Source organism: Aotus nancymaae, unplaced genomic scaffold (genome assembly GCF_030222135.1).
Source record: "Aotus nancymaae isolate 86718 unplaced genomic scaffold, 86718_ANA_hifiasm-v0.15.2.pri h1tg000003l, whole genome shotgun sequence".
NCBI lineage: Eukaryota > Metazoa > Chordata > Mammalia > Primates > Aotidae > Aotus > Aotus nancymaae.
Genome location: NW_026988414.1, coordinates 44,476,729 through 44,716,988, shown reverse-complemented (window position 1 = coordinate 44,716,988; position 240,260 = coordinate 44,476,729). Strand labels below are relative to the sequence as shown.

Sequence of the window (240,260 nt, the reverse complement as noted above, 5' to 3'; positions counted from 1 at the left end):
CCTCCGCCTCCCGGGTTCAGGCAATTCTCCTGCCTCAGCCTCCTGAGTAGCTGGGATTACAGGCACGCACCACCATGCCCAGCTAATTTTTTGTATGTTTAGTAGAGACGGGGTTTCACCATATTGACCAGGATAGTCTCGATCTCTTGACCTCATGATCCACCCGCCTTGGCCTCCCAAACTGCTGGGATTACAGGCTTGAGCCACCGCGCCCGGCCGGTTTTTAGTTTTTTTAAAAAAATAAACCATTACAGGATTTTCTTTGAAAAGTAATAAATGCGTTTTCATAAAAGAATTTTAATTACTTGGTTCCGGATTTTGAAGAGCCATTAATATTGTTAATAGTAAAATGAGAACAGATTTTCTTGTTTCTCAAAGCATTGCAATATGATGTGTTTTTTTGGATAAATGCAATAAAAATATCTGTTAAAAACTAGTCAGAGGCTGGACATAGTGGCTCACACCCATAATCTCATCACTTTGGGAGGCAGAGGCGGGTGGATGGAGTTCAAGACCACCCTGGGCAACGTGGTGAAATCCTGTCTCTACTAAAAATACGAAAATTAGCCAGACATGGTGGCCCACGTGCTTGAACCTGGGAGGCAGAGGTTGCAGTGAGCCGAAATCATGCCTCTGCACTGCAGCCTGGGAGAAGAAGTGAGTCTCTGTCTCCAAAAACCAACCAACCAAACAAACAAAATAAAACAAAACAAAAAAACTAGTCAGAGAAACCAAGTTTGGACACCAAATTCCCTATAAGTCTACAAGTTCTGGTTAATGGACTATCGTAACTATAATTCTTTAGAAAAAGTTTTCCAAAACTAGTCATATTTGGATTTTAAGACCTATATTATGTGTATATATATGTAATTAATAATATATTATATATAAATATATTAGTTACATAAATATATTTATGTAATATTAATATTATATATTAATAATATATAACATAATATATATTAATCACATATATTAATGATATATAACATATTATATATTAATCACATATATTAATAATATATAACATTAATATATAACATAGGTCTTATATGTATTTATATTTCATATAGCTTTTGGGGTCCAAGTGGTTCTTGGTTACATTGATTAATTGTATAGTGGTGAAATGTGAGATTTTAGTCTGCCCATCACCCAAGTAGTATACATTGCACCCAATATGTAGTTTTTTTATCCCTCACCCACCACCCATCTTCCCCCCTTCTGAGTCTCCAATGTCCATTATACCACTCTGTATGCTTTTGTGTACCCATAGCTTAGCTCCCACTTATAAGTGAGAGCATATGGTATTTGGTTTTCCATCCCTGAGTTATTTCTAGCTCCAATGTCTAGTTGCTGCAAAAGACATTATTTTGTTCTTTTTTATGGCTGAATAGTATTCCATGACGTATATATACCACATTTTTTTTCTCCAGGCATCAGTTAATGGGCACTTACGTTGGTTTCCTATCTTTGCAATTGTGAATTGTGTTGGAATAAACGTGTGTAGGTGTCTTTTTGATATAATTACTTTTTTTCCTTTGGGATTGCAAATGGTAGATCTACTTTTAATTCTTTAAGAAATCTCCATACTGTTTTCCATGGGGGTTGTACTAATTTACTTTCCACCAACAGTGTATAACCATTTCATTTTCTTCCTTTTCACCAATATCCATGGCAACATCTTTTTTTTTTTTTTACTTTTTAACAATGGCCATTCTGGCTGGGATAAGGTGGTATTTCATGTGGCTTTAATTTGCACTTCTCTGATGATTAGTGATGTTGAGCATTTTCTCATTTTTCTTGGCCAGAAAACTTATTTTTTAATAAAATATAAAACATTTGTTGTTTTTAAAACATTTTTATCATGAAACTCATCTTTTACTTTACATACAAGTGGAGAAAATAATTTAATATTTAATTAGTCACAAGAGGATGTAGGCATAGACAATATTATCCATGTATTAGTTATACAATAACTCAAGTAATAAAAAGTAAAGACAAGAAATCAAATGGGCAGCATTTCTCTTCCTGATAGGATCACCTAACTTCCCCACTCTCAACTGTGATTATTGTTGATGACAGCCTCTTAACATTAGAGAATATTCATAGTTAAAATGACACAATACATCAAGAAAAAAAGCATGACTTTAAAAGGACTTGATAATCTCTTCAAGTAACGAATGCTCACAAATGAAGTCCAACTTGCGACTCCCTACTGAACACGCCTGGTAAACTGGAGATAGGCTCACCAGGAATCTAACTGCATAAGAGGATGAAGGAAGTTAAGAAGATTTATCCTCAGGGAAAAGATGGTCAGCAAACAAAGCTTAGCATCAAAGCTTTAGTCAGCCAAAGGGAAGTGGTCCTGTGTAGAGCTGTTTTTCTTTTAGACCTTAGCTTATTCTCATGTGAAAGCTGAAAAGTGAAAAAAGATGTGAGTAAACAGCTGATAGGCCTTGGGAGCCCTTTACTTTGTTATCTCTCTAACGGGTGACACATAGAAAAAGAGAGAGACTTGAAGCAAGCATGCTCCATGTTGCTGCAAACCACCTCAGAGCTTGGAATGATGTAGCTCAGCCCTGGTGAAACTCGGAAGAAGTTGTTCCAGGGGAAGGTGGCAGCAATGGAATTACCCCTGCTGGAGAAACATGTTTACTACTGAGGGCCCCACATCTGATACACTGTGTGGCCCATAACAGGTGCTTGATAAATGAGGGAATGAAACACTTTATTTAGTTCAGAAAGCACTTAAGTGCAAAAAAGTCAGCTTACTATTTTCTAATGACATGAATGGAATTTTCTTTATCATAAAGCTTCTCTCCTATATTCTTCTATATTCGTAGGATTGTTAGTTTTTAATGTGACTAATGCTTTTCCTAGGTAATTGTAGAGTGCAGCTATGGTAGGTTTTATTAAAGAGCATTAGATTTAATGAAACTAAGTTTGTTTAAAAATTGACTTTAGGCAGGCTGTGGTGGTTTGTGCCTATAATTTCAGCAGTTTGGGAGACCAAGGAGGATCACTTGAGCCCAGGAGTTTCAGACCAGCCTGGAGGTCACAGAAAGACCTATTGCTCAAAAAAAAAAAGAAAAAAAAATTGATGTTAACCTTTCTTTGTCCTATGATCAGTATTCTTTTTAGAACATATTACTAGATGTGTTATGGGTTGAATTGCATGCCCCAAATTTCATATGTCGAAGTCCTAATCCCCAGAACCTCAAAACGTAACCACGTTTGGAGATAGAGTTGCTGCAGATGCAATTAGTTAAGAAGAGGTCATACTGGAGTAGGATGAAACGCCAATACAACACGACTGGTGTTTTTATGAAAAGGAGGAGAGTTGGACACAGAGACACAGAAAAAAATGCTATGTGGAGATGAAGGCAGAGATCAGGGAGATAGAGCAGAGGCCAAGGAACATCACAGACTGTCAGCAAGCCACCAGAATCCCATTACTGGGTCTACACCCAAAGGATTATAAATCATTTTATTATAAAGACATAAGCACATGTATATTTACTGTGGCACTGTTCACAATAGTAGAGCTTTGGAACCAACCCAAATGCCCACCAATGACAGACTGGATAAAGAAAATGTGGCACATATACACCATGGAATACTGTGCAGCCATAAAAAAGGATGAGTTCATGTCCTTTGCAGGGACATGGATAAAGCTGGAAACCATGATTCTCAGCAAACTGACACAAAAACAAAAAACCAAACACTGCATGTTCCCACTCATAAGTGGTTGTTGAACAATGAGAACACATGGACACAGGGAGGGAAACATCACACACCGGGGCCTGTCGGGGAGTGGGGGGCTAGGGGAGGGATAGCAGGGGGTGGGGGGGATAGAGGAGGGATAGCATTGAGAGAAATACCTAATGTAGATGACGGGGTGTTGGACGTAGCAAACCACCATGGCATGTGTATACCTATGTAACGAACCTGCACGTTCTGCACATGTACTCCAGAACTTAAAGTATAATTTTAAAAAATGAAAAAATTTTAAAAAGTAATCTAAACTTCAAAAAAAGAGAGGAATATTTAGACAGAAACACAGACTATGGCTTGCACACAAACAAATCTCTATTGCTGCCTGTCTTCCTCCTGAGACCACCCAATTAGAGAGAAAGGGAAGTATTCTGAGCCAAAGAAGAGACTTAATGGTTCCAGTTTCTCTGTATTTTAAGCAGGGTTGGGCAAGAAGAGACAGAAGTGGGTGTGGGGAAATCTCACGGCCTGAAGTAAAGAAAAGAAACTCTCCTCTATTGGGGAAGTTGCAGGAGTTACCACCAAGTCACCTCGGGGGCAGCGGAGGCAGCAGCACAGGCTGGGTGTGTGTCTCTCCCTGCCCTCCCTCTTAGGGGGCTGGCTGACTCACTGGGGGGTCAGGCGACAGGGCCTGGAAGCAGGATCACACTGAGAATGACCAGGCATTTAAGGGCTGGGCTGCACAAGCAAATCAAGTGCTTCTAGGCACTCAGAATGCCCCAGGGAGAAAACAGCAGCAAGACAACAAACAACAAAAATAGCTCCTCTCCTTAAACCGCAAATCCCTGTTTCAACAACGGTATTACAACCAAACAGCGTCAGCCAATGTTCTCTCTAAGACACAGAAGCTTTAGGGAAACCTAAAAGACTTTTTTAGTCTTACTTTTTCTACTCTTTAGGTGTTAAAATATTTTCTTCTATGGGATAAGGGTGGTAATAGACAATTGTATCCGTAAGTCACTCTTCATTGTTTAATTTTAAACTTTTAGCCCACAGAATAAAAAAATCTAGGAGTCCATGAGCGAAAGGACTGTGGATCATGTTGGTCATTTTTTTTTTCTTTTCTTTTTTTGAAACAGAGTGTCACTCTGTCACCCAGGCTGGAGTGCAGTAGTGCAATCTTGGTGCATTGCAACCTCCACTTCCCCAGTTCAAGCGATTATCCTACCTTAGTTTCCCAAGTAGCTGGGATTACAGGTGCATGCCACCATGCAGGGCTAATTGTTGTATTTTTACAACAGGGTTCATCACATTGGTCAGGCTGGTCTCGAACTCCTAACCTCAGGTAATTCGCCCGCCTCAGCCTCCCAAATTTCTGGGATAATAGATGTGAGCTGTCATGCCTGGTCCCGTCGGTCATTTTCTATAACCTATGAAAATCCTAACTTGGGTCTCTCTGGAGGGAAGAGTTTAGGTTATTCAGGTGGGGATAGGCAGACATTGAAGGATTCCGAGGAAGTATAGGGAAGGAAAATTGTCATCACCAGGTCCTGGATTTTGAAAGAGCAGTCTAGTTTCAGTTTGTGAAAATTAGAAGATGAGAGAGAAGAGCCTGGAGATTTGTAGAGTAATTGGCAGGAGGTAAAGGAGAAGCCATGAAAATAAATGCAGAGATCATGAAAATGCAGAAAGGGAGCCTGTCTGACTTTGGGGCTAATTTTCTAAAAATAATTTGGACAAATCGTTATTCTCAATTGCTGGAGCTAATCAGCTGTTTTGTCTTTCCAGAATCCTATTAAAAGAGGGAGTCTGCCTTTCAGGACAATCTTTCTATGAAAGGTAGAGACAAAAAAAAGGGATGCAATTTATTTTACACTTTTTCTAAATAAAAGGTTTTTTCTTCTTTTATCAGCCAGACTAGTCTGTTTTGGCAAGCTTTCCACTGGCAATTGTTGCTTTCTCCAGTCTGTATTCCCTGATTGGCTGCATTTGAACTCTTCTAATTATCATGTGTCTTCTTTGTGTCAATAGATTCCTGCATCTGGACCTAATGCAAATCACATCTCTGTAATTACCAGACACGATTGGTATAAGAATGGATGCTGGAGATTTGCACATAAATGGGCAAAATCATTCCTTTCAAAAAGCTTCTAAACCTAGAGATGAGATCAAGTACAGACATGCTATGCCTCTACTCTACCTGGCTCTGTGCCCATTTCTGGCTCTTCCTCATCTGCATATACATCAGCTTCCTCTCTCAACTTTCCAATCCCGCAGGCTGGAAGATAAAGTATCATAGGTGACTTTTCTTAATCCCTTGCTTCTTACTCCACAGCTAATTAGATGGTTTCCCTTCTTTGAGACATGCTTATATCCACCGCTTCCTTTTCATTACTACTTCTACCAGAGTTAGGTCATTATCTTCTCAGGACATGAAGATTATACTGTTCTCCTTTCTAAGCCATGTGGTGAAGTCAAGAAGCATGCATTCTAAGGAAAAAGGAAATATAGCTTGATCACAAACACCATTACTTTCTAGTTATACGTGACCATGGCATGATAGTTTAACTTCTATGATCCTCGGTTTCCTCATCTGTAAAATATGAAATGATAACTACTAGCTCTTTAAAAGTCTGTTTACCCCTGGAAAGATACCTGTGATGCTTCCTGGAGTGATGAAGCTTAATTTAAGAGGACATTTTTATGGGTTGATAATTGAAGTGATGTTCTAAAGTATATATTGTCAGGTGTCTTAGATTGGGTTCCTCTAGAAGCTGATTCCAAAACTAGGATTTGAGAACCAGTGATTGATTAAGGAAGTGCTCCTACAGGAAATAAGTTAGGCAGTAGAAGAAGCAGGACAGGGAAACAAGACACCAAGCAGGAGAGCAGTCTTAGGCAAGGTCTCACAAAGGGGAAATTTAACCTGATCCTCCAAGAAAATTTTGGAGGGAAAGTCATGCCTCGGAATTGCCCTAACCCATAGTAAGGGAGCTAAGTCTGTCATCCCGTGCTGATGTCAGACAGTGGTTAAGGGCTATCCAGAGGAGTTAAATTTCCAGGTTCCTCTGGGTCTTTCTGTGTGCTATGGGATTCTGAGGGCAGTTCTCCAAGAAAAAGCACCATGTGCTAGCTTCAGAAGTTAAACAGACTGATGACAGTCATACCTAAAAATGATAAAGACAGGGCTGGGGAGATGTGGGGAGATGCTGACAGTATCCACTACAGCTCACCCCTTGTGTTGCTCAGATTCATCAGATCCACAGATCCTTCAAGATGAATGACGGTTGGTAACAACTTCTGGGGAAAAAATTCTAAGAGGAGGGTTATGGGAGAACTACAATTCTCATTGCTATGGCTCCAGAGGCCATAATGAGTATTTATCATCTGTGTCCTCTTCGATTGGTTCTAGAAGGTAACTTCTGATGGTTTAGTCTGCTCACCTGGGGTCTTGGTTTCTATGACTTTATCAGGCTGCAGTTGCTGTAATTGCTTGTTTATAGTTAACATGGAGTTCTGATCAGACTCCTTTCTGCCCCTCTTAATTAGCAGCAACCCTGGCTCCTCAGGATGGTCAGGGTCAATTACCTGTGCCATTATGGTAACTCTTTTTACCTGTTGCTTTATTAGCATGAAGAGCCCTAAATGACCAGGCAGCATCAATCACTTTAGGGTTAGTGGGATTCTTCTGGTGTTCAGATGGAAATGTCTCCCTGAGAACCAGGGCTTCCACACTCACAAAACACAAAGTTGTGGAACAGAGTCTTTCTAAGTGTCTAGTAACCAACCTAGCAGTATATTAAGGCATTAAATCTTTTGTCTTGAGAATGTGCTGCCACAAATCTCCTCTCTTATCTAGCCCTATATTCTACCTCCCTTGGTCAAGCACTGGCTCAAGATACATTCCTAAGCATGTTCTCCTATTTTTGTTGCTCTTTCTTAACCGAATGGATCATTCCTTCCATACTAGGACCAGTACTTTCCTAATCAGGCCGTGCTGAGACTTGATCTAGTAGCCAGGGGAGGAGGTGACAGCAAATCTAAAGAAATCAAGTATTATCTTGCAAGGCATAAACCCACCTCCGTTGAGACCTCTGCATAGCCTTCAGGAAAGTGGAGAGATGCTATCTTTTGGTAAAGGGGCAGTGGATACTTCTACAAGGGGCAGCTGAGCACATCTACCTAGTTACCCTTATTCCACATTTCACGATCCACTTCTTCCTTATCAGGGTCTTGATTTTGGTATAAGAGACTTGCCAAGGCTATAGACTCAGCCTTCTCTGAAGTTTTGCTGACAATCTAGTCCTGGGTCTATTCTCTAACTACAGGAGATGCAGGTCCCTCTAAACACTGCCAAGTAGGCTTTTGACCTTCAGGTTGGGACTTAAACTGATAACTGGCTTAGCGGAACCTGTCATTTTCCCCTTAATGCATGAAGCACACTAACTACCAACCAAGCCCTGGCTCTTCATACTCACCTTCTCCCCTAAGTCTCTCACAAGCACCAGTGCATCCCCACTGCCTGCAATTTTTTCCAGTTCACCAGTTGAAGTCCTAGGAGTGGTAATGCCACAGTGTCCTGGGGGTTATCTCCATAACCCTAAGCCTCGTCTGCATCATCTCCCAAGGTCCCTCAGTTAGACCTGAGTCCACATTTGAGCTATGTCAGCTCTTTATCACACATTCTAGATCCCCTTACAGTTGGCCATCACATCTGCTGGTCTAAGGAGAAGGGCTAAGTATAAAAAAGGACTCAGTCAAAGTGGAGAAGAGTTCCTTAGTTAAGCGCCCCTGATGAGGAGGCCTACAAATGGTGACACCTGCACTGGGACTGTAAGTACTCATTTGTGTATAGCCCCCAGAGGATGAATGAGTCCTTTACAACTCCCTCCAGAAAACTGCAAAGCTCTTGCTGTGTGCTAGGTTTGGAGGGGTGAAGCTTGCTAGGCAAAGCCTCGTGATTACCTAGGGTGGGACCTGAAAGGTCACACATGGAAGTAGGCCTGAAACTAAACTCAATTAATTTACTTTGCATTCCATGGAAAGTTAATGGCCAGGAACACTTCTTGAAAATCTGCACATTGGGACGCCACTCCCTCCCCCATTACTGCCTTCCAGGGTCACGCTGGGTGGATCAATAGGGAAGCAGTAGAGCTCCAGGGAATTTTTGGCTTGCACATTATTGATCTGACCCATCTGTGAATGAGGCTTGAATTGTTGTTTTTTTTTTTTTTTTCGAGACAGAATCTCGCTTTGTTGCCCAGGCTGGAGTGCAGTGGTGCAATCTCGGCTCACTGCAACCTCTGCCTACCTGGTTCAAGTGATTCTCCTGCCTCAGCCTTGTGAGTAGCTGAGATTTATAGGTGCGCACCACCACACCTGGCTAATTTTTGTATTTTTAGTAGAGACGGGGTTTTACCATGTTGGTCAGGCTGATCTCGAACTCCTGGGATTAAAGGCATGAGCCACTGCATCTGGCTGAATTTTTTTCTCCTTATTTGTTTGTAGAGAGCCCTGGACAAGATCATAAGCATCAGCTGAGGGAGAGGCATTGGGGCAACATAACTAGGTGACATGGGTCTGGGCCCCTTCTTGGTTTAACTTACTTGTGGCACCCAGATCTTCTTGGTTTCAATCCATAATGTGTGTTTCCTTTGCATTATGGATTGTTCCTAGGCCCATTCATTTTCACAGAGTAAATAGCCCACAGAGGAATAGTAAATTCCTCCTGAAGGATATGGACAGGACACCAGCAGCATCTACTGTTACCTGGGACTTAGAGATGGCAGGTGCTGGTCATTAAATAAAAAGTGTATCCTTGAATATCTGTTCATCCCATGTGAATTACTACAGCTCTTTGATCTGCAGAAGTAGTATATTAGGATTAACAAAGAAGAAAACCATATCTCTGTCTTTTCCTTTGGAGTAAACCTAAGATACTAGCTCCTGGGGTTCTATAAGATTGAAAGGAGGTAATTACGGAAAGTTGTTATCTCAGGGCTCACCATTCAGTAAATGTCACTTCCCATTAAAAGTATTGGTGCAGAAAGACAAATACTGCCAATCTCATTTATATGTGCAATCTTAAAAAGTCAAACTCACAGAAGCAGAGAATGGAATGTTGGTTATCAGGGGCTTGTGGTGGGGGATGGTACTGGGGAGATGCTGGTCAAAGGACGCAAAATTTCAACTAGAGAGAAGGAACAATTTCAAGAGATCTGCTTTACACCATGTTGCATACTTAATAATGATATATTAAATACTTGAAAATTACTAAGAGAGATTTTTAAGTGTTCTCACCACAAAGAAGTGCCATGCGAGGCAATATACATGTTAATTAGCTTGATGTAGCCATTCTACAATGTATACATATTATCATCAAAACATCACATTGTACCCCACAAATACTACATCAATTAAAAGCATTTTTTAATTTTAAAAAGAAGCCAGCTTAACATAAAAAAGGGTGTGTTAGTGAGTGTTTGGCTGTCTGCTTAAAGAAAAAAACAACAGAAAAAATAGAAAAGTTTTAATCTGTAGCATTTACCAAGTTTCATGTTGTGAGTATCTCCACCATAACTGATTCTGGGCTACATTACATTAACGTGTACTGTAATCCCTACTGATATCTAAACTTAGTTAATGGAATATAGGCATTAATAAATCTTACAAGCACACATTGCTCTAGCCTTTCAGAGGCATGTTTCTAACTCTTCATGTGCTCAGATATTTTACATTATGGCTGAATAATGTCCACTCAAAATAAACAGAAATAAAACATTTTGATCTATAGCATTTACCAATTTTCATGTTGTAAATATCGCCACCATATCTGATTATGGGCTACCAACATAATGTCACTGAATCCAGAATTGGAAAAAAATGAGCAGTAACACAGCATTATATAACATTTCTATCATATATACATAATGGATGTAAATAAGCTTGAGCATATTTGTAAAATAATTAGGAAACGCCAACTTCTGAGTATTATTGCCTGTATTTTAAAATATACTTTATTTAATTGTATATTTATATAATTTAATTTTTAATAATAGCTGTGTTTAACACCTGGCTTACAGAATTCTTGCTAATGTATTAATCAGCTCTTGGGAGTACTAGCTAGTTCCCGCACACCACTGCTTCCCAACCTCCTCTAACCTCCCCTAGAGAGACTCTGAGGACTCCTTCAAAGACCTCGTCTTCTCTTACAGTCACCAGTGCCTGAAGGCAGCTTTCTTTTCCCATCCAAGTACTAACCAGGCCCGACCCTGCTTAGTTTCACGAGATCAGAAAAGATCTGGTGCATTCAGGGTGGTATGGCCGTAGACTGAAGGCAGCTTTCTTATCTCACTTTTGAGAACAGTGCACATTTTCTTTTTGCCCTCGGTACACTGTTTAAAACTAGGACAAGGCCCTATTCTGGGCTCAGTCCTCTTATCCCTGGACGGTCATTCTGGAGACTTCCCTTTTGTCTACTCTAGAAGCTGTTCCCAACTTTTGTTTTCTGTGCTGAGGTAGAACGTTGAACCCCAGCTTGTGACCAGAATAATGGAAAGCAGTGCAAATATTTCTCTTGTCCTAGGACCCCTTATCTGGAGATGCATTTTAATAATGTAAAGCCCTGAAATCATTCACTGACTCTAAAACAGACTCAGAGAGTTCCCAATACTCCCCTCCTCCTGGTATATGCCTTTGTATAATTCCCTCTCCAAATATGAATAGGACCTGTGACTTGCTTCTAACCCATAGAATATGGCAAGGGTAATGGAATGCCACTTTCACGATTATGTTACATAAGATTAGAACTTCCATCTTGCTAGAAGGCTGTCTCCTTTCCTGGCTTTGATGAAGCAAGCTGCCATTTGGAAATATCCGTATGTCAAGACACTGAAAGTGGCCTCTTGCCAGTAGGTAATGAGGAACTGAGTCCTCCACCCAGTAGCTCGCAGTGAACCAAATCCTGACAGCCATCTCACGAGCTTAGAAGTGGATTCTTTCTGTCAAGCTATCAGTTAAGACTTAGCCCTAGATGATACCTTCCTTGTAGTCTTTGTGAGAGATACTGAAACATAGGACACAGATAAGCCTTGCCCAGATTCCTAACCTACAGGTTTTAAGCTGCTAAATTTGTTGTAATTTGTTACAAAACAATAGAAAACTAATAAAGTGGCACTCAGAAGTAGATGAAGATAAGGCCTCGAGTAGTAGTTCTCAAAGTTAAGGGTACATAACAGTTATTCTATGTGCTCGATTAAATTCAAGTTTCTTGGTCCCTCTCCCAGAAATTCTGATTTAGTAGTTCTTGCATGAGGCCCAGCAACCGGCCTCTTTAACCAGCACCTCTGTGATTTTCAGACAGGTAGCCAGCCTTCTCAATACATCCTGAGAAAAACTCACGTAATTACAATGGTTAGTATTTGGAACTGAGCAGTTTGTAAACAGGTATCCCTAAAAGCCAAGAGTCACTTTTGGGGCCCTTCTATTCCTGAGGGTAAGATCCATCATTATGATTTTACTAAGACCTAATAAAGAGCTATGCCCAAATATGTTACATCAAACTGCAATGCCACAAATGATTTATAAAAAACTCCCATCATCAGCTGCCTTTGCATAAAACATCATGTTACATTCCTCTTTTAGACAGTCATGGTGCATGTTAGCCTGAAGGCTCCTAGAGTGCTATAGCAAAAAGCCCTTTTTAAATGTTTTACCCGATATTTTCCAAATGTATTTGGCCATGGAAATTGTGAAGTCCAATGATAGCATTTGCAGATTAATTACTGTATGGACTGAGAGCCTATGACTGACAGCCTACTACATTGATTAAGAGCCTGATAATACTATATTGACTAAGAGTGCCCAGCCATAGTAGTGATGCAAATATTTACTGAATTAGATTGAATCTCCCTACATGCTTCCCAGTCTTGCATATTTCCATTGGCCAAAAATGAGGAGACAGCATTTATTTCCTCCCTTGAGGATATACAAGTCTTCCCTGGAAGACAGTGGTCTGGTCAGAAATGAAACTGTTGGTGGGAAGTAGGATGATGTGATCCCTCTGACTGGGATCAAGGGATGAGAGTGCCCCTGGACTCCTGACTGCTCTTATCAAGCTCATGAAGGTTAAGCTCCCCTTATCAGTCTTTCTTCCCTTTTCTTCTGCAGGCAAGACCAGGTCAGCAACATCTGTAGCAGGGGCAATAAGCCCACATATTCCTCTCCCTTGATAACCTGAACTTCTAATGACATTTTTTTCATGAGACCCGCCCTTTCTGTACTGTGAAGGAGGCATGTATTTCATCCTGTGTGACTTCATCATTGCTTCTCCGCTTTCTCCTGTGGGCATTTAGTGCTATAAATTTTCCTCGAAACACTGCTTTAGCTGTGTCCTAGAGATTCTTGTACGTTGTGTCTTTGTTCTCATTGGTTTCAAATAACTTCTTTATTTCTGCCTTAATTTCATTATTTACCAAGTAGTTATTCAGGAACAGGTTGTTCAGTTCCATGTAGTTGTGTAGTTTTGAATGAGTTCCTTAATCTTGAGTTCTAATTTGATTGCACTGTAGTCTGAGAGACTGTTTGTTATGACTTCTGTTCTTTTGCATTTGTTTAGGAGTGATTTACTTCCGATTATGTGGTCAATTTTAGAATAAGTATGAGGTGGTGCTGAGAAAAATGTATATTCTATTGATTTGGGGTGGAGAGTTCTGTAGATGTCTATTGGGTCCTCTTGGTCCAGAGCTGGGCTCAAGTCCTGTATATCCTTATTAATTTTTTGTCTCGTTGATCTGTCTAATATTGACAGTGGGGCATTAAAGTCTCCCACTATTATTGTGTGGGAGTCTAAGTTTCTTTGTAGGTCTCTAAGAATTTGCCTTATGTATCTGGGTGCTCCTGTATTAGGTGCATATATATTTAGGATAGTTAGCTCTTCTTGTTGCATTGATCCATTTACCATTATGTAATGCCCTTCTCTGTCTTTTTTGATCTTTGTTGCTTTAAAGTCTGTTTTATCAGAGACTAGGATTGCAAACCCTGCTTTTCTTTTCTTTCCATTTGCTTGGTAAATATTCTTCCATCCCTTTATTTTGAGTTTATGTTTGTCTCTGCATTTGAGGTGGGTCTCCTAAATACAGCACACCTATGAGTTTTGACTCTTTATCCAATTTCCCAGTCTGTGTCTTTTAATTGTGGCATTTAGCCCATTTACATTTAAGGTTAATATTGTTATGTATGAATTTGATCCTGTTATTACAATGCTCGCTGGTTATTTTGCCTGTTAGTTGATACAGTTTCTCCTTTGCTTATGAAGCTTAGTTTGGCTGGATATGAAATTCTGGGTTGAAAATTCTTTAAGAGTGTTAAGTATTGGCCCCCACACTCTTCTGGCTTGTAGGGTTTCTTCAGAGAAATCCGCTGTTAGTGTGAGGAGCTTCCCATTGTGAGTAAACTGACCTTTGTCTCTGGCTGCCCTTAGCATTTGTCCTTCATTTCAACCTTGTTGAATCTGATGATTATGTGTCTTGGGGTTGCTCTTCTTGAGGAGTATCTTTGTGATGTTTTCTGTGTTTCCTGAAATTCGGTGTTGGCCTGCCTTGCTAGGTTGGGGAATTTCTCCTGGATAGTATCCTGAAGAGTGTTTTTCAACTTGGTTTTATTCTCTCCATCACTTTCAGGTACACCAATAAAATGTAGGTTTGGTCTTTTCACATAGTCCCATATTTCTTGGAGGTTTTGTTCATTCCTTTTCATTATTTTTTCTCTAATCTTGTCTTCATGCTTTATTTCATTAAGTTGATATTAGATCTCTAATATCCTTTCTTCCACTTGATTGATTGAGCTATTGATACTTGGGTATGCTTCACAAAGTTCTTGTGCTGTGTTTTTCAGCTCCATCAGGTCATTTATGTTCTTCTCTAAACTGGTTATTCTAGCTAGCAATTTCTCTAACCTTTTATTAAGGTTCTTAGCCTCCTTGCATTGGGTTAAAACATGCTCCTTTAGTTTGGAGGAGTTTGTTATTACCAACCTTCTGAAGCCTACTTCAGTCAATTCATCAAACTCATTCTCTGTCCAGTTTTGTTCCCCTGCTGGTGAGGAGCTGTGATCCTTTAAAGAAGAAGAGGCATTGTTGTTTTTGGAATTTTCAGTCTTTTTGTGCTTGTTTTTCCTCATCTTCATGGATTTATCTACCTTTGGTCTTTGATGCTGGTGACCTTCACATGGGGTTTATGTGTAGACATCCTTTTTTGTTGATGTTGATGCTATTCCTTTCTGTTTGTTGGTTTTCTTTCTAATAGTCCCCTCTGCTGCAGTCTGCTGGAGTTTGCTGGAGGTCCACTCCAGACCCTGTTTGCCTGGGTATCACCAGTGGAGGCTGCAGAACAACAAAGATTGCTGCCTGCTCCTTCCTCTGGAAGCTTTGTCCCAGAGGGGCGCCCACCAGATGCCAGCCAGAGCTCTTCTGTATGAGGTGTCTGTTGACCCCTGCTGGGAGGTGTCTCCCAGTCGGGATACACAGGGGTCAGGACCTGCTTGCAGAGGCAGAGCTCTGTCCCTTAGCAGAGCTTGAGCACTGTGCTGGGAGATCCACTGTTCTCTTCAGAGCTGGCAGGCAGGAATGTTTAAGTCTGCTGCAGCTCCACCCACAGCCATCCCGTCCCCTAGGTGCTCTGTCCCAGGGAGATGGGAGTTTTATCTGTAAGCCCCTCACTGGAGCTGCTGCCTTTCTTTCAGAGCTGCCCCTCACAGAGAGGAGGAATCTAGAGATGCAGTCTGGCTATAGTGGCTTTGGTGAGCTGCGGTGGGCTCCACCCAGTTCAAACTTCCTGGAGGCTTTGTTTCCACTGTGAGGGGAAACCACCTACTCAAGCCTCAGTAATGGCGGATGCCCCTCCCCCCACCAAGTTCAAGCATCCCTGGTTGACTTCAGACTGCTGTGCTGGCAGTGAGAATTTCAGGCCAGTGGATCTTAGCTTGCTGGGCTCCATGGGGTAGGATCTGCTGAGCTAGACAACTTGGCTCCCTGGCTTCAGCCACCTTTCCAGGGGAGTGAACAGTTCTATCTCACTAGCATTCCAGGTGCCACTGGGGTATGAAAAAAAAATTGCAGCTAGCTTGGTGTCTGCCCAAATGGCTCCCCAGCTTTGTGCTTGAAACCCAGGGCCCTGGTGGCATAGGCACCCGAGGGAATCTCCTGGTCTGAGGGTTGCGAAAACTGGGGGAGAAGCGTAGTATGTGGGCTGGAATGCACCATTCCTCACAGCATGGTCTCTCATGGCTTCCCTTGGCTAGGGGAGGGAGTTCCCCCACGCTTTGCACTTCCCAGGTGAGGCAACGCCTCACCCTGCTTTGGCTCACCCTTCGTGGGCTGCACCCACTGTTTAACCAGTCCCAATGAGATGAGCTGGGTACTTCAGTTGGAAATGCAGAAATCATCTGCCTTCTGTGTTTATCTTGCTGGGAGCTGCAGACTGGAGCTGTTCCTATTCGGCCATCTTGCCAACCACCTGTGTGTTTTCAAATTAACTTTGAATTAGTTTTTGTAGAATTAACGGTTCTCCTTTTATTTACCTGTTCCAGGACTATTGCAAGACAACCTATTTATTAAAAGAAATAAACCAAGCATTAAAAAAAAGACAGACTAGATAATGGTTTTATGCCTTTTATTTGTGACATTTGAATACCCAAGCTCACATATAACTGATTTCATAAATATCCTTTAGTTTTATGTTGCTTTTCTAATTGATTTGTTAGTTTTCCTTATAGTCAAACCCTTAATACAATCATAAATGGAGCTAAAAATATAGTAAACATTTCTGTTTCTGATGCATGTAAAAAAGGTAAAGGAAAACTCTGAAATGAGATCACTAGAAGCTAGTAAAACAGCTTAATTATTTGATTAGAAATGGACTCTTCATTCATAAGTTACAGAAATCCTTATGTAGTCATTGAAAAAATTCTTAGAATTAATACCTGCCCAGAGGGAAACAGCCTGTTGTAAAAGCTTTTTGTTAATATACTTCTTAAAGCAGGAAAACAATCACTATTTCCAAACACATTTTGTTTGTCTAATTCTAGGAGAGAATCGCCAATTTCTTCAAGGTCCAAAATGATCAGATCAAGAATGACAGTGTTAACTAAGCGATGCCTCCAACGCCTTTTAGTGATTGTGCCTCGGTACACATTTCTTCAAAGATGATGGTCATCCTTTTCCTACAGTGTTTTTGTTTTTCTCACAGTGTGACACTCATGGGGTATGGAAAGGACACAAGTTTTAGAGACTGTAAGAAGCAATGTGCTTCTGTCAATGAGCAGAATGATGGCTTGGCTTAAATCAGCATAAAAAGATAAGAGTAATTCTATTCAAGTCCCTTAATGTTTTGCCAATTAAAGGGATGGCTTAAACAAACAAACAAACAACAGTGTAATCTTTAACAGGGATGTTAAAGGTAAGAAGTCAGGAAGATAAACCAAAATGATTGAATGTGGTAAAGAATTTTTCATGGTGATTAAAATAGACTTAGCAAAGATACAAGGCAGTGTGGAGAAGACATGAAATAAGTTCTCTTCATGTTTACTGCTGGTCACATCCATAACATAGAGTGATGTGGAGAGCTTTGGGAAGGTTTCACATTGAGCTACTTCAATGGTCAACAACGGAGCAACAAGATTGCAGAGGACACCATCCTGGGAGAACTGGAAGGAAAAGGAGGCTGACACACATTGGAAATAGCCTTCAGATATTTCATAGATATGCAAATAAAGCACTGATTCATTATATTTTCACTTATCCTATTATATATTATCTTTGGACCTTTCTAAAAGTGGGACACTAGAAAAGATACACTGAAACTCAAAGATAATATTTCAGCTTGAGTTGAATGGAACTCAAGATGTTGTGGAGTGTTCAATGGATTGGTTATACCAAAAAATGCTGTAGAATTTCCATGCCTGAAGATCGGTGAGAGGAGAATAGATTTTTTTCACTGGGGATGTTACTGGCTTGGTTTGAGAGACAAAAGGAATGGATTAAGAAATCTCTCGGCTGGGTGCAGTGGCTCATGCCTGTAACCCTAACACTTTGGAAGGCCAAGGCGGGTGGATCACGAGGTGAGGAGTTTGAGACCAGCCTGGCCAATATGGTGAAACCCCATCTCTACTAAAAAATGCAAAAATTAGCCAGGCGTGGTGGTGCACGCCTGTAGTCCCAGCTGCTCTGGAGGTGAGGCAGAAGAATCACTTAAATGAGGGAGATGGAGGTTGCAGTGAGCCGAGATTGTGCCACTGTACTCCAGCCTGGGCGACAGAGTAAGACTCCATCTCAAAAAAACAAAACAAAACAAAACAAAATAAACAAAAAAGAAAAAAGAAATCTCTCCAAGTTTTTTCCACTTAACCTGGCTCTGAGACTCTGCGCCTTTAGAAATGAGAAAATACCTAGGGAAGAACAAATGAACAACTTATGAAGCAGGAAATGATTCTAGATCAGTATTTCCCAATTAAACCATTTAAGACATTTTCTTCCTAGTCATCTCTTCCTTGTACCATCGCCATGAAATTTGAATACCACATAAATACTTTGTATGTGTTTATGTACTTGTGGTCCTTCGGAGGGTCACAACCCATTGTACTATCTAAGGGTTTTCCCCAAAAAACCAACTGACAGTTATAGAGTGTGTGCTTTCTATAAATAAACTATGGGTCCAAATGGGAGGTCATTGAGGATTGCAGAAAAAATAAAAGGGTTGAATATTTCACCTCTGACTACAGGGACCGTACAAATTCCCACTTGCCCACGCAGTCACATATTGTCTGCATGTGGAAACTTCCTTCTTCTCCTCCCTCCTGTTATATGGAAAGGGATGAATTCTTTGCTATCATCTGACTGCAATGGCCATCATACTTTGGGGATCCTTGACCTCCTTGAGAACATTAAGAAATCAATGTATGTATGCACAGCCTCATGCTCTATAAATGTACGTGTACTGAATTTCAGAGCTTAATAATTATGGAACTTGATAATGATTGGATCAGGCAGACAACACCTGATCAGTCTTAATATCAGAAAAGAGACAAGTAGACATTATGTGCCACCTGATGGGAAGCGTTAGGAAGGAAACAACATCACACGTGTAGTAGTCTTGGAAAAAAAATTTAACCTGTATCTCGTAATGAGGCAACAATCAGTAAAAAAGTCTAGACTGTGGGACAGTCCACAAACTTGCCTGAACTCTTTAATAATGTGTGATCGAAAGACACATCACACACACACCCCCCACCAAACATCATACACAAATACCACCCTACCACTCAGACACACACGAAAGGGGAACTCTAATCTAATCAATTAAAGGAAACAAAAGAGAATGACAAATACATATAATTCTTGATTGGATCCTGGATAATAAAATAATCAGCCATAAAGGATATTTTGAGGACAAATGGAGAATTTTGAATACGGGTCACATATTCGGTTTATACAGTAGCAGTGTTCCATTTCACGGGTGTGAAAATATTGCAGATTTATAGGACAATGTTCTTATTAAAAGGAAGAACATGATGAAGTATTTTACATTTTCATGATGCCTGCAACTTATTTTCAGATGATTCAAGAATAAGAATGTGTATTTACAGTGAGAAAGAAAATGGGAGGCAGGCGTGGTGGCACAAGCCAGAGTCCTGGCTGCTCAGGAGCTAAGTGGAAGGATCGCTTGAGGCAAGGGGTTCAAGGCCAGCTTGGGTAACATAGGGAGAGACCCTTTCTCTTAAAAAAAAAAAAAAAGAAGAAAAGAAAACAAGGCAAAATGTTAACAACTGATACACTGAAGGACATAAGGGTACTCACTATAATCTTTCAACTTTGAAACTTTTACTTTAAAATTTTTCAAAATTAAAACAAAAGTAGAGACCAGGCAGGTGGCTCACGCCTGTAATCCCAGCACTTTGGGAGGCCAAGGCACGTGGATCACGAGGTCAGGAGATCCAGACCATCCTCGCCATCATGGTGAAACCTCATCTCTACTAAAATACAGAAAACTAGCCGGCATGGTGGCAAGTGCCTGTACTCCCAGCTACTCGGATGGCTGAGGCAGGGGAATCCCTTGAACCTGGGAGGCGGAGGTTGCAGTGTGCCAAGATCATGCCACTGCACTCCAGCCTGGTGACATAGCAAGATTCCATCTCAAAAAAAAAAAAAAAAAAAATGTAGAAAAAGGAGAGTAGGCCAGTTTAGGAAGAAGAAGGAGAGTTGTCAGTCTCTGACCCAGAGGGCTGAAGCTCATTTATAAGAGATGAACAGTTAGATGCAGCCAAGTCGCGGCGATAAAAATTGACTGCAGAGATTCTCTTCAGAATTTGCCAAAGTTCTGTGGGAACAGGAACATTCTGTAATTAAAAAAAAAAAAAAAAAAGAAAAAAAAAAGAGTAGTTTGCCAGAATTTACCCTAGAAGAGTTGATTAGTGCAATTAACAATATAAGCAGGATAAAACTGTTCCAAGAAGCTTAAAGACATTTGGATTTTTAAATTGAGTGGAAATTTCATTTGCACAATTAATAGAAGATAACCTTAAAAAGAATGAATCACAGAGGTCTTCAGATTCCTGCCTCCTGCTTGATTATGCCTTGCTGAAATGCAGGAACATATGCAACTTTTTTAATGCAAAAATCCTGTGGCATTCCCTGGTGCACTGCTGCAGCGTCCCTCTGGGTCCTGGGTTCCACAGCCACCTCTCTGTCCCACTGCTCTGCATTCCCATCTGGTAACTGCATATTGCACAGGCTGGGAATTAGGGGCTCTTGTTTCTGTTCTCTGGATCTCTATGACGGTCAGATATTCTTTCAGCCAAAAGTGATGTGGGGAAAAAACTTGGCCTATCTTGTCCTCTCCAAATTACTTAGGAAGGGGGAGAAAAGTATGTTTATTGTGGACCAGGGCACAGCAACGTGGTGAGGTAGCAGCAACTGGATTCCATGAGATGACCTTTACGAGACACAAAGCAAGGTTCAGCCGGCTTGGTTAGGGCAACGGCGAATGCCACTGTACCCACAGAGGCAGCCCTTTCTCAGCCTGGGCAAAGATTTCATGATTCTAGGCTTTTGTGGCAGCCACAGAAGGCTTTAACACATGTATAATAAAACAAAATCAGAGTTGTTTAGTTACTGTTTAATTATTATTACATTAACATACACTAATACATTCTTATATACTTCCCTCCACCAGCAAACATTTTGCTAAATTCAAAGGATCACTGGAAGTATTATGACCCCCTCATCACAGGTGGTCAGAACCACCACAGTTTGTGAATGAATCAGAGAAGGCAACATTTCATCAACGAAAACTCATTTAGGTCTCCAAAGGCAGGATGTAGTACAGAATGCATTATTCTGACTGTCTTCTGGAATAGAAAAATTGGAAAGGATGAAAGAAGGAAGTTAGCTCCAGCTCCACTGTCACCTTGGCAACCGTGGCACAATCACAGGGGCGGAAATTAATTTTGTGCCATAACATAACATGGCAGAGGAGGGGAGAGTGTGGAGTGGAGAGAGAACGTCGGCTGGGTTTAAACGCTCAGAAGGCCAGTGGGGAAGGTTACAAGTCAGCCGTCTGGGTGTTAAATCTACATGTACTGAATAACCAAAGGTACTTTTGCTTTTCACTGAAACGTTAGTGGCATGTAGAGACAGCTGCGACTCCCTGCCCTTTAATAAAGAACAAACGCTGTAGTAATCGGGCCCAAAGCTCCTGCTGATCATTCTCAGTCATTTAGGACTTTTATTCCTCTCTTCTGGGAAACAGGAAAGAATCTCTTCAACTGAAGAGACAAGGACTGATGGTGGTTATAAAAAATACATTCTGATCAGGTGACCTGGTAACTTGTCAGCTTTATGCTAGTAACCAGTCTCTTCCCTGGAATGTGAAGACCCTGTTTGGGGCAGAGATGCGCCACCCCATGGCGTGTCCCTGATAAAACTACTTATTAGGGAAATGCTATGGAAGCTATCTATGGCAGGGAGAGTAGGCGGGTGCGGGGGGTGGGGGTTCAGGTCTCTCCGAGCTCCATGGTCCTGCACAGTGTTAAATCACAACATCAGAGCAGGAGCTCTTAGAGACCTGCAAGGAAGGCTTATTGCATAAAAACTCGCTGCACATCCAGAGGTCCAAAATTCACCTGGCACTTAGAAAACCAATCACAGAGAAGTCGGCCAGCTGACAAGACAGGTAAGTGGAAAAATACAAACAAGCATCCCAGTCTCAAAACCTGAATTCCAGTAAAGCTTAGGCAGCTGGTCATAGGCAGAATGATGCCATGTGTGGAAGTGCAGAGGCTTCCTCTCGGATATCTTCCAGCCAGAAGGGTCAAGGGGCTGGTCCTTCTTCCACGTTGTGGTCTGCCTGGTCCACGGGTCTGGGCTAGCAGCACTCAGAAGGTTAAGAGCACACAAAGTGAGTGGGGAACGTCTCTGAGGAGTCACTGCTTGCCTCCACCTCTGCAGCTCCTGGAAGTAGGTGTGTCATTTCAGCCAGGGTGGTCCACTTCCTGCCCATGTAGGGCTCCAGGAGGAAACCGCTTTCCTTTCTTCCAGAGGGTAAGGTGGAACATCAGTGACACATCCTGCTCGTCATCTCTTTCTGGAAAGCAAGGGGAAAAGGATGGTTAGGAGAAACTATAAGCAGAGCAACGATTTGATGAAGGATCCTGAAAATGCTCTTGGAATCCCTGGAGCCTGTAAATGAAAGGTCGCAAGTGCAGTCCATGACGAAGGCTTAGCATGAGGATATGTTCCGTTTGGTCTGCAGACTTTTTTTTTTTCCATTAAGGCACTGTTTAAAAATTTGACTCTCTTATCAAAATCCAGGTTGCTTGCTTTTTCTTAGAAATTGCAAGATTGGGAGCTTCTGAACAGCTGGAGTTGAAGAATGGCTGCCCTCTTCGGCAGGAGAACTTGCTCTCCAGTTTGTCCCAGTCCCTGCCACTCCCACCTGACTCCCCCACAGGAGCCACGTGTCACTTACAAACTGATACAGTAAATGGATTTGAACTGCTAGTTTTCTTCGAGTAGGGAAAGATTTCTCTTAAGCTAAGTTTGAATCAAAGATGGAAAAATAATGGATAACTTAAGTGGGTATAAGTCAAGAAAAGCTGGAAGGAGGACATTTTTAAAAATAGAAATGAATGATACACCAAAGTGTCTGACACGCACCACCTGCCTGGCTCTTGTAGGTATTTATGGATCCCGAATGAGCCATCCTTTCTCTTTCCCTGGGGTTCTGCACAGGTTGAGTCCCATGCTCCTACCACATCCTGCGCCTGCCCCTCTTCACTTATCAAATTGCCATTCATTTCTCCAACTCAGGTAAGGTGACTTCTACCTGTCGGGAGACCTTTCCACACTCCTGCCCCACTCGCTGTGGAGGGTGCCACTCTCTCCTCCTGTGCACACATTGATTCTTCTATGCAGTGTATGGATTTGTACATCTGTGTGTGTGTGTGTGCTGGGGCTCTGGGCATATCTGTTGGCCCTGCTAGACTGAGAGCTACTAAATGCCAGGAAAAAGAAGCACTCATTGAATCACCCCATGTGCTTTCATCTTTGTATCCCTCGCCCCTGGCACTGTGCCAGGGTAGTGGCGCCTCTTTCATCTCCAAGGATGGTCTGAGGAGCAGGCTAGTAATGAGCCCTGTGCCATTTAGCATCTTGGGAAGACAAGTTGAATGTCATTTTAATTAGATGAATGATCTTCCAAGTTCCACCTGCTGCAAAGCTGGCTGCAGCTGCTACATCTCTTGCATACTGACCTGGACTGCCACACCTTATATAATAGGAAGCATCGGGAAGAAGGAGCCTGAGCGTGGGAGTGCCCAGGTGTTCAGAGCAGCTTTCTATTCGAAAACCACACAAATGTGCTGGCTAAAGAAATAACAACAGACAGGGCAGAATCTAGGCACTTTTGCATCTCTATAATTATTAAATACAGGCAGTTACATATATATGTGTATATATAATTTTTTTTTAATTTTTAATTTTTTTGACAGGGTCTTGCTCTTGCCCAGGCTTGAGTGCAGTGGCAACAGCTCACTGTAGCCTCAACCCCTCGGGTTCAAACTATCCACCCACCTCAGCCTCCTGAGTAGCTGGGGACTATAGGCACACACCACCATGCCTGGCTACTTTTAAAGTTTATTGTATAGATGAGGTTTCACCACGTTGTCCTGGTTGGTCTCAGACTCCTGAGCTCAAGCAATCCACCCACCTTGGCCTCCTGAAGTGCTGGGATTACAGGCATGAACCACTGCACCTGGCTTTTGGCCTAACTTTTGATGAAAGAGATGGGGGAAATAAGATGGGAATGCAACACATGCATGCATGTGTGTGTCTGAGAGAGAAGAGAGGGAAGGAAAAAGAGAACGAGGGAGAGAGAAAGTGTGCTCATGGGATAAACACAATTTTAGCTTTATAACTTAATTATCTGCAACAGGTCAGTACTTTTGGAAAGAAAGAAGCTAGCAACTGTTAAATACCTATAAGGTGCCAGGTGCTTTGGAGTGGTTATATCATTGGATTTGTATAACTCAAAGTCAGGGAACTATGATCTCCACTGGACAGAGGAAGAATCCGTTTCAGAGCAGAAGCTATTTGCTCAAGGTAAATGGATAAGGTGCAGAATGCTCAACAGGAACAGCTGTTTTTGTTAAACGGAAGCCTGCTGTTGGCCAGTCTCGGTGTCTACTGCTCTGCAGATATTATACTTTGTGAAATAAGATTTGCCATCTTACTGTATTGATGAGGAAAAATGCTCAGGGAAGGAGAGTTCTTACCAGGTCATATAGAAAGTTGCAGGCCTAGAGTTTAAACTCAGGTCTATCTAACTGCAAAGCCTGGCTCTTTCTACTACACCAAGCAATTGTAGGTTAATGTCTCGAAGATATTCTTACGAATACACAATTGGATAAAACTGACATATATTGACACACATAATTATAGGTGTTTGCAGTCATTCATAAATTTTCAAAATGCCACAGATATTTTTTTCTTTGTCCAGGCTGATGCCAGTTTGAATGACAGGTATAATGGGCAAATACTAGAACAATTACACCTCTGAGAGACTATGCACACTAGAACTATGGAAGAGTTTTTTTTTTTTAAAACTGCAGAATAAGTTTCAGAGAGGACAGGGACTTATTCAAGGACACTGAGATGCAGGATAAAAACCGTTTCCTGGATGCCTCTTAAATTCGTAAAGGGAATGAATGGTTGAAATAGCAAATGAGAAACTGCAGGAAAGACATTTGAGTTGGATCCATCCTTCGAAGCGCCGCAACAGGCTCTGAAAGCAGTATTCTAGCACTTGTCCACTGGGTGGAGCTAATGAGCTGTTTAAAAAACAACTCGTTTAAATAAACAAATGGCCAAGGCTAGGTTCCATCGCTTTCTTCATCAGAGCCCTCCCGCAGGCATCCAGCAGGGCCAAACACATTCCTTCCTCTCCGAGAGTGTGGCCAAAACAACTTCTACCCGGGGTGCTCTTTACGATGAATTTACCATTGCTGGAATTACTGAATGCCCTATGAATTAAGGCAGGTCACTAAAGAACTCCAAAACGTGCATTAAAAGGCTTCCACAGAGGTGATGAGAATCTTCTGACGAAGTTCCTGGAGACTGTGCTTGGCTTGTATATGAAGATTTTTTAAAACACTCGAATTTTTCAAAATGTGTTCTTAGCAGAGGAGTGGAATAGAATCTTGATTGTGGTCAGTTTCATTTGTTTTAAAATAAAGCAGTAATTGATTCTATCAAGTCCCTGGTTCTCCACTGTCAGCAAAACAAATTCCAACCTCTGAAGCCTGGCAAAGAAAGAGGTCCCACCACCCCCTGCTCACCTCCTGCTGAATTCCCTCCCACTCACCACACCAGCCAGGCCAACTAGACTTCTTCCAGGTCTGCAACTGGCCAGTTTCTAGTGGTTTCTTTCTTATATCTCGTAAATGTTTTCTGCCATTCTCTGCCTGGCAAATTTTGACATCCTTTAAGATACAATTTTCAGCTCCTTTCTTGCACACATTTGCATGACATCACATTGGAACTCACGATTTCATTTTTGCCTGAATCTGAGAAACCTTCACATTTTGTTGTATGTTAATGTATGATGGATATTTTGTTCATTGCATGACAGGATATATGGTTTGATCCAGTTATTTTGGGAAAAATATAAACAAAATATGGGTCCAACATGACAAATTTATCTTCAGGTGAATAAAATTATGTATGTTTTCTATTTCTAATATTTTTGTCCATTGCATAGTCTGAATTTTTAGATATTTTTGACATGCATGAATTTTTCCCTAAGAAAACAAGATCCAGTTATTTAAAAAACAACAAAAAGGAAAGTAGGCAGAGACTCCAAACTGAAATCATATTTCATTTTAGAAATGAAGTTAAAATGACATTTGCCTAGTTTTTGTGGGGATGGTGGGGGTGGATGGAATCAGCCTGTCTTTTACATAAGATATTCAATTTTTTTTTTGTTCTGATCTAAACACTTTTTAAGTTTAAATCTTCTTTATGTACTTGTTAGCAATGGCAAGAAGTTTTTGATAGCCATTGAACAAACTTCCGTGAACGCTAAGAGTCAAATCTTACTCCAATCTCTCAGTGTACCCATTTTTATAACTGGCAGTTAGTGGAGGGTAGGGAATAGTGACCCAGAGAAGTAAAATGACTTACTCCAAGTCCCACAAACACTCTCCGGCTTAGCCAAGACTACGAAGAAATCAACGCTCTCAGTTTACTGCACTACGTCATCATACATTTCAGTAATCTAGTTTTCATGTGGAACATATAAAGAACACTGGATGTTTACCAGGTGTCAGTCATCATGCTTGCATAGCGATTTAAATAAGTTAACTCTAGGAATTATGAAACAAGCTCCAAAAAGCAGTGACATTGTCACAGAGTCACAGGCTGTTACAGTTGGGAGGAAACATGGGTGTCACCTACTCCAACACTTTAATTTCAGAGATGTGGCAACTCAGACCATCAGAGAGTAAGTGACTTCCCTAATGTGACAAAACTAATTAGTGGCAGAACCAGGGCTGCTGGCCTGTGGGCTCTCTGACTTCACATCGATTCCAAAGGGGCAATTTATGTAAACAAGGATTTCTGCCGGGTGGTAATTTCTGCTGGCTCACACCTGTAATCCTAGCATTTTGAGAGGCTGAGGCAGGCAGATCACGAGGTCAGGAGCTCGAGACCAGCCTGGCCAACAGGCGAAACTCTGCCTCTACTAAAAAAATATAAAAGTTAGCCAGGTGTGGAGGTGGGCACCTGTAATCCCAGCTACTCGGGAGGCTGAGGCAGGAGAATCCCTTGAACCCAGGAGGCGGAGATTGCAGTGAGCCAAGACTGCACCATTGCACTCCAGCCTGGGCAACAGAGCAAGACTCCATCTCAAAACAAAACAAAACAAAACAAGAAAACAAACAAGAAACACAACGATTTCTTAGAGCGGGCTTGGCGTGCTGCAGGTAAAATCTTTATCCTCTTATGGTGCTCCTAAACTCCTTTAATGTTCGATAGTTTCCAAACCACGTCTCCACTGTAACAATGTTCTTCCTAATCTGGACTCTTTTCAGGCACTCAACCCCACCCCCCATCAGTGCCCGATGCTCCTTCTCTCCCATGGAACCCACAGCAATTTCCATACACATGCTCCTGTCTTCCCAGAACACCCTTCTCCTGTGGCCAACACCCTGTAACGCTCTTGACCAGTGCTCAGCTCCTTAGGGACACCTTCTTCTACCCTCCCACCCTGTCCCCCAAAACTCCGAGGTGCTCCTCTTCCAGATTCCCTCAGTGCCAATGGCACCTTTCACGCTGTTCTGTTTATCACATTCCTGGTTTCAGCACCAGGCTGCTCTCAAAGAGAGGAACCCTACCTTGTATTTGCGTGGACCCTGGTGCTCAAGACCTGGCACATACTAGGTGCTTAAAAAATATTTAATTAAATTGAAATCCAATGAAGAGGAACACTTATTAGGTCTGCGGACCCAAGTAAAATGAGAGATGGAAGGAAACACGGATTGCATACCTACGATGGTGAAAGCACTTAGACTTTGTGCACTTTCTCACAGCTCTGTGAAGTAGGCATTACTTTTTCTAATTTAGAGATGAGGAAAAAGAGGCTCTGAGATTTCAAGTAACTTGCCCAAGTTCACACAGCTAGTCAGTGTAAGAATCAAGATTTAGTGGACTCAAAAACAAAAACAAGCAAACACTATTTTCATTACTCTGCCTGAGAGAGGATTAAAAGACAAGGAGTGAGGCTTCTTGTTTCCGTTGTAAAATAAAGGGGTAGAAGGGCGGCCATAGCAGCGTTTCCAAACCCATGTCTTCTTTTAATCACCAGCTTCCTGCTGGTTCTGAGACACAAGAAGGAGAAAGGGGGAGGAAGAAATACTCGAAACAAAAAATAATCAAGGGAGAAAGGGAGCATGAGGAGACACAGAAGGCTCTGTGCGCGGAAGGAGCGGAGACCACTCGGTGCCGGAAACTCCTCCCCCAGGACAGCCAGCATTAAACAGCTGAGGGCTTAAGCAGGGTAGTGAGAAGGGCGCCTCTCTCAGGGCCACGTCTGACATGACACTATGTACTTCTCACTGCCTATTTTAAGTCATTGGATGTTTAATGGTGGCTACTAGAGGGAGGAGTTCATGTATCTAAAGGAAATAGGGCTCTCCTCTAATCCAGCACACCTGTGCACATGGACACACACACACACACACACACACACACACACACACCCTGAAGTAATGGAAATGGAACAGAATGTAGGAGAGACTCAACAATAATGCAGGTTCATCAATACCTTTTAAAGGTAAAATCAAATGTGACATTGCTGGAAAGGCACGTGAGGAACACGGTGAGTCCATAGAAAGAGGCCGTCAGAGGGTGTCGCTCATTTCACAAAGTGCCTCCCGGCCCATTCATCAGCAGTGCAGCCTCAGTCCCAGCTGCCAGCCCCAAGCCAGAGCTTGGCCCTGTGGCCGGCTGTCAGCTCCGTCTCCATGCAGGCAGGGACAGAGCTGGGAAAGTGGCTTGAACTGCAGCAGAAGTACCGGGGCCACATTTCTGGCTGGGCTGGGGGTGGGCAGCACCAAAACCCTCCAACTGGGCAGAGTTTCATTCCCCACAGCAAGGTTAAGGCCCTCTGGGGGTAGAGGCCAGGTCAGAAAGAGAGCTTTCTTGATGCCTTTTAGCTCACAAATTCTACTTCTTAGAGACTTAAAAATCTCCAGATTGTAGCCATATTTCATTTGTTTCTTCTGCAGAGGGTGTGGATTGAGAACCTTGACCATCCTGCAAATTCCCTCTCTCATGACTTTTCCCTGCCCTTCCTGCCTCTGTTCCAAGCAGCTGTGCTGTGGAGGTCTATGCCAAGTCTTCGCCACCCTCCCAGCAGGGTCCTCAGCTCCTGCCAACACTCACTTCCCTCAGCCCATCTCTCCACACTCACTGTTACACCAGTATTTTGCTATTTCCTTACCTCAAGATCTAACCCACTTAGAGCAAAAGCAAGTCCCTTTGGACTGGGTAGTCTTCCTGGAGGAGTGATGAGGATGAGACCAAAGAAAATGAGCCAGCATCAGCAAGGGATCCTGGGGTTCTCAGCTACACCGTGTGGGCCCATGTGAAATCATCTCGGACTGCAGACAGGGACAGGATTCAGTGAGGTTTCTTCTAGCATCGCAGCACTATGGGAGGCATGGTGATACTGCTGTCAAAAGAATCCCAGGCAAGGACAGGTGTGCTTTCAGGGGCTGTGGAATTGAGGGAATGTGTTCTCTTTCCGGGTCCACCAGGGGGCGGAGTTTTAAGGGCAAGAACTTCCCAGCGCCATGCCCCGCTCCCATCTCTCTCCATTTGGGAGATTTAACGGTCTCTGTTTTAATTTTTGCAGGTGAGGGAAAGTGTCAAAAGTCAATCACTGCAGCAGAAGTTCTAAGGAACTCCTCTCATTGGCCAGGGGTCTTGGAGAAGGTGGGGGTTCCTCCCAGGTTAAAAGTCTCCTTCTTCCACACCCCTTCAAACTCCATGTTTGGACCCCCTCCCTCCCTCTCTCTTGTGGAAGTTCTCTCTCTTCTTCTTTTTTCTCTTTCTCTACCTAAATAAAATCACTCCTCTGCAACACTGTTTGGGGTCCAGTATTTACTTTGTGAGCACGCCTGGTCCCCTATCTCATTCTTGAGAGAGCAGGAGACCAAGAACTTTGGAGAAACGTCCTCTCAGGGGAGCTAAGGACTCCCTCGAACCCCAACAGAACCAAAAGAGACAGTGGTATTGTGCTAAGTCATTTGATGATCAAAATCAAAACCAGGCTGGGCATGGTGGCTCACGCCTGTAATCCCAACACTTTGGGAGGCTGAGGTGGGCGGAACATGAGGTCAGGTGATCCAAACCATCCTGGCTAACATGAAACCCTGTCTCTACTAATACACAAAAAATTAGCTGGGCATGATGGCACATGCCTGTAGTCCCAGCTACTCGGGAGGCAGGAGAATTGCTTGACCTCGGGAGGTCGATGTTGTGCTAAGCCAAGAACGTGCCACTGCACTCCAGCCTGGGCGACAGAGCCAGACTCGGTCTCAAAAAAAAAAAAAAAAAAAAAATCAAAACCACTGTTCTCTCTGAATTGTCCAGATTGAAAGGCTCAGAATTGCCCATGGCACCGTGCTGCTTTCGGTCCTAGAGATAACAGCCACAGGATTCCAGCATGCACCAAGGCCCAGAAGCACCACTCTCTAATCCCCGCTGGTGTCATCAACAGCACTGTCTGGAATGGTACTGCTGAAGATCCACGGAGGAATAAAACTGTTTTCCTGCATCTCCATTTCCTGCCAGATCAAGTCCTCAACTTCCCATGACTTGCAAGGATTTCTAGATCTGCCTCCCGCCCCTGTCTGCGGCTGTAGATGCTCGCAGGCACGTTGCTTCTGTGTATGCCTGCATCTTTGCACGCTTGTCCCATCTGCGGCTGTAGATGCTTGCACGCACGTTGCTTCTGTGTATGCCTGCATCTTTGCACGCTTGTCCCGTCTGCGGCTGTAGATGCTCGCAGGCACGTTGCTTCTGTGTATACCTGCATCTTTGCACGCTTGCCCCGTCTGTGGCTGTAGATGCTCGCAGGCACGTTGCTTCTGTGTATACCTGCATCTTTGCACGCTTGTCCCATCTGCGGCTGTAGATGCTCGCAGGCACGTTGCTTCTGTGTATACCTGCATCTTTGCACGCTTGTCCCATCTGCGGCTGTAGATGCTTGCACGCACTTTGCTTCTGTGTATACCTGCATCTTTGCACACTTGTCCCATCTGCGGCTGTAGATGCTCGCAGGCACGTTGCTTCTGTGTATGCCTGCATCTTTGCACGCTTGTCCCGTCTGCGGCTGTAGATGCTCGCAGGCACGTTGCTTCTGTGTATGCCTGCATCTTTGCATGCTTGTCCCGTCTGTGGCTGTAGTTGCTCGCAGGCACGTTGCTTCTGTGTATACCTGCATTTTTGCACGCTTGTTCCTTCTGCATGGAGAGCCCCATTTCCTTGTTTTGTCCAGATAACTCCAGTTCCTCTTTCCCAGCCCTGCTTAGGTGTGGGTGAAGCTTAGAAGCCACGTAGATGGGAGACAGAGCAATTCCCAGAAAGGGAACAGAACTCTGGGTGTGAGGAAAGAGAGAAAGAGGATCCCAGCAGGGCCCCAGGGCAGGTTGCTAAGAATTTGCCCTGGCAGCTGGCACTCCTTTAGACAGGGGGCGGGGGGGGGGCAGGTGCAGTTCTGCTTTGAAGGGAGTGTCTTGCTTCAAGGAAGACCCAGGAGAAACAGGCTGCTTGCTGCAGGGAAATCCCCAGAAAAAGAGCAAAGAGAAAAAAAGAAAACAAAAACAAACAAGCAAATACAAAACATCCCAAACAACTCTCCAGCCAAGTCTATGTGGGAAAGCGGGAACTGTGGAAGGTGGGAATGGCAGCAGGCCAGCTCTTGCCTGGCCTCGGGCACAGGGAGGCCACTGTGTCGCTGTTGGGACCACAGCTGTCCAAACGAGGCTGGCTCCCCACTTCCCGTGGTGTTTCTCTTTTCGCTTTCTAGAATCCAAATAGCTATATGTATCAGAGGAAATAACACTGGCCTTTTTCCAAATGCCTTGGCAACTCCAGGGGAAGGACCCCTCCCACCCCGACTCCAGTGGACAGGCAGGTAACCCCACAGGTGGGGCCTCATGGGGCATGACTTTCTAAGGAGCCCTCAGTTGCATCCACAGTGTGGAGTGAGGAGGGTGAGTCCAGGGCTGCTCAGGCTGCTTTCCTGGACCATCCCCAGCTGTTTCTGTGAGGCCATGGAGGGACTGCTGCAGGTCAGGGATCCCTGGGAGCCCTTGGGGAGAATCTCCCTGCAACGCCCTCTGCTAGGCTCAGGGCACTTTATTCTTGCCCTCAAAGCCTTTTCTGCAGTGGTCAAGCTGGTGGGGCTTCCTGCCTGGAAGCTTCTTTTCAGAGGAGGGTGAAGGAACCGGGAGTCAAGGGCAGATTCCTTAGGCGAGGTTCAGGCATGAGGTCAAAACATTTTTTTAAAAACTTTTTTTTTGTAATGTTGTTGTGTCTGTTTCATAGCATCTGGGAGAGAATTCCAGTAGGGGCTGACATCAGCCACCTTAAATTTATTTTGGACCTAGGCTTTATTGGTATGAATAACTTGAGAAATGAGCAAATGAATGAATGAAGCAGCGCCACGTCACAAGAGAGAGTGAACAAGATGGGGCAGTGATAAGAAAGCCACAGTTAATTAACACAAGTGTCTTGTGTTCCAAATGGAGTGGTTTCTCTCATTCCCTGCACCTTTTCTGTGTGCCAGGCACTGTGCTCTGTGCTGGACACCATTTCATTCAGTCCTTACATCAGTCTTATGCGGTGAGTGGTGTCATCCTGATTTTACAGAGAGATTATGGAGGTTAAATACCTTGGCTGTGATCACCTAAGTAGTAACTACTCTGGCCAAGGTTGAAACGTGAAAATCCATCCTCCCAACCAGTCCACTGTATTCCAAGACATTGTGCTGAAAATATCTTCATTCATATATACAGGTGCTGTTTCAGTTGAGTCTCTCTGAGTCGGTACCACACCAGCACGGGCCAGGGGAGCAGGGACTCGGCTGGCGGGACGGTTCCCAGGAGGCCCCCAGCCAGGGCTGCTGTCTTCCTTTGCTAACATCCCAAAGTCTGAATTCTTCTAAGGCAGGTAGGGCAGGCAGGGCAGCCAGGCTACAAAAATATTTTTTAAAATTTTCCCAACTCTACGTATACACAGGATCCAACCAGCACACAGGAATTAGAAATGTTCTTTCTGCTCTTTTAGGAATGTAGGTGGCAAATAAGCCAAACGAAATAAAAATAGAAACAAGGCAGGCCAGACTTCCCAAAACCACACAGAACAATATTTATTTGATTAATTCTGTTCCAAAACAACAGCCCACATTACTGACACGGAGGGCGTGTCCACACTGGCGGGGTGTGTGTGTGTGAATGTGTGCACATACGTGCAGGCTCCCAAGTGCACGTATACATATGTGTGGCTAGATAAACACACACACTCGCCACCCACGGAGAGTATTTATTCATACCGATACAAGGATCAAACTGCTTTTTTTTCCCCAAACCCTACAAACATTAAAAATAAGTCACTTTATGTAAACATATTCAGCCTCCTGATTTACATTGCTTCTTATAAAGACAGAGCTGCACATTTTTGAAGTTCTCTCACTTAACCACAGGAGATGGCTTACGGACGCCTGGTGGCCGCCTCGCAGTGCATCGTGAAAGCAGGAGCATTCATCAGAACTGTTTGTGGTCACTGCTTCTCTCCTGATCCCCTCCCCAGAGCCCTGCAGCCCACCCCCTCATTCTGCAACTCTGTGCTTTTTTAGCACCCTGCCTTGCTCTGTGGATCCAGCTACCATGTCCTTCCCACCCCGGTCCGCCTCGCTGGTGCACGGATGGGACAGGGGATCCAACCTGATTTCTGCTCAGAGTGAGGCTACCTGTGATCAAAGGAACCTGTGATTCTGCTCAACGTGGCACTGAGATCGCTGACATTCGGCTGCTGCTCCCCACTCCTTTTCTTCTCTGCTTGCCCAGCTTCTCCAGAGTCCCCATGGAGGTCTGCACAGCTGGCGGGGGTCTGGCTCCCTCCCTCTCACACCCAGCATTTGTCAGCACAGCTGGACTGGTTTCTGGCAGATGCTTCTGCTGCCCCGTGTTCTGGGATGAGCAAAGGGTGACTGAGTGCACCCACTCACTTTGAGGAACCAAACAGATTTCAGCACGGCCCAATGCTCCGCTGTGGGGTTGTGCAGCTCCTTAAAGGCTGGATGTGGGAGGGCAGGGGAAGGAATTCTCCCATTTGCTTCTGTCATGCGGCCTTTCCATCAGGAGTGGGAGGGCAGGCACTGGCCAGTGGAGTAGAGAGTTCTGGAAACTCCAGGTTAGGTTGTAGGCACCAGAGTTTTATTTATTCTAAGAGAAACTTAATGGGTCAAACTCTTAATGACATTTAAGAAATTCTGAACAAACGGTTTGTCCTTTTGGTGGGGGTATTCTGAACTTTCAGGGCATGGGTCCCCAAAGGAAGAATTTACCTCCCCTGGGAAAACAAAGGATTCCATAGAAGCCATTCAGCCTAGCTGAATTCACCACAGGACAGAGCTTGCCATTGCTTAATAAGACTTCTATTGTGTGTCCGATGAAAACATATGGGAATGTGCTTCCTCGGTGAGCCTGTAATTTAGGAAGTCTGTAGTTTCTTTTTTTTTTTGAGATGGAGTTTCGCTCTTGTTGCCCAGGCTGGAGTGCAATGGTGCCATCTTGGCTCACTGTAGCCTCCGCCTCCTGGATTCAAGCGATTCTCCTGCCTCAGCCTGCCGAGTAGCTGGGATTACAGGCATACACCACCACGCCCAGCTAATTTTGTATTTTTAGTAGAGATGGGGTTTCTCCATGTTGGTCAGGCTTGAACTCCCAACCTCAGGTGATCCGCCCTCCATGACCTCCTAAAGTGCTGAGATTATAGGTGTGAGCCACTGCACCCGGCTGGAAGTCTGTAGTTTCTAAGCAGTCTCACTCCTTTGGTAGGAAGGAAGTGTTATTTTGATAGAGTAAATAAACATGAAACAAACTAAAATTTTCCTTTTAATACAATGAGATCTCTTGCTAGATGTTTGATTACCACCTATTGAAACATGTTCTCAAGCTCTCACAGAGAGAAATTTGGTCTCCTCCGAGCCTCAGGCGCTCATACCACTTTGTGCCCGACTGTCATGGACTCTCAGGTCTATGGGGTGGCCATTATGCTACCCCCATAGAGGAACTGAAACTTGGAGAGGTTAGTGACTTGCCCAGGGTTACATGGTTGATACCTGGCAAAGTGAGAATTTAAACCAAGATGTCATTTGGATCTTATCAACAGGCCTCAGAATCTTCTTTTTCTTCTAGATCAGGGACCAGAAAATGACAGTTCATGGGCCAAATCCAGTCCACACCTGTTTTTGCATGGCTCATAAACTAAGAGTAGCTTTTACATTTTTAAATAGTTAAAGAAAGAATATTTTATGACATATGATTATTTTATGAAATTCAAATTTCCATGTCCATAAACAAGTTTTATTGGAACAAGCCACACCCACTTATGGATGAACGCCTGTGGCTGCTTCTACACTTCCACGGCAGACCTGAGCCACTGTGACAGAGACCAGCATTTAGCATCGGGGCTTTTTCAGGAAGGTTTACTGACCGCGCTGCCCCATGCCAATACCATGACCAGTGAGACTCTAGTTTTAACCCATGTGGTTATAAATGAATCCCCAAGCTGCCTTTCCAAAATTGACCTGGCAATAAATAGTCCAATATTTATTTCATATATAAATAGCTCAGTCTTCTGTCTTGGGAGAACAGTGATGTTACATCAGTAGGAAGACACTTCTAAAACAAGAGTGGAGTGAACTCTACATGCCTACGGTCCCTTAGAGCTAAACCTCTTTGACTTTCAGAGTCTGGAAAGAGAAAAGTCCTCTTCTTTCCTTATTCTCAGACTCCTGGTGAATGATCCATGAAGACAGTATCAATTTTACATAAAGGAAATGTGCTTAATAAGCCAAAAGCATTTTTACTTGTTAGGGCTCCTTCCTCACCTGTTCGTCTTTTATTATGAGGCTGGAATTTTAGTGCTTTTAGCAATGCAGGGCATTATATGCTGCTGTTGTTACACTGTGGTTTGCTCTCAACATAAGAGGGAAATTGTGTAATGCCTCGAAAATTGGTAGCAGCACTGGTTCAGTTCAAGACAAATAAAGCAAGATATCCTTTTACTTCACGTAATTTTTGTTCCCTATCCTGGTCTCAGATGCACATCCTAAAGACCTGATTCATATGTGAGGAAACGGCAACACAAACAAAAGCCACAGGTACCACAATACAGAGTGTGAAGCTGGAGGATGGTGATGATTGCGCAACAACGTGAGTGCATTTAATGCCACTGAACTGTACACTTAAAATAGTTAACATCAGTCGGGCGCGGTGGCTCACGCCTGCAATCCCAGCACTTTGGGAGGTCAAGGCAGGCGGATCATGTGGTCAAAAGATCAAGACCATTCTGGTCAACATGGTGAAACCCCGTCTCTACTAAAAAATACAAAAATTAGCTGGAGGTGCTGGTGCATGCCTGTAATCCCAGCTACTTGGGAGGCTGAGGCAGAAGAATCACTTGAACCCAGGAAGCAGAGGTTGCAGTGAGCTGAGATCATGCCACTGCACTCCAGCCTGGCGACAGAGTGAGACTCTGTCTCAAAAACAAAAAAAGTTAAGATCATAAATTTCCTTATGTGTATTTTGCCACAATTAAAAAAAATTAGAATTAAAAAAAAAAAACCCATAGCTATCCATTTTAGAGAAAAAATTCAAAAGCTTCAAGGAAGAAGATTTTCATACATAAGTCCATTAGCGAAACGAAACAAAAATTCTCATGGAAGGAGTTTTGAAAGATGTGAAGCTTTATTGGGAAAAACAAGCATTAGTGCACGTTCATGTGGGTGCTTGTGTGTGTGTGTCTCCAAGAAAACATCCATCCGTGCCCAACTAATTCAATTCCCTCTGTTATCACTGTCAGTATTAGAAATACAAATGAGAATTCTTCCATTTAGAATAATCTCCTTCTTTTAATGCAAAATGCCAAGTACCGTTGCGCGAGCAACCAAAAGCAAAATAGAGTAACTATGAGAACCTATTATAACTCAACATCTTACACCAGTGACACCAAAGGGAAAAATCACACCCGCTGAGCATCTGTGAAGATTCCTCTGCAGTATACATACAAAGGCTGTCGTAGCCACCAGGGAAAGAGTGAGTTCCAAAGAAAGCAGAAACCACGATAGAAACCTTGAAATAACAATGGAATTTAGATATGGGCAAGAGTGCCAACCTTAATGAAAAGTCTTCCCCTTCAATCAGTAGGCCGTAACATTAAAGCTGGATGTGGATGTGGCCTAACAACTTTTTTGATTCTTGTGTATTTGCCAATGTTTTCCAAAGATGCATAAGATGAAATGCCTTCTGCACGTGCTGTGAGCACTCTGGTCCTTTCCACCCCTTTCCCAGAGCAGAGGTGCTGCGCAGTGCACTTTCTGAAGGCTCTACTGTTTGCAGAAGGCACATACAATAACAACAGCTGCTTACAGTCTTGGCCTGGCTGCGACAGGGTCAGCGACCTAAATGCCAACTGGCGATGACACTGGTCGTGTCAAGTGAAGCCAGTGACAAAGGAACAGCCATGCTCTGTCTCTTGGTGCCTGCGGCAATATAGTCACTGTAGGCCAGCAACGGTGATCCAGTAGGCAGCAGCATGGGGTGAAGCTGACATCAACCCAATCAAATGACCACTGTCTTGTCATCTTCACTGAAACCCTGCATATGCTTCCCCCAAGCCCACACTCAAACACTTCGCTTTCTATGCTTGAAAGTTGTGGGCTTTCAGGACAAGGGAAAACTAAAAATTACCCTCTCAATGTGGGCATTGTGGATGTGTTGCCAGGTTGTAATGGGTCAGAACCTCTCCTGCCCACCATAGGCCCTGTATAAAGCATGACTGCAAACAGATGGTCGGTTCCTAAGCAAACTGTAGTCCCAGAAGGGGTTTGTTAGGCCTGTAGATTTGAAAATAAAATAAGATACAAGAACTGTCCTAAGTAGTTGCCACCATTTAAAATTCTGGAGAATTCACCTAAAATGCTAGAGTTCCAAATTCTTTCGGTCTGGAAGCACTGGGCCTCTATGCCCGCCCTGAAACCAGTAGCTGGAGTTGCATGGTGGTTGCCCCCACAGCTTCCTATTTCTTGCTACTTGTCTGTTAACTGGTATTTGTTACCTGGCTGGCTCTGTTGACTTTAGGTTTGGGTCTTCTGATCCATAGTCATTAAACTCCTTGAGGGCAGTGGTCATATGTTTTGAGCTACACCAGCACCTAGGATTGGCTTCTTACTGCTATTTCACCTGAGTCTCTCAATTATGTGCACTATGTGTATTTCATGAGCTCAGGTATCTAAAGTGACTTGACTATGGTCCCAGAGCCACACACTGCTGAGAGAGGGAGAGAGCTGAGCTCATGGACCTGGAGGCCCTTAGGAATCATCTAGCTAGTGTAGATCATCAGAATCTAGTTGAGTAAGTACGTCTCTGGGCAAAAATCCACCTCAAATTAGTTTCCTCAGGAGATACCATGCTATAATTTGAATGCTGGTGTCTTCCAAAAGTCATGCTGGAACCTAATGCCCACTGTAATAGTATTAAGAGGTGGAGCCTTTTGGGAAATGATTAAGTCCTGAAGGTCTCACCCTCATAAATGGGATTAGTGTCCTGATAAGAGAGACCTGAAGGGGATTCCTTGCCCTTCTGCCATGTGAGAATGCAGTCAGAAAGTGCCATCTTTGAGGCAGAGAGCAAGCCCTTATCGGATGCCAAATTTGCTAGCACCTTGATGTTGGACTTCCCAGCCTCCAGAACAGTAAGCAATACATTTCTGTTGTTTGTAAATTACCCAGCCGGAGGTGTTTTGTTATAGCAGCCAGAACGGTCTAGGAAAGGCTGTATCTGGGTTTTGGAATCACACTGTTATGTGCTCAACTCCTGGCTCCACAGAGCCGTGTGACACTGGACAAGTTATTTCACCTCTATGTCTGATTTTCTTCCTCTTTATAATGAAGATAAAAACAGTATTTATCTCATGGAATTGTGTGCAGATTGAATGAGGTAATACATAAACACATTTTCTACAGAACTTGGCTCAGAGCTTTACTTAAAAGTCTTCTCTATTATTACATCCTCTAGAGCTGAACAAATCAAATTAAAAAATATATATAGTTATTACAGGCCATTTAAAGTTCTTCTATGTGAAAATATTTTAATAAGACATGAACATAAATCTCTACCACCAACTCTTATTTTAAAATTATATTATTAGAGGCTGGGTGTGGTGGCTCATGCCTGTAATCCCAACACTTTGGGAGGCCGAGGTGGTCGGATCACTTGAGGTCAGGAGTTCGAGACCAGCCTGGCCATCATGGTAAAATCCCATCTCTACTAAAAATACAAAAAATTAGCCAGTTGTGGTGGCTCGCACCTGTAGTCTCAGCTGCTTTGGAGGCTGAGGTGGGAGAAGTGCTTGAGAGGTGGAGGTTGCAGTGAGCCCAGATCATGCCACTGCACTCCAGCCTAGGGAAACAAAGTGAGACTCTATATCAAAATAAAATGAAATAAATAAAATTATACTATTAGAAATAAACTAAGTAAAAGGAAAGGCAGTGACGATCTATGTTATTCTGGATCCACAACGTGCCAGAACTGGAGGGAATCTAAACCTATCCTAATGGATTTACAACTAATTTTAGCAGCAGAAACCGTTTCTTCTAATGTAATCTTACACACACACCATTCACAAGAGAGATGTGGCAGCTCAGATTAGGTAAGGTCCCTGCACTGGGTTCTAGCTTCCCCCAGCAAATTACAGAACCTGTGTGCTAAGGGCCACAGCTTGGTAACTGCTGATCTTGGCTATGTCTTCTTATTTTACTAGGGGAAAATTAAGACCATCCATATGTCTGCACACATAAGAAGGACCAAGCCTGGCCTGTCACTGTATCCTCAGCACCCAGCCATGTGCCTGGAGCATAGTGCCCTGGGGTTTGCATGATGGGTGCTGTAGCACAGGTGAGGTGCCAGGCTTCTGAAGTTCATCTTGGGGGATGGGTTTCTAGGGTAGGGTGGTGATTGCTGCCAGCAAGGGGGTGACGAAATCACCATTAGGTCTAGCCAAGGTGTTGCGTGTAGGGTGGATTCTGGGAGAAGGTACAGGGTGAAAGTAAGCAAACTTTAGCTTACTGACTCAGCCAGAATAACTTCTAGTCCTACAAACTCCATTCATAGCAAGTGCCCTATGCAGGTGGACCATCTTTTCTTTCATACTGTATTTTTACTGTACCTTTTCTACATTTAGATACACAAATACTTACCAATGTGTTACAGTTGCCTACAGCATTCGTAACAGTAACACACTATACAGGTTTATAGCCTAGGAGCGATAGGCTATATACCATGTAGCCTAGGTATGTAGTAGGCTATAGCATCTATTTTTATGTAAGTATACTCTATGATGTTAGCACTATGATGAAGTTGCCTAAAGACACATTTCTCAGAATGTATTCCCAGCATTATGTGACTCACAACTGTACTTCAGTAAAAGGACCAGGTTTCTGGAGTGGTGGAGGGCAAGTTACTATGAATTGAATGGGAAGTGAGAAAACGTATACACTTGGCTAGATTGGTTTCTTTCAAGAAAGGGGAGGAAGAAGAAATAGGAGTTTTCACAGAGTCAGATTTCTTGAGCAATGAGCACTTTGGAGAGGTAGCCAACTTGTGCTTTCGGATGTAGAAAATGGGAAAAGAAAGAGAAATGCAGAGGTCAAAGGAAAACTTCACCAGTTTAAAAATGTTGGTCTCTGTGGTGGTTTAAACATATGTTGAAAAATTATTTAACATTTCTCTCTTCAAGAAATATGGCTGGGCGTGGTAGCTCATGTCTGTAATCCCAGCACTTTAGGAGGCCGAGGTGGGCAGATCACTTGAGGTCAGGAGTTTCAGACTAGCCTGGCCAACATGGTGAAACCCCTTCTCTACTAAAAATACAAAAATTAGCTGGGTGTGGTAGCCTGCACCTGTCATTCTAGCTACTCCAGAGGCTGAGACAGAATTGCTTGAACCAGGGAGGCAGAAGTTGCAGTGAGTTGAGATCATGCCACTGCACTCCAGCCTGGGTGTCAGAGCAAGACTCTATCTCAAAAAAAAAAAAAAAAAACAGGAAGAAATGGACTTTAATTCCCCTTTCTTTTTGTGTGGGCTGGACTTTCTATTCTAATGAATGGAAAATGGGAAGAGGGTTGGGTTATCACTTCTGACTCTAGTCTGTAGAAGATATATAGTGGTTTCCATCTTGGTTGCCCTCTCTTAAATCAGGGCATTCTGGGAGTAGCTAGCAGGGACTTAACATTTTGAGTGAAAGGTAGTTGTCTCTGAGAAATGGGCAATTAAGCCTAGATTTGCAGGATGAGCAGGACTTAAGCTGAGGACATGGAAGCCAAAGGACTTGAACATGCCATGGCCTGGAGGTGAGAGGGCATGGCCCATTCAAAGAACTCTGGGAAGTTCCCTATGGAGCTGTCTGCATATCTCTTTCCTCTTCCAGATCTGCCTCCATGCATTTATTCTTGTCTATTGGTCCAGATACACTGTGCACAATGTAATAGGGCTCTATTAGCACCAACATCTTGGAATTAAAACTAATTAGTATTATGCTCTGGTACGTTATAGCTTAACTGGCTTTGCTGGTGGTTTGTATATCTGACCTTTATGTATAAAATTATTTCATAGGAAGAAGTGTTCCTAAGACCACACAAGTGACCACACAAGTCCCTAGGGTAGGGACTGACTGTAACCTGCCTTACCTTCATGTTTTTATTGTAGTGGGACAGGTGGGAAAAGATATGGTGTTATGTTTCAATAAATAAAACCTTCCTTCATACAAATCCCAAGTTAATACTTGCTTGACATTTTTTGGAGCCAAAGAATCTAATCTTATCTGGCCGGGAAATTTAAACTAGTCTAGACCACACATAGCAGCCAAAATTTGGCAGGCTTACATATGGGCATCAAGCCATACTGACTATTTCCATTTTCATATAAATGTTCATGAAGATGAATTAATCCCTGCTGTGACTGACATCCTGCAGCAACTTCCAACCCTGCAGAGAACACCAAAAAAATAAAAAGGACCATTACTATTTGGTGTCTCAGACCAATAGCTCCCCTAAGACACTGAGCAGCTTCCTGAGAGGGAGGTTCTGATGGGAAATCTAGGGAGAAATGTAGAGCAGAAGGTACTGAGTTTTACTTATTCCTGTCTGTAAAGTGGGAGAGAAGTGGCTTAGCAAAGAGAAGCAACCATACCAGGGGCTTAAACAATGAACTGGAAATGCCTCATGTGGCAGCAGGGAGACAATGTGAACACATGTGGCAGCTATTTGTGGAGAGAGTGGTTGTTAATAGTGGATTACAAGTAGCTCTTGAAGGTAGGGCCTCTGGCTCAGTGGTGTGAGAGAATGTCCCACAATGATGAAAAGTTCAGTATCTGTGATATCCAGTACAATAGCCATGAGACACGTGTGGCTTTTGAGCACTTAGTATGTGGCTAGTAAAGCTAAGATACTAATTTTTAATTTAATTTTAATCGAAATAGTCACAAGTGGTTGGAAAAGCCTTTTAAAGCAAAAGGTTGATTTTTCTGATTATAAAAGTGAAACATGTTTGTGACAGGAAACTTAGAAAGGCCCAAAAAGTATATACAAAAAAAAAAAAAAAAAAGAAAAAAGGATTATCTATAATAACACCAAGAGAAAACCACTGTTGACACTTTTTGCTCTATTTCCTTTAGCATCTATGGATATATGATTAGTGATTTTCCAGTATAGTTTTGAATCTTGCTTTTATTATTTAATATTATATGCTGGCAGTTTTCTTACGGGAGTCATCTTCAACTGTAATTGATCATATTTTAGGCCCCAGAGTAAATGAGGCCACATCTCATCCCTGACGAAATTAAAAACAAAGAGAAACCCCCAAACAAAAACTAACTATCCGGCATCCTATAAACCAGAAGCAAAAATTCTCTAGACATCAACAAAGGATGAATAAATAGGACTGGCAGAGACATGTGGCTATTTTTGCCACATCCCCAGTTACCCAGCATAAGGCAATTCATTGGAAATAGTCACATGTCTTTGCTATTTTTCCAATTGACACTTTAGAATACATCTGCCAAGTCTCCTAAAATGATCTCTGGCAGGCTCTCCCCTCATCTCTGAGCCTCTGCATTATCCTGAACAACCAGCAACAGCCTATGCCACCTTGGACACACACATACTTGTCATCTGAACTGGCAGAGCCCCATGAATGCACACTCCAGCTACTCTCTGCAACATGTACTCCCCTCTGCTGCACACCCAGGGTGGGTTTGAATCCACGAAGGCCTCTCTAAGCAAAGAGAAAAGGCTGTCTTGGATAAAAGATGACAAGGCTGCTGATATACCATGTCAAAGATCATAATCTCAGTAGGTCAAGCTGGGAGAATTCTAGGGATGATCTCTTTCACAGATGGGGAAACTGAGGCTCAGAGCCATTACCTGTCTTGCCCTATGTGGTAACTAATGTGGTAATGTAAACGGAAATGCCATTGTAAAGCCCAAACTGTCAGCTTCACAGGCTGCAGCTCTTCCACAATGGCTGTGTCCATGTCCAAGCCATCTGGCTGAAAGCCAAAGAATCCGCCTGACAAGAAGCAATCCAGAGGCCTCTGTACAGATGATGTTTCAGAAGAAAGGGTCCTTTCAGAAGCCCCACAATGGCTCTTCATTGCTGGCTATTTTAGGGAGTAGCTCTGGCTCATGCGAGAGGTTCTGCTTCTTTTCACAGTCCTGACTTGATCTTATCATTGCAGGCCATCCTTGGCTACTGCACTCACCCAAGCAGCTCTGAGAGAAGTGTAGGTGTGGCCTGGCTGCCTCTTAGGGCAACACGAGGTCAGCATATGCTGGGGCCTGGAGAGGTTTGTGGCTGGGCCTTTATGAGACAAGTCTTTCCAAATCTTTGGTCCTCAAATTGTTCTAAAAAGCACCCATTTTTAAAGGATGGTTTTGGTGGTGAAGCCTACCCATAAATCTCAATTATTAGCCAAGAGGCACTCACACATTGTGGGTGGGGCATGCGCTTTGGTGTGACAAAATGGCAGTGATGAGGGATGGAGAGGAATGTGGTTCAGATGTTGAGAAACTGCCCATCACATCTGCTGGAAATAATGGTAACAAGTCTGGTTGGGCACCATCTGTAGTCATAGCACCTTGGGAGGCCGAGGGAGGAGGATCACTCAAGCCCAGGAGTTCTAGATCAGCCTGGGAAACATAGTGAGACCCTGTCTCTATAAAAAGTTAAAAAATTAGCTCGGTGTGGTGACATGTGCCTGTAGCCCCAGCTACTCAGGAGGCTGAGGTGGGAGGATCACCTGAGCCCAGGAGGCTAGAGGATGCAGTGAGTCATGATCATACCAGCCCGGGTGACAGCGTGAGACCCTGTCTCAAAAAAAAAAAAAGTAATAAGTGTGAGGAGATGAAATAATATATGTAAAGAGGAATTAATAGATTACCTTGGACTGAAGAAATGAAGTTATTACTTCTTGAAAATGCTTGTGTGTCATGCTCATGGTAAGAATTCCACGATGGGGTGTCTGTCATACAATGATGTGGGAGGATGAGGATGAACAGGACTGCATTTCTTGTGTGTGTGTGAAGCTCTCCCATGTGGAGTTTCACTTCCCTCACCCATCCCTCTCCGTGAGACAGTGGTAGCTGTGTGGTTAGAAGCCAGGGTGGAGGCATGAGGAAAAGATACAAAATCTAGAGACACATCACATCACAAAGGTGAGCAGTGCTGCCTGGGGTGTGTTCCACGGATCAGGACATCTCTAAGATATCAATGAGTAATAACAAAAAAGCCCAGTAGCCAAATGCAGTTAATTTGGGTGGGTTACACGAAATTGAACAAGTTTCTTTACTGGATACCTTCTCAAAGCCTTTGATATGCTATTGTGCACTGTAAATCTTCAAGGGCGGAGATGATGTCGTATTTTGTAAACTCATTTGATTGACCACAGAAGGAAGTCTGTTTTCACTGACTATCACTCAGGACTGGCATTTTGAGGAGCTCTCTTGGCAAACACTGATCTTTAGATTTTTCTTCTCTCTCTTTTTTTTTTTTTTGCTTTACTTTCCCACCCCACTGAGCTAACTCCCAATCCTAGAGAAGAGATGAAGTGCTAAAAACGGTAACTTTCAAATTTGAGGGTAATTGTCATCTAGGTTGTTTCTCCTCAAAGTGTGGTCTGGGAACCAACAGCATCAATATCATGTGGGAGCAAGTCTCCAGATGTACTGCATCAGAATTTGCATTTCAGCAAGATCCCCTGGTGATTCAAATGCACATTAAAGTTTGAAATGCAGACTGAGGGTGCTTACTACTAGGTACTAATCTCAATAATTCTGATTTAGTGTATCTGGGGTGAGGTCCAAGAATGCACTTATAAAATATTTCCTCCAGGAGATCCTGATGCAGGTGTGTGTGTATGTGGACTCCTTCTGAGAAACCCCTATGGTCCAAGCACCCTGCTATAAGGTAACAGAACAGCCCTGTGCCAAACTTTGGTTCCACTGCAGCACCTCTACAAGGTGGGTGATGGTATAATCATCTTCATTGTTAGAAACAAAAAAAATGGAGCCTTGGAGAGAGAATGGGAAGGTCCTGGACCAAGGTCACCCAGGGGTCAGCAGGTGCATTAGGGTGAACAAGTCCCCTCCTGTCTGTCCTCCCCACCTCACAAATCTCTCCCCTCCACTGCCCTAATCAGCTCTCCATTCACAACTATGGCATTGCTAACAGCCCTCTCTGAGTCTGCTTTTGTTTTCAGTGAAAGGCCAACAAAACACTGCAGGCCATTTGTGCTTGCTAAAGATAATTCTGATTAGCTTAATTCTGTCACTTGACTCCCTGGCAGCCAAGGGCCAACAGCAGCCTGCTCATTCAATCAGGGCCTGGCCCATTTTCTGATTATCAGCATCATTTGGGCTGTTTCCTCCAACAGTGAAGTTGCTTGAGTTCAAGTTATCTTCAGCTGTTGCATTCACATGAGCAATGGACGATCTAGTTCTGTCATGTCTGTGTCTGTGTCAGTGTGCCAGGCTCCCCTTCCTTGCTGGAGACCAAGTGAAATGGCAAGTGCTTCCCGGGGTTCCCAGGCTGCCGGCCACAGCAGCTGAACAGCAGGTCCCAATAGCAGCCAAGAGGCAAGCTCTGGGTGGGTGGAGTGCTGGCCTTCACCAGACTAGCCAGGGCGACCTCTTCCCAGCTTCTGAATTCCAAACTGTATTCCCATTCAGAGGCCTGGGTGACCAACCGTCCTAGTTTGACAGAGACCAAGGGTTTTCCCAGGACATGAGAATTTCACTGCTAAAACAGGGAGGGTTGGTTACCCTTTGCCTGACACACCAGGGCACAAAAGCAGTATGAGAGGATTCAAGATTTCCTGGGTGATCTATCTGGAATTTGGAACAGAGAATGACTGAGAATTGAGGCCTCATCTTTCTCTGTGAGGCCTAAAGCTGATGATGCATCCCTGCTCTCTGCCTTATTTTGCTTTCTATCTCTATTGCTAATCTGATAGGATGAAGCACTATTTCCAACATGGAAATGGGTAAGTGGAGGTCTGCAGGCACATTCTGAGATGACAGGTGTATTGAGAGTGACCAGTGTGTAATCCCTTTGAATGGAGGTGCATCATCCTTAAAGCACTCTCCCCAATTCAAAAATATATTAAACATTGATTAGGTACTAAGTACCCTAAGCAAGGCAGGAATATGTCCTTTATATTCCTAGCCCTCAAAGAGTTAACAATCCCATGAGAGTAACCAGTACAAATATAATTAATTACATCTGCTAGAAGTCTACCTAGGGAATCAATCACTAAGACAGAAAGGGGTCATGGGAGCTAGGGAAGGGAGAATTCAGAAACTTCCACTACCTACAGGCCAGCTACTATACCATCATTAATTATCTCACTCAGCTAACATTTCTTAAGCACTCGCCACATGACTAACCCATTTAATTTTTATAACTGTTATTATCATACCCATTCTATGAATGAGGAAAATGAAGCTTTGAAAAGCCATATATCTCACTCAAGGTTGCAAGATAGTAAATGGAGGGTCCAGGATTGGAAGCCACAGAGTCTAAGACTTTTCTTAGCCACTGTATGATACTGACTCTCCTACCCCAGTGGGGTGCTGGATGGATCCTCAACACAACCTGTGTGGTAGATACTCAGTCCACGTCGGACAACAGCAAACAGAGATGTGTGGCTGTGCAATGGTGGAGGCAAGGCAGAGGGAAACATGAGGCAGTGGCAGGGGTGGGGTCTCTGAGTTCCACACTGTGGAATCCTAAGGCATGACACCAAGAATTCCCACCAGTGGCGTGGGAACTCCGGGAATGCCGATGTTCTAAGGGAAACTGGCTGGACAAATGCTGCCCTTCTGGCCCCAGCTATGTTAGATTCTAAAGAATGTACGACTAGAATGTGAAGCCAAATGCCTGACTCCTTCCTCATCTTTTGAGGACCAAAAATGGGTGACATTTATTATATTTTTCAGACTGTATTATAAATTTCTTGACAGCATAAATTTTTTATGTACCTAGAATATCCGAGCAACTTGAGTTGCATATATAAAGTATCAATATATGCAAATCAAATAAAAATGTGTTGACTTGAGATGCTATGCCTGATGTGAGAATGTGCATTGCAACAGTATTAGCAGTTAGGTGTCCTGGCGCTGTCAACTGTTGAAATGGTCATTTCAGCAATAGCAATCCACAAGCCTAAACAATCTACTCTTAATGGACACTGCATGTGCTAAATGTCAGAACCTGACATTATATGATTCACCTCAGAAACATTCTTAATATCTATTTCTGTTCGTTTATAGGTTTTGATTAGTATAAAACAAATATATAAGTTCAGACAATTAAGCATTTAAAAAGTATGAATATTTATAAGCATGAATTTCCCTGTAATTATAATTAACACATAAATGTGGGAAGTATACTATTGCAAGCAAGATTTAAAGAAATGTAAACTTCTGGGGAAATAAAACCTGATACCTTTCTTGCTCACTTACACTGTTACAAAATTTCTGGTTTACCTAATCAAAGTCTTTCTCCCAGGCCCCCCAAAGAGGCTCTTGTCTAGGATACTGACTTCTTTGAGGCCATTCTGTGACTCTGAGACTTTAGTTCCTGGCACTGCCTTGGAGCCCTTCCTTCAATTATAGAAAATAAGTGAGTTTTCTGACGGCAAAGAAAGCCTTTCTCTACTTGATAACTGACACTCAGCTTTATCCTACAATGTTGTCTTTATGCTTCTAGGCATAAAGGAGAAACTGACTTTCAGCTCTATCCTGGTGTTTCTGATCCCTTAGCTCAGTGAAACTGAAAGTGTGAGTGCTCCCACAGCCTCTTCCTTCTTGTGGGACTTTGGAGAAGGTATTTTCCATCTACTTGAACACGGCCACAGAAGAGAACTGAACTGAAACCATCTAGGAGACTGCAGTGGTTTCTCCTGGCTCTTCATTTACATTGCCCTTGTCTATCTTTCCTCTATCCTTGACATTTTCTGAAATTGGCTTTATCAACAGTTTCCAGTCTTAACTCTCTTGAGCTGTTTGCACAAGCTTATCTTCCTGTAGTGGCTGCTTACCCAAAACAGCCTTTATAAAACGCAGCCATCAATGAATTGTAGCTTCTTTCCATACTATTTGTCCAACTGCATTCAGAGACAACTCAGTTCCTGCCCCTGAGAGCCTTCTAGAAAGCTCTTATAAACGAAAATGAAGAAAATGAGCTCTTTTTTAAGTAAAGATGTGAGGCATCTCAAGTGTACTCCAAAAAGTCTTGCTTTTGGCCGGGTGTGGTAGCTCACGCCTGTAATCCCAGCACTTTGGGAGGCCAAGGCAGGTAGATCAGGAGGTCTGGAGATAGAGACCATCCTGGCCAACATGGTGAAACCCTATCTCTACTAAAAATACAAAAAATTAGCTGGGCGTGGTGGTGTCTGTAGTCCTATCTACTCAGGAGGCTGAGGCAGAAGAATCGCCTGAACCCGGGAGGTAGAGGTTGCAGTGAGCTGAGATTTTGCCACTGCACTCCAGCCTGGTGACAGAGTCAGATTCCATCTCAAGGAAAAAAAAAAGGTCTTGCTTTGTTTCAGGACTATTGAGTAATGCAATATATATATATATATATTTGCCATATAGTCTCATAGCACGATAAACTTCAAGGTGAAAAACACTAAAGATGATACGTGAAATTCACCATCTTCTTTGCCAGGTACAGGTACTGTACTGTATTAAACATATCTTTTATTTTTTTGCATTTTGATTCTCTAACATCAAAGGGGCCTTATTGACGCTGGAGGGACTGCCCCTCCCAGAGCTAGCCAATTCCTAGTGACGGTAAACAATTTGCCCTCAAGCTGTTTACACAACAACCAATACAAACCAATCCTGCAGAGCCTGCACCCCAAATACTCTACCATCAGGGTCTCACACTAACCACCCTAGGGCCAAGTACCAGACAATTAGGTATAACCCCTAGGCTCTAGAGATTATTTAAATTAGCCAACCCTAAACCTGCTTACCCTGTCTAGCCTGTTCCTTCTATCCATGCTTTCTCCGCTCCCTCTGTCTCCTGACTAGCCCTGGTGCTTTCCTGCATGCTCACTTGTGGTGTGGCATGGCTCTTTCTCTTGGGATGTGTGAGTATAACAAATTCTCTTTTTGATGACAGTCATCTGATCTGTTAGCTTTACCATACCTAAATAATAGTAAAACCTGGCCAGGTGTGGTGGCTCATGCCTGTAATCCCAGCACTTTGGGAGATCAAGAGTGGAGAAGTGCTTAAGGCCAGGAGTTTGATACAAGCCTGGACAACATAGTGAGAGCCCATCTCTTTTAAAAAAAGAGGCCATGCCAGTCTGTAGTCCCAGCTACTTGGGAGGCTAAGGTGGGAGGGCTGCTTAAACCCAGGAGTTGAGGGTGAGCTATGGTAAGCTATGATCTCGCCATTGCACTCCAGACTGGGAGACAGAGTGAGACCCCATCTTAAAGAAAAACTAAAAATAATAAAACCTGTGTTTTAAGATAGGTACATAAAGATAAAGGGATACAGGGTGGCAAAAGAGGACAGCTGGCCCTAGTACTCTGGTCATTCAAATAAACTCAGATGAAATGAAAGCATCCACATTGAGATGCTGCAGGTTGCAAAAGGTGATGAGGTTTTTAGGGGTCCTTGCCTTCTGAAGCACAGATTGAGTGCCACTGGAAAGACAGCTTATGAAGAAAATGAAAGTAGTCCTCATTCACCTAAACAGTAACACTAAGGATTTAATCAGATCAAATGTTCTCTATTCTAATACATTTCATTGAAATTGCATCACAGAAAACTCAGTGTGAAAAGCAAAGTCCCCATAAAACTGTATTCTTACTTAGGGCTTAACTTCCGTCACTACCTCTGGAGTAAAAGCTGCTCAAAGGCAGTTTTATCTGACTGTATGCACATAGTAGGTACTAAAGATTTGTTTGCTGACTGAAGAAATGCTTCTGATCATCTTTGATCAACAGAGTGAGAGATAATATGTCAAAGATGCCCATTTAAGGAATTCTATAAGTGGAAGAATGACTTTGGAGCTGTGAATTAAAGCTACTCCCTTTGACCCAAACTATTATATTCCCACCACATTCTGCCACCTCTTGGAGAGTAATCTCGGACACTTATTTGGTGTCAGTGGACATTTTGGCATCTCCTGGCTGTTGGCTGACCACTAAACCCCATCCACGTCTGCAGTCTTCTGGCTAATAGCTAGCCATCAGTGAGCATTTTTCAGGGACTGACAATGCACTATGACAAATGGTTGAGCTCCTGGGGTGACTTGGGTACCATTATTGCATGGTGTCACTTACCAAAGGCTCTAGCTCCTTGCGGTCTATGAGGTTCATCTCTGTGACAAAGTAATAGAAGTGTTTGTAGCAAGTGTTGACATGGGCCTCTGCACCCATCACGATGACCCGGTCGAAGTGGTGGATGTAGACGTGGACAAAGACCCGGAAAAGGCGGCACAGGATCTTCTTGCAGATCTGAAGAAAGTTCTTTGGAAAGGGAATGCCTAGAGAAGAAAAAAAGAAGAAAGAATGAAACCATGGCGGGAAAGATCCTTTTCTTCTTTCCCCTAATACCAGAAAACTGTCTGAGGGCAACGTTACAGGACTGGCACCCCCTGTCACAGGAGTCATAGGGAGTGGGGGTGGGGGTGGTGTTGGCAAACTAGAAAGCACCTTCTACCGCCCCATCAAAGGAAGCAATTGCTGTGACTCCAGCCAACACTGGCCATATAGGGAGGGAGGCCCAGTGTTGTTAGAGCTTCTAATTTTTAAACATAATTCAGAAATTTGGAGTTCTATGTGGACCTGCTGCATTTTTTAAACATTAGCAATTAACCTGAAGTTTTTAAAAGTACCATGAGTCAAAATAAAACACCCCTCTCAGGGTGTTTAAAACCAGTTTGCAAGGTTTTCCTGAGACATACTGTTTCTGAGGTGGGCAAATTCAATAACTTTCACAGATCATACATCACACAGATTCTCCCTTCGTCTCTTTGAGGAAGGTAAGAATTGGGAGGAGGTCTTGTTTTTCATAACACCAAAAGGGTGAATGGTCAGCGGAGTCACTCAGATTTCCTGTCTGATGACTACTCCCAGCTCCGTCAAAGCAACAAATTGCAGGATCGAAAGCCCACTTCCTTCAAAGGCTGCTTATGCTGTCTTGTTATTTACACTTTCCTTAAGTGGTGACACGTTGTAACGGGTTCCTAAGCTAAACAGACATTGTTCGAATTCCTACTCAGCTCCCCTTCCAGCTGTATGACTGTGGGCAAGGTGTTTGACATTTGGTTTCTCATCTATAAAAGAGTGGTGATAATCAGGTCTTCCTGACATAGCTGGGAGGGTATTAACGTAAGATCCTCCTACAGTGTCTAGAACATAGTGAGAGCTTATTAAATGATAACGTCCTCCCTTCTCTCTGCAAGGTAGGGTCTGTTGTTATAAGGAAAAGAATTACCCTTGTCAAGGAAAGGTAGAAATGACCGGTAGCCTTTCAGCAAAATTGTAGAGCTGTGCACAGGGCATGCCCCAAGTCCTGAGGAAGCCTGGAGTTTCGCTGTACTTTACTCCACAGAAAGCTAGTGGCAGCTGTCTGGTGAGACACTGTAATGGGATCACCTGGGACCCCAGGGCAGGATGAGACAGAACACGTCTGGCAGGTGGCAGTGACAAGATCTGCCTCCCTTGGGTCCCAGCACTGATGCGGGCTTTTCTTCGCAACAAAGTGGCAACTTATCAAACGAACTGAGGGAGAGGCTCTGGCACAGCTTGGCAGCTGACTGCCTGGGCAACAGATGCTGGGATTTGGGGTTGAGGGCGAGGTAGAGCCGAGGAGAAGGTGGAGGGCAGCCGCATGCAGAGTTTATGGGCTGCTTTCTCTGTGGAGATGGGGCCTGCAGAACTGCTGCTGCCATGCTGGGGGAGGGTCTGGAGTCTTTGAAGCCTGATTCCCAGAAGTGATGAAATTCCCTCTAAGATAGGTATGTTCCCTTCACAAGGGGAGTCCTGTATCCCACCTGGTGACAATGCCAGGATGTTGACGTATGTTATTTTCATAATCTATCTGTGGAATAGGTTTTATTATTCCTGTTAATGTTTCATAGAGAAATAGCACTGAGGCTCTGTGGCATGACTTCTGGTTGCTAAAAAGTGGCAGGGCTGGGATTTGAACCAAGTCAGCCTGACTCTAAAATCCCAAAATGGGGGACACGAGGACTTTCAGCTGTGCCAGTTTATCTGTGTGGCCCTTATAACCAGGCCCCATACCCTCCACACTGACTACAGATAAGGCAAAGTCTTGGACACACTGAGGATGCTCATGGCAATCGCTAGCCCCCCTTTAGATGGTCTCCAAGCTACTTTGTTCCCCCCATCTCTGCCTCTACTCAGCCTGGAAATCTCGGCTGTGCCTTCCCTTCCATCCTTCCATACCCGGTCTCTGATCTTGTCTCTGGGCCTTGAAGGGGGTTTTCCTCTTGCCTATCCATTTTGGGCTACGGCTTTAGAGTAGTTGGTTTGGGAATCTGGAAGACTGAGTTTAAAATCTTAGCCCTACTACTTACTAGCTACATAGGCTAACTTGCCTACATAGCTAATAAGTCGTAGGAGCTGCTCTGCTCCCCTTCCAGCTGTATGACTGTGGGCAAGTTGGCTTCTGTAACTTGTAAGTAGTAGGGCTAGGATTTTAAACTAGATCTTTAGTTTAGTTGAGTCTTCATCACTCAACTTTATTATAAAACTGATAAATTTACTTTGTACTGGTTTTATAATAGTATCTGGACTGTGCTTGGCACTTAATAGGAACTTTGGGAGTAAGTCCTACTTTCGTTATTTCCCACCTGAACTCCTCGGGTAGGTGGGACCCCAGGCTCAGAATCTCGTGGCTCTCGCTGCTATGTCAGGCCCCACTCTTCCACCATTCCCTCCCTTGCATGTAATTCATTCTTTAAAAGCAAAAGCTGCAAATGGTTCAAGTCGAGACATGCTCAGCATGTACTGCAGTCACCCCAGGCCAACTCCAGAGGCTGGGAGCCCTTGGGAGCCTAGGAAACCCCACTGCTGAGCCAGAGACAAAATCCAGATCACAGAGTGTGGGGCAAAGAACAGGAAAGCTACATGCATTTGAAAAATGCATCTATTTATTGATGGCTCAGGGCCAATTCTATAGTTTGTATGCTATTTTCACCCTTTTCTCTTCTGCCTTATGGATGTTCAGATGTATGTGTGTGTGTGTTTTAAATAAACCTTCTTCAGAGGGTGGGACTTGGAAGAGGTTGTCCCTTCAGATGGAGAGACCCAGATGTCCACCTCTTCTGCAGACTCTGGAACTTTCTCATTCTGTGTAACTGGCCTCATGGCAGCAAGATAGAACAAGATGCAGCCTGCTGACACACTCCCTTTCCTGGCAGGCTCCAGAGCGCCAGTTTGTGAAAACCGATTGATTTGAAGTGGTTTTCTTTCTTCCTGGTACTGCAAGGAAGTGTCCAATCTCTACTAAATAACTAAAAGACAAGAGAATTCTAAATGAGAGCTGATCTGTGTGTGTGCAATGTCATTTAATCCCAGTGACACCCTGAGTAGTGGAATTATTTCAGTTTTTTAAAAAATGGAAACTGAGGGTTAGCTCAGTTAAAGCATTTGCCCCAGGCCACACAGGTAAAAGGAGATGGAGATTTGGCTTCAAAACACTTTCTTTCTTAATATCTTACAGGTTCTATGGTGTTGAGGAAGGTGAGGGACAAGAACACCATTTTATTTTTATTTATTCATTTTTCAAGGACAGGGTTTTACTCTGTCACCCAGCTTGGAGTGCAGTGTCACAATCACAGCTCACTGCAGCCTCAGCCTCTTGGGCCCAAGCAATCGTCCTGCCTCAGCTTTCCGAGTAGCTGAAAATTAAGGCATATGCCACCATGCCTGCCCAACTTTCGAAAATGTTTTTGTAGAGACAAGTTCTCACTGTGTTGCCCAGGGAGGGTCTCAAACTGATAGGCTCAAGCAGTCCTCCCACTTCAGCCTCCCAAAGTGCTGGGATTATAGGCGTGAGCTATTCTGTCCAGCCAAGAACACCATTTTATGACCTGCACTTAGCTTGCTTGTGGAAGGAGCTCAAAAAATGTTTGTTTTAAAAGAATCCAGTTCAGCAGTTGGAAGAAGAAAGGCAACTGGATCACCTCAAATGGACACTTGGCTAGCTACAATGGCAGCCTAGACAAGGGGAGCTGTGCATGACTGGGTCTTAGCAAAGTGCAACTTGTGGTCTACATGGCACAACTGACCCAACGTCAGGACCATAACCAATGCCTTCCTTCTGCCTCTTAGTACATAAGATACGACAGACCCTCCACTTCAGTATTCCCCATTATGTGTTTTAAAAATCACTCATCTTGAGAGATCCTTGGCTAAAAGGAGAGGATTCTGAGGCCAAATATATTGGCAAAAATGCTGCTTTCACAGAGGTTTACAATGTACCCAAGCATAGTAAAGGATCTGAGGACATCTGAAACAAACAGTCCTCTTTAACTCTGGATTCCCCTTTGCTCATAATAGCTATCAATTTAAAACACAGAGTCTGTAATCAGAATTCCTAGGCTTCATTTCTGGCTTTACCACTCATTCACAGTGTAGTCATATGCAGATGACTTAGTGTCTCTAAGCCTCAGTTTCCCCATCCCTAAAGAAAAATAGGGATATATTAATGTTATTTGTAGCTTAGGTTGTTGTGCGGATTGAATACATAAGCATCTAAAAGATTTAGCTTACCGCCTTGCAGATAGTGAGTATTCTATTGTGAATTGTTAGTTTTGGTATCCCATTGACCACATGGTCTTTGTAACACACTTTGGGATTAAATTCCTCCTGCCTCTTTATTTTCAGGATGGGAGTCTGGACATTAATACATTAATTCTGAACTTGCAAAGAACTTACAGTGGCAGGTACTAAATAATCCCTGGAGTATAATCTACTTGCATTATTTTCTACGAGTTTCTCAAACTTATGTCTTATACTGCTGTAAGTTCTCTGAACAAAGGGACTGTGTTATACTTTGATTCCACCTTTGAAAGCACCTGGTACAGGCAAGACAGGGAATACTTCATCAATCAAAATTGAATCAGAAAACAACAGTGGTCATATTTAGTCAAGATGTGAATCTATTATCTCCTGTTTGCGGGAGGCAAAAAAAAAAAAACCAAAAAACCACAGCAGAAAGGATAGCTTTTTGCCAGACTCTTGCTATATGCAGTCCTAGCATGGAAGGCTGCATATTGCTTTTGTGGAGAAGAGAAAACTCTGCAATGAGGAACACTGTGATCCAGTCCAGGGTGTGGAAAGGAAAAAAATCGGAAACTTTCTTTTTACCATTGAAACCTTCCTTCTTCTCTTTTCAATCTTTTATTTTTTTTTTCAGGTGGTGAGAGTTAATTTTCAGTCACTGTATTCAATTAGAAAGTTAATGCCAGACAATATTAACCAGCAATCTTAACTGAAATTGTCTGAATATCTTAAGGGTTTGAAGTTAAATTTTGACTAGTCTTACAATAATCCAGATAAACCATCAGCAATAATCCCAAACTGTTAGATATGTGCCTGTATTGATTATATAGAAAACAACTTTTGATCACAAGATCTCTAAGTGATCTGCAATCACTAATTGAGTCTCAGAACATGCCCTTTCTCTATCCCACCCTGAACTACCACCTGTGAATCTTAGATTAAAAGCTGGGAAATTTCAGACTCCAAGACGTTGGGCCACATTGAAAAAGTGTGTTCAGACTAGTGCTCCACAGAGAGGGGATGGACATCCAGGTGTCCAACGATAACCCTGGGCCTGGATGGCCTTGGGTCAGGAGGTGTAGCTTGCTCTCTGCAAATGGATCAGTACTGAAATGGAGTTAATGAATCTGAAATAGGTCCGGCTGAGCTCAGGTTTTGGAGTGAGCTTAGCAACATGCCTGAGCAGAGGCCAGAATCCAAACCAATCACTAATATAAGTTTCTAGCAAAGTCTACCCACCAGTTAGACTCAAAGCAAGATGAGAGTTTCTGGGCAATCAGGCTGAGGAAGAGGCAGGACAGGGTGCTGGGGTGAGGGTGGAGAGTGCAGGCCTGGAGTCTCTCTTGAAGGCCTGATGAGACAGCCCTGCAGCCCTGTCTCTGTTGCTCAGGAAACCTTGGTACTCAGTCAGGAACCCGCATCTGACAGAGCCCTGCTGAGTTTATGAATGTGTCTAACCACAACTTTCTGATCTCCAAGCCACATTCAGTGTGAGAGCTAAATCGAGTATGAAACATAATAATTTCTCTGGGGCCCCATGCAGATTTGCCTTTCATCTCTGACTTAGTAAATCTTTCTCCTCAAGAAAATTTAATAAAAATTCCAGTAATTTCTGCACTTTGATCCATTTTTCTTTCCTCCTCTTTCCCTCTTGCCCCTCCCTTTCACTAAGCTCTCAAACGTCTCATTTAATCCTTCCTTTTCAGGCACCTCTGAAAGAAAATAAGTAGCCTAAATGGCTTGTGTTACTTATTTTATCTTGTTACGGAGGCCAAAAAAGGAACAAGTCCCTTAGAATACGCAGAAATGCTTTGGTTGACGAAGATCCGGGAGATTGCAGGGTCGGGGCGGGGGGGTGTGTTCTGAGCTGGCTGTTAATCATTCCTATTTTCATCATTTTCCCTTTTCTTCTGAAGAGAAAGGCCAACACTTGGGAATGAGACTCTGGTCTGTGATTAGTGCTGGGCTGAACCTGGGCTTCGGTGGTCTGAAGAGTGAGAACCAAAAGGTTGTCTCCGGGGATACCAGAGAACTGCCCCCAAACACCTCAAGTTCTGCAAACAACTGGCAGATATCCCCCTTTACTGAGCGCCTGGTTAATGCCTCTTCTTTCTTCAGAGCTTGGCTCAGCGCCTCCCATTATCCCCAGACTCAGCTTCTCCGGTTTCTGCTATTCTGCTCCTGAAATTTTCCCGCACAGATCACACATGGTAATTCCACACTTATCTGTGGGAATCCCTGCTTCAGGTCTGTTACCTGCCCTAGACTGGCTACTCTGTAAGGGCAGGGATGCTGTCCAGCCTCCTCACAGATGACGACTCCTTAGTGGCTTGGCACCTGGAGCAGGGTGGGTATGGAATAAATACTTGCTGACTGTTGGAATGAGAGCTGAGCCCCTGTGTCATGTGCATACCCTGAAATCAAAGCTCAGAGGGCCAAAGGGACAGACTTGAGCTTTACAGAGCGAGTTTGTGATGAAGAGGGATCTGAATTCAAGTCTGTCTGTCTCAGAGCCTATGCTCTTTCCGTTCTGCCAGGAAGCTTTGCAGGGTTCTAAGCTCCTTTCATCTCACCCTAATACAACTGACATGAGTGGGGAAACAAAACTTGTTAGAAGACAAGGTGGAAAGCGTAGTTTGGCTTTCACTTTCCCAAATCGGACACTGGTGAAGTGCCTGGCTCTGGCCTCAATCCCACTGGTGATTCCAGCTGTGGGACTTCTGTGCTGCTTGCCCTTAAGCAACTTTGCTAACTTCCAAAAGCCTCAGTTTCCTTGTCTGAGGAATGGGGATAATAATACCTAGCTCTTCATGAGACTGTGAGGACTGAATGAGAAGCACAGTGCCAGCAGGCACACAGAAGACATCTGGCAAATGGCAGCAGATGTTACCAATGCTAGGAAGACGGCCCTCCTGAATCAAGGCCAAGACAGCGGGGCAGGAGGGCAAATGAAACAGGACAGGTGAAGCTGCCTCCTCGCCAAAGGATAAACTCTTCTTGGGAAGTATACTTGGAAGACATAGGCATACCATGTGAGCTCTCCAAGAAGCTTCCAAAGGACACATGATGAAACCTGATGTCCTGGCCGATCCTTTGGGACCCCTGATGGAATGTCAGAAACAACCAGAAGTGCCCACATTTCTCCTTCAAGCTGTTACTCATGTCTGAGAGCTTTTGTGCTGTCCCTTCCATCTTTAGAGTCCAGTAATAAGAGGGATGTGAAGATCCCTCTACAAGTCATAAAAATCACTTTCTCAATAGTTCACGAATAAAAACAACATCCCACACACATGGAAAAAGAAAACATACCTCCTCTGGCAGTGTGGCTGAGAACACACCATTTCCAAAATACTTGCAAAACAAGATGCAATCAGATCACAAGGCAAAACAACACGAAACAAAACAAAACGCATGAACGCCACAGATGTTTCTTAATAATAGATACCCTCCTCCTCTTATTCTTTTGTCCCTTCATCCCCATCCATTCTCCTGACTCCTGATCTATCTATCTATAAAATATATTATATATGTCTGTATATCTCTGTATATATATCTCTGTGTGTATATATATACACACATACAGGGAGAGAGGGAGGGAGAGAGAAGCTTCATGTTCTTGCTGATGCTGATGAAAATTCAGCTACGGGATTGATTCCACTTAGCAGATGTTTTGTGTTATCTCAGTACGTTCCTCAAGAAAGTGTCTGTTCGTCATGCCAAGAAAAACAATCCCGTGTAGCAGGACTTTGTTCCTCTGCCTAAAAAAAGAGGAAAAAAAATTCCCCAAACAAGCTGACAGCTGCAAATGCTTAGAAATAAACTGGCTACTACTCTGCTTTCCAACTCCCTCCCTCTGCCCCACCGCAGCCCGTTTGTGCTGTCCTCCAGTCTGTTATCATGGTGGTTGGGCGAAAAGACAAACAGTGGTATGTGATTATATGTTCTCCAGAGATTCTTAATTCTTTCAGACATGCCATGTGCTGGGCATAGGAAGCACTGTTTCAGCCACCCCAAGGAGCAACCCTGAGTCCAGTGTGCCTGCTTGTCACACCTCCTCCTACCCCTAGCCCCACGTCTGAGTTGCTCATCAGCATCCCCAGCTCTCAGATGGCAGTCTTTGTCCCCTGCTGTCACAGCATGGATGTGAAGGGAGCAGTAGATTAAGAAACACCCCAGACAACCCAAGAAAGGTATTCACCGTGGATTGACAATAAAAGCCATTAGAAACAAACTCTAGCCAGTGCAAACCTGATCAGTTTGATCAGGAATACAGGTCTAGGACTGCCAGGTCTTCTGGTTTTTTCATGAGCCCCAGACAGAATTTGAAAGCCAGATTCTTTGTCATGGATGTGATCTTGTGGGTATCCTCACAAATAAAACTATGCTTTACTCCCCAGTAGAATCTTTCCTCCAATATGTGGACGGCAATTAACACCAAGTCTTGTCTGGAACAGTTGCTGATCTCTAAGCTGCTCTCCAGCCCCACTGCCTGTTTCCTAGCTCACCTCCTGCCTGGTTTATGCAGCTCTGTTGTGATTGAGCTTCCTTTCTTTACTCCTGCATTCTTCAATCTCCACTTGGCAGATGAAGGATCTTCCTAATATGCAAATATAACCAGGAAGTCTGTTTTTCTGCATAAAACTCTAAAGCAGCCTCCTACGGCTTCCAAGGTGAAATCAAAGCTATTTACATGCAGGCAAGACCCTTTATGATTTCACACATGCAGTGGTCCACCATCATCTCTGGATTCTCCCAATTTGCATGTAATACTCCAGTCATCTGAAGCTACAGTCCTCTTGCTCACTTGCTTCTGAGCATTGCTACATACTGGAGGGTTGGCAGCTGGAAACCTCTTCCTCAGCTTCTCCATTTTGCCTGACTAACTCCCATTTGTTATTCAAACCGCAACTAATTTATCACTTCCTCTAGAATGTCCTCCCTGCCCAACTCATCCTCAGTCTACTTAGGCATATTGTAACACCTGCTACTTCTCCCATGACAATACTACCACATCATCTTTTAACTGTCCATTGTTTTTTTTTTGTCTCCCAGGAGACTGAAAATTTTGCAATATCAGGGATCTTTCTTGTCCAGAGTTATAACCTGGCACTGAATGCATACCAGAGCACAGTGGTTTTTCATAAGTAATGATTGAGTTGAATTGCAATGGATTGAATGCTTATGCCCCCCTCAAATTCATGTGTTGAAATCTTAATCCCCAAGCTGATGGTACTAGGAGGTGGGCCTTTTGCGAGGTGATTAGGTCATGAAGGCAGACACCCCGTGAATGGGATTAGTGCCTTTAAAAAGGAGAGTCCTTTTTCCTTCCTCCATGTGAGGTTACAGCAAAAACTGCCATCTATGAACCAGGAAGCAAAGCCTCACCAGACACTGAATCTGTCAGCGCCTTGATCTTGGAGAAATAAATATTGTTGTGTATAAACCACTCAGTTTGTGGTATTTTTGTTGTAGCAGCCTGAACGGACTAGGCCAATGAATAAACAAATAACCATAGAAACCTGAGTAATGTGGGAGTGGTGAAGAGCTTCCCCTGCTTGGGTTCCCCTTATATTTCCCAACTCCGAGCACTGGCCCTTGAGTCACAATCTGAAAACCACTGCTTGGTAGAAAGATCTCCATGGAATTGCTATAGGCCCATGTTTAACCAAGCCATGTCTAAGGCAGTAAGGCTACCATGAACATTACTATACAGTTGTCTCTTCACACCTTGCAGATCTCAGAGAGAAATGCATCTATCCGATTTTCACTGATCCTCAGGAAGAAGCATGTCCCTCTCCAAACTGTATTGTACATTTGTATTGACGTGGTTATTTTCATCTAAATAGAAAGGTGTCAAACAGGTAGTTTTCCAGAGTTATTAAAGTCTGCAATAAGCCAGATTTGGTTGACAAATCATCCTGAGATACATAATGGAAGGAGGTGGGAACAAGGAAGAAGAGAGCAAAGTCATTGATCCTCTTTGGACAGCCTGGGAGACCCAGAAAGAACAATTGGAGCCCAACTTGAGGGGGGCCTTTGCAGAGCCAAAGGGTACAGCGACCCTTCTGAAAGGAATCTGAGAAAGGAATACAACTGTTGGGGGATCTTCTCCAGACAAAAAGGATCTGAGGGAAAGACTGTGAGTGGATGCTGAGGACTTTTCCACCTGACACGGAGGGTTTAAGGCAGCACTGAGCAAGAAATGGTGAGTCACTGCAGTTGCATGTAAGATCGAGTGAAGGTAAGGTGAAGGGCTAGGGATGAAACCAGAAATGTAGCTCTAAAATCTTATCACTGGGTCAAAGTCAAGCTAAATTCATGAACCAATTCAAGTAAATTATTTACTTGAATATGTCTTAAACCAGATATCACATGTTCACATGCCTTCAGGGATTACAAAGGAACACGAGTGAGTAAAGTAGGCTGGGTGTGATATGATTGGGAGTGGCATGGACTGTGCCAACCTGGAGAGTGTATTGTGCAGGAAAGGAAAAAAGCCTCTCAGCCTCAGCTGAGTGTTGGCCAGCAGGAGTATAAGTCTAGGACTGCCAGGCTTCCTGGTTTTTTCAAGAGAATCCAGAAATCTAGATTCTCATATGAAAACTCCCCATGGTTAAATTTTAGTTAATTCGAGAACATTAAAATATTTTCAAACATTTTATTTATTAGCATTATTTAATTTTATATAGTTCAATCAGCCTGGAAGTTGACTCTATAAGCTGACAGCTTAATTTTAAAAATTCAAATTTAAAAATTAAAAAAGAAGGAAATAAAAACACTCTCGTAGCACTGAGCACATGCAACATATGGAGCTTGGTTTCCAATACCATTTTTTTTTTTTGAGACAGAGTCCTGCTGTGTCACCCAGGCTGGAGTGCAGTGACACAACCTTGGCTCACTGCAACCTCCACCTCCTGGGTTCAAGCAATTCTCCTACTTCAGCCTCCCAAGCAGCTGGGATTACAGGCATGTGCCACCATGCCCGGCTAAATTTTGTTTTGTATTTTTAGTAGACATGGGGTTTTGCCATGTTGGCCAGGCTGATCTCGAACTTCTGACCTCTGTTGATCTGCCTGCCTTGGCCTTCCAAAGTGCTGGGATTACAGGCATGAGCCACCGTACCCAACCACCAATACCATTTTTTTTTAATAAAAGGAATCAGGGACCCTTGGAGAAAATGGCTGATTCTAGGACTGAGGCAGGAAATATAAAAGATGGCCTGGAACACCTTAGTGTGTTTACTAACATACTAACCTGGAAAACACTAAGAAAGTAAGTGCTAACAAAAACACAATGAGGCCGAGTGGGGTGGCTCATGCCTGTAATCCCAGCACTTTGGGAGGCCAAGGCAGGTGGATCGCCCGAGGTAGGGAGTTCAAGACCAGCCCAACCAACATGGTGAAACCCTGTCTCTACTAAAAATACCAAATTAGTCGGGCATGGTGGCGCATGCCTGTAATCCCAGCTACTTGGGAGGTTGAGGCAGGAGAATCGCTTGAACCTGGGAGGCAGAGATTGCGGTGAGCTGAGATCACGCCATTACACTCCAGTCTGGGCAACAAGACCGAAATACCATAAAAAAAAAACAAAACCAAAAAAACCCACAACAATGTGAGCATAGGAGCCAACCTGAATGGCCCAAACTGGAACAATCTGAGCAAAAAAAATAAATGGAGTAGTTTTGCATTATAACCCAAAGTATAAAATAAATAGCTGTGAGTCCACACTGATATAAATAAATGGTTGGATAGGAAATAGGGAAAAGAAAAATCTCTTGTGCAGTGGGATTCCAAATAATTTATGTAAATACTCTCTGTTCAAAGAGATAGCACTCTTGAGTGTGGGCTATGCTTGGTCACTTGCTTCCACAGAGTACGGTATAGGGGAGGGGTGGCTTTACAGTCAAGAAACCTGGCAAACATGACCGTGACCAAGTGATCAAGGTTAACATCAACAGTGACAAATCGTGTTCAGAGGATATGGCTCTGATATGACAAGTCACTTCACTTCTGTGGTCTCCCTCCCCATAACCCATAAGCCCTGTCTAACCATAAAAAAAAATCACAGAAACCAACACTGAAGAACATTCTACAAAATATCTTACTGTTAGTCCTCAAAATTGTCAAGTTCATCAAAAACACGGGAAGTCTGAAGAGCCTAAGGAGATGTGCTGACTAAATGTAATATGGTATCCTGGATGGAATCCAGGAACAGAAAAAGGGCATTAGGGGAAAACGAGCAAAATCTGAATACTGTGTGGAGTTTAATAACAGTAATTTCATATGTTAGGTCCTCAGCTGTGACAAATGCTTTGTGAGATGCTAACAATATTGGAAACTGGGTGAGGGACATATGGGAACTCTTTGTACTATCTTTGCAAGTTTTTCATAAATCGACTATTCTAAGGAAAATGTTTATTTATATTAAGAGTTTATTTATATTAAAAAAAACAGTCTGTGGGTCAAAAATATTTGATTGGCTCCAGAGACCATGAGTTTGTACATTTTGATTTATGCACTGACATTCCTGTGTTTACTGTTATGCTCTGATCAGGACTGGCTACATAATTTGCAGAGCTCCTTGTTTAAAAATTATTAAGCACTTCAAGATGGCAACAGGAGAGTCTTAAACCAAGCATGGGGCCCCTCTGGGTGCAGGTTTCATGTCTGTGAAGCTGGCCCTGTCTGTGACAGGGTACAATCTGAACAGAGCTGTGGATTCAGGAGTTATCCTTGCCAAATAAAACTCCCATTATATACCCTTTGTTCATTACATTAATTAATTAAAAAAATAATAATAGCAAACATTTATTTGTTTTGGGCTATGCTAGGTACTAGAGATTCAGCAATAAGCAAAAGAGTTAAACTGAATGATAAGGCCATGTTATACCTAAGTCAGCAGCACGGGAAGTTGACCTTAGGACCTCCCCCACGTGCAGACACCCACAAGGCTCATCCTCTCTCCCTCCCTGTTTTTCCAAGTTCTCCCATCTCAACTGCAATACTACCTACCTACCAAGAAAATTCTAAATAAAAAGGATTTGTTAAGTTCTAAAATTAAATATATAAAAGTTTTATGTGGTTACTATATTCTAACATTTGCAATTAAAAATCTCAATTACATTGGCTCCCAAGAGAAACTTCTGGTTCCTGAGCACCTAGTGGCACCAGACATGTAAATATCCTTAATCCCCCAAACCCAACAAACTCTGCAGTTGTTTTCCCTATTTTGTAGATGAAAAAATACTGTTAAATTAAGTTTGGCCTAAAGCCACTTTCTCCACTTTAAGTTTGGGCTAAAGGTTTCTCAGTACATAATGAACCCAACTTGATGTGTAAACAGGTATATCTTACTCCTGCAGCAAGTAGCCTAGTCTTAGCCAATCACAGCAGCTGAACCACAGACAGGCAACTGTTTAAACCTGGTTCAAATAAGGCAAATGCCTAGCTGTAACCAATCCAGCTGTTTCTATACGTCACTTCTATTTTTCGTACTTTGCTTTTTCTGTCCACAAATGTTATCCAACCAAACAGCAGCCCTGGAGTCCTTTTGAACCTGTTCTGGTTCTGAGGGCTGCCCAATTCATGAATCATTGTTTGCTTGAATAAACTCTGTGAAATGTAATCTGTCTAAAGTTTAAAAAAAAAAAAATAATGAGAAACTAAGAGAGGCTGCATCACATGCTTAAGTGATATAGGTGGTGAAGCTAGATTTACACCTAGATCCCACCCTCTCCGAAGCATCTACTTCCCAAATAATATACTCTCTGTCCCTAAAAAACCAAGGCAATTCCTTTAAAATTATTTTCTCGATTAACTTCAACATCCAAAAAGTACCTCTCAATGGTTAGTCAAGGAGTTTAAAAAATCCTCAACTGAAATAAATTACTGTTAGACCCGTAGCCAATTTTAAGGTCCTTAAGAAACACAACTTTTGAGGAGAAGAATTTCCAAGCTCAGGAAACTGGTCTTTTGGAATTTGGTGGTGGTGAGGCCGGAGTGGGAAGAGGAGGAAGAAGACACAGGTGACTAAAGCAAAGGCCTCTCTAGAACGTGACATTCACAAGCAGAGATGAGACACTGATGGCTGCAGGCCAAAGTCAGCCCACAGGACTGTCTTCTTTGGACTACTTAGTATTTTTAAAATGCTGCCAACATTTAGAAATTGGAAAGTATAACACCAAGATGAAGAATTCTTGCTTCCTTGGAATAACTCGGAAGACCTGGCACAACTGGACTGAGATTCCCATACAGCAGCAGCTCAGTAATGTCTGTTCCTCATACATGGAAGATGCTATACTCACCTGAGGAGCCCTATTCATTCCATTTATTTATATAGCCAGCCTGGAGCCCTTGAGAGAAAATGTTGCCTGTGATTGCAAATTTGATTACAGCAGATGGTGGCCATTTCTGGCTAGGTGGCCTTCCTTGGGACAGGTGTTTGCCATTTTAGAGAGGAGGGGCTCTGTCCACCATGGGGCCACCCCAGAGTGGGGTCCACTGGCCTGCCACCTGCTCCTTTACATTGGGCCATCAGTCCCAACTGTTATTCAAGCTCTGGCCAAAACACTTTTGTTTTGTAAGGCCAAGTAAGGCTTGATTGCATAGAAAATGTCTTTTGGCCGTACTGGAAAATCATTACTCTAGTAACACCATCTCTGAGTTCCTCATCCTTTCAGCTTCTTTGTTCTCCCAGCCCCAGCAAGCATTGGCGTGGGGTAGTCCCTGTTTTTGGTTTTCTATTTAACACAGATGTGCAGAAGGCATCATTTGCTTATTTTCTGAAGGGAATCCCAGGGAGCATGAACAGACTTCTGAGGATGAGGAAGGCACATGGGCTTCATGTTTTGCAATACACGAGTTTTTTCCATATGTTCTTTCTTTATTAATATTTATAGGTGGTCCTCAAGTTACATATGCTTGACTTTCTTACCTCCTGCATATTTGCACACTATATGAACATTACTAAATTCCCTTTACTAGGGTGCATTTGATTCATGATACATTAATTACAGTGGATGCTTTGGTGATGTCACACAGAAGCACTGTGAAGGAGTATGTACTCACTAGAGGAGAGGATAAAAGCACCACGCCCACCCCATGCATCCTGAGAGGCTTCTAGGAGCACCTGCTGCCTTTCAGAGCAAGAACCACTCTGCAGAGCAAAAGCCCTTTTGCCCAGTACAATCTCCCTAGTTTCCTATGATGATTCTAACATTCCCAGGGCCCAAAGTCATTAGCATCCACTGGGACCTTAAGGAACAATTTTAAGATGTTTTCTAATTCTCTGTAAACTTCTAACCTACAAATGTATGCTTTGTATTTCAGGCAGATATTACAGAACATATATTTACAAGAGTAGGCGACTGCCTACACAAATTCTTTTGGTCTAATCATAAAAGTAATATTGTTAAAAAATTAGAAAATGCCAGCTGGGCTTGGTGGCTCATGCCTATAATCCCAGTACTTTGGGAGGCCAAGGTGGGTGGATCACGAGGCCAGGAAATTGAGACCATCCTGGCCAACATAGTGAAACCCCGTCTCTACTAAAAATATAAAAAAATTAGCTGGGCGTGGTGGCACACACCTGTAGTCCCAGCTACTCAGGAGGCTGAGACAGGAGAATTGCTTGAACTCATGAAGTAGAGATTGCAGTGAGCTGAGATCACGCCACTGCACTACAGCCTGGGTAACAGTGGGAGACTCCATCTCAAAAAAAAAAAATTAGAAAATGCTATCAAGTATAAACATCATTATCACCCATAATCCCATCAAGAAAAAATCACTGGTAATATTCCGTTGTGTTACCTTCCTCTCTTTTTTCTGTGTGTGTGTGCATAGTTTTATTAAAAGTACAATTAGAATCGTGCTATATATTCAGTTTGTATCCTCCTTTTTGTACTTGACGTTATGAGTATTAGATATTCTTTCAACAATGAATCATCATATAGCCATTACACAGGCTCAAAACAATACTTAGATGACTCTTTTTGTACCTATCTTTGGCAGTTGGTGTCTGACAATTTTCCTTGGCTAGATTCTTAGAAGTGGACGAAATCCCATTTACATTACATTTTACATTAGTAGTTCATGAACACTTTGCGTTATACTCCATAATAGATGTTGTTTCATAGAAAACATTAAAATTCCCCTAAATATTGAAATGAAATTAATGAGGACTATTTATCTCGCAGTGTTGGTACCCCTGGCACACACTGAGTTTCCCGGCAGCATGCACGCCACCGTTGGAGAAACATGGATACAGGACTCAAGAACCAAAGCTATAAAAAGCAATTAGTAGTCTTCCTTTGAGTATAGCAGTGGTTCTTAATGCTGGCTGTGCATTAGAATTATCTGGGGAGCATTAATAAAATAGAATGGCAGTGTCTCACACTAGAGCAGTTGAATCTGAAATTCCTCAGATGACTCTAATGTACAGCCCTGGTTGAGAAACACCGCCCTACAGAAGTGATTATTTAAGTGTGGTCTCTGGACCAGCAGCACCAGCAATATCTGAGAGCTTGCTAGAAATGAGAATTCCCAGGCCTCAACCTAGTAGCACTGAATCTAACACTTGAGGACTAGGGTAAAGCAATCTGTGTTTTAAGATGACCTTCAGTAATCCTGATCCATGATAAAGTTTAAGAATCACAGACCTAGAATATATTACTTTGTGCATATTTCTGGCTGAAGGATCTAGCTTGCTTAACCAAGTAGGAAGTCTGGCTAAAAATTTACAGAATCTGGTGTCTGACTTGAACTCAAGTCTCTCATCTCCCATTAGCTATGCAATCCTGGGCAAATGATTTAGCCTCTCTGTTTCACCATGAAGGACATAAAGATATTAATAGCATCTACCTTGTTGGGCTGTTGTGAGGATTAAATGGAAAATAAATAATGAATGGTATTTTCCAACAGAGATAGAGCGTGATAAATATTTGCTATTATCATTAGCCATCAGGGAACTATTACTGTGGTCAGGAGATCAGGAAGGAAGCCTCTGAGGTGCAGGGAGATAACTGATGTGGCGGTCTGAACATTCAAAACAGATGTTTGCTTCCCAACTCTTTTCCAGGCCTAGGCTTGGATTTGGAGTACACCTACTGTGACATGAATACATGAATCTCCCAGGATGAGATGATGAGTCATTCTCTCAGCAGCAGTCTTCACACTATGAAATGCTGAAAATACACAGCTAGAGATCCGGGCTTGGTCATGAGGACCTCAAAACTGCAAAGAGTAGGAGGAAGGGGAGAAGGGAGGGGCCACCCTGCTAACCCCTAGACCAGTGTTCTCAAATGGGAGCCCTGAGAAGCACCTGCAGGGCTCATTAAAGACTGCTGGGCCGCACCCCTAGAGTTTCAGTGTGTCTGGGGAGGGGTCTGAGAACTCATGCTTCAAACAAGTTCCCAGGTGATGTTTACGCAAATCTGACCACACTTTCTATGCTAAATGGAAAACGCTGGCAAAGTTCATGAAACTGAAAGGCTACTGAGCTGTGACCTATAAAAAGTTTTAAAAACCAGCAAAATGTTCTCTAAGACTTTCACATTTCCTCTGTAAAATTCAAATTCCTTTGACGTTCTATTTAGATTTGCCCCAGGGTAACGCTGGCCGGCTTTACAGACGTGTGGATGGCAATGTTCATTTGAACCCTAGGTCCCCCACAGGGGGTTGAAAGGCAGAGTGATGGGCAAGCCCAGCTGGTCTTGCTCTGCTCTCACAGGTGGTGGGGTGAGAAATCAATCATTCACCCTCACGTCTCCTTCCCCCAAGAAGCCGACACATACCAATCACAGACTAAGAGTTTATATACACCATATCATTTAATTCTTCCTGCAATCTATGAGGTATGAGCTACTTATGTCTTAATTTTTTACAGATGAAGGAAATGAAGCTAAGAGAGGTTAAACAAACTTTCTGAAGACAAGTAGCTAGTAATAAGGATCTTCAGGTCAGAAATTAGATCTCAAAACCTTTGCATTTCTCTTTCTGACCTACACAGTGGGTAGAAGAGTCTTTGATTCTGGACTGAAAAGACTGTGTGTGGCTGAGGATGACCCAGGCATTTTGGTTCTCAGGATACCCCGAATCTGAGGTGGGAGAGGGAATGATGTCACAAAGATGGATGCTGCATCTGGGAAGGGTAAAAAGGGACACATATTCCTGCTTACCGCAAGCTCTGCTGTCAGCTCTGGACAAAGTGAACAGGAGGGAAAGCTGGCCCTGACCCCCTCTACCTCCCTCAATGATGTGACCAGAATGATTATATTCATCACTTCTCCTGGCACAATGGCAAAAGCCATGGTTTAGTCCCAGAACTATCAGAACCAGGGGTCAGCCTGGCCAAATGACCATGGAGATGAGGGCTGGGGATCTGGTATGCCAGTCTGTGTTCTTCTTCCCCCTCCCTTCCCCGTAGCTCACTCTTTGGCTTTCTGGCCCATTCTCCAAGCCCTTGCCAGCCCTGATGCCTCCCGGACCCGGAACCACACCTGGGGAATCCTATGCATCATATGTGCACGGGCAGAGCTGGGCATGTGACTGAAGTGATAAGGGAAATGAAGGTCTATCACTCAGGGAGACTAGGAGAAGACTGGAAGGATAGGGCTCAAACATTTGAAAGAAGGTAATTTGGAAGAGGAAAGGGAGAAGAAAATTGCAAACCACTTATCCAGGACCACAAAGCTAACAAGTGCTAGAGTGGAATTCAAGCCCATGTCTTCTGACCTCAAAGCTCAAAGCTTGCTCTCTTTCCACTACTCTGTTCTGCCTCCTCACCGTCAGAAGCAGCCCCTTCCTTTAGGTCAATATGAAGACAAATTCATATCGCCTGAGGTGTCCAAAATGGGATGCATTGTCTCAGGTGATAGTGAGCTCCCCAGGCCAGGAGGTATTCAAGAGGAAGTCCACAGACTTCTTGTGAAGGTTGTTGGAGAGGGGATTCAGGCAAGGGAAAGTGGACTTCATCTCTGGTTGCACATTACTATCTCCTGCACTGCTTCTCAGCAGAGCGGATTCCCAGACCCCTTTGTGATTTACAGGGTCTTGTGTGGGACCCAGGAGCAGGTTACTTTTAAAGCACCCTTGGGGATTCTAATGCACCTTTAGGAATTACTAGGGTTTCCTTCAACTCTGAAATCCTATGACTTGAGTTTTTGGTATAAGAGACAGCTAACGGTGGGGTGACAGTGTTGGTAACAGTGACAACAATATTCGATAATTACTGAGGGTTTACTCTGAACCCGGACCAGCCATTACCTCACTGAGTCCTCACCACAACTGCAGGAGGCAGGCACTACCCTCATCCCCCATTCACAGATGAGGAAATGACAGAGGAAGATGAAGTTTCCTACCCAAGGTCACACCCCAAAGTGTTGGAGGAGCCAGGCTGTGAGGGCTGCAGACCTTTTCTCCTCACCATAGCAGCAGAAGACACCCAGTGAGACCTGGTCCAAAGCCATTCAGTCCAACACAGGTTCTGAGCAAAAGCCTCCAGTGGTGAATCTCCCAAATAAAAACTACACAGTCCAGGAAGCACCGGGAGAGTGAAACAGACCCTTAGCTCTTGAAATGATTATAAGGAACTGAAAGAGTTGCGAAGCTCTCAAAGCGTAAAGCTAGCTATTTCTTTGGTCTAAATATATTTGGTTTTTCAAAATGTAAACTTTCCAATATAGTACAAAGTGCACCTAGGTAAATCTTACTGCTATTCTCTCACTTAAAAATAAAACAAAACTTGCTCGTTAAAAATGCTTCTATTCTGTCATAGAATGTTCAAACAAAGTGTCATTAAGTATATTGACACAATGGTTAAAACATTAACCCCAGTGAAACTCCTGATGTGCCAGTTCAACAGAACCCACCCATGCCCTTCTGGGAAAAGCTGGGTCAATCCCCATATCTTGCAAGTTGTGTCCAAATCCTCACCCACCACGAACGAGGTCTAGAGGCACCACTAACAGGGCAATTTTAGTGCACAGCCATTCTCCACCAAACAGGTTTTCTTTTCTCTTTTGGAACCAATCACAAAGTTCTGGGGAGGGGCCAAGTAAAGGAAGAGATAGGATTTAGGATTTCTATACTATAAGGGCGGAAACCATTGGGCATTTTCCAGGTTAAATAAATGCCTTATTAAACTCTCTCATTAACGTTGACTCTGGGCCAAATGGTGGGAGGAGTGGAGGTGGTCCACCTTCTGACCTCTCCCCGCCCCCGCCCCCGCCCCCAGCATTGCAAATCACCCTTGTTCTTGCTTTAGTCCAGGACTCTTAAGCTCTTCAAGCTATTTCAGGATCCACCACCCCCTCATAGTTCCTAACCCCTCTTAAGAGATTGGTTAAATCTCACAGGAGGGAGTTGAGACAGCTTAAATGGCATCAACCATTCAAAGAAGATGCCTGGGCCTTTCCACCCTGCCTAAGGAAGTTCAGTTTAACCTGGGGGTGGGATGAGGCAGAGCCAACTCCACCTTTTCAGATCTAGAAATCATCTGGGGAACACCAGCTCACTACCTCTCACTGGGCTAATGATCTGGATGAGCTTTGGAGGAACTTGTTTAACCTCTCTTAAGTTTCAGGCTCCTGAGCTGACAAGAGACGCAGCTGAGATCAGTTAAGTCTCAAACTCTTCTGCAGGCACGGGAGGTGCTGCTGAATGGTGGGAGGAGCAAGGAATCCTGTTTTCCTCTTATCTATCCATAGTGGGTGTTTAAGTTTTCCTCTTATCTATCCATAGTGGGTGTTTAAGTTCTAGGTAGGATTTCACTTGGGCAAAATTATAGTTTGAAAAATCTTGGCCTAGGTAATTCCTAAGGTGCCTTCTGGACCTAACATTCTATGGCTCTGAGACTCAATTTCCCACAAAACTAGATGGCTGTTGCCTCCTGGTGTTGCCTCCCCGGTCTCTGCTGATCTGAGGACTGCTAAAGACTTAACACATCTTCCCTGAGGCTGGAGTCGTGGGGCCACAAGTCTGTCTCTGCCAAAAGACTGAGAAGCTGCCTCCATTTTCTATGCTGCTTGGGATCAGTGAGAACCCTGAGTGTCCTTGGAATTCTGAGTGCCTCTGCGAACCAAGCCAGCTATGGGCAGTAGAGATCCGGGTGGAATAGCAACACCAGTCATCGCACTCCAGGCAGGCCCCTTTGTGGCACTGCCTGATTTTGTGATGGAATTAAAGATGTTTTCCTTCCAGGTATTGCCCTGGAACTTTTTTTTTTTTTATTTTAAGAGACAGGGTCTCTGTTGTCCAGGCTATAGTGCAGTGGCGCCATCATAGCTCATTGTACCCTCAACCTCCTGGGCTTAAGCAATCCTCCCGCCTCAGCCTCTTGAGTAGCTAGAACTACAGGAACGCACCACCACATCCAGCTAATTTTTTATTTTAGTAGAAATGAGGTCTCCCTATGTTGCCTAGGCTGGTATCAAACTACAGCGCTCAAGCAATCCAGCCTCGGCCTCCCAAAGCACTAGGGTTAAAAGTGTGAGCCAAGTCTGTGAAACAGTAACATTAAATTAATGAGGCGTGGTAACCTGATACGAGTGGGCATTCTCTATCCTGGGGCCTTGGAGTCAAAAAGCCCTGGGTTCCTAATTCTGACATCCCCTCATCTACTCTATGTCCTTAAGCACATTATTTCATCTTTCCAAGTCTCAGCTTTTCCATAGTTCAGATGGACGATGAAGTGACACTGCATGTGTTGACAGCTTGGCACAGTGTCGGGCACTGTAAATGTTATTATTTGTTACTATTGCCACCACTTTTTACCATGTCAATTCCTGGATGGCTTTAAAATGTGATGAGTCACGAAAAGAGAAAAAAAGTTAAGGGGCTCAAAGACATCGGCTGTGTGAACAACCACGGCTTTAGCTATCACATCAATTCTCTTTCCACACAGGTGTCTCTGCCTAAAGCCTTAGGTTCCCCTTAACACACTGAGTAGGATCAATTGTTCCTAGTTATTCCCAGTGCCCTGACTTACTCTTCCATCCAGAAGCTAGAAAGATGTGTGCTGTTCAGAAGATCAGGGCGAATCTTTCTCCAACCCCCTTCACTCTTACGGCTGAGGGTGGAAAAAAGCACCTTATCAATCTGGGCACGTTGTGAGTTCCTTCACTATGATTCAGACAAACAGCTCCTTGGCTCCTGCCTAGGCTGAGAAAAGACCAGACCAAGAATTCCTTGGACCATACCCTCCCAAGACACAATAAAAACCTGAGAAATGTGAACTTGCAGTAAGATACGGCTCTCTGGTGTGAAATGAGAGGTGAAGGTATATATATATCCAGGGTCCACTTACTATGTTAGTCGCTACAGAGCAGAACTGGTGCTGCTTGCAGTTCCCTGAGAGGTAGGAAACTGCCAGCACTTCCCTCTCCCCTACCCAATCCAATTAAGTCCCCACTTCAAAGCCCCACGATAATCTCACGATAATCTCATTAGTGCTATGTGGTCTTTATGTGCTAAACATATGAATGATGAAACAAATGAAACTAATAAGCAAGAAGGTACTAGAGAGGAGAATAAATTGATTAGTAAGATCATAAGAGTTTAGCAGGGAAAAGAATGTGGGGGGAGAAGAAATGTCTATCAGTAGACACCTACTATGTGGCAGCCGCCATTTAGGCCTGAAGGTGAGGGGGTTAAGAGTGTGGGTCTGGGATTCCCAGCCTGTCCACATTCACACCCTGCCTTGCACATGGTCACTTAGACAACTTATGCAACCTCTCTGTGCCTTGGAGGTAATAACAGAACCTCACCCATGGGGCTGTCATAGCGATGACACAAATCATATATACTAGAGCCCCTTCAACAGAGCCTGGTGCATACCAAGTGCTACAGAAGAATTGGCTATTATTAATAAAGTTTCTCATGTAATCTCTCCATCTCATTTCTGCCTTTATGAGGTAGCAGGGATATAAGTTATTTGTGCCTCAGTTTCTCCAACTATAAAACCTGAACCCATCATAAGGGTAGGAAGCTGAAGTTTGGGAGTTCAAACTCGGGCTCAAATAATTCTAGGCAAATAACAGAGATTCCTGAAGGTTACATGAGAAAGGGCCAGATAACCTGTTGAAGGAATTGACAGAATGGACTTGGGGTGGCTCCTGGGTCAGGTCAAGAAGGACAAGCTAGTTGTTTACATGTGGATATGGGTGTAGAGGGAAACCTAGTCCTAGAAGCAGATTGTTTTCCCTTTAAATCAGGACAGAGCTGTTCTGTGAACCCAGTAAGCTGGTGCCTTTAAAGAGTGTCTGTGAGACATCTATGTAAATACATTTCCCGTTCAGGTGCTAGCACACTGCATTCTTCATTTATTATTTATACTGCACTCTACCCAAAACATAGTGGGTACAGTACTTAATAAACGGTTGCAATTACCCTAACCTATGTTGGCATGAGGTTAAATTTATTGTATTGTCTAGCATTTCCCCAAAATTTTTATAGCAAGATGTTCCTTAAAAAATAAAATAAAGGTTAAATAAAATGTCACAGTTAAATAAAATGTCATTTACTCAAGCCCCTTCCAGGAAATTTCCTGTTGTATATAAGTATGATAAAGGCTCCGAGAAATTCTACAGTAAAGAAACCTGCTTACTTTCAACGTGGTGTTTCCCAAATCTACTTAGCCACAGAATCCTTTTCTACATAATAGAAACTTTGGGGAATACTGAAGTTACCCGACTAAACTTTGACAGCCCTGCAAGGGAGGAATTATTATTCCCACTATCCAGGGAAGCTCATCTAGTAGGTGGTGGAACGATGGTTAGACACCTACATCTCTGCCTCTGGAACAAGGACTGGGCCTAAATTCATGCACTTTTTTTTTTTTTTTAAACCACAAACTTAAGGAAACAAACTACTATCATTTTTCATGAATGGTTTAAGTGCGCACCTGTCTAAAGCTAAGACAGACCAGAAGCTGACCTCTGATGGCATTTGGTATTGGTTCCAGAGATGGGACTGGGGAGATCTTGTTATTTAAGAGCTCAGTAATTCAAACAATCTCAATCCATTCATCTTGGCCACTAGCTGGCACACTCCTCACTGGACTAATGAAAAAAATCTGGCCATCTGACAGGCAAAATCACTCTTATTAAAACAATTGTGCTGCTGCAACTCATTCTTCCACAGAAAACAATGGAGATGAACATGCTTTAGGACTGGAAGGCAGCAACGCTCTTTCCCTGGTGGCTCCCTCCAGTATTTCCCTGGCATGGCTGGGTGTCACACAGAAGCATCTCTGTCCCCCACACCTGCCAAATGCCTCTCCGCACAGCAGACCAGCTGTTCTGCCAGTGAGTAGCATCAGCAACTGAGAAGGGTCCTTCTGGCGATGTGGCACCACCTGTGCCTTAAGGGAGAAGCTTGGGTGAGGGTGAGAAGCTGAGTCTGATCCTTGCCCAGCAGCCCCAACCTCCAGTCCCTCTGCCAGTAACTTGGGTCATGTCTCTCACAATACATAGGTTGGCCAGGCAGTCCCTGTCAAGAGGAAGCAGGTTGAGCATTTGGGAACAACTAAGGGATGGAGATAGGCACCTTATCCTAGAAATTAGCATCAAGTCAAAGTTGTTTAATTACCGTTGCAGGGCCCTGCTACACGGCAGGAAGCAGGAGGGCAAGGGGATGAGGAGGGGGCAAAAGGAGAGTCTTTAGAAGACATTTGCCTGAACATGTTTTCTTGCAGAGTTTCCTCTGTGGGGTTTAACATACTCCTCTGAAATCTTATATGAACATAACATTTTTTAGAGCAAAGTAGGACACACCAAAGAACAGTGATTATTTTTTACCAAGTCTTATCAACCTGATCAAAAATTTATTGAGCTCTCCCAAGGGTCAGGCCCTGTACTAGGTAACTGTGAGACAGAGTGACAAAGAAGACAGGAGAAGGTAGGTCAAGACTGACTGGTGGTTTTGAAACTGTATTCTGCAGGTTTTGTCAAGGTGCCTAAGGGGTCTTGATATGGTGTCAGGGTGGGGAGGGGTTGAGAGGGTGGGATCCTCCCTGCACACCTGCCCTCTCTCTTATTCCCTCTCCCTCCACCAACCTGAACAGCTCTGTTCTCTGTGTTTTCTTGCAGGGAGAGCTGTTGGGAGACTTAATTTATTAATGTCTATAAAGCCTTCAGGAATTTTTGAAGGTACTTTCCTTGCAGGGCAGGTCCAGGAACAGGACTCTTACTAAACATGCAAAGAGAGATGCCAATATTGATTGCCCTAATGGGTTCTGGCAGAGAAAACACACTTAAAGTTAATTGTTTACTAAGAGCTTCGGAGCAGTGCAAGCACTGGCCAGACCTGGCACTTGCTCAAGCACCTACTTGTTCCTTTTGACAGTTTGCTGTGGCAGCTGCTAGGATAAGCCCTGGAGCACCCTGAGGTTTGGATGCTTCTCATGCAAACTCAATGAAGGGTGCCTCCAGGCCGTGTGAAGAGAGGGAATGAAGAAGATTCACAGACACTTTGCCCTCAGACACGTCTAGGGAGGTTTGCAACCTGTTGAGCACTGGACACCTGGGTTGCTGTACAGACATGTGCAAGAAGCACATGGACAAGCCATCCTGCTGCTGCCTTTCCTAGGGCTTGTGATATTTATAGGCAGGAAGCAGTTCATAGAAGACAATGGGTGCCCAAGAATGAGTCCAAGGTTCGAGTCTGCCTCCCTTGCTGCCTCATTTGTGACCTTGGGCAGCTGACTCCTCATTTTAAGCCTGTAGTTTCTCATGTGTAAATGTCAATCAGGGGACAATGATTGTTCCTATATCATGGGGTTGAGCGGTTTAATTATTCATGGAAAATAAGCATGTGGTAAGTGTCCGATTTAGCCATTTCAGTATTTTTATCATTATTGACACATGGGAGAGGAACGATTCAACAAAGCCAAAGGGAATGTTCAAGAACAGCAGCAACCCATTTGACAGTCTTGGTCTGGGAGTAATGCTTATCAAAATGAAACTAAAGCAGATGAAAGCACCTGCCTTGTTGTTGCAAATTTTCTATCTTCTCAGGAACAGCATGAAAATTTTTTTTCCTTCAGATGCTAGAATGCATCAATTGAAAACTTGGAGAGATTCCTTCGAGAGATTCACCAGATGGAAGCGCTTTTCAAAGGAATTTCAAAATCTACATATGTAGCACAAACAGGGTCATGTGGAACCCTGTACCAGTTGTCATCACATACTTGATGGCCCTTAAGGCCCCATCTGCCTGAGTTCCACTGATATTTTTTGAGCTATAGGGATCGCATTCAGAGCACATCTTGAAGGAAAATGTCACGAACTTATCTTTCCAGGGGCCAAGGCAGCAATCAAAGTATCAGCTCACAACTCTTGTGTTATATCCCTCATTCAAGCACATTCCTCTCTGCAGTCTACTTGCTCCTGGAGTTCCAGGAAGAAGTGTGAGCTCGCATCCCTACTAAACCATGTGAACGCAGCACACCTATAACTTCACAGCTGCCTGCAGTTGCCACAGTAATGCAAATGTTTGTGTTGGCTTCTCCACACAATCTGGAAATAGCAGCAAAATGTGGCAGAGTTGCTTCTGTGTACCAAAATAAAAGTTACAAGCCTGTGAAGACGAATCACTGTGACTTAATGAAATCTGTGGCCTACATGTGTGCTTGCTGAGAGAACTGAAGTTGGATGCCTCCTTTAAACAGAATGAAAGGGGAGACATGAGTGAATAAACGAATAATCGTTCATTTACAATATTTATCATGGGTAGGAATCATGATTTCTAAAACTGTGGGGATTTTCAACTGAAGGGACCTGGTAAATTTACAAGTATAATTAAAGATTAAAGGTGATGTGCCTTAACAGGCAGACCATTTTATACACACCTGTCCCATATTCTCTCATCGGATGCCTATCCTTCTTTCGGAAACAGTAAAGAGCCCGGATCTGGACCCAGCTCTGCTGTTTCACTGCGTAATCTTCGGTAGGTCACTACACTTCACTTTCCTCATCTGCAAAATGAGAATCATAATAACAGTGCCAAAGTCACTGTGCTGCCATGAGGAATTCAGTAAGCTAATATTTTTGAAGTATTTACACTGTGTATGGCAAATTCCTATATAAATGTTAGCTGCTGCAACTACTATTATTATCATGATCATAATAAACATCAGATTCTCCTGGTACATTCTTCCTCCTTCCTCCAGGATGCCCTTAAGTTCCCTGCATCAGCAACACTGATGGGAATACTTTAAGGCCAGATATAGCCTCTTTAGAGAGTGGTTAGTTACAGCAACCCCTTAACCACTGACCTGGATTAACATTTCGGATGGACTGAAAGTCACCTTGAAAGGTAGAAAGTACACGCTCTGAGAGGCTAGGATGGAAAACAAGGACAGTCCATTAAATGGAGAAGAGAGTCTTGTAGCAAGGGGCACCACAAGGGGCTAATATGTCACAGAGTCCTCTTAGGGCCATGTTTCTCAACTAAGAGTGATTTTGCCCCCACAGGCGACATTTGGCAACGGTGGAAGGTATTTTTGGTTGTCATAACTGGGAGACAGCTACGCAGGCACCTGGCAAGTAGAAGCCAGGGAGACTGCTAAACATTTAACAATGCACAGGACAGCCTCCCATAGCAAAGAATGATCCAGCTCAAACGTCAATAGTACCAAAGTTTAAAAACCCAGTGTTAGGATAAAGCTTGGAAAAACCTTGGTTCCACAGGAGCTTCCACTTTAGGTTGCACATACTGTTAACTTCCAGGTAGCCAAGAGCTAATCTGGTTTCCAAAGGTGACCGATCTGCTTCTAAAATGATTTGTGTAGGATGCTGCTCTGGTGATGCAGCAGTGATTTATTGCTAAGCATTCCCAACTCCCAGAGACAGACGCTGAGGAGCTGACTTGGTCCCCAAGCACCCATCCAGCTTTCATATTAGCACTGACCAGGGAGTTATTGTCTTCAATATTTTTAGTTCACTCATTGAAATGTCTATACATACTAGGCTCCAAGTCCGTTTTTCTTTTCTTTATTTCAATAGGCTTTTGGGGAACAGGTGGTGTTTGGTTACATGAATAAGTTCCTTAGCAGTGATTTCTGAGATTTTGGTGCACCTATCACCCAAGCAGTGTACCCAATGTGTGTTCTTTTATACCTCACCACCCTCAACCCTTTCCCCCAAGTCCCCAAAGTTCAAGGTATCATTCTTATTAGGCCCTTAGTCTTCAGAGATGGTTCTTCAAATTTAACCTGTCTAAAACATGTCCAATATATTCTTTTCCTTTCCCTTCTAAACACGTTCCTGCCTCAACTCTCCCCCATCTCGGTACATGCCTTGCCCATCTTCTCCATTTCTCAAGCCAGAAGCCCAGTCGACATTCTCCATGTCTTCTTTCCTACCCATTCTATAATCCACAGGCAGATCCTATTGATGCCACTCCTAAATTCATCTTGAAAGTTTCCTCTTCGCTCTACTGCCACTGTTCTCTCCTGGCCGCTGTAACAACTTTCTGAATAGCCTCCTCATTTTCAGTCTTGACAATTGCTAATTAATTCTCCACATAATGGTCTGAGTAATCATTCAAAAAATAATAATTATAAGGCTATCACTTTTGACCTCCTTTGATGTTATCCCCCTAATGCTTCCAAAAAAATCCAAGCCCTTTCCCGTGGACTGAAAAAGGCTTATATCGGGAGTTCTCAGAGTGGTCCCCAGACCCACAGCATCACCTGGAACTTGTTAGAAATGCAGATTCTCAGGCCCCACCCCAAACTTACTGGATCAGAAACTCTGGAAGTGGGGCAGCAATCTGTGTTTTAACAAGCTCTCGGGGGAGCTGGGATACATGCTCCAGGCTGAGAACCACTGCTTTATGTGCTCTGCCTCCTGCCTCTCTCCCCACGACCCCACCATTTCAGTCCACTCTTCTTTCCGATTACACTGCAGCCAAATGGGCTTCTTTCCAATTTCCAATTCCTTGAACATGCCAAGGGCTCTTCTACTTCAGGTCCTGGCATACGCTGTTCGCACTGCTGGGACACTTTCCCCATCTCTCTGGAGATGCCTCCTCTGACCACTTTTTCTACTGTAGCTTTCTGACCCACCTTCGATTCTTTGTGGCTACAATCATGGTTTTCTTCACAGCACTCCCCATCACTAGTTGCATTCTGTCTTTATTTTCTAGCTTACTTATTATTATCTGATTCTTTCACTAGTCCATTAGCTCCCTGAGGCCAGGGCCCTGTCTGTTTCATTCATTAATGTATACGCTATGGAAACTACAGTGTTTGGTACATAGCAGATGACCAATAAATTAAAGGCCTGAATGAAGCAGCACCTTTAAGTCACTTCTAGTCTAGTGCAGAAAGAGAAAATAGGTGGCACAGAGCCCCCACTCCCAGCCTGGACCGAGACTGAGGCAGACATCACTGCTTGATCTCCAATTCATCCCTGTTAATCCTGGATATAGCCTCTGAATTTTTCACAACCCTCCACTCTAAGCATCAGCTAAAAAAAAAAAAGTCAAAGTTGATACAATGAAAGAAGTACACCAGTTTCCTAAATCATATTTTAATAGTTACACACACACACACACACACACACACACACACACACACACACACACTGAGACAGAGTCTCACTCTGTCGCCCAGCGTCGAGGCTGGAGTGCAGTGGTGCAATCTCAGCTCACGGTAACCTCCACCTACCTCCACCTCCCAAGTTCAAGTGATTCTCCTGCCTCAGCCTCCCGAGTAGCTGGGATCACAGGCATAGGCCACCAAGCCCAGCTAATTATATATTTTTGAGACTGAGTTTTGCTCTGTGGCCCAGGCTGGAGTACAGTGGGCGATCTTGGCTCACTGTAACCTCTGCCTCCCAGGTTCAAGAGTTTCTCCTGCCTCATTCTCTAGAGTACCTGGGATTATAGGCACACACCACAACTGTGGCTAATTTTTGTATTTTTAGTAGAGACAGGGTTTTGCCATGTTGGCCAGGCTGGTCATGAAGTCCCAGCCTCAAGGGATCCTCCTACCTCAGCCTCCCAAAGTGCTGGGATTATAGGCATGAGCCACCGCACCGGCCAGGTTGCTAGTATTATTTATGTACCAGACACTGCTAACATTTCACAAGCTTTAGTTCCCACGGGGTAACTGACAGAGCGGTAATCTGATGCCAGGCTGTCTGATCACAGAGCCTGCACTCAGGGTGAAATCCTTTCACCGTGGTGAGAACATATGTATTGGAGTTCAGCAGTGAGAGACTGAGGGTGGAGAACTTAACCCAGTTTAAGGTGTCAGAGGGTACAATGGACTGAATGTTTGAGTCCCCCAAAAATTTATATGTTGAAATCCTAACCCCCAAGATGATATTAGGAGGTCTGGCCTTTGGCGGGGATTAGGTCATGAGAGCAGAGCCCTCACCAATGGGATTAGTACTCTTAGAAAAGACATAAGCCCCAGAGAGCTTCCTCCCCGCTTCCACCACCTGAGGACACAGTGAGAAGCTGGCAGTCTGCAACCTGGAAGAGGGCCCTCACCAGAACCTGACCATGCTGGCATCCTGATCTTGGCTTTTCCAGCCTCCAAAGAAATGAGAAACTGTGAGAAACTGTGTTTACAAGCCACCCACTCTATGGCATTTTGTTATAGCAGCCTGAACAGAATAAATCAGAAAAAAATCCTGGAGGAGTTCTGAAGCTTGACTGAGTCAGACAGAGAAGTAGAGAAGCAAAGGCATGAACCCTTAACACACACCTACTCTCTTCTGAAACGAGCTCTTGGGAAGAGAAGAGCTTTGGTTAAATGTACCACGTTCACAGGATGGTGTTTGGCTGAGCATATCCTATTCAGAGGTGATGCTACTGCCTACCTCTCACCTCAGCAAATTCTTCAATAATAATCTTATTTTTTAAATACTGGCAGCATATCTGATCTTGGTAAAGTTTATTCATATAAATGAATGGTTGGGTGTGGTGGGTAAAGCTTAAAGCATCCCGTGGGGAAGGGGGCAGAGCTTTTTAAGTTATTTTTGTTCCCTGGATAAACTGATTCACCTCTCTTGGGTCAATAATCCCTTCATGTAATAAATTATGTTACTGTTGGAAGTATGCTATTCATGTGCAAAATGTGATGCAGAAAACGTTTGGAAACCATAGACATAAATTACTAAAGTATTCTAATGAAAGTAAGTGTTTATACTAAATATCCTCTCTGAGTGTGATCCAAAGAAAATAGAAATCATTCTCAGTTGACTTGCAATAAAGGGAAATCTGTGTGGAGCTGGAATTTATAGCACAGCCTGCACTTCCATAGCAACAAACTGATGTCACGTATGGAACTCAGACTTTCCTGATGGGCCCAGGATTCAGCTTGGAGGTATATCATATGTTTAGTTAAGCGTAAAAGTGACTTAAAATTTAGAGAATGCTTTTCTTCAAAAGATTAATTTTACTTAATTTGATTTTGAGAGGAAGTGCTTAAAGCAAATAAGATAGTTCTGCTCCAATATTTTAACCAGAAATAGATGTAGAAATCTCATATAATTCACAAAATTGAGCTTGACATGATGCCATGTCTCTGTAAGTCTCTATGGAAAAAATACAGAATTCTCAATGCAGAGGGGAGACCATTTCATATCAGATTCAATGCCTTTCTATAAGAGTTCCTGAAAGTATTATCCCCACATAAGCAGCATCAGAATCCCCTCAGAGGCTTGCTAAAAATCCAAATTTGGGTTTCACCCAGAACTACTGAATCAGTCTTTGAGGGCAGGGCTCCAGAATCTGAGATTTTAGTAAGTTTTCTAGAGAATTCTTATTTAGAACCATTTATTGGTGGAATTTGAATAAAGAAACAAGATTTATTTATTATATGTGGGAACAGGTCATTCTTGAACATCACTGAAGCTTAATGAGAAAAAACTGCATAGCAGGCCCCTAGGCTGTGAGGAGTATCCTAGAATGCAAAGAGAACATTTAAAACATCTGCAAATATTTGGTGGAAAGCAAAATGGTGTACTGTAGTAGTACTAGACTTCTGGGTTTCAAAATCCGGGAAATTTTAAAAATAGGGCAAAGGGATCAACATAAAGTTGTCTACACTTATTTTGCCAAAAGGGCACTTAAAAAAGCCTCACTAAATCTCACTCATTTCATAAGAGAGCATTTTTTGCACCATAAAAGAAAAAAGCAAGAAAGCTATAATCTCATAATAAAAGACAATCCTTTACATGAACTATTGTAAGAATAAAGACAAGCCATTTGATGTGCTGTCCTATTCATTTTTATGAATGGTACAGATACTTGGGAAGCTCTCAGGTAGTAGAGAGACCAATGTTTTGGAAAGACAAAAAAGTTCATTCTAAGCTCTGCCTCTTGCTAGCTGTGTGACTGGGGCATCACTTACATAACCAATTAGTCTTGGTTTCCTTATCTATAAAATAAAGATAACCATCATCATGACTATTAATGACCTTCCAGGATTAATCAACTGACATATAGAAGGGACTCAAAACATGTCCACATTCCCTGGTTTTGTCTTCTATGGATTTACAATCTACTAAGACTCTTGTTGGACTTGAGACAGAAAGACTTGAGACAAGACGTTGCTTGAGATAAACAGGAGGAAAAGTGGGACTGATGAACTGATTGTACCCAGCATTTTACTTTTAGCTACTTTTCTCTTGCTTTAGATTCTGATGGAATTTCACATTAGACGGATTCTAAATACCTGGCTGTTACTATCTGAAATAGCAGTTCTACGCCTAGTTTGTCACAAAATGCACAGAGTACAAGTAAATCCTTGCTATGTGTGTTTGAAATGCTGTATAGGTCAGTTCTGCTTTTTATGTTATGCCTATTTATGAAGGTATTTCCCCAAAGTAAATGTATGCCAGGTGATTACTTGTATAGAGTGCAGAGAAGTGTGTGTGTGTGTGTGTGTGTGAGAGAGAGAGAGAGAGAGAAAGAGAGAAGGAAGTGGAGGGTGAGGAGGTGGTTGCTCTGTTGTGCAGAGCAGAACTTGAAGGATGCCATCTATACTGTATTCTATGTGAATGATGTCCCATTGTTAATTGTGTGTCCAAGGAATTGTGCCCCCAAGGAATTGTGCAAAATGATAGACCTAAGTAGAGGAAGGCATATAGATAAATATTACTCTACAAACAAAGCTCACACATGGCCCTCCAAGGAATTTAAGAAAATAACTTCATAGCTAACATTTTTTGAATGCGTACATGTCAAGCACGGGTGCTAAGCACTGTACATGTGTGGCCACATTTTATTCCTCACAAGCAACCTTCGATTATCATCCCCACTTTCCAGATGAAGAAACCAAGTCTTAAATGAACACTTGCTCAAGATCACCCAGTTGATCAACAGCAGAGGCAGGATTTGAATCGAGATCTGTAGAAATCCAGAGTCCAAACTCTGTATCATTTTGCTAAACCACTTCTCCAAGTAAAAAAATAGAAATTAAAATAGACGATAGGGATCTTGTTGAACACTCATGAGTGTTCAGAGGGGGTTGTTTTTACTTCTTTTCCTCCTTTTAAAAGGTGGATGACCAGCTTTGGCTCATATTCTAACTCTGTGAAGGTGGGAGGCGAAAGTTTTGTGGAATAAATCATTAATCAGTCCCTACAGCAATCACGTCTCTGTTTACTGGTGCAGGGGACTCTCAGTGTTTGAGGTCCTTTCAGAATAAGTTGGTCATTGATTTCCTAAAGGAATGACCTCTCTTCTTCTAGAGGTAATCGCATGTGCCCTGCTGAACTGGACCGAAAGCGGTAGGCAAATGTCCTGTCGTCAAGCCTCCTTCAAGATAACTCTGGTGAGTGGTTATTTTGGAAGTGGCTCTAATCTGTCATGTTACACGGCTTTGCTAAGACTCACTTTATTAGCTACCACCAAGAGCTAATAAAACATGTCAGGAAGTCTCTGTAAGCTGTAATAACATTTTCAAAGGTCACTGCCAACAATCCAGACTTCAATGACTTTTTGAAGGAAAAGAAAAAACAAAAGCAGAGGCCTAGAGTTCTAAAACAGAACGACCAAAAGAAACGATCCCAAATGAGCTGTAAAGACTGACAAACCCACACTATACCAGCCACTGGATAAACTGTGTCCACATGGAGCCTTGAAGAAAAGGTACAAAAGCCACAAATGCCAGTGGGTAGGCAGCAAATTTAGATTTGGTATATAGGAACCTGACAGTCACACCTACTTACTCTTCCAGCGCCCACAATGGACTCCTTTATAAACAATGGCAGAGGTGGCAGAGAAGTAATTAACTTTAGATTAACCACAGCACAGCAGTCATTTTTCTTAATGGCTGACTTCTTTTTCTATTGGAAAAGTAAACATACTTTTTAGTAAAAAGTAGTAAAACATAGAAAAGGAGAAAATCGTGTTATCTGGAAAGCTGTGAGTATCGTTTGATGCCCACTGTATGTTTCATGTGTTGAGAGTCACGCTTTGACAGTGGGATGTCTCAAGATAAGTGGCTGCCATCCAGCAGCTCTATTAGACTGGAAATATTATATTAATCACCGAGATTTCCATTCGCTGCTGATGAGACATCCAGGCACAGAAGAGACAATAACATTTTTATCTTGGCTTAGGATAAGAAATTTAGACATGAAATCTGTACTTTGTTTTGGGGTGGAGAAAAGGTCATCTGTGGAGCCATTAAGTCGGGATGTCTTGTTGAAGAAGCATTGAAAGACCACTGAAGGGGGGAGATACTGGTCAAAGGGCACAAATTTTCAGAAAGTTCTGAAGATCTATTATACACTGTGGTGCATATAGTTAATGCGAATACTGTCTTGCGTACTTGTAAAGTGCTAAGAGACTAGATTGTAAATGCTCTCACCACAAAAAACGATATGGGTTGTTAAGTGTTCATTAGCTTGTTTTAATCATTCCACAATGTATACATACATCAAAGCATCATGTTGTACAGCATAAATATATATAATTTTTATAAATAGATTTTTTTTTAAACAGACTGTTGATAGGTCAGTATGCCCCAGACAGAGACAGGCAGGTTCTGTCCTGCTTTGGAACAGTTGCTGGCCTGCTCACTGATTGTGAATGGCTGTTCTTAATAATTTATTGCAGGCATCAATAGGGAGTGAATGTGATTCAATCCTCAAATACTACAATGCTCAGTGACCTAGTCAATAATAATAGGAGATACCATAGGGGTGAGTTGTCCCTTCCTTTGTGTTACTGTTTTCTTTTTCCTCCTCTATTTGCTAAGAAAGGCAACATAGAACAGTAACAAGAGCCCAGGTTCTGGAGTCAAACTGACCAGGGCTGGGTCAGACTCAGGCTGATTTGCTTTCTAACTTTAGGCTCATTCTGTGGCTCCTCTTAGCTGCATCTATACAATGGATGTAACAACAGGACTATTTCAAGGAGCACTTGCAGGATTAAATGAGACATGCTTTCAAAGTACTCAGCAAGAAGCTTGGCATGTAGAGAACGTTCAAAAAGTGAGGAAATCACAATTACTGTGTTGCTGGCTGGGAGCTTTGAGGACAGGGGTTTTGTTTCCTTTTTTGGATACTGAGCACAAGGTGCCTGGCCACCTAAGGTGGAGGTATGGGGAGGGCTCTAAAAATGCTCAAGAATAAGTGAATGTGGTTAAATTTATTTCATGTTCCTTTCCTGATACACTTTCCCTATACATGTATTTTTCCTTCTCTAAAATAGTAAACCACATTTTCTTTTGCTTCAAACAGATGTATCATTGACAGTAGGTTGAGGCAATTCTCTTATTTTTTTGTCCAAGAAATATTTATATTTCTTGTATTATTTTTGATAATCAGCAGGCCTTTTCCCCCTTCTCTTTTCATAGCTTTCCCTGGGGGAACTGCTCCCTCAGTCACTGGGGCTCTGTGAGATTGCCAACTGGTTATCCCTAAGCCCATTCCTATCCACCCCAATTCACATACCCAGAATTATCATTTGACTCTGAGGTCACCTTTTTTCTAAAAAATCCTGTTTCCTACTCAGGTTAGTCAGAGTCAGTTTCTGTTGCTTGCAACCAAGGAGCCCTAACTAATACATACCTTGTTTTTTCTTCCCTTCCAATCATATTTCCTTATTTCTTTATGAATGTTCCCCATATTTCTCCTTGACTATCTACCACTATTTCTCCATGACTATCTAAATTTAGTGTACTTCCCCACTGAATATGGCAGAATTTATTCCAGTCTGTGAATGACATCACTTCTCTTCTAATAAGTTCAGCCCTCTTCTTAACTATCACAGTGGCTCCATAAAATTCATTTACCCTCAAGGCAGCCTGATTTTTGGCTGATCAAAATGTTAATTTTAGCATCCTAGGTGCCCTAAGACTTAGCTATTACAATCTTAAAATGGTAATGCATTTAACCATCTACTTTAACCTGCTTCATTTTACAGTAAGGAAAAAGGAGGACAGACATTTAATGACTTGTGCACAGCCAAACACCAAATCAAGGACAAACTAGAATACAATTTCCTGATATTTGGTACGATGCTCTCTTATTGAGCAACTTTTGAAGAAATAATATTTTGTGTCCGTTTCAAGCAAATTTTCTTTGTAAAGTAGAAAGGGCCTTCGGCATAGGATAGTAACATCTACAAGACAGTCTTGCAATAAAGACTTCTAAGAATTGTTCAATAGAAGTTAGGGAAGAGGGAAAATGCAAGAAGAAGGGATACAGGTGTTCAAGAAAAATGCCTGATACTATTTCTTCTACACAGAGGTGCGGAGATTCTCCATAACTCAATCATTCCAAGTCACGTGGCAGGCCTAGGATGAGATACTATGATTATGAGTTTTACAGAAGTGGCAAAAAAAAAAAAAAGATAAATAAGATTGCTGTAACACAGCCTCTTTTAGTATAAGGCTTTTCTTCCATTGAACCACAGCATAGTGTTAATACATAGAAAACAACTCCCAAATAAATGCATATCAATAGGCTCTCCACTGATTATTATATATAGCAATACATTACAGGGGAATAAACCAATAATGCCTCAATATTTTGAAGTGTTCACTAATTCTGAGTAGTTACCTCCTCTTACGGCTCTAATGAGTGCAAATTTGTGAAATTTGACATCTTTTTCTGTACTAAAGTACTATTTTTTTTTTTTTTGGTTAATAGAGGCCTCAGAAAATTCTAGTAGTAATAATTTCCTCCCAATAACTGCTTTCATGACTAAATGTTTTATAATTCATAATTTAAAGGGATCTTTTATGTGCAAATAAATCCTTCTAAAGTACTTGATAGTTTGTGGAATTAACTTGCTCTTTTAGATCAGCTGAACCAATTTCTCTGTAAGTACCCTTTAGACCAAGGTTTCTTAACTTCACACAATCCACATTTGGGGCCAAATAATTGTTTGTTGTGAGAGACTGTCCTACACATTGCAGGGTGTTTAGTACTATCTACCCATTAGATGCCAGGAGCACCTTACCAAATGTGACAACCAAAAAATGTCTCTAGACATTGCCAGATGTCCCCTGGGGGCCAAAATCCCTCCCAGTGGAGAACTGGTGTTAGGCCAATGATAAACTGTTCACCCAACTCTTCCCCTCTTTTGATAAACGATTCAAAGATAAATTTATGGCATACCTTCTCCCCATCCAAATTATTGGATGGGGAGAATGGATACAGGTAACCATTCTGGGTTACCTGAGTAGAAATTAAAGCAAATTTACCTTTAATCACACAGCATCCAGGGGATGTGTTGTTATCTTCATTTAATTGTCAAGAAACAGAATCCAATGTCACACAGTGGGACAGAGATGTCTCCTAAAATGTACCCCTCCTCCCAATCTGGGCAGAAGCATCATCATTCACTGCCTTCTTCCCTTGGGGATATAAAGTTTGCTCTGGAGGATTTTGTAGCTCAGAGCAAGAACTAACCAATAGCAACCATCTCCTTGACAATTTGTGGCAAGTTATCTAACCTCATCTCTCTTAGAGTCATCGTGAGTTTTTTTCTTAGTTATAAAAATAGAGATAATAATTCCTGCCTCTTAAGGTTGTTACTCAAAAGAACACAGTAGACATAAAGCATTTGACATGGAGTCTAACACAGAGCAGGTATGCACAACAAACGTTAGCTCCTTCATTCCCTCTTCATGGAGACTCTCAAACCAGGGTCACTACATGAGCTAATTTGGAAGTCGTGATTGAGACTTAAAGAGCTCAGTAGAAAACCAAGCAGTGCAGTACCACCTACCAGAGACTTGATGAGTGTGGAACGCACATGTCAGGGATGCAGAAAGCACTGTGAAGCAGAAATACTGACTATGTAATACCTCCAAGTCTCTCTAGAAATAGTTACATATAATCAAACACTGTGATACCTTTTTAAAGTCATGTATAATCTGAATTAGCTAAGAGAGATACCAGGGATTGTTGTAGCAAATTACTCACAAGGTATATACAATTTCTGTCACTTTCACTTCCGCCTCCCCATCTCTGGTTGCTAGTAGGCTGAAACTGTATGCAATTGCTGATGAGTGGCTACTTTTTAAATCTGCAATTGGCAATTTCTTAGCAGTCAACCTGAGCTTTGGGGGTGGGGGAAAGAGACTCTTTCAAATATTTAAAATATTAAGTCCCCAAGTAGAGGTCAAATAAATTAGTTAAGTGAGGAAAATTCTGATGAAACCAAGCTCACATCAAATCTACTATTATTAGGCATGAACATTCCATTCTTCCCTATCTCTCTCTTTCATAAACTCAAGATGCAAATTTATAGCGCTCTCAAAATATCCTCCAGCAAAAGAGCCAGGTGCCTTAACCCAGTGGGGCTCTGAATTAATCACGGAGGAAGGTATGCCTCATCTGAAACTGCAAATAGGCTATTAAATAAAAGAGATGACATGCCTACACCACGCTGGGCAGTACAAGAGAGGAGGCCATGAAGCACAAGGGCAGGCGGAAATGCAAAAGCCAAATTTCAGATCATTACGGCTTTGGGGCTGGTGAGCATCCTGTATTCAACTAATTCCCACCTGGTTGCCCTGTTAGGGGCATACTTGGCTGACAGGGAAGTTGCTGAATGACTGCTAGAGTATTTCAGACATCCACCTGGACCTTGACGGATGGGGCCTGGAGATCCTTCCATTAACACAAATCTTGAAAACTATCTTGTGCATGTCTCTGAACCCATCCACTAATCTGAAGGACAGTGATATAAACTCCCAAATTTGTATATTCAATCTTTATCTCTTCGCTAAGCCTCAGACTCCTTTCTCTGATTGCCAAGAGATCTCTATCTTGAAAACGTATTAGCATCTCAAATTTAATACGTCCCCAAATGAAATCATATCTTCCCACACATGCCTATTCCTGTGCCACACAGCTCAGTGAGTGCTACCACTACTGACTCCACTTGTGGAGGAAGACTTTCAAATCCGGCTCAAAGTTCTTTTTCATTCTCTCCACATATCTAAATAAGCATCCCTCAGAAGTGTAATCTCAAGCCCAACTGCTCCTTTCAATCCCACAGCCCCCGCCTTAAATCAGGTACTCACTTCTCCCCTGGAAATTACAGCTGCCTCCTGCCTGTCCTCTCTGCTCTTCACTGCCTCTTACATCAGTCTCTTCGGCAAACTGCTCACAGAATCCTCATTCCCAAAAAGTGTTTTCAAAGCCTTTGTATTAGTTGGACATTGTCCACACACAGTTCCTTAACAATTAAATGAGAATAATACATACAAATGACTTTGTCTGTGGCAGAGAATACTACTACTTACGATAATTATTGGTCGTATTGTTAAATAGATACAGCTCTCCAAAACCTGGCTTCAACCTCACCTTATTCCTGCCACTCACCCACTGCACCCACTTTTCCCCATCGCGCTGACTTCCTCTCAGTTCCATGAGCTCAACAGGCTGTTTTATACCTGCCTAGCTGTGCCTGAAGTGCCTGCCTCCCTCCTTCCTTCCAAACTGCCAGGCACACAGTTACCTTTCAAGACTCAGCTCAAAAATCACTTCCTAGGCGAAGCCTTCCCTAATGTCCTCAGGTGAAACTGAAATGAATCATTCCCTTCTCAGAGGAACATCTGTATATTTCTACTCTAGTAGCTCCTACATTATGTGGTGATTTATTTGTCTAGACTGAACACTTCAAGAACAGCTGTGACATCACTCACTTTCATCTACCTAATATCTGGCACGAAGTCCTACTTAGAGAAGGTCCATTAATGTACATGAAAGGGATGGCCAGTGGCCTGTTATGGTGGTTTTTCTAGTGTTACATTAAATGTAAAAGACAACCACTCGAAGGGGGTAGTTTTTCTTAGATGCTTCTAGTCCTTCTCTTAGTGTTTCTTTAAGGAGAGAATATGAAATATCTAGCTTAGGCTTCTATAGAGAAGGCAGAAGGATCTCAGACCCAGAAGTAGGACATCATAAGGTTTCTCATTTCCATTTAGTTGTGATACAAATTATTTTTTCTGCTTGAGAACTTATGTTTTGATCTGTCTGTGACAAGGAGCAGAAACCAACTGAAGTTATCGAAGGCAATGAAGGCTTTACTGTGATGGAACGTGGCACCCGAGAGCAGAAGGTGAAGCCCAGTGATGGAACTGGGCCAGGGAACTGAAGAGCAGGGGCTGGGTGCTCCTTTTCCTCATGGGCCACGCGGTCTCCCTTCTCTGCCTCACTGAGTCCCTGGAGCCATCCTCTTCTCTTTCACATTCTGTGAGACTTCACTCCTTCCTCATTTGACACACAGTTGAGCCCCAGCTGGCAGCCTCAGCCTGGACCCCGTGACTTTTCAATTCAATGGCTCACGTCTGACTAAGGACTTCCCTCTGGATCTTAGTGCAAAGGTCCTGAAAGAGGGGCTGTAGGTGGCCCAGGCCTCCTTGGGGGGTGGCATACAAGTCACATGACTGTCTCAAGTCAGTGTCCACCCTGGTCCACAGAGGTGGGGCCTGTGTCAACGACAGGTGGGATCATAAGGACAAAGGCACCCTCGTCTGGATCCGTGAGCAAGGATAGATGATCTGAAAAAGGTTAAAGGCAGTACTGACACCTCCACAGGTATATTCCCCCTTAAGAAACTTGCCCTACAAGTATGTTTCTGCTTCATCCTTCATCCCTAGTGGCTCTGCCAGTCTTCTGATCTGCTAACATGCAAGGTGCCTGACAGAGCACATCTAGATATCAAAAGTTAAATCTTAATAAAGCAATGAGGAAATAAAATCATTAAAGGAACTTCAAAGCAAGGAAAGCAAAATAAAAACGTACAGGTAAGCAAAGGTTAGAAACTTACGGCAAGCATAGCGATCTATCTCCTGTCTGAAAGGAGATTTCAAAACGTGAGCGACCACAAGAATTTTGGAAGCTAAATTTCATTTCACCATTACTCCACATACTAGGTTTTTCTGGTCTCTTCCAACGGCCTGGCACATAGTGTGAAGATATTTCTGTCCTGTAGAGAATCCAGTACAGAACTAGAGTCAAACAAACTGAGTTCTGCCACTTAGGACTCGTGACCAAGGGAAATCCACCTAACTTCTCTGTGTCAGTTTCTTCATTTATAAAATGGAAATAATAAGGTCAACTTCGCAGAGTTCTTGGGAATGTTAACTGTAACACTTATAAAGCACATATTCCTGTTGTCTGGCATATGGGGAACAGTCAATCAACAGTAAACACTTGGTTGAACCACATGAAGTTAAAATTTAGGTCTATCATAATGTTATATGCTTCCCTGTCAGAGGACCTTTATGATAGTTGTGTATTTATATGTTTCTACCATTAAAATGCGAGCTCCATGAGGGCACGGAGTCTGCCTATTTTGATTCCCATACAATGCCTGGCACAGCACTTCACAGACAGAAGGTCTTTTATCTGTATTTTTTGAATGAATGAATGTTGATCATGATGATGACAAAGATACCTCTTCTGTACTGCCTACATCTGGGGACAATTATAGACAATATAGTCCTTTATCTCATTGCCTGGTGTACAATAGGAACACAGTAAATGTCTATTAAAGGAAAGAATGAGTGAGCAAGTAAATGAATGAATAAATTTCAAGTCCATATACAGAAAGTCTAAAGAGACCACTAAATCAACAAAAATAGCTATGAAACTGGTTTTTGGTAATTGCTATCACAAAACACTGAATGGGGACTGCCTTCATTTTCACATTTCCAGCAGGCTCTCTGGTGTTGTGTGGACACTATCAGCATTCACTTGGCCCCGTGGGCCTCCCAGGAAAATGAGAGAGGCAAAGTGCTCAACTGAGCCTGACAAGCCAGGAAAATTTAGGGTTGTGGTGTGTAGCTTCCAGAAGTCTGCTGGCTTTTGTTTGCTCAGAGACAGCCAACAGCTTGCAATTGTGCGATGAGCCTTTGGCTGTTGGAGACCTTCCCGTGGTACTATATGTGGCTCACGCTCCCTAACACAGTTTTTGTCCTAAGAGCCTGCTTAGTTGACTCCCTGCATCTCTCACCAAACTTTCAACCTTCCCTACAGGGAAGCAGGTTAAAAGGGAGAATAGTCCTGAACAAACAAACAATAACAAAAAATTGGCCTCTGGCTCTGGTGACCACTAGGAAAGCAGGAATCCTGGGCTGGATTGATCAAGAAGACAGAAAAAGGAAATAAAGTGAAAAAGGAAGACTTAACCCAGCCATACATATGTTTTTAGCATTTCAAATAATGGCCAGTTTATATCGCTGGATTTTGGAAGGAAGTCACATTTAGGGGAGGAGAATGTTCCCTCTGGTTTTGACAACAAACGGAGAAACAAAGCATGAAAGGTAGAACTTAGTTACAATTAGGAGAAAGTCAGTTACTTTAAATCATTTAAACTTCAGGAACCACAAATATGCACATATAAGGAGAAGAGAAAAGGAAGAAATTGTTGAGGTCCCAAAGCCAAACACACTAAAGTTAAATCTATCTCCTACACTGCTTAATGCTTAGCCTGGCTCTTTATTAATTTTTTTTTCAAGAGACGGAGTCTTGCCCTGTTGCCCAGGCTAGAGTACAATGGTGTGATCTCAGGTCACTGAAACCTCCACCTCCCCGGTTCAAGTGATTCTCCTGCCTCAGCCTCCTGAGTAGTCGGGATTACAGGTGCTTACCCAGTTAATTTTTGTATGTTTAGTAAAGATGGGGTTTTACCATATTGGCCAGGCTGGTCTCGAACTCCTGACCTTGTGATCTGCCTGCCTCGGCCTCCCAAAGTTCTGGGATTATAGGCATGAGCCACAGTGTCCGGCCTCTTTATTAAATTTTTAATTATTATGGATACATAATGGTTATACACATTTATGGGGCACATGTGATATTCTGATATAAGCATACAATGTGTAATGATCACATAAGGGTAACAGGCATATCCATCAACTTAAGAATATATCATTTCTTCTGTGTTAAGAATATTCCAATTCCATTCTTTTATTTTGAAATACATGCTACATTAATGATAACTATAGTCGCTCTATTGAGCTAACACTAGAACTTATTCCTCCTATCTAACTGTATTTTTGTACCCATTAACCCTCCTCTCTTTATCTCCCCCTCCCTATTATACTTTCCTCCATCTGGGTAACCATCATTCTACTCTCCATCTCCATGACTGCATTTTTTTTTTTGGCTCCCACATATTAATGAGAACATGTGCTATTTATCTTTCTATGCTTGGCTTATTTTACTTAACATAATTTCCTCCATCTATGCTGTTGTAAATGACAGAATTTCATTCCTTTTATGGTTGAATAATATTCCATTGTGCATATAACCACATCTTCTTTCTTTTTTGAGACAGAGTGTTGCTCTGTCACCAAGGCTGGAGTGCAATGATGCGATGTCAGCTCACTACAGCCTCTGTCTCCCAGGTTCAAGGGATTCTCCTGCCTCAGCTTCTCAAGTAGCTGGGATTACAGGGATGCATCACCACACCTGGCTAGTTTTTGTGCTTTTGTAGAGATGGGGTTTTGCCATGTTGGCCAGGCTGGTCTTGAACTCCTGACCTCAGGTGATTCACCCGCCTTCCCACTTTGGCCTCCCAAAGTGCTGGATTTACAGGCATGAGCCACTGCACCCAGCCAATTAAACCACATTTTCTTTATAACTCATCTGTTGATGAACACTTAGGTTGACTCTATATCTTGGCTATTGCGAATAGTGCTTCAATAAAGATGGGAGTGTAAATACTGTTTTCCTTTCTTTTGGATTAGTTTTAGTTTTAGTTCTTTGAGGAACTTCTATACTGTTCTCCATATGGCTGTATTAATTTACATTCCCACCAACAGTGTATGAGGGTTCCCTTTTCTGCACATTCTCACCAGCATTTGTTATTGCCTGTCTTTTGGATAAAAGCCATTTTAACTGGGGTGACAGGATATCTCATTGTAGTTTCAGTTTGCATCCCTCTGCTGATTAGTGATGTCGAACATCTTTTTATGTACCTGTTAGCCATTTGTATGTCTTATTTTCAGAAATATCTATTCAGATCTTTTGTCCATTTTTTTTTTGTTTTGAGATGGAATCTTGCTCTGTCGCCCAGGCTGGAGTGCAGTGGTGTGATCTCAGCTTACTGCAACCTCTCCCTCCAGGGTTCAAGCAATTCTCCTGCCTCAGCCTTCTGAGTAGCTGGGATTACAGGCATATACCACCATGCCCGGTTAATTTTTGTATTTTTAGTAGAGATGGAGTTTCACCATGTTGGCCAGGCTGGTGTCAAACTCCTGACCTCTTGATCCACCCTCCTTGGCCTCCCAAAGTGCTGGGATTACAGGCGTAAGCAACCATGCCTGGCCTGTCCATTTTGTAAATGGGATTATTTATGCTTTTAAAATTGAGTTGTTTGAACTCCTTATGTATTCTCGTTATTAATCCCTTCTCAGGTAGTGTGCAAATATTTTCTTCCATTCTGTGGGTTGTCTCTTCATTTTCTTGGTTCCCTCCTTTGTTGTACAGAAGCTTTTAGCTTGATCTGATCCCATCTATCCATTTTTGCTTTAGTTGCCTGTGTTTTTGAGGTCTTACCCTAATACCAAAACCATACAAAGACATGACAGAAAAAAAGAAAACTATAGGCCAATATATCTTTGATGAACAGAGATGCAAAAATCCTCAACAAAATACTAGCAAACTAAATTCAACAAAGCAAGGATAATTCAACATACACAAATTAATACATGTGATACATCATACCAACAGAATGGACAAAAACTAAATGATCATTTCAAATGATGCCAAAAAAGCATTCAATTAACTTCAACGCTGACTCATGATAAAAACTCTCAAAAACCTGAGTATAGAAGGAACATACCTCAACACAATAAAAGCTCTATATAACATACCCACAGCTAGAATCATACTAAATTGGGAAAAACGAAAAGGCTTTCCTCTAAGATTTGGAACAAGACAAGAATGCCTACTTTCACCACTTTTACTCAACAGAGTACTAGAAATTTTAGCCAAAGCAATTAGACAAGAGAAAGAAATAAAGGGCATCCAAATCAAAAAAATCAAGTCGAACTAGCCGTGTTTGCAGATGACATGATCTTATATTTAGAAAACCTAATAACTCCACCAAAAAACTATTAGAACTGATGAAGAAATTCAGTAAAGTTGCAGGATACAAAATCAACATACAAAAATCAGTATCATGTCTGTGTGTCAACAGTGAACAATCTGAAAAAGAAACCAAGAAAGTAATTCCATTTGCAATAGCTACAATGTAATCCCTGTCATAATACCAATAACGTTCCTCATAGAAAAAGAAAAAAAAAATCCTTTGTATATGGAACCACAAAACCTGGAACAGCCAAAGCAAACCTGAGCAAAAAGAACAAAACCAGAGGCATCACATTTTGCTGACTTTAAATTATGCTACAAAGCTACAGTAATTAAAACAGCATGGTATTGGCATAAGAACAGGCACATAGACCAATGTAACAGAATAGAGGACCCAAAAGTAAATTTATGCATTTGCAGTCAACTCATTTTCAACAAAGGTGACAAGAACATACATTGGGACAGACAGTTTTCTTAATAAATGGTGCTGAGAAGACTAGATATCCATATGTGAAAGAATGAAACTAGATCTTTCTCTCATCATATACAAAAATCAAATCAAAATGGATTAAAGATTTAATCTAAGACTTGAAGCTATAAAACTACTTGAAGAAAACACTGGGGAAATGCTCAAGGACATTGGTCTAGCAAAGATTCTTTTTTTTTTTTTTTGAGACAGTTTTGTTCTTCTTGTGCAGGCTGGAGTGCAATGGCATGATTTCAGCTCACTGCAACCTCCACCTTTCGGGTTCAAGCAATTCTCCTGCCTCAGCCTCCCAAGTAGCTGGGATTACAGGTGCCAGCCACCATGCCCAGCTAAGTTTTGTATTTTTAGTAGAGACAAGGTTTTTCCATGTTGGCCAGGCTGGTCTCGAACTCCTGACCACAGTTGATTTACCTGCTTCGGCCTCCCAAAGTGCTGGGATTACAGGTGTGAGCCACCGTGCCCAGCTCAAAGATTTCTTGAGTAAGATTTCAGCCCCACTCTGGGTAACCTGAGAAGTCTAGGAAAGACTGAAGCATCTTGCATTTACCACCTGAGTTTAGAAAAAATGTTTACAGCACAACATCAGGGAACCATTCCCAGACGTGGCTGTGGATGCTGCCATTTCTTGTGAATCTGGAGCTGTTTCTTTCATCTCAAGCTACTGTTTACAGAAGTGTTACCACAGAATTATAATTATGGGTTTGTTTAGTTATAAAGAGGGTTTGAGGCTTCCATCAAAGGGAGAGGAAATAACTCACTCAGAGGTGTGGAGAAATCTTTCACACTCACGGCTTGATGGAATTCCAGTAGTCTGCATGGATTCAGGCCAGAGCATGAGCTCCTGGATCATGGAGAGCTTGAGTTTATAGTGGGCAGGACGGCCCAGAATACTGCCCCTCCTTCCTCTCTTCTTGGAGAAGCAGTGGTGATAAGGTAGGCAAGGAAGTCTTGGGCTTCCACCAGGCCAGCTTCTCCACTCATGCAGACTTCCTTCTGTTCCAAGGACACGTCATTCTTATCTCTCCTGCAGAACATGAAACTAGCAGCTCCCAGGCTCATGAAGGAGCGGCTATCTGGGCACTGGGAAGGTGGAGAGAGGCTTTCCGGGGTTGTCTCTGGCAAGATAGTAGATTCCTTGGGAGATCTAATTGCTCCTAATATTGCTTCTTCTAGATTTCTTTCCTTTACTTTTTTTCCCCATTTTTGGCTCTGATCCCAAAACTTGGGCTCTGCATTCTTTGATAATCCATCACACCTCAGATACCGGGGACCTGAGACCTGGTCTTACCTGCCCTAGGTGGTACCTCCACTGAATCCTCACAGGCCTTTCCATTTCCAGAGACTGCTTCTGGCCACTGAGCCTGGTGTCTGAGACACTAACAGCTCACTGATGCCACAGCGCCTCCTCCTAATCACTGGCCAAGACTGGCACAGAAAGCTCACAACAAACCGTGTGCCTCAGAAATAATGTGATGAGCAGAGTAAAATCTGTTGACTTTTTTACCCCATGAAACCTGCATGGTTTAATGCAATGGAGATGACTCAGCTACTGAAGAATGCATGTTCCATTTCTGAAACGACTCAGCAAGCTCTGTGGAGTTGAGGAAACACAGAAATTGGGAGTGAAAGTAAAAATTCCTGCTTCCTCAGAAAAAGCTGCTTGACACTGTCTAGCATCCATTCATTAGAATCATAACCTACCAAACAAGGATTCAATCTTCAGCCTGAGTTCCCATGAATCTATATTTCTGCACTGAGATGGGGGATGTATTTTCTACCAACATGTGAGCAAAGGGGGAAATCCATAGCTTTGACTTCCTTCAGTCGGTTTCCTCTTGGGCCTGGGACATTAGCATCCCACTCACATCTGGTTACATAAAGCTACATTTTCCCAGTGCATTATTTTGCATCTTGAAATAATGTGGTAGCTGTAGCTACAAGACCTGCCATCAATTACTGGTCATTCATCCTCACTGAGTAGCCCTCACGGTGTAACCTCACTGTGCCTGTTTGGCTTAAGGTCCTGGTGGCTGTGAGCAAATGATCTTCTTCATCTATGCATAGAATTCTTATGTGGACAATATGTTTATAACAGGGTTTGATACAGTCATGTATCCCTAGATAGGGCAGATGGGGTTTTTCCTAGCAAGTGGCTTCCTTCCTGGTACTTCTAGAGAAAAGGCACATCAGTCTCTCAGTCTGAAACCTGTTCCTGCAATACTGCCCTTCCCTTCAACCCTGAGAAAGTCCTGGGGTTGAAGGGAAGGGCACTCCAGCTCTGTCTTGGTCCCACACAAGGTTCAAATTTCCAAGAAGGAATATCTAGTAGGTGAATCAATGCCATCTAATTATTCCAGCTAGGGCTTGCAGATTTGTACCAATTTCTTGGGATTACAGTGTGAAGATTGGAGGCTTGCAGATTTGTACCAATTTCTTGGGATTACAGTGTGAAGATTGGAGGCTAGAGTGAGGCCACAGCTGGGTAAGAGAGGCTGGAGGAGCAGGATGGCCATGGTCAGAGCACACACTGTGTGTATTTCTAGATCTTTGTCTATATTTCCTCACTAGTCTCCTCAGAATTAGGCAGAGTCTTTTGCAAATTGAGGCAATACCAGGTCTACTAAATGAACCAACGGAAGAAGTCTTGCTCACACATAAGGAATGCCAAGGAAAGAAAGAAACAAACATACTAAATAAACATAAAAATGGGAGACATGAACAGGCGGAGCAGAGGGGCTTTTTAAGGCAGTGAAATGATTCTGAATGATACTGTTTTGGGGGGATACATGACAATATGCATCTGCCAAAACCCACAGAACTATATACAACACAGAGTCAACCCCAGTGTAAACTCTGGACTTTAGCTAATAAGTCAGTTTTGGTTCACCAATTATAACAAACGTGCTGCACTAATGCAAGGTGCCAATAACAGGGGAAATTGTGAGAAGAAGGGGCATGTGGGAACCCTGCACTATCTGCTCCATTTTCTGTAAACCTAAAACTGCTCAAAAAGATAGTCTATTAATTAAGATAAAAAAAGAAGATGCATGTTAACCCTGAGTCATTTATTTAGGGTTATTTAGGGTCATTTCATGATGAAGCAATTCACATAATGTATGGAAGGATAATATGGGGCAAAGGTGATTAAAACAAAACAAAACAGAAAAAACTCATGCTTCTCTAGAAATCTACCCTCATGATGAAAAAAAAAAAAGTAAAAATAAGATAAAATCAAGGAGAAGCAGCATACCTACCCCTGTCCAGGGGTAACTGGAAATTATGGGAGCAGGAACAGCTGCTTAACCAGGTGCCTTTCCTTTCCTGGAGATTCTTCCCCAGAGCAGTATCTTAAAGATTCCTGGTAGACTTTTAACAAAGGTGGGGGTGAGGTTATTGGTGTGGAAGCCCCGACCTCTCCAGATTCAAAAAGATTGTTGTCACTCAACCCATTCATGCAATATACTCTTTCTCTATACTTCAGTGCCATGAGGAAATGCTCAGCACCAGGAGTCGATTCTCTTTTGCTTCTGTAGTTATTGGACTTTTGTTTGGTTTTCCTTCCTCCTTCCTTCCCTCCCTCTCTCCATTCTTGTTTCTAAATTAAAGCACCGGGCTCCACCTTTCTCAACGCAAGTCTTCTGAATTTACAGCCATACATAAAAAAATAAAGCTAACATTCCTATTTCTAGCTAGGAAGAGAAAGATGACAGTGCTGCGGGTTTAAGCAGCATCATCTCAAGATGAAAATGAAGGACTCCATCCTGCTTTGAACAGAAACAGTGACCCTGGTGAGTTAGCTTATTATATCTGGTCACTATTGCTTTATATTTCTGAGTTACATTCTGATTGCCTACTCACATCCCCACTGGTGTATATCCCATGTCAGCTCTACCTGTGAGACGTCACCCCTCCAAAGCTACAGCTGATTGGAACCCAGACCATGCTGAGGGACCAAGCTGGAGCATCCCTTTAGATGGATTAGCCAATGAAAGTCTCCCTTTAAGCATTTGCTTTAGCCATCTACAGGACCAGAGAGGGCAAATCCTGCCAACCAAGTAATAACATTTCTATCCTCTGTCTCCTGCTCCGTCTCCATGCTTTGACCCAGGCAGAGCCCAAAATAGGAGTCAGTAGTGGGAGAAGGAAGTTGAGGAAATGAAGAGGAATTCTACCATATCTCCATGGCTCCATTCCCCTGAGGCAAATAGCCCAACTGTAATCTTAGCACAGCAGAGAGGTGGGGGGCAAAGGGACAGGTAGGAGTCTTGTTTTTGGAAGGTTATTATTTTGGATTGAACTCATTCTCATTACTGAATTGGGATTTTTTTGTGTGTGTGTGTGGGGCTTAAAGAGACATAGACTATTAACTGAGAGTGACTAGAAAAGCCACACTGGCAAGAATTGTATCAAAGGACAAATGGAGGCCCTTGCACTGGGTAAGTTCTTTAAAGGGATAGTAGGAGACAAAGAATAAAGTTGCATTTTGGTTGCTGCACAGGTTATACCCACTGATGAACCAGTTATATGTATGTGGCCACATTTGTTTTAAAAACTTAGTCTTGGCTGTTTTGAAGGGACTGGATTGGAGAGGGCAAGAGTGAAGCTAAGAATCTAAAAATTGGTGTTCCAGTATTCCAGTTGAGACATGACTACAGAAATGACAGCAAAGATAAATGAAATCTAACATGCAACCAGAATGTAAATGCAATAGAATTCGAAGGATGGATTGAAAGTAGGGGTGGGACAGAAGAAATTATTAAGGATTGTTCTAAGTTTCTGAGCAACTGGATAAATCTCAGCAGAACTGCGAGCTAGAGACCCCTGGAGGAGAAGCAGATTTGGTGTAGGGAAGAAGAGACCTCTTATAAATCCCAGCCTTAGCTGGTTCCTGAGGCTATTTTAAAATAGCCTTCCAAACAGTTTTCTTTGAGGTGTCTCAATGAACAGAAGGCCAGTGCTGGAATCTGAGATGTATTTTGAAAACTGACATATGTGTTGGCTGGACTTAAGCTTTCATTTAGCTTAAGAACAACAAATATCTTGGAGCATCTCCATACCATAGCTAGTTCAATAAATCTGGAGTGGGTTCTAATGGAGGAATACATGTGATCTCTCTGACGGCTGCTTCCCCAGGGAAAAGCTTGCTTTTCAAAGCAGAGGATGTTTGCCCACTCTTGCCAATAAATGCCAACTTCTACAGATACAATTAAATGGCTTCAGAGAACTCTGGACCATGACTGTGAATAGCCATGATTCCTGGCAGCAGGCAGGGAAGCTGCACATATGTCTCTCAGTGTTCAGAACAGAAACATCTGTCTAAAGCCCCAAGGCCTTGGTGGACGCAAGCAGCTGTGAACCCGGGGGGCTCATTCATCTGAACCAGACTGCTGCAGATGTCTGCAGCTGCTGAGAGCCCGTTCTGAAACTCATGGCCTCCATTCAACTAGGGCTGGTCAGTGGGATGACCCTGAGGATTCCCCACATGAGGCAAGACCCACTTCTTGCCTGAGCACAGCTAATATGAGATTAGGTTTAAAATGTCAGACTCTTGAACAAAAGGCAGTTTATCTTGGCTCCTGCTACTGAGGTTATACTCCCTATGGCCTTGGATTTGGTGATAAAGAACCAGTTACACATGGTGTAGTTTTCAAAGTACTGCCTCACTACTTAAATCAGCAACATAAACACAAGGTGACACGGTCACAAGGTTTTTCCTCCCCAGTGAGTCAACTGCATGCAGGCCTTCCAAGCAGCTGCCTGTCGGAACTGCTGCTCAGATCTTTGAAATTCTTACCCAAAATGAGAAAGAAATCCTGTAAGACAGTTTAGCTGAATGATACTCTAACCACAGTTTTATTGTTTTTATTTTTTTTGAGGTGGAGTCTCACTCTGTTGCTCACGCTGGAGTGCAGTGGTATGATCTTGGCTCACTGCAACCTCTACCTCCCAGGTTCCAGCAATTCTCCTGCCTCAGCCTCCCGAGTAGCTGGGATTACAGGTGTATGACACCATGCCCGGCTAATTATTATATTTTTAGTAGGGATGGGGTTTCACCATATTGGCCAGGCTGGTTTCAAACTCCTGACCTCAGGTGATCTCCTGCCTTGGCCTCCCAAAGTGCTAGGTTTACAGGTATGAGCCACTGCGCCCAGCCTTCTAACCACAATTTTAACGTCCTGTGGAATAAATAAATTTAGAAGATGGTTTTATGTGTGTGCATAATATGTAAAGACAAAAATGCCAGTTTTCTCTCAAAATAGGTTAAAAGTGAAATAGTATTGTTTGCTGTTAAAAAAAATTATAAAACATGATTTAATTAATGTCAATTTCCTGGGTCTGAAGATAGCTCTAAAGTTATATAATATGCTAACATTTGTAGAAGCTGGGTGAATGATATATGGAAACTGTGTACTTTTTTTTTTTTGCAACTTATGTGTAAGTCTAAAGTTACTTTGAATTATAAAATATAATTTAGAAAAATTAGGACTTGGAGTCTCTGAGTCTTCCCATTCATTATTCTTCTCTGTGAAAGTGTTCTTTCCCATTAAAAAAAATTAATCTGGTCAATTTTAGATGGGATCATTAAAAAATAAATGAGAGGCACTTACATTTTATATCAGTGTAGATTTTGCATTAATTGTCTCAACATGCTAGCAGAGCCCCATCAGCTGATTGTGTGAGAAAACCCTCATTTCTCACTTCCAAATGGAAAAGGTCCTGGTAATTTGAATGGATTTGGCTTTAGATCTAAAACAACTGCATCCTCTGGGGATGAGCAAGCAGACGTGTAAGCATCTCCTTAACTGAAGAGCTGTTGCTGAGGAAAATAAAATTTCATCACATCTGGTTTTAAATTGCAACGTGAGTGGATTTTATCACTCACACAGATTTCAAAATGGGATTTTATGCATGTATTTATTTAGGTAATTCATGCAGACGTATAATTAGATTTGCTTTTCGTATGCTGTCACCCCAGATTATCTGTAGGTGATCCTAAAAGGAAAAACATTTCAAACATTGTTGATACCTAGACTAGCAATATGCTTTTGTCCTCTCAATGCATGGCAAAAAAATGAAATCAGTTTCCTGATCGAGAAAATGATTTTGCAGCATATACAAGTATTATTAAATTCTGAATAATTACAGTTTAATAAACTCATGGAAAAGGTTTGACTATTGCAGTTAAGCATTAATATATCCCCTCATGATCTTGTAGGACCTCATACCTTAATTATAGAAATGCTTAAGGATCACTTAACAAGACAAATTTAGTAAGTGGCATATCAGGGAAAAAAGAGCTTTTCTTGGATTTGAGCAAATTCTGTAAAATGGCAATAGAAGAGGACTTCAGAGAATCTGGTCTAATCTCCAAGTTTGGGATTTTTAGGAAGTTTAAATGGCTGGTGCTTAATTTGATGGTGGGGTGGGCTGCTAGATTCCTTTGACAAACTGAGAAAGCTATAGATATTCTACCCATAAAACACATTCTTAAAGACTTTAGATACCAATTGGAGGCTTTTGTGGAACCCCTGGAATATTTTTTTTTTTTTTTTAAGAGATAGGGTCTTGCTCTGTCACCTAGTCTGGAGTGGAATGCAGTGTCACTGCAGCCTTGACATCCTGTGCTTAAATGATCCTCCGGCCTCAGCTTCCTGAGTAGCTAGGACTACAGGCATATACCACCATGCCCAGCTAATTTTTAAGTTTTTTGTAGAGGCAGGATCTTGCTACATTGCTCAGGCTGGTCTCAAAGTCCTGGCTTTAAGTAATCCTCCTGCCTCAGTCTCCTGAAGAGCAGGATTACAGGCATGAGCCATGAGGGCTAGCTCATTTTTCCTTTATTTTTCTTCGTAAAACAGAATAAAAGATAGCCACCACTACAAGTCTGTGAATGTGTTTATGACTATTAGAATAAGGAGGGGACACCTAAAGAAATACACACACTAAACTGTTACCTTTAGTTACATCTGGAGTTTGGAACTGGTGTGGGATTGAAGGGGAAAATGAAACAATGTTATTGAGATTTTAGACACTTGGGATTGCTTAAATTATCACTATGAAGATACAGGATGTATCACTTTTGAAAGTCAAATGCCTGAAATGAATATATGAGATGGAGAGAAAGAGAGAGATACCCTCTGCTTTAAATGGACCGATAAAGTTTCCTTTAAGTGATCTTATTACAACTCCTCTGCTCATAGCCTCCCTGCCCCCAGCTCCAGGAATCAACAATCCTCTTCCTTGGGATTTAAAAAAAACACCTTCTAAGCCTCCCAGCTTCTGCTGAAAATCCCCAAGGGAAAAGAAAAAGAAAATGCTAGTACTTTGGACTCTAGCAGCAAAGGGATGTTGGAAAAAACCAACATGTAGTGAGAACCTCACAAGTACTTACATACATGAGCTCATGTGATCCTTATACTAACCCTCTGGGGTTAGAAAACAGAAATACAACCCTCCAGCCGGGCACAGTAGCTCACGCCTGTAATTCCAGCACTATGGGAGACTGGGGTGGGTGGATCACGAGGTCAGGGGTTCAAGACCAGCCTAGCTAACATGGTGAAACCCCATCTCTACTAAAGACACAAAAAATTAGCTAGGCATGGTGGTGCATGCCTGTAATCCCAGCTACTCAGGAGGCTGAGGCAGGAAAATTGCTTGAACCTGAGAGGCGGAGGTTGCAGTGAGCCGAGATCGCGGCATTGCACTCCAGCCTGGGCAACAGGGTGAGACTCCGTCTCAAAAAAAAATAAAAGAAATAAGAAATACGACCCTCCTAGCTTAAATCAGGTAAACTTAGATACCCTGAACAGACCAGTAACAAGCAGCAAGATTGAAATGGTAGCTTAAAAATTACCAACAAAAATAAGTCCAGGACCAGATGATTTACAGCAGAATTCTACTAGACATTCAAAGAAGAATTGGTACCAGTCCTTTTGACACTATTCTACAAGATAAAGAAGAAACCCTCCCTAATGCATTCTATGAAGCCAGCATCACCCTAATAACAAAACCAGGAAAGGACATCACCAAAAAAGAAAACTACAGACCAATATCCTTGATGAACATAGCTGCTAAAATCCTTAACAAAATATTATCTAACCAAATCCAACAACATTTTAAAAAGATAATCTACCACGATCAAGTGGGTTTCCTACGGGGGATGCAGGGATGGTTCAACATCCACAATTCAATAAATGTGATTCACCACATAAACAGTATTAAAAACAAAAATCATACGATCATCTCAATTGATGCAGCGAAAGCACTGGACAAAATCCAGCATCCCTTTATGATTAAAACGCTCAGCAAAACTGGCATATAAGGGACATATGTTAATGTAATAAGAGCCAGCTATGACAAACCCACAGCCAACATAATACTGAATGGGGAAAAGTTGAAAGCATTCCCTCTGAGAACTGGAACAAGACAAGGATGCCCACTCTCACCAACTCCTCTTTAACATAATACTGGAAGTCCTCCCCAAAGCAATTAAGAGAAAGAAATAAAGGGAACCCAAATCAGTAAAGAGGAAGTCAAACTGTCACTGTTTGCTGACATGATTGATTTACCTTGAAACCCTAACTCCTCCAAAAAGCTCCTAGAACTGACAAAAGAATTTAGCAAAGTTTCCGGATACAAGATTAACATACACAAATCAGTAGCTCTTCTATACACCAACAGCAACCACGGGGGGATTCAAATCAAGAACTCAACCCCTTTTACAATAGCTGCAAAAAAATAAAATAAAATACTTAGTAACATACCTAAGCAAGGAGTCGAAAGACTACTATGAGGAAAACTACAAAACACTGCTGAAAGAAATCATAGATGACATGAACATATGGAAACACATCCCATGCTCATGGATGGGTAAAATCAATATTGTGAAAATGACCATACTGCTAAAAACAATCTACAAATTCAATGCAATCCTCATCAAAATACCACCATCATCTGCACAGAATTAGAGAAAGTAATTCTAAAATTCATACGGAACCAAAGAAAAGAGCCTGCATAGCCAAAGCAAGACTAAGCAAAAAGAACAAATCTGGAGGCATCACACTACCTGATTTCAAACTATACTAAGGCCATAGTCACCAAAACAGCATGGTACTGGTATAAAAAAAGGCACATAGACCAAGGGAACAGAATAGAGAACCCAAAAATAAATCCAAATACTTACAGCCAACTGATCTTTGACAAAGCAAACAAAAACATAAAGTGGGGAAAAGACACCCTTTTCAACAAATGGTGCTGCGATAAGGCTAGCTACAAGTAGGAGAATGAAACTGGATCCTCATCTCTCACCTTAAACAAAGATCAACCAAGATGGATTAAAGACTTAAATCTAAGACCTGAAACTATAAAAATTCTAGAAGATAACATTGGAAAAACCCTTCCAGCCATGGGCTTAGGCAAGGATTTCATGACCAAGAACCCAAAAGCAAATGCAATAAAAACAAAGATAAATAGCTGAGACCTAATTAAACTAAAGAGCTTTTGCACGACAAAAGGAACAGTCTGCAGAGTAAAGAGACAACCCACAGAGTACGAGAAAATCTTCACAATCTATACACCTGACAAAGGGCTAATATCCAGAATCTACAAAGAACTCAAACAAATCAGTAAGAAAAAAAAATAATCCCATCAAAAAGTGGGCTAAGGACATGAATAGACAATTCTCAGAAGAAGATATACAAATGGCCAACCAACATACGAAAAATGCTCAGCATCACTAATAATCAGGGAAATGCAAATCAAACCCACAATGCGATACCACCTTACTCCTACAAGAACGGCCATAATCAAAAAAGAGTAGATTTTGGTGTGGAAGCAGTCAACAGGGAATACTGTATCTACACTGCTGGTGGGAATGTAAACTAGTACAGCCACTATGGAAAACAGTGTGAAGATTCCTTAAAGAACTAAAAGTGGAACTACCATTTGATACAGCAGTCCCACTACTGGGTATCTATCCAGAGGAAAGGAAGTCATTATTCAAAATATCCTTGCACACACATGTTTATAGCAGCACAATTCACAACTGCAAAATCGTGGAACCAACCCAAATGCCCATCAATCAACAAGTGGATAAAGAAACTGTGGCATATATATACAACGGAATACTAGGCAGCCATAAAAAGGAATGAATTAATAGCATTTGCAGGACCTGGATGAGATTGTAGACTATTATTCTAAGTGAAGTAACTCAGGAATGGAAACCTAACATCGTATGTTCTCACTGATATGCGGAAGCTAAGCTATGAGGACGCAAAGGCATAAGAATGATACAGTGGACTTTGGGGACTTGAGGGGAAGAGTGGGGAGGGCAAGGGATAAAAGACTACAAATATGGTGCAGTGTATACTGCTCAGGGGATGGATGCACCAAAATCTCACAAATCACCACTAAAGAACTTACTATGTAACCAAATAACTTATGGAAAAAAAAAAAAAAAAGAAAAAGAAAATAGAAAGGTCAGTAACATCTACCACTGACCCAGAGCTTGACAACAGCAATGATCATATCTGTACTGGGAGGCCTTTATCATCTATGAGGGGCAACCTTGCACCTACCTTCTTTCTACAGTGAAGAGAGGTATTCTCACCTCCATTTTACAGGCAAAGAATTAAGGCACACAGCCCTAGAGTGAGTTAAGTGAGAGTATAAAGTGCAGATCTTTTTGCTCACTTTGGGTGCTCTTTTCAAATCATGCAATTCTTTTTGTTTTTTTCATTTGAGACAGTCTCACACTGTCGCCCAGGCTGGAGTGCAGTGGCGCAATCTCAGTTCACTGCTGCCTCTGCCTCCTGAGTTGGAGCAATTCTGCCTCAGCCTCCTGAGTAGCGGGGACTACAGGCATGCGCCACTACGCCTGGCTAATGTTTGTATTTTTAGTAGAGATGGGGTTTCATCATGTTGGCCCGGATGGTCTTGATCTCCTGACCTCGTGATCTGCCCATCTTGACCTCCCAAAGTGCTGGGATTACAGGCGTGAGGCACATCGCCTGGCCCAAACCACGCAGTTCTCTACACAACAGCCAGAGTAGTTCTTTTATAAAACACCAGGGGGATTACTTCACATTTCTGCTCAGCGTCTTCCACTGGTTTCTCATCACCCTCAGAATAAAGTCCCAACACTGTGCTGTGGCCTCACATCATTTGTCTATCTCCGACTTCCTCCATTTCCACACTCCAGCTGCACTGGCCTCCTTGCTGGTCCTCACACATTCCAAACATGGTCCCACCCCAGGACCTTGATATTCACTCTTCCCTCAGCTTGGAATGTGCTTTCCCCAGATGCCCAAGTGTTCTCCTCTCATGTCATTCAGGTGTGGCTTCAATATCTTTGCTTTCTGCCCCTACTGTATAAAATAGCACTCCTCACTCTCTAGTTGCTTTTCTTCATAGCCCTTATCACCACCTGACATCTATATCTGATTATGGCCTGCCTCTCCTCCCCACTCTCAATGCAGATATAAGTTCAGTGAGAATGAGGACTTAGTCTTTATTGTTCTCTGCTGTGTCCTCAGTAAGTATCAAAACAGTGCCTGGAACCCCATAGGGGCTCCATTAATATTTGCTGAGTGAATAAATGAATAAATATATGAATACGTGAATGAACGCTACCTCTTCTCAGGGCAGTAAGTTACAAATGGAAAATAGTGAGGATCGAATATTCAACTCAGTTTGCAAATCTGGGACTGATCTTGCCTTCCAAATAGGTGGCCGGCTGAGCAATTTACATTTCAGCTTTCATTTCCCAGTATTTCCTGAGTTCATTCATTTAATCTTCCCTGTAATAAAATAAAACAAGAATCCCCCATTAACTGCATAAAGTTCAGTCCAACTTTAATGCTTTATTTTCAGAGGAGACTTTTACAATAGAGCCATTTGGTAAATGTGAAGTATGCTCAACACCTATCTTGGTTCCATTTCTCTAATTCTGTTGATATAGTCTGACCAAGGTTTATAGACACCCTATAGAAGTTAAAGTTATTAATGGAATGTAACCAAGATGTCGTATTTAATCAAGACAGCTGAAGAAAGATAAAACCTGTCCGATTTTATCTTTCTTCAGCTGTCTTGATTAAATACGACATCTTGGTTACATTCCATTAATTTAAAATAAATAAATATTTTTATTTGTTTTCATGCATTGACGATATGTAGTTTTATGTGTTGGCAACAATTTCAGGGGAGTGATGCACTTCTTAAGCTTTCTGTATGACAATCTTCATGAGATCAGTCTCTGATGAATATTAATGACTTTCAAAAGATTGTGTCTGGAAGAGATAATCCTAGGTCTTGTTGAAGCATGTATACCACAAATTCTACTTTGCCTGTAAATTCCAGTTACAGAAACAATGTATCAGGAAACACTATATTGTTATCTTTAAAAATTATTAAATGTACACACAAACATTTAAAAGATGAATCTTGAAAATTAGTTTGCTATGTCCTGAATCTAGACAGAAAAAAAGAGAATATATATCTGGTATGTCTTGATAGGGTCTGGAAAAAAGTGTTGTTCAATTGTTAATCTGGGAAGAAGGTGAATATTAGAAAAACTATCCCAATAATAGCGAGCATGAAATCTGAAAATGCTACAGAGCTGCAGTCCACATGGAGAACCAGAAAGAACACTACATAGGGAGTCAGAATACTCATGCTGTTCAATAAAGCAAACATTTTTGTTGCCGACCAACTGTTAGGCACTGACCTTGCCAGTGACTTGGGGTAAATCATTTTACTACACTGGGCCTCAGTTTTCTTATCTGCAAATTGAGATGAATTTTGCCCCGCTAACTTTACATGACAGTTATGACAATTAAGGGTGATGAATGAACTGCTAAGCATTAAAAGTCTTCTGGTTATTATTAATATTATTATTGCAGGTAAATATAACAGTTTCACCTGTTCTGAGAATATCTTTGGCCCCCACACATGACTTTTTTTGTGATGGCAATATTCTTCTTTTTTTTTTTTTTAATTAACTTACCTAAGATTTAAGTCACTTCTTGTCCCAAGCAAGCAACTGTTAGTATGATGGATAAACTAAGCCATTCTCACCTTTACTTATACCCTGATCCTTGAAGAAGGTATAGAGTATTTAGTATGGAGCTTTTAAAGAGGAAAAACAACCAATAAAGTTGGATTTACAGTTATCTGACTTCTGCTAATCTCTTTAGAAAGTGTAACACTTAGGCCATAACACTCATCACATGTGTAATAACTTGTTTAATATCTGTCTTCACCACAAGACTAGAAGTTACAAGAATTGTCCACTCTTTCAAAATGCAATGCCTTCATATGGTAGGCAAAAATACAGAACAAACATATTTGTTTAATGAATGAATAAACTGAGACTCTGTTCATCAGAGAAAAGTACCAATTATTTAGCTAGATCTTATTACAAGCCAGGTGCTAACTCATTTAATCTTCTCAACAACTATATGAAGGAGGTGCCCACTTTACAGGCGAGGACACAAGGACGCAGAAAAGTTAAGTTACTTTCTCCAGGTTATACAGCTAGTAAGTGGTGGAACTAGGACATGAACTAGACAGGCTGGCTTTGGAGTCTGCCCTGAATCACAAGGCAATAACAGAGTAAATGTCTACGCATGCTGACTACATATGCATTTCAAAGCTCTGCCTTCATGACAGTTAATCATCACGTGCATTGAGTTAGCCTCTTGACGTCTCCTATGTTTAGGTATGAAGCTGTTAAACAAGAGAATAAAAAATAGAAAAAGGACATTTACTGTTTTGTGGCTTCTTAAAGATAATAAGACTAAATTAGACAATGAACTTAAAAAAATGATAACCCTGATTTAGAGGTTCATCCCAAACATCCCAATAACCATGACCAAATGAAGCCATGTTCCAAGACGTGCTGGCCACTGACACAGAATACTATGCATGGGGCTCAAACTGAAGGCCCAAGGAAATACAGAGGAACAGGGCAGGCCCCCAGTGAGTATCTCATTTCAGGTCAATTGCTTTTTGCTTTCCTTCTCCCATTTACTTCATTTCTCATCGGTTCTTATATGAATCAAACCCTAGGACCATGGGGGGAAGATCAACTCTGAGGGACTTTTGCTATTGCCAAATCCAGTGAAAGAACCAGTGGGGGCCAGTCACAAACTGCATGGGGACCCATGACTACTCAGTCAACATGACTGCTGCCCGGCCCAGTGGCAGCTCAGCAGAGCCTCTGAAGACCACCAGCAGAGACTCTACAAAGGGCAAATGCTGATGGTGAGCTTAATGGAATAATGCAATTTGTACTGGCCATCAAGCAAAGAATATACCAGACTGGAAAGCCAATCTGCAGTCAACTCGTACATAGTGAGTTCCTACCATTTGCCACAGATTAGAACACAAGACTTATGTTGGTGCATCAATGGTAGCCATCCATGTTCCATGCTCTTGCCATAAGAACCAGAACTCTAGAGAGAAGGTCCTCAACCTTCCAGGCCTCTTTCAGCCTCTTCCCAAGACAGCTGCATTTCTGCTCTGGGGTTTTGTGAAATATGCCTGTAATCTCAGAAGTAAATTTTACTCTACCACCCATAGTTTATTGTTTGCTTGCTTAAACTAAACTACCTCCAGTTAGTTTTTGTAACAGAAAAATCCTCATTCAAAGTCATTGGGGCCAGATCTGTTTCCAAAATTCAGGATTTCTCAGAATTCAGAATGGTACTGTGATATATCTACTACACATGACATAACACCCCCAGCAGAGCCTGGGGCAGCACCCTGGAATCAAGGCCATTAACAGCTTTGCAGGGAAACATATGAATGTTCACACTAAGTTAAATAAAGAAAGAATATAAATAGCCTCATGCACATGAAAACACTTGTGGTTTTCAAGCTTTTTCTAGACTTCAGGATAATGGATTGTAGACCTATATTTATAAACCAAAGTCCAATGCAGTGGACTTAAGTCTAAAAGGGGTCAAGGGTTCGGTGTGTTCATTAGAAGGCATGAGGCTCTTTTGTCAGCCTTCTCTTCCTTTCTCTTTTCCTCGCATTCCCCTCCCCAAGGTCTTTCCAAACAATGTATTTCAAGCATAATTTTACCATCTGTTCATCAATCAAACCACAGAGGACCTGAAATGTGGGACTGGAAAAGTCATAGGTAAGGAAGGAAGAGTGACTGGAAACTGCCTTATTCATTAGATGTTAGACAACACAGCCCTAATTCCCCCAGCAGAAGGAGGGTGCTCTGTTTCTCCATGGAAAAGTGGGGGGAGTTGAATTTACTCAGGGCTTACCATGGCAAAGCACTCAGTGCTTATTATGGCTAAGACTTTAAATATATGGTTTCATTTCATCCTCTCAGTAAATCTTACAAGGTAGGTGCTACTCTTATCCCCATTTTACCTATGAGGACACAGAGACTTAGTAGGTTAAGTAACTTACCAGGAAGTAGCAAAACTCGGATTCCAACCTATCCTGTGTAGATACCAGAGCCCACACTCTTAATCTATTTAACTTGTTATAAATAAAGTCATGTACATTGAGTGTTACTCAAACCCAATTTTTTCGGTTGGCTATGTGTTTTCTTGTTTTGTTTTCATTTTTGCTTGGCATGAGTAGGACAGGAAGGTATACATGTTGGGGTACAGGGAGAGGTCTAGGGGAGGTATACTGTTTTTCAAGCCTGCATCAGTTGAGATACCATATGTATTGGCAGAGCTGGTACACACAGAGGTCCAGGCAGGTGACCAAGCTACTGTGAAGTAAATCATTTGTTTGGGCACACAGTGCTACTCCTGCAGGGATTTCTGAAGCTGACTCGAGAGCGTCATGGCCATTGCCTGTCAGCATTCTACTTCATTCCTAGAAGCAGCAGCTGCTGCTTCTTCAAACGAAGTCCAGGCTTAGCTGATGTCTAATCTCAAAATAATACATGACACTGTCCCCTTCCCGACTCAGAATCCAAGGGGAAAATAATGAGATCCTCTAGGTTCCCCCAAAACTCACTTCCCAGGCTTGCACTGTTTCCTTTTCTACAGCCTCCTACTGCCTAGACTTGGAGGGCTGGTCTCAGTTAGCATAATCCCCGCTTCCCGCCTCCACCCCCATGTGCTTTAGAAGCAAGCTCTCAAAGTTCATGACAAGAACAGAGAGATAGAGGGCAATGGAATGGGCGGGACACTGGATGTTTCTTGCAGAATCCCTTGCTTGTGTGGGCAAGATGAATCTGCAAGCACACACTGGATTATTCTAGGTGCCAATTTAGGAAGAGGACGTCCAAGTTTGCCATGAGCAAAGGTAGAGCAAGGGCTACATGCTCTCCTGAAAGCAGATCCCAGAATTCCAGGGCAGGGAGTGAAAAATGCCTCCCGGGCTTGACTTCTTGCCTACCTGCAGCAGAGTTCAGGGCACCCTGATGCTGTCCTAAGGCAGCACTAGTTCCAATTGTTTTTCTTCCCACCACAAAGTACAGGGCTAAGCCTCCTTGGTACAACCCATAGACTTTATGTTCCACAAAAGGAGAAATTTCAGGAACTGATATAGCCTTAATGTGTATATACTCCCAAAGAGCATCTGCTTATCACAAGGGAAAAGGAAATGCAAGCAGGCATGAACCACGTCACCTGCCAGACAATTCCCATGTGGCTAACGTCAAACATTCTTTCAGAGTGACTAGTTTGAAGAGAGATGTCTGTAAGGACAAGGAAAAGCTTTCCATAGGCAGCCACCTCTCTGCTCCAGTTACTCTAGTAGTACCTTAATGTAGGTCCAGGTAGTCATGTCTCTGGGATAAGTAGGTACATAGAAGGCAATAATAAATTTCAGATTTTCTAACAAACTTGAGACATGGATTTACTCCACTCTTTTTTTTTTTTTTTGGCTCATCTTCCCCTAGTTCAAATAAATAAAAGGAATGTGTAGAACAATAAAGATTCTACTAACTTTTTTTTAAATTTCGAGACGGAGTTTCACTCTTTTTGCCCAGGCTGGAGTACAATGGCGCAATCTTGGCTCACTGCAACCTCCGCCTCTCCGGTTCAAGCAGTTATCCTGCCTCAGCCTCCCAAATAGCTGGGATTACAGGCATGTGCTACCACGCCCGGCTAATTTTGTATTTTTAGTACAGATGGGGTTTCTCTATGTTGGTCAGTCTGGTCTCGATCTCCTGACCTCAGGTGATCTGCCCGCCTCAGCCTCCCAAAGTGCTGGGATTACAGGCGTAAGCCACCACACCGCGCCTGGCCACTATTCATATTTTTTGCCTTGTCTTTAATCTACTTGGAATCTGTGTTTCAATACTGAGTGGAAAATGAATGCCTTTGAAATTTCAGTCAACTGTTCAAATTTATTTCCCATCATGTCCTTCAGGAGCCCTCACAGATGTTGCCCTATCCACTCTTCTGCCTCTTTGGTGAGGTCTTTGCTTCCCTCATTCCTAGGTCAGGCTCTCCGGCATTCCCTCCAACGAAGCCCACCTGTCTTCATCTTGCCTATTAAGTTGGTTGTTACACCTGTGGGCCTGGCTACCTAGCTTGAGCCCGACCCAAAAGTTCTGGTTTCACTGAGTGGTGACCAACCTACTTCCATCCCCGGTTTGTTCCAGTTTAGTACCTTCTGGGTCACACTTTAGGCACAATCCCTCCTCTACCAGCAACCACTGCAAGCTGAATGTTTGGTCTATATGTTTATTTCAGGCTATCCATGCATTTAGCTGCTAATTATTGAGGGGCTGCTATGGACTAGGCACATCAAAAGGGACACGGTGATGAAAAAATAATGTCCTTGTGATCAAGGAGCTCATGATCTAGTATATCTGTGCTTCTCACACTTTAACATGTACAGAGATCACCTAGGGAAATTGTTAAAACGCACAATCTGTTCCAGCAATATGATCTTAGGCAGAGGCCAAAGTTCTGCATTTTTAACAATTTCCCAGGTAATCTTGATGCAAATTATGCCCAAAATACAAGGTAATAAGAGAGTTGTTAGGGAGACAGGGTATTCACAGGGGTGCCTCTAACTTAGTCCTTGATATTTTAGCTAAGACGCAAAGGATGAGTAGGAGTTGTCCAGAAAGAGATGGGTTTGTTCTATGTGGAGAAATAAGACATGGCAGAGGCCAAAGGTAAAACAAAGTAAAAGTGTTGAGTTTGCATTGATTGCAGTCCAAAGCCTAAACAAAGGGAAGTATTTTAGGATAATTTGTGGGTATGACTTATTGCCAGGGAAGATGGCAACCCATCGAAGGTGATGGTTGCAGGGCATATCTAAAATAGCTGGACTGCAGATGCGAGGGCTCCCAGTTCTGCCAAAGATGCCTGTGCACTAGGATTAACACAAATGCTGCATGCTCAGGGGGACTACGTGGGCTTGGACAATGGTAACCAGTGTGATAAGGGATTGGGTGGGTTGCCTAAGTCCTGGAAGCTTTGCCAAAGTCTGAGGAAGAGTACGATGCCTGAATAATGTCTAAGCTGGCTTTCCCACCACCTGGTGGAACAGGAACTACACTCAGATATGTTAAATTAAGGAAAATAAACATGACATTCTGATCACACTCAAATTTTGGTTCTTGACTCATACGTACTTTAGGAATTCAAAATGGTTCAATCTATGTGTAACTCCCATAAGTCTTTAGGAGATACTCTTTAGGAGTCCCATACTCTTTAGGAGTCTTTAGGTCCATGCTACAAATGACATGGCATAAAGGGAAAGGCCCACAGTTAAACTTCTAGAGCATCTCATAAATCCTAGGAACACCCTGTTACACCCACTTCAATTAACAGGTCATGGTTAGCTTTACAACTCTGAATAATGCTCTAAGATGAACCACTTGCAAAGCCCAATGAAATATGGCCATCAAAACAAACCAGTCACCTGCATAGTCCCATATGGAAAAGTGTGATCTTTGGAAATATCTCCACTGGGGAGGTGGTATATGCAGAATGAGCAATAGTATCTCACACAGACAGCTGATATCTGATCTCAGAAGTCATAGAAAGGAAAACAGACAAAATCGTCCCAAAAATAATCTTATCACACTCAGAGCAATTCAGAATGAAAAATACCTAAGAGAAAAATAGATCCTAATACCATTAAAATAAACAGAGAAACCAGAACTAAGACAATGGCTCACTGTCTTAGTGTGTCTTAGTTCGCCGTGTCAGTTAGTGGCAGGAGGAGGAAGCTGGGCTCGGCACTGGAGACTGGGAATCCGGGAAAAGGAGTACTCAGATGGAGCTGTGGCTGCTGCATAGATGGGAAGCTTGAGCCAGCCCACCAGTGGTACTAGTGGAAGATTACCCAGTTTCAAGGTTACCATTCAAGGTCATGAACTTAGAAGTTCCATAATATTGAGTTTCAAGGTTGCCACTCAAAGGATAAGCACTATGACCAGGTAAAAGCACAGATGCTATCTCTAATGGTTATTCTGAAACCAGGTATCAGGGAGGAGAAGCAAGGATGTGCTGAAAGTTAGACGATCTAAGATAGTGTCTGAGGCAGCAAGATCAGCGCCTGCAGCTCAAGAATGAATGCAACAAAGTTCTAAGGAGCCCCTTTGCTCCAACAGAGTTCCCTGATGGTCTGCTGAGGGTGCCAATTGCCTTGTAAGGGCTTCCCAGAGCTGTTGCTTAAACATTTCACCTTGTCTGATCAATCTCTCTGGATTTAAGGTGACATCACTACTCCTTGAACTGATGCTTTCATCGTCCACATCTTCTGCCAGGCACACCTTTTTAGTACAAATTAGGGAAGCTTAGAGGACCTGCTGAGACTACAAGGGGTTGGCACTTCAGCCCCAGGCTTTTCTTTCCTGTACTGTAGGGATGGTGGTCTCCGGCAGTCTCTCATGATCTGTGATTCATTTCTGACTACGACAAAGAGGAAAGCAGGCCTCAAAGGCAATCATAAGTGGCAAGTGCTATGGAGCCATGTTTTTCAAATAGTGTTCCTCAAAGCTATAGGGTTCTGCTTCCTGAGCAAAGGAAGCTACCTCACCTTGGAGTACCAGGAGGGGGGGGGTGGGGTGTGGACTCTGAGCCTTTCACCCACCACTGCATCCAATGCAGAACCAATTTTACTTATTTCATTTGAGGTTCTAAGTCTTTTTTTTTTGTTTGAAAAATAGAAAACGGTTTGAAACCACGAAAATAGTGTGTCTGCATCAATAACATCACACCATGTTTTTTTATAGTTAACTGAAGAGTTGAAGCCAAGGTAAAGGCAGAATTTGTCCAGGTGGAATTCAAAGGAGATGAAAAATTCCTAAAACAGGTCATCGTGAAACACAAAAGCTCATTTGGCCACTCGTCTTGCTTCTTAGTGAGGATCTTATTGGTGGTTATTTTAAAGTATTTTCTGTGAAAGTAGGTGCAGCAGCTCCTGGTTCTTACCACCATAACGTTAACCTTCTGAACCCTCCCCTTCAGATCATTAACCACATGGGATTCTGTTCCACAGTTTGTTAAGCCGCCATCCTGCCTGCTTGACAAAACAAAACAAAACAAAAAAAACAAACAAATCCCAGTCAAAGATCAGATTTCACCTGAGACTATAAAGCCCCAAGAATTTGGCCAATGCTAATTTAGCCATTTTTTAAAACAGGTTCCTCCACTTGTAAATGACGGGGATTTTGTGCAGAGCTAGAAAAAAAAAAATGACTTCTGTATTGGGACAAATTCAATTATTTAAAGACAAATTTTCATTTTAAAAAGATTTTCTACCTTGAAATGGCATTCTTTATATTCTCAAAGGAAAAGCTAGATCACCCTACAATTTAAAAATAAGTAAACCTCATGAATCGTATATGAAGAAACAAAAGTTAAACAAACATATTCCTCACTTAACTAGAGATGTAACATGTGGTTTAATTTTAGTTGTTAAAGCTAACTCCTAATCTCCTTCCAAACAGGCCTAGTGACTTATTTACCATATTTGAAAGGAGAGTCAAGAAAAAAAATGGAGACAGAAAAGGAGACAGATGAATCTTCTTGGATGTTCCTTTCCCAGTCTTCGCAAGATTCAGAGGGAGTCTAATCCCACAAAAAGGAGAGCCTTAAGCACCTTCTAGAAAGACAAAGCCTTTCTTGGGAAGGAGAGCTTGACTTTAAGTGGCAATAAGAATCAACTGCTATGGAGATAACATGAGGACCAGTGACGCAAATATTCCTTGAGAACCAAGGTACAACACAGATGACTGACAGCCACGAACTCTGTGTCTCCACTCCATCTTCTTCAGGTCCCCGTCCAGTCTGAAAGTTGTGAGGTCAGGTGACTGGGGAGGTGTGAAGCTGGGAACTTCTGGGATTCTGAAATGCAAAACACTGGAGGCAGTCCCAGAGGAAGAAGAGAAAGAGCATTCTTTTCCAAATGACACCAAGCAGACACAAATAAATTTATTTGTTCAGAAAAGGTCAGTAAAGTCATGCTTCTCCCATTAAAAACTGTATACAACTGATCAACGTGACGGGTAAACACAACTTTGTGTAGCAAGAGACCCAAAGCATGTTAAAAATTCCCCCAACCCCTCTAGCATATGCTGGAATAAATGGGTATCGGCCTGGGGAAAAAGGTAACTTTAGAAACAGTCCAACATCCATTAGGCAGTGTGCTTCACAAAAGCAAAAGACATCAGACGGTCAACTACCAATTTCAGAAAAATAAAGCAGAAACTTGCATTGCTAAATGAAAAATTAATTAAAAGGAGAAAGGCAATCTACTATTAAAATGGTCAAAGAAAAGAGTAGTAGATCCAAGGTTTCACTTCCAGTCAGTTCCAGAAAACCCATTTTGATCATTCACCCAGATAGAACTCTCTCTTCTTTTACAATTCTGTAAGATTTCTTTTTTTTTTTCCTATGTATTAAATTTCTTTCCCTGTGTTGTAGAGGCAATAATAACTCAATCACAGGGTTATTGCCATTTGAGATACTGGAATAATCTACAAATTTAAAAGTTCTATTTAGTATTGTCATAATAGTAAAGCTTTTATTTTTAGTAGTTTTTTTTCACTTTGAGATAGTAACCTCAAGGACAGGAAGTACTTTTTGCTGTTCTTTCTATGCCCTGCAATGCCTTATCTCATGCCCAGTACATAGTAGGCTTTCCGCAAGTCTCTTTTGAATGGAATAGCATCTCTGCCAGGGTTGCCCACCCCTAATCCTTATCTTCCCTCAGAACAGGTCTGTCATTGACAACCCCTTTCCATAATAGGATGTTAGCATTTGAGAGGATCCTGGAAGTCTTCTCATCTCATCTCTTCCTATCCAGAAATAGTACTGGAGAAATGCAGAGGTCCTGACTTTGAAATAATGGTGGGATTCCATTCCGGGCTATGCATTTTAATCAGTGTTCATGCATAACCAGGAAGCTCTTACCCCACCCTCTTAATTTCATACCTTCTTGAACAGAAAAATGGGGCATCAAAGGAAGGCTCCAGAGATAAGATGAAAGGAAGAGGAGAAAGGAAACTGTTTTCCATCTTTGCTAAAAGCACAGAAATAGTCCCCAATTACATGGAATTCCCTATTCATCTGGGAGACAGACTGATGTTGGAGAATAGGTTCAGGAATACCCTTTTCTCTTGAGAATATTATCTTCTCTTTAAGAAAATCAACACTTTTATTTCAGGAACTATTTTTTTTCTAAATGAGATTTGCTGATTTTCAAGCAAAATTTTAAATCAGAAATTGTTGATTCCCTGTCTCCCCTTTTCTAGCTCCAAACACATTTTCCACCTATGTCTGCACCATGTTATAGCTATTACTTTCACCCACCTTAAGCAGCAAGATGATTTGAAACTGAGAAGCAGCCATGAATTAAGCCACATAGCGGTGAAATTGCTGTCAGATGTTTAGTACATTTGAGAGTGCAAACTTCATTTACTGTCACAGAAATCAGAAATCCAAAGTCTTTGAGATAAACCAATCTCATGCCTTCTACGTTACAAAGAGAATTCTCTCCCTTCTTCATGGGGCCAAGGATATCAAATGAACCTACAAAACCCCATTCTCTACCTTCCAGTTAATCAAGTCTGAAAAAATTCCTGGAAGTGAAACAGCTAAGGGAGGTTGCACTGTGAATTGTCAAGGCCTTTAGAATTCCTGTGATTTATAGATGAGAATGAAGCCTTTCCATGCATATTGAAGGTGCATGGGATTCTTAATTTATGGCTTAGGAGTTGCAGGTTATAGCAATAAACCTGGTAAGCTACTGAATCACTGCCAGAGTGACCTTTACAGAGCCTGCAGAGGTCAAGCAGCCTTCTCCCTGTGAGTCAAAGAATTCTTGGCTAACCCAAGGCTCTTTTGGTTGAAGAAAAGAGAAAACCACTTGAGCCAACAGAAGCAAACATAAGCAACTTGACAAAAGGAAACAAGAGCAGGAAGTGCAGCCCAGAATCATGAGGGAATGGAAACGGAACTAAAAATCCCAGACTCCAGAGTATTCGCCCACACTCTCTGCAGATGCATGGCAGCTTCGTCTCCTCACTCCTTCTCCTTCGGCAGACTGACATTCCTGGCTTTGTAGTTCAGAATCAGAGATGTTGATGATAAGGTACTGATGCAGATTAGACTATCCCTGGGAGGACGAATGCTGCCTTACAAGTGTGTTTGCTCATCTGGGCTGTCTGCTGACTCTCTTGTGTTGACCTACGATGCACTTGTCTTTCCTGTGCTCGTCTTACTTCACCTTTCGACACCCTCCTCTTGGCAGCATCTCTTTCCCCTGCTCATGAACCCCACTCTCAGCTGGGTTTTCTCTTAACTCTCTGACTTCTCCTCAAGCTGCTTTACCAATAATTCCCCTTTCTCTACACACCATTAAATGTCATGTGCCTCAAAGCTCTGTCCTAGGCCTTTTCTTTCTATGCTTTAATTCCAGAAGTATAAAAGCCACACCCATGACTTCAGCTGCCATTTATACGGTCTAGCCAAGACTTTTTTTCTGAATCCCAGACCTATATATCCACCTGCTTGGTCCATATACCTACTTGGATATCCCAGAGGCACCACAAACCCAAGTCATCTGAACTTTCCACCCTCAGGAACTCCTCCTCTAAGATTCTCAATCTCAGTAAATGGCTCTACTCCCTTGCTCAAGCTGGAAAACTAGGGCTTAGGCTTCCTTACTCCTCCTGCTCCCTGCTCTATCCCTCATACATTTCCTCAACTTGTCCTCCTAACCCTCTCCAATCAACCCAACTCTCTCCATGTTTGAGTTAAGGCTCTCACCGTCTCTTATCTGGACCACTGCAAAGGGCTCCCAGTTGGTGTTGGGGCTCAGGACAAACCACCCCAAAACATGACTGTAGGAGAACGTAGGACCACTCTAAAATATGCCTCTTGGCATATTCACTATTTCAAGCAGGTTATTTTGAGAAACTGTAGACATAGGCAGAGTTCTGAAAAGTCACTCTTTTATAAGAGAAATGTACATCTAAAGGAAAATACCATTTGTAAGGGGTCTCTCTCTCTCTCTCTTTCTCTCTTTCTCCACCAGGAAGAAAGCCATAACTAAATGGGGACAGTCTGGACTAAAATCTGCATAATGAATCTTACCCTTGTCTTCTCTTTTCCTGGTCATCTTCCAATAATCAGAGTTTCCCCACACTCCTTTTTGTCTTTGTTTCAGCAAACTATGGCACAAGCTTGAGGTTTAAACTATTTTTCTTTGAGCTCTACTGGAGAAATGTATTCATTTCTCTGGGGTTTTCCCCATGTGTACATAAAGTATACATGTTTATAAACTTCTTTTGTTTTCGTGTGTGTGTGTGTGTGTGTGTGTGTGTGTTCAGGAAGTTCCATTTAAGAGCTATGAAAGGTAGAGTAGAGAGAAAATCATTTTTTCTCCTTGATATGGGACTCTGCATACATCCTTTCCCCTCCCCAATCTGTGGCCATAGCAATTCTTTTAACATTCAAGTCTTAACATGTCATTCATCTGCCTTCAGAGGTTTCCTATAACTGTAGAATAAAGACTAGAGTTTATTTATTTAATTTGTTTATTTATTTAGAAGGAGTTTCACTCTTGTTGCCCAGGCTGGAGTGTAGTGGTGCTATCTCGGCTGACTGCCACCTCCGCCTCCCAAGTTCAAGCGATTCTACTCCCTCAGCCTCCTGAGTAGCTGGGATTACAGGCACCCACAATGATGCCCAGCTAGTTTTTGTATTTTTAGTAGAGACAGGGTTTCGCCATGTTTACCAGGCTGGTCTTGAACTCCTAACCTCAGGTGATCCACCTGCCTCGGCCTTCCAAAGTGCTGGGATTACAGACATAAGCCACTGCACCTGGCCAAAACCAGAGTTGTTTTCAGGACTTCCAAGGCCCTGCTCCCTCTATGACCTCCTCACATGTCAGTCCAGCCTCACTCACTGCACAATACTCACACTTGCCTTCTTTTAGTCCTTCAGGGATGCCTCAATTTTCTCACGTCAGGAACTTTGTAACTGTTGTTCTACCCCTCTACCCAGACCCCATAACATCATCCTACCCTTTTCACCTTGCTGAATCCCACTTACCCTTCTGGACTCACCTACAATCTCATTTCTAAGGGGCTCCTATTAGAGACTTTGTGTATGTGTTTGGTAATATTTGTGTGTGAACTTGTAATTTGTATATTGGCACACTGCATTTTCCTCTGCTAAACTTTTCACACTTGTAATTATTTCTTTGAGTTGTTCATTCATGAACTTATACCAAGCACTTGCACGTGCCTGGCACTACTCTAGGCACTGGATGGCAACACTAAGTGGAAAAGATTCCCATATTCACGGAGCTTCCATCCTTCGTAGGTCTTACTCCACTGTTTGTTTTTAAGTTCATGAGGATAAGGTCATGCGTGTTTTGTTCACCACTGTGTTCCAGTGTTTAGCATATTAGCTCACTGTCTGGCATGTGTGAAACAGTCAACAAACATTTGCTGACTGTCTGACTGGCCTCCTCAAGTTACTGTTGTACTGGGCACATAGTAAGTAAATACAAGTTGAATTAGACAACTGCTTCCAGGCAATTGTGTCCATAGAAAATGGTAGCTTCAGATTGTTATGATGAGTTGCATTTTATTTGACTTTTTTGGTAAGGAACTACTGGTCTTCTTATCTCTGTTATGATGAATATAAATGAGTAAATATACATGAGAAACAACTTCAGAGTGAAAAATAATATTAAGGAAATTAGGCAGGTTATCTAATAGAAACAGAAGGGATCTAGGTCACATTATTTTGGATGGTTAGAAAAGTCCTCCTAAAGGAAGGGGAAATTTGAGCTGAGATCTGAGTGTGAAGAAAGAGCAGCCAGCTCTGCAAAAATCCAGGGCCAAGTTTTCCAGACACAAGGAACAGAACAAGCAAAGGCTCGGTGACAGGGAGTCGGGGAAGAGCTGGGGGTCGGGGAGGATGTTTTGAGAAGCATAAAGAAGCCTAGGGTTGCTGAAGTCCAGCAGGCAAGGGGAAATGCTAAAGAGGAGATGGAGAAGTAGCCAGGAGCCTGCTCACAAAGGGTCCAGTAGGCCAAGGTAAGGATTTAAGATTTTATTCTGGTTGTAGTGGGAAGATACTGGGCTTTTAAAAGCGCATAATGATCATGTTTTCTAAGAAAATAAATGATTTGCTATGTGGGGGATGGGCTATAGTTGTGCCCCTCTTGGCATTAAGACTTCTTAGAATCTCAGAGACCACTATAGGAAAAAGTAATTATAAAGGTGTTCATTAAATTTAGTCCTTTTTGGTAATTTTCAAGGCCTACTAATGACAACTTTCTTATCTTTATTGGACATTGGCTAATCAAAGGGCCATAGCTCTGATACCAAATTTATTTATTTAAGTGTAATCTATTTATTACTGGTCATTGATGAATATGATGAATATAATCTATCCGATGGACATTAAAAAAAAATCCAACAGGGTAACATCTGATAAACGTCTCCCTTCAACTGCTACAAAGAGTGCAACATTGTCACCAGACCCCTGCCTTTTGAAACTCACTGATGCATTTACATTTGTCAAATTCATTATTTATGAGCAGTGAGCTATACAATAGAAGTGAGTCACCCACAGGGACACATCTGCCTGCCTGATATTTGAAAGGGTTTATCTCCAAGGAAAGAGGGCTTCAGCTTTTTTATCATGTCAGTTAAAAAATGTACTGATGTGTTTTTAGGCTGGAAACTTCTTCTTAAAGCATGAAATAATGACTTTGCTAAATCCTATTCAAAACAAAGACACACCCAAAAGCTATGGAAGCACTGAAACCACATTGCTATTTCTCAAATTAACGAGAAGGACTGCTGGACTAGATGAAAAGAGGCCTCTTGTTAAGGCTTCCCATGCAAGTATGCCAGGATGCATTGTTCATTCGAAGACAATGTGGTACAAACCAGTTTACCTTTTCGAAGCTGGATTCACAGACAGCAGTAACAGTAACTATAAATGGCCAAGAGCAGTGAGAAATCTTTTAAGGCAGGAGTAGCACCATGGTCATTGTCATCCTACCGTATACTACTGCTTCAGCATTGGTGAAGGAGCAGAGAGCTAACCTTAGAGAAAGCCTAAACAGTAAATTCAGGGCACTAGCAGCCAGAAGGGAGCTGGATTCAAAGCCCTGTTCCTACCCGGGTCTGGGAGCCCTTACTTGCCCCTTGTTGAAAGCACCGTGCCCAGTCTGAGGTTGTGGCAGGCTTCAGAACTGCTACTGCTGAATTGGTGGTGGGAGGTCTCCTTCAGCTGAAGGAGGCTCAGGACCCCTGACACAGCCAAGAGGATGAGGCAGGTGCCTGAAGGAGCCCTGGGAGATGGGCAAAGTGCTGGGGCAAAAGGACCTTGTGGGTCTATTATCGGGTAATTTTAACAGTTTGCTTTGATAATGTCTCCTTGCCAATTTGTCCTAAAGTCTACAATACTTTACCTGAAAAACCTGAGCTCCAGTTTTGGTCATATTTGTTAAAGCACCTTCCTCAAAGAGCAGCTGCTGGATAGCACTGTGGGGAGGACAGGAGCTGCAGGAGATGAAATGTACACCTGCTGCACCTGAAATAACATGAAGTCCATCAGCCCTGTGAGTCGTTGTAGACTGATAAGGGCAGCCAGATTCCACAGCTATTTAAAGAGGCAACATGTTTTCGGGCTAAAGAAACTTCATGGACCCCAAAGTGTCAACTCTTTGAGGTGACTGAGAAACAATGGCCGAAAAGTCCACCTCAGCAGCAAGCCCAGGAACCTACCACTGATCTTGCCTGTAGAAAGGGTCTTAAGGCCTCTGGGGTCTTTCTTTCTGGGAGCCTCCATTATTTATTGATATGTGTAGCTTCTGATATGGGAGAGAAACACAGAAGCTACTTTGCAGAAATATGGTACTCACAATATTATTAGCAATAACATTAGTGAATATTTATTGAACATTTTAGACATGCAAAGTCCCATGCATTGTCCCATTAAGACCTTACAGCAACCTGAAGACCTAGGTTTCCTGAGGTTACGGGGGAGGAAATAAGGTTAACAGACTGAGGAGTAAAGAGGAAAGGCAAACAGAGTCCACCTTTATATACTGGGCTGACAGTTAAATGTTGAAGACATTGAATTATATTGGTCTGCTCATTTGTTAACTGTACAACTACAGAGTTAGTTGGCATGCTCTAATACTCTTTTTTTTCTTTCTCCTTCTCTTCTTAGCCAATGAGACTTTTATCTTTAAAAGACATAACATACATACATACACAAATACACACTCAACATTCACCAGACACACAAATTATTGAATCATATGAACCATCTCATCTGTCTTACCTTATTATGGAAGGTTCTTGCCATTGGCACAAATCTTTTTAGTTTTAGCAGACCATGAGTCAAATTCTAGACATGAGTCAAATTATTCAAGACACAATGAGAAAGTAGCAAAGCCATGACTTGAAATCTCTTTATTTCATCCATGCAGGATTTCTTCTGCAGGGACCTCATGCTCTGGTGTCATAGAGAAACTAAACCTTTTGCTTCTTCAAATTATCCTTTTTCCCTGCCCTTTCATCCTGTCATTGAATATATTCATGTTTGTGTTTTATGGAAAGGCATGCATATATGTGCTCAGAATGCTCCTATCCCAGATGTCTCTGGCATAGTAAAAAAAAAAAAAAAGCAATGGAGCCGGAAGGACCTACTATGGAGCTTCATAAGCTGTGACATGTGCAACATTTGTAACTTCTCCGAGCCTCAGTTTCCTCATGGTGGTGGCGGGGAAAAGACTGTCATGAGAGGTAAGGTAGCAATGTAAAGCACCTAACTAACCCACAGCAGACAAGAAATGGTAGACATCATTATTACAGTAACTGCCTAAAATGAAATCTAGATATGACAAAATCTGCTTAACAAGGCAGGTGTGAGATCGCTCTCTGGCCCTAGCAGTAAAAACATTTCATTTAGTATAAGATGATCTATAAATCCCATTCAGAAATGAGTCTGTCCACAGGGGGCAACATGTATCTGCCCATCTGCAGGTTGAAGCAATGTGGCCACGTCTCTTTAATGCTGACTGATGGTTGACTACATCACAGTGCCCTTGTCGTGGGGCTCACTTAATGCTGAATTCAATTATCTATGTAGATGGAAAGAGCAGAGTCATAGATAATAATTCTGAAGAACAAATTCTTTCTAAACGATTCATTCGATTTTTTTTTCCATAATAGCTACCTTACAGCATTACTTGGGTCTTGGCTGATGCTTGGGATTCTCTAAGAATAAGTATCAATTGATGATGGGAAGCAACTCATGACTACTCTGATCCAGATATTATAGAAAGCTCTCCTGAGCTTGAATATTTGTTGCATAAAATCTGCAAGGTGACCATCTGGTAATGGTCCACCACACTCTAATGTGCAGCACAACAATTATAAAATATTCTTGGGGATGGATAATATGGGGAGAAATGCCAGACATAGGTGACGGGAGGATGGAGGCAGCAAACCACATTGCCATGTATGTACCTATGCAACAATCCTGCATGATCTGCACATATACCCCAGAACCTAAAGTACAATAAAAAAAATATAAAAAATAAAATATTTGTTCAATTTAAAAATATTTTCTTTGTGTACATCAAGTCCCATCAGTTACATGTCTAGTCTTAATTAGCTCATTAGGTTAGTGTGAACGTAGTGCTAAGGAAATCAGAAGATTCATCTTTTTTCAGAGACCAATTAGCATCTGTCCTTTGGTGATTCCAAAAAGTCTGTGATAAGGAGATCACATAACTGTGAATACTGATGTGAAATGCCGTCAGTACTGGTGGCTAAATGCCATAAACAGTGGTCCTCAACCTTTATGGCACCAGGGATCAGTTTCCTGGGAGATAATTTTTCCATGGCAGGGTGGGGGTTGGTTTCAGGTTGAAACTGTTCCACCTCAGATCATCAGGCATTAGTTAGATTCTCATAAGGAGTGGGCAGTCTAGATCCCTCACATGTGCAGCTCACAATAGGGTCCATGCTCCTATGAGAATCTAATGCCGCCGCTGACCTGACAGGAGGCTGAGATCAAGCAGTAATGCTCAATCACCAGCCACTCACCTCCTGCTGTGCAGCCTGGCTCATGACTTCCACCAACAAATGTAATGTCTTTTCTACCTTAACCAGGCACTTATCATGCACTGTGGCCGTAACTTCTGCAGTTTGAGAGGCAACAAGAAAATAAGCATAAATTTCTTTTTACTTCACAATTTCACAGACAGAAAATTCATACCCTAGATGTGAGCAACCTTAGCATACAATTTTTTTCTTTTCTTAAGTCAAAAATGTTCACCTTTTCACTTAAAGGAAGCACTTCAGGGCATCTCTTTGGCATATCTGAATTGCTGGCATCACTACTCTTGCACTTTGGAGCCATTATTAAGTAAAATAAGGGTTCCTTGAACACGAGCTCTGTATACTGCAAAGGTTAACTGACAACCCAGCTAGCTACTAAGTGAGTAATGGGCAGGTAGAGTCTATAGTGTGGGTATGCTGGACAAAGGGAAGATTCTTGTCCCAGGTGGGACAGAGCAAGATTTCATTATGGTACTCAGAACAGTGTGCAATTTAAAACTTATGAATCATTTATTTCTGCATTTTTCCATTTACTATTTTCAGACCACAGTTGACCACAGGTGACTGAAACAGAGAAAATCAGAACCATAGAAAAAGGGGGACAAATGTATTGTGAAATCCTTAATGTAATTTTCACTAGTCTTCTTTCAACCAACATAGTCCAGTGCCTACTAGGTACAAAAGACTCCCTCCCCACCCCAGCAGGGTTCTCAGAGTGCTGTATGGATCCCTAAGGACGGTTTCAAAGGTAAACAAAATCCTCTCACTTCAAACCACATACTCCTGTCAGCCCTGACATGAACCAAAACAATAAACCACAATAGACTGAAATGCATAAGCAGATATGAGTCCAGTTGTCTTCTGTTAAACCAGATGTTAAAGAACTTTGCAAAAAGTGAAAGAAGATTACTCTCTTTACTCAAATTTTTTTTTATTTTGGGAAATGTAGTTATTTTTCATAAAAAAGTTATTTGTTGGGCTGGGTGTGGTGGCTTACACCTGTAATCCCAGCACTTTGAGAGGCCAAGATGGGCAGGCGGATCATCTGAGGTCAGGAGTTCAAGACCAGCCTGGCCAACATGGTGAAACCCCATCTCTATTAAAAATACAAAACAATTAGCTAGGCATGGTGGTGGACACCTAAAATCCCAGCTACTTGGGAGGCTGAGGCAGGAGAATCGCTTGAACCCAGGGCAGAGGTTGCAGTGAGCCAAGATCACACCACTGCACTTCTGGGTGACAGAACGAGACTTGGTCTCAAAAAAAAAAAAATAAGTTATTTGTTAGCATGTAATGGGCTTATTACTTTCTCAATTAATTAATACATATTTTTAAGTTTTCCTAGTTTTAATTTCTAACACAGTTAACTCTTGATAGATATGACCCACATAAATAAAGGATCAGGATTTTCAATAATTTTTAAGAGTATGAAGGGGTTCTGAGACCAAAGAAAATTTGAGAAGCACTGTTGTACATCTGTCTTACTTAAATCTTACAGCATCCTGGTTCCTGTTTCCCACTTTGTCTGCATAGAACTTATCCCTATCTGACATTGCATCATATATTTATTTGTGTTTTATCTGTTTTCTCCATATGCCAGTCATTTGCCTACTTACTCTCAGATCCCTTCCCTACCTTTCCTCTGCAAAATGTGTTTCCCAGCCTCCTTTGCTGAAGACCGTGGAAGCTCTGGCGGGAGACTGGAGGAGGGAAGCAGATAGCCAGGTATTTCTACCTCCCACCCCTCAGGCTTGCTTTCCTCGTCCAAGCCTAAGGTGGCAGTGGCCTCTAGCTCTTGTTATAATATTATACTATTGTTTTGCCAGCCCAGTTCGACTTTGGGCTCTCTCAACACCTTTGTGCTAGTTCTCCGTGTTAGCGCCTTTCATTGTACCGTCTGGCATGGAGCCCGTTTTCCTGCCTGAAATGTAAGCTCCATGAGGTCTGGGGTTTTGCCTGTTCATCTGCTACCATAACCACAATGCCTCAAGTAAATACTTTTTCTCAAATTAACAGCCCTGTGGCATAAGTGTTACCATCATTATTTTATATGTCTGAAAAATAAGGCTTAGGCAGAATTTGCTTGCCCCCCACAAGTGGGTCTCAAACTCTAGCTTGAATCACAATTATCTACACAGCTTTAAAATACAGATTTCTGGGCTACCTCCAGAATTTTTGATTCACTAAATATAGGGTGAAGCCTATAATTGCATTTCTAACAATTTCCCAAGGGATGCTGATGCTGCTGGTCTAGGGGCCACTTTGGGAACTACTGCTCTTCATGACACATCTAGAAAGCAGCAGGGCTAGTCCCTATGTCTAATCTTCCCACTGCGTCTTGAAGCATAGGGATATTTGACACCAAGCTCAACAGTCAGGAACGTGCCACCAAATATGTATCACCTCTCTCAACAGCTCACAGACAGATCTGCAGTCCAGATCTCTATCCCATTATTCATCCTGTTCTCTATTATTTTTAGTCCATATCACACTGAAAGTAACATGCTTTTAAGTTTGCAAACATACATAAGTGATTTCTTCCTTTCTTTTACTGGTCTACCAGTGAACCTTCTCAAACTCTGAAAGGTGTAATTCTTTTTTTTCTTTTTTTTTTTTCTTGAGACGGTGTCTTGCTCTGTTGCCCAGGCTGGAGTGCAGTGCCGAGATCTCGGCTCACTACAACCTCCGCCTTCCGGGTACAAGCAATTCTCCTGCCTCAGCTTCCTAAGTAGCTGGGATTATAGGCGTGCACTACCACACCTGGCTAATATTTGTATTTTTAGCAGAGAGGGGGTTTCACTATTTTGGTCAGGCTTGTCTCGAACTCCTGACCTTGTGATCTGCCCATCTCAGCCTCCGAAAGTGCTTGGATTACAGGAGTCAGAAAGGTGTAATTCTTAAAAGTAGGGGAAAATATCCAACTATATTTCCCATCTTCCCTTTATGATTTTACAGATTTTCGCTTTTTCCCCTCTTACTGAAGGATTCAAGTTAGTCCAACCAGGAACCCCTACTCTTCAATTTCTTAATCATCTTAGAGACCATACTCTGGACAATTTTCTATGCTCATACACCCACTTGAGTTGCTCCAAGAGCTGGGCACTCTGATTTCAAGACTCACCATCAGGGTTTTGATAAGAAGAAAACATTTTGGTTTGGTTTTAGTACACTTCCTGATCATGCCCAGATAACTTTATTAGCCCTGGTAGTTGTTAGACTTCAGAAAACCAACATACACATGCCTGGCCTTCTCCTTGAGCTGCCAATGATTACCCTTTCAGTACAGTGAACAGCATGAATGGCATATGCGTGACACACATTCTTTACTCTTGCATCTATGCAGACATCACTAATCAGCCACAGCAGGTTCTCTCTAAGCTCCATCTAGGAACATTATATAGCATCATATTTCAAGAGCACAAGGCCACCGCAGACGTTCTGCACCTCCTGTGACATTGGCTCCAGTTTCCAGTAAATGGAAACCTCTGTCTTTGCTACCCTTGTCCTCCAGGAAAAAGGAAAAAAAAAAAAAGAAAGAAACATAAAATATCCCGCATCAACCGGCTTTCTTCCACCTTTTTAGAGCTCATTTGTAAATAGAGCTTGGGTATTAGAAGGGAAGGCAGTAAATGTTTTTCAAGTTAATCATAAAGGTATCTTTACAAGTACATCTGAACTTTAAATAGGTACATATATGAAAAAGTGGGCCTAGGTTTTTCAACTTGAAAAGAAATGCTTTATCCCAATTTAATCTTTGTCATTTCCAGAAAACATGGAATTATAGACATTACTTTCATCTTACTTGTATTTAAGTTATGTTTTTAGAGGGAGGAAAGGTTATAATTTCATCAAATGCAGCTTAACAAAAAACTTTGTAGCTTTGTAGTTACCCAAGTCTGGATTCTAAACCTGGATGTTGGTGACTTTGAAGGTGACTTTGAAAGAAAAAAATTGATCTTAGCTTCCTCATTTGAAAACAGGGACAATAATAATGATGGTTAACCAGGACAGCTATGAGGATTAGAAAAAATATAATAAAAGACCTAGCATATCACTTGGCCCAAAATAAGTAATGAGTGCTAGTTAATATAATTATTACTATATTTTAAGGTTTGGAATTACCTTTTTATTTTAAAAATGGAATCTATCACTCTTAGTTAGTATTTAAGTTTTGAGTAATATTCTAATGGATGTAAAAACTTATTTTTTTCTGAGATTATGGGAACTATGACATGATCAATAACTTCTCTCAATTTTTTTCTTCAGCTTGAAAATAAATGTGCAAAGGTACTCAAGGCAAAATTCTCCTATGTAATCAAGCCGTAAAAGCTGTAATAAATCAGAGGTTTTTTCTTTTTATATCACTTTGAAAAGGGAAATTATGCTAAAATTTTTTCAGCATTTAATTCTCTACCAGGAACATACTAAGCACCTTATGTGCCTTATGTCACTTAATTCTGGTAACTTTACAAAGCGGGTATTATTATTTTTCCCACACCACCTTCTAGATGGGGAGACAGGCTCAGAGAAGTTCAGGATTTGCCAAGCTTGCATAACCTATAAGGAGAGGAGCAGATTTAAATCTGAATTGAAGATAAGCTCTGGGACTTTACACTATTTCTGGAAAACAGAAATAAAGCCAGCAGCCATCCCATGTGCCTTGACAGCTACTGCCCGCAGGTAGTTTCTAGGGACCCTGGTACCTCATTGACGCATTTGCTCACATTTCTCTTCAAAAACATGGAAGACAAAAGCCCTCAGCTGCAGGCTTTTTCTTCTCCACTTTGAGATGACAAATATGAATGGCTTATCTGAGGGCCATAATAGGTAAGTCCCCAATATTTAAAAACTTCCTTTCTCCCTGGCGGCTGTAGCAGAATTCCCTGGCTGGGCCAAGCAATCAAGGAGATGTTAAAGAAAGTGATCCAAAAGCAATTCTCAGTGGTCCCCAGACACTGAGGCCCCACTGTGTCATCACATCAGGCATTAGGGTGCCATCGCTTCAGCTGCACCAGAAAGCAGGAGCCTGCCATTGTCGGCACATTGTCAAGGGATGTGACCCGGGGGTGGGCCACAAAATGAACACCTGACTCTTGGCTGGAGCTTCTCCTTTAATTCATCACTGCTCTCCAGTCCTGGTGAACTGGGCTAGATAATGTAGAAACACCAGAATCTTAATGCTGCTTTTAAGGAATGGTTATGGCCGGGCGCGGTGGCTCACACCTGTAATCTCAGCACTTTGAGAGGCTGAGGTGGGCGGATCACCTGAGGCTGGGAGTTTGAGACCAGCCTGACCAACATGGAGAACCCCCATCTCTAGTAAAAAAACTACAAAATTAGCTGGACACAGTGGCAGATGTCTGTAATCCCAGCTACTCAGGAGGCTGAGACAGGATAATTGCCTGAACCTAGGAGGTGGAAGTTGTGGTGAGCTGAGATCACACCTTGCACTCCAGCCTGGACAACAAGAGCGAAACTCCATCAAGAAAAAAAAAAAAAAAAAAGAATGGCTATTTCTTTTCCTGAGAAAGAACTAACAACTCTGGCCTGTGTCTCTGTGAAGATGAACATTTTAATCACCAAAGGCCTGAACTAAGGATCCGTTAGACACATCACTAAGGAGATATTCACATAATAAAAGGACTCGTCACCAAGTTTTCTTTAAATACTGAACTCTGCAGCAAACCACCACCGTGGCTCGTGTATACCTAAGTAACAAAGCTGCACGATGGGCACAAGTATCCCAGAACTTAATGTATAATAAATAAATTAAAAATATATATATGAACTGTGTGGCATCCATCAATTAATTTATACTTGCACTATAGTAATAGTTCACCACGTGTCTACTTTGTACAGAATGTTATGCTGGGTGCTGTATCCTGCAGCAAAAAGAAGATGGAACTGGCTTTGTTCAGGCCACATGTGCTATGCCTGTGAAATGCCTTCTAAAGTTCTATTAGGGACTCCTTCCTGCCTCTAGCTGTCGAGGTCAAGCAACGCCAGTCTCATCCCATGAATGTTCACCTTTCCTTCTATTTGTTCCACAAGGTATAGCAAAAGATGAAGGGAACATGGATAATCAACTCCATAGCCAAATGCTTGAGATAATTATGGACTTTTCATCCTTAGTTCTTTCCTTTCTAACCTTGATTTACCTGATGAGTCTATTGTATCACACTGAGGCCGTGATACTGAGGGAACCAACATTTAAAGCATACTGCTCTATGTCCTAGGATTGTGGGAGGGGCTTTACATGTAGCATGTCATTTTATACCCTTAAAAATCCCATGAAGCAGGTACCTTTATATGTGTTTTACAGATGAGAAGGCAGGCTCAGAGAGACTAAAAATATGCTAATAAAAGTGATGATCAGGATTCAAACTCAGGTCTAACAGAGACTAATACTTCTGTTCCTTTTAACTACTCCATCCCCTTTCCAAACTAGCTGGTCTTCCCAGAGCATCCCATTTATTAAGGGAAAAATACCATTATGTGAAAGAAAATATGGATAGAATTATTTCATTAGAATAAAATAAGCATGAAATTTTTCTTTAAGATATACTGTAAATATTCCTGTGTTCCATTCTAAGACCGGGCAGCAGATGACCTAGCCTCATGAAAACCCTCTACTGGCCGATAACTCCCTGGTAATGCCATTTATCATTAATTTATTCTTTCGTTGAGTGTTTGCTGAGCACCTATTTTAGGTACTGAGAGAGCAAAGCAGGCAGAGCCCCTGTTCTTGAGCAGTTTACATACTGTCCAGAATGTCTAGTTGCTCTAAATTGACTCTACATGTTTCTAAAATGAGTAGTCTGTTCAGTGGTCGAGTGCCTTGTGGAACTAGTTGCATCCCTTTGGCAACTTTTCCCATGAGTCTACAGCTGAATCTCATCCTCCCTCACATGTTGTGGTAAGGCATGTGAGAATATAAAACATATCAAACATAGGGATAGTCTTCTCAGACATGGGATGTTGGGGAGTTGAGTTTATGATTAGCCTTTATATTTTAAGTTTTTCTCTTTTTTCTTTTTTCTTTTTTTTTTTTTTGAGATGGAGTCTCACTCTGTCACCCATGCTGCAGTACAATGGCACAATCTTGGCTTACTGCAACCTTTACCTCCCGGGTTCAAGTGATTCTCCTCCCTCAGCCTCCTGAGTGGCTAGGGTTACAGCTACCTGCCACCACTCCCAGCTGATTTTTATATTTTTTTAGTAGAGACAGGGTTTTGCCATATTGGCCAGGCTGATCTCAAACTCCTGACCTCAGATGATCTGCCTGCCTTGGCCTCCCAAAGTACTGAGATTACAGATGTGAGCTACCGCTCCCAGCCAAGATTTTATTTTCTGTTGTATATCCCTCATATGTCTTTTATTTTTTACAGAAGTCTTTAAATGCTGGCAAGACAGAATGGGCATCAACAAAATATATTTACAGTATGATAGAACTAGTACTGGACTTGTAGATAGACTTGGGTTTAATCTATTAGCTCTGTCACTTACAAGCTGCCGTGTGATTTTATCTCGTTTCTATTTGTTTGTAAACTAAGGGTTATAATTCTAACCCCACAGGACTGTTTTAAGGATTAAATGAGGCAGTATGAATAAAAACACCCAACCCAGAGCCAGAGACATAAGAGTTGCTGAAAAATGAATGCTAGTTGTCTCTCTCTTTCAGTATACATTTCTTTTTAACTACCAACCAAAACTCATGGGGACTGTTAGTTTTTGAACTATATCCTCAGTGATAAGGATTATAAATATTTTGGGTTGACATCTCTCAAAGTGTTTGGAAAATTCCAATATTTTCTTAGGCCCCTGGCTTCACAGATGAGCATCTAACTCTGGAGAGACATCTACTAGGAAGTGTCATCTCACTTGATTTCCAGAAGACTGAATACTAAACCTGCTCATGTCCAGTGTCAAACCAGCTAACCTCAGCAGGGGGTAGGAACAAGTTAGCAGAATAATTGGGGAGATAGCCTATTAGTCACATCTGGGATGAACTATTCATTAAAATAATGTTGGGCAAGGTTACCTGGATTTGATCCTTCAAGAGGATGGGAAAAGTGTTCCCAGACTACTCACTACAATGAATGGAGTCCCCATAATAGCCTAATGCATTGGCAAGTTTTTTTAAGACTGGAAACATGATTCGCCTGTGGGATCTAGTAAACTATTCGGCTCCCTAAGAATTTACCAGTTGGGAAGGCATATGAATAAAGCTGCCATTTTCTGAACGCGTGCTACCTTAAACACTTTACCTGCTGATGTGGTTTGGCTGTGTCCCAATTCAAATCTCATTTTGAATTGTATAATTCCCACATGTTGTGGGAGGGACCCAGTGAGAGATAATTGAAACATGGGGGCAGTTTTCCCTATACTATTCTCATGGTAGTGAGTAAGTCTCACAAGATCTGATGGTTTTATAAGGGGAAACCCCTTTCACTTGGTTCTCATTTCTCTTGTCTGCTGCCATGTAAGACGTGCCTTTTGCCTTTTGTCATGATTGTGAGGCCTCCCCAGCCATGTGGAACTGTGAGTCCCATTAGACCTCTTTTTCTTTATAAATTACCCAGTCTCAGGGATGTCTTTATCAGTATCATGAAAACAGACAAATACACCTGCATTATGTCATTTAATCTGTAAAATAACCCTGTAAGGCAGGTAGTATAACTTCCATTTCACGGATGAGAAAACTAAGACTCAAAAGGATTAAGTAACTTGCCCAGGGTCACACAGGCAGAATTGAGATTCAGACCCAAGGTATCCCAGCTCCAAAGCCCATGCTGTCAATGACTCCAACATTTCATGTCTGTCAACATCACTCTTGGCTTGCCCTGTCTGTTGCAGTTCCTGTTAAATCCTCTCTCAGGGATGCCCTGAGATAAAACCATCACAGGGAGGGACTTGAAAATAGCCAGGGCCCTCACCTGATGCAAAGTCTACTGGGCTCTTACTTGTAGGAACTCTTAAGATTCTCTTTCTTTTGAGAACTTGCCTCCTCTAGATTCTGATGCTACCCAAGTTTATTCAGTTGTCTATTGATGGAAAACATGCAGAGACAGCTGAATCCACTCCCTGCATCCCCACTGGCTGCTGGAGAATTGATGGGCTGTTCTGATGGTCACAGTTCCCCCACCACAACCTTGTGAACCCAATACTGCAATGACTTGGTGGCTGAATTAATGAGAACAGTTTTAAATAACCACCCCTGCTCAACAAATCCCAAGAGATACCTCTGTAAAGGGCCACATTTACAGAGGTAAAGGTAAAGCAGAGAGGAAAGAGAGTAAGGATAGGAGGCCCTTAGAAGGCCTGAAGACTGCTCTGTAAGTTATGGCTAATTACCAGCTGTCCTGACCTGCACTGGATTCTCCATTACCTGTGCTATGTAATTTTAATGGGCTGTATCTCAGGTGACAAGCTGTTACATCTCAGCACCAGCTGGAAGGGAAATGGGATATGTGATATTCAGTGCAAGCCAGAGATGAAAAACAAAGGCCATAATAGGGTGGGGATGAGGCATCTGCTGCTTTTATTCCACTGGTCATTGGTCATTTGTAGCCATGGCATCCTTCCTTAGTCAACGAAGCCTGTATTGTGGAGGTCAGTAGAGCTTGGAGAGGCAGGCGATCTAAGTGCCAGGCTTTGAAGGGTGTATCAGCAGGGCCCTGACACCACAGGGCTTCTTTCTGCCCTCCCTGCCAGTGCTCTGCCTCACCTCTACATAGTGAGTATACAGACATTTACATGATGTCATTTTGCCAGAAGGCCAAATTGTTAGCCTGCCTTACACCCCTATGTGTGGAGAGTGATTCACAAGCTCTTCCTTCAGTGAATCTTTGTAGGCGTAAGGACGTGTGTTACCTGCAAAGGTCTCTGCAGACAGGACTTTACAGTACCTGGGCACTTTCCTCAGGCATTTCAGAGATGATTAAAAAATAGTAATAATTGCCAGGCACGGTGTCTCATGCCTGTAATCCCAGCACTTTGGGAGGTTGAGGCGGGTGGATCACGAGGTCAAGAGATCAAGACCATCCTGGCCAAGATGGTGAAACTCCGTCTCTACTAAAAATACAAAAATTAGCTGGGTGTGGTGGCATGTGCCTGTAGTCCCAGGTACTCTGGAGGCTGAGGCTGAAACCGGGAGGCAGAGGTTGCATTGAGCTGAGATTGTGCCACTGCACTCCAGCCTGCAAGAGGGTGAGACTCCATCTCAAAAAAAAGAAAAAAAAAAAAAAGAAAAAGTAATACTCAAAACAAGAATCGTTTATCTAAAAGTTCTAGCTAAAAAATAAATAAACAAACTAGGTTTTATGAAATTTTCTCCATCCTAAACCACCTCCTAAAACCATTCATTGAAAAGCCTTTACCAGGTGAAAGGAAATCTGTGAAATAATAATGCATGCTATGAATGGTAGCATAGGGCAAAGGCATAGATTTCTGGCCAGATACTCATGAGCTCAAACCCCGACTCCTAAATATGTATTAGCTGTACAACCTAGGGAAAGCCCTTCAGCTTGTTTAAATGTCAGCATCTTCACTGGCAAAATGGGATATTCACTTCATTATTACTTTATTGGGTTGTAAGAATTAAGTAACATCAACAGTAGCAGGCACAGAGCCTGGTATTCAGCAGGTTCAATAGATGCAAATTCCCTCCCTCATTTCCCTCCCTTGCTTTCCTTGTTCTCTCCTGCCCTGACACCCACTTATTCTAAAACCCCAGAGGTAAGTGAGATCATTTAATTGTTTTATACATGTTCTTATTCCTTCTTTTCAAAGACTTTTTAAAAACACATGAGTTGGAGGACCTCTAAGTTTGCTACTAGCTTTTTTCTATCAGGTCTAAAATTTTAAATCCTATTATATAACAGAAAAACAAGGAAGCTGGGGGCTGGACCATAAAAATTACTGTAATTAGTCAGGCAATTGAATTTTTTTTAAGTCAAGGCTTTTTTTATTTTACTGTCTTGTGATCTCTAAAAATGGTTAAAGAAATATAATTGAAAAGGAGGTGGCCCTTGCTTCAGAAGTTCCTGCTGTTTTAAGGGCTTTCATAGGGACATCTGTTGGGTTTTTAACAAAAGAAGCCAGAGGGTTTCAAGAGAGAGTGGGGGAAACTGTGGTTTACAAGGTATCCACATCTGTTTGGTATTCTGCCATCTGAGAAAGTTCGACTTCTGAAACAGCACGGGTCGCGTAGTTAAGCTTGAATCCAGGAACAGATGAAAGCTTTCTTTCCTCAGTGTTTCAATGGTAGAGATCAACAGCTGTTTATATCCTTTAATATCTAACTAAGGATGAAGCCTTCACATCTGTCAGTATTTTCCGGTTCTATTTCCTTGGATCACAGCGGGGAAGAGGTGGAGTTTGAACCCCTCCCAATTCCCAGGCAGAAACACAAAAATTTGCCCAGGATTCAAAGCTGTAATTCTAAGCAGAACTCTCCATTTCTCATCCACCAGGGTCCTGTTTGCTTAGAATTCTTCTTTTGCTTTCCTCTGACAGACATCTTGATTATTTCCATGATAATGACTCATGACAGCATAAAGATCAAAAAGAAGAAAAGTAGGCTGGAATCAGGGGGAGGAAAAAGAGGAGGAAATGTTGTAACAGAGAAAGTGGCTCCTAATAATAAGTTATTCCAAAAGACCACAACGACAGCTTCTGAGGACAAATCACAGAGGTGAGCAGGAGGTTGAAGACCCTCATAGTCAAGGCAGATGGTGATGGTTTTTACTGGCCCTAACATTTCACCTTGGAAAAGTTAAACAGAGAAAATGGAATCCTGTGGAAGGAAGGTGCAGGCAATATTCAGGAAAGACAAAGGGATTCAGAAACATTTGTTTAACTTTTCTCTGATCACCAGAACAATGCATGTGTTGGGCCTTTATAAAGATTATTTTTCCATCCATCCATCCATCCATCCATCCATCCATCCAATAACTTAAAAGTTACCAGGACTAGACTTGGTGGGGATAGTCAGATGAATTAGACATATTGCATAATTTTAAAAGCTAGCATTCTAATTGATGAAAGCCTTCACAGAGGACATGGTATCTGAGCTGAACCTCAAAGGATACATGAGAATTCACTAGACAGAGAAGTGAGTGATTACAGAAGGAGAAAACAACATGAATAAAACCAGAGTGGTAAGAAACAGACCATTTCTACGAGAAGGAAAAGTTCTGAGCGGTTACAATAGAGGATGCTTATAAAAAGTATGGGTTCATAAAAAACTCAAATAATTCAATTGTAAGAAAACAAGTAACTCAACTTAAAAGTGGGCAAAGGATCTGAGATATTTCTCAAAAGAAGACATACAAATGACTAACAGGTATATGAATGAATAAAGAAAGTGTGATATATATATACACAATGGAATACTATTCAGTCTTAAAAAATAAGGAAATCCTGTCATTTGTGACATGAATGAACCTGGAAGACATATGTTAAGTGAAGTAATCCTGGCACAGAAAGACAAATACTACATAGTTTCTCTCATATATGTATGTAATCTAAAAAAGCTGATCTCATGGAAGTAGAGAGTTAGAATGGTGATTACCAGAGGCTGGTGGTATAGAGAGGGCATTGGGGAGATGTTGGTCAAAAAACACAAAACTTCAGTTAGATAGAAAGCGTAAATTGAAGAGATAAATTATACAATGTGGTGACTACAGTTTTCGTTTTTAAAAAGTGCAGCCTTTTAGGTCTCACCTAAGAGATTCTGATTTAGTTGTTAATGATGAAGAGAGGATCAAAGAATTTGCATTTTGATCAGAAGGCCCAAATAATTCTGATATAAACAAGTTTGACAACTCTAATATATACAGCTTAATATTTTCCAAAAGATGCTAATGGTCTTTCATTAATTTTTTTTTAAAAAAAGGTACCAGTGTCAAATTAGGAACCATAACATACTATCTTTTCTTGGAAATTCATAATGTACATTGGCATATTAAAAGTCCTGTGGTAAAGAAATCAATGTCACTCAGCATTTCCCAAACTTATTTTTCCCTGGGGGTTGAAATCATTAAGATCTTTCAGAATATCAGTACGCAATGGAGGATAAATTGGGTAAAGCTGAAACAGAGGATTCTGACCAGGTGAGCATGTTCCCTAAGCATACTAAATGACTAAGAAAATGTCTAGAAAAATAAAGCAAAGTCAGTTACTCTGGGGTATATAGAAGTATCCATGAATTTCTTCCAAGCAAAGCCTAAAACCACCTGTAATGCTGTTTTCCAGTCAAACAGCCAGAAGCTTCCTCCCTCTCAAGTAACAATCCGCCATGGCTTTGTACTATGACTTCTGGTCAGCAACTCTAGTGGCAGCCACAGTTGCAGAGTGAACAGGAGTGCGCAGAGTTCAAAGCGCACAGGTGCAGACACAAGGGGAAGGACAAAGAGGAGGTATCCTTGCCTACATTTATTTATCTTTATTGCTGTTACATGTTCAGCACAGAGTGCTGGCAGTTGTTCGTAAGGCTTCTGGGAAACAAAAAATCCTTTCAGCTCCAAAAGTAGCCCATGACAGTCAATGAAAAGTACAGAAGACATGAACCTAAGAAATTCCCACCATTCTGAGGTGCTTAATATTATGCCCGGGCGAGTTTTTGAAACCTGCCTGTTCCTCCCATGCTGTGGACTGGGGGACTGGTGCTACCACACAACCTACCTCCTTCCTGTTAAGAAGGGGCAGGGGAAAGAGACGCATGAGGGAACTGGACAAGTCAAAGCAACACCAGGATCCTGACAAATTGCTTTGCATGCTGAATATTTCAAGATGTACATACTGCACCAATCAATTTATACACGTTTTTTCTGGTATAAACTTAATTACTTCCATATACCCCTTTCTCAACTTTCCATATGCTATGTGGGGACACATCCTACCCCAATCTAGAAGTGATTTCAATAGTGTGTTTCAAATACATTTTTTGTACTCCAGTCATCTCAGGGCTTTAAAATAATACTTTCCAATAGCACGAGTATTTATTCAATCATTCCATAAATATTTCCTGAGTGTCTGCAAGGTTCCAGGGCATTATGCTAGGCACTGGAGCTACAACAGTGGAAATAGGAGACTGTGGATCCCTGTTGAGCCTACGGCATAAAATACTGAATTCTAAATTCAGTCTGAAAGTGCATGGGAAATCTAATGACCAGCTTCATAAAGAAATATAAGAGGCAGAAAAGACTGACTAGTCCTTTCTTTTGAAGAGTTTTATAGCCTGTAGCACAAAGGAAATAAAATAATTTGCATGTCAAGTGTCCCAGTGTATCCAGCAGCTATGCAAGGGTTAAAGTTAACAGCACAGCCTGAAATTAACAACCTATGATTAGAAGAGGGAGGCGAATTTCAGGATCTCTTTTTCCCTAGAATTTGAACCCCCAGTTTGTTTGATCCCCAAACAAATCTATGAATTCTAACACTGGGATTTCTTAATCCTGAGATATAAATACCAGCAACTGCATCAGAGTCCATGTAACTTTAGTCAATTAACCAAAAAATAATAATCTTACCAAGATAACTGAGTGAGCCTGACATCTAGTTCTAAGAAGCTGACACAATCACATCTAACATTTCACAAAGCCAGTGTTCCCCAGCATGTGGTATATGTACTACTGGGAGTCCATAAAATAAATGTAAGTGGTCCATAAATTATCTTTTTTCCTTTCAATGAGGTTCTTATATATGAAGAAAGAATCTACAGGTACATGAGTGATGGAATTAATGCATGGGTGCTACCCAGCATTCAAAGGCAGTCTGCAAATTTTCCTAGTGTGGGTTGCGCGAGTGACAAAAAAACTGAGAACTGGTCATGAACTTACCCACGCATGTTGGAAATATCTCCTCGTTGTTGATCTGAACCTCAATCCAATCCATAAGAAGGTTCATGTACTGGGGAGCTGGCAGCGCTGTTGGCTTCTTATATTTGAGGTCATCCTGCCACCGATACTCATATTTGGGGCCTCCTGACATCACAGGGCAGGTCCGCTCGGTGCAGAACTCACAGATGGTGCCATAGATGAGGTTGATCCGATTGAAGAAGTCCACCACGTGTACTGCCACCCAGTCATTCTGGTCCTCCCCACTGGGCAGCTGCACAGCTGCCTTCAGGTCCACACCCGAGTTGAGGGATGCCTGAGCCCGTTTATGCAGCTCAAACCTCTGTGTGCCAGGTTCAAATTTCCTCTTGGGCCGGAAAGTCTTGTCCTTGTTGAATACCTGCTTCAGGGCTATGGACATGGTCTTCTCTTTCACTTCCTTTCTTTTGCAAGAAGCAAAAAGGCACCTGGAACTTTTCAGGGAGGGATCGCAGCCCAACAAGGTTTTCCACTGCCAGCACTCAGGCCCCAGTCTTACGGCCTGTAGCTTTTAAGCTCTTTTAAACAGCCCCTTCCATCTTCCTCTTGAATGATTTCCAAGGAAACCTCATGTTCTTTCCTAAAGGTAGAAGACAAAAGGGAACACATGAGTACCCAGTTTGACTTTAAAAAATGACAGTCTTCAACCTGATTTCCACCTTGTGTTCTTGGCTGTGCCCACTCTCCATCCAGGTATGTGGACATAAGGGTTAAGCCACTGCCCTGTGACTCTGTACTGTTGATGCAAACCATGCAAATAATTAAAGAAGAAAAGGCATCACACTCGTTTTGTTCATGGCCATTGTCAAATCTCTACTGGCTCTTCTCTGTGTGATCATAGGCTTTGTGGACCTTTCCAAAGTGTTAAGGATGAACATGTTGATCAATGGCCTGATCCTACCCTACATGTGCCACTTTAAAGAGCCCCACTCCCCAACAGCCCCTATTAAGTAGGCATGGGGACACTTCTCCCATCCTCCTAGATACAGATGATGGAAGAAGGGGTGGCTATCATACCAAGCTGGCTAATAAGAATGCCTCTCCTGGGAATTTGGCATCAGGATTCAGACTTGGTTGGACATTACTTGTGAGAGGTGATGAAAATCAGGTCTGGTTGAATCTTGTTTGGACTGTGTGTAGTGCAGTTGAGAAAGCTGGTCTGCAGAGCCACGGAGGAGGAGGAGACAAAGGAGGGGTGGTGAAAGTGGCTGCTAATACACAGCAACAGAGACAAGAGCCCAAGTGGCCACAAAGAGAGAAGCACAAGAGACAAAGAAAGACAATGAGAAGAACTAATCCTTACAATCTTCTAGAAACTGGTTCCAATTCCTTTTGAAGCTTGGCCATGCTTCATGTCTTTTGGGATCCATTCACTTTTCCTGAATTAGTCAAAGCCCTTATTTTATTTCAGCTAATTTGAGTTGGTTCTGTTTCTTGCCAAACATTCCTAACTATGACAGTATTTGTTACCCTTCCAATGTGCCATCCTTTATATCCTTCATCTTACACCTTAGACAGCACTTTGAGGCAGAACTGTCCAATAGAACTTTCTGTTTCTGTGATAATGCAAATGTCCTATATCTATGGTGTCCAATATGGTACTCACTAGCCACATGTGGCTACTGAGCACTTGAAATGTGGCTAGTGTGACTGAGGAACAGAATTTTACATTCTATTTAATTTTAATGAATTTAAGGTTAAATAGTCACTCACGGCTACTATACTGGACAGCACAGCTCTGAAGACTTCAATGCTTTCTTCTCTACTAACTTGTTGACCTTCACAAAAATCTGGTGAGGTTTATAGATTTAAAATAGGTCTAATAGATTTATGGTGGGTATCATTCTTCCTGGGTCTGCAATAGATAAAATTACTTGCCTAACAAGATCCCATAGCTAGCTGGGGAGCGCACTTAGATTGAAATCCAGTTTGTTGACTCCCAGCAAATGCTTTCTCTACATGGCCATATATTCCAAAAAGTAATAGCCTTCGACTTGTCTTTCCTACTGATTCATGAAGCTCATTTTACACAGAGCTTCTATCGACATATTCCCCAAAGACTGCTGTATAGACTGGTTGGAGGTGAAGACTATGTTCTGTGGCCTTAAAACAGAGAGGAGATAACTGATCCACCCACAGGTCAAGCCCTAACAAAATGAGCCAACAGCTGTGGCCAGATTCAGAAGAGCCCATCGTGGAATCTGTTAAAATGGACTTGGAGCATGATGCCACTAACTGCTTTTTCCCTGCCTAAGGGGTTCTGCCATTCCACACTCAAACAGGGCTTGATACTTCCAATCTTAAGTTATTGAGGCAAAAAAATAAACCTAAGACATCCTGATTCTCCCTTAAGAACTCTGCTCATGGCTCAGAATTGCTAATCAGGCAGCTGAATGCCCCCCCCCTTCCCCAGTCCCAAGGCCTCTGGCTCTCTGCCTGCTCACTTCCTCCCTCTTAACCCCACCCTCTTCCTAATACACTTTCACTGAAATGCCATATCCGCAAGGTGGTATTTTTTTCCTATTCACAGGACATTGACCACTGACCACACCCCCCACCCCCCACTAAAGAGATCCATGTGGAAAAGCAGATCACATGAAACTCCCTGCCTGAGACTGTCTGTGAAATCACACTCCTGGGTATCTTGGAATATTACCTGTAAGGATATCAACACATAAATTCTGCAAAGTCTAGGGAAAAAATGGAGCGATCTATTTTCCTAAAGAATCATTCCTAAAGGCTTAGCTTGCCTGAAAACAGGCTTAAGACACCTGAGGGTCTTAGAAGGGAATTTACAAAATAAAAGTATGAACGAGAGGTTGGAAACACAGAGAAAGGATGGTGAGGACTTCTTTTTTAAAAAATAGATGATAGTCTCAAATGGTCAATTGCCGACAGTAAAACAGTAACCACCCAACAGTTGCCCCCTCATGTCTTGAACAAATAAGACTTGCTCTTCTGTTATTCTGCAAATGAGGGTACCGTCAATGCCCACAGTCCTCAGAGCAACTTTCTTTCTTGACCATACATTCCCTTGGTGCCACTAATTCTTCTGTTTTCCTTCAGCCAGCACTGTCTGCTTGCATGGACACTATTGTGGAAACCTTCCTCCATACCTGTGCCAGGCTCTTGTTAATGCCATCAACAAGCCCCTCTGATACCTCTGATGGAAGCATGTGAATAACACTGACTAATCACAGCAAATCCTCCTCATCACAAAGCCTTGCAGGGACTGGCACTTGCAAATGTTTAAATAAATATCAAAACACTGTTGAAAATTTGAGAATTTTGCTTCCAGAGATACTCGTGTAACAAATTTGAAGATGGTTTGAGACAGGAAGATCGCTTGAACCTGGGAGGTCAAAGCTGTAGTCTACGCTGGAGTGCCGTGGCGAGATCACAGCTCACTGCAGCCTCGGCCTCCCAGGTTCAAGCCATCTTCCTGTCTCAGCTTCCTGAGTAGTTAGGACCGTAGGCACAAGCCACAATGCCTGGCTTTTATCTTGTATTTTGTAGAGACAGGGTCTCACTTTCTTGCCTAGGCTGGTCTTGAACTCCCAGCCTCAAGCAATCCTCCCTCTTTGGCCTGATATCAGTCTCTTGAACTGGAAGGACACTGATCCAAAACTTCAAATAGCTTTAAAGTCACTCTTCCCCGGCCCCCAACTTAACAGGCTTAACTGAGAGAGAAGGCATCTTTGGAGAATTCTTTCTCATCCAAGCCCCTTATGCTCTCATCCAAGCATACTGACCACCATTTATGAAATCCTACCATGCACTAGATCCTTTAACATTTCTAACCCTTACCACACCTTAAATGGTGGAAGTTTTTATGACCATTTTATATATTTTAAAAATTGAGGTTCAACTACCTAAAATAATTCACCAGAAATCACAAAATTGGTAGATGATAAGGCTAAATGTTAAACCCTTATCCCTTCGGCATTGAAACATAAGATGACTTTTTTCTCACTAAAGCAGTTTTAAAGTTTCATGAATATTTTTATGTTTTCAAAGCTCTGGCACATGTATATTTCAAAGCTCCGCACAACAAGACTAGAAAGGAAACTAGAACAGGTGGTATTATCTCCATTTCACAGACAAGGAAACAGAAACTCAGATCTCCTAGTACTTGATCCAAATTTGTAAATCATTCTGACATGGTTAGACATGAGGATGTCTCTTTGGGTGAAACTTGTGAATCTAAAATAAAGTTCTATTAAGAAGAAATAGGTTGATCAGGTAGGCCCCTCATGTTTGAAGACAATGGCAATCCAGGATGGATAGTAACAGATGTATCATGCCACTGAATGAATGAACAAAGAGGCACCCACTTGTGTCTTTCCTGAGTGTCAGAGCCATATTGGTGCAGGTACCTGAGAGTTTTGAAATTAAAAAGGGAACTGTAAATGTACCTGGACTTACTTTCCCAGCCCAGAGCCCCTTGGGAACACTGCCCATAATTTATGCTGTGGGCTAATCAAATGATTAGAGCAGTGCTTATCCAATGTGAACTCGGGGATCTTGTTAAAATGTAAGTTCTGATTCAACTGGTCTAACAATCTCCCGGGTGATGCTGAATCTACTGGTTCATGGCTGACACTCAAAGTGTCAAGGCCTGATCTAACTAAGGGAACTTGTTAGAAATGCAGACTCTCAGGCTTCACCCCAAACCTGGTAGATCTAAGTGTGCGTTTTAACAAAGTCTCAAAAGAATATGATCTGAGAAGTGCTGGGTGGGAGAGCTGCCTGGCTGGCTGAGTAAAGAAATGAATAAACAAACTTCCATTTATTGTTTTGTCCACAGATTGTTTCATAAACAGTCTTTAGTTGAGTGTGGACGTGTTTGAGAAAAAAATAAGGAGAAATACTGTTTTGAATACAATTGCCTTGACAGATGGTGACAATGACCAAGTCTTTTGATCTGTACTGACTTGTATAGCCCAGCACCCATCACCTAGGAGGTCCCCAGTGAATACCTTTTCATAAATGCTGGGTGGAGGGCAGCTGTTGCTATTGCAGCCTCATACAGAAAGGCTTCTTTGGCTGAATAAACTGTAACACTAGCAACAAGACAGTGGTTATTCTCTGTCCTTGTTCAGTCTCCAGAAAGAAATGAACAAATCATAAATTTTGCCTTCTAGGTAGAAACTAAAAGCAAATTCTATGTTATAAATTGCACCCATGACAATGCTGGTTCTTAACAAACATTTGAAGCCAATGGCTCATTTGATTGATACACATTTACTAAAAGATTTTCATGTGTCAGACACAGGGCTAGGTACTAAGGACACAGAGTTCATAAAAATGTGGTCCCTGTCTATGAAGAATTCACAATTTGGGATGTAGTTCTGAGGTTAGTTATTGACTTTGGCTTTTAATGCTACAAAGTTCCAACATGCATACTAATGTGATTCCTTCAGAGTATTACTCAGTTCAGGGATGAAAAAGGACAATAAAGGGTGAGGTCTTTGGAAAGAGAAAAACGGAAATTCAAATAAATAGCACAAAACTGACAGAAGTTCCATGTGCTCTCCATATTTTCTGCCTAATAGATCAATTATAGCAATAAAACATGTGCACTATAAAAATATGCAGAGAGAATTCGGCTGGGCAGCAAGGGAATGTTGACAAGGTAACTAAGCAACGCTGGCGAGGAAAGTCCTTATTTTTCTTCTCCTATTGATGTCTTTTGCCTCATTAGTTGAGAAATCAAAGAGTTCTTGCCAGGGATAAGGAAGAAATAAGACAGCCCTCTCCTTCACTCCTGAGAGATCCATCTTCTCTAGCCTGGCCCACCTCTAGGAGATCTTGGTGGTACTAAAGGGCAAAGGGGTTAGGAAAGGAGAGGGACCGAAGCAGATACCAGTAGCAGGAAAAGCAGTTCAATATCTTATCTGTGGGGTGGAGGACTCCTCCTGGCAGGATCAGCTGGCAGGACGATTCATTTCCTATAGGAAGGCCATAAGAGAAATGTCCCAAAAATACACTACAGGAAGGAGGTATAGTGTCATCTTCATTGCTAGGCACAGAGCTAACTTAACTGAATGTTTGCTGAATGAATGAATAAATGACAGTGAATGATGAACATTTTACATCACAGTGAAACCACAAAAGAGGAACCAAAGTGGACCTCCTGTCTTCAGTTATTTGGGGACTCTATATCAACTTGTGAGCTCACTGCCAACTCACTGAGGCTGCTGGGATACCCTGAAGTTACATGTCTGCCTCCTGAAAGGACAAGACATCAGCTCAACTTTTTTTCCAAATGAGCTGCTCCACTCCTCTGTGTTATCTGAAATTCCACCTCTTCAGAATCAAAGAATGACTAGTCTGATTTCTCATTTTCCCACTATATTGTTCTCTTTATGGTTGGAATAGTCCTTGGAATTGTCCTGCCACTTCCAAAATATTGAATTAAAGTAGATTGGGTTTTTATTTTAGAGGGGTGTATGTATGTGTGTATACATAAAATGAACATCATCTGACCTTTCCAGGCTCCAATAAAGGATGTGCCTAAGATGCAATTCCATCAACTCTTAGGTACTGTTTACTCCTGCCTACTTACTAGGTGCCATCTTTGCCCACAAGACAACCCCAGAATGGAAGAGATTGCTGCCTAAGAAGCAGCTTTGCTATTTTTTTTCCCCAACGAATTCAACTCCTCCACTTTGAGCTGCTGTATCACTGCATTTTGTTACATTAGTTGGGAGAAACACTGCTGCCTCATTTTAATCTTCAAAGTTATGCATGGTTTCAGAGCTTCAGAATGCTCATGTTATTTCTGAACACAGATGAAGTCAGTACAAATAGGTGTAGCCCTACAGAAGTCTGTCATGGGACTATTACTCCTCCTTATCTTCAATGATCTCTTCAATGATCGTCTGAATTGCATTCTTGCTGTTTCATAGACTTATTTTTTTAGTCATCAGTGCAGACATTCTAGCATTAAAAGTAACTATTCCAAAAATGAACGCATTACATGCAAGCTTATATGCTGCAGCAGCAGCAACAGCTACAATAGATCAATGCACACGTGTTTTCAGCAACGACCTATAATGATTCACCATTTCAGATTCTGAAACAGTCATTCAGAAGAGGACATTTATTGGTAAGAAAGAATGGAAAAGAGTAAAAGAAAAGAGTGGGATTTGTTTGGTATGGTTGGAAACAATACCTACTCAGTCCATGGAGGAAAAGATAGAGTTCTAAAAAATGTTGTCTGAAATAAAGAGAACAACATTCCTTCTGGACACTAGCACCAACTAGCTTGGATTCCCAGCAACGACAAAGATGGAGACTCTTTGGTCTAACCTTGGGCAGGGCTGATCCAATCTTACCACAGTTTTAAAAACAAATAGTAAAGTAAAATTATTATAGGATAAAAGCTCAGTTGACCCATTTAATCTTATAAAGATTATAAATCCTAATGATTACATTGATTTTTTTTTAACAGAAAAAGAAACTTCTCCAAGTCAGTGAGCACTTGCTATATTATTTCCAGATATTTAGACTAGCTAGAAAATATTCATTTTCTATGGCTTAAAGGAAGACATATGATTTGAAAAAAACAGTATCTAAGTCAGGTGAGGGTAGAAGAATGGGGGATGTGGCGGGAACTACAGATAAAGCTTAAATTATAGCTGAAATAAAAAACGAAGGCAGGTCAAACATGTATTTTTACTCTTTAAAGCATGGGTGTATATCAGCTGATATGATGTCACTCTGTACCTTCAATGGATACTGGGATAAAGGTCATTGTCAATTACCCTTTCTTTTTCTTCAAAACAGGGTATATCAATCCTTCCTTGGAAAAGTCTTACTTTAAAGGAAAAAGGTTCGAATTTAAGGAAGTTGGATCTTGTAACTGTCAACAGACTTGTTTCCTCATAGCCAGTCTAAGTGAATTTCAGTCTCAAAGTCTGAAAGATGTTTAGCCCTAACACCATGAGAACTTACGTATGACATCTGGAGCCATTGCAAAAGATCTCTGCAGGAAGGTGGAGAATACAAAACGGGCTAGAAGACTGGAAATTAGAAAACACAGTTTCAATGTTTGAAAGATTACAAGTTTAAGCTTGATAGGGGATAGGTAAAATTAATGCCAACGGCAGGCAAGATTTAGAGGCACAAAAGACCAGTGGCTAACAGCAGACAGCTTTTGCAGGGTTACTGCAAGAATTCAAACAGCATCTGTAAAACATTTAGCATTAGTAGGTACTGAATATAGTCGTTGTTGCTATCATCATGTTAATCATTTGAATCATATGATGATGCAAGTTTTACTAGAGAGTCAAGATTCTTGAGAGACCAGTCACCTAGAATCTATCTTAGGATACCTAAAATTCTAATTATATAATAGTAACAATGGCATTTATTAAGGACTTCCTGTTTACTTTAGTTTTCAAGATCCTATGAATAGCTATTATTATTATCCCTATTTTACACTTAAGGAAAGTGAGACACAATGAGATTGAAGCTATATCCCAGGTCACAGTACCAGTAAGCAGCCAAGCTGACTCCAAAGCTCTTACCACTTACTTAAAATTGCCTCTTTAGACAGTTGGGTAGTTAAAGAAAAAAAAAAAAAGATCAGAGGAAGTTCTGGGGTGCATCTAAGGGGGCCAGGGAAGGAAATGGGAGAAACAGAGACCTAGCCCTATGTACATTATCATGTGCCACTCCAGAAGAGATCTATTTCTAGAAACTTTGTGGTCTAGATTCAAAATTCCTGGATTCAAATCCTGACAATGACTTTAGCTGGCTATGTCTTTGAACAGATACTTTTTATGAACCTTAGTTTTGTCTTCTTTAAATATGATGGTGGCTAGGCACAGTGACTTATGTCTGTAATCCTAACACTTTGAGAAGCTGAGCCAGGCTGATTGCTTGAGCCTAGGAGTTCGAGACCAGCCTGAGCAACATGGCAATACCTCATCTCTACAAAATAAACAAAAATTAGCCCAGTGGTATACACCTGTAGTCCCGGCTACTCAGGAGGCTGAGGTGGGAGGATCACCTGAGTCTGGGGAAGTCAAGACTGCAATGAGCCATGATTGCACCACTGTGTTCCAGCCTGGGCAACAGAGTGAGACCCTGTCTCAAAAATAAATAAATAAATAAAAAGAAAGAAAAAAACAATAAAGATAATGGTGCTTACCTTTATTGTAAGGTTATTGTGAAAATTAAAAGAGAAAGAACTTCACAAATGGAAAACAATTATATGGTTATTGACATAGTGACTGATAACAAAAGAAACTATAACTTTCGACTTAACATCAAGAAATGATGTGAGAAATAGAAAATGATTCAGTTAAATGCATATGTGTGTGTGTGAATAAAAAATAGGCAGGAGGTGGTAGGGGTGAGGGACACAGGGGCAATGGAAGCCCTGCACAGGAGGAAAGAAAGAAATGAAATGCTTCCTTCTTGCTTAATTTGGGTAGACTTGTAATTTTCAGGCAAAAAGAAATAATAATTAACCTCTGTGATTTGATAATGAGTTAACAATATTCCCCAACATTTATAACACACTTAACCCTAATATTTCGAGGGAGTTCCAGTATTTTTTGCGCATAATAAGTCTAATGCAATATGGCTTATTTCATGAATTTGGGCAAATTATATCCACCATGCCCTCCTACTAATCCCTCCAACACTTTTCAGAATAGCATATAAATGCTCTACATTTAACACATTACATTAGCTGGTTATAACCCAGTTGCAACGTCTGTATTCTGGTATCAGAAATGACTTTCTAAACTGTTTAAAAAGTTATTTCTTATATTAGTTCATTTCCATGCTGTTCATAAAGACATACCCGAAACTGGGAACAAAAAGAGGTTTAATTGGACTTACAGTTCCACATGGCTGGGGAGGCCTCAGAATCATGGTGGGAGGTGAAAGGCCCTTCTTAATGTGGTGGCGGCAAGAGACAAATGAGGAAGAAGCAAAAAAAGAAACCCCTGATAAACCCATCCCATCTCGTGAGACTTATCAGGAGACTAGCATGGGAAAGTCCGGCCCCTGTGACTCAATTACCTCCTGCTGGGTCCCTCCCACAACACATAGGAATTCTAGGAGATATAATTCAAGTTGAGATTTGGGTGAGGACACAGTCAAACCATATAATTCCACCCAGCCCCTCCAAATCTCATGTCCTCACATTTCAAAACCAATCATGCCTTCCCAACAGTCCCCCAAAGTCTTAACTCGTTTCAGCATTAACCCAAAAGTCCATAGTCCAAAGTCTCATCTGAGACAACTCGAGTCCCTTCCACCTATAAGCCTGCAAAGTCAACAGCAAGCTAGTTATTTCCTAGACACAATGTGGGTACAGGTATTGGGTAAATACAGCTGTTCCAAATGGGAGAAATTGGCCAAAACAAAGAGGCTTACAGGGCCAGTGCAAGTCTGAAATCCAGGCAGTCAAATTTTAAAGCTCCAAAATGATCTCCTTTGACTCCACATCTGACATCCAGGTCACAGTGACACAAGAGGTGGGTTCCCATTATCTTTGGCAGCTCTGCCTCTCTGGCTTTGCAGGGTACAGCTTCCCTCCTCGCTGCTTTCATGGGCTGGCACTGAGTGTCTGTGGCTTATCCAAGAGCACAGTGCAAGCTCTCAGCGGATCTACCATTCTGGGGTCTGGAAGATGGTAGTCCTCTTCTCATAGCTCCACTAGGCAGTGCTTCAGTAGGGACTCTATGTGGGGGCTCCAACCCCACATTTCCCTTCTGCATTGCCCTAGCAGGGGTTCTCCATGAAAGCCCCACCCCTGCAGCAAACTTTTGCCTGGGCATCCAGGTGTTTCCATACATCTTCTGAAATCTAAGCTGAGGTTTCCAAACCTCAATTCTTGACTTCCGTGTACCCACAGGCTCAACATCACATGGAAGCTGCCAAGACTTGGTGCTTCCACCCTCTGAAGCCATAGCTTGAGCTGTACGTTGGCCCCTTTCAGCCACGGCTGGAATGGCTAGGACACAGGGCACCAAGTCGCTAGGCTGCACGTAGCATAGGGATCCTGGGACTGGCCCATGAAACCACTTTTTCCTACTGGGCCTCTGGCCCCGTGATGGGATGAGCTGCCATGAAGGTCTCTGACAGTGTGTGGAGACATTTTCCCCATAGTCTTGGGGATTAACATGAGGCTCCTTGCTCCTTATGCATCTGGCTTGAATTTCTCCTCAAAAAATGGGTTTTTCTTTTCTACTGCATTGTCAGGCTGCAAATTTTCTGAATTTTTATGCTCTGTTTCCCTTTTAAAACAGAATGCTTTTAACAACATCCAAGTCTTCTGCCAGGTACCCTAAATCATCTCTCTCAAGTTCAAAGTTCCACAAATCTCTAGGGCAGGGGCAAAATGCCACCAGTCCCCTTGCTAAAATATAACAAAAGTCATCTGTGCTCCAGTTCCCAACAAGTTCCTCATCTCCATCTGAGACCACCTCAGCCTGGACCTTATTGTTCATATCACTATCAGCATTTTTATCAAAGCCATTCAACAAGTCTTTAGGAGCTTCCAAACTTTCCCACATTTTCTTGTCTTCTTCTGAGCCCTCCAAACTGTTCCAACCTCTGCCTGTTACCCAGCTCCAAAGTTGTTTCCACATTTTCAGGTACCTTTTCAGCAGTGCCCCACTCTACCGGTACCAATTTACTGCATTTGTCCATTTTCATGCTGCTGATAAAAATATACCCATAACTGGGAACAAAAAGAGGTTTAGTTGGACTTACAGTTCTACATGGCTGGGGAGGCCTCAGAATCATGGTGGGAGGCAGAAGGCACTTCTTAGATGACAGCAGCAAGAGAAAATGAGGAAGAAGCAAAAGTGGAAACCCCTGATAAACCCATCAGATCTCTGAGACTTATTCACTATCACAAGAATAGCATGGGAAAGACCGGCCCCCCCATGATTCAGTTATCTTCCCCTGGATCCCACCATGACATGTGGGAAGTTTGGGAGATACAATCAAGTTGAAATTTGGGTGGGGACACAGTCAAACCATATCATTCCTGTTATCAGAATCAGAAAGCCTGCTGGAAGGATTAAGGCTGCATTTCTAGAAACTCTCAAGATAGAACAGACAATCATCTACCTGGGTGCTTTGCCATTTGTCTAAATGAAAACAGGTACACAAAGCAGGAAACCCTGCAATAAAATTATAAAATTGAGACAAATAATTAATGATTCTATCCGCTCTATTCTCCCAAACATGCCAATAAAAAGTAAAAAAAAAAAAAAAGTTAGAAATAAAATTGAGTAAAACATGTAATTGCAAACCATGGGGTCCTCCTCAAAGACTGAGAAGAGGTCTACCTTTAGAGTCAGAAAGATCCAGGTTTGAGTCCAGACTTTGCCCCTTGACCAGTTACCCTTCTGGGCTAAACGTTTTCTCTTTGTGCTTTAATTTCTTTGTTGGGGTGCTATTACCAATATTACAGTGTGTTTGGGGATAAGTGAGATAATGTAAGTAAAGATAGGTAAATGTCAAGTGTTAAACTTATTAATCTGGATTTCTCCTATGACCAGATTTCAGGTGGTATCATGATCAGTAGGGATCCCAACCATAATGTGGTCTTTCTTTGACTTCTTCCCCACAAGACCTAAGCACTTGACCCTCAAAAAGTGTAAAATCTTGAGGTACCTCAGGGGGAAGCACCATTTCCCCATCCTGGTTTGGATGAGGAAGAATTTTCCTTATGCCCTCTCTTGGCCTCTCTCTGTCCTTTTACTAACATCGCCCCAGGGGAAGTGGAGGGATGAATTCACTTAATTGGCAAAGTGCACACGATCAGCTGGCTCAGCCTGACCCTTTTTCCTCCTGGGAAGCGCCTGCTTTCGAGTGTGCTACCTGCTGCTTCCCCAACTTTCTACCCTTATGCATGGAGGAGGCCTGCTCTCTCCGGTGCTACATGGGAAAGAGTGGGTAAATCCGGAGTTTAGAGTTAGCAGGCCCACTGGTTAACAATCTGGCTTCCATAAGAAACAAAGCTGATTTTTGTTTTTGTTGTTGCACTGTTTTAATCAACTTTGAAGCTACATAGGGAAGAGTGGTGTGATTTTTTTTTTTTATTAGGGCTCTATTGGAGAACCAATATTATTAAGTTGTGCAGACTGGCTTGCTTATGCAAAGTTAGCTGTTTTTGTTAGCAGAGAATCATTGTGACGTTAGTCCAACAAGAACTCTATTTAAGACATACCTTACTCATCTGCAGAAGGTCTTTGTCTACACACCAGAAATGCATAGCCTTCTCAAGAGTTTTCTCAGACAAGAAAGAAAACCTAGTCATAGGGTACATTTGTACCAGCTACTGTGCAACTGCAAACACAGAGAGAGAATGCTTAGAAGACAGTCCCTCATCATCTGTGAGGTGCTTCTGAATGGCCCACAATTGACTGTGAGCTTTAGGCCTGACAGTCCCATCCCCCTGTATGTGGCTACTGTCTGGGAACATGATTATCAGAAGCTTTCTCCAGGGAATCTAAAAACCTTCTGTCCACTCAGATAAAGCCTCTCCCTTACCCAGCCTCAATTTCCTCAAACCTCTCTGGTTTAACTTCAACCCCTAGTGAAGTAGACGGAACAAGGTATCAAAAGAAGGAGCGAGAAGGATGGGATGGCTGGTCACCACAGTCCTGTGCACCTTGCGTGCACATCTCTGGTGCAAATGCCCCAGGACCACATACTGTGCTGTATTTCTGTGCTCACATGTCTGGCCACTCCGTCAGTCTATGAGGGCTGGGAGCACACCCTAGACTTCATTACATCCCTAGTACCTAACACTGGACCCAGCAGAAACAGGAACTCAGTTAACTTTTTGTGGTTAAACTGTGTATCTAAATGATTGTTTATCACCACACAGATAAACAGTTCTTTCTCCAGTTGAGAAAACTAGGCTCCCATAATCATAATGAGACAATGGACAAAAGGAATCTTTTCAGAAAACAGAACTACTTCAGGCAAAGATCAACAGTGGCTACTGGACATGATGTTTCCCAAGCCAATCTAAACAGCTCCCATGTTTTCATTTTCTAGCATTCAGTGAAAAGTCAGCTCCTTTGGAAGTATGCCCACTCACTTAAAACAATGTTTAAAAAGTCACGGTAGACCTTTGTAGAGATCTTTGCAACACCATGCAAAGACCTCTACCTGTGTGCTTTGTTTAAAAAATAAGTTTTAAAAATATACCTCAAAGGAAAAAATAATGGGAAAGAGAGCAGGTTAATCAACTTGGGAATTTTTCTTTTTTTGTAGAGATGGGGGTCTTGCCATGTTGCCCAGGCTGGTCTTGAACTCCTGGGCTCAAGCAATCCTGCAGCCTCAGCCTCCCAAGATGCTGGGATTGCAGGCATGAGTCACAGTGCCTGGCTGGGAATTTTTTTTCTAATATGAGAAAAAAATGTATCATCTCACCTCCTTTAGTGCAAACTCAACTTCTGTGACTTTGGTGTCCATGCCCAAGCTTCTGTCTCTGTTGCTTCCACTCTTGCTGCCTTCGTACCCTTCAGCGACAGCATCCTGTCCCCTAACCTGTCTCCCTCAATCATCCCACATGACACCACATTAATCTTCCTTGAACTTTGATCCTGCTACCCATTCCACGTGTATGTGCTAGGGAGGCCGGATAGCAAGGTCATGGCTGACAGGAGTGCACAGCAGGAAGAACTTTTGAAAATCACTTAATTCAACAGAGCCTCTTAATTTATTAAAAACAAAAACAAACACACCTAGTGCCCAGGAAACTGCAGTGAATACTTACAGGTTCACAGTTAGGACAGACAAGGGGCTGAAAGCAATCTCAACCTCAGTGCCAGTGTTGTTCTTCCCACTAAGCGATGGATCTCTTATATACTTCAGTAAGCCTGACACTTAATGGGCCCTTCAAAACTGCCCTCCTCCCTTTTCGTGCCAGGCATGGTGGCTGACACCTAGAATTCAGCACTTTGGGAGCAAGGCAGGAGGACTGCGTGAAGCCAGAAGTTAGAGAACAGCCTGGGCAACAAAGCAACACCTGCTCCCCTCCCCGAGTCCTCCCTCAAAAAAAAAAAAAAAATTAGCTTGGCATGGTGGCACACTACTATGGTCCCAGCTATTTGGGAGACTGAGGCAGGAGGAGGATTGCGTGAGCCTAGGAGTTGGAGGCTGCAATGACTATAATCGTGTCACTGCAATCCAGCATGCGCGGAGTGAGACCCTGTCTCCTAAAAGGAGAAAAACCTACCCCCGACTTCACTGTCTTTTTAGATACATAGAGAGATGTAGATATAGATATTATTCATACTCCTGGTGGTTTTTAAGCCTTTTAAAGCAACATAGCTCCTTTGTTCCTCCAAATGAAGGTTTATGCAGGACCTCAATTTTATAAAAATAAATGAAAATTATTTACCTTTTCCGCAGCTGAAGCAGGGAGCATCTGCTTCTCTCAACAGCCACTGAAACACCTCTGAGAACTTTCAGGTTTTGCTTGATTATTTGCACAACTCACCAGACCCTTAATGCTGACTGCACTTGTCAGTGGCTAAATCCCCACCTCTGCACTTTCTTTTGCCTTCCGCCTGCCATAATCCTCCAGCCTCCAGGCGCTTCTCCGTAGCCCTGTTAGGAAGTGACCCTTGTCTCTCCTTTGCTCCAAAGCTCTGAATCTGTAGCCCTTCCTTTGTACCTAAACAGTCCGATTTGTTGTTTATTCTCACAGCTCACCCCCAACTTCTAGCCCATCTATAATCAGGGCCCACCCACCATCTGTCAGCCCTGTGGGCCCATCAAAGCAGGCTTCAAACACAAGCGGCCACCTCTGGTGGAGGTTCAGCTCACCCTCCCCTTCTCTCCTGACCCTTCCCTAATCTGGCTTTGTTTCTGCCATCCCTACAGAGCTCATTTGGAACCCTTGCATCTCAGCAAATATTTATGGGTTTGACTTGCTGTTCTTGGGTTCTGCGCTCTTCCCCCAGCACCACCTCCCCCTGGCCTTTTATTTTTTGTTTGTTTTTGTTTTTCCTCTTTCACTTTTCCCCTCTTGAGCTCTGGGGGTTCTGGTAGAAGGTGGTGGCTGCTGAAGGAGAAAATACAACCTCTTCTCACCCTGAACCATCTGTCCACTGACTAACTAGTAAGTTCCCCTGGGTCTCCTGGGGACGCTAGGAAATGGCAGAAAGACCAAGATCACTTGCACCTGGGGTGCAAGTTTAAAATGCAGACTCTAGGGTCCCACCCTCACCAGTGAGTGTGTGGACTCTGGTGCACCCCAGTGTTTAAGAATCCCAGAGCTAGGGAGTCTGATACGCCTGGCATATCCAGCAGTCTGTGGGCCAACAGTCATTTCCTGAGGCAAATAGGCAGGACAGAAAAGTGGTCATCTGAAGAGCTCCATTTCCAGCAGTAAGAATGGCAGAAAAAGTCCTTAGGGAAAAGGAGAACTAACCTGAATCATTATTGGGAATATACAGCATGGCCCTTCCTCTACTGGTCTACACCACCTGTGGAGAGGCTGTTTCAATGAACCACCCCTGTGCTTTGTGGCTCTTGGTCACTGTGTTGTATAGACTGGTGGTTCAGTAAATGGATCTGAGATCAGACTGTCCGGCTTTGACTCCCAAATCTACCATTTCCAGAGTGTGGGCTCTGGAGCTTACTATATCACATTGCTCAATGTTAGCTTCCTCTTCTTCCATTTCTGTAAAATGGAGATAAAATATCCATCTCATAGGGCTGTCATGAGAGTTAAGTGACATTCTCCAAAGAAAGCATTTGATACAGCAGCAAGCACAAGGTACGTTTGTAATATGGCTTAGCTTTAATTCTTATCACTAACATCATGCTTTCTTGAACTTATTCATATACATGTCTCTCTCTTTCTGGATAGGGACTCCTGAAAAGCAGATCCCATAGGCTTCTACATTCCTTCTCTCCTAAAACACTGTTAGTGGGTTATACCTCACAGGATTGTGGTGACCCACTCAGACAGTAGGTAAAGACAGGTGAGCAGTGGGTCTAGCGCACTGCAGGCACACAGTACTTGGCAATGGCTCTTGAAAACGGTGACTAACCTGGACCTCCTCCTGGGTAACAGACACAGCAGAAGCCTGCCCTCCTGAGGAGGGCACCTGACACAGGGCACCTTCCTCCAGCCACCAAGCAGACAGGCCCTTCACGAGGGTAGGAGCATGGTTTAGGAGGCTTCTCGAGGGACCACTGGGAGAAGCCAGACAAAAAGCTTGTGTTGATTGGACATTAATGCCTATTATTTTATGAAAGGAATTCAAGCTCTCTCACAGCTGTGCCAGAAAGACTCATCCCAAGTCCAAGGGTGCTTTTTAAATACCAAATATCTTAATCCTGATGTTTTTATGTAACCACAATGTGTAGACTTGCCAAAAATGTTAAAAATAGAAGAAACCAAAAATCAAAGAGAAAAATCTTCTCATGGTTTCTAATCCAACTTGTATGGAAATAGTTATCTTGCAAAAGAGTGACGGGTGTAAATGTTTGCATTCTCTAGGGGAGTTGTTTTGGTTTTTCTTGTTTTATTCTTTGGGTACTTTATTTGTTTTTCCCACACTATTTTTTTTTTTTAATGACAAGTAAGGGTGACACCACTTTTCTTAAAAACAATAAAAGCTACAGGGAAAAAAAAGACTTTAAAAGTCTCCAAAGGCCTTGGGAACCTTTGCCCAGAGAAGTATACTCCTCCAGCAAAGTCATGGAAAACAGCGTCTGCCGCAGGCTCGGGCTGAACCAAACCCCTGAGGCAAGGGCTTGCTTTATTTTTGGTTCAAGATCAGAGTCCAGGAAGCCACATTCACTGACTTCTTTTTCATTTAAGATTCTACATTCATCAATATGTCTTATTAGGTAAGCCTCCAATGGATTTCCTCTATTTGTTTAAGAAAGAAGAGGAAAAACAGAAACTCACAGTCACCATTCCTAGGAAAATAGCACCAGCAGAGCAAGAGACCAAAACAGGTGTCTGGTAAAAGCTCCCACTCTATTCTCTTTAAACTGCACTTTATTCTGAAAAAAATAAAATAAATAAAAACCCAGCTCCCTGAGTTTAAACAGTGTTTGATTTTATATAAGTACCAGATGACTCAAATTCCTTTTGGAAAAAGTGGTGGAGGATTCTATAAAAACTCTGATAACCATAAATATTTCTTCTACCAACTTTAGTTAATAAAAAAAATTCAAAGGCTTAACATAGGTGAAAACTGAAAAATACAGAGTTCCACAAAGACAAGTTAAGACTGTCATTTTAAAAAAGCATCTAAAAGCCACTTTAGCATATCTCAAATGCACATCTTTACATAAGTGATCAAGATACAAACCATTTGAAAAGATTTATATTTTAAATCACAAATAGTTATTCCGACTCAGAGATTTTAAGTGATTACACAATGAACTGGTCCTCATTTGCTCTCCCTTAATTTTCCCTAAACTTGCATGTCTTCTAGAAAAAGACAAAACCAACAGACCAGGGTAGTATGGCCAAGGAGCCCTGATTTATTTCAGCTTTGAAAGGCCACTACACTTGGATTCTCATTTCTGCAGGGAATGCAATCCACAGAGTTGAGCTCGCTGCCCTGAATAAAGTACACGTTTTTCTCATCTAGCAGAGTAATCTTGTGAAATGTGAGCACAACCTGCCCAGTGTCTGAGGGAGGCAAAGGGGGAGGGTGGGGTCGTGCTAGGACACAGAGGAGTCACTCCCTGTTTGGAGAGCCACACTCCTGGAACACCAGGCTCACAGGAGGGCACAGGCATGAAGGAAGCAGGGTCCTGGCCTTCAAGGTGTCCCGGAAAGAGAAGCCATCCAAGCTGGACAGGCAAAGAGGGAGCTGCTGGCCTGAGAGCTAGTTCCTAAACTGACCCACATAAGGAGGGCCATGGGCTTCTGGGGCAACACAGGGACCTGACAACAGAAAGTAATAGGCAGTGTGGGGAGGAAACTAGCACCTTCTCCAACCAAGGAGCTAGCCCCAAACAGGGATGTTGGTGATGGACCCCATCAAGACATTCCCTCAGCTTCATCAGCGGTCATGCACTCTCCTCCATTCCACACCCACCCCACCTTGCTCACAAGCGGAAGGGGAAAGAAGGCACCTTGGCATTCATTTGGGAAGCTGCCAAGACAGTCTAATCTTTCAACTGGGCATCTAACCTGATAGCAGCCACCGTGCAATAGACTGCATGTGTTCAAATTCTAACCTCCAATGTGATGGCATTAAAAGGTGAGACCTTTGGAAGACAATTTGGTTATGAGGGCTCTACCCTAATCAATGAGATTTGCCATTATAAAAGGGACCCCAGAAAGCTCTCTACCCTCAAGAGGGCCCACACCAGAATCCAACCATGCTGGTACCCTGATCTTGGATTTCCAGCTTCCAGAAATATGAGAAATAGATTTTCTGTTGTCTATAAGCCACCCAGTCTAACGTATTTTGTTATAACAGCCTGAACTAGGACACATAGATATTTACATCATCTCATTTTTATCATAGTTTAGGTTTATGATATATTTAATTTTATAAAGCCTTATATGGGAAGGAGATAAAGTAATAGTGATAATAATTTATATTTCCTCCAACCATATCTAGTAAACACAAAAGGGTCTTTTAAGTAAAGTTTCTTTCTGACTAATGAGGAAATAAATGAACACCTCATTACTGTATGGTGCCCCCAGAAGCTCCTGAGTTCTGAGGATTTAGAAGAAATGATTCAAGTGGAGTTTCCCTAGACATCATGGGTCCAAACAGACTCCTTATATTAGCTATTACTTTTTAATTCCTCTCATCAAGGCTGGCTGAATAAATCTTACCCATGTCAGTATACAAGTGAAGGCAACACCATTTTTTAATGGCATAATCCAGGTCATCATAACCGAGAATAGTCATCACGATGCATATATCCATATGCCTGCTGGTTAGAACCTTCATATCATTTCTGTTACAAGACACATAGCTATTTCCTGTTCTGGAAAGTTTTGGAGGGGTGAGAAAAAGACAGGCAAGAAGGGAAGAAGCATTCATGACAAAATCTGGCAACGGCGGTTAGAGGAGCTACAGCCTCTCCCTCTTAGGCAGTAGTAAATAGTCTCATCAAAATGAACTTTGAAATCTGGAATGAAGATTTTGAAAAGAAATCTGGTGTTACATATAAAATTTTAAAACATGCATATATTTTCAATCAACAAACCCACCTATAAAAAAATCTATCAAGCTGGGTGCAGTGGCTCAGGCCTGTAATCCTAGCACTTTGGGAGGCTGAGGCAGGTGGATCACGAGGTCTGGAGATCAAGATCAGCCTGGCTAACAAGGTGAAACCCCATCTCTACTAAAAACACAAAAAAATAGCCAGGCGTGGTGATGGGCGCCTGTAATCCCAGCTACTCGGGAGGCTGAGGCAGGAGAATTGCTTAAACCCAGGATGTGGAGGTGGCAGTGAGCCAAGATGGTGCCACTGCACTCCAGCCTGGGCGACAGAACAAGACTCCATCTCAAAAAAAAAAAAACAATCTATCAAAAGACAAATGTTCTGGGCTATGGTGCTAGGCAGATTACTAAGATCTCTGTCTCTTGGCATCCATGCTCTTGTATAATCCTCTGATTGAGTGAAGGCTGGACCTAGAGACTAACTTCTAGTGAACAGAATACAGCAAAAGGGATGGGGCACTCTTCAGAGATTAGGTTATAAAGGACTGTGACTTCTCTTGCTCACACAGTCTTGTTCTCTCTCTTGCTCTCGCTTTGATGATGCCGGCTGCCATGTTGTGAGCTCTACTTCTGAGAGGCCGACATGGCAAGGAACTGAAGGTGCCTTCCAGCTAAGAGCCAACCAGTGAGGTGCAAAGGCCCTCAGCACAACCCTCCACCAGGATGTGAATCCTGCCAATGACCACTGAGTGAGCACAGAGGCAGCTCCTTCCCAGTCAAACCTTGACACAACTGCAGTCTCGGCCTTGGGAGAGATCCTGACCTGGAGAACCCAGCTACGCTGTACTCTGCCTGCTGACCCACGAAAACTGTGAGATAATAAACGTTGGTTTTAAACCACTGCGTTGGAGGGGATTTTGTTATGAAGCAATAGATAAATCATATGCTATTTAAGCCTCATTATTTATAATTACATACCAAAGGAAAGAATCAAAAGTCCATTCAGTGATAACCAGTTTAATCAAGAATGGCATATTCATATGAGAAATACTGGGCAGTCCTCAAAATACACTGAGGTCAGTATATCTGTATTGATATGAAAGTAAGTTCATGAAAATGAAAAAGCAAATCGCAAAACAACACGTGACTTTTAAAAATATCGACATCCATTCCTGTAAACTCCAGGTAAGCTCCTCACCCAGTGTCCTCATTTCAGAGACAACTCTAGTTGTCTAGTTGTTCCCTCCAATCCATCTGAAAGTATATCATTTACTTCAAATTGCCAACACATTCCACACCCCCTATACCCTTCACCGCAACTACTCTCGTCCACACCACCAGATTCTCTCTCTTTACAGCTGCCAGGGACTGGGCTGGTTGCACTGCCTCCACTTCTGCTCCTCTGCAATCTATTAATATTTCCAGACAGGAGCCAGAGTGGTACGTTAAAGATATACGTGAAATCAGGCCATTGCCCTCTTCAAGCCCTACAAAGGCTTCCCATCACACTCAGAATAAAAACCAATGTTGCTCTATTGGTTCACAAAGTCACAATCTACAGATCTGGCCCCTGGATACCTCTCCTTCCCTTACGATTCTTTCCCTCACTTATCTGCTCTATCCACAGTGGCCTCCCTGATGTTTCTACAACGTGCCAAGTCTCCTATCACTTCAAGGCTGTGCTAGTTTGCTAGGGCTGCCATAATAAAGCACCCAAAACTAGGTGGCTTAAAGAATAAAAATGTATTGCCTCAATTTTGGAGACAAGAAATCTGAAATCAAGATTTCTTCAGACAAGAAATCTGAAATCAAGATTGTCGGCAGGGCAATGCTTTCCCTGAAGGCACTAGGGAGAAATCTGTTCCATGTTTCTCTCTTTGTTTCTGGGGGGCGTTTGGTATCTTCGGTGTTCCTTGGCTTGTAGACTCATCACCTCAATCTCTACCTTCATTTTCGTAAGTTATTCTCCCTATATCTGTGTCTATCTCCAATTTTTCCCTTTTTATGAAGCTAGCAGTCATTTTAGATTAGAGGCCCACCCTACTCCAGTATGACCTATTGTTAACTGATTATTTGCTGCAATAATCCTATTTCCAAATAAGGTCACATTCAAAGGTATTGCAGGTTAGGGTTTCTACATATGAATTTGGGATGGGCGACATAATTCAACCCCAAAACAACTATCCTCTCTTCCTGAAAAGCTCTCTTCTCAGTGTGGCTGCCATGAGACTGTGCCTCATAGACATCCAACTTACAAGGAGTATTACTGACTAGGAGTTAGAGCTGCTGTGCTCTGAAATCCATCTCTGCATTTGTGCTGAAGCCATGTTTCTCACAGTCTACTCCTAGATAGTGACTGAGCATGGCAGGAATAGCGACTCAAACCTATTCCTGGGAGGTGAAAACTCACCTAAGAGGTGGTTTGGGCTTAAAGACTCCCCAGCAGCCTTGCTAGGCCCTCTTGGAACAGCACACATCCTGTAGGATGCTTCCACTCAACCTCTTCCCTCCTCTCTTCTGCACCTGGGGTCAGAACTGCATCACGATCAGAGGAGTCTCCCAAGATCCCAGCAGCTCAATCCTATTTTCCCTCACAGTCAGACAGGACACTCAAAAGAGCTCTGTGCTTGGTTGAATATGCCTCTGTAGCCATCTTGAAATTCTTGATGTTATTTCTGAACAAGGAGACCCACGTTTTCATTTTTCACTTGACCCTACTCTTGCTCACAGGAGCTATCTTAATGAATCTCTTGCATAGCTAACCCTGTCTTGGTGTATGCTTCTCGGAGAACATGGACTCACACCCCAGATAGCAGCATGACTCTTCATCACTTCATGTAAGCCTGTGCTCAAAGGTCACTCCTGAGAGAGACTTCTTTGTCACCCTAAATAAAGCACATGACCCAAACCAGCCCCCGCTCCCATTCTCCTGCTTTAATTTTCTTCATCGCTCTAACTGATTTTACTACGTTTTACTTATTGTTTGTTTTGCCTTTCCCATGAGAATGGAAACTGCACAGGAGTGAAGACATAGTGTCATTTATTGTTCTCAGAACCAGGGAAGAAGCAAACTCAAATTGTTCTGTAGAAATATTTTCATAACTCAGGACCTACAAGACCCCCTCAGAATAAACAATTCCTGCTGAATAAACCTACAAGAATGAAGCCAGTCAGAAGGAGAAGCCAGGTACACAACAAGCATTAGAATTAGCACCTCTAAGAACTTACAGTAAGAGAACAATCTGACAGGTCTATAAATGAATTATGTTTAAAAGTATTTTTTAACATAAAAGAAGAAATTAAAAACCATAATAAAAGAACCATCCTCTGTGAACATAAAAAGGGCAGCTTTGAAAACAAGAACTAAATTGAATTCTTAAAGATGAGAAAAACATGTTAAATTGCATATTAGATCCAGCTGAAAAGAGAATTGGCATCATGAAAGAGGGGTCTAAAGAAGTGTTCTGAATGGAGCAGAGAAAGAAAAAAGGGATCAAAAAATGTAAAAGAGACTGGGTGTGGTAGCTCACGCCTGTAATCCTAGCACTTTGGGAGGCCAAGGTAGGTGGATCACATGAGGTCAGGAGTTCGAGACCAGCCTGACTAATATGGTGAAACTCTGTCTCTACTAAATACAAAAAATTAGCCAGGCATGGTGGCACAGCCCTGTAATCCCAGCTACTTGGGAGGTTGAGGCAGGAGAATCGCTTGAACCTGGGAGGCGGAGGTTGCAATAAGCTGAGATTGTGTTATTATTGCACTCTAGCCTGGGCAACAAGAGCGAAACTCCATCTCAAATAATAATAATAATGTAAAAGAGAGGTTATAAGACAGAGAGAGTAAATTGGGGAAATAAATCACACTTAATTGGAGTTCTGGAGAAAGAGTAGTAGGCTATGGGAGAGGGGCAACATTTAAAGTGATAAAGGCTGAGAATTTAATAGAATTAAAGCAATACATATGTTCTTGATTTGGAAAATTATAACTGCCAAGCAGGATTAAAAATAAATACACATATGCTCGTGCACGCACGCATACACACACACACGTGCCCTCGTGTACACACACACAGCAGTAACTGGCAGAACACCAGCACCAAAGAGAAAGTCATACAAGCAACCAGAGAGAAAAAGATAAATTATAAACCTAATAGCAATTAGATTGGTGGCAGAGTTTTTGTCAATAATACAGAGGCCAGATGATAATAAAATTACATATTCAAAGTGGTAATAAAAAAAACCTGTCAAACTAATGTTCTATACCTAATTAAGTAACTGCTCAAAAATGGGGGTATTTTCACCTGTCTTATGCTGCTATAACAGAATAACACAGACCGAGTAATTTAAACAGAATAGAAATTTATTTTCTCACAGGTCTGGAGGCTGGGAAATCCAGGAGCAAGGCGCCAGCATCTAGTGAGGGCTTTCTTACTTTGTTACATCATGGCAGAAGGCATCATATGGGCAAGAGAAAGAGAGGAAAGGAGGTTAAACTCATCCTTTATAAGAAACCCTCTCCTTTAATAACAAACCCACTCCTACTACAATGAACCTACTCTCATGATAATGGCATTAATCCATTCATGAGGGCAGAACCTTAGTGACCTAATCACTTCTTAAAGTTCCCACCTCTCAATACTGATGCATTGGGGATTAAGTTTCTAGCACATGAATTTTAGGAGACATATTCAAACCATAGCAGAGGGTGAAATAAAGACATATTCATACCAAAAAACAGAGACTATCCAATTCACAGACCCGCACTGAAAGAAATATCAGAGAATTATAACTTTGATATGAAGGAAACTAAGGAAAAGATAAATAAGCAACGCTGAGCAAAGAAGATAAACACGTTAGAATATTTATAAATACCCCTACTTAAATTTTTTTTAAGATTAATAGGGAAAGGCATTATAAACAACTTGAAACTAAAATATCAGACAGCAATAATATGAAAAAGTGATTAACTTAAAGTATTGTATGGTCCCTCTATTATGTTATGGGGAATAGCAAGTTCGAATAACTTAAAACTTTTTAAAAGCTAAGCACATGCTTTGGGAGGCAAGGGAGGAGATCTGCTTCTGGCCAGGCATTTGAGACCAGCCTGGGCAACATAGTGAGACCCAGTCTCTACAGAAAATTTTAAAACTTGGCTAGCTGTGGTGGTATATACCTAGAGTCCTAGCTACTTGGGAAGCCCAGAAGGGAGAATTGCTTGAGTCCAGGAATTCAAGGTAACAGCTAAGACTGTACCACTGCACTTCAGCCTGGGCAACAGAGGAAGACACTGTCTCTTTAAAAAAAAAAAAAAAAGCTAAGCATTCATATTATACTTTTAGGGGAAATGAGGAAGGAAATGGGAGAGAAGAAATAGAATGTATAACTTCTTTTTTTTTTTTGAGACGAAGTCTCACTCTGTTGCCCAGGCTGGAGCGCAGTGGCACCATATCGGCTCACTGCAACCTCCACCTCCCAGGTTCAAGTGACTCTCCTGCCTCAGTAGAGATGGGGTTTCACTATGTTGGCCAGGATGGTCTCAATCTCTGGACCTCATGATCCGCCCGCCTTGCCCTCCCAAAGTTCTGGGATTACAGGCGTGAGCTGCCGCGCCTAGCCAGAATGTATAACTTCGAACGTAGTAGAAGAAAGGAAAGGGGGAAAAAGAATACTCAAATGCGACATGCACAGACAAATAAAACCAGAATGAATTTGCCATCAGGAGATCCTCATTAAAGGAAATTCTAAAGGATGCACTTGAGACAAAAAGCAGTTGATCACAAATACAACATATGTAAAGAGATGTAAGAAGGAATTGTACTAATTTATATGCCCATGAGTTGAACAATGAGAACACATGGATACAGGGAGGGGAACATCACATTCCAGGGCCTGTCAGGGGGTGGGGGACAAGGTAAGAGAAAATGTTACAACAAATACCTAATGCATGCAGGGCTTACAACCTAGATGATGGGTTGATAGGTGCAGCAAAGCACCACGGCACATGTATACCTATGTAAAAAACCTGCACATTCTGCACACGTATCCCAGAAGTTAAAGGAAAATAAAAAAGAAAGAAAGAAAGAAAACTTTAAAAATATGAAAAAAAGAAGGAATTGTAAGGATGTAAGAAAATATAAGAAAGAATAAAAAGGACAGAAAATGATAAATATATAGGTAAATCAATACAAGCACTGCCTCTACAAAAGAATAAAAGAAACAATGCCTTGTGGAGTTTAAAAAATTCTATAGACTAGCGTAAGAATTAGGGGAGAGGGATAAATCAGAAGGGTGCTATTCAAAGGAAGGTAAAAATATTGATCACTTTAGAATTTAGTAAGTTGATGATGCCTGCTGTAATTACGAGGCTAAGCTCTGAAAGAATAAAACAGACAGTATACCTTTCAGAGTGGTACAGAAGAAAAAACAGAGTGAGACAACGAACCTGATCATCCATAAAAAGACAAAAAAGGAGAGAAGCAACATAGGAACTGTGCAACAAACAGCACAAAAGACTCCAGAAGATGTGGATTATATCAGTCCAGTTAATCATAACAAATATAAATCAACTAATTGTGCCAGCAAAAAGATGATGACAAACTGAAATGCTTCCTGAGTAAACAGCCATGTGTAGGAAAGCAACAGCCCATATAACCACAACTGACATCTCCTCAGAGTCAGGGAAAAAATCGGGTGTGGTGGAGCCTGGGGTAAATTGGCGAAAGTCTATCTGTCTAAAGAAGGTAGTTCTTACAGATCATTGCCACCTGGAAATACAGTCCAATGTCACATACATTAACTTTCAAAAACCTAGAAACTTGGAGTTTTATGGGAAATCGCAATTTTAACCATTAGCCACAAATATTTTAAAAACACTAACACTGAAAAAAATTAGAAAAGAAAATGCTGTTAATCCAGTGGAGGGAAGAAAGGAGATAAAAAGAAAGAAATGAACAAAAAAGCATGGTAAATAAAATGCAAAAACATAAAGCAAAAAGGGGTAAAAAAAGAAACAACTCTTGGAAACCATTGAAACACGAATGGAAGTGAAGGCTTATGCTAAAACGCCACTGTGATACCCACCCTATAATTTCCGCCCTGTTCAACCTTATCATTTGGCTAAAGAGACCTAACATTAAAGGATGGGAAAAACATCAAATAATCCAAACATAAAGCACATGGAGCCCCAGTGGCCACTCAAAACTCAAAATAATGTCTGGATGTTTGTTCCATCAGTGCTGCATACACCGTCTCCTTTGGGGGCTTACTGGATACCTGGGCTTATCTAGCTATTAAGGAAAACAGCGATGTTAAAAGGAATGCTGTGTGCCTAATAGAATGGAGAGGAGGAAGAAGAGAAAGGAAAAGAAAAATCCACAACATTTACCTTCAGCTACTCTTTGAGCCAGTTCCTGGAATGTCAGTTCTTTTCTATAGCCTATGAGGCTAAGGTCTGAAATGTTCAGTGTGGCTTCCAAGGCTTTTCAGACCTGGCTCAGTGGCATCTCAGCTCCTGCCTCCACACTTTTGTCCATGCTGGTGCCCCTGCCCAGATAGATGTCTTCATCTCTCCATCTGTACTTCCAACCAAATCCTTTCCAAGTGAGCATTCTCTAAAAGTTGCTTGAGGTTCCCGACAAAATCCTTGTGTAAGGAAGGTACCACATGGCTATTTTTAAATTTGGTTGCGCGCTATGAAAATATGTGTAATGACACAAAGAAAACTGTGTTCCTCATAATTCCAGAAGGCACACAGGGAAAATGGGTTGGCCTGATAAGGCTGCTTCCGGAGAGAAAAGAAGCCAGGATGAGGACTGGACTCTTTTCCTAGAGTGTCCTGCCTGTGAACAGATCTCCTGCTAACCTGTCTTATCTACTGGAAAGCATAGTTATGGCAGTGCCTACAGTTTAATATCTTTAAGAGATGCACATAAATATTTAAGGGCTTAAAAGAGACTCTTGTCTCCAGAATACAAAGAGATAAACATGATAATTACCATTTAAGTAAAGGTCTACAAATATATGGTACTTCTTTAATTGTTAAATCTAATATATTTCAAAAATTTTATTTCAAAATATTTTAAAATATTTTCTTGTGCATGAAAACAATTGGTAAGTTAAGCCATCCTCCTTTTTTAAGAATTCTTGACTGTATAGCTCCTGAGAAAACAGAGCCAATCATAAATGAATGACATACAGTCAAATGATTTTAAAACCCCAATTATAAAGATGCTTTTCATTGCTTGATGCAAAAATTATATTTAATGTCAGGTGTGGGTGCATATTGATATGTTTGGTATGCTCATGGGCAAAAGAGGACCTAGGGCCTCAGAAAATCCTAAAAGATCTGGTCCCATGTACAGCAGAAGGGTGCAAAGAGAGCTGGTATTAAGAGAATGTGAAGTGACACAGGGGGAAATAGCAGACAGCGGGTCACAGCTGAGTGGTCCATTTGCTGCTGCTCACCCTTCATGAATGAAATCTTCAACACAGCTACAGACCCTGGAATATGCTGCTTTCCACTGGATTTCTTGTAGAAAATAAGGCTTTGAGTCCAGGTGACAGCATCTAAGGAGAGCCAGGGTAGGGTAAGGGCCCATGCTGAGCTTGTGTTGCCAAGCATTGGGGTTCACACCAAGTTCTTTGTGCATCTTTGAGGGGCAGGGATGCCCCAAGTGAGAACTGTTACCTGCACTTCATAATATATGAAAATGCAAGTCCTATCACACTTGTCTGAAAATGCAAGTCCTATCACAGTTGAAAATGCAAGTCTATCACTGAAAATGCAAGTCTATCACTGAAAATGCAAGGCTCTTCTGAAAATGCAAGTCCTATCACAGTTGTCTGGAGCTGAGGGTGAATTGAAAATAGAAGTGAACAGGAGCCTTTCTAATGGCTCCCATTCAGAGGTTCCTATTAATTCAGAGAAAAGCGGGAAGAGCTAATAAACAGCCGTCACAGAAGACCCTGATCTAACAAGGTCTCCTAGCATTTCCACAGCAGTCCCCATCTGACAGGTACAGGTTGAGAAGGTTGGCTCTTTGCTTCCAGTTATAATGGACCTATGCTATAAGCAAAACAAAACGAAAAACTCGGGCGGGGCAAGAAGCCACGGCAAGTGAACATTTCTCCCTGTGCAAAACTGATGAGTGGGAAGCAGTAAGAAGAGAGCAAACTGAAGTGCATTATTTTACATTGATTTTTACTTTAAATAAAAAACATAAAGAATTTGAGAATATTTGTTAGCCTTTAACCTTGCAGTCACTTTAACCTATCCAAATTAAAGGACCACCATAAAAGCTTCATGAGTGGCAGTCCTAGGATAATTCCCTTCTGTTTGCTTGTTCCTGTGCATTTCATGTCTGCCCACCTCCTGAGCCTTGCACCCACCCTGTGGGTTTGGTGCTTGCACAAATCAACCCCTCTACCCGCTGGCCTCCCTCGCCCTGCCCTGAGAACTCAGTATTCCATGCATCCTCAGGCTTTTTCTGCAGACACTCATATCCAGGCATGGGCTCACCAAGGTACCAGCTAGTAGACTACATCCACACAGCCAGGTGGAGATATCTACTTTAGAAGGGGCCTCTGGGACATGTAGTACGGTGACTATTATGCCTCTGTTAATGGAAACTTCACTCCCAGCCTTTAACTCTGACAACACAGGACCCACCCTGGAAAATTGGCCTTCCCAGTATTTTTAAACAGACCATGGACAAGTTCTAGACAAGTGTTTTCCACTGCCAGGTGGACAGTTTCAGCTAGATGTCTCAAGGGCATCCAGTCCATATATTGATAATTTATCAGTAATAACAAGGATCATAGCAAATACTTCTATCACTTATTGTACAATATTAACTCATTTAATCCTCGAAACAACCCATGAAGTAGGTACTGTTTTTATTCCCATCTTAACAGATGAAGAAGCTGAGAAAGGTTAAGTAACTTACCCAACGAAAACCTGGCAAGGTAGGGACTGTGGAGCTCATTGTACAGAGGAAGGAAATGGTTTCACAGAGATCAGGTGACTTGCTTACAGCACCAGAATTGAAACCCACCTCTGCTGGCTCTAAAGCCTATTTCCTTTCCAGGTCTCAAGGCCCCTCCAACACCACTATTTCTGTTAAGCGCTACATCTCCCAGTCACAAAGCCCCAAACATCAGCATTGCCTTGGGCAAATCCCTCCAATTCTGTCTCTGGAATGTCTCCAATGCTAGCGCTTTCCTCTGCACTCCAAAGGCTCCTGCTTTACTTCTCACTTTCATATCAACTTTTGGGCGGACCATCTCAAACTAATTTTACATCCTACATTCCTTTCCCTCTCCACTCTACTCTCATGGAAAATTACTCTTCTTTAAAACACAGCTCTACAAAATGTCAACAGCGGAATTACCACCATATTGGTTTCTTTCCCCCTTGTTCTCTTCTGTGTTTATTGAGTTAAAGGCATTGAGAGTATATTCTTTTTGTAATAGGAAAAAAAAATAGCAGAGAGAAAATACTGTTTGATGATGTAAGTCCTGCATGCAAAAAACTCATCAATGCTATTGCTAACCACATAAGTGCAAACTCACTGAGCTGAAATATTCAAGACTTTTTACAAAAAAGAGTCAAAAATCTACATTTAATTTGTTCAATCAGTATTTCTTGAGCACTTTGGTACATCAGGCTGGGTTTTCTGTAATGAACAAAAGATATAACTTCTCTCTTAATGGAGCATACAGTCTGGTGGAGGAGAAGCCATTACACACACATACCTGATGTACAATTACAAATTGTGCTATGTGCTAAGAATGAAAAGAGCAAGTGCCACAAGAGAGGACAATAAGTAAGAGCTAGTTTTGATGGTGGGCCCAGGAATGCCTCTTTGATGAAGATACTTGTGCACAGAGACTAGAGGAATTCAGGATGGCAGTATCAGAAGCAAGTCAAAGAGTGCAAAGAGCTTCCAATGTAGGAGGACCAGTGAGAGGACCTAAGTGTAAACCTGTAAGCCAATATCTATCTTTTCTAAGCACTAATGTTTCATTTGATGAAATATATTAAGACTTTTAAAAAGAAGATCCAGAACAAGAAATCCAAACAGTTAATAGGATAGAAACTTGATCACTTCTGCCTCTGGCTCAGATTTGAAGCACCCTTAAAAGCATTATGGAGGCAATGAATAGAAATAACTTCCTGTGTCTTGAGTAGTCACATCCCAAACGAACAGAGGCATAAGTGGAAAGTCTAACTGAAGCCAGTCCTGTGGCATCCAAGTGTCAGGGTTTCACATTTGATTAAAACTTTCACCTGGGATTCAAGGCCCCACATTCTGATTACAATCTAATTTCCAGCTTTATGTTAGTTAGTTCTGGTCTTCTAAAGATGAGGAGCAGAAACTCACCTAGGCTAGTGTGAGTCTGGGGAAAAGTGGTGCTTTAAGAATTTAATGGCAACAAAGAAAATGTGAGGTTCATGTGAATCTAAACAGGAGAGAAAATAGGACTTGGCCATGTGTAAACTGGAAAAAGACTCAAGGCAGCTTGAGAATTCTTAGTGTTGAGGCCAGGCACGGTGGCTCATGCTTGTAATGCCAGCACTTTGGGAGGCTAAGGCAGGCAGGAGTTCAAGATCAGCCTGGCCAATATGGTGAAACCTCATCTTTACTAAAAATACAAAAATTAGCTGGGTGTGGTGTCACATGCCTGTAATTCCAGCTACTCAGGAGGCTGAGGCATGAGAATCATTTGAACCGGGGAGGTGGAGATTGCAGTGAGTCAAGGTCTCACCACTGCACTCCAGCCTGGACAACACAGCAAGACTCTATCTCAAAAATATAAATAAATAAATAAATATTAGTGTTGGGAGATAATTCTCCATAATGTTTCTACAAGTCATGCCAAACTATATTTTCTGGGATATTTGCATAGCAAACAGCCTAGGAAACTAGAGATAGCGTTCCCCTGCAGATCAGAAGGCACATTTGTTTCCTGGTCAGCATAGTAAAGACAGAAAACAGCCCTGCCCAGAGATCTGTTTACATTACCCTGGAATAATCTGTCTCTGGAGGGGAGGATAGGCATGTCTCCTTTTAAAATTGGGGTTTTCTAAAGCTCAGTGTTGCTCAGCTGTGAAACAGACCCCTCTGTGCACAGTATCCCCCTAGGCCCACATCCACAACACCTCCATGAGACCTAGGGGGCCAGGGAGAACTGATGATGCAGACATAATGCTCATGATGCCTGATGTACCATGAATAATAAACTAAATAGATGCATTTAGGTTCATTATTTCCTTTCCAGCCGATCTAGTAGCTTCCCACTCTAAGCTGCTCCTTAGGGGTTGCTTGGCCATCTGACCCTTAGAAGCAAGAGTGTGAAGATTTTTTACTTTGGTGTATGCCATTAAAATGACTCAACTATTTCTATAGATTCTTCATATATTTCTTTCTCGCCCTGATGCTATGGTCTTTTCTCTGTTTATTGATTCTGCTATGAAGTCATCATGGCTTCTGCCTTCTCTTAACATGGGCTTGCTCATGGTCTTTTACATGCATCCTTGTAGATTTCACTTCTGACTGTCTGATAATCTTTACTTCTAATACCAAATATCTGAGAGAAATAACCTATTGGGCCAATGTGTCCCTGAATGGACAGAGATTTTCTAAGCAGGGAAGTCCCTAGGTCTGCCAATATGGGGGCTGGCTCCCCTTGAGTCAGGTGACCATCATAATGATAATTTATCTGCTGTTTCAGCCTCACACGTGCCTTGCTACATTCTGCTCTGTGTTTCCCCTGTGGCTGGAAGTCTGCAAATAACTAACTGGTTTCCTATTATATTGTATCCATGGGAGGCAGAAGAGGGAAAGCATCAGGCAGAAAGAAGAGAGACCTTTCCTGCATTTAGCTCTAACACTGTGGTAGCTGCTGTAGCAGCAGCAAGGGGTGGGGGAGTGATTCAAAACTCCAACCGTTATCACTTAACTCAGCACAACATTCACCCAGCAGTTATCAACGTACACTACACACATAATTTTTTACACAGAGATCCAATATTGGTATCACATCTCTCTCTCTCTCCTTTTTTTTTTTTTTTTTTTTTTTGAGATGGAGTCTTGCTCTGTTCCCCAGGCTGGAGTGCAGTGGTGCAATCTCGGCTCACTGCCACCTGCTTCCCGGGTTCAAGCAATTCTCCTGCCTCAGCCACCCAAGTAGCTGGGATTACAGGCATGCGCCACCACACCTGGCTAATGTTTGTATTTTCAGTTGAGACGGTGTTTCACCATGTTGGCCAGGCTGGTCTTGAATTCCTGACCTCAGATGATCGACCCGTCTCAGCCTCTTGAAGTGCTGGGAATCCAGGTGTGAGCCACCATGCCCAGGCTGGTATTACATCTCTAAAGGGGTTACGGCATACCCACCAAGTAGCGCTGACAACCAAACAGGATGCCCCTTTGCTTTCCTAGAACACTATGGCACGTGGTCAGCACAAAAAGGAGAAAGTGCAGCTTACATAATGTACACATTTCAAGGCTGTCTATGCCCACTTATGTCATGCCAGGGGTGACAAAATGCCTGGCATAGGGCTATACCACTCCATGCCAGGGGCTCAGAATTGTTCCCACTTATTCTGGAAGGACTGGTAACTTACACAGACTATAAGGGTGAGACATGATGTTTCAAGTGATAATATCTGGTGGGGATTTTAGATAATTATGGCTCCCACCATAGTTTTGGAAAATGTGGATACTGCTGCCAGGTCTTCTTCCTAGCCATTCTGAGTTTGCTTTCTAGCTTTTCTCTGCTGCTTCACAGTCACTTTTTGCACTGACATAGCCTTTTGTCAACAGTATTTCCATTTACTTCTCTAGTCTATCTTTCTCTTTCTCTTGTGGTTTTCCTTGTCATTTAAGCTTTCTCAACTATGCATAGAAATACAACAGAAGCCTTTTGTGTGGGGGTTTCCCTCAGTCCCAGGCAGTCCTGAAAGCAGCAGGTGCCTCTGCAAAGGCTTCTGTCAGACCTTAGACCTACACTCAGCAGCTGCTAACCCTGAGCTCTCACTCTCAAAAAGCAGTAAAATAGACTTGAGTCAAAAACAAGTACGGTGGGGGTTAACTCCTTCATCTTGAGCTCAAGCCACACTTGCCTTGAAATTTTCCAAAAACTCACTAAGCTGATTTCTCTCACCATGGAAAGAGAGAAAGCCTATGTTGCTGGTATACAATGTGGCCTGTGATGGAGGTGGTGAGGCAGAAATTTCCCTAATCAGAAGATAAAGGCTACCTGTGTATGTGGGTGGGATGGGGGTTGGACGTAGCTTGCTGGGCACTGGAGCTACAAGTAGAAGCACAAATTTTCCTAGCTGGAAACAGCCCCCTAGAGAGGGAAACATCACAGCAGATAAGGAAGGAATTTTTTTTGGGGGGGGGGTGCGGTCCAACAGGGCGCTAGGCTCATTATCATATGCCAAGTGATGTCTGCCTATACATGAATACACAAACTAACTTATCTACATTAGCAATACAAACGTGTCTCTAAAACAGTCATGTAAGCTAAAAAAGAAAACAACTATTAAATGACTTTATATTGTTTATGGATTCATTCATATATATAGTAAATGTTCTTTAAGGTGGGGAAACAAGACATTAGAACAGCTACTTCAAGCTCAAAAGAGCCAATGTGCCTCTTTCGCCCACCACTGTAAATGGTGATGCAGACAAATATCAATCCATCAACACACTCACCTTCTGCATTGTACACACAAAGCATCATCTGGGTGGGCCTCTTGTTCAAGGTCTCTGTCCAAATATAGAATTCCATAGCATTACTTTAACAGCATCTGGTCCAATTCCTCTACTACAGATGGGTAAACTAAGGCTAATGCCTTCAGTGAGCCAACAGGTATAGAGTACCTATCATGTATCAGGTAAAGTTCTAGACCCTGGGGAGACAAAGATGAAGGAGACACAGTTTTTGTCTTAAAGGTGCTCATGGTTTAGTGAGAGAGATTTAGACATAGACACACACACTCACACACCTGCCATAAAATATTAAAAGTGTTTATTACGTGTGTTTGTGGAATTATGAGATTCCTTGCAGATTAAGAAGCAACTAACAGTATTTAAGAGAAGGACTCAAGAAGAGTTTCCCATAGGGGATGAGATCTGAATGTGGGCCATTTAAAGGTGAGTAGGAATTTGTCTGGTAGGAGACAAAAAGGGCATTTGAAGCAGTGGAAACAGCATGTGCAAAGATGTTTAGTGTGAAAGCACCTGGTCTCTTGGGGAGGAAGCTAGGGTGGCTCAGGGGTTGGGAATAAGGAGTGGGAGAGGAGGTCTAGACAGGTTCCATGACTTGCCGTAAGGTCCCAGAGCAAAATACTTCCAAGGTCCACCGAATTAGGTTTCTTGACTCTCACTCCAGTGCTCTTTACATTGGACCTTGATGCTTTTAGCATCAATATAATGTAGCCATGTGAAACCAGAATCATTTTTAACATAATAAATGCCATTGATACTGCAGGCACAATGGGTAGCTTAACATAGGGTCTGAGGAAAGTCCAGAAAAGCAAATTTGAAGGAAGAATGTAACAACAATGACACCTACCAGAATAAAACGAGTATTTATCGAAGCCCCAAATAGCACATCATACAGCCATTTTTTTAAATTCAGAAAATAAAGGATACCAGGACAGAGGAAGATGATAGTAATAGTGATAACAACTGCAGTAAATGGTCCTGTGTCTTATACTTTTAAAAATCCTCTGATGTACATTATTTCTTCAGAAGGATGAGAATGCAGTTTGGACAAAATTAATATGCAATCCATAACTAAAAAGAACAAGACATATTATTTACAACTGTTCATTTGAAGCTACCACTGTTGTCAAAATATAAAACAGATGCCTTCATGATGAGGAATTTGGCACCAGTTCCACATAAGCCAGAAGGTTAGAAAAATAGAAAAATGAAGTGTATTCATGCTATTTACCAAGGAAGAAAATGTTTTCTTCACAAATGATGAGAGGCTTTGAAGTTGTGCAAGAGAGCACAGCAACCGACAAGGATAAATGAGTGTGCAGTGTACTGTTACAGCATTTTGGGGCCCACACTAAATTTGCCATAAGAAGTCTATTTTCTCTCCAAAAAACAGTCAAACTGTTTATTTTTAGAGATAAAATAATACTTCTTCTAGAAGACGTATATCAGTATCAACCATTCTTTTTCCATATTCTAAATTAGAAAGATAATTTCTTAAAAATCAATATAGGCATTTGCCTCTGTTCTAAGCACCTGTATTTGATATCACTACTTTTACAGGCATATCTCTTTTAAAGTCCCATCTGAGATACCTAAATGGAAAGTAGTTTACTCCCCTCCCCTGCTCAAATTGAGAATCCTTGTAGTCAAGAACAAAGAATTTTGCAAATGAGATTTGAGAGTAGAGAGGGATGTCCATGACATCTTAAGAGCAGATTACAGGGTATATGCACATAGCTGTTTGTGCATGTTTGCATGAGGAAGGAGAAAGGTGCGGAAAAATACGAGCCAGTTTGTGGATGCTGGTTCCCACTGTGGGGTAGGAATAAAGGGGGATTATGGAAGAGATTAACTTTTTCTTCATATATCTGCATAAGGTTCACACTCATTATAAAGATCATAAAATGTCACATTTTTCCTTTAATTGAATGGAAAAGACTACATAGAAAAAACTTGACAAGAAAAATGAATCCTAAGAATAAAGGTTTTTAAAAGCACTAAAAACTGGATTCACCAAGCATTCCCTGAATAAAATATATTCCATAGCAAAAGGAATAGGCCCAGGTATCAAACAGGTAGTCTGCCAGCCAAATGCTGCCCAAATGATTCCCAAGGTGAGGTCTACCTAAAGGTTTTCAGTAATGTAATTCATCTAATATCTAACACCTTAAATTAGCAGACCAATAGGATTTATCCATTTACCAAAATTGCACCTGGTAATGGCAGCTGCCAGGCATCATGCTAGCAGGTTTAGAGCAATTACTAATTGCATCTGGAGCAAAAGGTAATTAACTCCAGTTTTAGAGCTATTTGGGTTTAATGTACTAAGTTTCTGTCCTGAAACTGACAGATAAAAGGAAACTAAGCATGAAGCACACTTTCAGGGATATGTCTCCAATATTTGGGAGTCTGTGTTGGGGAAAGAGCAAAGCTTTGGAACAAAGCAATCCTGCATTTAAATTCTAGTTCAAGCTATTACTTGCTGCGTGGCCTGGACATATCCCTTAACCTCTACGAACTTTTGTTTTCTAGTGTGCAAAATGGGGATAAATATTCCTATCTTACAGGCTTTAGAAGGAAATGAGTAAGATCATATTCTAAGCTACTTAGCAGCCCCACACTTGCCAAACAATAGATACATAATAAAGGAAGCTATTATTACTAAATCATTCCAGTACACATTGATCAAGTGTGGGCTCACTCTACTCAATTTATGTAAGAACATACATTTGTTTTTGTTTTTGAGACGGAATCTCGCTCTGTCTCCTAGCCTGGAGTGCAGTGGTGCGATCTCAGCTCACTGCAACCTCCACCTCCTGGGTTCAACTGATTCTTCTGCCTCAGCCTCCCAAGTAGCTGGGACTATAGGTGTGTGCCACCACACCCGGCTAATTTTTGTATTTTTAGTAGAGATGGGGTTTCATTATATCAGCCAGGCTGGTCTTGAACTCCTGACCTCATGCTCTGCCTGCCTCAGCCTCCCAAAGTGCTGGGATTACAGGCATAAGTCACTGTGACAGGCCAAGAACATACATTTGTAACAGTGTCACCCCTCCCCCATTCCGCATAAGAGTTGTGATCATGTGACAAAATTTGGCTCCTGAAGATCTTGTTAAAATGCAAATTGTGATTCAACAGGTCCGGTTGAGGTGATGCATTTCTAATGAACTGCTGGTGATGCTGATGCTGCTAGTCTGTGGGCCACAATCAGAGTGGCAAGGTAGGGTAAAACAGCTATAAATTAAAATAAAATGGGCCGAGCAAGGTGGCTTACACTGTAATTCCAGCACTTTAGGAGGCTGTGGGAGGATCGCTTGAGCCCAGGAGTTCAAGACCAGCCTGGGCAACCTGGTAAGACTTTGTCTCTACAAGTAATTTTTAAAAATTAGCTGGGCACAGTGGTATACACCTACAGTCCCAGCTACTTGGGAGGCTGAGGCAGGAGGATCACCTGAGCCCTGGAGGCCAAGGCTGCAGTGAGCCATGATTGTATCACCATATTCCAGCCTGGTAACAGAGTGAGACCCTGTCTTCAAAATAAATAAATAAATAGATAAATAAATAAAATGAATGGAGCTGAGGGAGTCAGGAGGGACTTTGAGACAGGGTTAGCTACTCTATCCCTGTTCCTGCATGCATGGGGGACATTTTCACCACAGCTTGTGCCATACTATATTAGTTTTCTCATGCCTGTTCCACTAGGCTGGGAGCTCCCTGAAGACAAGGAGCCCATCCTGATGGCCCCTAAGGACTGCTGAACTCAATTCAGAAACTCAATTCAACCTATGTGTAAATAAATGAACAAAGTAATGAATCCATGAATGTATGAAATTCATGTAATGAACGAAATTGAGGGAAACTACTGTTGGTTACTGTATTAAAGGCTAAATGGGTTCAAACTTCCTGTTTCCGAATTACTGGACTAACTTCATATATTACCAGTGTTGAGAGTATTAAGTGCTTTATTGAGTTTGATATCCAGGCAAGAGAACCATCAGGAAAGATTAATCCTGGACATTCACTTTAGATACATAAAGTTTTAAGAGTTCCCTTTACTGTTACATAAAAAAATAAGACCCAGAACTACCTTCTCCTCTCAAGAGACATCTCCTATCCTGGGGGAACAGGAACTACAGTTCCCAGCCAGCATATCACTAGGACAACATCTCTTAAAAAACAATCATGCTGGCAACGTATTACTATAATTAGCATAGATTCTCTTCTAAGGCATGCAGAAGCGTTATCTCTCTATGCAATATCAGTTTAAAGGCTTTCTAAGCAATATCACAAAAAACAAGCAAAAACCTCTCATTAATTTTATGACAAAAATACAGCAAGTTTTCCAACTGAGTTGTCACATCAGTGTCCATTTTTACAGTTAAGTCATGCTGTGTTTACATGGGTAATCCTACTGCAGAAGCAAGTGGAGATTAAATGTGCCAAGTAAACCACTGTAGCAAAGTCTGGTTTTATTGCCAGGAGTTAGAACTCAGAAGGACCACTGGAAATATTAAGTTTCATTGGACAATAGGAAGCACTTGCTCAAACGTGATCTATGTACACAGCATGCATTCTTCTCATCAGAGCCTCAAGTTCTCTTCGATTGGTCAGTTGAGGACCTGGCTTCCTATGGCTCTTTTGTTGCAAATTGGGACATTATATATAAGAACAGTATAACCTCAACTTCTTTTTATTATTATCATTTTTTTTTGAGACAGTCTCATTCTGTCACCAGGCTGGAGTGCAGTGGCATGATCTTGGCTCACTGCAACCTCCGCCTCCTGGGTTCAAGCGATTCCCTGCCTCAGCCTCCCAAGTAGCTGGGACTACAAGTACATACTAGCTAATTTTTAATTAGCCCAGCTAATTTTTGTGTTTTTGGTAGAGACAGGGTTTCGCCATGTTGGCCAGGATGGTCTCAATCTCTTGACCTCGTGATCCGCCTGCCTTGGCCTCCCAAAGTGCTGGGATTACAGGCATGAGTCACCGCGCCCAGCCAATATCAACTTCTAAACTTCTCCAGGTACATGTAAAAGTTTAGTTCTACAGCCTAAATATTAAAAAATATGGATGTGGTTAACTGTGGTTCATCTCAATAGAATAATAGGACTCCAATAAATATGAGGCATTCCATTTATAACAGGGAAACTGTAATTAGATGTGTTTTAAAATTTAGCTCTGGTTTAATCGAGTCATCCCAAACAGTCTAACATATTCGTCTTTGTCAGTAAAGGAATCCATCCACTCTAAACTCTCCCAAGGCTTCTGAAGAACTTTAAAATTGTTCCTTAATTAATGCCCTCAGCACTCCTGCGGCCTCATTATGCTGTTGTTATTAAGCATTTTATTTTCTTGGTCCCAAGGGTTCCCAAAGCACATACATGTTCCCCAGCAGACAGTAATGTTTTCCTCCAGAAGAGCTGGTTTCCCATTCACGATCTAAAACAAATGTTAATTAAAATGATGGTTAAGATGGCCCATACTTTTCCCAAACATTTTCAAAGTTGGCAGCATTCCACTCTCCTCTTCCTATATTCCAAGAAACTCCGGCAAGTGATTAGTCTTCATCATAGAGTAAAAAATACCTAGACAAAAGCAGTCAAAGAATATTCTGAGTAGCTTCCCAGAAAGATGTTCTTAGAAAAACTCCCTGTTGGTGCTCTCATACATCAGAGAGGTTCATTTCCTACAACCTTTGTGGAGGTCACTTGAAAGCCCAGCTATCTTTTGACTCACAAATCACTTCTGGGAAATTTTCCTAAGGAAAAATCATGGATTTTCACAAAGCTTGGATGTGAAAGCTTGTAAATGTCTTTATCACAACACTGTTTATTGTTTAAATTCAGAACCACCTAACTTCCCAAAAATCACTGAGTAGCCATGTTATGAAATTCTATATAGACACATGAAAAGCTTTAATAAAATATTTAAAGATATTAAAATATTTATGATTTAGTATTACACACATATAAGAAGACAATGAAGAATTATTTCTAGAATTATCACAATTTCCTAAAAAATAAACATATATATTTGGCTGTAAAGAAATAAACTCAAAACTTAATATCATGTCTAGATAGGATGGTTTTAATTTCTTTTCTGTACTTTCCTAAATTTTTGCATTTTTATATGTCCTAAATTAAATATATATTACTTTGTAATTAAAATATAAAATTTTTTCCTTCTTTCTTCCTCTTAGCAATGTGAATATGGTCTTCCTACATGTGGAGTTAATCACTAGATTAGTAGGAAATTAATGAAATTAACATGGATGAACAAAAACTTACCACATACATTTGGCTTTAACTTCTTGTATTTAAATAAATTCCTCCCAGTAGATTCTCTACCAACTAGCTACAGTTTCTACTAGCTGATCCTCGTTCGAAAGCAGTCCACTGATTTTTAGTAAATCAAAATGAAACTCCAGGAAAGACAAGAAAATGAAACATGAAAAGGAAGCTGGCCTTGGTGCTGTGCACAGTGATAGAAACCATGAATATGAATAGATGGAGCATTTGGACGCAGGATAATAGAGGAGGGAAATGCTATTCAGATGACAGCTGCCAACTCCCCCTCCCTGCACTGACACTCCCCTGCTGCCCGCCCCCTTCTCCAGGCCTTGATCCCCAGCCCACGGGAACGCTGTGGTGCATGTAGCCTCCATGGTGTTCTCACACTCCAAAAGCACAGAAGATAAAAGGCCACTGTGTTGAAAGCTTGTGCCTCATAGAGTAACAACAGTGCTAAAAGTGCTTAAAAATACGTTACTACTTTTCATATCAATCACATCGTTTGCCAAGCTACTCCCCAATCTACTGGGAGGTACAAGGGTGAGCATTGTTTAATTGGCTTTAGGAGTCGTATGAGCCGTGAGAGACCTTTAATTAGAGGAGCTGTTGGAAAAAAGCATGTGATGTGTGTGTTAGGGAGGGGCAGGCTGGTTCTGCCATGGTCTTGGTAATCCCTTTGCAAATGCACCTTTGGACAAACTTAAAAGAAAGCAGAAGAAAGTTAGAAGGACTTACCTCTTACTAAAAGAAGTTCAAGGTAGCAGTACCCTAGTTTTTGTTCATGTACCTAATCTCTTTGAATCCAAATACCACTTAATAACGACGCTTAAACTGTTTATTCTCAATGTCAGAATTTTCTCATCTAGGTCAACAGAGAAAACTCTGATTTGTAGTACTGGGGTCTCATCCCAGAAACCGTTGGTACTGAGGCACATACACCATTGAAAAGGGCAAGTTATTCAGTGCTAGCAGCACCTGCTATGTAGAGATAAAGACCCAACATTGCTGGATCTTCTGACTCTTTAAGAGTAATTGGAAATCCATTTTTTATACGAAATCTTTTTTACTTCAAGGTAACAGTACCCTTGTATTTTTATACAACCTATAAGTATTTTTATAGGTTGTGAACTTAAAAGAAAAATCAACACTTTCTATGAGCAAACAAAACATTTCTGTGTGCCAAAATAGGCCTGTGGACTTCTAGCTTGTGACCTCTGATTTTAGAAGAACAGAATCTTAACATAAGATTTTTAAAGCACATTTTAAAGTGCACCAAATTTATCTGTATATGCATAAATTATCATCCAATAAATTCAGTAGAAAAGAACCATGAATTTAAATTCTAAACTACCTGACCAATTTACCTTAATCAGCTCCTAAAATCATTTTGGGTCTATTTTCCTCCTTTAATTAAAATAAGAATAATCTACTAGAGTTTTACAATTTAAATGTTGACAATTGTATTATTTTTGCACCTCAGAGCCACTGCTGATGTATTTCTTTTATGTATGAAGAGACTGAGGAATAAAGAAAAATCATGGAAAAGTCAGACGATGAAGCTGGAACGCAAGAGTCCTGTCTCTTTATAATTCAATAATCAAATAAAAACCTTCTCTAAAGACTGACCAAGAAAGCAAGCTTATTAGGTTCATGAACCAAGTCATCATGTAAACAAATTACTTTCATAATATTCCCAGTACAATGATCTCAGTTTCTCATTTAAAACTCATGAAAAGGAAATGTGTCAGATAAAGACATCTTTATCTGTTTTTAACAACTGGAATATTAATCACACCTAATCCAATGTATATTTCAAAATGAGTAACTCAAATATTCACAGCGCTGTCCAAATTAATGAACAGCCCCCATTTCCCAGGACTGATACTTTAATATTTACTAACTTGCTTTCCACACTGCCATTTCTCATTAGAATGGCAACTTCCAGTTTGTGAAGGAAATGAGTCATACCATATAACCATCCCACCTTCTGAAGGACAAGTCAAAGCAGGAAATGAATGGCTTTTGGTATTTTTTCTGCACTAGTACAGAAAAACCATGTATCTAATACTGAAGGATCTGAACTTTGGGACAATCACTTTTTCTAGATATTGTTTGCAACTTTGAGAACATTCTTATATATTAATGTAAATTAGAATTACAATTTTGCTATTGTTTTATGTTGAAATGAAATCTACAGCTATCACTAAATGTTTATGAATTTTTCATCTACAATCAACCTTTCAATTAGTCTTACACAAAGTCAGTCTCAAGTTAGATTTCTGTTTTTAACATCTAACTTAAATACATCTTGTTGACCGGGCCTGGTGGCTCACGCTTGTAATCCCAGCACTTTGGAAGGCCAAGGCGGGCGGATCACGAGGTCAGGAGTTCAAGACCAGCCTGGCCAACATGGTGAAACCCCGTCTCTACTAAAAATACAAAAATTAGCTGGGTGTGGTGGTGCGCACCTATAGTCCTAGCTACTTGGGAGGCTGAAACAGGAGAATCGCTTGAACCAGGGAGGCGGAGGTTGCAGTGAGCCAAGATCTCGCCACTGCACTCCAGCCTGGCGACAGAGCAAGACTCAGTCTCAAAAAAAAAGATATTGTTGTTAAATGCTGTGGAAGGTTTGACTAGATCTCAGAGCTATCAAGAACTTATAAATAATGGTTAACAATCACCATTAAAGTATTTATAGCAGAAATCCAGAACTAAAATTCACTTGAATTGAATCTGGTTCACCTTCTTTAGTTTCTTTCTGTGTTTTAAATTCCCTGTGCTGGGTCGGGGGGTGGAGGAAAACCCTGTGACTTATAGATATATAAGGTGTCTTGTGAAAAATGAAAAATTCCTTCATAAAACTGGCTTATTGTGCTATCCAAATTACAGAAAGCACAAACAAGTGTCCTTACTTAGATGAAAGAAGTCATCATTTTTTTTTTTTTTTTTTTTTTTTTTTGAAATTTTTCAAGAATTACCAAAATGTGACACAAAGGCAAGAAGGAAGTCATCATTTAAAACACCAACCAGCAACAGGACCTTTTAAAAAGTGCTATTTTAGGGCTGCGTGCAGTGGCTCATGCCTATAATCCCAGCACTTTGGGAGGCCGAAGTGGGCATATCACCTGAGGTTGGGAGTTGGAAACCAGCGTGGCCAGCCAACATGGCAAAACTCTGTCTCATTAAAAATACAAAAACTAGCCAGGTGTGGTGGTGTGTGTCTGTAATCCCAGCTACCTGTGAGGCTGAGTCAGGTGAATCACTTGAACCCAGGAGGCAGAGGTTGCAGTAAGCAGAGATTGCGCCACTGTACTCCAGTCTGGGCAACAGAATGAGACTCTGTCTCCAAAAAAAAAAAAGGGGCTATTTGTGAGATAGGGATCTACATAAGCGACATAATGAACTTCCAGCAAGGGAAAGTCAGAGAATTGAAACTGTTAGGGCAGCCTTTTGTTTGCTTGACAAAAAAGAGAAGTTATTAGGCAAAAGGAATTTTAAATACGAAAGTTCAAGTTTTACCTATAGTCTAGTCCTTGATGCTGTTTCAGGAAAAACCCACTCTCAACAACCATGGTAAAGACTGGAATCTGGCCCTGTTTGTCCCTCCCTTTTTTTTGCCATCAATTCACCCCTTAGTTTTCTTCCATATATACAGCATCCTTCTTCCTATAAATTTGATAGATCTTCAGTTTCTAGTCATGATTTGCTAAGCATAGTGCTGCAAGCTCGACTTACATACTTCACTGACTACTGTCAGATCAAATGAGGTGATGAGAGAATTCTCCATTTCAAAACCACAGTAATCTTTATAACCTCAGGTCCAGCCCTTTAGGACCTGAGTCATTGATCCAGGTCTCCTATAAAATAGCAAACCAAATAATATTTAATACTAATTCCAACTGTCTCTTCCCTATTCATTTACTTATTTAGGATTTATCTGTCACTCTTCCTGTGAAGTCTAGGGACTAAACAGCTACCTCTTTAACTTATCATCCTGTATATAGCATTTTACCTCTGAATAATTCACAAACTACAGAATACTCCACACCAGATTAAAGGTATGCACTGGATATAGTTTTTAAACACAAAAACACCCATCAGCCAACTGAGGACTGTGTGTGAAGACTATAGTCCTGAGATGGCCAAGTACACATCAGGTGTCCCTCTCTTCCCCAAGCACACAGCCAGGGCAGCCCTCAGCTAAGCAGCAGACAGAAGCTTTTCCAGCTTCAGAATCTTTCTTAACACAGCCTCTCCAGGCAGCCACTACTAAAGGGTCAGACTTGGTCTTCCAGATGAAAAGTTTTGTAGTGTGGCTTCCAAGCCCTCAATCCACTAGGATGCCCAAACTAAATTTTTACAGACTAGAGTAGCTTCAGTCTTTCTAAAGAGAATGTCACAAGAAAATAGGCACAAATCTCCTTTTATCCAGTTTTTAGCCTAAGTGTTAAGATCAGCATATCTAAAACATGCTGTCAGCCTTTGCGACAAAGTCCTCTATTATCCTGTTCATCTCCCTGCTGAATTCTTAGCAACCTCCCTCAGAGATCTGCAGACCTTTTGCTTGCGGGGAGAGGTAGTTTCTCAAAGCCATAAGTGTGAGTTCAGAGAATGAGAGGTGCTGACTTCATTGTTTCCCAATTCAGTGAAGTGAGAGCAGACTTCAAGCACCTAATTCTCCGCAAATAAAAAGCTAGGGATGACTAAACTGGAGAAAGAATATGATATACATGTGGGGTCTAAGAACCAGAAGAAAACAGTAGGGCAAGGGAAGGACTGGGAGTTGAAAAAATTTCAACTTGCCTTTACAAGGTACCTGTATTTTACTAGAGGAAAATTTGACCACAAATGTAAAATCTAGTACTTTTCATTTCAAGTTCTTGTCCTCTCCATCTGCTCCAGTTCAGAGCCCAAAGGCTCTAAAAGAGCAAGATAAGATAAAGTAACGAGACCAGCGGGACGATCCAAGATGGGCAAATAGGACCAGCTCTGGAGTGCAGTTCCCAGCAAGAACACAGAGGGTGAGTGATTACTGCATTTCCAAATGAGTTTTTGCTGCTCACAGATGAGGAGATTCCCAGGTGGAAAAGTGCCACGAGTCTCCAGCATGGTGCAGTGGGTCTCCGCACAAAAACTCACACAAATCTGGGCTGTGGTTTCAACTGGTGCCTGGAATGCCTGGGAGACAGAGTCACCCATTCAACTGAAAAAAAGGGAGCTAAAACAGGGAGCCAGGTGATCTGGCTCAGCGGGTCCCACCCCCACAAAGACCAGCTATCTGAAACGCTCTGGATTGAGAGTTTCACAGCAAGCACAGCTAGACCCAGGACGGTCAAGCTCTGTGGGGAGAAGGGCGTCCGTCAGTACTGAGGCAATCCACCACTACCAAGGCAGTCCACCATTACTAAGGCAGTCCACCAATACCAAGGCAGTCTGCTGTTACTGAGGCAGTCCACTATTATCCAGGCAGTCTGCCATTACCAAGAGAGTCTGCCATTACTTAGGCAGACCACCATTACTTAGGCAGACCGCCATTACCAAGGCAGTTCTAACTATACCTCTATAAACAAAACTGCAAGGAAATTCACACAGCGGCTAGGCAGAGCCCATGGCAGCTCAGCAATGCCTCTGCTGGCAGACTGTGACTAGGCTACCTCCACGCTGGGCAGGGTATCTCTGAAAAAAGGCAGCAGTATGTTAGGAACTTATAAATAAAGCCCTATCATCCCAGGACAGAGCACCTGGGGAAAAAAGGTGGTTATGAGTTCCATTGCAGTAGACTTAAACGTACCTGCCCAGCAGCTCTGAACGGAACAACGGAGCTCACAGCTCAGCACTTGAACTCCTATAAGGGACAGACAGTCTCTTCTGGCAGCTCCCCAACCCCTGTATACCCAAAGAGACACCTCATAAAGGACAGCTCAGGCTGACATCTGGCGGGTATCCCTCTGGGACAAAGATAACAGAAGAAGAAACTGGCAGCAACCCTTACTGTTCTGCAGCCACCACAGGTGATCCCCAGGCAAGCAGGGTCTGGAGTGGACCTCCAGCAGTCCTACAGCAAAGGGACCTGACTGTTAGAAGGAAAACTAAAAAACAGAAAGAACTTCATCATCAACAAAAAGGACATCCACTCAGAGACCCCATCCAAAAGTCACCAATTACAAAGGCCACAGGTAGATAAATCGACAAAGATGGGAAGAAACCAGCACAAAAAAGGTGAAAACACCCAAAACCAGAATGCCTCTCCTCCTACAAGGGATCACAACTCCTCACCAGCAAGGGAACAAGGCTGGATGGAGAATAAGTCTGATGAATTGACAGAAACAGGCTTCAGAAAGTGGGTAATAACAAATTTCTCTGAGCTAAAAGAACATGTTTTATCCCAATGCAAAGAAACTAAGAACCTTGAAAAAAGGATTGACGAAATGCTAACGAGAATAAACAGCTTAGAGAAGAATATAAATGAATCGATGGAGCTGAAAAACACAACACAAGAACTTCACGAAGCATACACAAGTTTCAATACCCGATTGACCAAGCAGAAGAAAGGATATCAGAGATTGAAGATCAACTTAATGAAATAAAACGAGAAGGCAAGATAGGAGAAAAAAAGAGTAAAAAGACATGAACAAGCCCTCCAAGAAATATGGGATTATGTGAAAAGACCTAATCTACATTTGATAGGTGTACCCGAATGTGATGGAGAGAATGAATCCAAGCTGCAAAACATTCTTCAGGATATTATCCAGAAGAACTTCTCCAACCTAGCAAGCCAGGCCAATATTCAAGTACAGGAAACACAGAGAACGCCACAAAGATATTCCTCAAGAAGAGCAACATCAAGGCACATAATCATCAGATTTGTAGGGTTGAAATGAAAGAAAAAATGCTAAGGGCAGCCAGACAGAAAGGTCGCATTACCCACAAAGGGAAGCCCATCAGTCTCACAGCAGATCTCTCTGCAGAAACCCTAAAAGGCAGAAGAGAGTGGGGGCCAACATTCAACATCCTTAAAGAAAAGAACTTTCAACCTAGAATTTCATATCCAGCCAAACTAATCTTCATAAGCGAAGGAGAAATAAAATCCTTTATGAACAAGCAATTACTCAGAGATTTCATCACCACCAGGCCTGCTTTACAAGAGCTCCTGAAAGAAGCACTAAACATGGAAAGGAACAACCAGTACCAGCCACTCCAAAAACATACCAAATGGTAAACAGCATTGACACAATAAAGAAACTGTGTCAACTAATGGGTAAAACAACCAGCTAGCATCAAAATGGCAGGATCAAATTCACACATAACAATATTAACCTTAAATGTAAATGGACTAAACACCCCAATCAGAAGACACAGACTGGCAAATTGGATAAAAAGTCAAAACCCATCAGTGTGCTGTATCCAGGAAACCCATTTTATGTGCAAGGATACACATAGGCTCAAAATAAAGGGATGGAGGAAGATTTACCAAGCAAATGGAGAGCAAAAAAAAGCAGGAGTTGCAATCCTAGTGTCTGATAAAACAGACTTTAAACCAAAACTGATCAAGGGAGACAAAGAAGGGCAATACATAATGGTAAAAGGATCAATGCAACTAGAAGAGCTAACAATCCGAAATATGAACACACGCAATACAGGAGCATCCAGATACATAAAGCAAGTTCTTAACGACCTACAAAGAGACTTAGACTCCCATACAATAATAGTGGCAGACTTAACATACCACTGTCAATATTAGACAGATCCATGAGACAGAAAATTAACAAGGATATCCAGGACTTGAACTCAGACCTGGACCAAGTAAACCTAATAGACATTTACAGAACTCTCCACTGCAAATCCAAAGAATATACATTCTTCTCATCACCACATCACACCTACTCTAATGCTGACCACATAATTGGAAGTAAATCAGTCCTCAGGAAATGCAAAAGAATGGAAATCATAACAAACAATCTCTCAGACCACAGAGCAATCAAACTAGAACTCAGGATTAAGAAACTAACTCAGAACAGCACGACTTCATGGAACCTGAACAACTGGCTCTTGAATGTTTACTGGATAAACAATGAATTGAAGGCAGAAATAAAGATGTTCTTCAAAACGAACAAGAACAAAGACACAATGTACCAGAATCTCTGAGACACATTTAAAGCAGTGTCTAGAGGAAAATTTATAGCAATAAATGCCCACATGAGAAGCAAGGAAAGATCTAAAATTGACACCTATCATCAAAGTTGAAAGAGCTAGAGGAGAAAGATAAAAGAAAAACTCAAAAGCTAGCAGAAGACAAGAAATAACTAAGATCAGAGCAGAACTGAAGGAGATAGAGACATAAAAAACCCTTCAAAAAATTAACAAATCCAGGAGCTAGTTTTTTGAAAAGATCAACAAAATAGAGAGACCACTAGCCAGATTAATAAAAAAGAAAAGAGAGAAGAATAGATGCAATAAAAAATGATAAAGGAGGTATCACCACAGATTCCATAGAAATGCAAACTACCATCAGAGATTACTACAAACAACTCTATGCATATAAACCAGTAACCCTGAAAGAAATGGATAAATTCCTGGATATTTGCACCCTCCCAAGCCTAAACCAGGAAGAAGTCAAAACCCTGACTACACCAATAACAAGGGCTGAAGTTGAGGTAGCAATTAATAGCCTACCTACCAAAAAAAGCCCAGGTCCAGATGGGTTCACAGCTGAATTCTACCAAATATATAAAGAGGAGCTGGTATCACTCCTTCTGAAACTATTCCAAACAATCCAAAAAGAGGGAATCCTTCCCAAATCATTTTATGAGACCAACATCATCCTGATACCAAAACCTGGCAGAGACTCAACAAGAAAAGAAAACATCAGGCTCATATCCATGATGAACATAGATGCAAAATCTTCAATAAAATACTGGCAAACCGATTGCAACAGCACATCAAAAAGCTTATCCATCATGATCTAGTAGGCTTCATCCTGGGGATGCAAGGCTGGTTCAACATACACAAGTCCATAAACATAATCCACCACATAAACACAACCAAACACAAAAACCACATGATTATCTCAATAGATGCAGAGAAGGCCTTTGACAGAATTCAGCAGCCCTTTATGCTACAAACTCTCAATAAACTAGTTATCAATGGACCGTATCTCAAAATAATAAAAGCTATTTATGACAAACTCACAGCCAATATCATACTGAATGGGCAAAAATTGGAAGCATTCCCTGAGAATCTGGCACTAGACAAGGTTGCCCTCTCTCACTACTCCTATTCAATATAGTATTGGAAGTTCTAGCCAGAGCAATCAGGCAAGAAAAAGAAATAAAGGGTATTCAATTAGGAAAGGAGGAAGTCAAATTGTCTCTATTTGCAGACAACATGACTGTATATTTGCAAGACCCCATTGTCTCAGTCCAAGATCTACTGAAACTGATAAGCAACTTCAGCAAAGTCTCAGGATACAAAATCAATGTGCGGAAATCACAAGCATTCCTACACACCAATAACAGACTTAAAGAGAGCCAAATCAAGAATGAACTGCCATTCACAACTGCTACAAAGAGAATAAAATACCTAGAAATACAACTAACAAAAGATGTAAAGGAACTCTTCAAGGAGAACTACAAACCACTGCTCAAGGAAATAAGAAAGGACACAAACAGATGGAAAAACATTCCATGCTGATGGTTAGAAGAATCAATATTGTGAAAATGGCCATACTGCCCAAAGTAATATGTAGATTCAATGCTATCCCCATCAAACTACCTATGACCCTCTTCACAGAACTGGGAAAAAACACCTTAAACTTCATATGGAACCAAAAGAGAGCCCGCATAGCCAAGTCAATTCTAAGCAAAAAGAACAAAGCTGGAGGCATCACGCTCCCTGACTTCAAACTATACTACAAGGCTACAGTAATCAAAACAGCATGGTACTGGTACCAAAACAGAGGCCTTGGAGGCAACGCCACACATCTACAACCATCTGATCTTTGACAAACCTGATAAAAACAAGCAATGGGGAAAGGAGTCCCTGTTTAATAAATGGTGTTGGGAAAACTGGTTAGCCATGTGCAGAAAGCAGAAACTGGACCCCTTCCTGACACCTTACACTAAAATTAACTCCAGATGGATTAAAGACTAAAACATAAGACCTAACACCATAAAAACCCTAGAAGGAAACCTAGGCAAAACCATTCAGGACATAGGCATAGGCAAGGACTTCATGACTAAAACACCAAAAGCACTGGCAACAAAAGCCAAAATAGACAAATGTGATATAATTAAACTCCAGAGCTTCTACACAGCAAAAGAAACAATCATTAGAGTGAACCGGCAACCAACAGAATGGGAAAAAATTTTTGCAATCTACCCATCTGACAAAGGGCTAATACCCAGCATCTACAAAGAACTAAAACAGATTTACAAGAAGAAAACAAACAAACCCATTCAAAAGTGGGCAAAGGATATGAACAGACACTTTTCAAAATAAGACATATATGAGGCTAACAAACATATGAAAAAATGCTCATCATCACTGGTCATTAGATAAATGCAAATCAAAACCACATTGAGATACCATCTCACGCCAGTTAGAATGGTGATCATTAAAAAATCTGGAGACAACAGATGCTAGAGAGGATGTGGAGAAATAGGATCACTTTTACACTGTTGGTGGGAGTGTAAATTAGTTCAACCATTGTGGAAGAGAATGTGGCAATTCCTCAAGGACCTAGAAATAGAAATTCCATTTGACCCAGCAATCCCATTACTCGGTATATATCCAAAGGATTATAAATCATTGTATTATAAAGACACATGAACACATATGTTCATTGCGGCACTGTTTACAATAGCGAAGACCTGGAACCAACCCAAATGCCCATCGATGATAGACTGGACAAGGAAAATATGGCACATATACACCATGGAATACTATGCAGCCATAAAAAAACGATGAATTTGTGTCCTTTGTAGGGACATGGATGAATGTGGAAACCATCATTCTCAGCAAACTGACACAAGAACAGAAAATCAAACACCACATGTTCTCACTCATAGGCGGGTGTTGAACAATGAGAACACATGGACACAGGGAGGGGAGCATCACACACTGGGGTCTGTTGGGGGAGACTAGAGGAGGGACAGTGGAGGGTAGGGAGTTGGGGTGGGATAACATGGGGAGAAATGCCAGATACAGGTGATGGGGATGGAGGCAGCAAACCACATTGCCATGTGTGTACCTATGCAACAATCCTGCATGTTCTACACATGTACCCCAGAACCTAAAGTGTAATAAAATATATTTTTAAAAAAAGTAACAAGACCATGAACTTCTCTTAAATTAACAAGTTATCATAAATGAAAATCAAAGTGGAGGCAGATCCAGCCCCCACTGGCTGCTGTTCTTTGGGTTGGAGAGGTGGCCACTCTGTCCTAGAAGGTGGCCCTGCCTTCTCTGTCAGCAGCAGCCTCAGTCAGGTGTCCTGTGCTCTTGTCTCTTCTTCCTGCATACTTTGCCCCAGTTTCTGACTTAAACCTTGCTAAAATACTGATTAACCCTCTGTAAAGTTTGGCTGTCCAGTGGCACCAGGGTCATAGGATAATCAGTGTAGTGGACCCTGTAATGTGCCATCTGATTCCTTTAGGACTAGGGCATTTGTTCTCCCAGTTGAAAGTGTTAGAGTCTGACAGCTCTCATCTAAGGACCTCTCAAAGAAGCATGCTTAGTTAGAGAGAGCCATCTCCCTGGAGGGAGTCTGCCCTCTGGGGGTTGGGCAACCACAGTCAATGACTGGCTGATGGAAGAACAAAAAGACCTTGCCCCCTTGCCTTAATTCAGGACCACTGTTGAGGCTGTCTGAGCTCCAGAGCCCCCTGTGCACCACAGCCATCTTCTCCCTCTGTTCTGGTCTCCAGCTTTCGTTTCCCTGCCAGTCCTTGTTGCCATAAGCTGTTCCTAATCAACCTCCTACATGCGAATCACAGGGTCTCAGAGTGAAATTCCTGGACAAGTGAACTGTGACCATCAGACACAAAGTACAAATAGTGCTTCATTATCCTTTGCTCAACTTTAAATTCATACATTGTTTACTGACATTCCTAAAGCTCGCATCCGCCACATTTATACTTTGGTATTCAACAGACACACAAGGACATGCCTAGGCTGTCTGTCCCCCACTCCAGTGATAACAATGCTACTGCAGGATTTGCACCGTGATTTTAAAAGATGAAGTCCTCATTTTCTGTGGTTCTGATATGCACCCATTTCAGTGAGCACAGTTTAAATGACACCCAACCTACAACATCCCTGTTCAAATTTTAGTTACCACAGGACATTATATTAGTAATTGAATGAAGTATGCTCTTCAGCCCACACTACGACATAAATCACAGATGCATAGCACAACCAGTGGCCAATCACATCGCTTCTTTCCAAGACTGTCAATGACCGGCCTGGTCACTGCACATCTGAGTAGTAGAGTTATACTTGGCCCCGCGGCTTGAGGAGATAAAGGACAGCGAGAAAGTAGGGCACAGTAGCCAGAGGGTGGTTACAGTTGACCTCTTCCTTGACTGTCAGAGTCCTGAATCGGAGCAGGGCCTTAGAAGGGGTCTGGGAGCATGTTACTCCATCTGCCTTCAAACACAGGAAAAGTGGGACCAATATCAAACCTCATTATTCATTTCTCATCCCTTCTGTAACACATTACCACAAAGTTAGTGGCTTGAAACACCGTAAGTTGATCTTACAGTTTGGAGGTCAGGAGTCTAAAATGGGTGGCAGGGCTGTGTTACTGCTGGAGGTTCTGGGGGAGAATCCACTTCCTTGCCTTTTCTAGCTTCTGGAGGCTGCCAGCATTCCTTTTTTGTGGCGCCACATCACTCTGACCTCTGCTTCTGTCATTGCATTTCCTCAGACTCTCTCTTGCCTGCCTCCTCCCCATAAGGAACCTGTGGTTACATTGGGGCCACCCTGATAATCCAGAACAATCACCCATCTCAATATCTTTAGTGTAATCGCATACACAAAATTTCTTTTGGCATGCAAGATAACATATTCACAGGCTTTATGGATGAGAATGTGGACATCGTTGACAAGCTATAATTTTACCTACCATACCCCATCATGTTTTTGCAAAGGACTGGTGTTCTCCTGGGCAGTGTCCTGCATTCAGCTGCTAGAATGACAAGGCTGCTTGAACCTAGACCTCCGCAGGAAAGGGCAAGAGTGAAGGAACAACAGCCTCGTGTTCCTGCCCCAAATCAGCTTTTACCAAAGGACTGCTTAAGACTCTAGTCCCTAGATACATTCTACATTAAAATGTACCACTTTCCCATGAGTGTGGGAAGTACTGAATTCACACTCTCCTTCTTGGACACTCACAAGGAATATTAGCATAACAAAGATCCTGAGATGTTCTGCAGTAAAGAAACCTCTTTGACTTGCTGAACTGTGCGTTTTCTAAATTTACTTTCACATAAAATAAATTGAGGAAGAGGTTGGGAATGCTGTACTAGCTTACACTTCAGCTCTGGCCAATGCCATGCTAATAGTTCTGCAGGAAGTCCACAGACCCTCAGGCTCCTCTTAAAAGCTTAATGCATGAAGCTGTCTTACTAGAATTACATTAATTCTCCTGGAGAGGTTTCTTCTCTTGCACCAGCCCTCAGATGCACTTTGGCAAACCCTGAAACTGCCTATTGACTCACATGTGCAAAGTATATGAAGTGACACATTCTTCAGGTGTCTCGGCTCTGCCTGGAAACTCATTTCCTGGAGAGCCATTTTTTTTTCCCTCTCTCTTTCTTCTCTTCAACTCTGGCTCTCAAAACTAAAGAAAAAAATGACCAGGAAATAATGTGTTACCAATTACACTCATGGGTTTTTACCCCTCATTCTCTCTCTTACCTGTCAAATCAAATGGCTGGGCAGATTGCCACATGGAAACAAAAATACTTTTTTCATTTGGCAGATGAGTTGCTGTTACCAAAACAGAGAAGCACTAACACTTTGCCTTTTTGCTGGTGTGTTCCAGGCCGCAGCCCTGGGTCACTACTGCAGTGGGATGTTTGATTCACCACAGTTTTTCTCAGGAACCGCTGGAAGTCTCGGAGGAACCACAGAATCTTAAACAGAATGAAACTTAGAGATCACTCATTTACATTTTCTTCTGGAATCCTGGACTCTTTATTTAATATCCCCAATTAAGAGGCTCTTCATTCATTTTTAACATATTCTACAACCATCATCTACCTTTCAACTACTACTCACTTGAAGAAAACCTCCATCCAAGAGAGCCAGGTAACTGGCCAAGCACACACCAGGCTATGTACCTCTTGCCTGTGTCTGAAATGTTTCCTCTCATCTACCCACATTTTTCATCATCATAATAGCCAATATTTATTGTATATATCCATATTCCATATGGTAGGCACTGGGCTCTGCCCTTTAATTATTTTACCTTATTTAATCTTGACCATAGTCCTATGATGTAGTATCGCTGCTTTATAGACAAGCAAAATGATTTACTGAGTTTCGCTGTGACTGATACCATTTATTGTGTGCCACATTTTAGACACTGTGCTAAGCATTTTACATTTTTATCATTGTGTCTCTGAGTCAATGTTATGATTCCTCTTTTGCCAATAAAGAAACAGAAGCTTCCATATGGTGAGAAACTCACCCATGGACACACAGCTAGCAAGTGGCAGGGCTGGGATCCAAATGCACGAGTATTTTCAATTCACACTTCACTCCCATCTTCCTGTTTTCTTTCCAGCCAGTGGGACCCTCTGTGTATCTCTGAATTCACAGAGCACTCACTCGTCAGCCCGCTCTTGTTATTGTCATATTGTGCACAGTGGCTACTTTCTCTCACTGGACATCTCTTACACTACTTTGCATCCCTTCCGATAGTGCTTACGACACACGCTCCCTAAATGTAAACTGGTCTAGAACATGTCTTATTAAAGCAACCAGGACTAGCATGGAAATTTTTCTGCTGAGGGATTTCCAGGTCTCAGTTATTCCTTGGTTATTTCTGGATGCAGCTATACAATGGCATTCAGTACAGGGAATTTAATGGAATACTTTGTCCCTTGATGCTTGATTTAAAACCTACAGTAGGAGAAAGTGACTGTTAGGCTGAGGCCCCTCAGATCTACTGGGGTGGCCAAGTTGAAGGAATCTTTATGAGTCAGTTATCTCTTAATATGTATGTACCAAAGTGCCCAGCACAAAGCAGGTGCTCAAAAAATACCTTTTAGAGAACGACCAGTTACAAATAAGGTCACGTTCTACAGACTGTTTTAAAAACGATGATCGCCTTTCATCTCTGAAGTGATTCTTAGAAATCATTCATCCAGTAGGTTTAAGTTCTTCAAGTGACCAAAGTTGGTAATGATAATATTCTATTATTTTTCTGTTGAGATGGATTTAGCACACAGATGAGTTTGTTTGTTTGTCATGTTTTTAAAGATTTCAAAGTAACCTGTTAGGATGTATAGAAGACAGTAGCAATAGAGAATTGCTAAATTCCGCCAACCAAGAATCCTGCAGCATTTTGGGGCACCAAAAGAATTCACTTGGGAAATATGACTTTCTCAGTAATATGTACACAGGATATTAAAATCCTGTGAACAAGTTCCGAAGAAAGTATTCCACTGACATCAGAATAATGCCTTTTGGCTAAAATATACTGCCTTTTGACTGAGCTTCTTGAAATCTCAGTACTAAATACTGATACTCTACAAATAATAAATCATAACAAGATCTAAACTGAAAAGGTTTTATAAAGTATCACATTAAAAAAACACAAGGGTTGTTCAGAATCTTTTTCATCCAGTAAGCCAGTAGCTTCTCCAGAAGCTGAGGAATCCATGTGTAGATCCAAGAAGTCCTGGCAGGGTTTGGGGGAGAGTGAAGAGGCAATCTCCCTGGGAACATGGCTGAGGTACTTCTAGAAAAAAAAAGGGACCTCATAAAGAGACCTACATCACCAAATGCAAGAAAGTAAAACTAATTTTTTTTTACTCTGAAGGCTATTTTTCTAAAATTAAATAAAATAAATTGAGGCATACTAAAATATTAACTCACATACAAGAAAACAATGAGGGAGATAAAGTGTCAGATACCCTCAAGAGCAAATGGGAAATCAAATAGAGTCCCAGACAGGCAGGCGAAAAACTATGCTGAGTTTAAATTAAGTTTGTCCCCAGACAGCTACTTGTAAACAGAGAAACAACATTAATGTGTATGCTTATAACAATATAGTAAATTACCCAGTCTAAATATTTGAAGAAAATAGGGCTTAGTGAGGCTGTTTTCCAAGGTCAACACTTCATTAGTATAGAACCAAGGTCTCCTAAAACGCTAATCTTTCCACTACTCTAGGGAAAGCAAACAGCTCCAGTTCCAGCTGATCTGTCTAGAACAACTGGAGAAAGCCAGGTATGGGCGGAGCAAGACTGAGTGCTGTCGTCAGCTGGCAATGTCAGCTGGTGATGTCTGCCGTGGCATTATGGAAAGAATGACAATCCACATGCCACAGACCTGCCACTCTCCAGTGTACCATGCCACGGGCTGAGTCTACACAAAAGCCAGGAAAATTGTTGAGTGACCAATACAGATGTTTTTAGTTTTCTTAATGCTCATTATTCACATGAGAAATATATTCCATTCAGTAAAAATAAATATACACACACATTAAGAAATACTGTAACTTTCATAGTTCCAATGCTAAGCCTTAGTATCAACACATATTTGCTACAGAAAGGAAGGGAGGGAGGAAGGGAAGATGGAAGGGAAGAAAGGAGGGAAAAAGGAAAACAGGGAGAAAGAGAGAGGGAGAAAAGAGGAGGAGGGAAGGAAATTCCCCAAATACTTCAAGTTCCCCAAATTTAGAGAAGCATGAAATGAAATTATCAGCCCAACAAATTAATAAATAAATAAATTAATTAATTTTTATTTGAGATGGAGTCTCACTCTGTTGCCCAGTCTTGAGGGCAGAGGTGTGATCTCGGCTCACTTCAACCCCCACTTCCTGGGTTCAAGTGATCCTCCCACCTCAGCCTCCTGAGTAGCTAGAATTATAGGCATGCACCACCACACCTGGCTAATTTTTGTATTTTTAGTAGAGACAGGGTTTCACCATGTTGGCCAGGTTGGCCTTGAACTCTTGACCTCAAGTGATCCACCCGCCTCGGCCTCCCAAAGTGCTGGGATTACAGGCATGAGCTACCCCACTCAGCCTGTTTTTTTGGTCTTTGGGGTTTTTTTTTTTGGAGGAGTCTCACTCTGTCACCCAGGCTATAGTGTAGTGGCATGATCTCAGCTCACTGCAACCTCCACCTCCTGGGTTCAAGTGATCCTCCTGCCTCAGCCTCCCAAGTAGCTGGGATTATAGGCATGCACCACCACGCCTGGCTAATTTTTGCATTTTTAGTAAAGATGGGGTTTCAACATGTTGCCTAGGCCAGTCTCAAACTCCTGACCTCAGGTGATCCACCCACCTCGCCCTCCCAAAGTGCTGGGATTATAGGCATGAGCTACTATATTCAGCCTCCAACAAATTTATTTAACAGCTTTTAGTAACAATATATACTTAACTAACAACTTAACTTTCTGTGTTCAATAGATTTTAACACATCTTCTGAAAAGAATAAACATTACAACCTTCAGTGATTCATTTGGTGAAAAGCAGGAAGCTGATGTGGTAACAGAAAAAGAGAAAAGAGGAAGACAACAAAAATAAAGAGGACAAAAGGCATTTTGCAATATAAAATATACGAGCTTTTCATGTTTCTCTTTTGTTTAAAACCAGAGAGAACACTGAAATTATGATGTGATCATTGTTGCTGCTTATATTACCTAATCAAGAGTCATTGTGCAATCTTCCAGTCTGTAATCCTCCCTGTATTCCACCTGAATTTGGATACTGGATTTCTTTTCTAACATTGTATTCTTTGTACGCTCGATTTAATCAGTGATACACAAAGTATGTTACCCAAAACATTAATTCTTCAGGACATTAACAATTGAGATTTTTTAAAAGTATGTAGTCAAATAAGTTTGTTATATTGTAGGTTAGACAAGTTTAACAGGTGCCTTGCTCCAAAATATTGGAAGCTTTTCATATACAACATACGCTGCAAGTCTAAATATATATGGTTTTCGAAAATTTTTTAGCTACAAAATCTTTCCTTTGTGGAGCATTTAGCCAAATTAGTGTTTCATGGAACCAATGTTGAGCAAATGGATTTGAATACTGCTTCAATATTTTCAATACTGAAAGTCGCTCCATCCTCTCTTTTAATCACATGATACTCTGGTCCTACCCACAGCCTGTCTCTGCAGCACAATCCCCCAAGTTCCACACGGTGGGGGTCCAGAGATACTCCTTGAAGTCTACTGCAGAGACCTTGGCAGGTCCCTGGCTCTTGCCTCTTCTCACAGGGGCAATAGTGCTTTTTCTCCTTTAGCCACAGAAGTCAGAAATGAATTCCAGCCACACCCTGGGATCATATTTGCCAGGTCCTGTAAGTCAAGTCAAATGGCAGGGACTCATAAACAGTTTCCAGAAGCTAAACTGACCCCATGGAGAGGGAAAGAATCTCGCTCTCCACAGGCATAAGAAGTCCGGGACCCAAGTGTGTTTAACTCATTTTGTCAGAAGCCAGAAATCTTTAAAAGTCTTTCCCAAAAACAACTATTTTGAGAGGTTATGGTTGTGATGTTATTAGGTAAAAGATTTTCATCTTTATTGGACAAAAAAAGAAAGAAAAACATAAGACACTCAAAACACTTTATTTTATACTTAAATAACAGTTTAGTAGAAAATCAGGCAGCCTTTAGTTCGGTGTGAACTTTGCCAGGCTATGTAACTTTTTGCAGCCTTGGTTCTTCAGCCATAAAATGGGGATGAAAATGCCCATCCTGCAGCATTCTGTTAGTGATAAAGTGAAGTAATGCATGTACTGGTAACACCGTGTTCCATGCATGGTTCATGCCCAGTGTAGCATCAGCTGCAGATGGTACTGAAGGATATACCTGTTGGCTCTTGTAAGAAACAAGCTCCATGGGTTCTGCTTTTTAAAGAAAGCACATGACCTACCAAAACAGATTTCTTCAAAGGAAAGTATGCTTTAAAAAAAAAAAAAAATTAATCACTTACCTCTTATTTATATAGCCTTGAAAAAAATTTAAATCCTTCGTTTCAACACTACTTCTCCTACTCTTTCAGAAAAGAAATCACTAGAAAGCTGCCTATGGCTGACAACTCCAATTCTCTCCAGAAGGATTTTTTAAAATCTCTATTGGGCATCTGTAATGTGCCCCATTATGCCAGCCCAATCCCTGAGCCAACTTATACCATTCTCATTGCTAGACTGTTTCTTTTCCAAATAGATCAGAGATGGGCTAACTGTTCACCAAACTAATCCCTCTCCTTCCTGAGCACCTGACTACATTTCCTGATATCCCTTGCACTTAGCTGTGACTATGTGACTAAGTTCCAGCCAACGGCATGGGACTGACAGTGTTGTGCGTCCCTCTAAGCATAACCATGTAACCTTCCCATGCACACTCTTTCCTGCTCTTGCCCCTTCGCTCCAGCCTGCTGACAATTAAAAAAGCCCTGCAAACCTCATAAAGGAAGCCACATGGAAGATGGCAGGGCCACAAGAGGGAAAGGGTCTGTGTCCTTGATCACTGCTTAAAAAAGAGCCAGCTGCAGCTCAAGTACCCTGGTTTTCAGCTGGGTATACATGAGGAATGCTTCTATCATGTTGGGGCCATCCTATAATTTTGGATGGTTTTTACGGTAGCTGGTGTCTGGGGCATCTGGAAGTCCTGAGATTTCTGCAGAACATTTTAAGATTATTTATGAAAATAATAAATCTAATTATTGTGTACCAAGTCAGAGACTCAAATACTAGCTCATAAAATAACTAAATAATGTACAACTAAAATACCATTATAAACTAGGTTCTACTCTATATAAACCATCAGAGATGTTAGAAGTTTAATGAAAATATTGCTGAAGGTTGAATTTTCTATGTTTCAACCTTAAAGCACAGAAAATTCATTTCATTTATTTAGTTTTCCTGGACACAAGAAAGTCTGGCATTGCTTAACTCCAGTAGCAGGGACATCTTCATTTACCCTATTAAACACCATTGTTTCATGGTGTGTAGTTTCTGTCAGAGCATTAGTGCAGATAGACATTTCTGAGTTTTTGTTTTTAAATCAAATTAGATTTGTCCTTGTCAGCTATAGACTCTCATCTATATTTAGTAAATAATAGATTAGGATCACTTTCTTAACTTCATAATTATATGATTATATTCCATGATTTGACTGTAGTTATCCATGGTTTAAATCAATCATGAAACTCATTATTTGTCTAAATGTTAAAATGTATATGAATATGCATTTGTTCTGTGTACACACAGGAAAAACATCAGGAGATACTCTAAGAAATTTAAGCCTCAGGCCAAACCTGGGAAATTCAAGCCTCAACCTCAACCTAAGACCAATTAAGTAAATTATTTATATCACTGGCTAAAGTATAAGGGAGCTAACCTAGTTTCAGACCATCCAGTTAAAGATTGAATGCCAAATGAGATTATTTACTGATTACCAAAAAACCATCATGTTAATTCAATAAAGATCTCATAATTAAATACATTCTCAATGGTACTTCTGCAAAACTGCCTTTGGTGATCACAGATGATAACCTGAACCCAATATATCCTAAGTAACGTACCAACACATGTCTCATACCAATGTTATTCTTTCCACCTTGACTGCTCCCCCTTTAATCTAAGCCACCACATCTCTCACTGGGCCTGCTGAAATACCTGCCCTCGACCTGGCCTCCTTGCCTCCACTCTACTCTGGCCCTTCTCCAAACTGTCCCCTACAGGGCCCCCAAAGGGATCTCCTTCAAGCACACATCATATCATACCACTCTCTTACTTGAAACTCTTTCATATGTTTTAACTGGTCTTAGAACAAAATTGGAACTCCATCACGGCCTGCTGTGCCTGCCAGTCCCAACCTATCCTGGTACCAACCTCTCTATTCCCATCACTCCAGCCCAACTAATCTCCTTTGTATCCCTTAAATACCCCAAGTTTTGTCCATCAGGGCCTGTAAATTTGCTCTTCCCTCTGTCCAAAATGCTCCCTTCCAGCTTTGTACATAGCTGACTGTTCTTCACCCTTCAGGTCTTAGCTCATCCCTGTTTATTTCCTTCATAACATTTTTTTTTTTTTTTTTGACAGAGTCTCACTCTGTTGCCCAGGCTGGAGTGCAGTGGTGCAATCTCAGCTCACTGTAACTTCTGCCTCCCGGGTTCAAGCAATTCTCCTGCCTCAGCCTCCCAAGTAGCTGGGACTACAGGCGCATGCCACCACATCTAGCTAATTGTTTGTATTTTCAGTAGAGACAGGGTTTTACCGTGTTAGCCAGGGTGGTCTCAATCTCCTGACCTTGTGATCTGCCTGCCTCAGACTCCCAAAGTGCTGGGATTACAGGCATGAGCCACTACACCTGGCCCATAGCACTTATAAAGCCCTGTAATTTTATTGTTCTTGTTTGAAGACTTGGACACACTATGAGGACATGAAGCTCCTCCATTCTGTTTTACTACCTTGTGTCAGGCATCACCTCCTTAGAGATGAAAGGATAAATGAATGGATAGATGGGTGGATGGATGGGTGGGTGGGTGGGAGGGTGGATGGATGGATGGGTGGGTGGGTGGGTGGGTGGGTGGATGGATGGAATAAACATGTAGTAGATACTTTCAGGATTATTTGACCCAACAACTGGAACCATCCATGAGAAACTGTATTATCACATTTAGCAATGAGTCATTCTGGCAGGGATGTATATAGGGCAATCCCAATTTCTGCTCTCGTAAGTACATCCCTCCTGTGAATATAAAGAAGCTTTAACTCTGGGACCATTCATATGGCCCTTTTCACACAGTGAGTTCTACTCTAAAGGAAAAATACTCAATTGTACAGAATTGAAAATTGGATATCCCAGTATTTAATTAACTATAATACTTGGGGATATAAGACTACCCTGGCTTTTAATTCTAAGATATCCAATTTATGAAGAAGTTCTTTCAGATAAAATAAAGTCAACTCAATGCAGAATAAGACTATAAGCAAAAAAAAAAACCAACAACAACAAAAAAAAACCACCACCACCACAAGCAGCTTTCTTAGGTTACTATATAGATTCCTATATCTGGAACTATTCTTCCTGGAGGTGATACAGCAAATCAAACCACCGACAGTGTGGAAATCCAGCATGCACTTCATTTTCGTTTATGGCACTGGGTCAATCTGACAGAATAGTTTGTTTTCAAAGTTCTGACTAAATGGAAGAGAGTTGTGTCTACAGATTGTTTTCCCAGAAGTTCCTCTGTATATATAATAGGAAATGCAGGATTGGATCTAGTCAAGGGCTAGTTAAATGTCAGGGCAGTCTTTCCACACTGAACACCACGGAGAATGCCAACATATGTGACCACGCTTTTCCCCACTTTGGGCCATGATGAAGAAATGCTATCCCAAGCCAGCAGAGCAGCTGAACTCCTTTCTGCAGCTCAACACAAGAAAAACCAATGACCTCTGCAGAATGTCTGCCAAGGAACTGCACGCCTATTGGCAAGGAGACATCAGCCTACAAGGAGGGAGGCTGTTAAGAATCAGCCCTTCCATGCATGTGCTAGTGGTTACTCCTGTAAGGAAGTCGCTAGGGTCTTTACAGGACATCTCACAATGCTCCCTTTTTGAAGGCCCACAGGAGAAATTCCTCCCAGAGCTCAGTACCAAGAAAAATTTTGCTTCTCCTAAAGACTTAGTTTTGTTGTTGCTTCATTTGGCCTTTTGGATACTATCAATACTTTAACAGATCATATTATCTCTGTTTGTAGGAAGCCCTGAGGTTTGCAGCCCTCTACACTATTGACATTGGACATTATGACATGCATTCTTACATTTAAACTGTGCCCCTGACTTCATCCTGTATTTTTACTTTTGTTTTCCCTCAATTCTGATTTCTTTAATCTTTGTTCTCTTGCATCATATATATATATATATATATATATATATTTTTTTTTTTTTTTTTTTTTTTTTTGAGACAGATTCTTACTCTGTCACCATGTTGGAGTGCAGTGGTGCAGTCTTGGTTCACTGCAACCTCTGTCTCCTGGGTTCAAGTGATTCTCCTGCCTCAGCCTCCCAAGTAGCTGGGATTACAGGTGTGCACCACCATGCTCAGCTAATTTTCGTATTTTTAGTAGAGATGGGGTTTTACCATGTTGGCCAGAATGGTCCCAATCTCTTGACCTTGTGATCAGCCCACCTCATCCTCCCAAAGTGCTGGGATTACAGGTGTGAGCCACCAGTGCCCAGCCTCTCTTGTATCACATATATTTCTGTAAATGGTTTCAAATCATTTTGAGAATGAAAATGGCTAGTAATGTATAGATACACACAATGGATTTTAAGCCAAACCCTCTATGGACCCTAGTCCTGTAAAAAGACAATGTGGCCTCGGAGATACCTAGGCTTGAATTCTGATTCTGTGAATTTCTAGCTCTGTGAATTTGGTTAAGTCACTCAGTATTTCCCAGATTCCATTTCTTCCTCTTTAAACTGAGGCTAGTATCATCTACATTGTATAGTAACTGTGAGAATTAAAGAGAATGTATCTAGAGCACTGGCACTTAATAATTGTTAAATTAACATTATTATTATTATTAATAGCGATACAGATTATTACCAAAGAATACTTAAAGACAGTATCTGGCTTGTCATGTTGACAGGCTTATGAACACTAACTACTCATATAGCACATCTCTGCCCAAAAAAGACCTGTGGTTAAACACTTCCATACCAGCTCAGTGTCTCCAGCCCTTCTTGCCAACATGCTAGGTTTGTTGCAAGATCCTCTCCCCATTAAGGCTCCCTGTACCATATCCCCTGTCATGGATTGAACTGTGTCTCCCCCAAAAAAACACTGAAGTTCTAAGCCCCAATACCTATAATTTAACCAAAGAAACAAAATATAACCAAAGAAACAAAATTCTTTGCAAATGTAATCAAATTAAGATGATGTTATTCTGGATTAGGGTAGGTGCTAAGTGTAACAAATACTGTGCTGATAAGAAGGCCACCGAAGGGCCACGCGAAGGGACACACAGATAAATGAAGAATCAGTGAAGGATACATGGAGGCAGAGATGATGCATCTAGAAACCAAAGAACACTAAGGACTACCAGCAAGCACCAGAAGCTAGAAGAGGCAAGGAAGAATTCTTGTTTAGAGGCTTTGGCAGGAGCATGACTCTGATGGCACTTTGATTTTGGACTTCCAGACTCTAGAACTATGAGAGTATAAATTTCCATTGTTCTAAGCCACCTTGGTAATGGTAATGTGTTACAGCAACCCTAGGAAACAAACAAATCCCCAAACTCCTACAGCCCCAAGTGGCACAAGTAAAGAAACCAGGCGAACTTGCAGTCCAGGTGACATCTGCCAAGAACTCCACACATACATGCCTGCCAGTAAGATGTATTTCACGGGCAGCATATACTAAAAGAGCCCAAAGAGTTTGACTGTAGGCTTCAATGAATTAATTATTCTTTCTGAGCTTAAATAATCACATCAACCGGAGGGCATTAGGTCTAGATCAACAACGGCAAATACAGCTTAACTAAGAATAGCCGGATTACAGTGTTATGTTGAAAATTCTGTGGAGTCATCTGGGTAAAGATGCAGAGACAAAAAAAAAAAAAAAAAACCAGAATATTCCATCCTCATTCTCCTTATGCTTGTGACCATCCTCTTCAGTTTCCTCTCCGGCTGCCCACTCTAACATAGCAGATTCTTAGGGTTCTGACACTAAAGTCTTATCACCTACAGCTTCTGTGGATACCTTCAAATCTATTTCTCCTGCTAGCATCAGTCTTCTGCTCTACTCTAGGCCCATATATCCAACTGCTGGATAGACATCTCCACTTAGTTATCTCAGACAATTCAGCAACTTGTCTATAATAGAACTACCCAGTTGCTCCCCTAAGCCTGCTCTTCCTCCCACAGGCTCTCTTTCAGTTGGTGGCACAGCCAATACCCAGCTAGAAAACTGAGCTTCTCCCTAGTCTATTTCCTCCTTCTCACCTCCGCCTCCCATCCCAAATCAATTTCCAAAACTTGCCAACCTCTTACTTTCTAAGCAATTCTCTTCTTCTCGATACCTGCTATCACTGTCCCAATTCAAACTCTTATCAACTCTTGCCTTTTAAGATTAAGACTAGGTATCACTGACTCCAGGAACCTCGGCAAGAGACTACATTTGTCTTGTTTGCACTTGTGTTCTTGGAATTTAACATTGTGTCTAACACTGTAGGCAACAGATGATGATGGAAACTATCATTTATTGTCCACATTCTATGTACTAGATTCTTTCTCAGCACTTTACATCTCCACAATCACCCTTTGAAATAGGTACTCTTATTAGCCTTGTGTACAGATAAAGCACAGAATGCTCAAAGTTACACAGTTCTATCAAGAGGCAGAATGACTGAACTAATCTGATATCCAATTTAGATTAAAATATACTCATAAGATAAAATACTGAAATGCATATCTATTCATTCAATAAATATTTATTGAGTATACGCTGTGTCCTAAACACTGGGGATAAAATGGAAAGCAAAGAAAACAAACAAGTGAGTACATAAATAAATTAATTTCAGACATGGGGAAAAGTCTAGCATCTCTCAGGAAACCCATTCCAAGCCTCTTCTCAGGCTACATAGGGGCAAGGATGTTGGCAGGAAGAAAAGAGACCCCTCCTCACTTCTTCCACCCTCTTGCTCTAGAAGATTATTCCCAGATACCACCCCCAACCTCAGGCATTGTTCAGACACTTAAGAAATCCTAAAATTTGCAGCATGTGAGTCCTCTGCCAGGCTAAGTAAGCCCACTGAAAATTTTCTATCACAATACCTTTCTTTGTTCTTCAGAAATGTCAAGAAACCTTATGACCACATGCCAGCTGATGGTAATTAAAAGAAGACACTGTCTTCATCTCCACTACGCCAACTCCTTTTTAAATGTTTATCCAAGACAAGAGGACATTTCTGTCCACCATCCACGGTACTCTTATCATTTCTTCCCAACCACAGCCACGCTTGGATGTGGTCTAGGAAAAAATCCACATCTACTCTCTGAGTAAAGAGAAGGATTATTCTGGTAGGTGACATCCATCTTTCATCCCTGCCATCTGAAATTCTTACTAACCACTCAGAAGTAAAAGCCCCATTTGGGCTCAAAAGGACAGAGTGAGGTGGCTCACACCTGTAATCCCAGCACTGAAATGAGGATATGAATGGAGGCTGTTCTGGTAATCCTAAAAGAGAAAGTAGGTTTTACTGGTGGTGCACATTTATTTACTGAAATACTTATTCCACCATGCTACATTTCTTTTTATCAGGGATTCTTTTCTCACAACTCAAATTATTCCTGGGCAGGAAGTTACTATGTGCATAATCTTCAACTGGGCTGGAAAAGACAACTAGATATTAGTTTGTCCAAAGAGCCCCTCTAAGGTTGATATGATTAAATGACAGCTACAGGGAGCATCATGTACAAAAAAGTGGCAAAAGGAGGTGGTGGAGAGGAATGGTCTTAGAACTTCTCAGCAGTTTTACCTATGCAGGTCATTACTCAATCAGATTTGAGAACTTTAAGAAATCACATGGCAGTTTTTGATTAAACAAACATTTACTGTGTAAGATGTGCCATGGATACAAAACTAGGAAGGACCCATTTTTATTATGCAGGGGAAGATATATGAATCAAACAAGCAATACAAAACTGTGTGATGTCACTAGAGTAGTGGTACAAAAATGCTCACGATCTAACCAGCCTCAGGGAATCCCAAGGAGAATGCACCAGAATTAGTAGAGGACATCAAATGGCCACCTAAGTTGCCATCTACCATTCTGTAAACACCTCGATTTTCCCCAACGTCTGACTTTGTGCTCCCCATATCCCTACAAAAAAAGCGCTAAGCCACCAAATAACTTTACTGTCATTAAGACATGGCTTCATTGTTATCATTCAGTCACCCAACAAATAATTATTGAGCACCTACTATGGGCCAGGTGCTGTGATAGCCTGGCCCTCTCACAGGCCAGGTCTGGTGAGCCATTTATCCTGGACCTCATATCCATAAAGGGCTAACAATATAGATTTTTAATATTATCTCCAAATGATATCCTATATACAGTCACAAAGATATACTTCTAGGATTCAACCTCAAAGCATAGCACAATTTTTATAATCCCGTTTTGGCAATTTAAAAAATAAACATACAAGTCCTCCAACTGCCACCCATGGATATGATCCAGGTCTCTCCTATTCCCTGTGGGCATTTAAGAGAAGGCAAATGAGCCAGTTGTTATACCTTCCCTCACAGAACTTATCGTTTAGTAAAGAGAAAGGTGTCAAGCAAGGAATACACCAAACTGATAATTGTAGTTGCCACAGAGAAAAGCATGACATATGAGGCTGAGTTGTTAAGCAAAGCTTTCACTCACTCTGAAGTGTTTGAATTTTTACAATATGCACATATCCATGTATTCCCTGTATAGTCATTATCAGTTTCTCTATCAGGGACATCATTAAGAGAAGAGCCAAGAAAGGGACCAGAGGACAAGCTGGCCCCAAATGAGGCAGATCCCAATGCTGAGGCAGTGAGAATGAGTGAAACATCAAGTTGCCAGAGGTGACTGTGTTGTTCTGAGGATAAAATCGCTGCACACAACACTGTGGTGACCATCCTCTGCAGGCCCCATGGGAAGTACTGCTAGGCCTGGACACAAGGCTTCCTTCCCCTCCCTGGGCTCTCTACTGGGTTCAATCACCTAATGACCTTACAAATGGAACAACTTACATTCAAGGATTGAGTAATGTGGATGATGTGTTACTCTTGCTCTGATTCAAAACTTGTCTTTTCATGGAAAGCAATAAATTTTATCTATAGATGACAAATGTCCCTCAGCTGAATCACATCTATCTTGTCTAGACCGAAATGTCTCAGGCTGGGCGTGGTGGCTCATGCCTGTAATCCCAGCACTTTGGGAGGCTGAGGCAGGCGGATCACAAAGTCAGGAGTTCAAGACCAGCCTGGACAATGTGCTGAAACCTCATCTCTACTAAAAATACAAAAATTAGCTGAGTGTGGCAGTGTGCATCTGTAATTCCAGCTACTGCGGAGGCTGAGGCAGGAGAATCTCTTGAACCCGGGAGGCAGAGGTTGCAGTGAGCCGAGATCCGAGATCACGCCACTGCACTCTAGGCTGGGCAACAAAGCAAGACTCTAAAAAAAAAAAGTCTCATCTCCATTTTGTCAAATTGTGCCTTGTCCAATACAGTTAACCTCATAATCCACATAGACACCACACAATTCCAGAGCAGCTCCTGCTAACCAGCCCTCCCTCTGAGGAAAGCCTGAACATGTATAAACAATCTTAAGCCATGCCAGGGAAATAAGAACAGGTATCATGGAAACCAAATTAGCATGTCAGTGCATAGCCTGCTGATGACAGACTAAGCAGTCATCAGCAGTCATATGCCAAATTTAGGAGTCAAAATGTTTCCTTACACTGTCATTGTTTTCAATTTTCTGATTATATTTTGAGATACATTCAGATGGCATGGCTTTACAGAACAGAGGCATGACCAGACTGATTATTCAATAATGCTTCTAATCAGAGTGATTATATGTGAGTGTATAAATGGTGTATGTTTGTATATGTGAGTACTATTTTGTTTTAGTATGACAGGTGCCCTCTTTGGCGTGCACAGTTGTTACGGGTATGTGCACATGTAAAGCCAGCATAGAGAAATGCAATCAAATGCAACTCTGAGGAGGCGGAGGAGTAGCAGAGGAATGGCTTTCTGCAGGGGATGTCACATCTGAGCTCTGTTCTGAGAGGTCAATGAGAGCTTGCATGGCAGACAGGGTTGCCAGATAAAATAAAGACACCCAGTTAAATCTGAATTTCATAAAAACAGTGAATGACTTTTTAGTATAGGTATGTCCCAAATATTAGATGAGTGTTCTGTATTTTTTTTTTTTCGAGACGGAGTTTCGGTCTTGTTACCCACGCTGGAGTGCAATGGCGCGATTTTGGCTCACCGCAACCTCCGCCTCCTGGGTTCAGGCAATTCTCCTGCCTCAGCCTCCTGAGTAGCTGGGATTACAGGCACGCGCCACCATGCCCAGCTAATTTTTTGTATTTTTAGTAGAGATGGGGTTTCACCATGTTGACCAGGATGGTCTCGATCTCGTGATCCACTCGCCTCGTGACCTCGTGATCCACCCGCCTCGGCCTCCCAAAGTGCTGGGATTATAGGCGTGAGCCACCACGGAGTGTTCTGTATTTTTATTTGAGAAGACAGGCAATTCTAATGGTGAGAGAGGGACAGATGTGTATGCCAACCATCTTTCCTTGTCATGAACATTGTCAACATCAGCATCTATTAACATTTAAAGAACAGGGGGAATGAGGTCCACACTCTTGGGAAACCCTAAGAATTCCTCCTCCTGCCTAAAACACTCAGAACACGCCTGCTTCTTCAACTACAGGCTCCTTGAGATCATGCACTACACTTCATTCCTCCTGCTTCAGGACCTAGGCCAGTGACTGGGATGTCATAAACAATAAAAGTACATTTTTTGATAAATGAAAATATAATATGGAATTACAGTAAAGGAAGAAAATTTGGGGTAAGAGGGCTAAAATTGACAAAACTGTGCATGGCCAAAAATACAGGCAACTTCAAGATGAACGGGAATAGCCAAATGTGCAGCCATCTCCAACACCAGTGAGCAGAACTTACCAGAGTACTAAGGCAATTGAACAATCTTTTAGCTTGGTTGGTATCACTGAACTGTGTCAAACTAGTGAAAAGTATACTAAGCGCCAAGGGCAATTTCAGGGAAGTGTGGGAGTGCACTCAACTGGGACTCAGTTGTATTAATTATACAATTATCTATTTTTTAAAACCCATGTTTAAGGAGTCCAAGATATTGTAAACCCAAAATGGGGAATAACTGTTCTAACTGGAACAGTTCAAGAAGTTTTAGGTAGAGAAATTAGATGAGGTATATAAGAAGCTATGGACCTCAGAGAGGCTTTGCACTTTATAGAACCCGTGTGTGTGTGTGTGTGTGTGATTATAAATACATGTATACAAATATAAATATATTTTTAATGATAAGCTGCAAGAATAGTATATTCCCACATACTGTATGTTATTCATATCTACTGATTAGAACTGAGATTTAGGGAGAATCTACATTTTCTTTCAAAATACTCTAGAGTAGAAATGTTTAAACAAATAAAGTAGTATTGATCTTATTTCAGATGCATAATAATTTTTCCTTTTAAATGTATCTTCTTTTAAAAATAGCCTTTTTTTTTTTTTTTTTTTTTTTTTTTTTGAGACAGAGTCTTGCTTTGTTGTCCAGGCTGGAGTGCAGTGGCACAATCTTGGATCACTGTAACCTCCACCTCCCAGGTTCAAGCAATTCCCTGCCTCAGCCTCCCAAGTACCTGGGATTACAGGCACGTGCCACCACGCCGAGCTAATTTTTGTACTTTTAGTAGAGACGGGGTTTTAGAATCTTGGCCAGTCTGGTCTTGAACTCCAGACCTTGTGATCCAGCCGCCTCGGCCTCCCAAAGTGCTGGGATTACAGGCTTGAGCCACCGTGCCCAGCCCAGCCTTTGTCTTATTAAATAAGAAATACTTGCTGACCATAGAAAACTTAAAAAGTCTAGGTAAGTAAAAATATAAAAATAAAAGCCACCCATTATTCTTCCAGTTAGAGATAATGACTCAAAATTTTTGCATATATATATCAAGATTTTTTTCTGTATGTATATACATATGTCTACATTTAACAAAAGTGGTATCAGCCTCTATATACAAATATAAGCTTGTTTTTTAAGCCACAAATTTATCTATCCAAGTGACCAAATATATTCTCACACATGATTTTTACTGCTCGCACATATGTTTTCTACTGATGGCTTACTTAACTAAGTGTTTATTGCTGAACATTAAGATTGTTTCCCATTTTTGTGTGACAAACTTCCTTACAGCTAAGTCTTTAAGGGCATCATCATTATTTCTGGGGAATCAATTCCTAGAGGGAAAATTGCTGAGTTAAATATTATGTATATTTTTAAGGCTTTTGATCCATATTATCATTTTCCTCTCTAGGAAGGGTGTGTCAATTTACAATGCTATATAAAAGGGCTTGTTTTCTTAATAGTCTTCAAATTTGGTCACCCCAAGAAATCTGTCCATGAAATCAGAATTTATGTAGATAGAGCATATAGAGTAACATATATAATTTCTTTTTTCCACAGGAAACCTTTCCCAAAAGCCAGGATTTTAAGAAATCCCACTTACCAACAATTAGCCTTTGGTGCAGCCAACTGATTTAGACAGGAACTTTTTTTTTTTTTTGGTCAGTCAGAGTCTTGCTCTGTCGCCAGGCTAGAGTGCAGTGGTATGATCTCGGCTCACTGCAATCTCTGCCTCCCGGATTCAAGCAATTCTCCTGCCTCAGCCTCCCATGTAGCTGGGACTACAGACACGTGGCACCACACCCAGCTAATTTTTGCATTTTTAGTAGAGACGGGGTTTCATCATGTTGGCCAGGATGGTCTCGATCTCTTGACCTCCCCCTTCCGCCCACCTCAGCCTCCCAAAGTGCTGGGATTACAGGCATGAGCCACTGCGCCCAGCCTAGACAAGAACGTTTTAAGCCAACTTTACAGTCTGCCATGTTTGTGGAACTGTGGTTATTTATCATTCTACAATGACTTAATTGCAAATGTATGTATATCTTTTTTTTAAAGATGATATTATAAGCTAGCTTTGTTTAATGACAACCCATTTTAATCTACTGGAGAAAAGAATCCATTTGTCTTAACCATAATCAGAGGAAAGTTATTTGGTCAAACAAAGTAAAAACCATAAATGATGGATAGCCATCATTACCACAGTAACATTGGTCTAGCTAGGAATCAGCTTGGCTAAATGGGTGACTTCCTACTCATATACATCCTCAGTGCACAACAAACACAGGAGCAAACAAAAGCCTTTACAGAATCCAGAATCACCAGGCAAGAAGAAATAATAATTAAGCAAAAGTTTTAAAATACTACCCCTAAAAAAAAAAATGATACTACAAGAGAGAAGTTAATGAGTCAGAAAGATATTCTCAAATATAAAGCCCACTCCAGGACTTTTAAGGAAGATACCAGAGGCATATGGAAGGCCAAGTCCAGGATGGATTTAACTGAAGAAAAGGATATTTAGAGAACATCAACATTTTCTAATGCAACAGAAAACCAAGCCAGCTTAGTCTTCTACTTAGTAATTGCCATGCTAAATTGACCAACTTTATTCTTCAACTTTCTGGGGATCCAGAAAAATCAAACAAAAAAGAGAAAATACCCAAATATAGAAGCCTACTTTAACAAAATCAGAAAAACCTAAACTATATTGGGCTCTGGTGACCCAGCAATCAAATAATCACAGGCATTTGGTTAATGTCTATGGTTAGCTCTGAGAGAGGATGTTTAGCTATAGCGCCAGGTACAAAAAATATATTTTCATGAAGGCTCACTCCCTCTTATGCAATAGAGTTGAGTGAGTGTACAGACTCACAGCTTTCGGCTTTCTGAAATTCCCGGCATCAGTCTTGTTATGATGATTCCTTAGTGCTGGGATGGATCATCCAGCCATGTAAGGTAACAAGATTAACACTTTGCTCATTAAAAAAAAAAATGTTATCACTTCCAAACTCAGTGTAGTAATCCAAAGTAAAAAAAAAAAAAAAAAAAAAAAGCCTCAGAGGCAAAGGAAAGGGGCCGTCAACCTTGGTAACTGTAAAATGACGAATGAGAAAACTCCTCCTGCTGAAGACACTCACGTATATAAAGGGAAGGAATACTTCAAACATCATTGCCAAATCCACATCTTCTGGATTTTTTAGCTTGAAAAAAAAAATGAGCACCAAACCTGATAAGATTCAAAAGTGTTTGTGGCTTGAGCTCCTTGTGGGTCTGTTCATTGCTGGCACCCAGTCTCTGGACTGTAACTTACTGAATGTTCACCTGAGAAGAGGCACCTGGCAAAATCTGAGACTTCTTAGTATGAGCAATTCATCTCCTATAGAATGTCTACGAGAAAACAGCTTTTGAGTTGCCCCAAGAGTTTCTACAATACACCCAGCCTATGAAGAGGGACATGAGGAAGGCCTTCCACAAAATGTCCCTACAGGCCTTCAACATCTTCAGCCAACACACCTTCAAATCCACTTGGAAAGAGAAACACCTCAAAGAAATCCAAATAGGACTTGATCAGCAAGCAGAGTACCTGAACCAATGCTTGGAGGAAGAGGAGAATGAAAATGAAGTCATGAAAGAAATGAAGGTGGATGAGATAAAACCCTGAGCAACCTGGAACTGAGGAGATATTTCAACAGGATAGACAATTTCCTGAAAGAAAAGAAATACAGTGACTGTGCCTGGGAGATTGTCCGAGTGGAAACCAGAAGATGTTTGTACTACTTTTACAAATTCACAGCTCTACTCAGGAGTAAATAAGGTATATTTTGGGAATTGAAATTCCTGTTCCCTCCGAAATCCCTTTCTCCTTCTCTTCCTCCATCTTCTAAGGATTACTGTGCTATTCTGCAAGCCTGTCCTCAGTTGGATTGGTGGCCTGGGAACACAAGGGACATTCACCACTCTAAGGAGAGGTAATTCCAACCATTCTCCCGGTGACCAAGAGTCTTGTTAGAAAGTTTTTAAGACAGGTTTAAAGGAATAAGATTCCCCTTCCATCTTCTCTTCTCTCTTCCTCTTTTCTTTGGCCATTTTGAAAGAGCTTTGCTGTACCACCTGTGAACTTCACCAAGACAAAGTCTAGAGGATAGGGAGAAGAGAATGTTGCAAAACGGTAACATTTGAATGACTTAACTGTTTTGCCGTCAGTATTGTTTATCCTTTAAAAATTCAGCACAGTTAAAGAGCTTATACATGCTCCCTAGAGTCCATACCTTTGCTTTTCTCACCTCCTGCTCAGAGAAAAAAGGTTGACATTTCTGGCCCATTTGCTTCTCAGCTCGTTTTGTTTGAATTGATGCTGTTTGTAGAATGGAATTTCATTATTTTAACAGAGTGAAGATCCATAGTGAAATTGGATGAATGGTTCAATTAGATGACCATTAAGTTCTCATTGAACCTTTGAGAGCCCATGATTCTAATGCAGCACACTCTTCATTCCTGATGTATATTGTTTGATTCCTCCATCTACAGGCATGGAAAATGCTGCAGAAAAGTATATAGTACAGTATCTGTCTTTCACTGTTTATGTGCCTGAAATAAAATGTCCAGAGTCATAATATGGAACAATTTTACATTAGATTTTCCTAGTTAGAAGACTACGGCCGGGCGTGGTAGCTCACGCCTGTAATCCCAGCACTTTGGGAGGCCGAGGCAGGCGGATCACCTGAGGTTCAGAGTTCGAGACCAGCCTGACCAATATGGTGAAACCCTGTTTCTAAAAAAAAAAAAAAAAAAAAGAAGAAGACTACATTCTGTGAGTTAATTTAACTAGCTATTTCAATAATACATGATACTTTAATATCTTCTTTCTTTTTAAAAGTTATTTTGCAGCCAGATTACCTAGATTATTTACTTTTCTTTTATGGCCCTTCATTGTAATAATTCACCACCTAGCTCAGATGGATTTTCTCTTCCTCTCTCTCCTCTACCCCATTTCAGAACCATCTACCTTCAAGCAAGAATTAACAGAGACTGTGGCTATGCAAATGCACAAAAAAGGGTGAAAGGTACCTGGTTCCGCCCTTGGAAGCCATTTCCTGCTCATGCCATAAAGAGCATGCTGCCGAATTGTTCAGATTCAAGATTATTCAAAGTGCAGGGCTCAAATGGTATAGCCAAAAGTCTTATGATAAAAGCGAGGCAAATTTCAGTCAAGAAGTTGGAAGAAATGTTTAAAAGAACAGGAACAAATTGTGAATCATGGTGTATGCAGGCTATCAGCAGGAGGATCAGACAATAAAATGAGTTAGTGCAAACCACTTAGTAAAAACAGCTATCAGCAGAGTTGTTCCAAATTACAAATAGTACTACAAGCTTGTAAAGGAGTTGGGACATGTAAGCTAGTTAGCAGAAAATATACCCTTGCTACTTTTCATGAATTTCTCTAATAAAGCTTTTGCCTGCTCTCTCTATTAACTTTACTGGAATGATGTCAATTACTTTAGTCATTTATGGTGGCAGTCCTGCCAAGTGTTTTCTATGCAGGAGAAAAGAGAATGGCTGAGAAAACTGTGCACTTCCAGTCAATATAGATTTTCCGGTTGTGTGGCAGGGGTAGAAGAACAGTATGCTTTTATAAAGAACACATCTGATCAAAAGAAAAAGGATAACATCTCCACTGGAAAAAAAGGCAAGGACACAAACTGACATCATCGCAAAGGAAGAAATATTACAGATAATATGAAAAATGTTTAATCCAACTTGATTTTTTAAATGCAAAATATGACAAACTACTCCCCTTCCATCAGTATGGCAGAAATGAAAAAGAATTATAATATAAAATGTGAGTGGGGTGTAAGGTATAGGACACAGGAGCCTTTGTGCATAACTGGGGAGAAAGTAAACTGGGACTTTTTCTACAGGGAAATATGGCAATCTCAAATATCCTAGAGAAGGCATCAACCCCTGTGACCTAGGTATCATGTCTTCAGAAATTTATTCCAAGTAGATAAGATTGTTCACTGGAACCTTGTTTATAATATCTCCCCCTTTTATATTCATTTTCACCTATCAATATTTTTTATTTTTCCCAGAATGGTTTTTTTGGGGGGAAGTTTTTAATTCTAACAGAAACTGTACAAGCTTAGCTTCCCCTATCATTTGCCCTGTTTTTCTTAGTGAGGTAGACCAGTGATGCCTTTGGGTACTTCTTGAGTAACTTTGGTCATTTTTGTTGCTTCTGGGTTGCTGCTGTTGCTAAATTTCAAAGGAATCCTTCCTTGGGGATAATTTTCATAATGGAATTCTTGTAAAGTGCCTTTCAGTACTTCAAAAATGTTGTTTTCTGTTGCTGGTTCCACCGTTGGTAAGGTAAAGAGACATAATATCCAGAAATCACTAGAGAAAGTGCTCTGTGTGTCACATTCCCGGCTTAGCAGTCTCGCTTCTTTTTTGTTAAATGGAAAAGCAAAAGTTCTGTTAAGTTGGCAAAGGGAAAACTCTCAGAACCGTGCAGACCAAGCACCTGGTATCCACTGACAATGTCTGAGTGGGTACATAGATCCTAAGTGTTCCACATAAGCCTCTTTCTTCCCCTGTGTTGAGGAGGAATCAAAAGTGTAATTGAGCTTCCTTGGAAGAGGGACTGGCTGGGGATCCCACGGGAAAAGCCGGCAACAGCAGGTCAACTGCAAGGCTATAGTGAGGTATAGGTTCCAACAGGTGCACAGTCTCAGTCGGCCTCCCCTCAGAGGCAACACAAGTCGCTGGGCACCGTCTGGGGACCCTGCCTTCTCGAATGGCTACACTGCTTTTGCCCTAGTTCTTTAATCAATAATCCACACTCACTAAGAATGAACACAATGTGTAAGCATCTAACTTGCGCAGGGAAACAGGGCCGCCTGCAACCCAACAGGCGCACGCACAGGGGAACTCGGGGCCATCCTAAGCCACTTGTTCGCTGGGACGTGGAAGAGGGAACAGTGCTCTGGCATTATCTGCGTTGTGTCCTCAGTCCTCTTTTTCTACAATGCAGAAAGGGGACTTGGGATTTAAACTTCGAGTGGTACTCAAAGCCAGAACTCCACGTTCATTCCGGAGTGAGCCATCACACCACTATTCCCCGGCAACGTCATGAGGCTTCCTCATTATTTGCATCTAGGTTCTCTTTTTGGCGACTAGCCTGCCCTCCCACCCTTGGAAACTCTGGACCTCAGAATCTCGGCTTTCCTCCTACCAGAGGTGCCCTGATCCCCTCCCACTGCCCTGGCAGCGGTCCAACCCCAACGCCTTTAGCTAGAGATTGAAATCCTCTGGAACCAACCATGAGACACTCTGGATTGGGGCGGAACCCGCTACCACTGTCTCGAAAGCAGCACCCTTCTCGGATTTGCGCCCTTTGCGGCGCGCTTGGGCTGAGATCTGAGAAATGCGCCCCGGGCCACAGGCAGCAGCGGAGGCGGGGAAGATACAACTTTCCCTCCGCCCTCTAACCGCAAGGGCGGGGTGGGGCGGCCTCGCTGGGGTCCAGCTCCTCCGCTTCCCCAGCTGGGATCCCCTGCTGGAGCTGGCGTGGGGGCCGAGGAGGGGGACCAGAGGGTCTGCCTTCTCTCCCCAAGCCCCACCAGATGTTGGAAAGGCAAACAATAGGGGAAACGCGGAGAAACAAAAGGCCATTTGCCACGATCCCAGTCGACAGCGCCGCAAGGTCCCTGCGGGGAGGGTCAGCGGAGAGGGTCGGGAAAGAGGGCGAGGGGGCTCCCGAGAGATTTAGGGTCTCTGGTACTTGCCAGGCGCCAGGGGTCGGCGCTTTACCCTCCCTGCAGTGGTTTGAAGGTGGGAAGGGGCAATCAAAGAAAAGTTGAAGGGTTTTCACCTTCTTCCCCAGTTCAAGGAAAGGGAGGGGCTGGGATTCCATATGTTTGACAGTTGTTGGCCCCAAAGTTAAGCGCGATTTGTACGGCCTTTCTACGCTCGCCACCTCCATGAGGCATCATCAGCCCCGGGGGCGACCTGGCGGACCGCGCGGAGTTCCCCGACGCTGCCCCGAGCCGAGACTCCTCCCTCAGGATCAGGACGCCCAAGCGTGGTCCCCCGGCCCGGGCGCACTTGTGTAAAGTTTGTCTTCCCGCCACCCCACAGCCCAACACGCACCCCGCAGGCGTCCGCGGCTCGGGATGGGCTCGGAGGCAGACGCACCCCGAAAGGAGGACGATCTTATTGATTTATATGTTTTCAAATCAAGGCCACGGATCCCGGGGTGGAAAGTGGGCGACCGTGGTTCCTGCCGGGAAGTGCGCACGAGGAGCCGGCCCAAAGCCCAGGCACCGGCAGGGGTCCGAAGCGGACTCCAGCCCCAGAAGCCCGCGGCCGGCCGGCAGGGGACAGGTCCGCCGCCTCCCGCACCTCCCGCACCCGCGCCTAGGTGCGCCCCGCACCTCGCTGCCCGCCTGGAGGAGATCCTGAGCGAGCAGCCACCGGGCTGCGCCGCCTCCCCTCGCTCGGAGCGGGTTCTTACTCACCGTGGCGTTTTACCGCCAGCCCAGGGCCCGGTCGGCTCCCTTCGCCGAGTCAGCGGCAGCCAGCGCGAGAGGAAAAGGTTGAGCTCGAGGCAGGTGGGGCGTCGCTTGCCAGTCCACGCGAGGGACTCTGCGGCCGGTGCGCGCGGTCCCAGCGAGCCAACCGGCGGACGGGCGAGCGCCTGGCTCAAGCTGCAGCCGCCGCCGCTCCGGAGCAGCCCCCACAGGCACCCAGCGCGCCGCGCAGCCGGCCGGGGCTCGACTGTCTCGCGGGGTCGCCGAGCGGGGACCCCTGGCGGCCGCCTGAGGAATGGCAGCTCCGTGGGGAGAAAGGTCGTCTTTGGGATCATCTTCCCTTCGGAAAGAGATGGGAAATGACCGGTCTAAGGGGGCTCCCAGCCTTGTGGAAAAGACACTGACCCTCGGGCCAGGGCAGGGAAGAAGGTGTCGGGTCAGAAAGGATGCGCTCTGCGTCCACAACGGCCACTTCCAAGGCACCTACAGAGGGGAAAACCGTCTGCCTTCTTCAGGATTTTCTGATTCTTGAAAAATATCATGAACTACCTGACATAGAGCAGAGCATTAATCATTGGAAAATACTCAAATTCTAGCAGATTTACTAGAACACACTGGGAGTCACGGACCAACATGGATTTTAAAGCCCAACCCACAGCCTGCCACTATTTGTGTGGTCTTGGTCTATCTACAACCTTAAAGCCTCAGTATTCTCCATAAATTGGCGGGGAGCAATATCTACCTTGCAGGGTGATGGTTACGGGTAAACTACATACAAAACATTTTTTAGTTTATAGTAAGAGTTATCAAATATGAGCTTCCTGCCTTCTGTAGAAAAAGAATGGGATCGTTCACATTTTTCTATTCCCCCTATGATCACATCTTAATGCATATCGAATGACAAAGTACTGCATTCCAGCATTCTTACGACACCCTCCAAAGAGGTATGGAACTATATTAAGTAGAAATTAGGATACAAAGAGAAAGCATCCCTCCTCTAAAAGAGGTTTCTGCAGCCAACTACGAAATGAGACCTAAAATCACACACATTTTTTGCCATATCAAGTCATCTCAGATATTGTAAGAAACGTTTCATAGTCATGACTTAATGACATTAACCCTGGATTAAATGACTCTAATTCTGTGTCATCTGTGTAATATAAAGATATAGATTGTGAATATAAGACTCAAGTATGAGAAAACTGCCAGATACAAAAACACAGCCACTAAGCAGTATTTCTGTTCATCACCAAGGAATCTCATTTCCAGAGTGCCCCGGTTTTTAACAGGATGAACTTTAGAGTCAGACAGATCCATGGTAGCTGAGTCTAACCTTTCTGAATCTCTGTTACCTCATCTTATAAAGTGAGAATAATATAGGTAGCTGTCATTTAATGAAGGAATGCGTACAACATGCTTAGCATAACACCTGTCACACGGTAAGTGTTCCAAGGTCACCACCTATGGTTCTTTCCAGCATATAGTTTTCATGCCACCCACTTGTAGCCCCTCCCTTATGAGTTTAAGAGACCCCAGCAGGTGTTATACTCACACACACACAGGCTTCAATGTCCCTTAAGATGTTATTTGTTATCTTCTGGAATTAGGGACAGAAAGAGAATATTTTCAGATAGTTCGGTATAGAATGAATAACATTCACATTCCTTGCCCAAGTCAGTACAGATTAATTTCCATCATTTCCAACTCACGCTTTATATATTTCCCATAAGAAAAAGTCATGCTGGTCTTCAGTAGTATATGAAAAAAAATTGCAAAAGGATTCTTTTGCCAAACCACTTCATTACAGCTTTCTCTTAGAGAATACCAAAGGAGCACAGGGATACTGGAAAGGTGTCACCATAGCAACATCATAATAGACAGATGACAATAGAGTAAAAGTGAAGAAAGCATATTTGCATAGTCATTGACATGCTTGGACCACCAGTCATATTGCTCTGGGCAGCAGTGCTCAGAGTTCAAGGGCTACTCAAAGTAAATTTGGTGAGAGCCTATTTCTATTCATTTTGGCTGAGTCTGACTACCCAGTTCATTGTGTTCATGTGTGCTAATTGCAATTGTTACAGGCAGTTTACTAACGAACAACAGACATCCTGAAGAGTCCTTCCTTTCATCCTAAGCAATGTGAGTTCACAAATCTAAATATGTACCTAATAAATCTTCAATAGTAAAGCATACTGCCTCCTTACCTGCTTCTATTTTATTTTCAAAACCCTAAATAGTCACAGGGATAGACAAATTGTCTCAATGCTTATGGGAGCTTCTGTGATAACGGAATTTATGTTAATGAAATCTGGGTACTGAAAAGAAACAAATGTGCATGACTTCCCCTAAGCATTGAGGTAATGGCAACTCAAATAATAGCAAATTTATATGTGATATATATAGATTTGTAAATATATAAATATATATATAGACATATAAGAAGATATATATATACACACACATACATAGATTTTAGAGACCACATATATCTTTTAAGCAATTTCAAACCATACAAGAATCCACGTAGGATCTTAAGGCATATTTTCTGCTAGCATACTTCTCAACATTTATAATGACACTAAATGTCTATAGTCATTTCCTCTGAAACGCATATTACATCAATCCCATTTTGTGAAAGTGGAACTAAGGCATAAAAAGGTCAGAGTTCGGGAGCTGGGAAGAATGTATGACAGTGTTCAAAGTTGTTTCAGTGACGGCTGAACAAGATAGTGCGGTTTGGAATCATAAAGGACAATTAACTGCCTTCTGCTCTATAGGAATCGAGTGAATTTTCTTTCCCCAGTTTAAAAAAAAAGTATTGAAAAGAGACTATACTCTTTCCTCCTGCTCTTAGAATCTGTTTTGTTTATAGTGACCCAGTGCTCCTTCATATGTGTCTATCAGATGGTATTTTTTTTCTTATTTAAAAATACCCAAATACCCATGTGGTTGAGGCTGCAGTGAGCTATGATTGCACCACTGCACTCCAACCTGGGCAACAGTGAGAATCTATCTCAAAAAAAAGAGTAGTTTGCGTCTTTAATAAGTGACCCTTCTCATGAGATGAGCCTGCTGTTTCTGCTCTGGCTTAACATAAGCCAAATGAGGTACACTTGTGATCTGCCTCAGCATTCTGAGTAATGGAGAGGAGTTCTCTCACTACGAAACCGGTCAACTTAGATATGATCCAAAAAGGTTAGTTGCCAGAAGAACCAAAGTCTAAGAGAGTCACATCTGCAAGCCCATACCCTGGACCTCAAAATTAATCCTAGAGTGAGACTTTAGCATCTTTCACAAACAGAAAAATCAGACCACTGTGTGCTCATTGGTTTTGGGATGTTGTGCTTTCAAAGCAATTAATGCAGAAAGACATAGAAAGAGAAGAGGCTAGTGACTCATGAGTGCTTCCAATATGATTTAACGCTCCTTTCTCCTCTAAATAGGAAAATAGTGAAAATCTCAAATAGACGTTCTCTCTTTGAGAAACACAGCTTTACTGCTTTTGTGATCAATGCCCATTGCCCTCACCAACAAATCAGTCATTAATTCCCAACTGCCTTGCATTGCAAAGACAGGAAAAAAGTCTTTTGTATCTCCTTAGCTCTCTTTGAATGTCTGTGGGAAAGAAATGAAGGAAGTAAACTTTTCTGCTCCCAGACTGAAGGTAGCTTTTGATAAACTTGGAAGTTCTCCAAACCACACCCTGCCCTCCTGGCATAGAAAACAAACAAGATTTTTCATTTTGCATCATAATGAAGGCAAAAGACAAAAGTGAAGGTGTCATCCAACCTGATCTTCTTTAGCCTCTAGCTGTTCTACCTACACAGGACTATTTTCTCAAGATTCCAATTAGATCTGATATACTGCTCAATATTAATTTCCTCTTAAGAAGCTAATTCACCATTTGGAAAGCCCCTTAGGTTGAATAATCATTGAATTTCTAAATGGCCTCTGGTTAGCCTCAATTGCGTTAGTGTTTCATGTCCAGTAAGTAATGTGAAAGAGGTTTGCCTTGGGTATTTAACAGTCCTTAATGATGCTTTTCAGAGGGAAAAAATCCTTCTGAAAAGATTTTTGGAAAAGTTTCAGTTAAAATTTTCCCAAGTCTTGTTGTCTAATGCTCACCAGAGTCTCTGTAGAAATGAATAGACAACTTCCTTCCTTCATTTTTCCGTTCCTTTTTTTCTTTCTTTTATCCTGCCCTCTTCCCTCTTTTCTTTCTTTCTCTTCCCTTCTTTGTTAGAGGATTTATGATGGCTAGGTAACTCATCAAGGTTTCTACCCAGTGTCCCAGCATAACAATTCTCCCTTTTAATAAAATGAATTACATTTTCATTCCCTTTCATTGTCTTTTCATTTTCCTGTGGGTTTTTTTTTTTTTTTTTTGAGGGGGGGTTCTTTCAGCAGATGATAAATGATGTTTTCATTTGAAATTGCTTCTTACTATTGCTCAGATGATCTGCACAAGAAGTCAAAAGTAAAGCATACACACTAGTAAGAGAATCAGTGTGTGGAAAAGGGTTTCTAGACCCCAATGTCCAAGAAGCAGACAGGGACCCAAACATGCCCATCACCAGTTCAAGGCTCCTAGCTTGTTTGTGTAGAGCCAGATCTTGTACTTGTAGTGTGAGGAGCACAGCTTGTTAGAACCCAGATCTCATGGCTTTCAGTCCAGAAATATTTCTTGGTTTGGGAGTTGTTTTTCATTGTTGCCATTGGTCAGTAATTACGGTACTCTTGTGAAAAGGCCGTTTTATAGGTCAATTATTTGGAAGAGCCATTTCCCCTTCATTTGGTACAGAATAGACGTGCTTGCCTTGTTCATTTGGCAATGCCCTGAGCTCTTCAATCTCTCAGTCCTTTCTTTTAGAAACGATGGTTTTCCTATAGGATGCCAGGTGCTTTCCTCAGGGCCCTGCTCTTCTTATATTTGATTTCTCTGTCAACCTTTTACCCTACTGCATATATCCAGAGTGAGATATAAAAAGAAGAGAAAGAAAGCAAAAGGAAATAAGGAAGTTGGAAGCAAAAGAGGAAAAAAGGAAGGGAGGAAGGGAGGGAAGAAGGAAAGAAGGGAGGGAAAGATGTTGAAGATTATCAGTGGCTTATACAGAAAAGTTAACAATCATATATGCCTTTGTTAAATTTTAATCCTTGCAGTCATGTCTATTATAAAGGAATACAGAAGTGATTAACAGCAATCTCCCTTCCTTCACCCCTGCTCTCCCTACGCCTACCCTACCACCCCCCAGGTCAGATTTCACTGTATCTTCTTGGATGATGACATAGGAGTCTGGCATTATGTTCCTTTAATTTTTTTTGCCTTTTGTGAGGTTGTTTGCCAACCACCTTTCTTATCCCACCTGCAATTTCCTCATTCCTTGCTTTATTTTTGGAAGAACACATCTACCCAGACACTCCTTTCTTTGTTACCTCTCAAGTCGTCTAGTTGAAATGTGTTGACCTTGACCCTTATCAGCAGAACTACTCAGCTGACCCGTGGACTCTTGAGAAATAATAAGTGGTTGTGGTTTGAAGGTGCCACATTTTGGAGTGATTTGTTATGCAGTTTTATTGTGGCAATAAAATAACTGATACGGATAATATGGTGGTTTTGATGAATAAAAGAGTGCTTGGCCCATAAGTAGACACTCAATAAATGTTGGACTGGAATGAACTGGCAGATAGAGTAAATTAATATTCATCAATAGGGGCTTAATTAAATATGTTGTGACATATTCTAACAAGGGAACAAAGTGCAGGTATTAAAAACAATGAATAAAAATTCAATGAGTTGATGGCTTAGGATGTGTGCATTTGTCTGCTTATATATCATATTACATATTGGTAAAGAAAGCCTGTATACAAGCAGCAGGTATCAGGTGATCATTAAAAAAAACTACATTGTATATATTCATAGGAAAGTACCTGGCAGTACATATTCCAAAATGTTGACAATGGTTCTCTAGGTAGAACCATAGCAGGTAATTAACAAATTTTTTTCTACACTTATTTATTCTATCTGAAAATGTTCAACTTTATTTTTTATAATAACAAAAGAATAAATTGATAAGATACTTTTTTCATGACTCCAGGACACATGGGGTGAGCTACCCTGATATGACATTTTCTCTCTCTCCCCCCAAAGCACACTGAAGATCTTGAAGAGCACCCAGGGAGATGGAAGGCGACAAAGGCAGGCTTTGTTGAACACCAAATGAATGTGCTGAGCCATTGTTCCAAGACAGCTCTGTATTCTGAAGCTCAGCATGGGCCAAACTCAACCCCGGGGTGAAACATGTGATTCCACTAGCATTGTCAGAAGTGGAAAGTGGATTTTCTCCTCCTAAATGTGGGGTGACTGTGGGGGCCTACCAAGGTGACTCTCCCATCAACCAGAGGTAGCAAGAAATGGCAAACCTGCCATGACCTCTACTGTCTGCTTTCTGTATTGCTGCCTCAGTCATGCCCCTCCTCTTGCCTTGTTTTGGTGGAGTGTCTGGCCAGCAGCCCTGCCTACCCTCTCTTTCTTCTGGTCCTAGCACCCTGCCGCAGCCCAAGTGATTCCAGCAGGCTCCACTTCAAGGGGCCCACCCTCCAGGCCACAGTGTAGGTTCATGACCCAAGCATCACCAACCAGAGGGGTTCTTCTCTGAGAATTTATACATGGACCCTGAGGTCAGCAAGCAAGGATGATACAAGCCACAGTTCTCTGCCGCCATCCCCTTTTCACCTCTCTCAGTTATGGATGATTTATCTGCAAAAGGAGAAGAAGAAACGACAAGGGAAGTACAGCTGAGAGAAACTGTACTTATATGTCATATTACATATTAGTAGACTGTACAAAAGAAAGAGTGGAAGACATTGTTTAAATTCCTGCATCCAGTAGTGCCCAAGCCAGTGCCAACCCTGGAATTCCTATCTGCAAGAGTCAGTGGATTCCCTTTTGCTTAAGTTCATTTGAGCTGGGCTCCTGTCACTTGCCACAGAAAGAGTTCTAATATAGTTAATAACCTGTAGGCAGCTCAGAGAATATCTCAGAGTCATTAAGTGTTAAAGGACATTTGAGACCATTTGCCTCAGCATCTAGTGCAGCTCCGGATATGCACAATGCGGAGGGCAGGGAACTAACATTTATTGAGCACCTACTATGGGTTAGGACCTGTGCTGGACATTTTCACATATATAAGTTCATCTGTTCCTCCCGATGACCTTGGATGGTGAGTATTATTACACCCATTTTGAAAATTGGGAAACTTGCCTAAGGAAGGTTCATACAGAGCTTCTTTGGTGCTCTCGATCATGACTCTGTTTCCTTGCATGCGTCAGCTCTGTAAGAACTGAGATTAGTGTTTAGGGAGTTGCAGCTGGTGCAGTAGATACCTTAGATGCCCTGTGTCACATCTCTTGACACATCTCTGATTTCAGTGCACTTACGATGTGGCCTCTATCGCAGATCTCCAGCACTCAGCAGCCATCATTTTGCTCTCTGTCCCCGGACTGTTTTTGTAGATGCAGGAGCTTGCTCAGTCTAGGATAAAGCAGAGTGTCTGTGCTGCAGCGAGGGAGGGCTGAAGTCCTCAGGGACAACCAACGGAGCATGAGAGCGAATCAATAAATACTTGAGGTGAGCAATTATGGGAGGCATTCTTTACATTTCTTAGAGATCCAAGGAAAATTTAGCCCCCATTGCCTGAAATGGCCAGTTGCCAAATTCATATTTATACTGACTTTTCCTCCTTTGTGTTGCAGGCTGACTGATCTCTCACTCCCACTTACCGGAATCACCTCCCAAATAAACTAACTGCACACTAGTCCTTGTCTCAGGCTCTGATTTTGGGGAATTCCAAACCAAGATACTTCGTTTCCTGGTAGACTGGAAATGAAGACCATCTTGTGTACTGACTAGTAAAGGAAAGGGTTATTGTTGTGAGGTCTGTAAGAAAATAAGCTCAGCCTTGACTAGCCTTTAAAAAAAAAAAGAAAAGAAGCTCAGCTTAAACCAGCTAGAGGCCTTGAAACAGAGTGAAAAATTCCAAGCTAGGAAATGTATTAAGAAACAGTCTCTTACATAGAACCCTCTTTGAGAAAATGTACTCAAAGTGTACAACTTAAACATGCCTGTAAGGAAATACATCAAAATTTTAAATATGATTATTAATTATTCTTCTCTTCTGGGTAAATTTCAATGGACATTCCTGAGAACTTCTTCACTTCTGTTACCTATTGGTCTTGATCTGCCCCCTCAGGAATCACAATTCTTGTTACTGTAATTAACACACCCCTTTTTTTTCCTGTGACTTAAATTACGTAGAAGATACTTTGCCATCATTTTCCACTTAGAAGGCAGCATAGCATGTTAGTTGAGAGTATGGTGTGGGCAATAAAAGAAAGTCAAATTCCAGTCATCTGGGTCACTTGGTCTGTCACCCAGGTAGAAACAAACAATTGCTTGTGATAGTTAATTTTTAAGTTGTCCACTAGGCTAAGGGATGCTGACATAGCTGGTAAAACATTATTTCTGGATGTGTCTGTGAAGATGTTTCTGGAAGACATTAGCAGACTCAGTATAGAAGATCCACCCTTACCAGTGTGGGAGGGCATCATCCAACCCCCTGAGGGCCCAGAGAGGACAAAAAGGCAGAAGAAAAGTGAATTTGCTCTCTCTTCTGGTGCTGGAACACCCACCTTCTCGGTGGTCTTTGAACTTCAACACTTACACTACCTTAGCACACCCACCCTCAGAATCCCTCATCCTATTTCTCAGGCCTTCAGGCTTGGGCTGAATTATACCACTAGCTCCCCTAGCTCTTTAGCTCAAAGACAGCAGAGCAGGGGACAACTCGGCTTCCATAATCATATGAGTCAATTCCCACAATGAATACCACTCCCTCACTCTGTTTCTCTGGAGAACCAAGATTAATGATTAATACAACTCCAAAACTTAGTGGTTTAAAACTGCAAAGATTAATACATGGCTTATACAACATGCACATCTTGATGGGGGTGGGAAAGAGGGCTCTGCCCATGGCTCCCACTGGAGGACTTAGGCTGCAGAGCGCCACCATCTGGAATGTTAGTGGCCACTGTGGCAGAGTGAAAAGGAGGCAAAGCTCATGCTGGTTCTTTAGTCATCCATCTGAAAGTGACATATGCTGCTTGTTCATATTTCATTGGCCAAAGAGAGTCACGTGGTCGTGCACAAGTTTCACTGAAAGGGAAAGTGCAATCTTCCTTGCTGATAAGAAAGGAGAAAAGAAGGGGGGAGATTTTGAAAAATGTCTTTCCCATTTAAACAATCATTTAACCTATACTTCAGTGTTCTCATCATGTACTGTAGATATCCACTTTACAAGGTTATCATGAGAGTTAAATGCGAAACTGTAAAGTACTTGGCACACAGCCGTTACTCAATAAGTGCTGCTATTTTGACTGTGATCCTTTGTTTACCTGAAATATAATATTAAGATTTACTCCAATCTTTCCTACATGTCTGAGAATAATAAGCTCTTGAAACTTTTTCTGGAGGTTGCATTTTCTAGTCTTTAAAACTGAGTCCAGTGCCTTTTCCCTTTCTCCAAATTCTGACTATTCCAAGATATGGATTCTAGCTCAATGCTCCTCACACAGAAAGGTTCTATTACTAATGAATGAGAAAATACTTTCTGCTTTAAAGAAGAGCTACACAAATATTAAATGAGAATAATTATATTTATTATTTATGGCAAGTATTATTCTAGTACTCAGAAAAATTCAGCATAAGTTCATTAGAACAGAATGGGCCACATTAGAAAGAACATATTATCATTATGTTTGAAAAACTAGGACTGGGTACAAAGTTACTATGATAGTATGGGCTCAGTTGGCCAAGTATGTTATTACAGTTTCAATGGAACCATTATCTTGTCAACAGAACACATGGTGAAACCTGCAGAGCCTTCCTCTGGCTTCATGAGAGTGAGTAGACTCTGGCTTTCCCTAGGGAAGGCAGAGGCCTGGTAGGGTCTGAGCAAGAGCCTGAGGCATAGACTGCCCATCTTCCCCTTCTCCCTCCACTCATCCCAGTTTCTCATTTAGAAAGCTAGCATATTGAATATCTAGTCACAAGACTTTCTCATTGTCCTCGGGGTGGCTTGCTGCCCCTCATACCCTCCTTGTTCCCAATTGAAGGTCATTGAACCCTAGTTTTATAAGGTGTTTATTCTTGCAGAATTTGGACCAGGGACTCTTTCTGTTCAGCAAATGATTCAGTGCATGTGGACCCTGGGGTTGTTTACATTTTCAGAAACTGCTATTGCGAAACTAAAGAAGTTTATTTTACGTAGTGGGGTTGCTTTTGCCAGATGAATTAATTTTCTCAAGTTATTTTTAAAATGTGCTTTCCCTTAACTCCTTAGAGAAGCTCTGGTCTCCTCTTGCTTGTGTGGGTCTAGGCCAGAAAAAAAAATGCTGAAGCTATTAATGGAAGCCAGAGAAAATGTCTCGCCAAGGTGGATCAAAGAAAGTTCTCAGCTTTGACCAAAAACCCTTTAACTTCCTGAATGCTGGGCTAGCATACTAGCTGGTCCAGGCTCCAGCAGCTTAAATGACTCATGTGTCTAGAACCAGGAAGACCATGCATATAAATTTCAAACTGTTCCTACAGGTGTGTGTGGAAGGGGGAACCCTATGATTGATTATTCATTCGGAAGAAACTTCCCTGCTGCCAACTGGAACCACCGCAGTCCAGCAGCAGTGAGACTACTGGAGGCAGTCAGAGGCAGAGCACAAACCCTCTACCTCACTGGGGTCAAGTGGCCTGAAATGATTCATTCATCAGGCTGCTTTGCAAACATTTTATTTAACAATTGATATTTAGGCTGGGCACGGTGCCTCATGCCTGTAAACCCAGCACTTTGGCAGGCCAAGGCGGGCAGATTACGAGGTCAGATTGAGATCATCCCGGACAACATGGTGAAACTCCATCTCTGCTGAAATACAAAAAGTTAGCCAGGCATGGTGGTGTGCACCTGTAATCCCAGCTACTTGGGAGGCTGAGGCAGGGGAATTGCTTGAACCCAGGAGGGGGAGGTTGCAGTGAGCTGAGATCAGGCCAATGTACTCCAGTCTGGCAACAGAGCAAGACTTTGTCTCAAAACAAAACAAAAACAAAAACAACTGATATTTAGAAATAACTTTTTATGACATAGTTTCTTATCTTTTGGGGGAATCAGAGACGCTTTTGACAATCTGAGGAAGGCTATGGAGAAATATCTGACGAAGCCTGTCGGAAAAAACTGCCACTTGGAAAAATGTATATATATGCAAGCTGTTCCTTAAAATTTTAGTGGTATCATTGGGATGACATCCAAAAACTGTCAGGGAAGTCCACAAATTCCCTTGCTTTAGAATTTGGAGAAATTTTAACCTGAGATTAATGGTATGTAGATACTATTCATTCATTCAGAGCTGACTGACTTCCTGTGTCATCGCAAGCACTACGTTGGAAGCTGGAAATACAATGATGTATAAGACAAGGAGCCAGCCTTGTGGAGCTCACAGTCTAATGGGAGACAAAACAAACACATAATGATGACACATGATAATGAGTTAAGTGCTGGGCTAGAACTGTAAGTGCAGAAGCAAACCAGAGCCCCAAGTAGAGGGTAATTAATTCAACATATATTTAATAAACACATTATGTGCCAGGCAATTGGGAATAAGCTGATGCACAGACAAGATCCCTATCCCATGAAGCTTAAAGTCTGGAATACTCTCAATTTGAAGTTGGAGGAGAGGCCTGGAAGAACATGATGCCCACCTAAGGTCAATCCTGACTGACAAGTCAAGTTCATCCAGGTAAAGTGGGTAAGAGTATTGCAGGTTGTGGGAGCAGCATGCGTACAGGCCAATAAGAGCAAGGCGAGTCAGGAGAAACTACAAATAATTCATCAGGGCTTTCCACGAAGACAGGAGCAGTGAGAGACAAAGGTGGAGAGGCATGCTGGGGGCAGATCCCCAAGGATCTGTGCTTCACCATGGATTGTGGGTTGAAGGTTGTCAATGAGGGCTTTTTTTTTTTTTTTTGAGATGGAGTTTCGCTCTCGTTACCTAGGCTGGAGTGCAATGGCGCGATCTCGGCTCACCGCAACCTCCGCCTACTGGGTTCAGGCAATTCTCCTGCCTCAGCCTCCTGAGTAGCTGGGATTACAGGCACGCGCCACCATGCCCAGCTAATTTTTTTGTATTAGTAGAGACGGGGTTTCACAATGTTGACCAGGATGGTCTCGATCTCTCGACCTCGTGATCCACCCACCTCGGCCTCCCAAAGTGCTGGGATTACAGGCTTGAGCCACTGCGCCCGGCCAATGAGGGCTTTTTAAAGCAAATCAGGAGTTTCATATTAGAAAGATCACTGTACCACAAATGGAGAAAATTAGTTAGCCAACGGGGAGGGGGTGGCTAATGGGTGAAATTATGGAGACTAGAAGGAAGGAAGCTGTTGAATTAATCTAGATAAGAAATGATAAGGTCTTAATAGTGGTAGTGGAGATGGAGTAAAGTGGACTGATTGAAAAAATGGGATGAGGCCTCTGAAGAGTAGCTTGCAGGCAATTTTTTCATTCCCTACAATGACATTTGCCTAAGGCAACTCTCTCTATTATGTGCAATAAGGCAGTGATGGGCTCAAGCTAAGAAAATAATCTTGCTACTGACATGGTATCACCAGAATCATGGCTGTAAAATTGTAGTTTAATAATCAAATTTTGGAACTTTACATTTAATTGTTTCATGCTGATGATGATTATGACAGGGATAAAATGGATAATAGTTTCAACCCAAGTTTACTGAGCACTTACTGTGTGCCAGTTACCATTCCAAGCATTCTGAATGTATTAACCCACTTAATCTTCAAGTGACTATATGGGGTAGGTTCTATTCTTAAAGAATAGATGAGGACACTGAGGCAGCACAGAGAGGTTAAATACCTTGTCTAAGGTCATACACCCAGGAAGTGAGAAAATAAGGATTTGAGCCTTGAAAATCTGGTTCTAGGACCCAAACTTCCAACAATTCTACTATCAGCTTACAATGATAAACATAAATTATGGTCCTTCATAAAACTCAATATGAGCATTGAAACTGACTTTTTACCATTTGTTATGAACATTCTGAACAATCACTATAAAAAGTAGTGTGGAAACATTATTCACGTCTCCAAAAACGTCTTACGAGGGGTACATGAAGCAAAATGCTGGGTGTGAGTGTTTTTGCAGATTCAGGCTCCAAAGAACAAAAAAACAGAAAAAACAAACAATGGTGTTTTTAAACAATGAATGTTGTTTTCCTTTAGCCATAAGGGAATTTTAAAACTTGACAAACCCATTCAGTTTTCAAAGCATTCCACATTCCCCACCCACAAGCAAATGCCTAAAGGTGCCAGTTTGAGCCAACTCAGCTCAGGAACGACTTTCTAAATACTGGATCAGATTTCTTGAATGTCCGCACTCCACAGATGGATACTTACTGTTGTCCTAATTAGTCTGATGAAAAGTACTTAGCAATTTATCAAGCAATTAATTAAAAAAAAAACAACTAACCACCAAAATTTCACCAAGACATGAGATAGTATGGCACAAATGCAGAAACAGAAATTTCAAAAGATTGAAGTTTACTACTTCAAAAAGACTGAAAAATTGCTGCCTAAAGTCTTCAAAACTTTAGAACTAGGTTGTGCATAGGCTTCATTTTTAATGAAGAATCTCCTGGAAAAAGGAGTTTTTGATTAAATAAAGTGATTTCCTTGATTTGCAGGAAATAATTCTTTTTGGGAAGAACAAATAAATTAATATTTAATATGCTCATTACATCCATCCAGCTAACGTTTACTGGAAGCATGCCATGTGCCCTGGCACCATCCTAGGCACTGAGATACAAAAAAAGAATCTTGTTCTTTAGCCTAGCTGGGGAGATAGCTAACCAAAGGCATACTGTAATAAATGCAACAAAAGAAATATGTACTAGCTAGACCTGTGGGAAGAAAGGTTGGAAAGATGAACAGAAACAGTGTGCTAGAATTTTGAACCTAATTCTGTAAGTGTTGGAGAGTCATTAAGCAGAAGTGATGCCCAGATTTTAGAAGGATCATGTTGTCATCAACATGAAGAATGGGCTGTAGTGGGGAAACATCAAAGGCAGATTCTGTTCCACTCTTCATAAAAATCACACCACATCACTCTGATACCCTTTTTGCTCTCTAATCCATTTCTCCTTTCCCCCCAAACACAGATAATTTAGAAATTATTGAATCTTTTAAAAGCACACGTTTCCAAGTTTTTGAGGTTTTCCCAGGTATTTGTTATTGGTTTATAATTTAATTCCATTGTGGTCAGAGAACATATTTTCTTTTCTTTTTTTTTTTTTTGAGACGGAGTCTCGCTCTTGTTACCCAGGCTGGAGTGCAATGGCGCGATCTCGGCTCACCGCAACCTCCGCCTCCTGGGTTCAGGCAATTCTCCTGCCTCAGCCTCCTGAGTAGCTGGGATTACAGGCACGCGCCACCGTGCCCAGCTAATTTTTTTGTATTAATAGAGACGGGGTTTCACAATGTTGACCAGGATGGTCTCGATCTCTCGACCTCGTGATCCACCCGCCTCGGCCTCCCAAAGTGCTGGGATTACAGGCTTGAGCCACCGCGCCCGGCCAGAGAACATATTTTCTATGACTTGAATCCTTTTAAATTTACCAAGATTTGTTTTATGGCTCAAAACATGGTCTATCTTGGTACATGCTTCATGTGCTCTTGGAAAGAATGTGTCATTCATTGTTGTTGGGGACTGCTGTGCTCTACAAATGTCACTTACGTCAAGTTGGTTGATAGTCTTGTTCTAATCTTCTATATCTTTATGGATTTTGTATATTCTTGTCCTACTAAACATTGAGAGGATATTAAAATTTCCAACTATAATTGTGGATGTGTCTACTTCTTATAGTTCTATCAGTTTTTGCTTCATGTATTTTGATGCAGCTGTGAGGTGAAAAAATATTTAGGACTGCTATATCCTTTTGCTGAACTGACTCTTTAATCGTTATAAAATGATTATTTTTATCTCCAGTAATATTCTTTGCTCTGAAATCTATTTTGTTTCATATTGTCACTCCAGCTTTCTTCTAATTATTAATATGGTATATCTTTTCCTCATCCTTTTACTTTTAAGCTGTTTGTCCTTTATTTTTAAGGTATGTTTCCTGTTGGTAGCATATAATTGGGTCTTGCTTTTTCATCTGATGTGAAAATCTGATTTTTTAAGGACATTTTTAAAACAAAAAAATAACAGTTGTATATATTCACAGCATACAAATGATGTTTTGAAATAGATATGCATTGTGAAATGACTAAAGTTAATTAATATATACATTACCTCACACATTTATTTGTAGTGAGAACACTTAAAAGATACTGTCAGCAATTTTCAAGTGTACAATAGATGTTGTTATAGTCAGGTTGTACAATAGATCTCTTGAACTTATTCTATCTACCTTTATATCTTTGACCAACATCTCCCCAGTCCACCCCCTCTCCCCTAGCACCTGGTAACCATGTTTTTACTCTCTGCTTCTATGAGTTCCAAGTTTTCAATTCCACATATAAGTGAGAGCATGTGGAATTAACAATCTCTGACTTTTAATTGGGGTGTTTTTAATATTTATATTTAAATATCTTTAGAAGATAACTGACCGTTTAAGTAAAAAATAACAATTAAGTGTGGAGTTATAATGCATGTAGAAGTAAAAACATAGTAAGATCATAACAGCACAAAGGCGAGAAGAGTTTTCTTATGCTATATGTCAAACAGTATATAAACTGGTAAGTTACTAAGAGGTATAACCCTAAATCAACCACTAAAATAAATCAGAGTTACAGTTAATAAAACAACATAGGAGACACAGAATAAGAGAAATCCAAAACAATGGAGGAAAAACAAAAACAAAAACAAATGGAACAAATAGAAAACAGCAAGATGACAGCTTTAGCCTACCATGCCAAATAATAATCATTATTAAATGTTTCAAATGCCCCAGTTACATGCTAGAGATTGTTAGATTGGATAAAAAAGTATGTATGAAGCACTGGTAAGGTACTGAACTAAGGATCTTATAAGGTCTCATTAAACCCTCTGGTGAAGTAGGTATTATCAATCCATTTCAAATATTTACAAAATGAGCGTTGCACAGGTTAAGTAACTTCTCCAAGCAGCATAGCAGGGATTCACACTTGGGCTCTGAATAGCGCTAGTAGGCCAGTAAAACCTGCTTCCTTCCTCTCCTTTCAATTCAACTACACAGAGTACCAGTTACACGGAGTTATTAAGTTAGGAGCTGTGCTCATGGCAATGCTGAGATGAAATCCACCTTTACCAGCTGTGTGACCATGGGCTGTGTATTACACATCTTTAAGCTTTAGTTTCCTCATTTGTAAAATGGAAATAATAATACCAGCCCTATAGTGTTACTGTGTGTTAACTGGAGGTGGTTGCCTGTTTTTGCTTCTTTAAGCTATACCCTGCAGATCATAGGAGAACTATCAATTTGTACAATTTTACATCAAAATCAGAAGTGTTATATAAGAGTGACCTGTTTAACCTGCAGCATTATAGAAACATGCTATAGAGATAACTATCTTTTATTTACTTTATAGTATTATATGTAAGTTTTGGTTTCGTCTTTGAGAATCATAGTGATATGATCAATTAGTCTTTTTTCAAAGAAACCTCT

At 41.9% G+C, this 240,260-nt stretch overlaps 2 protein-coding genes across 4 annotated transcripts; one reads left to right on the top strand and one right to left on the bottom strand.

Moving 5' to 3' along the window:
* Positions 1–19,911: 19,911 nt before the first annotated feature.
* MOB3B (MOB kinase activator 3B) lies at positions 19,912–223,570 on the bottom strand. Of its 3 annotated transcripts, none has more exons than XM_012454624.2 (4): positions 223,491–223,570; positions 143,846–144,461; positions 50,967–51,169; positions 19,912–22,349 (listed from the first exon to the last, which is right to left on the bottom strand). In XM_012454624.2, exons 2-4 carry the CDS (start codon positions 144,261–144,263, stop codon positions 22,320–22,322), a joined length of 651 nt encoding a protein of 216 aa, XP_012310047.1. In that variant the 5' UTR covers positions 144,264–144,461; positions 223,491–223,570; the 3' UTR covers positions 19,912–22,319. The 3 variants fall into 3 exon arrangements, with proteins under 3 accessions (XP_012310047.1, XP_064236829.1, XP_064236821.1); XM_064380759.1 differs by lacking the exon at positions 223,491–223,570 and adding an exon at positions 172,497–172,547; XM_064380751.1 differs by lacking the exon at positions 223,491–223,570 and adding an exon at positions 159,276–159,909.
* On the top strand, positions 218,188–218,787 carry IFNK (interferon kappa). The gene is given in 3 exon segments (XM_021672847.2): positions 218,188–218,372; positions 218,374–218,630; positions 218,633–218,787. Coding segments are annotated over 3 exon segments (597 nt in total).
* Positions 223,571–240,260: the final 16,690 nt, after the last annotated feature.

Coding starts and splice junctions, on each gene's coding strand:
- MOB3B (XM_012454624.2), bottom strand. CDS start 144,263: ATGTCCATAGCCCTGAAGCAGGTATTCAACAAGGACAAGACTTTCCGG. Junction 51,170..143,845: donor GATATTTCCAACATGCGTGG/GTAAGTTCATGA, acceptor TTTCTTCTCTAG/GCATTCCCTTTCCAAAGAAC. Junction 22,350..50,966: donor GCAAGGAGCTAGAGCCTTTG/GTAAGTGACACC, acceptor CTTGCTTTCCAG/AAAGAGATGACGAGCAGGAT.